Below are 288,358 nucleotides of genomic sequence, written 5' to 3'. Positions count from 1 at the left end.
CCAACCCTTCCCAGTCACTATTAAACCCGCACATAGCCATACATAAAGGAGAGAATGGGTGGGTGGGATATAGGGGTGATAACCATTACAATCACAGGACAATACTGCACAGTGCAGTGCACACTGCAATATACTGCACATTGCCCTTAACCCCATCCCCATCCCCTCTGTCTCCCCATCCCCCCTCTCTCCTCAGTCCCGTCCCTGTCGCCCCAGCTGGACCCCCAAAATGATTCCCTTGTGACTGTTTCCATCACGCAGATGTGAACTGACAACACTTTGGTCAGAGTGTTGATTTATCCCTTTAATGCCTCGTGGTTCTTGTTTGCTTTCAGTATTCTGCAGCATTTAATTCTTGCTATGAAACTTTCTGGCTCATGCAGCCCGGGTGCAAATCTTACAGTATAAGCAAAAGCATTTGCACTGAGCAGATATATACGGAGCCACATCACGGACAAATGTGAAAATGGTGCGTAATTTTCTCTGGCTGTTTGTGTTTCTACTGAGAGCTGCAATTAGACTGCAGAAAGCCGACGTCCAATGGGCTGGGGTAATTAGCCGCTGCTAAACAGACTGTAACTTCACGCGGAAACAAAGGAATTAATTGCAATGATTATCAATTAAACTACATCAAAGCAAGAAAGGGAGCATTAGAGTTTTTTTTTCCCCCTTTCTTTTAGAGCCGCTCCAACTCCATGCTTCAACCCGATGTCTTTTTGTCTTTTAATCTGTTGTCCCATCTGCTACTGTGGCTGATCCAGTACTCTACTGTTTATTTAGCCAGACACCATTTGTTTAGTTAATTTATTTAGTTTGCTTTATTCAATTGTGGAATATCCAGAGAATATCTACATGTGTGTGTGTGTGTTTTAAAACAAGACTATAAAAACTTACCTGGTCCAGCAACCCAGGTGACCAAATTGAACAAAAGCAGGTTGGCAGCCCCGTGGCAGAGCATAACAGAGAGAAAGAGAAAAGAGGGGAAGAAAAAGAAAAAGAGTCATATTCATTGTTATTCACTGTGTGTGTGTGTGTGTGTGTGTGTGCCTAGGTGTCTGACTGGGAACAGAGGGACCCATAAGTCAATGTGCAACCCTGTCACGGCATTACAGCTAAATCAATGCCACTAGAGAGGGAACTGCTGCTGACTCTCATACAACGCACAGGGACTTCTTCTCTACGTCGACCAATAGCATCAACTCAGGAGGGAGTTGGAGAGACAAGATGTGTGCCTGGTAACAATCACTGTCAATACTGTGGGTGGTCTGATGGAAAATGAGAATCTAGAATCTGTTGTTGCAGGTTCTACACAACATTTCATTCGCCAATAACGATGTTCCATTGTCCTGGAATGGAAAAACAATTCATGGTTTGTTGTTTCTTTTAGTTAGTATCAACTCAACTTCTTCAACTGCCATGTTTTATTTTAGCACCAAACCATTTACAGAAGCAAAAAGAACAATCTGTTAAATTAATATTAACAGATCTATGTGGTATGTATCTGTGGGATTAAGGTAGTAAGCCAAGAAGAGTGTTAATTACTGTCTAAATCAATTAACCACATTATCGTCATTAAATATTTAAAATCCTCATTCCGGGTGGAGACTTGAGGTAAGCTGATGTACAGTAGATGGGTTAATCCAGGAATTACTCCAGCAGCAATAGGATGCGATACCTTTAAAACTCACAAACACATAGTGAACATCTAAAGAATGAGAGAGGTTTGTCTCAGCTCCAGGAGCTTTCAACAAGATTTTAGTTCAATTTACTGCTGTTTGGTGCCAGACTCATGGCCAAGGTTGAGATTTACTATGATATATTGGAGTGTGAAACTGCTTTAGCCCATTCCCCGAGCCAAGGGTCCTGGCCATGTTTGAGAGAGCTGGGCTGATTGTTGCCAGAGGGAATTTGTCTGACATCCAATCTAAAGTTCATTAAACAGCAATCCCAGGAAACATGCTGCACATGCACATTGATACTCCCACACACACACACACACACACACACACACACACACACACACAAATGTCCTCTATCAATATGCACTACCAATATGAGACATACATTTACTATATGTGGCTGTACTCATTGGCCCGCAGTCCTGGCGGTAGATAAAGGGAGAGAGGGAAAGCCCCTCTTCTCTCGCACCTCACTAGAGCTCAGAGGGAGAAACATCTTATCTCACTACTGCAGAGAGACAGAGAATTAGTGAGGGAGAGAGAGATGGATGGTCGAGGCTAATGTGAGCGGGGTTTTGCAGGAGAGTGGGCAAGAGAGAATAGCAGTGACGGAGAGAGAAAGAGAGAGAGAGAGAATATTTAATCAATCTCATTTCCATAACTTCCATCCGCCAGAAAAGCAGCCTTTGTGGTCCCACTGATTAGAAACGTGTTGTTTCAGCCAGATTCAACAAAAACAGAACCGTCAGACTGACTATGTTCATGCTTCTTCCACAAGAACCCATATCATAGCAGCAAAGAAGGCAGAGACGCAAGACTAAACATGAAAACACGATGATGATCTCAAATCAGAGCTATAAAATATTAAGCTTTCTTTAAATGCACATCTGTGTTTTGAAAGGAAAAGTGAATTGGTTTTATTCATCACGAGCCTCGGTATAAGCATGCTCGATACTATGAAGTCACTCCAGAATGGTCTCCTAGTAACTGTTGTCAGGGGCAACCAGCATTCTCTGCAGACAGCAGAGAGAGAGAGAGAGAGAGAGAGAGAGAGAGAAAGAGACATAAAGTATGACAGCGTGGTTCAGAGTTGACTGTGGTTAAAACATGTTTTTGCTGTGTCTTTATGGAATTAACAGCAATACAATCTTTGCATCCCTAATCCAGATTAACCATCTACCATCGTAGACTCATGAATAGTTCCACACAGAGCCCAGAGTGCCGCATACTGATTTTGTTTGCAGTCACAGACACCCACAGAAATCTGACCCATTTCTATATTTCTGACACATGCTTTATACTCACACACATGCTTAGAGCATGGCCAGTATCTCACTATTGCACGGACCAGTCCTGACATATCGCCCACCCACATTCACACACTGCCCTCTACTGCTAAACCTCAAACAGAACACGCACGTTAGTCACTCTAAAATATGACCTCCTTAAGACAACGAGAATTTGACATTACAAATGCAATATAGACAATAACAAATCAATTAGCATACTGTTTGCCCAAATGTGATTTTTTGCAAAATTTGCCAGTCGTCATGAATAATGCAAAAATGCATGCAGGGAAGAGGCAGTAATAGGATAGATAATGAAACCGCTGAGTTCACTCTGCTATCTTGACACTGATAAGATCTGGATTCCCATCACTTACTGGAATATTAATACAGAAAAACATATTTTCTATTTATCGAATTCATCTCATTGTTGTCTTGTATCTTTGATCTGACTATAATTGAATTCTTGTCCACGAGTCCGTAGCACTAACATGCATCCATTAACATGTCACTCAGATACTGAATCTTGATTGGAGTGAAATTACTATTCTGTTTCAGGGTGTGAAAAACAAGCTGAAAAAAGTATTATTTCCATCTGGATGCAGCAGTTAAACTGAAGAGCTGCTACTTTATACGTAAAAATATGAAGGGCACAGTCACACATCCAAGGGGGAGGTCGTGATGAGATTTAATCATACAGGACATAAAAGATTAGGGAACAGAAAGAAGAATGTGTGTGTCCTTTGCCCTTCTTCACTCTGCATAATATTTTATGGTTTGTCTTGGACAAACTAGACTATAAGGGAAAGTTTCAGTAGACTATGAGGCTGGAGAATCAGACTTTGTTTCATATGTTCCCTACTCTGGATTGGCTCAATAAAGGGATGATGAAAGCAGAGGGGTAAAATGCCCTCTCCTCCTTTTTAACTACGACCGTCATGTGCACAGATCTTGACTCCTGATGGCTCCAGTGAAGCTGCTTAGTCATCAGCACCAGAGGACTGTGTGTGCCTTAAGCAGCTTCTGCTGGAAATGGTGCCTGCAAGCAGCGAATGAATAAAGAAAAGTTTAAAGAGAGCAAAAAAAACATAAAAGGAAAAGGACATGAATGCTGTGATTTGTATAGTTTGGTTTGGCTTTGGCATCTACAGTGATGTAGATCATATACTTAATAGAGAATAACTTCATTTGAATCTTATCTGGACAATTTTTAAACAAGATCCGGTACAAAATGTGGCCGTTCATGTGGCCGTGCAGCAATATTTCCAAAGGCTGCGGGCTGCTGTGTCTGCAGGGTAATATATTATGCATTACAGGAGGGATCAGCATAGCTAAGGTCTTGTAATGCTTAAAATTAGCAGCTCTGATATCTGTCATCAATCAGTCAGCCTGTTTCTGAGTTTCTATAATAGTAACAACTGTGAACTGCTTTTACCCTGTGTGTGCCTGTGTTTGTAAATGTGAACAGACTCACGGGGGGATGCCATTTACAGTAACATGCTGTGGAGAAGCATCCGCTGCTGGCCTTCCTGCTCCCTGACCGGCTCTTACCTGCAGGGGATGCATGTTTTAAGTAAGCCACTATGCTCAGACCACCTGAAGAAATGCCATTAAAAGGACAAGATGGAACACACAGGCACAATACATTGCCTGCAACCTCCAGGGAAGCCTTGCAAATTTCATTGAGCATCATTATAAGCACAAATAAGCATCATTTATTCACCTTATGGAACATATAGGACTTTATTTGAACCTGATTTAATAGTCTTTAGCTCCCTCTAGTGGAAAACAAGGGAAGATACAGTAAACGGTTTACTGCATGTGTGTTCCTCTTCCTCTTTCTCCTGCTGTGCCCATTTCTTTCATCACCTTCCTTCCGTCACTGCTCGATAGTGATTCATCTCTAAAATGTGAGCGGTGTTAACATACGCCCCAAAGCTCTCACAGCTCTGCTATCATGTTTTAAGGTGTAAACCACTTGCTTGTTATGTTATGCCATTCCACTGTATTTTTAATGTGAAATTATGAATAAACTTGAACTTGAAGTAGACATTTTTGTGAAAAAAGCGAATAAACTTGAACTTGAAGTAGACATTTTTGTGAAAAAAGCTACCACCATACCTCACGTTAATGCATCAACAGTCATGAAGGAGATACTATCTTCATTTGAAGCTACAGATCTTGGAAACAACAAACAATTTCATTGATTTAAGTACATTTTATGGGATCATACTTAATTATAAGCCTTTGAATTGAGCATTAAAGGTTAGCATTAGAGATCTTTTTAAAGCTGTTTTGCGGTAAAGTCCACCTTCACACCACACACTTGCAATTGGTATCATAATCATAGCCATCTTAATGTGTTCCTCCATTTCAGTGAATACGACAGTATGTCCGTGCTACACAGTCTACAAACGTCACAGGAAGCCACAGCTTGTTTTAGCATTGCATTGCGACCTCCTTGCAAACCAAGCTTCCTCTACATTACACAAGAAGAGTGCCAAATGTTTCCCTTCACTAATAAAAAGTGGACAGGACTGTTTATCTACAGAGGAACCTACAGTACATATTAGGGATGCACATTTCAAGTAAAAACATCAAAAACATCATTGTCTTCTTTAAACTTGTTACCATCAAGAGAACTAAATAATTCCTGTAAGTAATTCACTCCAGGCCTCTGTGGTACCTTAAACCACTGGCTGGACTGTGAACTCACATTCTTTATGTGACAGAGGGCCAAAAGTTGAAACAGTTTACCAGCTGTCAGTAGACCAAGGCAAAGGCAGCAACGTTTCAAGACATCCACCAGTCTTTCAGATCTACACACCACTGATACAACATTGTGAACTGACAGCCACTTCACTGGATGTGCCTGGATAAATTTATTTTGGGGCTCATCCGACTATTTCTGCAATATATGCCGTTCATTACTTCTGATGTCAGAGTTACTAAATAAATCAAAAACTAATCTGCCTATGAATGCAGCATTTGTGGGCAAGGGGCCATGGTTTTGGTACTGGAAGTGTTCTGGTTTCCATTTGTAGTCAGTGTAGCATTAACAAATCACATTTGAGGGCCAGTCTTCACATCCTCAAATCCTTACAGTACATATGTATTGTGTTGCTTACTGTTACCTAGGTCTGTGAACTCACATAGTACTAAAATAAAAGCAATGAGACTTTATGGGGCGACTTCAACATCCTACACATGTACTTGCAATACCTTGGTGGTGGTTGATGGTTGAAGGTTTTGAGGCAGTTTTCAATTTTCCAATTCCTCCTCACAATGCAACTGTGAAAGAGCTTTAGTCATCACATTCTCTGCTCGATCGACCTCATGCTTTCTACCCAACGCTATCTGACCTAAGTTGACGTTTTGTAACATCGTCAAAACATTTTAGAGACTGAGCGACACATTGTACTGTCGTTAAGTACGAGGATATAGATTTTGCATGCCTTCAAGTTTGCATCTTGAAACCTGTTTGTATAATTAGTGCTAGATTCAATTTTGTGCAATACCTGCAATCCTGCACTCAAATTCAGGCCCTGAAGTGGTGGTTGTTCTCCTCCCTCCCCGCCGGTTTCACAGTGGTAAAAGTAGGTCATTCACCCCTGCTTCCATTTGCTTCAAACCAGTAGGAAATCAACACCTCCCCACCTACTGTGTCTTCATCCAAGGCAAATGGAGATTGGCATAAAGATATAAATATAAAACACAGTCTTTTCAGAACGGTTGCAAAGTTGTTGTATTTTTAAACTGTCTGGCACACAACCAGCAAACTATTCTTTTAGTTTCATTAATATACATATGCTCACGTGTGTGGGTACTTAACATATGCTTTATATGTTTCCAATTAATTAAAAATTTAACAAGCAATCGTTTCAGACTCTCAGATAATCCTGATGGACAGTGGAACCCTGGTGTGGGAGAGTTGAAGGGGAGTGGAGTGAAGGGGTGAGTAAGGGATTAAAACAAAGCCTCTTCTCTCTACTGCTCATTTTAAGCAAGAAAAAATGTTTTATTTTTGTTTGTTTAGTAACGCTTGAACATATTAAAAGATGATATGATTCACTGCGGTCATATCGGCTCTCCTTGGCTGTCTGTCGCGTGAGTGCTGCTAACAAGACAGCTCTTCATTATGACAACGACCTATTCTCTGTTAACTCACTCCATATGGAAGACAATCAGCCCCACTGGGACCTGTGTCAACCAGAGTGTGAAACGTCAGACACACACACACTGTAGTGCGCACACAAAAGGATACACGCTTGTATACACACACGCATACATTCACAGCAACCGAAATACACACAAAGGGAAGAGAAAGTGAACTTAGAAATGGCGAACAGTCTTTCTACTCAGACATCTGCTCGATCCTAGAGACAGATGGTGAGCCAATCAGACCGCCTGGTGCCTCTGTTACTCTCCACCTCCCATACCACCCTTCCACCCCTCCCCTAAACCTGCATCTTGGCACACTTGACAGGTGGCACCTTGCAAATGTGACACCGCTGCTGCCCTGAAAAATAGTGGTGTGCGATACTGCATATTTTGGTATGGATCCGATACCAAGTAAATACGTGCCAGTATCACCGATACCGATACTTTTCAATAAATAAGGTGGATGCATCATTGAATTGCTAAATCTCAATTAATTTTCATGACCGTTAGTGTTTTTTGTGATTAGTTTGTTGCTCCATGTTTTCTTTTGGATGGTTTTTTATATGTTTATATAAATTGGTAGTGTTTCCACTATACTTGAGTAGCTTTTTACAAATCCCACATTTTGCTGTTGTCTCGCTTTCGGCTTGAAAATACAGCCACACGGCGCTCCTATTCCTCTCTGTCATTCTTCTGTTGGCACACACAGTGTGTGCCGATGAACCTGAGCCAGCAACTTGCTTGTTTGTTTGCTTTGCGTGTCTAAGTCCAGCAACCTGGCTGTTTCCTCTTTGCCGAAACCGCAGCATTGCAAACAATGTGGAACTTAAAGTAAAGAATCGATCTCATCAGGCTAGTATGGATCTGATACCGATACCATAGCATGTAGCAGAAGAGCACAATTATGAATCCAGTCCAACCAACTTTAACTTCTTTTTCACTACCTGAAATCACAACATATTCTCATAGGTCAAATGCAGGAGATGACATTCAAAACCAGTAACAAAAAGCACCTCCTCTTTACTGATTCAATGCAGAGCACCTATCACTTCCATGGGCTTGCCGCAGATTTTGCTATGATAGATTAAACCTGGAACACACTGAGCTTATTGTGTTTTGATGCTGCAACACCAAGCAGAAAGCCCTCATTTATCCAGCCTGAAACATTTATTTCCACGGCAGCTTGACCTTCTGAAGGGGACAGCCATCAGATAAACGTCAAATGCGGGCTTTGCTGTGAGCAATATCCTGCAAGCCACCTGAAATACGATGTGTATGTGTGATGTGTATCGCTTACAGCCGGTGCAGAAATTTCATCTTAACATTTTGTTTTGTTCTGAAAGCATTGATTGACTGCACGCTGCACCACCCAGTGTGTAAATGTAGCAGGGTGTGTGTGGGCGAGACGGAAGGAAAGATGCAGATCTTTCTCAGGCTGCTGTTCGATCAATGAAATGGCCCGCATCTTACAGTGAATGCAAACACATCTCTGCCCGCATTTATGCATCAACCCGAGAATCACATTATTAGCCAGCCGTGTTTCATCTGAGCAATTTCAGTGCATGTCAATGCACCTGCTGAGGCAGCCAGAGCAGAGATGGACAGGCCTATTAAACGTCAGGATGAAGGCATCGAGACAGAGCAGAGGGAAGCACTGGCAGACTTTGATGAGCATCTGCCAGGGTACACATGCTGGGTCACGTCCTGCTCGTTAATGGCTGTTTCATTAACCCCTTCATCTCATCACCTACACAGGGTAAGCTCAACCTGGCTTGCCGCTGGTCGGCTATTAGATGCAAGGAGCGCTGTCACACTCCACTGAGAGGCTGCCGCATACATTAACATGCAGGAAAGGATGTGCTGTGCACATACACACATATACACACTGCAAACACTTGACATATTCACACCTGAGACCCCTGGTTACACACACACACACACACACACACACACACACACACACACACATGGCCACAGCTGAGCGAGCAGATACTCTGGTGAAGTCAATTAGAGTTGAGGCGCCTTCACCTCTGCAGCTCATCAATAGTCTTTAAGCAGGCTGCAGTGTAAACAGCTCAGGAGATTTATACACACACACCCACACACCCACACACCGACCCTTATACATTTATGCATGTGGTTAGAGGTGAGAAACATTGTTCTTATTTGCACTTCCTCTTGGTTACTCTGCTTTTCTCTCATTGTTCCACTCCCTCTTTGTCTTACTTACTTACTTCGAAATGGAGTAAATCGAAACAAAAAATGAAAAACGTTTTACATCTCTATAGATTAAACATGTCACAAAGGTTACAACCAAATCCAGCCCGAACCTCAATTTCTTGATAATGCCCCTTTGATCTTAGACAGGCCAATCAATACTGTGATCATGGACAACTTTCAAAGCGGGACACCAGAGAATCAAAGCTCCAATCAATATCAAACCGGAGGTGCCTCCATGACTTTGTGGACTCAGCACACTTGACCTTGAAGCAACTAATTACGCAATAACATCCAGATGACAACATAAACCCACATTAATCAATGTTTTACAGTTAAATCAAATTACTAACGTGATGTAAAGAAAATGGCACTTAGCTAGTTACCTTGAGACCAAACCAGACCTAAAAAAAAACTAAATAAATAAATAAATAAATAAATAAATAAATAAATAAATAAATAAAATACTTACATTTGTCAGGTGGTCAAAAAAAAAACCCACTCAGGTGGGATGATAATGTTGCTCTATATCTGCTGGATGTCCGCTAACATGTTACATGTAGCAGTTCTTCTCCCCCCCATGGTCGTTTTGGCTTCTGTAGCTAATGCCAGTGGTGAATTCTTAAATAACTCACTCGTTCAAATTATATTAATGCTTTTAAACACTAAAAGCATGGTTGATGATGGAAGGGGTATTGTCACAGGTGGCTTATACGAGAAACCAGGCTTTATTTAGCCTGCCTCAGCTCCACCCATGATCCATGTTTTTACCTTTTGACTTATCTTTGCGTTGGTGGTGAGCCAGCAGAGGCAAAACTTCCAGGATGGCAGCAACCAGAGCCACCGCACTTTGAGCTTCACGGTGGCTCATCAGAAACCTGTGGGTGACGTCAGGGATACTGCGTCCATGTTTTAACCAGTCTGTGGTTGATGCTTAATTTAGGCTTGCTTCATGTTCTAAACCATAAATCAAGCCTAATTTCATTTTAGGCCATTTTACTTAAAGTAAGTAGCAATTTACACCTTTGTTTCAAAATAAGCCTAGATGTGTTAAATTTAACATTTTAACAATTTTGTACATTTTTGTACAATTTTACAGCATCTATACTGAATTTTTGATTAAGATTTTTAGGTTGTAAGTGATCTTACCTCACACATAATTTGTGATGTAGCTAAAACCCGGAGAAAAACACACCAGCCTATTATTATTCATATTAATCACAAAACAGCACAGCCAAGTGTTTTTTTTTTTTGAAGGAAGAAAAGAAAAACAGCATATTGAACACAACTACAATGTTTTTTCTTTGTTGTAAAATAAAAGTGTTTCTCTCCCCTTGCAGCAACTTCAGTATTAGTTAGCTGACATCAGCAGAACCAGCTCCTAACATCACTCAAGCATGACTGTTCTGCAGTCATACTGCAGCTTTAGGGAAATGAGGAGATGAAAACCTTTTTTTATTATTATTATTTTTTATTTGTGTAGAATTAGCACTGTACAAATATGTGAATAATTAAGTGTAAGAACAATTCTGTAATAAGACAAGAACATAAGGTGGTAGATAGTGAGACAACAATAGTAAACAAGAGAAAAACAGCAGTAATAAAATGCCATCTGTGCTTGTGCTACTCATTCATACTAATCGTGCATAAGAGTTAGGAATCTACACGCTGTGTAAACGATTACTATGTATTCATATTACATATTTGTTTTCATACACCCAGGTGTGGATTTAAGTGACATGTTGACTCACATCATTTGACGCCGTTAATGAAAATTATGAGATGTGAATTACTGATTTAATGTCTCTACGTGCGCGCTTCAACCAGATGCACCAAAAGTATCAAATACTCCACAGTTATGAACACACACACACACACACACACACGGCTACACAAAATGTTGTCTGCTTCTCTTCCTCTGCTATTGTTACAGGGCAGTAATCAATTATCTCAGTATGATGTCATTCTGCTTACCCTCCCCCATACTGTTCAGCCCTCCCTCATTTGTTGTACACTGGCTGTTCTATCGTAGCGTGCATCAGATCATGAATGGAAACAAACAATAATAATCACCACATTGATAATAACTCATATTTTATTTTCTGGATGGCTAAACAGATCTTAGTTTTAAAGGACAAACACACACATTGACATAAGCTAATGCATATTGCAATTAAGTCACATGTACCTACACACACACACACACACACACACACACACACACACACACAGTACATCACGTCATCGAGCAGTTATTTGATTACAGCTGAATGAATCCTCTGGCTTGATCACACTGAGTCATCTGGTCTCCATGCTCAGTGACAGCATAATTGAATGAAGGACAGTAATGAAGAGACATGGACGCCAACTAGAAGGGCAGCTTAAGGTCTTTGTTTTTGGGTTACCTCTCTTTCTGTGCAGGTTCTTATCTGGATTCTTGCCCAAATGTAAATGACACCTCCATTATCAGACTATTAACATGACTTCATACCAGACAAAGTGCAAGCCACACACTTTGCTATTTCATGGACGTCTTTTGGCAGGTATGCAAGGATGTCATCTACGACACCGTGGAGAAAACAGAAGACCTCTAATATGCATGCTGCTGTATCGCTGAGGAACAGTGAAGCTGTGAACTGATGTTTTTCACTGTATGCAGAGCAGAACCCTCTAGCAATATGAAGATAATCCACTTAGCTTCTGTGTGTGTCAAGATACCAACTTGCCCTGGTTTCTCTCAGCTATATCTGCTGGGGCCAATGTAACAGATAGCAAAATGCATATTGATCGACTGCCCCTGCATTTGGAAAAAGACACTGACAGAGCAGGAGATCTGCAAAAATGAAACAAGATGAGCCAGAGCAGAACATTGAGATAAACCATGTTCCCATTTTTCTGACAGTCTCTTCCCCCTTCTCTAATTATAATTCCATGTGACACTTTATCACCATGTGTTGAACTTATAATAAATCCTGGATTAGCTGCACCAAAAACTAAACCTCGTGACTGGAGTCTGTGAGTTGTTGGCGGATTTGGTTTGTAATCACTGCCCTTATTCACTGCCTATGCTCATCAAGTACAGATTTTAAGCAGGTAAAACCCATATTTAATTTGACTTTGTTGGCATTTAATTTTATACTTGAGGTTAGCCCACAGGGTATATCTATCTTGAAGATGCTCTTTTTAAGAGCCCCCAAGAGCGGAGACAATCAGTTGAGTGATGAGTATGTGCCTTCAGTTCTTATTTAAAGTACAAAAGGAAACCCTGCAATCAAGAGCACACACATTTGTTTCAACCACAAAACGAAAGTCTGCAATCACACAAGTCAAAGGGGATTCAAGTCTTGTACAGTAGTCACATATTCCAGTTTAGGTAAAGGATAAATCTGGGAGATATGCCAAATCCCTGTGATAGAGCTTAGCATGACCCACTGGGGTCAAATGACACCATCTAGTTTGTGATCTGCACCAATATCAGATGACAGCATGTCTCTGTGTGTCTTAACCGGAGACAGACTTGTTATTGATCTCTTCATCCTTCTCTAAAACAGAAACCCATCACGCCATGTCCGACCATGTTTTTATATTTAAAAAAAAATGCTGTATTTAATTCATCTATGAAGATGAAGTACATTCTTGAAATTCCCCAGAGACAAATTCATCGATTTCTCTTTTCAGTCATAGTATTTTATTGATCTGGCTCATTCAGAACAATGTTAGGATACTGGCCATAATAGTCATAGCCATAGTCTCCCCCTCTTGGCTCAGTTTCTATGACAGACATGAGACCATTCAGCTTTATAGCTGAGCTAGTGTAAGTCTGGGCCAATCACATTAGTTCTGGACCAAGAAAGCCCAGAGGAGAGCTAAAACACAATTTACTGCATTTATTTATTTGTATGAGCTGCAATGGACGCATGACAGGAAAGAAAGAGAAAATATTTTTTTTGTTTGTGGCAACTGAATGAGGTTACTTCCTGCCACATATTTCTCGAGTGTATGTCTGTCTTGTCTGTCTGATTTGCATGTTTTATATTTGATGTTTATTTGTTGTGCTGTCAGTGACAATCATGTTTATTAAAGCACCCCCTGTAATTAGATAATCACTGATTCGTCTGAAATATTAATACACACAGAGACAGGAAGCATGATCAATATTAATCTTGGCTTACCCACACACACGCCCACACATGCAGCGCATAAACCCCCCATTAATAATTAAGATAGGTTCAAGCTCTGAACATGTCAGCATGAATACAAATGCCATGGATTTTGTGTACAAATCACTGAGCTCTGAAATTAGTTATCTGTAGTCAATATTGTTCAGCCTGTATTCAAAGGAAAAGTCAACACACAGAACAGATTTAAGTCATGTTATTCCTTAGTCTTGGTGAGCCTGATAGTTCTGAACAAAACCTCAATGAATACACCAAAGAAAAAAAAAAAAAAAAGCCAGCGGTCTCCATATTGACGTGTGGCGCTCATTTCCAACTAGTGCAGAATGTCTGTGAATGGTGAGAAAATTATAGATGGCAGGCAATAATCATAAATGGATCAGTGACAATAAAAAGTTGTGACAGTAAGCCAGTTTTCTCGTGCAAGCCAGAATGACAGAAAATAAAATCAGTGTTGACAGCGATGACAGCTATGACAGTAAGTGCACTTGTAAGGGATCGCCCTGTATGCTAATGCTATTTGCTAAGGCAGAGCCAATGTAAAATGGAGTCAAGGGACACCAACTGTCTGCAACACTCAGCAGATGAACCCATTCTTGCTATCTCCATGCCATAGGCCAAAATAAACCACTAAGTGATAATATTTGTTATTGTGGTGTGAGTGGGAATACAAGCCCACTTTCACTTCCACCTCCTTTTCATATGAACTCCTTCTCCTCCTATTCCTGCCCTCGTCACTCGCACTTCCCTTTTCACGTCCCTTTCTCTGTCCTGTCAATCAAACTCACGCACTCTTCTCCCACTCTGCTCCTTTTACTGCTGCCTAGCCCTCAAGTGGGGTGCATGGCCTATCGCCATAGTAACAGACAGCCATGACAGGTGGAGATAGCAGGTAGTGCGGCGATGCATGACTCCCCCTGGGACTGCAGAATGCCAACACTATAGAATGAGAACGAGCAGAACGTGCTCTCTTTTACAAAGTCACCCTGTGCACAGGGCGTGCATTCAATTCATTGACGCTTATCATAAGAGGGGTCCATGCCTTATCTGTATTCTACACATGCAGCAAAGCCACACTGCTATTGTTTTACTGTGTGGCTGGACAGAAAGGACAGAGGGGTTCAATGGATTTTAAGTGCAGCAGTTGTGTGTTTCTATTTCAGTGCTCTCTATGGCCAGATCTGAACCAGGCCAAGCCAAGCCAATCTGTTTCATGTCAGTGAGAGACTGGATTGTACACTAACAAGAGCCTACAAATCCTCTGCCATGAGCTGTGGAAAAACTGTAACGTGTAATTGAACTGATTCAGTCTTGAAGATGGGAAATGAGGACATCCCTTTAGCAACTTACTCACATGCACTGCAGACGCACACACATGTCATTTTGCACACCGATATAATAAGCTATATATTAAATGACATCTGTGCCCAACCTGCACAGACACCAGGTTCAACACTGCAGCCCCCGTGCCTGCAATAGTCTGTGAGGGATTTCTTGCACACTTGACCACTGCAGCAGATGAACACGTGGAGGAGTTAGACAAAAGCAGGAGTTTTTTTTTTTTTTAGTTGGATGCAAAAGACACACATTTTTAGCGCATGAAGCAGCTTCTGAGCGTCACTACGAAGTTATCAGAGGATTTAAAGCTTGTAGTAAAGGGGAGGAGCAAACAAGCAACATCCTTTTTTAATGAGATGACAGCTCAACTCCTGCTTTAGGAGCTGCGCTGACATTTGCCATGCGGAGAGAGTGATATGAGAAAGCATAGAAAGAAAGAAACATAGACAGAGAGTAGACAGCATTGGAAATGCTGTGCCCCTCACAGACTCACCATGAGCAAACACACGGCTGATTCAGGCATGAGTTGGACAGCCATGATGGGATCCTCCTATAGATTCTTGTCAAAAGGGAACGTTTCCTGGAGGGTCTTCGTTATCCTCTTCCACGTTGCTTTTATTACAAACCTTCACTCCAGAAACAAGCTCACCTCTTTCCAGATAAAGTCCTTTGACTGATCCTCCCACTCTGTGTCCTTAGCCACCTCCTCCACTCAGTCAGTGCAGCCTCTAGTCTCTGATTGTAATGCCACAGTCTCTGGAGAGCCTCTGACTCCCCAGTCTCTCTGCGACTCTTCAGACTGAGCAAAAAGCAACCCTCTTTCTTCCAGTTCTTTGATCTGAGAGCAGACTCCCACCCCCCCACCCCCCCATCCTCCTTTCACTTTTAAAACACTCCCCGCAGACCCCAATCCCACCTCCCCCAAACCCCTATGACTTGGACGCCTCGTGTCAAATGCTCCCCTCCCTCTGTTGGTGCCTTCTGCCTCCCTTTTTTTTAGTCTACTCTCCTCAATACACAAAGCACATCCAGACGTCCACGTGGGGTTTCAGTCTTTCTCCTGAGGCTGTCCTGTCGATGCTCCAGAGGGTGTAACCTGCATCAGTGATGCTCCTCAGTCTCAAGTACTCCTCCACTGTGATGGGAAAGAGAAGATGCCTCACCTCTCTACTCAGAGATCCGGCACAGAGAGATCCCCTTTAGACTAATCCCATGCCTCATATATCATCAGCTTGAGACAAGGGCAGAGAGAAAAGCAAATAAAGGAGAGCAATTTAAAAAAAGGACAGAGGATGAGGTAAAAGGCAGCCAGGAGGAGAGAGCAGCCACTGGTGAGAGAGGTCCACACTGTGCTGAGTGTAAATGAAGGTGGGTGGAGAAGAGGGAGGGGAGAGAGCAATGGAAATGCAGCGAGAGAGCAGACCGCGCCTATCGATGCTGGCTGAAACAGCAAGGCAGTATGGGATGTGAGTAAATACGCCCTACCTCACTTAATGAGCTGGGTGTGCGCTTGAGATTGTGCACATATGATTTAGACCCACAGACACCTGCTCTAGACTGTGCCTTTTTTTTTCTTTCAGAGGGTGTTTGGCATTAATAATTGAGACAGAAAACAGTCTCAGTGTGGCGTTTGCCTTGTGTGTGCACAAATAGAGAAGTAATAAAAAAGGCATAAAGTACAGAAATCATGTAATCATACGACTGATGAATGCTATAGCAGTAAGAAAAAATGTGCAAGTAGCACCAGCTCAGCTTTAAATATTATAAAAATCGAATTATGCGAATGTAAATGCTCATGTTTGTTTGCTTGTTTTTTCACAATTTAAACTTTGAATCTTGTTAAATGATCCAACATGCATTTGAATTTAAACTTTGAATCTTGTTAAATGATCCAACATGCATTTGTGTACTGGTGTATCTAATGTATATTACTTTTATTTAATTTTTATTACTATAGAAAAAAGAAAAAAATACATTTATGTTCTATTATTTATTGGATTTTTAATTTTAAGTCTATCTTATCTTATCTTATTATTATTTTTACCTGCAGGTTAAGAACCATTTTAAACTAGTTTCTTTATTATTTTATCCTGATCAATCCTTTGTAAATTACTGGCTCACTAAGACATCACATGCTTATTTTTCATCTACATTACCCTCACTCAGTACTGACTAATATAAACGATGCAGTCTTAATCTCAGCAGAACTTGTTTCCTGTATTACCCTGAAAAAAATTAATTAGTAATGTAATGTAAAGAGAAGAAAACAAGATTAAATTTACTGATCCCACCTCTTTTTCACTCAAGTTTTACATTAATTGACCTAAATACAACCACAGACAGCACCTCGTCAGTACAAAGGAGGTGAGCTGGCTCCATACTGTGGTCTGTGCTGGCCACCCTCCAGTCCCCAATGGACTGAGCTACTCCAGCCACACAAATCAAATAACAGATTATCTTCTCTGAATATTTGTCATTTTTTCCATCTTGACAACCACTGTTGTCGTTGTTAGCAGTCCATTGGCAATCCCATGATGCCTTGGGGCCTTCACCCTTTTCATTCTGCCCCTCATAACTTCCTCTCAAGCTCTCAAGTATCATAAGGAAGTAAAAAAAATGTGTCAGAGCAGCTACTATAAATATGGTAACAACATAGAACTGGATTGCACTGGCACTTAATTTTACCACTGAAAAATCAGTAGTGATGACAAGTTTAAAGCTGTTATATCTTTGTATCATATTGTTGTATGGTTTTCTCTGGCTATGACATAAGCAACAAACTATTTCCATGATTGCATTTATTTATTTAAACAGGAAATGTAACTACTACTACTTTCATCACCTCCAGTACTGTTTGTTCGGATGTTACGCAACTCAGTTTAAACTCCTCCCCTGAACTTCGGCTTCAGGCTGCTCAAAGAGCAGAGACAGGAAACCAGAACTTGCCAGTCTTGTTTTGTTACAGCTTTGAAAAATAACTTGAATCTTTATGTTAGGAACAACAACAACAAATAAGAGGATATACGGTGAGTAGAAGCTACCTCTTCAATAATATAACAGGAACATAACATAAGGGAAATGTGGAAAACTTACCTTGTGGCTTAACCACAAGCTAAAATCGTGTGTAGTGTAATCAGTAACATTTATGATGTGGTGAGTGGAGACAAATAACTTATAATAACAAATTAAATAAATTAATTAATGTTTTCAGAGCTTGTTTATGGATTATTTCAGTAATACTTTGTTTAGATAGTCTACCTACAGATTGTTGATACAGTTGATTGTATTAGTGTTGATATTATTAGTAACATTTCAACTGTTTAACTTGGTCTGTAGATGTTTAACTGATAATCTACAGAGTAGCCTATATGTAACAATTCATGATTCATGAACTTACCCTAACAAAGACAGTTTTTGTGCCTAAACCTTAACCACACTGAGGTAATACCAGTAAACAGTTGTTTAATCAGAGTTAATAAGATAACGCTCTATAATTTCAATTCAATTTCAATTTCAATTTTATTTGTATAGCCCAAAGTCACAAAGCACATTTGCCTCACCCTCGATCTGTGAGCAGACTATTTAGATAGAGTGTTACCATTAACTCATACCATATCACTGATATTACAATTCTTCTTCCTGAATTCAGCAGGAGATGGCACTGTGGAGCCACAAGGAAGTTTATGATAAGAGCTTGGACAAATTGGAGAGAATTGGCTCTGGGGGATTCGGTGATGTCTACAAGGCCAGGCACAAGGAGTGGAAGTTTGATGTAGCCATTAAGATACTACATGAAGGTTCTTGGTAAATGTATAAACATCTGCATTTTTTCTGTATCTTTGAGGACACACACCCATACATGTTTAATAGAAATTAAAACAGCTCTGTCTCTTTTGCTTCCTCTCCACTCCTTTCAACGGTCCCCCACCTCATTGCAGCCCCCTCATCACTAAAGAAAATGACCTGTTTAAAGAGGCTAATCACATGGAAGTGGTTTCCTGTAAATTTGTGGTGAAGGTTCTTGGAATTTATCAGGGACGTCCGCAGGTTGGTGTTGAACAAACACCAATGCAAAAGGGGATAGTGATGGAGTTCATGGAAAGAGGATCTCTTCAGTCCCTGCTGAATAAGCCCCTGATTAGCCCTCTACCATGGCCCCTGCCCCTTCGTTTGGCCCATGAAGTGGCTCTTGGCATGAATTTCCTCCATTCAAAGGACCTTTTGCACAAAGACCTCAAGCCAAGTAATGTACTCCTGGATGAAAACCTTAATGCTAAGGTAGAGTGTCCACCAACCTAAACTCCTTATGTTTTCATAAAATATAAAGGTGATTTAATTGATTGTTTAATGTAATGTTTCTCTTCTTACACTGTAGCTAGCAGACTTTGGTCTGTGCAGGGTTTCCACAAGTGCTTTGAAGAGCAACCGAGAAGCAACTGGAGTGTCAGGAGGCTCGTACAAGTACATGCCTCCTGAGGCTTTTACGACATCATATGAACCTGTTCGAGCTTTTGACAGATACAGGTTAACATGAAAAAGAATAATTTTTAATAGAAGTACTACTTTATATGGAAAACACTTTTACTTAAAAATGCCTCTCTCTCTCTTGGTCAGCTACGGTATCCTGCTCTGGACACTTATTACTGGTAAAGAGCCCTATGGGACAGGTATGTAAAGCAGGTACACACTAAATTCTTTTTATTCCACTTGCTTTTTTGGCTCTCAACTCCTTTTAAAGATCACAATATTCAGCTTAGTTATAGGACATTCAGGCATCCATTCATATTTTGCATAACTTTCAGAAATATTCAATGTTTTCTGTCAATATTGATCTATTTCATTGTTCTGACGGGCCACATTCTTTATAAACACTGATTATTATTCAACTTTCATTCTCATTAAAATTGACTGTCTTGATGGAGAAACAGGAGTATGGGAAATGCATCTCAGATAAAATCTCAGAAATGAACTTCATTCATAGTATTCACAGACTATTTTCCCCATGTTTCCAGCTCGTCATACTCCTTCAGCTACATCTTCATACAAATTAAATTCAGACATTTAGTTTAGCTCCAATGCAATTTATCTCCAAGCTTATATTACTCATCCCTTTTCCACTTTTCCAACTCTTCATTTTTCTTCAGCTGCTCCTTTATACAAATTAGAGCTGGGAATGCAGTTTAGCATCAGTTTTTCACCTTCCAGGATTCACACCAAAATACCTTCAGGAATTGCTTTCTCTACTTTATTTCATTGTCATTGTTATTTTCACCCTATGCCCTTATCTACACCCCATCATTCATTTTAGCATTTTTAGTTCACCAATGTACACAGACTCAGTTATTTTTGTTCACATGACCATGCATGTACTGTCTGTATTCTAGAGGATGATTACCAACTTGTGGCATTCAGGATCCCTTTGGGGGACAGACCTCTCTGTGATGACATTGACCTGATGAAGCCTGGCAGGGTGGAAAAGATGGTTGAACTCATGAAGCAGTGCTGGGATCACTGTCCCTCCAAGAGGCCAAAGTTCTGTGGTATGTATTTGTTGTAGTAATATACATGCTCATGTCACCTTATTAGGACATTTTTTTCTCTGAGCTACTTCATCAAAAGGGTTTAGAAGCCTTTTGTAGACAAGTTTTACACCACATTTGTTGTGAAGCCAATGTTCTCTTATTGTAATTTACATTACGTACATTATGTATTCAAAATGAAATGTGGCTTCTGTTTCAGACATTGCTGAAGACCTTACGAAAGAGTTCTCAAAGCACAAAGAGGGAATTCACAGTGCTGTTCAGCAAGTCTTGACAAGATTGGTACATCTAATCATGACTCATAATTTACTTCAAACTGATTTGTCTCTTTGTCTCATAATATTTTTTCTTCATATATGTTTCTCACTGTTTTACTGTAGGACTCACCAAACAGGTATCAACCTCCAGAAACAAATGATGTACACCCTCCATTCAAGAAACCAGGTAGATTGTTTGATACTGTGTGTGTGGGTCATGTGAATTTAATCTTTTAGTTATTAGTTAGTTATTCCTTACTTTCCACAACAAAAGATGATGTTTCTCTCTCTCTTTTTCAGAAGAGTCAGTGTCTGTAGATATTGTGGATGGTGGACATTTAATAAATACTGAAGCCCCTTCAAAACAGGTATGCCAAATTTGACTCAGAAACACAGTAAGTAACTTGATTTAATTCAGGTAATTATAATCTGGTTTAATTGTGATCAAGAGAATCCTCAGAAGAATTTTTGCCAACAGGATTCCGTCAAAGTTCCTACTAAGAGAATGAGTGATGCAAATAAAGGTACGTTTTTTTTCCCCTGACTGTACTGATGAAAGTTATATTAACTTATTTTTCACATTAATCATTGAATTATTCTTTCTGTACATGTTGTCATTTGTCTATTTTTTCAGCAAAGTTTGTTGATGACCAAATGGCAGACCTAATTCAAACGGTTTCTGTGGTAATGGCAATCGTAGAGGAGCTCGGAAACATGGTCCACTCTGAAACCTACTCAGAGATTGAATCTAAATCGACGTCCCAGGGTAAAATGAGGGAGCTTTATAAGATGGTGCTTCGATCAGGAGGGGAGAAAGTCAAAGCAGCCTTCTACGACGCCCTACAAAAACATCATTTTCTTTAGTGTAGAGCCTCGGTAGGATTTAAAATACAACATGATGTCTCCTACACGTTCATCTTGCATGAAAAATCTGTCCATTTTATTATTGTTTGTATATGTAATTAGTTGACATTTTATTACACTGTACTTGCAGAAAGAAAGAAAATTCAGTGTCCTTATGTTTTCTCTTCTCACAAGTTATAGCTTAATTATCAGTGACAAACGTGTTTCCTCCAGTGAGGGAGAGAGCGAGGGGAGGGGGGGGACTGGGTAAGAGGCTTTTCTGGTTCAATCCCTCAGTAACTGTCACAAGCAGTCAGTCAGTCACCTGCAGATGATGGTGTCGAGGGCATCGCAGGCAACAAATTACTCTCCTGTCTCAGTTTAATGTACAGGTTTGTTGTTGATTACGTTGATTACACACTAATAATGATCCAGACAATGATCCGATGAAGACAGGAAATAAATAAATAATAAAAACCTTTTTAAAGACAGAACAGTATTGAGTAAAGACCTTACAAATCACCTATGCTTGCAGCCATGTACCTTGCTTTACATATGGTGCTGGTAAAAATCTAATATTACGTATAACCAACGGTAATCTTAAAATGTGAGTTTCTGTTAGTGTGTATAAGACTGTTTTGTTCTTCTGTCACACTGCTTCTTATACTTCTAAAACAATATGCACAAGTGCCTTGGGATACGCACATTTTTTAACCTCTGGTATTGATTGATTGATTGATTGAAGTGTTTATTTCGAATATGCAAAAAATAAGAATAAGGAAAAACATTTAAACATAGAAATACATATTCGAAAAGGAGTGAGAAGAAGAATAACTTATAGACTCCCACCCCTTCTTTATCTCTTTATTATTATTATTATTATTTATTATTATTAATGTTATTTTTATCTTTAAAACATTATTTGTGCAGTTTTATATTCAACAATGTCTGTACATTTTTGTAACTTTGACTGTATAAATAAGGGGTTTGTGTGTTCCTGATAGCCAGCGTTGTGTATGATTCGTATGGTGGTTAGTGGCTGTACCAAATACCAAATACCATTAATTTTGTTTTGCTCAGATTTAATGATAACCTATTTCTGTTATATTTTTAGTTTGTTCATTTCTGTAGTGATGTCCTTTTGTAATTTTTGTAAGTTTTCCCCAGAACAGAAAATATTTGTGTCATCAGCAAACAACACAAAATGCAGCACTTTAGTGATTTTGCATATATTATTAATATACAAAATGAAAAACTTGGGGCCCAACACCGACCCCTGTGGGACACCACAAGCAATGTCCAAACAAGAAGAGACACAATCACCCAATTTCACAAACTGCTGTCTCCCACTTAAATAGTTTTTCGCCAAATCCAGCACTATTCCCCTGATGCCATATCTCTCCAGTTTTTTGATTAATATTTCATGGTTATTGTGTCAAAAGCCTTTTTTAAATCAATAAATACTCCAATAGCATATTGCTTACAGTCTGTTGCATTTGTGATTTCTTCTATTGCCTCTGTTATTGCCAATGATGTTGATCTTTTTGACCTAAACCCATACTGATTCTCAGCAAGAATTTTTTGTTTTTCTAAAAACATGTCCAAACTTTTGTTGAAGAGTTTTTCCAGTATTTTTGCAAATTGTGGGAGCAAGGAGACAGGTCTATAGTTTGTGAAATGATGCTTATTTCCAGCCTTGAACAGAGGTATGACTTTAGCTATTTTCATTTTATTTAGAAATGAACCAGTTTGAAATGATAAATTACAGATATATGTGAATGGCTCAACAATGTCCTCAATGACCTTTTTTATTAGTACCATATTGATATCATTGAAGTCCGTGGACTGTTTGTTCTTACATTTTTTGACAATATTCATGATTTCATTTTTATCCACTTCTTGTAGAAACAATGAACGAGGATTTCTCTCCAATAGCTGTTCATCAAATGTCCCTGAATCAGGGATTTTTCTCGCAAGCTCAGGTCCAAGTAGTATTACAACATGCTGTTCTGCATCCTCTGCCTATTCTCACACATGGACACTCACATACACAAGTATATACCTCTCTAGGTGTCTGTCTGCCTCTTCGTGCTCCTGTCTTAAAGGAGCAAAGCTTGCAGTGTAACAGTATTCTCGGATTTAACCTTTGTCTCATTCACAGCTCTGTCTCCTTGAGCCCTGCAAAAAACACACACCTCTACACCATGGTAATCCTCTGAGGGGGAAAGTGTGTTGAAGTGTCATCTTGACCCATCTTGACTGAGGGAGAGAAGCCTCAGTCTTACTGCCTCACTCCACCCTACACACCCATCTCACCCCACCCCATCCTGTATTAATGCTTCCAATCCTCTTTGTGGGAGAGTGACGTCTGTTACTGTCAGAAACAGAGTTAAGCTCAGCGGGCAGAGAGGGGAGAGAAGCTCCACTGATATCTAAGCAGCACTGCGTTCTGGGCCTCCACAGGGACGAATCTCTGCCACCTAAGCAAGACCTGACTCTCCTCCCCAGCGGCTGTTCATGCCTCCAGCTGGGGAACATACATGTGTAGTCAACTTCATCAACAGGTTGGCTTAAAACTCTGTGCCCCTGCCTGAGGGCCTTAATGGCCTTAAACTCCAAGGATGAGCGCTGACACACTGGAATACAAACTCTTTTGTTGCTGCTGCTTGTATTTTTCAGATTTTTGAAAAAACTTCAATTTGTGAAATCGTGTACTTTCGACCATTTTGGCTTAACTGCTGCACTGGCCACAAAACAGATGGCAAGACAGCTTCCTCCCATGTCAGGTGTGTCTGAAAGGTGTTTGTGTGAGCATGCACTCAAAGCATTGGGTGTTTATGAGTGCTTATAATTGAATAGCAATCTGAGTGTGTTGCCGTGTGTCTTTTGAGAGCTGCTGCTGTGACTTTGTGTGTGTGAAACAAGTCTTGAGTGCTTGAAGTGTGTGTGTGTGTGTGTGTGTGTAAGAGAGAGGTGGTTGGGCCCTGGGGAGGTCGTAGCCCTGGATTTCCTAGAGATGGAGGGTCATTGTTATGACCGGTTTGGAGATGGGGAGAGGGACAATTATCAAATCGACTACCGGAGGATTGTAGGGGACATGGAACCAGCACGGCCACGAATCCCTAACAGAGATGGGGAACAACCTCACCAATATGGAGCCTTTGCCCACCCAACGCCACATGGACACGGACATGAGACTGCAGCTCAGCGATACAGTGCTACACGTATTCAAGCTGGATATGAACCAGAGAGGTTAGTCTCATACACTTGCTCAGTCTGTCACCACACTGCATAGACTGTAAGGACATGTCCTGATTTTGCAGTAGTGATATAACTTGTGATAACTTATGATTATAACTTGTAAACAATGTGACATGTTTTCACTTTCGAGTAGCATTATTTGTTGGCTTTCACAAGCCCATTTATCAGCTACCTGTGGCAGACAAACAAATCCTCTTACCTACTGCACTGCCGTCATAGGTGTATAGAAGGACGGATTCCTTCGTTAGTATTTCCTGTCTCGACTCCAACATTTGTAATAGGATCTGGCCACAGCATGAGTGTAAGAAACAGAGGTCAGGAGAGAGAGACAAGCAAAACAACATGCATGTGAAAATGGGCTTAATACCTCTATAAAATAAATGGCTACAACCTGCTTGCAATCACAGGAAGGAATGGATGGAGGATTGTCTTCAATACTTAATAAAATGTTCATTAAAATATTTGAAATCTGTAACAAGAACTAGACAAATGTCAATTAAGATGTATTAAATCTATGGAGATGTAAAGTTAAGGCACTTGATGGAACTGTGTGGCCTATTCATTGACATATTTTTGACACTGAGTTATTCCCATTTTAGCTGTGTCATGTGTACACGTGTGTGTTTTTATATTTCAGCATGGCAGACTACTTGATAAGTGGAGGCACAGGTTATGTTCCAGAAGATGGATTAACAGCACAACAACTCTTTTCTATTGGTGATGGACTTACATACAAGTAAGAATGCTAGTGGAAAGACTCAGACGCATTTTCCTGACTCATTTTATGGTCCTGCATTTTGCGCTGTTAACACACTGACACAGATGCACGTACACACATGGTATGTATGCATGTGCACATACAGAAACACGCGTTTATGTAATGTAATGTTATGTAATGTCTTCCATTAAATGTTCTGTAATATCAGTAATAACACATCTGCTTGGGTTTTATATGGAGGATTATAATGAGTAATACTACTTTCAAGGATAACTTCGAGTGGTGTCACAGACATTAAAATCAGTGTGTGTGTGTGTGTGTGTGTGTGTGTTTGTGCGCATATCAGTGTGTTAATGGGTGTCGTTTCCTTAATGGAGGCTATATGCAGGGTTTATCAGTGTGCTGAGGACAACGTTTCAGTGTGTTAAAAGGCTGACAGATTATGTCTGCTCACTGTCAGCTAAGTTTAAAAAATACTTTGTAGAAATGGATATGTGCTGTTACACGTACAGAATTAAAGCTAGATGATGAGAGTGGTGATTGTTACTAGCAATATTAATTATATTTACATAATCTTTTCCAGATTCAAAGCATGTTCTTATCTTCTTCTCTCTGTTTAAACATGTCTGTTTTGTCTCTCCTCTCAGTGACTTCTTGATCCTCCCTGGTTTCATAGATTTTACTTCTGATGAGGTGGTGAGTATCATAACACTGCCCAACATGTCACATGCATAGTGCATAGTATATATTTTGTAGGCGGTAGCACAATTAATGATTTATGTGGACAAACAGTCCACCATAATGTGCCTCCACTGTTTTTTTTATGATTAACAAGACATGGCATGTCATTCCTTTGGGCCACAAGTTTTCATATTTTCATATTTGTGACAATAAATCACATGCACAGACAGCGTTCGCTGTAATCCTTATAATTAATCCCTAACTCTTTGTTATGTTCCATTGAGCACAGGGCTGTTTATTTGGCTTGCTTTGTTTTTGTCTTTGCAAGCTCTGCTGGGACAGTAAATTAATTTCATGCCTAGGTCACATGGGTTATTGCTGGCTAGCAGGTGTTCAAAACAGACACACACCTGCGTCATCTAACACTCAGCAAGTGAATTCAACAAGCCAGACTCAGACTCTAATGTGACTTTTAGGCTCATTGCACTACATAGTACAAACAAACTCTAACATTTGATTAACAAATGTGTTGTCTTTGTGCTGCTATAGGAACGTTGTTTCTTCCAGCATTCATACACACAGTTTTAAACTAACTTGGAGTAAGCTATAGCAAAACATTTAAGATTCTGCCTTAGATTTACTCTGCTGTATGTGTTTGTTCGTGTTTTAAGATCATAGGATGATTTTTCTGTTTCCAAATGCAATCCCATTTTTAGGATCTAACCTCTGCATTGACAAGAAAGATAACCCTGAAGACACCTCTTATTTCGTCTCCCATGGATACAGTCACAGAGTCATCTATGGCTATCGCCATGGCAGTGAGTGCAAGCAATGCACAGGCTTACACACATTATACTTAATTATTTGCTCTGTTAAGCATCACCCTGCTCTATAATGAATGAATGAATGCCTTGGTTTGCAATTTCCAGTGTTATTTCATCGATTCTTTATTTTCTTCAATGTCTCTGATTGGCTCCTTTCAGCTTATGGGTGGGATTGGAATAATTCATCATAACTGTACTGCTGAGTTCCAGGCCAATGAGGTGCGCAAAGTCAAGGTAAGCTGGACCATCATCAAAGACATGAACCAACAAAAGTCATCTGTGACACTGCTTTCAGAATAACAAGTATTTTCAAGCCAATAAACACTCAACACTTGTGTTTTGGTTCTTGCCAGAAATTTGAGCAGGGTTTCATCACAGACCCAGTGGTAATGAGTCCCCGGCACACAGTGGGGGATGTGTTTGAGGCAAAGATACGCCACGGTTTCTCTGGGATTCCTGTTACAGAGACTGGTAAGATGGGCAGCAAGCTGGTCGGCATAGTTACCTCCAGAGACATAGACTTTCTGTCTGAGAAGGACCATGACAGACCCCTGGAAGAGGTGGGTGTTTATGTGCATGTTTATGAGAACTTAATAAATAAATGGCATATTGACATACATGTACTTCACGGATTGAATTATTATAAACTCTTTTTAATTCAGGCAATGACAAAAAGGGAAGATTTAGTTGTTGCACCTGCTGGAGTCACACTAAAAGAGGCTAATGATATACTGCAACGTAGCAAAAAAGGTAAATCTGTGAAGTAGGTCATGCTACTGTAGAGTCAAAGTAACCAGCACTTGGACTCAGATTCACACTTTGGCTTCTTTCTTTCTTCTCTAACTCATTCCGCACTCTGACTCTTCTAGGTAAGCTCCCCATAGTGAATGACAGTGACGAGCTGGTTGCCATCATTGCTAGGACCGACTTGAAGAAGAACAGAGATTATCCTCTGGCTTCCAAGGACTCCCGCAAACAGCTGCTGTGTGGAGCTGCTATTGGTACAAGGGAGGATGACAAATACAGACTGGACCTCCTTATGCAGGCTGGAGTTGATGTGGTTGTCCTGGTACGTTTTGGCAAGGGTATCATTTAGCTTTTTGTTAATGATCTGAATTATCAGCCTCTTGATACAGGTAAGACAAATAAGCGGATTTGGGGTTTCTTGATGAATCTATTACAGGGGAACTGTTCTAACTGACTGTTCTAATATTTATTGTTGCTTGCTTGTGTGTTTATGTGCTCCATCTCTCATTGAAACTTTTTTTTTTACTACTTTGTTTAACAGGATTCTTCCCAAGGAAACTCAGTGTATCAAATCAACATGATAAACTACATTAAACAGAAATATCCTGAACTACAGGTAGTTGGAGGAAACGGTGAGCTGTTCTCTTGTCTTAGTGCTTTCTTCTACATTTGTGCTGTGAAAGCCCCTTATAACCTCTCACTATGTCTCTAACACACTGACACTGAGCTCTTTTCTGTGTGTCTGTCTCTCTCTAGTGGTGACAGCTGCTCAGGCTAAAAATCTCATAGATGCTGGTGTGGATGCCCTGAGGGTGGGAATGGGTTGTGGCTCCATCTGTATTACCCAGGAAGGTACGATAAAGAGAGCAGTACTATGAGTGCCAGCTGGTTTGAGATAAAGCATTCAAAAAGCCAGCTCTTTTAAAAGAGGCAATTACAATGGGGGGTATTTCATTGCCAACACACTACATTACACTCTTGCTCCTCAGTGATGGCATGTGGACGGCCCCAAGGTACGTCAGTGTACAAAGTTGCAGAGTACGCACGGCGTTTTGGAGTGCCAGTAATCGCGGATGGAGGCATTCAGACTGTTGGACATGTAGTGAAGGCTCTGGCCCTGGGAGCATCTACAGGTAGCAAAATATTCTCAATATTCTCATGTTCTCTCTTGCCTTTGCTTGTTGTCTCTTGCAATCAGCATAACTTCAAATCTTTGTTTTTCTTTTGTTGTTCTTAGTGATGATGGGGTCATTGCTTGCGGCAACCACAGAAGCTCCAGGAGAATATTTCTTTTCAGATGGTGTGCGTCTGAAAAAGTACAGAGGAATGGGATCCTTGGACGCCATGGAGAAAAATAATAGTCAGAAACGCTACTTCAGGTGGGGGAGTGGGGTTACAGTGGGTCATTTATGAAAAATAATCATTTCATAGGATGTCATAGTGATGCATTTATCTCTTATTTTGTGTGACTTTTGTTTGTGTGTCCAGTGAGGGAGATAAGGTGAAAGTGGCTCAAGGTGTCTCAGGATCAGTACAAGACAAAGGCTCAATCCATAAGTTTGTTCCATACCTCATTGCTGGTATCCAACACGGCTGTCAGGACATAGGAGCCAAAAGTTTGTCCATTTTACGGTAAATCTGAAATAGCGCGTGTCATTCTTTTTGTGTTTACTGTAGGTTTTTCTCCATTATGAATTGTGTGTCTTTGTTCTAGGTCGATGATGTACTCGGGAGAGCTGAAATTTGAGAAGAGAACCATGTCTGCTCAGATGGAGGGAGGAGTCCACGGCCTTCACTCGTAAGACTGACCTCTGAACCCTGACAAATAGCCTCGGACCTCTCCCTCTGCTCTACAACTTAATATCTAACTGTCTAAATATTTTGGTGACAGTGGTTACATTATAACCACAAAGCCACTAACAAAGTATGTCTAAACTTTACTTGTATTAAGTCCCTTTGTCAGAATCCTTTTACTGTCAAATGCAATGTGATGTACCTGTCACTAGCAGCATCAAAATTGTCTTCTTTCTTCCTCTTTTCTTACTCATGCTATCACATTAGATATTCTTTTGTGCCATGTAAGTACATTCATGTGGTTATCACACCTCCATCTTCTTTCATTCAGTCATCCCCATTGAAGATCGCTTTTGTAGTGGCCTCACAACACAGGAAACGCTCATACTTTTCTTTTTCTTTTCCATAGTTATGAAAAGCGGCTTTACTGAGGCGGGAGGAAGAGGAAACGCTCGATCAGGACCAAGCGTCCCAACCCCAGCAGCTATGAGCAAATGCACCGGGCGCATGTGATCAAGCTACAAACACAGAGCTGTCGTCGCTGTCCAATGTCCACGCTCTAAAATAGGGCACTACTTTTCTGTGTCCTCCCCTCTTCTTCTTATCTTTGACCTCTTAAAAGACAGACGAGACAACACACTTTAACTTTAGTCTAAAGTTTAAAGGACAGCCAAATAGAAGTCACAGTGCATTACAGGATCTACAGAAACTCAAAGTGGCTGAGGTCTAGTGAGGGTAATGCAATTTATTGAAACTATTTTGCTGATCTCTTTCAACAGGAAAAACACACGTCACCAACTACTTTCAGAAAAGCGTGGATCATGTCTTTGTTGAACTCTGTTGCACCCTGAGGAATATACAACAAACAACATTTTTTGATGGAAATTAAGCAACAAGATACTTTATTCACAGAATAAAAGACACATGACAAAAAAAGAAAAAAGAAAAAAAGACAGCAGCATGTTTTTGGCATAATGTTTAACATTTTATTTCATTCAAAGAGGAAAGTTACACAAAAGTTAAATAGCTGTAGGACAGCTCTCTGCTGATAATAAAAGCAGAATCCAGAAGTGTAAAATAACCTTTTATATATATATAGTCACATTTTCTAATCTGCAACCTTATGTACAAAGCTTGCTCAGCCAGCGGGAAACATACAGTATAGTACAATTATGTTCTCTTTTCTTTTTATTGCACTGATTGGTTTTTGTTTAAAATTGAATGTAATTTCCCTGACAGGTGAAAATTCGTATTTTGCATGATGGAGACTCTGCTCTGATCATCCTGCATGTAATCTCACCCCAGCTGGTGAGCTCTCTGAATGTGCTGCACTTGTTGGAGAAATTTACCATCAGCCTTAATTCACTGACACACATTTGTAGCAAGGAGCACCTTAAAGAGCTATCATGTGTAATCTCACTCTAGAGTTTCCTCTGTTCATGTCAGCTTAGAAAATACTGGACAACGAAATGTCAAAGTGACAAGACAGGAGACTACTGAGGCTTTACATCTGAGTTATCTGACTATAATTCCACACAACATCCCCATGTTTATAATCATAATACAAATGAGTCTGACAGACATTGGATGACATGTTGTGATCTTCCACAATATCATTTTGCAAAAAGACATTATTAATTACATGGCTATGAACTGTACATAATATACATAGTTATTTGTCTTTTTTCAGGCTCAGTATTTTAAAAATTAAATGGTGGGTCAATAAAATAGGGAAATAGAGTCAGCAGTGTAGGGTAGTAACAAACCAGTTGCAGTAACAAACCAAGTTAGATTTCTTTCTTTATAGATTTGCAGACAAAAAGCTTTTAATGTGATTGCATATTTTCCTTTTTTGGGGGGTGGGGCACTCACTGTCTTTGGTATTACATATGATGCTCTATGATAAACTCTTGCAATAACTTGCAGTCAATTAAATGAACTATTGTACTGGTTGACAACATTAATTGACAGTTGTTCTTAGTTGAGGGTTACAGAAAATATATTTGTCTTCTTCTATTGCCCACCCTAATGCTTCAAAAATATATTTATTGTAAATAGTATTGAATAAAGATCATTTTGACAAGGGCATTTTGATATTGCTTTAACATTTTGAATATATATGAAGCAAAAGGTGTTTTTGATCAACTTGACTCCTTGTAGATATTTTTTATTATTATGGGTCTGCATTTTTTCTCATTACCATTATATTCCTTTCATAGACCTTTATTCTGTCTGCGGGATAGCTTCAAATATTAAAAAAAAGCTCATGTCGTTTATACAAATAATAAAAATCTTGCTTAGGTTAACTTCTTGATAGCATTTGACAGCAATAGATATTTGATCCTTGACATTCATGAATTACCTGGAATGAACATTTAAATTATAATACTTTCACTTTCACAATATTAAACAAAAACATTACTGCAAGAGAAGAGCTGAGTAAAGTGTGACAGTGTGATGAAGTCACATATTGTATATATTATTTCAATAATATCCATGCCCCTTTAATTAGTTCATGTAATTGTTTTCAATTTAATTATATATATATTTTCTGGACAATATCATTTACCTCCCATTCACAAATTGACTTTTAAACTTTCTACAATTCAATGGTGTCACTGCAAACACTCAGAGCATCAATTTGTTTGCACACATTGACAAACTCTGCCTGTACAGCCAGATCCCATTCCAGCTGTTTGCTTTCACTCAGGTGTTTAGTCCCTGCTAGCCGGCCAGATCCATGACTGTCCTGGGATGCTAAACTCAGGGTCCGGTAACGCCTGTGGTAAGACAGGTGGGGAATTGCTCGTGGGAGGCTGCTCTGAGTAAAGTTCTGGCCCCTGTTGGCCCAGGAATGCGAGCGCAGTTTTCCTGTCTCCTTGGGATTGCTGCACAGGCCTTGCGTCGAGCCAGAGATACTACCTTTCCAATCCCATTGCTCTGGTGACATTGGTGTCTTGCTTTGAGAAGAACCATGTGGCTGAGAAGGTCTAGAACTGGACAGGGTATTTTCTTGATCCACATCTCCACAGGAAGAGGTTCGGTATAGGACATTTTCCACACAACTAGGCCCTTGCTTTAACATTTCTTGGCAAGGAGAGCTCAAAGAGAGGCTGGAAGAAGCATGGAATGGACCTGGCAACCCAAAGATACTGTGAGAAAATAGGGATTCGCTGAACAGAGCCTGGTCAATGCTGAGGGACAAGTTTATGGGAGATGGGGGCCGCAGGTCCACAGTAGAGTCAGTCTCCACCCGTATGCTATCCAGTGACGATAGCTGAGACTCAGCTGCATTTTTAGGTTTGTGCGGTGGGCTTGGGGGGGTAGGCAGAGTCAGTACAGTCTTCCGGGCTTTGCTGGTCTTGCGGACACAGCCTAGCCCATTTCCAGGAGAATCCACCATTGAGAAAAGAGGAAGAGCCTCTGACTGTCCCTTACTAATGATATCACAGACCACCTGCTTTTCCTGGTTACCTTGGGACCGGGAATCACGAGAGGCAAGGACAGGAGAATTTGCACCTCCCTGAGAGGGCATAGTGATCCCTCTTGAAGGGGAGCTGCAGGAGAGGCGTGACCAAGATCCTGGCCGAGGGTGAGCTAGGGTCTTGATGGAGGAACTGTTGTGACAGAATAGAGGGTGTGTACCAATGAGAGACAAACCTAGACACACCCCAACCTCACAGAGCCTACAGCCAACCTGGTAGCCCCACCAGGGCCAGGGTTGGAAACCATAGCCATCAACCCCGCCCAAACCAAGCGCATGGAGGATCCCATAAAGCTGGAGGCCTCCACACCCTAATAAACACAAGGAAGCCCCTACTCCAGCTCCTGCTGCCCTACCCCAGTCCTCCGCTTTGGAAAAGGGACAACTTGTAGGTTGCATTATTTCAGGAGATCCTCCACTTTCTCCATTGTCATTCAGCCTGTAGATGTGTTTAGTGTCAACTTGTATTAAGCAGTAAAAGATGAGGTAGGAGCATGAGAGAAAGATGGTGAGACATACAAACACACCCTGAGGGAATAGCAGAATTATGGTGGGGAGGCTATGGAAGAGCTGGAGCATGCCAACACACCCTAGAGAGGCTGCAGAATGGAACAAGGACAAACACAGTAACAGACAAGGTTTGGGCAAAACCGAGAATGAGGTTGAATTAGCAAGTGGGAGAGAAAGCCGCATGCGTGAACGCAAGGAAAGAAGCAGTATGGCCAGGGAGAAGGCCGAGATCAAACAGGGAAAGGGAAGCTCGGAAAGCAGCAGAGAGCCCAGTGGGGGAAGACGATCTTGGTGATTGTAAGCATCATAGAGCAAACGAAAAGCTTGGATCCCAGCAAATGCTAGGAGGAACAAGTGCAGCAGGGTGAGGTAGGGGATTCCTGGTGGACACCGCAGGGGCAGGCCTAATAGACAGACCACAGAGATTAGACCAAATACAGTGAAGACAGACCCCAGGCCATAGATGTGTGCTTCCCATGCAAATCCCCATGTGGCCAGGGCAGAGTTCCAGTCCGAATAAAGAGGAACAAAAAGGGCAGGGCTGAGAGCCAGAGAGGGGTGCAGGGACTCATTGGGAGTCAAATCATCTGAGTAGGTGGGAGTCCAAGACTGGTTTGATGTTTTGCAGGTTGTGGCAGACGAGTCGATGTTACCATCAAGCAAGAGTGTGCCACTTGTCTTTAAGACATGGAGCTCATCATCTTTGGAATCATCTGTAAAGCAAGTACAATAAAATTAAATATTACATTATTATTTGTTGTGTCAATAGAGAACCAAATACAGATAGACAGGCAGAAGCTTTTAACTGGCAAGTGGAGAGAGCATCCTAACACAATGAAATAAGGTTGTGATTTGTCCGCATTACCTGCACGCAAACATGTTATCCTCTTCAGGATGAGCATGTTAGCATGCAGATATAAGCATTCAGCCCAAAGCGTTGCTCTGTACTACTTGATAGTGGTGATTTTAATAAAAAAATTAAAAATGAACACAGGCCAAAGTCAATTATATTCATTGTCTTTATTGTCCAAAAAGAGAGCAGGGTAGAAACTGCCATGTGTGAAGTTAATCTATAATAAAACAGAGCAGGCTTGTAACTGGGAATATCTAACTGGGTCACAGAGAGAGTGGGAGCAAAAGCAAGTTGTGTGTGTCTGTATTCGTGTAAGAGAGAGAGAGAGATGTGTGTTGATTAGCCAGTATTGACCTCATTGCTGCTCTCATTTTGTGTGGCTATTATTAAGCATGGTCAAATGATGTTATCATTTATGTTGCATCTTTTCAACAGGAATCTGCCGAGGTATTTAACTTTCATATATGACTGTGATGCTGTAGCCAGTAAATAATGTATGTCACTCTCTTGGGAAATTGAGTGAGGGTTGGGAAAAAGCTGTATGGACTATAGAGCCAACAGAATGAGGGAACCTGCTGGTCGTAAATGGGATGTGTTCTATTTCTGTTCAACCATTAGGAGTGAAGTGGTTATGTCAATGAGGAAGCAGCAAAAAAAAACAAAGAGATTTTCACTGTGTTCACTACCAACATCTGAAAATGTGTTGGCCGTCTTATGACACAAATATCAATACACTTAGGGAAATAGTTAGGATAATAATCATGTTTGGTATTATATGCATAGGCAGCTTGAGGGAGAGTAATTCCTCACACAATTCTGCCAAATCCCTCCTCCCCCTCTGCTTGTGGACACAACACATCATTTACTTTGACAAGTGAGTGCCACCATGTGTGTGTGAATGTGTGTGTGTGTACAGCAAATACTGCATGTGCGGGTATGCATCACATCATCCAGTAACCTTTAGATGTAGATAATGGACATTGACTTTAATGGTAATTAAATGCTTCTACATTAACAAGACAGTGGAGGAATGTGTGGGAGAATCTGTGACAAAAGGATTGAGAGAGCAAGACAACGGGAGAGAAGGTTGAGGAAGAGTCGGGGAGAAATTTATGAGAGTGAAAGCTTGAGGGAGTGATGTGATGCAAAGCATTCTGTGAATGTAAAACAACTGTGTCTGCCAGCAGAATACATATCACACAAACACTGCAGTCACACATAAACTTGCATGATTGTAGATTTCATTTCATGTATTTAATGAGTCCAACATTAAATCCTACCATTCACAATCCAGTAACATAACTGACAAGACATTAAGTGTAATTGGTGTCACCTTTTGTGAATGATAGATGATCCAAAAACATGACATTTTATTCAAGGAAAGACTCTTACCTTTATCTTCCTCAATCCTGACAGCTCCTCTGTGTAAAATATGATCTGTAATATCAATCAATTCACCTCCGGTCTCTTTCACAGGAGCAATCCCCTCCTGTGTCTTTCCCTGTGTGATAACAGGAGGGTCAGAGGTCCATCCCAACCTGCCAGTGGATACTGGTGGAGTGGGGTGCTCGGGGCTGGGCCCAGGTCCAGCGAACAGCAGTGAAGTGGAGTCCTGTTCTGATGGAAGTGAGCCAGGCAGAATAAAAGGTAACTGGCTGTCAGTTGTTTCATTCTGCTTGGCTGGGAAACTTGGCTGAATCTCTCCAGTTTGTGTAGATTGCAATAAAGATCCAGTACTGGTTTCTCCTGGCTGATACTTTAATGTTTGTTGATCCTGGGCAGGTGGAGGAGGAACTCCTCCTGATGAGGACTTGATTGGTTGTGCACTATATGTGGGTCCCTTCTCATGAGGATGCAAAGGTGATGTTTCTGTGCCCTCCTGTAAATCAGTGTATTCACCAATCACCCCTTGGCTATCTGATTCCTCAGGTGATGATAGATGCCAACTTAAAGATAGGAAATCAACATTCTCAGTTGCCAACATGGGACTTGCTGCTGTTAAGCCAGATCCATGACGTCTCTGGGAAGGCTGTGAGAGACGCTGCACTGCTGTGTCAGTGTCTGGCTGTTGTGTTTCCTTCACATTCTCTCCAGTCAGAACTGTGACATGAAGCAAGAAAGGCAAGGAAAGGGGGAGAAGAAGATAAAGATTCCACAGAGAGAGCATGGCGAGGGTCTAGAAACTCCACCGCAATGTCACATGCTGTAGATTTCTGAGGAATATTGACCAATCACATGTTTGACAGATCTCTAACTTCAGGTCTCTGGGGATCTCATGGTAACGTACCTGGAGAAATAGGAAAGGGAATCACATTCAGTCAGTGCAACCACTCATCAAATGCTATGTATTGCTAGGATATCTGCAGCAAATAGCTTGAATCTCTGCATGTGGGTTGAGTACTAAGATGCAAATACTGGATATGTAAAATGCTCCAATGACGTATCACTACCTTGAAAACACTATTCCTTTTCTCCTATAAAGTCCTGTGACATACATACAATCTAAACATTAGAGTGCAAAGATTCCTTCATAACAACAGCACATGAAAGGATATTAAATACACAGCTGCTTTCTCGTAGCCAGTCTCGTTTCAGTTTTCTTACCTTACCAATAGCTCACTCTGCTGCAGCCTCTTTAAACATATATGCAGCTCTGTGCCGCTGCATGCCTGCAGTCTCTCTCTGTGTAGCACTCGGTGTCCTTTCATACTCACTATGCTGTGCCCCTCTTCTTTCCATCAGACAGTCGACACATGGGACAGACCCCACCTCCTAGAGACAACCCCCGCTGTCCCACACACTGCACTGATCTGACAGCGAGGTTGATTGTTTGCACGATCCCATTCTTCCCTAAATCAGAGCACTCACTATCATCTCTTTTGTAGTTGCGTTACTGCTGTTTCTGTTCCACATATACATTCAGACACACCCCTCTAGTGTGTATAGTGCATGGTATGTGATGTTTAGTGCATGTGCAGAAGAGAAGAGAAGAGAAGTGAAGAGAAGTAAGAGAAGAGGAAATAAAGGAAATAAAGGAGATAAAAAAGAAAAAAGCACATTTGTCAAAGGCCCAAAGCACATTCATCAGGCAGTCAGTACCCTGCACTAAACTAACCAGTGCTGCAGATCAATAAATGCTATTGGGTTTAATTTACAACTGATGCTGTGCCCTTCCTCTTAAAGCAGCCATCACATGAACAGCTCAGTTTGAAACATGCCATGAACTGTGGATGAAGCAGAATATTCTCTCTGAATAGCATACATGCATAATGCAAGATAGTGGTTACTAGTGTGTGTACTTGTGTACATACCGTTACTCTCATCCAAGTGGATGCACTTTTAAGCAAAGAATTGCTAACCTTAAGTCTGCAATTACCACTCATGACCTTGCCATGTCAATTAATATGGCAAGAGCCTTTAACGCGATGATCTCTTTCTCTGATGGTGCCATGTCACTCGTTTTCATTCTTTTACAATGTTATCTGACTCATTCACGTGTGCTGTTTTTACCCAATGGGGGAAATCCAGTAGCCTCATGGCCTAATTCAATTCCCAAGGATGGTTCTAAAATAGACACTGATCCACATACCTTTGGATGCATTTAGAGACAGAGAGTTTAAAACACAGTCACAGTAATGTATTGGCTCTGTCTGACTTAAGTAAGGATCTGAAAAAGTTATGTTTTAAACTCTCGAATGACTAATGCTGAATTAGCAGGTTTCAAGACAGGATTATAGCTGCATAGGTTTTTTTGTGCACATCGATTCTTCTTCTGTCTAAAGTATTTTGATAAATACACATCAAGCTGCATCCCAAACAAATCTGCCAAACATATATATAGCAGAAAACACAAAGACATAAAGGCTTGCCAAGAATCATGTTGACTGTGACAGCAAACACCACAGCCAATAACGAAGAGAACAGTTTACTAGCTATAATCTAAATTTCATCTCGCCTCTGCACAAATTCATTTAGGCAGTCTGTCAGTAATGAAGATAGGAACTTCCCAAGGGGTGTGGTTAACCCGCTGTCTGATGAGGACACAGGAAAACACCAATCCAGCCGTAACTAAAGGGCCTGGAAAGGAACAATGACAGGCCAAACATATGAGCTCAGTGAGGGACATGGTCAAATTATTGCCGCCTCACACTTACTATCCTAATTCATTGGGCAACTGGTTTGTGTTTAGACAAGTCATCCTTCAACAAGACAAAGTCAGCAGGGACTGGGGTCCAGCTGGGAATGTGGACAGTCAGGAAAAGATACAGAAACAAAGCTGCACAAGCAAACGTGGATAAAAACAAACCATGATCTTGGTTAGGATGAAGGTGTGGATAAGAAATGTTATACACTCTATATTGAGGTCTAGATACTGGTATTTGTTTATTTTCTTTACATGTTAATTTTCATGTTAATTTTAAGAGTTAAGTGATAACACAAAGTCATCAGTTATGAATACACTTACATGTTTTGTGGATGGAGGAAAAAATGGAAAGGAGGCAATAGACTCAGTCATCAAAAAGGTCCAACAGAGTTTGTAGAACTACTACTACTGCTACTAATAATAGTAATAACTCACCTCAATCACCACCAATGTGTAACACCCACCTGGCTGATGCATGGCAGCCATTTTACACCAGAACACTGACCACACATCTTTTTGAGGTGGAGAGGGAGGGAAACATAGAGACACTTAAAGTGGGGGATGATTATGTGACAAAATGGAGAGAGCCAGGTCAGGAATTTTGCCAAGACACCTGGAAACCGTCTGCTCTTTGCAATAAGTTATAACCTCAGTTTAACATCTCATCTGAAGGATGCACAGCATAGTGGGGTATTATTTTTTAGAGATATAGTATAGACTGTCCCCTACTGGCCCACCGACACCACTTCCAGAAGCAACAACAATTTTAAAAACATATTGTATACATAGCAGTCCTATTTATTTTATATAGCTTTATTTGTACTCTATTTGTCCTTGCCCTTGTTCTTAGCTGTCCTGTGTAAGTACACTGAGAGCAATGAAGAAATGATTAAGTCGTGGAGTTTCTCGTAAACATACTTGGACAATAAAGCTAATTTTAATTCTGATTTGACACTGAAAATGTTCATCTCTATAAAAGTATCTGCCATACAATACTATGAACCTTTCAGATGTATATTTATTCCGCTGCACTGATATTATTTGTTCCATCACATTGTTGATTTCATTTAATGGAACAAATAATATCAGTGCAGCGGAATAAATATACATCTGAAAGGTTTATAGTATTGTATGGCAGATACTTATACATTACAAACATACGCTTGTGTAAATGAATGTGAATATGTATGGACATTTCTGAATTTATAGTGACTTTGTGAGTATAACAAAGTCACTATGAACTCATTAGACACATCGTATGAATCCTGGAATGTTATCTCACGCTGAATTTTCTATGTGAAGTTAAAGAATACAAGACTTTACCTCTCTCTTTTGTGAGTAGTATTTTGTATATAACAAAGGGATTTTGACTGGAACAAAGAAACATGACGACACCACACCTATTCTGGCTCATCATATTACTGGCTACCGATTACTTACAAAATGCATTTTAAGATCATACTGATTTGTTTTAAAGCCTCGAGAGGTCTTGCCTCAAGTTATTTAGTTGAACTTGTAGTGTCCTCTCACTCTCTGAGATCCTCAGATGCATAATTTCTATTATTGTTGTTGTGATTTGTTGTATTATCTTCTGTTTTATTGTAAAACACTTTGTAACTGTGTTTTGAAAGGTGCTGTATAAATAAAGTCGATTATTATTATTATTATTATTATTAGTAGTAGTAGTAGTAGTAGTAGTAGTAGTAGTAGTAGTAGTAGTATAAAGAACAAAATGTTCCTGATGATTACTGACAACTAAAACCTTGATTTGCTGCACTGTGTGAAGAAACCTTGAGTTAATGGTTCATTACTGTGTTTAAAGGATTAGAGCAGGTTATACCTGTCAGGCTGCTTTTTGCCAACTGTTGGAAAACACAAGAACAATACGGGGGTGGGGGATGATCGGAGTCTTTTTCCGGAGGAGGGCAGCAGTGTGCCGGAGATGGGGCTTCCAACTGAGGACATATACATACACACGAATGAAGAAGTCGAAGAGGAAGCATCAGGGTTAAAGAAAAGTAATCCGATTGAGAAAAGAGTTTGTATAAACATAACACTGACGTTACTTTCAATGTGTATTAGAAGAGCCGTCCTTATTTATTAAAGCATCACCGGCGCACGACTGGGATCAGGTTAGTAACTCAGAAAAAAGTTTAGGTTAACGTGACAGACGTAAAGGCACCAAGGCGTTTTAACGCGTACATTACGTCCGTGTGTTCGCTTTGACGCCTCTGAAAAAAATATGGACAAATAAAGTCTTTGAGATAGTTACATGTCAAGTTAAGTGTGGAGGCAAGTTTAAGTTTTTATCACGTTTATTAATCGATAAGCTAACTTGAGCTACGACTAGTTAACGTGAGGGTTAACTGTTTAGTTAAAACAACAAGGAATAACTTTTTCCACTCCTTGTCTTCTGTAGACATTTATCATCCTCTGAACAGCCTCAGAGCAGCTGCTATGTTGGCCAGGACAGCGCTGAGCAGAGGAGTGACAGCCCTCCGCCTCAGTAAAAATGTCACTTTCTACATGAATCAATCAGTATCTCCGGCCTCAGGATGTGAGTCCCGGCTTTCAGAGGAACAGAAACCCGTGATGCTGATGCTGCCCTGGTTGGGTTCTCGTCCACAAGCTCTGGCCAAGTATTGCGAAATCTACTTTCGCACCGGCTTTGACGTGCTTGTAGTAGAGAGTGAGGTAAGGACACCATAGATCTGGGTAAGCCAAGAACTGCTGATTTGTACATATCACCTGTATATTATTTTGGTAACACTGAATACATTAGAATAGACGTGTATTATCCATGCATGTAGTCTTTTTTTTGTATGCTCAGATCTGATCTTTCTGTCATGACTTTTCATACTCATGTTTAGACGTCCCCATATACCCTGCATGAGTGCAAACAGACTTCTGGACCCACATGCCAAACAGATAACGCATATGCCAACATCAGCGGTTCAAAGGTTCATTTACACCATTATTTATTGTATAGGATTCATAGAAGTCTAGGACAAGCCCATGAACAGTTTGGCCTATATAGCTGTAAAAGCAGCTACTGTTTGCAAGCAGACAATTTTTGACGTTATAACAGGAAACTCAACAGGCGTATTAATGACAGCTACATCCCACTTAGAGGAGGTCCTGCCATTTTGTGTGCTGGTTTGCTGTCGTTGTTGTTATTAAGTCCACCTGTGTTTCTCTGGCTTGTCTGAAAAATATCTGTGCAACAAGCCCATTGTTGACAATTCTGTGAGCTGTGTAAGTGCAATGAAAGAATACAGTTAAATTATGGCCACATGGCCCTGAAGTTATATACATATATATATATATATGCATACCACCTGATAGATAGATCGCAGCATTGAGTCTAATTATGTAGTTATGTGCCAACAAAAACAGGGAAGAAAGGAGGAGGAAGAAGAAGAAGAAGAAGGGCACAAGCTGATAATCTTGGAGTGAATCCAAATGTCTGGACTTCACCGCTCTTGCAGACTTGAGTGCTTATCCAGTCCACAAAGACATTCATGCAGGCTTCCTCCTGGCCTAGTCCGCTTGGGGTGCTGAAACTCAGTTTCAGCTAAACATAATGCAGTCATGATTCATATTATTAGTTGCACCTGTAGTCAGAAATATTCCATGAAAGGGCTTACTTTCCAACAACAAACAACAAAAAAGTGAATTTGTGAAACAGTTACTCTAAAAAGATTTGTAAAAAATGGCATGGCTCATGTAGGCCAGAAATAATATCAAACCACATCATGATACAAAAGTAGGACTGTTGCTTCAAAACAGACTTGAGGCTTGTAGCTTTTCAGTCTCGCACCAATCAAACACGTCACAGTAAGTTATGACTGAAGTCCATGGAGGCTCAGTCCACAATAATATTACATATCATGTGAATTCATGATGACCTATATACTGTCGACTCTGTAGGCATAAGGGAGCTTTTGAATAGTCTTAATATGTTCTCACAGCATTTCAGTTACTATGTTTAAATGTAGTACACATTAAAATAGAGTCATTAAATGCTGTTGAGCAAAAGTACACTCTTTTGGTTGGACTATGAGGTTTCAGTCAAAGGAATCTGATATGTTTGATCATGGTGACCTTGTAAAAAGCTGATAATCAAGGGAGGTTCCTGTTTGTTTCACACAAGGTGCAAGAGTTCCTGTGGCCTCGCTGGGGTTTGGATCATGGAAAGAGGTTGCTGGAGTTGCTCCAAACTGAACGCTTTGTCTCCCGTCAACTGCTTGTGCATGCCTTCTCTATCGGTGGCTACACATTTGCTCAGCTGCTGGTACATGTGTCTGAGGACACGCAGAAATATCAGGCGCTCACACAGAGGATCAAAGGCCAAGTCTACGATAGCTTGGTAGTGGGTTCTTTGGAGAGAATGGCTATAGGTCAGTTCAGTATTAACATGATTTAACACATTGGTTCAGTTAATTTCATTAGTATCCATTATGCACAATTTAAAATTGTGTCTGTTTTCTCCTCTCTGCCCAGGCCTCGGCAAGACCGTATTTCCACGTTGGGAGTCACTGGTCAAACAAGCAAGCCTGTTGTACTTTGGAATGTTCAAGCGCCAAACAGTGGACTACTTTAACAAAAGCATTGATGTTTTTCATAACAATCCCCTCACCGCTCCTGCACTGTTCTTCTTTTGCGAGAACGATCCGTTGAGCGACGCACGAGCTGTGGAGGAGTTGATTGATGTATGGCGGAAGCACGGAATGGACATCACAGCAAAGAAGTGGGAGGATTCAACACACGCAGGTCACCTAAAGAGGCACCAACAAGAGTATCTGACCACTATAGACACGTTCTTCCATTCACTTGGCATGGCCCCGCTAAAGGCCAAGATGTAAGATAAGTATATAAGTAGTAACATTATAACATAATGACAAGTTAGCTCGGCTTTGCTTGTTTGTTTTAACATAAAACGTTTTGTTAGCCTACAGCATGTTACTTTATCAATGATAATTAAGTTTGGGAAAATCTATTTATTGTATTTAATTTATACACTAATCACAATACTTGATACTGATCTTATTTATTCCACATTACAATCAGTTTACTGTTGGTTTACTTTACGGATATACGGATAAGCATTCATGAAGTTTTGGGACTTATTTTCCAGTTTGAGCCAGAAAAAAGAGCTTTGTGGCTTTAATTACAGCAAACACAGTGACACCTGCTGGTTTGCACAAAGTATAGCAGACTGGTGTCTACACATGAATTTCCTTGTGAAGAAAAAGTACACATACATGTACTGTATATAAACTAGGTTCTACAGATACTTTAGTTACATTTACATTTAGTCATTATAGCTGACACTTTTATTCAAAGTGACGTGCAAAAAGGGAACAATCAAGGTACAGTGCAAGAAGAACATGTTAATGCATAAATATGTAGAACTAAAATCAAGTGACAATGCTGTTGTTCATTTGCATTTTCCAATTTGAAGCAATTTCTAGAGATCAATGCAAACAAAGGCAGTGAAAAGACGTGAACACACATTTGCTCTAGGGATCATGAACTAAGGCAAGTTTATTTATATAGCACATTTCACTGCGAGTGCCTTACATTAAAGTGCATACAGCAACAAGTAACATGAGAGTTATTTGCCAATGAAGGTGAACGCAAATATGTTTGAGTTGAAATATTTTGTTTTGAGTAAAAATGTAAGTTGTGTGACTGTGAATGTACAGAAACATAGACACATTGACATTTTAGAAGATGTAGTTAATACAATGATCTAGCATCATCTCCATTGTGTACACTGTCGTGTTTTGTTGTGCCAAAAATTGTGCCTCATGTAAAGAAACTTAGTACTGTTTGTGGTGTTTGTGTTTTGCAGTGGCCTTAAATCTGAACTGTAATGTGAAGTTAGTGAATTGTTAGTTTTAATAAGATATTAAAGTTGTACAGTTACGTACACACAATGAACACACAGGAATGCAACCATGTTACTTGAGAAACCAACCAGCGTTTATTGGGAATCTCTCCACTTTCCACTTTTCCTGTTTTTTTTTTTCAGAAGTCACTGTACATGCACGGTTTTCTACTATCTCTAAGCCAAAATATTTTATCACTGACTAACCTTTTATATTTACGCAGACCGTTCCAGGTACTATTGATTGTTTTGAAGGTCTGCCACTGCTTAGAAGAATATTCTCCTACAAGAGATTCCACCATGTTGGTGTTCATTAACGGTGCTAAAACACCATGGGATAGCACCATAACTTATCCTGGAGTAACGTGTTCAACTTGACAACTGTTAATGTCTGCTAATAGTTTGCTTAGACATTGAGGTTTCATGTTCTACATTGTTTTAACAACTAATATTATAAAGCCTTGTGTGTCGTAACTTAAGTGCTTCTGTGCAATTACAATGTAGTGTTATTTCTTTGTGTGCATGTATTTGGAAATAAAGGTGAAGGCATGTTGTTTGAGCTGTGATATTTTCTTTTGCTCAAAGCACTTCCAGCAAGGCAGTATACTCATCAGGTTTATCTGTGGAAAAAACAATATTGGAGGTCATTCCTCTGCCATTCTTCTAAAAGTAAAGGATTAACTCCCATTATTATACAACAAGGACAGACTGCTTACCTGAATTCATACATTTATTTATTATTTATCAAATCTCTTATAATCATATCTTATATTACAGATTCATCTGTTGTTGATGTTAACCTGTCCAATTCTGTTTTGTTTTTGCTCTTCACACCTTCAAGATAAACATCTATCCTTCCTTATTTTATTTTATTCTTTATTTTTTTATGTAAGCAGTTACCGTGTATAATGTATCTTTTTTTATTGTTAAAGGACCAGTGTGTAGGACCGTGTGGCATCTGGCAATGTAGTTTGATTGTAACCCTCTTGCCTCACCGTCTCCCTCTCTAAAGTGAAGAAAAAACTATGGTGGCTGCGAAAGATGCAAGAAAAAACCCCGCAAAAGGCCCTATCGGAGCCTGTGTTTTAGTTTGTTAGTTCTGGGCTACTGTAGGAACAATGATGTTTCAATGTGATGGACTGCAGTGTCTGTAGATATAAAAGATTGTTGTAACAAATCATAATAATTCTTATTTTCAGGTGATTATACGCAGGTTCTACGTGGATTCTCTGCGGGTACTTCAGCTTCCTCACAATCCAAATACATGCACTCAAGAGATTAATTGCGTGAATGAGAGTGTGAATGGTTGTTTGTCTCTATGTCCCCTGTGATCAATGACATAGAGAATGGTCACCCATAGGTTTTCCAAAGCGCCAATTTGTGGCTTGTTCCGCCTTTTGGCAAAGACGTGGATCGATGACCCCTGGGTGCTCTAATAAGCCTTTTGTAACAGTACTTACCTGTTTTCTGAACCGGGCTGTAAACATGTTTATTTCTGCTGTGAAGTTGTGCATTAAATATGGGCACTAATGGAGACTCACTCATTTCTGAAGCCTGTCTCAAGCGGCAGCTTGAGGAATCACAGTTTTTAGCACTTCCGCATTGGCTTCATTTCCCAGCACTGGAGGTTGCCCCTTGCCCAGGGTTGTACCCTACCTCTGGACCAAAGCCAGCCACCCCACCGTGACCCTGATGAAGATAAGCAGTTACAAATAATGGATGGAAGGATAACTCTTAAACACTGGACCTTTAAATGAACAAACAAGCACGGACACCTCCGGGTGTGTTGGGAAAAGAGGAAAGAGCAAAAATCAAGCTTTGGGTGGGTCAGTGAGGGAATAGTAGAGCAACTAAAAATACAGGAAATAGAATTCAGCCCAACAGTTCTGTGGACGACAATACCTGAATGGACGTAACAAGAAGCAAGAGTAGATCTAAAAATATGGGCCATCAAAAGAAGAAATAAAACAGTGGACAGGAACTTTATAACTATACAGATGGAAAATATGGGGAATATATTTACTTATATACAGATGGATCAAAATAACCAAAAACAGAAGCAACAGGTGCAGCAGTGATGGTTCCCAGTCATAATAACATAGTATTAAAGAGAACATCAGATCATTTAAGCATATATGTGGTGGAGCTATGTGCAACAGTATTGGCAATAGAATGGGTGGAGGACAGGGTGGATAGGAAGATAATCATATGTAGCGATCTCATCACTCTTGAGCATTAAAAACAGAGCAGCAAAAACACATCAGGAAATATTATATAAAATACTGTTGAGGACATCCAGATTAGCACAGCAGGGGAGGGAGGTGGCGTTCATGTGGGTACCAGCTCATTTAGGGATACAAGGGGAATGAAAAAGCTGATCAAAATGCAAAGGAGGCAGTAAAGGAAGAGGAGGTGGAAGTGATAGTAAAATGATCAAAAGCAGAAGGAAAAAGTTTAATAAGGAAGGAAATAATCAATCAATGGAAACAATATTGGAAAATCCAGGAAAAGGAGGAGACATTTATATAAACTACAAGATGAAGTAGGAGAGGTGGGGTGTTGTGGAGGTAGCAGAGTGGAACAGGTGGCCATGAGCAGATTAAGAATAGGGCACAGTAATAACACACTCAATATATAGTAGGGAAACATCCAACTGGTCGGTGTAGCTGTGGAGAGAGAGACAGTGGAGCATGTGATGGTTGATTGTCATGGATATGAAAGGGAGAGGGAAGAGATGATGGCAGGGATGGAAGGGAGGAAAATCATAATGGGGTATCTTGTTTTAACTGGGTTAATTAAAAGAATTTGAAAAAGGAAAAAGAACAAAAGAAGTAAAGTCCAGAAGAGGGCATCAAAGAAGAGGAAGAAAGAGGAGAAGAAGAAGAAGACACCTCCGGGTCGGCAGGCGGCAGCACGGACAGACTTTCTACACGTGTGTGGGCTCCAGATTCCAAAGATGGCCGCCTGCATATGTAAACATGCGACTTAATGTTCAGGCTGTCGCGTTAGTTAGTGAAGTTAAACTGCTCGATAGCTCGTAATCATCCGACGGACTCGTGTGATACCGAATCGTTTCGTATCAGCTTGAAACTCTGGACTGTTCACACATCGAGTCTGTGAGGTATCACCCAGCTGAAGTCAGCACGCTGACCTGAGGTCAGCTCGGCAGCAGACAGCCATGCCGGCGCAGACCATCTTCGTCGGCTCTCTACCAGCTACTGCCACAAATGAACGACTGGAGGAAATATTCTCTGAGATCGGTCCCGTAAAGCAATGCTTCGTGGTCAGAGAGAAAGGTAAGGTGGTCACTGACATGTATTGGTGATGTTTAACTAAATAACTACACCGCAAACTGTATAGTGAGGTGTGCTGGCTGAGACTGCCTTACTTAAAAGTGCAAAAACAAATGAAGTAACTCATTCTTGTTTTATCATCCAGGTGCGGAAAAATGTCGGGGGTTTGGTTATGTCACATATTCCATGGAGGAAGATGCACAGCGAGCCATGAAAGAAATAAAAGACTACGATGGAAAGAAGATTTCTCTATCAGTGGCCAAGAAGAAAATAAGAGATAACAAGAAAACAGGTGTGTGTATAAACCCATAATCCAAAATCAGCTATGAGAGTTCTCCATGTTCACTTAATAACCCAGCTCATGTCTTTTTAGGACCTAAAGATCCACCTAAAGATCCACCTAAAGAGGAGCCGGCTACAGCAAAGCCGACAGCACCAAAGGAGAATGAACAGAAAGCCAAAAGCTTCAGGAAAAGCAGTCTAAAAGCTCGGCTCATCATACGAAACCTCAGTTTTAAGGTACTGTAAGTCTGTAATAAGCTCACCATGATCCATTTTCAATTACTTGTTGCTTGACCTGTATCACACGGTGTGTGTATTGTGTTACAGTGCTCAGAAGATGATCTGAAGGAAGTCTGTGCAAAGTTTGGGACAGTTCTTGAGGCCAAGATTCCCCTCAAACCCGGTAATGATTAAAACAAATATATATATATATACAGACACATCTTACTGGATGTACAAACACGCTAGTTAAATTGTCATGTGAGTAAGTCGATTGGTTGTTTTCTTGTGTTTCTTTCTTTGTTCAGATGGCAAGATGCGAGGATTTGCCTTTGTCATGTTTAAAAATCTATCTGAGGCGGCGAGAGCGCTTAATGCTCTGAACCTGAAGGAGATAAAAGGTCAGTGAGGTTATTGTGAGAAGCGTTATTCATTGTTGGCATCTCACTTTGGGAAATCGTTTTTTTTAGGTAGTTTATATCATGTGACTGCACGTTTCAAATATGATTGTTTCATTCACAGGTCGGCAGGTTGCAGTTGACTGGGCTGTGGCTAAGAACCAGTATGTTGCAACACAACAGGCTTCAAGTGCAGGTAAAGTTTAGTTTTTTGTGACACAGTATTGTTTCATCTTTTAATAATGCTCAGAGAATGGTACACAAACAAATAAACTGTATATTTACATCATTCATGCAGTAATGTTTATATTCCCCCTGCTTAATAGATGCTAAAACAGCTGCAGCAATAACACAGTAATAAGACCTAAATCATTACTGTATGAGAGCCCTCTTGTCTTAACCTGTTAGTCATTATTCATAACATGCAGTGGAGTTGCATTTGAATAATGCCCAGAATAAATAACACTATGATAAATATACATATCAGAGGCAGAGTGATGCAAACTTACGTCAGTCTCTGGAATTTGGCAAAACCTGTCCTGTCTCTGAATAATCCTCAGAAACACTATCCATTCGATTGTTTCACTCTTACTTCATGACTTATCCAAGCAGACCTTCTATTGACATGCACATCTCATGTTCTATTACATTTATGGTGCCTTGATAAGCACCATAGTAAATTAATTCAAGTAGAGGTTACATTTAATAGGAAATAAACATGATTATATTATACACCAAGCTTAACAAGACTTAAACGTGGTTACACATGTTTCCCTCATGTGTACCTAATAGGAAATAAGAGTACCGTGGAGGCAACTGCTAAACAGTCGGACGCAGAGAGTGACACTGAAGAGGAGGATGAAGAAAAGACGCAATCAGCACCTCAGAAGAAAAAGTATGAACCTCAGATATCCGTATCTGTTAATGTGGTACTTTAAAAAACTAAAAATAAAACTGTCTAACTTTACTGTGCCAAATTGTTCCACAGAGTTTCTAAACCAGCTGTGCAGCAGGTGGAGGAATCTCAATCAGATGAAGATGAAGATGATAGTGAGGAACAAGACAGTGATGGGGAGGAGGATGATGATGATGATGATGAGTCCCAAGAGGGAGAGGGAGATGATGATGATGATGATGAGGATGAGGATGAGGATGAGGATGATGAGAGTGGCGTTGATTCCGATGATGATGAAGATGACAGTGAAGAAGATGAAGAGGATGAATCAGGTATAAATCCTCTGCTCATGTTTTTCATATTTTTGCATGTAATGTGAATATTTTCTGTCATGAGGCGTCACTTTGACATTGACTTTACTTCTATCTCTAGCCCAAAAGAAAGCCTCAAAGAAACTTCTTCCTTCAGACGTGAAGGAGGGCAGAACAGTTTTCATCAGGTTTGTTCTTCTTAAACCTGCGCCTTATTTCTCCATCCTCAGAGTATTTACAATATTTCATACTGATTCATTGTGATCAACTCTGTTCATCTTAATTCTGTCTGATTCAGGAACCTCTCCTTTGACACGGAGGAAGAGGGTCTTGAGGAAGTTCTCCTACAGTACGGCGAGCTTAACTACATCAAGGTCGTCATTCACCCAGACACAGCACATTCAAAAGGTCAGTCAGCATCGCTTTAAGTGAAATCCTTTCCTCTGTTGTTTGAGAAAACAGGTCGATTGACTCATTTTGGGTTTGTTATTTTGCCAGGTTGTGCATTTGCTCAGTTTAAGACTAAAGAAGCCGCAGACAGATGCATGGCTGCAGCGCAGGACGAGGCAGAGGTAATATACAATATCACATTAACTATAAATATTCCATACGTTTGCCGTTTTACCGCCTCGTTGTAACATTGGGTTGTTTGATGCAGAATGGTGGCATCCGTGTTGATGGCAGAAAGCTGTTGATTGTGGCAGCAGTGACCAGAGAAGACGCTGTCAAGCTGAAAACGAACAAGGTGAAAGTAGAAACAGGCACCAGGAACCTGTATCTGGCCAGAGAGGGATGTGAGTAAAACCATTTCATGCACTTCTTTTCTTCTTCTCTCACTCGTGATCCTTTCACCTTAGACATAGTCACATATCACATCATGCAGATTTGACTTCATAACATTAACCAAGAAACCTATGGACCAGGATTGTCTTGATATGGAGCTTAAACAAGACAATACATAAAATAAATCACAGCGTGTTAGCAAATTGTTTGGCTTAAAGTATTGAAATAGATTTAGTTGTAACACTTTGTCACACAGTGTAATCTGTTCCTATACTGAATGTTCTTCTTTCCTGACTTCAACACTTAGTGATCCGTGCTGGAACCAAGGCTGCAGAGGGTGTGCCTGAAGCAGACATGGTCAAAAGAGAGAGAGTGAGTTTATTTGTCAATCACCAATTTAGATTTCTGCTTGAATAAAGAATAAATTCAATGCATAATAGTTTTTCTTGCACTCATTATCAAACTCTCAAATCAGTCCTTTTACATGTACATCTGGTGTCACCCTTTTCCCTTTTAGTTTGAAGAAATAAAGAGGACCAAGCTTCGGGATATAAATATCTACGTGTCAAGGACCCGTCTGTGTGTCCATAACCTGCCCAAGGCAGTGGACAATAAGAAACTCAAAGCACTCTGCCTCCAAGCAGTAAAAGGGACCAAGGGAGTCCGCGTCACAGAGGTAAGACACGATCTAACATTTTGGTGGACATTGAATTAAATATGACTGTATCCAGTAAGCATTATAATTAATTTGTAGCGTTGTAAAATATTCCTGGAAAGAGTTTTGTCCAAACATTTGTGAGCGTTAGCCTGCCATAGAATTAAAAACAATGTGTCTGTGTGGCCAGCAGGGGGCGTTGTTGTCATTCATGCTTTTTGTGACTCCTGTTTCTCCTCTTTAGTGTCGGGTGATGTATGACAGGAAGCCAGAGAAGGGTCAGGTGATGGGACAATCATTGGGTTACGGTTTTGTCCAGTTCGTGGAGCACGAACACGCTCTCAGTGCACTCCGTTACCTTAACAACAACCCCAACATCTTTGGCTCACATAAGGTACATTTTTGTGAGGGAGTGCTGAAATGATCACTGTTTTGTTCTGTTTTATTTACTTACTTTATTTCACTTTACGTAACATTATGGTCTTTATTAGGTTTTTTCACATAACAGGTATTTACATATGTCTTTAATCCACAAGCAGTCTTGTGTTAGTGAAGCTTAACTATGCATTTTGTGTCATCCGACAGAGACCTATAGTCGAGTTCTCCCTGGAGGATTCAAAGAAACTCAAAATAAAACAAATGCGACAAGAGAAAAACAAGGTTTGTTTTGGATCCTTTTGTGCAGTAGTTAGACCTTAGATCCTGTTCAAATTGAAAAAGGGATTTTTTTTTTCTAACTTGAAAGTAACCCTGTGTTGATATTTTTGCAGGAGTTTATCAAAAACCAGTCTTTGAAAGGAAGAGCGAAACCTCAGTCCCAGACGGCCCAGTGTGGAAAAGGACCTCATCAGTCGTCGTCATCAGAGCAGCCAGGAAAGGAGAAAGGTGTGAAAATATTATATATTATTTCAACCTGTGTTTATTGTAGAGAACATATTAGCAGTTGGACATTAAATCAAATGCAGACGGGTTTAAAGTGTTTCTGTTCTACTAAGACATCTCTTGATAGGAGAGGGTTTAAAACACATGCTCTGAAACACACATGCTGTTTTCCATACGTGTACTGTACTAATTCTGTTAATGTAAACAGTGATGTAACTCATGATAAACTGTTACAGCAGAGCACAGCACACCACTGCTGCAGATAAGACGCATTACCTTGACTGAATCTAAGAAACTAAGAAATAATTTTCTTTTAATCAGCTCATCCTCAACACAAGAAGCAAGACGGACGATACGCCGGCTTCCAGACGAAACCTGAGGTCGAGCATGTAGATTTGGAGAATGGAAAGAAACGGAGAAGGGTTCTACCTTTGCCTTCCCATCGTGGACCTAAGATCAGGTACAGCTTGTATTACCTTTACTGATCTCTTGTTTGCAATGTGCAGTGTAGCTCAGTGCTGAAGCAGATAAATTCATAACACTTCGATTTGGATATGGGCAAAATTACTAACTGTAAAACAATTAAGAGTAGTTGTAAAATCACATCAGGAAATCTGTTTCTGTATTATATAAACTGTAAAACGTGTGATACGAATGGGGAAAAGATCACCTAACTTAGGTCCAGAGCTGGATTATTTTTCATATTTTTTTGACTGGGGAAAACCAATTTGTGACACTTTTAACTTGTTTGGCATTGACACACCGGTGGATTTTGCTCTTGTGTGTTCGTCGATCTTCCTTACGTGTGTGCACCTGTTAAAATGTCAGAAACAAATTACTATTAAACTCAACTTAAGACAGATTTAATACTCTTTCCCAACTTGGGTAAATTGTGTAACCTGTTTTGATCTGTTAGGTACAAATAACCTTTTTAAAAAGTCACATAAAAGTGGGAGAACATCTTTAGTAAAACTGACTACGATGCTTAGATTACACATTTAAATTTTTGTCTTTTGCAGAATGCGTGACAAAGGAAAGCAACAGGCGCCACCACCCAAACGAGCAAAGCCTGGGCTCAACAAGAAAGACCGTAAAAGACAACAGATGGAGAAGCCCACACAGCCCAGAAATCAGGTTAATATATAATACTCTGCATATATGTTTATTTATAATTCTCTTATATTCACTAAAAGTCTTGCATCCAAGAGTAGCTGCTTAGGCAGTGATTCTTTTTGGAAACTACTAAAACTGTTGTCTTAGTTGAAAATATATTTTTTTTAAAACTGTCCTAATCTGTCCAATAAACCTGCAGAGGATCAAGGTTTTTGAAAGATTCACAATAGTATACTTTATTAATGGATTAATGTATGAAAGTGTTGCACAGGATTAACTGAAAACAGCATGATCATGTTGTTCACTAGTTTTCAATACTTTGGTGCCACTGAGTGAATTTGTCATATGTTTTAGAGATAATTAATGTTTCTGTTAAAAATATGTCTAGGAAGGCAACAATAGGTCTCTTCGACCCTGGCCACCACAGTGTTGAGATAGACCGACACCTACTGTTCCCAATCAAAGCCAAAAATTAATACTGCCGATATGGCCTCAAGAGAAATTATACTCTGAGTATTGGAGTATTGTCCACTATCAGTATTAAAAATCTGAGTGCAGACTGGGAAGAATTGTTACCCATCATGACAACACACCTTACTTTGGACGCTAATCTTTGCCTGCAGTGCTTTTTTAATCCTTTTTTTTTTTAAATATTTTTTTTAAACAAGAGTGCGTTTCTTTGGTGTCACTTCATCACACCTCATCACTGTATTTACTTTGTTGTTTTCCAGGTCAAAACAGCAAAGCGGTTCAGGCGGTCGGATGGGGACCGTTTTGACAGCCTGGTGGAGCAGTACAAGAAGAAACTGATGGGTAACAGTGACAAGAACACCAACATGAAAAGAAACAAGTGGTTTGATAGTTAATGCCGTTTGTATGATTGTGTTTGCATGTGAGCGTATGTGTGAGAGAGAAAATGTCGTCATCCTGAGGATCTAGAAAGTACAGTAGGTCTCATAAATGTATCTGTATAGTATATGAGGCCCACTTAACTTTATTCATCCCGTTCCTGGATTTCCATTCTCATGTTTGTTTTTTACTTCGGAAAAAAAAGGATAGTTTTGTCTTCATGTAAATGACTTTTTATGAAACTATATTAAAACCCTTGTGTTTTAATGTTGATCTTTACATTATTAAATCCATATTTGTTGGATCACAGATGTGTCGCATCATTTTGACAGTGCCGTTACATTTTTTCAATGTTGTTTTTTGAGCGAGAGTTAATCATTAGCCGTTGGCTCTTGATTAATACTTCCCACTCATGAACCCTGAATACACAAATGTAGCAAGAGATGACGACATATTGTAACCTTCTCATTGCACAACGCTTACACAAAGAAGTATTTTTGTAAAATATTTATTTAGTTTTTGTCTAAAAAATAGTGTCAACTGTACAAAAATATACAAAGTATCATCTACAGATATAAATAGCCATATTGGAAGAGCTGATGATATTGCACTGAAATGAAAGTTGTCCTTTGTCCTTCCTGTCCTAATTGTCAGACAAACACATGTATTTCTTGGCAAGTTTCAAACTGGTTTTCAGGAATTTCCACTCATGACATTACTGCTCACTGTGACATTTCCTCTAGCTACAGTCATTTGTACACAGTTGATTCATTACATTAATATAGAGATCCATATTTTAAAACAGTGGTGTGATAATACAAACCTATGAAGCGCTGATTTATATTTCTGTGCAAAACATAGATCAGTTTGCACATAAATATTTTTTTCACAACACATACTTTTGCTACAAACATCCTCAAAAGCATTACAACAATGTCACAAAATACATATTTTCTAAATACAATATATAAATAAATACTTGTGTATATAAATAAGTGCACGTTCAAGAATAAATTCCCTTCAAAACACATTGCGAAAGTTCAACATGACCGCGAGGGAGGATGCAAAGTCAGACATCACTGATGCGGACTTAACAAAATAATCAACAACTTGGTCCTTCTGTCCATCTTTCAACAACTCTGAAGTTGATCCAGATTTTTCAGCAGCAGATTGAGTAACTCCTTCACTCTCATGAGCGCCTCGATGCTCACAGTGTGAATGAATTCTTTGCGACTCTGTAGCTCCTGTAGTGGGCCTGGCACTGATGGCTTTGGCCGCTGCTCAGTGCAGTGCCCCTTCCTCCACTGATCGAGGTATCCCGCCAGCGAAGAAATTTCAGTCTTGACCTGGGTGACCCCATCAAGGGTGTCAGAGATCAAGCTGTTATACCCCTCTAAGACCATCACTATGGAGGCAGGTCCATCCAGAACATCAACAGGTGGACTGAGTGTCAGGCCAGGAGGGACCTGCAGCAAGAGAATAAACAATATTCAGTGAAAAACGCATCAAAGTTTCTAAACCTTTAAGATAATGTGACACTAGAAACATAATATTACCTGGAAGTTTCTGTCCAGCTTAAGTACCAGCTGTTCAGCCATCCATTTCACTTTTGATTTCATCTTCACTACTTCCGCTGACAGCGGAGCAGCTGTACCCACGCTTAGAAGATGCAGGAGAGTAAACAGGAGTGCCAGACTGTAGTCCATCTTTGTAGTATTTCCCAGAATGTACAGAAATTAGAATAGCAGTGGTATCCCTGGAAGAAGAATGATCAAAGAGCTGTTATTGATCTCTCCTTATCTGTTTCAGTGCTGTCATCTCACTAAGACTGTAGGCATGAGTTCATATCTGCATGTCATCATTTTAAAAAATATACACAAGCTTACTTCCAGTAATCCACACAAGCTGTTTGATTATGGCAGCAAATATTTGATTTGATAGCGACACCTGTGAATTTCTGACTGTGTAACTGGTACAAAGATCAACGAGTTTGACTAACATGACTACTCTTAACCCCCGGTTTTCCAAATCACTGCTAAATTCTCTGTGACAAATAAACTGACGCTCGAGCTCATAAAAACCTCAGCTACGAGACACAATTTAACAATTTAAAACCGGTAAAACATTTCTAAAGGCAACGGCTCACCTGCCACCGGCTTTTTTTTTTTTTACAAATAAATCCAACACTTAAACATCCCAAAAAGCAGTAAACTTTTACCACACAGTTGCAGATGAATAAAGTTGAAGTGTGACTAAAAACACTGATAGTAAAACAAAGAAGTAAGAGTTGAAACAAAGATGTAATGAGACCAAATGAAGGAGATAGTGAATGAGATGGAGAGGAGAGTTGACCTTACCTTCGCTGGTGTCTGAGTGTATGCCACTGTTAGGCTCCATCAGGACATCTTATAGTGGAGGGCTGTTGACTCATCTCTTACTCACCTCATATCCGACCCCCCCATTCCCCTCCCGTCCACCCCCCTCTCTACATCTAACACCCCTGAATCCCCTGGTGGTACTGCAGGGGACAGGACCAAAGTTGAATATGAGGTACATTTATGGTAACTGTCGTGTGATACGTTTGACTCACGGGTTACACAAACATTTTGGTAAAAATTGGTTAAAGTTTATTCACTGGAAATTGTTGGAATGAGAATTGAATCAGCTGCTAAACAACTTCACTGGAGCAGCAGCAGCTTAAATTTGTTTGCTCAAATGCATTTCATTTGTAAATGTGGTAAAGTTTTGCTGTAGCACATCAACATTTTCTCAACACCTTCATATCCCTGTGTAAACGTTAAAATACTGATAGTTTGTTTCTAATTCTGTGACTGCCAAAGAGTACCTTTAGAGCTTGATTTATCAATATGCCATATAAGTCATATCCTGTATGACACTCACCTATTTACACTGCACGTTCTAGACAAGATAACAGTTACATCAGTATTTATTTAGGCTGTACCATCACACAGTGTGTTCGAGCTCACCTGCACAGGAGCAGAAAATGAAGAGCTGACACAGTAAAAATGTGACAAATGAAGCACATAACAGTACTGACATGAAATAAAATGTCCCGAAATAATAAGAGCTTGGTGTGACACAGTTCTTCTCCTGACGGATCTCATGTTTATTCTTGGAATATAATGAACTGCATCTAATAGATGGAGATTCCTTGTTTCTTTTGCTTTTATTGTTGAATGTGAATGTGTGTATCTTTATCATTGTGCATCTTAGTCATTATTTTTTAAAACACTGTATAGCATTCATTTTGTACACAAAGTCCAATATGATTACATCACTGGGTATCAAATTTCAGAGAAAGAAAATACATGCGAGTTGAAATAATCAATATATTTTTGTTGACTAACAGCCACAAATACAGTATGTGAGTCACAGGGCAAAACGTCTAGTCACATATACTTCACACATGCTGTTACAACACCAAAAAAGTATATATAGCTCATCTTTCTGTTTAGTTTGATAGATTAGGAGAGTGACGCAAAAAAGCAATATATAATGTAAGATAAGATTTCCACAAAATGCTTATGATAGGTACTTGGTAATACATTTTAATCACATGCTTATACTCTACTTATCAGCTTCTCATTTTCACGTAAAAGTGAGTGAACACACATTGCTCGAAATGTTTAGAAGCCAGAATAATCTTCTATTAAAATCAGGCTATATTTCAGTCTTCCACTAAAAACACACTTTTTTCCATGTAACAAGATTGATACCAGATGTTTGTAAAGTAGCCCTTTCATGGACCTGTAAGCCACATTTATCTCTCCTTTAATTTCTTCCTGCTAAAGTTTCTAATATGTTCTAATCCGATGTGCTTCTTGGAAAAGTCAAGGTTTTTTTTTTTCCGCACACACTAAGGAAAGAGTGCTGGCCATTTTTTGGAAGCAGATGTCTCTTGTTGCTTCACAGAGAAGGGGGAGATTCACTCTGCTGAGCAAGTTTCTGTTTCTCTGAAACAAAAACAGGTCAGAGGGTCCAATGTGTGTGTGCGCGCGCGTGTGTGTGTGTGTGTGTGTGTGTGTGTGTGTGTGTTAGGAGAACTGTGGGGGGAAAAAAAACTGGACCTTAATGGTAATTTCACTTTTCTCTTAAGGTAACTTACAGTAAATCCTGCAAACTACTTCATGCATGTGCTCCAAGTGCACATGCACTGCATGAGGTGAGGTAGCATAAACCCCATTAACGCAGTCATTGCCAGACTTTGGAAATCAAACAGAAATGTGATAGGATCTGAAAATTGTTGGGAAAAAGACACACTCAAGGACATATTTCTGGGAAGGAAAGTAGGGGGTGACAGTGTCCCAATTGTATTTTCAACAGGAATAGTGTATTATTCATGAAGGAAAAACATGAAGGAATGATGTTAGTGATGTAATATGAATGGATAGTTTCCCAATTTTGTACAAAGTTTCTTCAGAGCTCTTCTCTGGTGATTAAGTGAGTTTTCTTGGCAGCAACAGAGCAGGTTTCATCGCATGCAAAAAAACATTTTTATGACATCTGGGATGAATAAAAGCTCCCTGTCGCTAAGACTATTTATAAATCCGGGTTTTGCCTGCCAGTATGTGACGTCTCAGTACACAGAAAACATTTTAAGATTAAGTGAATGGTCATTCTTGAGTATGTTATTTCCCGTACGGTGGATTACACATTAATTATATCTTGGTGCTAATACATATTGCACTGTCATGCTTTATATCTATATTTTAGATGGATCTGTAATGCATCTGTGTTTGTGGTGTTACTGATTACTCATTTTGTCTAAACCTTTTCTTAACTGGTACAACAAAAAGCTGAAAAATCTTCTCATAAAAAGCATGAGTCAAGTGTATTTCCTCTTTGCCAGACAGACTTGTTAGTTTATGAACTTATGTATTCAGCCCGCAGTCCTCAGCTTGCACCGATTACCTCTAAACAGCAAAGAGGAAACATTTGTACTTTTGTGGCTACATTAGAAATCAAAAGTGCAACAAGCAGTTGGTGGGTCCAGATGTTTATGTTCAGATGTCTCTTGTCTCTGTGATCATAGAGGATCAATCAAGACTGCATCCCTGCAGGACAAGTCACCTCCTGACAGAAGGACACTGCAAGGCATCATTAATAATTCATGAGAACTGTGTCACATGACTTATGGGATTATATGAGTCACACCCTCAGAAGTGTGTGCCCCTTTTATAGCAGGCTATACTTGCCCACACAGTAGTACAGCATCTATTAATCCTTTAGGGTAAGGAGAAGAGATGTCATTACTTTACCAGTTACCGACACAGAATAATACAGAGACAAAAAGGGTCAAAGTTAAATGTTAGTGACCTGTTCCCAGAGTAGCAATGGGCCTTACACAGTATCAGATTACTTATCCAGATGCAGCATGGAAACCAGGAATTCCACTCAGCAGGACCTCTCTGGATGAGTCACAGGAATGACGGGAATTCGTGTTTAGTGATTCTGCATGTGCTGCCATTCAAGACGATGTGTTGTTTTCAAGCCCAGACGCTTGAGTGACGTTAACACTATAAAACCGGTCTGCAAAGACCTGAATCAGCTTTTCTTTGTGGGCTGCTTCAGAATGAGTCGGAGCTGTGTAAAAGTCTAGTCACAGCAAGTAATATCTTCGTCAAAATAACATGTTAACCAACACTGGCCACACAGGTCGTTCCACCACCAGTACCACCAAAGAGTGACCTATTAGAAAGTTGCCATATTTAAGATTGGGATACATTTTCTATATATTAATCTTATGGTTTAATTAATTTGCTGCTAATAGGTGAACAGATTGTAATGTAACTTTAAAAAATATCCTTTTCACAACTTTCTCTATTGTCTTTAACAGCCTATGGACTAAATTCTATGTACTCAGGACTCAGGGTACATTTTTCAGGAAGATACTAAAGATGTGACATATACGCTCTTTCCGTGTCTCTACAGTATCAACAGTGTGCAACATCAGCTAACGTGAAATGCCGTCCACTAACATCAACAACCAGCACCCACTACAAGTCCAAAGTCAATGGAGTTAGGAGAGGAGTTACTCAGGATGGTGCTCACTTGTGCCTACATAGTGCACGTAGGAGTAACAGGAAGCTGACTGCAGTTCACTTAATGCCCGAAGGTGTCATTAATAATGGCTTACTGAAAGTTACATAGATCTTTAAGTGACTAGTGACAGGTTATGCAAGATTTCAGCACCTGGTCCTTTCTGATGTCCTTTCCCACCAGCATATTATCAAGATGCTTTGTTTTCCTGTGTATGTTCAGCAATTACAGTACAAAACATTACAGTAATCCCTATTTCAGCCAGCCAGATCCCTGCAGGGTAATGTTTTAGCCAAGACACTCAAACAGCCTGTCGTTTTCCCAAACTTTGTCTTAGGGGAGGCCCACGGTCTCAGACTGCTGTTCCAGAGTATTCTAGAGATTTAGAAATGACCATACAAATCTATTTTAAAGTAGTACTATAAATGTGAACCTTTTTGTGCTATAGGACATTGTGCGCTTATTGTTAATTAGTTAACTATTGACATTCTTACATTGCAATCCTGCACCTGGAACATATACACACACACACACACACACACACACACACACACACACGCACACACACTAAGACCTTGGCAGGATGAGGATAAACAAACTGACTCATCATGAAAGTAAAACCATCACGTAGACTCCTGTGCTTGAACACTATACCTGGAGGTGAACATTTTATAGGACTATGAATATAAAAGTATAGAGTACACATTAGGTCTTTTTTTTTTTGTTTTTTACAATGAAACACAACTTCATTTTGGTTCAAGTAGAGGCAGACTGCATCAAAATACTGACTCTTTTACATGTAGTGAGACAACACTATATTATACAAAATATAAAACTCTTTTTATGTCATACCACTTGTTTTTTGGTGTTTCGGAAAACAATGAAACAGGGAGGAAGTTGTGATTTTAAGAAAAAAAGTAGTGTGGAAGGACTATGTCGCTGTAAACTGTAAAACGTACAAGGTGTTAGGTTTGCAACTTATGTCGTATAATGCAAAAATGAGGGACAATATACGAAATCATCAAAATAAAACACCGAAACAGGTTGTCAAGAAGGAGCAGTATATGAAAGGGTTCAACACTCCAGTATACATGGCACCTCTTATTCAAGGGTCAGTATACAGTAGGATGTCAAAAGCATAGCAAAGCCACACAGTGAAGTTGACTGGGTGCCCTCACACACAACTTCACCTTTAATTCTCACCTGCTAGTCAATGTGTCTCCAAAATAAACATGAATAAACACATGACCTCAGTGTTTTTTGCCCAAGCCATTTTTATCTATTAGCTTTTTACTTTTCACTTTTTTAGTGACTAGACTGATTTCTAATTGACAAGAGGGAGTGGCAGCAAACCGGTGAGCAATGTGAATTGAGTAAACCTGAAAAATAGAAACGTCTGCATACTTAATCTAATACAGCACTCTCAAAAAATACTACCTTTATGTTGCTTATATTCAGATTTCATTATGATCATGTCAGAGACTAATATTTAGTCCATCGCCACCTTCATAGGCAACACATTGTACAAGGGTTTCTTTATTTTCTGGTCATTCACATTGATTGACCAGAATATGAGAGGTGGTTTTGGCTTATCTAATTTTGCTCGTGTTCAGGTCTGTCATTAACAAAATGCGTAATTAAAATGTGATCATTCATTTAAGAATCTCTGCACCAACTCGCCCATCTTTACCTTCAAACCTGCTACTTCTTCCGGCAGTTTTTCTAGAGAAGGAAAAGGTGGTGAAAAGCAAGCACTGACAAGCCACACAACTTGTATATGAGCAAAGAATAGGAGCCAAAATTTGTATAGCTTGTGTTTATTTGTTCAGATTGCTCACGTTCTCTATGGATCGAGCACAGGGGTTGAGTGGTTTCACCTTATCTTACCTTTTCACTTGGTGGTGGGATACAAACAAAGAAGGTGAGTTAGGCTTGGATATTCTCTGTTAACTGTCTCATCTAGTTTCGTTACATTATGCCAAGTTAAGTTGTTATTCCCTTGTTTATTAAACACTATATAATGTATATGATGTGACTGTGGATCTTTGATTTGAATGACTCACAGTCAAGAGCCTGCTTAGCCTCTTAGTGAGAGATAGTCCAAAAGGTTTTCCTGACAAACATGATGCAACTGTTTATTTGCAGGCGTCCCACAGTGAATGCCCTAATCAGTGGACAGAATCTCATTGAATGAGATTGGCCTTCATGTTGACAAACATTATAACTTTAAACAAGCACAAGAAACTTATTTTTTATTTAATGTCTTCCGCTTTGACCCTAATGTGACACTCGAGTGTTAAATAGAAAATGGCTTTTCCGACATCTTTATTGTGATCTGCCAGCACTGTTTAGCACTTACTGAACAAGAAGTAGCGCATGCCTTCCAGTAAAAAGAGAGCACAAGTTCTTAAAGTTTAAAATATGTGTGCTCTCAACAGATGTATGAGTGGCCCCAAACTGGACTGACAGCTCTGTGTAGTGGGAGATCAGGTAAAAGTTTTTGAAGCTTTTTAAAAAAAAAAGCTCTAACATTACCCTTTAAGTAGGCAATCTGCCCAGAAAAGAAATGGCAGGTGCATAAGTGAATTAGGTTATTAGGTTTCTCAACTGTGACTAGATTTTTGATGTTTAAAGCTAAATCAGATCAATACCTTCAAAGAAATTATTCCCAATACATGGAGATAGGCCTGGCTGGAAGACATTATCAAAGTCAAGTCAGATTTGAGCTAGCTGCTCTGGTGGACTTCATCGTCCATTACCTTTGCGTGCTCAGTCATCATGGGTCCTCTTGAAACCAAATAGCCATTATGGGTCTGTTCATTTCACAGAATCTGCAAAAGAAAACACGTTTGGCCTGGATTATCTCAAGCAATGGCACATACAAACCCCTTTCCAAATCTGACTATAAGGAAATCTGATACTAGTTGCATATAGAGTTTGTCTATATGTAAGGATATATGTTTTTTTCTTTTCTTTCCTGTACCCAATAGACTTCAAATAAGACTTGAACAAAGCATTTTCTGAAGTACTTTTCCAAGTATCCCATGTGTCATGGATGTGTGAATGTGTTTATGCTTCCTCCTCATGAACTCACACTGGAAAAACACAGTGACTGTTTAATTGGAATGTATTGAGCAAAACACTTACGCTTCATTTCTGTCTACCGATGAACAACTACTGGACATTGACTCAGTGACTGAAGCTACTGACACTAAGCTTCTCCAATCTGGTTTTATTATGTGTGTTGCAAGTTTAAAAAAAACAACATTTCATAATTTTTAACCTCAACTATTACTGTCCAGGTTTTCATTGAATTTCACTGAGTAACTTTTTCTTGCTAATGGCTTGTATTTCTGAATTTAACCCAAACAACAGATGGAGCGGGAGACATTTCACTTGAAGCAGCAGCATCACACCTGTCCTCAGAATTAAGGATCATAATTAGACTGTGTTCAGTTTTTTCTTCATGACGTATTGATAAATAGGATGTGAATGTTGACAATATGGTGAATGTCAGTTAGACTGAATTGCTTTAAAGTCCATGTAAAGTAAGAATGAATATGTGTTCTGAGTTTGTCAGACCAAAGACCAGCCAAATTTAAATGATTAAAAATATCAACAAGTTTATGAAATTAGGTTAAAAATGACAAAAGTCCTGTACTCTCAGCAACAGGACTGTGTTGGGAGCAGTCAAGCAGCAATTTTGAAGCAAAGTCTTTTCGCATGTTTTCAGCAACTATTTTCCAACATATTTAATGTATTTTGAAGAAAACTTCAGAATCGCCTTTACATGGACTTTGAGAACCAGTATGGACAGAAGGAACAATTACAGCAACCAATATTAACCCTTTCAATGGCCTCATGATGATGAAGGTTTATTTTCCTACTTTCCTACTTTTTGAAAATATTTTGGGAACATTTGTCTGGTAAGTGAATCCAGATTCTTCTCAGTTGTTTGACTTATTTTATCAATACCCCATTGATGAGGACAGGTTGTATTCTGTTTAAGGAGTGCTATTAACATTGTTGCAGCTCTTATGTGGATCAGATACTGTGAGAATATTGGGGAATCGGCCAAAAAACAGTGGGGACTCCACTGTGAAAGCAATGAAAGCAACAACACTTGTGTGGCCTTGCAAGAGTCAAACAAACAACTTCTGTTGGGTATTGAAAAGAAAGAGCCTTGTTTTTGTTCCATTTCCAGTATCAAGATAACAAGGATGTGGCTGCAGCCTCATGTGCCTTTTTTTTTTTTTTACGAGAAAGGTCCAGTAATATGTCTGTTCTGCACATGCATATTCATGATACAAGACTGCTCAAGCATTTATCACCAGAGCACAACCTCTCCACAGAGTGTTGTGTGAGCTACATGTACGGCCACATCATAGCAGGTTTAAGAGAACGTCCCCTCATTTTAACTCTTTGTATAGGAGACTCAAGACTGAGCAGTGAAAAACAAAGTGGAAAACTGATCATCCTTTTGAAAATTTCTTGAGTGAATCTGAGGTAACTGGACTTTGTTGTAGATCCATCTACAACTCACCCAACAACTCAGTTCAGAACTGAAGAAGACTCTTTGTGATGAATCCAGTTGCCCCAGATTTAACTTTCTCAAAGAAAGATGACCTGGACCACTGAGAACCTTCACAGCTTTCATGAGTGACGTTTTTGAAGAGGTGCCTGGTGAGCTGGTAAAACTGAACTGGACTGGTGAAAACACAATAATTAACCACAACTCATAATTAAAACACATTTTTATTAACTACAAATGTTAAGAAAGTCAAAACAGAGTTTAAATGCACAATGAAAGGTCATTTCTGATTTTCCAATTTTGTTTATTTTTCTTTTCTCATAGTTAATAAGAACTCTGTTGTCTGGATATAATTTTGTAGATGCTGTTGGTATTGACTGTTTATCTTTATACCTACTGAAACAGATATCTTAGGACACATAAAACTGGTTTGCTGGACAATATGTGTGTGGTATGGTTTAATTAATTGATTAAGTTCAAGAGGAAGGAAATACAGTTTATCTTTTATGCACTGTCAATTAGCAAATCGACAATTGCTAAACATATTGAACAGCAATTGGCTTCCAAAGCAGTTGTGATCATACCGCTGTTCACAAATAAACAGGTATTCAAGGTGAGCACAGAGAAACTTTCCCCTCTTCAACAGTCTAGTCTGGGGTCACTCTGCACAGCTCTGCACATGCATCATTCTGAACAGTGAAGGTCAAAACATCCCAATATAAAGTAACAATAAGAATAACACAGTTTTGGGTGCAGGAGGACTTTAACATTTTGAATTAAGCTTTTCCAGAAAAATCCTGACTGATAGAAAGAGGTTGAAAAAACAAACAAACTCCACCACGATCATTAAAGGTGAGGAAATTCGGTAGTGTTTGCTTATGCCTTTGTTGTTTGAGAGAAACAGTATGTGTCTAAAACAACCTAAATAGCTAAATCAAAGTTATTTCATGTCAAAACAAAGATGGATTTCTTTGCAAGCTTTGTGGGACACTTTTGGAGTCAGCGGTTGCATGTCTAATAATGTCTTTGTGTGTGATTTACTGGAAGTGAAATCAGAAAGTGTTTTGCACCTGTTTTTTGTTGTGGTTTGCATGAAGCTAAAAAGAACTTCTTGGCAGAGGAAATGCACATTGTTAAAGAGATGACTAACAGAGAGGAAATGTCTAGTTCAGTGAGTAGACTAGTTCACAGGAACTCATAATTCACTTCCTGCACACAATGCTAAAGTACTAGCAACTAGCAACTCGCTTAACATTCACTTTATTGACAAGCCTATACATCTAGATGTTTTGAATGTACTGCATTACACACATATACAGCCAAACAAATGCATACAAATAACAAAAATCACAGCTGGGTTACATTAAAGTGTTGTAATAATGAATCAGTACAGTGGATTAGTAATGAGTGGCATTATAAACACACTAGATACACACAAGGACACCATCATTCAGATCATGGTCATCATCTTCACTCTGCGTGTATCCGTGGTTTTGTTGTGTGTGGCTATTAAGTCAAATTTCCATAGTTAAAAATATTGAGCAATGCTGCCACCTTCTGGAGGAATCATGTGGTGCTTCAGACGCATTTAGAGTTGAAGTAATGTGTCTGAATGTTGCTCTTCAGGACACATCATATGGGAATAACAGGATTAACAGCAGGTGTGTTTTTAATTCATTATGGTCTATATTATATACAGGTTTATTAATCATTTATTAGGAAATAATCTACTTAAAGCACTCACAAACCTTTTGTGTTGAACAAGTAAGCCAGATACACTGTTTCACAACCGTATACACAGGAACTTATTTGATACAATTGGCTTCACAATATATTAGTTGACCTCATGTGTCAAGAGGGCATTTTATGAATATCTTCCTGGTTGTAAAGGGTCCCTTGCAGATGCTTTTTGGGGTAAGGGCTTCCTGGATAGTCATTTGACAGAAAGCCCAGACCGCAAAAAGACCTGAAAAGAACAAGACCGCTGCATTGAAATCACAGCCACGATCATACACAGTTGGTCCAGCATCTGAAAAACACAGTTACAGATCCATGAGACTGAATGTAAATACTGTAAAGAATAAAATGAAATCATATATAAACAATTATTTGGATTTTATGTATTTTCTTCTCTTGGACTAAAATGCCTCAAATAGTGTGCAAATCTGACACTAAACATTAATCTTTCAAGACAGTGGTAATATCATCACTTTTTTAAAATGTATGTTACATTTGTATGACTTCAAATTCGCTAAAACTAAAGAAGAAGAAGAAAAAACAAAAAAAACTGTACACATGTGATAAAACGATGAAACGTGCAGACATTTTTAGTGTGACCTTGTGTGCACGCCTTCATCCTAGAAACTTTGGTGTCTGTACCATTTGTTATACAGCATGCAGAGGTTTATGTGTAAATATGTTCAAGATGATTTGGATGTGCACTATTATTGCACTAATAACACATTTTGAGAGTAACAAAATCAGCAACAACAAAAAAAGGTTCTTCCACCTTTTCAGTAATAATCTGAATTTCATTTTAATGTGCCTAAGCAGATGAATGTATTTTTGCTTTTAGTTTAGAAATTGTTCATTTTAAACCAACTCTTAAGCATTTAAATCTACTTCATTTCAGCTTGATTTTGAGTTACTGGCTGATTCTGAGTGTATACAGATACTAATCAGTCATCAGTCAGGTCACCAAAATATAGCAAAAACTGAAAGGGATAAGTGAATCAAAAGATTTTATAGGAAGAGGTCCCATACACCCAACCTCAGTACACATGCCTATAAATAAAACAAATCTTTATGATATAACCATAAATGAATTCAAGGAATTATAGTTACAGGATTTGTGAATTACTGGTTTCTATACAACTTCCTAAATTTCTCTTTGGAATTTACCTTCATTATAGCTCACACCACAAAAAGATAGAAACTAACAATGGGGTGTGATGACAGTTGACACATGAAGTAAAAAAAAACAATTGAGATTGACATATTTTGTTACTCTGTGAATTAAGGGAACACAACGAAACGGGAGCACAGGTGAATAACACTGAAATGTCCCAGAGCATGCTGGAGCCCTTTATGAGTTTCTGATATACAACATGAGAATGACATACTGTTTGTGAGTTAGAAAAAGGGGAGACAAAAGTCAAAAAGGTGAGAATAGTAGACACAAAATTCTTGTGTGTGTATCAAAATTATAGTTAGGAATAAAGCGAGTAAGGAAAAATCTAGCTCTTCAGGTGGTCAGGTGTTAAATATTGACCCACTGTTGCTTGCTGTGGAGCACAAGTGGGTGTGAAGGTGAGATGGTGCAAATATTCACAGAGATTATTTATCCAGGTGAATATTAAACAAAACAACTTGATTATTTCATTTTTTTTTTCTCGATACACCTATTACCCAAATAGTGGACGGCTGACATCATTTCACACAGGTGCCAAATGGCAAAAACTTGGCTGCAGGAAGAGGTACAACTAGTCATGTGTTACGCCTCTAATTAAGGTAAAATATATGTATTAATGTTCCAAACAATATGCTCTTTTAACAATATAACACAGAGTTATCTGGGCTGTTTTATGAAGTGCTAATGCCAAACAAAGATGCTGCAGCCTGTGCGGACAGTAGACCACATTGGATGAGCTTCATGTGAGCTGTCCATGGTTCTGAAAGCCTCACACCAGCCCTGCCGGTAAACGCCCTAAAATCCCCCCCCACCTCCTCTCATGACACTGTGCATGTGTGCAAGTGTGCAAGTGTGTGTGTGTGTGTGTGTCTGTCTGAATCTGTCCGACAATGTGTGTACGCATGTGTGTGTGTGTGAGTGTGTTTAAGCTTGAACACCATCTTCTTGCTGCATGCAACATGCATCTCTCTTGGGGTTTTTCTTGTAGCAAGGGGTTGCACTGTCAATTCATCCTGCCTATACCCACGTCACCTGGCCAGTAGCCTACTTACTACCCACTGAAAAAATAACCCCTCTCTAATGACTGATATGCTCGCAATCAGTTGAAATAACGCCACGAACACTCCACAAACACTTTGAACTTTCGCTGTAAAGAGATGATCCACAGGCAAATTCAAAGTTTTGGAAAAGACAGAAATCTCTACGCATCACCAGCATTTGGCTGTGCGCGTCGGCAGGTCGCCGAGCTGCGAGCAACCATGACGCGCACAGTCTTGAGCTACAATAACTGATATTCCCTTTTACTACCACACAAATCCGGATAAGCAATTTCAAGACAAAACAAAAAAACAAACAAACAAACAAAAAAAACAAAAAAAACACAGGCACACGAACACAATCATGTCAAATGCAAGAATGAATGGCCAAAAGCTGGATTATTTAATGAGATGATGGGAGAAGGTGCTCGTTACCTCTGTGCGTCTAGATGCGAGTGCTTGGAATAGGTCGGGATTGTGTGAAGCCCTTTGGGAGACAAAACAAATAAATAAATAAGAGGAAACAGAATATGCAAATAAAACAGAGTATAATCACATGTAGCTAATGGCAGAGAGAGATAGATAGACAGCACATAGCGTTACGCAGGGAAAAACAACACAATACGTTCACACAAAGATCATACGAAGAAACAAACAGCCGGGGCTGTGTGTACATCAAATCAAACAAAACATTACAAAAATGTTCTCGAAAATGTTATTCCACAAGGCTAGTCACTGGCAGGTATCATCCCACAGATGCGCTGTGGATGAGCAGAGAGAGAGAGAGAGAGAAAAAAGCATCCTTATATACACACCTCCCTTACTATCGCTGATGCTCGAAGGGTTGGGGCGACGTGATGCCACTGTGATCATTTTCACTTCTGCATTTTGATTCACCTCTATTTTTCGATGCATTTTTTTTTTTTTTTTTTTTTTGGTGGAGGAAATACAGTTCCATTTTGTACTCGTTTCCATCCTTTCTGTAGGAAATACTGCAAAAGCCCCAAATGGAAGCCACTCAATTCCTCCAGTCTGCGATTGACCCGCATTGACGTCATTGCGTCATTAGGTCTCCCCTGGAAACACGGGGCTCCCAAAAATAGCAACACATTAATTCAGCCTGCGCTGGGGTTGGCTTGGCGGGGGTGACTATTTGTATCAATCCATAACCCCTCCTCTGATTCTAAGCAATAATACAGTCCTCTCTCTCTCTCTCTCTCTCTCTCTCTCTCTCTCTCTCTCTCAAGGACAAGCTGATCACGACTCACGGCTATTTTTGGAAAGAGAGAGAGAGAGAGATGGAGAGAGAAAGAGTGAGAGAGAAGGGGGGGTAGAAAGAGAGAGGTGGGTGTGATGAGAGACGCCCGCACCTCTGCTCTCCTCTCTGCTGGCTGGCTGGCTGGCTGAAAAACGGAAACAGCACCACGGGGATAAAAATAGCAAAAGAGCGGTCATCCAGCCCAGCCAGCAGTCGGGTGTGGGAGGAGAGGCAAGACCCTAAACCTAGTTAACGACCATCAAAAAAAAAAAAAAAAAAAAAAAAAAAAAAGGGGCCCCATCGGCCACAGTGGAGCAGTCTGTCAGTGTGAGGTAACCTCTTTCTACAGCCATTCATGCATTGTACAAAACACACCGTTCATTCATTCATCCATTCATTCATTGTAATCAAGAAAGAACTTTTCTATATATCTAACAGCACTGGAGCTGATTTCACTGCAAGGCCATGCTAGCCTCTGCTGCAGCCACACTGAGTTGAAATATTCCAGCTGGAAAGCTGCATCATCTTGTTTGTCCTTTGAAGCCCGAGATTATTCACTCACAGAGCAGAGGTGAGGTTATGACACAAAACCACATCACACGTGCTGTTGGCATTGCACTCTTATCTATTAGTGTGTGTCCTTTGTGTCATAGTAACAATAGCAATGCTATAACCAGCATTGTTTCATGTCTCATGTGCTATAATTGGCTTTTTTATTTTTTTATTTTTGTAAATAAAACATCTACATTCTAAATCATAAAACATCAACACGGTCAAAATGTTAATAATACTGCTATCAATGTCTCTCACAGCCATAGCAAGCAGGTGAATATGATGCTGCAGTGTTTGGTTTCAATAAAAGATCTTTTTTTTTACAATGGCCATGTCTGATTTGACAGCTATTATTATACTCTATGTTGATAGTGAGCTTTGTGGCCACAAGTGTTAATCTTAAACTGCTGATGCCATCTACTGGTTATTTAAGAGACCTGCATATAATGGAAAACTGGGTTGCATCATCCTTGAAACAGATGAAACAGAACAGGTGGAATAAGCCTCTCCTACTCCATAACCTGGTGGTGCAGTTTGATATTACACTGGTATTTGGTGTATTTGAGGCAATTGGTGAGGTGAAGACATGATCTTCTTCCTTTCTCACTCCTGTCCTGCTGAAAATTGGGAATTGATTAATAGACACTATGACCTTTTTTTTCCAATTTAAATGTATTATCCTCTGCTGTAGATAGATGAACCTTGGATTTATTCTGACAGGCAAAGATGTGCAGACAATGAGAGCAGAGAAGAGGCAAACCGGCTTGAGGATGAGTGATGTTCAAAGAAGGTGCAATGGGCTCCTTAAACAGCAGGTGGCAGGAGAGAGAACTATCTGGAAACAAAAACCTGTTGCAGCACATCCATAAAGCATAGTGCAGCTTATGTAAGCCTTTTCTCTGATGAGCTGCCAAAGCATGAGCCTCTGCAAGTTGTAAATAACTGTTTGTGAATATGCATGCTCACTGTAGCACTTTACAAATTCTCGTATTTTAGCCATGATCAGCCCGCCAGTTTGGCTCACAATTAAGTGCATAAGACAGTGAAACACTGAGGTGTTCTCATGTGCACATATGCACACACTTGAGAGCCAACATCTCTATCATAACATACATAACACACTAATTAGAACTTCCATCAATCAAACCTATACCAGATCTGTTTTGTTTTTTCTACTCAACATTTTCCAGCTCATCTCTTACTAATGTTTGTATCTTCTTATCTCAGCTCCCGGGACCTCATGAGATCCACAGTAGGAGAAACAGCAGACATTTTCTATATTACTTGCTTATTGAAACCAAAATTGCCCGTCTTAGTGATCAATTTCAGAGGCTTTCAGTGTGTTTTTAATTGCACCATTTTGTGCCCATATGGTTCAAATATAACACAGTAGGGTACCTTGGGAGACATCAGTGAAATCGCCTTGGGAGAAAATAACAGCAGCAATATCTATCCCCAGCCACAGAAATTAAGAGCAGACGCTGGCATCCATTACAGCTCCTGACGGTAAGCAGTTTAGCTCAGCCTGCTGTAAATCACTGCCACTGGAGACGTGCGCTCTGCACTGGCTTTATGTGTGGTTTTATCTGCACATATTCCTGATTTATCAGCTGTTCCTTTTTGGCAAGGAATAATAGTACCACAGCTTCACCTGGTATAGTGCCTCTGCACTAAAGGATTTATTGATTTATTCACAAGAGCAAGCTATTCTTTGCATACAGTAGGAGGTTTCTGATGTTTGTCCTGCATCAAAAGGGTGCATGTCTCTTTAACAGCCTTATAAAGGCACTGCAGGGAGACATAGACTAGTTCATTTTCAATTAGCCAGAGACTCACATTAACTGAAGATATTAAAGAGGAGAGTAATGCTGTTGTATAAGCCAATAGTGTGTGAAGGCTGGAATCTGCTGAGCCTGCATTGTGTACGCGCAATACACAGATGCTAAGACACCAATCCACATACACACTTGCCTAGTTTGAAGCTTAAAACTATTCCCCAGTGTATGTTCAGTTAGGGACACATTTGTCATGCAGTCAGATCCATTTATGTGTGAAATGTCTTTACAGTTGTGTTAGTTATGTTTTGCTTACTGGGTTGCTCCCCTGTAGATTAAAAAACAGCAGGCTGCAGATTCCACAGGGGACACTATCACGTCCACCCAACATACATAGAAGAGCACCCATCAGATTTACGTGTGAGACATAAATACATAAATTCCACAGACAACCCTGTAGAGCACTACAAACCTAACATGTTGATAAGAGGAAGTTGGGATGGTGGACTAAGAAACAGCAGTTGCTGTGTTGCAGGTACAGTAGAAGATGCAGAGAACAACAGGAATATGGCAGTTTATATGAACCACCTTGTTTAAATGTCAGAATGTACCTGATACATAACCCATGTGTCCAGCTCAAACAACATGTTCAGAATGCACTGTATATAATTCATACATGTATAATACATGTAATGTAAAATTCATCCATCTTAAATTATATACATGACTCTTAGCAGTCCCATAGCATCTTATTTCATGTATCATCCTTGTGCATGTGTAACTACTATAGTTCTTTCATGCTTTTCCAGATGGGAATGCTACTGAGCCTTAGAACTGAATGTCCCTGTGGTCAAGAAAGATACAAACATAAACACTCGGTGAGATGTTGATCTAGTTTAAGTCCTTCAGAGTTAGCCTCATAAACAACAAATATAGCACTGTAGCACTCAAAATAGAGGGCCCTGAATTTCCAAAGGAAGACCAGATATGTGGATTTACATAGGGTGTGTATGTTTTGGTTGGTAGTGAATTGCTGCCCTAAGAGAAGGAGTTCAAGTTTCTTGGGATCTTGTTCACAAAGTATCTAAAGTAGTGGAGGGTGAGATAGACAGGCAGATTGGTATGGTGTCAGCAGTAATGTCAACATTGTACTTGACTGTGGTTAAGAAGGAGCTGAGCAGGAAGGCAAAGCTCTCAATTTACCTGTAAACGACCTTTAAACTCATACCAGTGGTAATAAGCTTTGGGTAGTGGCTGAAAGAATGACATTGCAGATATAAATAGCCAAAATGAGTATTCTCTGTAGGGTGGTTGGGATGAGCCTTAGAGATAGGATGAAGAACTTTAGGCAAAGCTAGGAGTAGAGCTGCTGCTCCTTGTGTCAAAAGACACCAGCTGAGGTGGTTTGGGTATTTAATTAGGATGCCTGCTGGGTGCCTTCCAACTGGGAGGAGACCCCAAAGCAGTCCCAGAAGTTGCTGGAGGGATTACATATCACATCTGTCCTGGGAATGGGATCCCCCAGGAGGATCTGGAAACATTGCTGGAAATAGGGATGTCTGGAATACCCTGGTACACCTGCTGTAATCCAATTCAGATAAATGGAAGATGGATGGATGGATGGATGGATGGATGGATGGATGGATGGATGGATGGATAGATGGATGGATGGATGAATGTTGTTGCCATACTAGTGACATGGCTTGGTCGGGCCATCACTTCGGCCCAGGCTAAAATATCTCTACAATTGTTTAATGGATTGCCTTGGAATTTTGTACAGAGTACTACAAGTAATTTCCTGACTTTTGCTGTAGAACCACCAACAGATCAATTTTTTTACTGCTCCAGTAAAATATCTCAACATCTTTCCCCCCAGAGGACACCATGAAATGTGAAATATAAAATAAGTGTAAATCACAGATGTTTGCTTTCTTCAGAATGGTGGAACAAGCTCCACACTGACATCAGGACAGCACACACACATCTTCCATCACAGACCACAATTTCCTCTATTACTGTTTCTAAATGTAGAACTTGAGGGAGCCCAGCATATTTGTTGTTGATGTACTAAAAGCATCAGCTACTGTAAATACGCAGTAGAAACATGTCTAAAAAACTACTAGACGGATTGCCATAAAAGGTGCACTCATTCACATCTCTATCAAGATGAATGGCAATTAGGGCGTCTGGTAGATCACCTAGTAGAGTATGCTCTCCATGTATCCAGACTCCAGAGTCCTTATAGCTGCAGCACCAGGTTTGATTACAACCCGTGGCCCTTTGCCGCATGTCATCCTCCCTCCCCCTTCCCCATTTTCCAGATGATAGCATGCTAACACACTAAATCAGTGATTCTCAAACTGAGGGTGTGTAGTTTGCTGATGCTATTGCTGACCGTTATCTGATCTGAATTAAATCTGGATCCTTCTTTTTTTAGTTGCTTCCACTGTCATTGTTAATGATAGCCAAAAATTGTGGGGGTGTGAACTTTTTTCAGCTTCATGCCAGTAAAACTTTGAGAACCACTGCACTAAATTAAGGTGATGAACATGGTTAAATGTTATACCCACTTAACATGGACCTTAACACACTTGCTTTTCTTTGTTTTGATGCAACAATAGGCTACTATATCTATGAAGTAGCTATGATGAGCAGGTAATCCCAGGAAAATCCATAGAAGCACCTAGTTCCATTAATTATCTTGAGAAAGGAGTCTAAATGAGTTGATTGTTCAGGGAGTGAATTAGCTGAAAACCTATTGACTGGTGCAGAATGTGGACATCTAACAGGATCACTCCAGTAATTACTGGATGTGAGCGACAGGGTGGTAAAACTGAAGAAAAGCTACAGTCAGGGTTTGTCTTCAGCCTCTAAGTTTTACCTGAATTATCTGCATTGCTTACCTGCTGAGTAGGACGAGAAAACAGGACCCACCGAGGGAGCGTAATTCACTTCTCAGCAATATTAAAGCAATATCATATATCATTGCTTGTATAAGCATTCAGTGCCCCACTGTTCGGCAAATATTGATAAAGTTGCATCACTCAGAGGAAAAAGAATGAAGCTCTTTGTCAAGCAGTAGATGGAATGATTTTATACTCCGCCTCGTAGCGTGATGGATGATGAAATGCTGGCCTAAAAACCAAAAGTGAACAAACAAAACAAAACAGCAAACTCGGCTAGAATACCCAAAGGACAGTCACTGGAGAAGGAAAAAGGAGATTGATATTCTATCAACAGTGTTTGTTTGTTTTGCTGTAAATCTATTGAGAATATGCCCACACATATTAATAGAAGGAAAACTCTATATGAGTTATTTTTTCTTGAAGACATCTGTCAGCATTTTGCTCCCCAGAAACCAGTCCCATGTGTTTTGTTGATGTGAAGATCAAATATTTGTACTCATTTTGTCCTTGCTTTGGTATAAGTAATATTACTATCAGTATGTTAAAGTGAGAACATCATATACTGTATATGAATCAAGTCTGTGAGGTATATTTCCCATATTGAGCTGCAATGTTGACAGAGCTGCAAGGTTCGGAAGTTTTACAGTTCTTCTCAAACTGGAAGTTCATGTTTAAATGTATAGTTTTAATAACCGTTTCTAAACTCTAAAACACAAAGTCTCCAATGTAACTTAAAGGACCAGTGTGACGGTTCCCTTTGTAATTGAGTGTGTGTGCTCCAATACCCAGCTGATTGGTGGAAACCCCTGGGCCCCACTGTTTCTGTGGTTTGTTTTTGGTAAAAATCTTTGTTGTTTAGTTCTTTACAATAAATCACTTCAATTTTGGCCTTCAATCCGCATCTCCCTTTTGTGTTTGTCATGGCTCTAGAGCCGGGTCGTGACACCAGTGTGTAATATTTATGGGAATCTATTGGTAGAATATGCAAGAACAATAATTTTTATATATAAAGAGGGAGGGAGCTATCTTCCACAGAGTTTTAGCAAATTATGTGTATTTAACATTTTTGTAACTTTAATGCATACAGAACGTTCTATGTATATCTTGGATTGACTGTTCCAGACAGGCACTTTCAGGCTGTTATGTAAAACAGTTTAAAAATGAAAGCATTAAAAAATGTATTACCTGACAACTGTAATATAACTTTAATGAAAATATAATATACACACACACACACATATATATATAATGATTCATATTTGATTCTTAGCATGATTTACACAACTCCAGAAAGTTTTAAAGAGTCTGCTAACTAATTTTTGATACCGTACAGAAAGTCATGGAAAACAGTGGATGAATGTGAATGTAGAAGATCTGCACATTCTGAATGCAAAATTTTCGCAAAATGTTTGTAGCATTTGAGATTGTTGTAGATGTTTAAACTAAAAATCATGACTTCAGAACAGAGCAAGCAATATTACAATGACAATGGGCAAACAAATTCAAAAATAGAAACTGTCAGGTAAACAAGAAAAGAGGCTGGAATACTGTGGCTACTGGAGCACAATAGATGATCTGGCTGAGAACTAGGGCTTGTGGGCAGGTATATATACTGGCTGATTAGGGGGATGATGTGTGCTGACAGGTGAGGACTAGCTGACTAGGGAACAGTGAACTACTGCTGGACAGGCAAGGAATGACAGGATCTGGGCATGTTAGAGCTGGCAGACATGGACAATGTCAGGAAAATCGATATATTATGACGAATCTGTCACTGTGACCACATGTGATGGGAATAATATAAAAATATGGGGTATGTTAGGGCTATAGGACTTTTTCACAGGGGACATTCTGACATGTTACAGCAGGAAAACCACAGGTATAAATAATAAAATGAATCATGGCTGAATTTCTGGGTATTCAGGATGCTGGTATTGCGCATACTGCCTCACTGTCATGGGACATATGAATAGAGGAGAGCCATTGTTAATGTTTTTATTATATATGATAAGAATGTCTGGAAAAAAAGGCGAGAAACATGTCAACTTAATCTCTGAGAAATAATGTTTTACAACAGTTTATTATGCTGAATGCTGAACTCGACTCTACCTTTGTGCCTTTGCAGTCTTCGCACTGCAGAGGAGACCAGAAGCCAGGAGGACTGTAGTGTATTCTGAACACTTCATCATTGTAGTGGGGAACACAGTAGAATAGTTGCTAAATTGATCCAAAATTGATTCAGAATCCCAAATTGATTCAAGCAGCTGAATATATTGACTGAGGTCTTGAGAGCTCACCCTCTACTGTCAGCTCACCACTAGCGGAATGGGCAACAAAATTAAGCTTGATGATTGGATGTTTCCTACCGCAGTTCCTTGGGATGCGTAGTTGCCTTCTCTCCTAAATATTTCATGTACAGGCACGATGTACCTTTGAAGTTTTATCAATAAAACATATTTTTAACACAGTTGTTCATGCTTTATAACGGATAATTTAAGAGTTTCATGTTCATGCAAGTTGAAAATACTCTAACAACTTATATAACCCTCTCACATTTGCTGCTTTAGCCCACTGTATATCTTTCCTACTGTTTTATTTATTTTTACTTAGCTTTTCTTTCTCTGGCTTTTCACACACACACACACACACACACACACACACACACACACAACAAAACAGCAGTCAGTGTAATCCACTCATTCTCCACCTCCTCAGCAGGAAGTCTGAGAAATTTGTGTGTTTGTGTGTGTGTGAGGCACACGCATGGTTGCCTCTCTGAGTGTTCATGCGTGGCGTATGTAAGTGAAGAAGCAGCTGGAGTCCTACCACTGTTATCGACCCTCCTGGGGGACAAGGAAGGACACTGGAGAACCGCTTGTGTAGGATTCATTCTACATGTGTTAGCTGTGATGGAGAACATGAGACTCACTGCAGTTGCAGCCTTCATCCTGTGTGAGGCAGCAGAGATACAGCCCTCTGTTCCTCCATGATAGCACAGTGATGACTGGCACTGCCGCAGCGCGGACACACATAAAAGCATGCGCACACACATATGCGCACACTCTGAGAGCGCTCACTGAGGTCAACATGCTGGACACAGTTTTAGACTGGGCACAGTAGATCACCGGCTAGTCGAATGTCCTCTCTTCATTCCAAACTGACACAGATGGCAATGGTGTGTAAAGTATGTGGATGGGGAGGAGGAGGAGGTGGTGACGGACTGGGAATTGTTATAAATCTTTGTCTTGTATGGAACAAAGAGATTTCATCCCACTCCAACAGGCGAAGGCTGTTTGTGACACCACTGCGAGACAGTGGGGACAGATGTGTGTGTGGTTGATGGATGGTAATATTTTCCTTGAAGAATTGGAAATAGGGTTAGGAATGCATTGAGGCAAGACAAAGTGGGCAAGAAGCACTCTCCTTCTAGAAAACTACACTTAAAGGATAAATATGATTCTGTCCTTGAGAAGGAAAGAGAAAGAGCCGCAGAATATGAGAGTGTTCTCATGAAAAGGGATGAATGGCAGCCGTTCTGTAAAATCAGTCATACACTGAGTAATTCCTCAAGCTCTTATCATGAAATGATTGACTGTCGAGACATTTTCACTTCGTTTTAGAACCATTCTTTTTAGCCAAATAGCCCCGTGATGAGTGACAGGCCACACATTACTACTTCTTGCCCCAACAGGTGTTGCATAACACACACACACACACATATACACACACAAACTGGGCATATGTAATGAAGAACACCTGCGGTCTTGACAGCTGACACTAAAATAATAAATATTTAATGGTCATTTGGATAATGCTAAATATGTGGCATACTAATTAAGTAAGGTGGAAGTGGCAAATGTTTTCACAGTCAAACTCACTGGGTTGCTGGCTTGTTATTCTCATAAATATATTCACAAGGCAATATTAAGTGGTTCACTTAAGGTCTGCTGAAAACAAAGGTGGTCTGTGAAACATAACAAGATCTGCCTTTTGGTGATCATAAAATGATATACATACTGTAAACCTACAGTTTTTATTTTTAGATCTACTTCTGCCCTCTGTGTCCATCTCCTCCACTGTTCCAGATGCTGACTAATGGTTTATGTGTTTGTGGGATATAAGGAGGGGCTTGGGGAGGTCAGAGGAGTGAGGCTGAAATAGACCTGACCATGTGATGTGTGGGTGTGTGTGCATGGATTGAATGCCCATGTGATTTTGTGTTTAGTTCCATGTGTGTGTAAATCTCACAGCATAGCTCAATAATGAGTGACTGATTAATGACTATGGTGCTCAGAGGGCATCTTGTTGTCCTGTGGCTTACTACTTAGAGAGGTACGGCCCAGCCAACACACAGCATACATAGACACATTCTCTATCATGTTCTCTCCTATTGTTTCATTACCTCTATTAACCCCGACTAGTATAACCTACAACATACATGTGTTTTTCACAACATACAATTTGTCATTATAGGAAAATCCATATCCCAGAAAGCTGAGAATGATAAATGATAGTGTGACAATTAACAGCGTGGTGAAACTGCAAAATGGATTCATTTTATAATTTACACCTGTGCTTTCCCTGCTGTCAACATGTCTTCTGTGGAAACTGTCCAAGAAACAGCTGACCACAGACTTCAATTCTTCTGTAAGAAGCTGCTTTTCTTTTGTTGTGTGCCCTTCAGATGAAGCAACTTACTGCAATACTGACAGGAGTCTTGAAGTAAACATAAACAGGATTACATTGGGTTTCAATAGGCCACTCCATCACTACATATTTACTCCAAGAGAAACCTTTGTTAACCACTGTGACAGCCTGAAAACACAACAAGGACAAAAGAAAACATCCTGTTGGTTTACGTGATACAAAAGTAACATAGCCATGCAATTGCATTGTGGAAGTGGAAGTATGTCAGATGGTTTGTATTGGTTTGTTTGTGTATGTGTGTCTCACATGTGTGCATTTTAAACCGAAATCTGTGACACCACACTTAGCAAGAGCTCAGTAATCAGCTCTTTGAAATCTAAATGGTGAGCCACTGGCAGCCCGCTTCATGTTCTGACTTGTGGGATGTTAAGTGGCTTACCAGCTTCCCCTTAAAATCCCATGAAAGCCCAGCCTCTGTCATCAGCAGTCTAACTTTTGCTCAGAACCTTGGGATTCAAGATGGCATCCCATTATTGTAGACAGCAAGAGACTTAGCTGTGAGGGATTACTACCAAGAACACTCCAAAGGGATAGCATCTTCATCAAATATAATTAACACGATTCCTACTTTTGCCAAGCTGGAGATAAGGACTTTGATTAAAGAGGGTTGTGTCAGATATGCAATGGATGCCTGAGCCCTTGAAACACGGATATTAATTCACTATGGCATTTCAATTTTCACAGCTCCAATCCCCATTTTGCACACACATGTGGAGTGGCATTCAGTGTCATGATTCATGTTTAAAGAAGTAGCCTCTCAGTTAAAATTCTCTTTCTCTGTTGAAAATGTGTCATTTTTTCTTAAAAGAAACTTCTGAAGAAACTGCCAGAGTGCTGATTTTACTTCAAATAGACAGATAAATGTTTTTCTGGGGTAAAGACAGAGAAGACACACAATTTTACTGACAAACATACTGTAGTCTGAGAAACATCCACAGAGTCGGCTGAGCCGAGTGCTAAGATGATGTTTTGACACACTTCTCAACACCCTCGAGCCTTGTAAAAATGATTGAATCTGGGTACAATATTTATTCAAAGGGCGAGGTTTTAGGAGAAATTTGACCCCACACAGGCCGACATGTTGAATCCACCATGTTGAAACCATAATCCTAGTACCTATGCTTTGCTAATTCAGTCACTATGCCTCTCTTATCTGTGCATAGTTACAGTATATACATTTCTAACCCCTCTATCCTGTTTTTCTCCCCCAGGCCTTGTTCTTTTCCCCTTTCCCCTACCAGCACCCAGCACTGTGGCCACAGAGCAAGAAGATCCTGGGTTTGAACATTGACCTCCATTGTCCCTTCCATGTGAAGTCTACATTCTTTCCCCATGTTTGAGTGTGTTTCCCCAGGGTGATACAGTTTCCTCTCACAATAAATAAAAGACATGCGTGTTAGGAGCAATACTTCCACCTAAGTAATTATTTTTCTTTTATTATTTGAACCACAGGAGGGTGATGAAGTTTTGACCCCTAGATTCCTAGCTGCTCCAGTCGAATTACGACTCCCTGTTCATCCCCATGCATTAACCCCATCATCCCTCCCCTCAACCCTTAATCATCTCTCTGTGCACAACCCCTATCAACCTTCATCCCCCCAGCAATCGACCCCTTTATCCCTTCCCTCTGCCCCCAACACAGTTCTTCTTCAATCCTCTCACCTATCCGAATAAACGGTTTCTACAGTATACCGTACAATTGGCAGATTAAAGTAGGTGTGATTGAAATAAAAGCTTATATTTAAATTTGTATTAAAAACAGTTGGAGTGTTTAAGAAGAATCATTATAAATTAGGGAACATCTGTTATGTATTTCTAGTTCAAATAGTTCTACTGGATTTGTATAACCAGCAATTTGAAGTGAAGATGTCTGAGTGAAGGAGGCTACTGTCAGTCGTCTTTTATTCAGCCTACGTGAAATTATGTCTTCTATGTACCTGACTAAAATGAGTAAAGCAGAATGTGTTCTCAGTAATACATTCCTCTAACTTTTAACTTATGAACTTCAAATACTGTCTGTCAAACACAACAGTGCTATGACTGAAGCTTTCACTCCAAATGTCTGGAGCTGAGTCTCCATCATCCGCTACTGCAGTAAAAAACCTTTCTGATACAGTGAATGTGACTCTCCATGTCTGTCCCAAGGAAATGCCTGTTGAGTGTTGTCAGGCCACAGTGATTGAAGCAAGTGGTCTGGCTTTGTGGGGCTAATAAAATGTATCTTATATCATAAAAGTATAGCTAAGGATGACTTCTTTATGGACGGATGATTGATTTCAAGGTTAAAAAAACTGTCTGCCTCAGCCTTTGCCTCATTGCAAATATGGGGAGGACGTTACCACCACTGGTATTAAGATTTTATTTTCCAGGCGGGTCACAAAAAAAAAACAAAACAACAACATATTTACAAGGACAGTCTTGCAAGAGGTTAGCATCCTGGGGAAAAAGGTGAATGGATAACTTATTTAACGAGTGACTGAAAAATCATTGGCAATTCGTAATTCAAGGATGTGTCACTGAAATATTTATGTGTACATTAAATACAAATGTCTCCGAGGCAATGAATCCATGTGCTTTTGGTTGCTGTTGACAGATGCAAAATTAGATTTTCTGGGTGGCAGGTTGAGGTAAATGGTGCTTGTGCATGTACAACAAGAGGTAGGAGAGGTCAGAGAGAACATGTTCACTTTACACTTGTGTCTTTAAACACGGGACAATCAATCATTCACTCAGCTATGGATGAGTGAATGGGAATTGTGTATGATGCATATTTTTTTTGTGGGAAAATGGGTATAGACTGCAGGAAGCTGTCACAACTGGTCCCTGAGAAAGAAGTCAATGCACAATGCATGCATAACAACACAATATGCAAGCATGCACGCACACTGATCTGCCGTGTCACAGGCAAGTGATCAAAAGGAAATTGCAGTGTGCTTTGGGAACCCTGAAGGGAAAGGGATGAAATTTAAGAAGGTGCTTAATTCAATGCGACACATCCATTTACACAAAGTAAATGGCTATTACTCACATGTACATAGACTTTAAAACTCACACTAGGATACATGAAGGACCTGGTGGGTTGAGCTAGAACAGAACATGGACTTGTGATGTGTAGCATGTAGTACACATTCCAGTCTATTCAATTCCAGATTTACTGAGCAGAGTGGAGGAAGAAGTCTCACTTGATTAAATTCAATCCCCAGTCAGGCTGTGATACATGTTTTCATAAAAAGGGCACGTTTATATTCAGTTACTCTGCACATATACAGCTCTCTCTCTGAGAATACTTGCCAGTGTTTGCTAACGTGTTGTGATTCCTCACATTTTCCAATGCAAATATGAATCAAGAGCAATAAGCTCCTGGGCAGGTGATGTTGAATTCTCTGTCTTCCCACATAAGACTTCATGTGCAGAGTGAAATAGACTAAACACAGAAATTACACAGTAGTCTGCTCTTTTACCAGTGATAAGCCAAAACTAGAGCAATGAGCTGGAAGAAAATGTTAGTGCAGGGCTGAAAAATGTCCCCGGAGTTAAAAGGGAAGCTTCAGTAAGATTTGCATTGTTGTGAAACAGCTCTTTGAGGTCTGATTCACTCCATGTTATGGGTTTAGATGGCATCTGGCTCTCCAGCCTCCCAAATCCCTTTGGCACATCTGTCAGTCATATGAAACATAATGTCCTAGGGAAAAACTAATTACTATTTGGAAGGAACGTGGAGGGAGGAAACTATGATGTTAACTGAGAATATGGAATCACAACTTAGAGGTAATGATAATGTGACAGCAGGAATAAGCACATTCATGCAAAAATGGTTATGGTTATGCTTGTTGTCTCCCTGGCAGTGTGTGTGGCAGAGTGCGTGGCTGACTGTGCAGGCCTTAGTAACAAGGCACACCTGCCTCTCATGCAGAAGTCACGTGATATAAAAGCCTGGTCAGGACACTGCTCCACCTGTACCTGTTGGTAATGTGCTTTGAATTAAGCTTTTGTACTTTTGAGCGTCTTTTGACATGTTTTTGAACACTTTTGAGTATTTTTTACGTCGTGACTCATTCAAGCTTTTATTGTGTGCAGTTCTCCAGTGTGCCTGCTTTTGTTCAGCCAGTGTTCTCCAGTGCCTCTGATCTGCCTGCTTCACTTAACCTAAGACGCCAGGCTTCAGGTGCTTTTTGTGTTCATTTTTATGTGTGTAATAAACTCTTTAAAACTGTGCTGGCTTTATGTTTCTGCATCTTAGGTCAAAAACCAAAATCGAAATATAACAAAATACTTCACTGTGAGTAAAAGTCCGGTGTATAAGCAACACCTGGATTAATCTTTGCTTTTGTGTAAGATATTGTATCATTATACCTCTGTGGTGTTTCTCTCTTTGGCCCATAACAACCTGCTTTTAGATTCCACCGCTATCTGAAAGTTTCTAAAAATATTTTTGTGTTCCTTCACAATAACTTTTGAGTTACCTTGCAATACTTGCCTTGCCCCCAATCCATAGGAATAGTTTGTGTCCTAGTGAGGTCCTTGAGAGGTATGATGCACTGCCAGTTTAGGGCAATGCTCTCCTGATACTACAGAAGGGAGAAATGATCTAGCGCTATTATACATTATGCATTTATTGCTCATTACTCCTTTCTAAAGGCCAAGCTCTGACAGTATACAGCCACTGTTGCTGTGGCCACAGCTGTAGCTGCTCTGCCTGGCTGTGGGTTGAGCTATAGTTGGGCCTGTGGCTGTGGTTATTGCTAGGGATCTGGCTGTTGTGGTTATTTGTATTGTGCTATGGATATTGCTATGGTAGCTATAGTCTCAACTGCTCGTATTAACATTAGACAAGAAAGCTTCTTGAGCAAGACAGTCATCAATACACCACAAGAGTTCAGGAAAAGCTTCAGGGCAACATTGTTAATTCAAACACACACAAACTTTTACACCCATTAAAAGTAATAGTGTCAAAGCTCAAGAAAGAATCTCACTGTGACTATCAAATCACACACAAGATATTTCCATTGTGGTCTTTGATGTACAAATAGTCCAGATGACAGACATCATATTACCAACAAAGAAAACTCAAGGACTATATATTATCATTAATAAAAACACACTCCTAGTCAAACATTCAGAATTAGATAAAAAATATAAAATATTAAAAACATGTCTAACTAGGATGGTAAGCTTACACTTCCAGGTTTCCCATAAGGGTGAACATCTGTTTCAGGAAAGAGACATTTATAAGCCTCAAGCACAACTGATGCTCACCCTTTAAATGTTTCATGATGTGTGTGAAAGGTTAGCGCAATCAACGTTTTATTCCCACTCAATTAAAACGGAATTATTTTTTTAAAAGCCTTGAAGGAAATAATAGAAATGAAAACACACATACACACACTCTCATCATCTCTCCTTTGCTGTCTTTCTAACTCACTCTATTTCTCTGCCCTAATCCCCTGTTCAGTGTGAGGTGTTTTATTCTGTGCCTGTCAGCAGTTTGAAACGGCAGGCTCATATCCATTCATGGCATTGTGTTGTACAATTACACTGACAAATGCTTGAGTGATTTTCTTGGCGGTGTTTCATTAAAAAAAAAGGGGGAAAAATCTACAGTACAAGAGGAGAAAAGAAATAGCTAGAGAAGAAAACTGTGTTTTTCCACTACAGGGTCTCTCTCATAAATATTGTAATTGTCCAATGATAGAAGGAGAAAAAGCATCCAGAGATATTTCCAGTTTTCTGGTTAGTACAGGGAGCCTTAACTTGTCTGCAAGCTGAGCCTGGGAGATAATAAGGGAATATCTAAACAGTATCTTCATCATTATGTCGTCCCATAAAGGGATGACAGCGCAGTGTAAAATATGCAGATTTAGCAGACAGAGCTCCACGAGGAGAATAATAATTTTGTGATGGTTTGTGCCATATTAAATCTGAAAGCCTTCTATGACAACGATAGAAATTAGTGTACAGAAATGCGTGTGTATATTTCTGTAAGTCTCAGTTGGGGTTATTTTGAATTACACACACACACACACACACACACATGCGCACACAGTGACAGGGGACAGCTTGTCTAACAGGAGACAAAATTAGTGTTCCTTATTTGGTTTCATTGTTGAAGCATTCAACATGAGCTAAAGTTGTTTCCGTCCTTATTCCAGTTAAGGTGAATTATTGTGTGTGTGTGTGTGTGTGTGTGTGTGTGTGTGCGTGTTTTTCTCCATGTGTGAGTCTGTACTGGTGGCAAGTGTTATCTCTAAAATAAATGAAAGGGTGAAGTGAGTTGCAGGGCAATCCTAAAGATAACGTAGAGTGGCAGACGGCAGAGAGGTGCTAGCCTTCTCATCACCTTTAAATCATTTTTTATGGTTGTGTTAGCCCACACTGCAGGTGAACAAGAGTGCAGTATCGTCACTAACACACATCGACTCAAGCTCACACAGGCAAGACAGCAATCGACAGCTAGTAACAAGACAATGGGTTGAGGCAATTATGATTATCTTAATATTCACGTGTTATGGTGGTGCAGAACATTGAGATGCAAGGCTACATCCCACTACCATAACGTGATTAATTAAGATGCCAGTCGGAGGGTTATTGTAGGTTGAGCTGATTAGCAGGGTCATAGACTTCAGCAAACCCTGCTCTATTGAACTAAACACTGTTAGCAAAGCAGCAGACCAGCAAGAAGAAGAAGAAGAAGAAGTGTGGACAGGCAGGCTGACAGACACATAAATACACGCAGATTACACTGAGATAGTGGCAGAAACATTACTTTTCATGCTAATTAGCTGTCTGATCAAGTGGCAGAGACAAATACAAGTGGCAGGCTACCGGTGGTTCTTTCTTGATGAATCACAATATGCAGTGCACTGTACAGAGAATAATACTGGTTCAAACAACTAATGATGTTTAGTGTGCAGCGGGAAATGCTGATGCTTTTTGTTCTCGGCGGAGCTTTAACGTCTTTGAACAACAAAGTCAAGGTCAGTCAGGAATAGAATTTCTTTTCTATTGTGTTTTGTTCTTTTATATTCTTCCTCGCACTTCATCTTTAGTTTGATGGCCCCAATTCATCCTATTTTTGTTTTACTACTGTTAAAGGAGTAGTTGAGGAAATACGCTGTTCTCTTGCTGAGAGTCAGAAAATAAGATGATGCTACTCTCATGTATGGTCAACTTGAAGCAACCCAATCTCTATACTAGAACCCAATAATTAGCCGCTATATTTCATTTGCCAGGAACACAAAATGCAGTTGTCATTCTTTTCAGTTTTTGTTCAGATTAAATAGCATATAACCTAACTTAGTTTGTGAACTTTAGAGGTTCTGGTACATGCATTTTGTTACTTTTGGACAGAACCAGGGTAGCCTCTCTTCTGTTTTCCCCTATTTCCAGTCTTTGTGCCAAGTTAAGCTGACCATCTTACGTATACGTGTTATGTATGCAACTTACATATTTAACTCACATAATATGTTACTTTGTTTTCCTAAACTTAACCAAGTAGTTTTGTTGCCTAAACTCAACAAAACTGTGATCGTTTCACAGCATCATAACTGTGTTTATTTTTATTTATTTATTTATTTATTTTCTTTTATTATTAATTTCTTGCATGTCCAAAACTCAAATATGGCATCAACAGCATCAAACGGCATGCAAAGTGTCCTTAAAAGTAGTGTAGTAAACACCACCCCATGATATGATGTTGACTGTACAGATATGACAGTGCTATTGATCTTCTCATCTAATGGTTGTCAAGACAGCGGATAAGCGTGTTTACCTTTGTTTGAACAGACCCTTAAAATAGTATCAAGATAACAGGGAGTTCTGTACGTTATACACAGCAGATGCAGACATGTGATCCATAAATTTATAAGTAAGGAGTCCCTTTTTGCTCTGTAAACAGCCTCTGAGGCTACCTGCAATCACTGTTGGTGTAAACTGCAAACATCACAGTAAAAATCTCATTTTATCATCTCGGTCTTCACACAGTGTTTGAGTTTCAGCTCCGTGCTCAGTGGCACATACGTTCCCATAGGTGTTACAGAACAAATGACCTGGTGTAGTATTACTGTGATCCTCCGAGGGTACATGGTATAACTCACACCAACTGTGTGTTCATGTTCCCATTTTTTCAATTGCTTCTCTCTCCTTCCCTACATCTCTCCGTCCCTGGCTCCTCAGTCATTTTTTTGGTCCCGGGGGGAGGGGGAGAGGAAGGGTGGGTAGGAATCTAGGACACATGAAATATTAAAATCCTTCTTGGGAAGTCCTCATCATCAGCATATGTTGCTCTCATCTATGCTTCACTCTCTCTTTTTCTACTTCGGCTGCTTCCTCTGTTACTATTCCTCCCACTCGTGGTGTCAAAGTTGTTTCCATGCTCATTCAGGCTCCTCTCAGTCAGTCATTGTCTGTCAGTCAATATATATTCAATCATTCATTCAGAATCAAAAATAGGCCACTCACCTTATGACTCTTACTCTGACGTGGTTTGTTAACATGAGAAGCCTTATTCACCTGAGATCTATTTGGCACCATTAAGCATTTGGCTTCTGCAGCGATACCGCCCCCTCACTGGCATAAGCTTGTATACGCATGCATTTTAATATGTAATTCTAATCATTTGTATTCTTGCAAGAAATCAATTTAATGCATTGCACTTGATAGTTTAAAAAAATGAAAAAAGCCCCAAAAGCAGAGCAATTAGGGACACTAATTACTAGGAGCTGAACAAAATAGATTTTTTAAAATGTGTTTGTGCGACTTCAGATCTCTCATCATAGTTTCCTCACTCCAGCATGTGTACTCCTGTCCTCACATCTTCGGTCTTCTTATTAGGTCCTTATCCATGTTGGCTTGTTATTTTCAGGTGGTTCCAAGAGTGAAAAATGTCTGCTGCTTCGAGGTACTGAATCACCCACTTGGGAAATGAAAAAGCGATGAGAGAGAGAAAGAAAGATGAGAGCAAGAGATGGCCCATAAAGGTAAACTGGGCAAACAGCCAGACATTTAAAGTCTTTCTTTATAGGGAAATAGCTTCATCAGATAAACAGGTGTGCTGATGGTGAATGCCAATAAGCAACACATCCGACCTGGGGGATTTATAGACAGAAGCCATTCGCTGTGTTGTTTGACCTTCAGGAGCAATCTGACACTCTGTTAAGCCTGCCCCACTTAGTTTCATTTGGCTGTAATTGGCTTAATGGCCAGTAGACATGACAAAGGGGAAAAGTTTCCTCCTAAAACAGACTTCCTCATGCTGGGCCAGCTGCTCTACTGAGAGGAAATCTTCACTTGGTGGAGTGGGGATGGAAAGTGTGTTGCTGTTTGTTTGTTTGTTTGGGACAAAAAGGGGAAAAAAATGATTTTCCCTCCCGGGGCAGAGCAGTTTCCTAAACACATTTGGAGTGTTTTTCTCAAGTGGCTCAGCAGCAATCTGTGTGTGTGTGTGTGTATGTGTGTGTGTTTGCCACAGCTACATTTTGTTGATGATGCTGTCACTGCTGTTGGCATCTTGGATGCGTACCAGAGTCTCTCCAGGCAAAAGAAGGGGACGATATATCTCTCCTTGCGTCAGATGCACACAAACACATGCACACACACACACACACGTCCTGTAGCTTCCTCCCTTCCCTCTTCTCCCATGTGTGGCCTTGGTGGGCTGTCTGGGCTCTAGTAGGAACAGAGAGTGTGTAACTAAGCACATCCTGTCAGACAGTCATGCTATCTTCCCCTGGTCCAGACCTCGCCTTCCCTTCATGCTCCGTTTGCCTGTTATTCTCAGGAGGCGGCTGCTCTGAATAAGAGGCCCTGCAGTAAGGAAGAAGGCTGTATTACATTACAGTTACACACATCATCTCCTCCCAGCCCAGGCTCAAGGTGAATTCTGTTAACAGGAAGATGATTTGTTTTTATATAATGTATATATATATATCGAACACGCAACTAATTAACAATATGATCCAAAGACTATTAAAAAGGTATCTGAGCATCACTAAGGCTGCTCTCTTACTGGACTCACAATGCCTCAATATGCTGTGGTTGTGATGTTAGTGACTAATAGATATCTGTATTTGAATATCGTGATGAACATTTTAACATGAGAGCAGGCTATATTCATTTATTTATGTACCTTAAGAGGATAATAAGGCATTTGCATGATGGTTCTCCTTGACACAGTGCAGACCAGGCTATGAGAATACCTCTGAACACCTTTGGGATAAACGTCAATGTGATAACCACAGAAGGGGTGTCTTCCTATGAGCCTTCAGCAGAAAACAAAACTGTATGTGTGTGCTTGTCTCTTGCATTTAGTACAATTCAGCAGCAGCAGCAGCAGCAGCAGCAGCAGCAGCTTGGTAACAGGGGAATCTATTCTTCCTGTCACCCACATCCTAAATGTCTCCCTTTGACTACCTGTGAGCACTATTTCAAAACAAGCGTGAGTGCTGATGTACAATGAAAAGACTACCACCTCCCAACACTCCCACACTCCTCTTCAACATTTCCTTAGAACCTGTTACATGAGACCTCACTTCAAATTATATCTTCAAGAGTGTAACTACAACATTTCCAATGGTTCTAATAGGGTGCACTCACAGCATGCAGTGTGTCCGTGTGTAGCCATTGACCTTGCATGTATTAAGGTAGCTGTCTTGTGACGATGTCAGACAAGCAGAAAACAATAGTGATGGAATTTGGATGTGACACATCTTCAGGTATAGTACTGAAAGTCACTCAATATCTTCCGCAATTTGAAATGTTCCTATGTATTGATGAGTTTCATTTAAAAGTTGGATTTTGATTATTCCTGTTACTGACTTCTCTTTTCTCTAGAGCCTCTCTCAAGAACATAACCCAAATTGAAAAAAGAAGCTGGATCCTAAAGAGATTTTTAAATGAGATTATGTCAATCAAGAAAATGAACCCACCATAAATTAGATTTGGCTCAGATTATTTACAGTTCTCTCTTTTTTATTTGCTCCAGAACAGTGTCAGAGTGTTGATGTGGTGATAAGTGATTTTAATCCATGCACGTTCCCATCATTTTTCTAAGTCAGTGGCATAAATCAGCTATTATCAAAGCCCCAACAAGTGGTATAGTAAAGGGAAGAGCAGGGACAAGCAGAGACGAAGTGAAAATATACCTTTGAGTAAATCAAGATAAGTTACAAATACTAAGCAGCAATTTCCTCTTTTTAATGAGTTTTCATTGATATTTTGTTTAATTATGTGCCCTATAACAATGTTGGATGTAAGATAAAAAAAATGAATCCCATTAATTAAAGTTATTGAGGATAAAGAGGAATTTTTTGTTGAGCTGCTGCTCCTTTAACTTAGACGTAATTTTAGTGTTTGGTAAGAATATTTACTGGTTATCTTCCTTGGATGGTGTTCTGGGGCTGACCAACTGATCCAGGCCTACGGGGAAAATGCATCTGTCAGTTGACCTGTGAACTCATGGGGCTTATAACTCTCACCTGTCTGACCATCTAGAGATGGACATCACATTCTACAAGCTCATGTGCCTGTATGTGGGAACATTATGAAACAACGAAAAGGCACATTGTGTGCTGTTAGATAGCACCACCGGACTACAGTTACATGTCAAAACATGAGGCACAAATAGTACCGGTGCACCACTGTCCATTTGTGGTTGCTGGAGTTAAGTTGTAACTTCATTTGTAATTTTTTCACATTTGATCTATCATTGTGTTGCAGAAAAAAAGAGCTGATATCATAAGTAAGTACTAGTTACAGCATAACTTATGTATACATATTATTCTACCAATGTCTAACAGCAACAGAGGTGCATCTACCTCTCAGTTGCTTAGTTTGCATTCAAGGTGTCACTTTCAGACACATTAACTAAACTGTGTCTATGTCTTTCGTTCATCATTAGCAGAATTACTCATTACCCAAGGGCATAAGGGCCCCAGTAGTTGATGTAACAGAGGTTTGAGTGTCACATTGAATAAATGTGATTAATGATGACAGTGTCACAGTACGCAAGCAGATACATATTTGTGTTTGGGTCCCTCATAAGTAAATGAGTGTCCAGGGACAATTCAGTCACTAGCAGGGGCAGCGTGCTTGTTAACATCCCCATAATTAAAAACACAAGTTTTAATAAGGAACAGACACTGGAGCATGAATATATGCAAACACATGTTGTATTGGCATGTAAACCACAGCATCCACGGCCATGTGAGCAAACTAGAGTGTGCTATAGTAATTAGGAGCAAGTGGTCTCTGAGTTTGATTAGGTTGGAGTATGTGGCCTTTTTGGAGTCCTTGAATAGGATTATAGTGGTTAGAGATCTCCAACTGGGAACCCCATGAAGACAGTTTGGAATAACAATGGACACTAACATGATTGTAAGTGCTCTCTTACCTATGGTCACAAACTTTGGGTAGTGACCAAAGCATTATATTGATGATAAAAGCACCTCCACAGTGTGCCTCGTCCTTGGGGAAAGACTGTGGAGCTTATACAAACCTCAAAGAATGTTAAAATGCTGCTGAATGAAACTGATCAGGGTGCCTCTCTGTGTTGAGGTAATCTGGGCGAATAACAGACCCAGACCATGCTGGTGGGATTACATAGACCATCTGGCATGGGAATACCTCGGGATTCCCCAGAAGGAGCTGGAAGATGTGGCTGGGGAGAAGATTGCTCAGCTTAGTTTGCTGCCACTGTAACCCAGAGCCGGATAAGCAGCAAAATGTAGACGAATGTGTCTGTGTGTGGGTGTGGGTGTCTCTTTCTCTTTGGCATTTTCTGGGGTGATTGGAGGCATTCACACAAAGTGCAACCTGAGTGGCAATTCACATTAAGGCAACTCTTCCTCCTGCCTCCACACTTATTTGTATAAACACACAAACCATGCAGAGATGCAGAAATGATGTAACATTGCAGGAGAAAGGAGTTTGGTGGACAAATAAGAGGGACCAAAGCAGATTTGTAGACAGATGGGTATACAGGTCTAAAATCAATGGCCCCTGGGTCAATATTCAAGATATAGCACTTATGTGAAAAGAAGCACCATGAACCATATGACCTTTTACTGCAAACTGAAAAATATACATAAACTAATACAAGTTCAATTCAAAACATACAGTCTACGCCTTCTCGTGCCTCTCTGGTTAAAGGAAAGCAATGTTTCCTGACGTTTGTCGTTCTCCATCTCTCCATCTTAATCTAATCATATGTGGAGCATCAGTCTCCATTTGTTTACAGAGAGGGGGGTTAATGCTTTCAATATCCTGCAGGGGATTGAGATAATCACAGCGGTTTCAACAGCATCACTATTGCAACTGCATTGCTTTGAAAGGGTATATGGTGGAGTTTTTCCTTTACTCATCCTTTATTGTCTGGTTTGTCCGAGCCATCTACAGGCAGCAAGGCAAACAAGCCTCAATCATGCAGCAAAATGAAAGTCAATATATTCATGAATGGATTTGAGTGAGATGCCTAAGGCCTATAAAAATAATGGAGTGTGTAACATTATTCCCGGCACCCCAAATGGAAGCAGCCTTTAGGGGGAAATATCTAGCATAAGACAGCTCCACTCATCTACGCAAAGTAGGGAATGCAGGGGAAAGGGTGCTATGTGAACACTTACCTACGTCGGGAGACCTGCAGCCAAGTTTAGAATATTACAAAGCTTTGCCTCATTACTATTCGCCTCTCCACTATAAGCCTCCCTCCTGCTGCATGGATGTGAGTGCGTTTTTGTGCATGTGTGTTTGTGTGTGCGTATTGTTTTTCTTCTCCCACGGTGAACCTATGCTCACACAGCTCTATTTGCATGTATTAAGATCCTCTGTGCACCCACAAACAAAGGGACTTTAGTGCTCATCTCCTAAGATAGAACAGAAGAACAGTATGTACAGTGTTGGGGAAGTACTGCAAAACTGAATTTGAATGTCTACATGTGTGAGTTCAGTCCAGTTCAATGAACACTTGTTTTTCCAAACAGTGTGAAATAGATGAATTGACAATATATGAGAAAATATAAAGGTCAGAGGACTTCTCGTGGCAGCTAGTCTCAAGAAATTCACAGAGGAATCAAATATGCTCAGTTTATAGAAAGGCCTGACTGCTCTGTGCAATACAGCATGCTATCAAACCTAGTCTCTTGAGTTAGGTTGTCTTTTAGAGTCAATGTCAGGAAGGCCAAGAAGAAATTCAGTCATACACTGTCACAAACACAAGGAAACACTTTCTCTCTTCCTCTCTGCTTTTGTTGACATGGAAGTTTTCATGAAGTTTCACCTGTCTTGTTCAAGTCAAAGCCACTCTTTTGTGCATACAACAGGAAAACTGAACCTGTGGGTGAGGATGTGAACATATACGCTTAAAGAACAATCTTTTTATGAATAATGATGAGGATGAATTGCAATTATCCGGGTGATCCCCACACTTTTTAGTCAGCACATTTATGATCAAATACCTACAAAACAAATATATCCCCATCAGTCTTTGCTTCATTTGTATATTTGTGTTTGATACCATATAATGGAACCACTTGACAGAGGTAACACCTATACAAAATTGGTTTGCCTCTGTCTTCTTTTCTGCCTCACTCTGTTTTTATCTGTCACTCTTTTCTAACTAGGTCATCCCATTCGCACCTCACTCCAAAACACTAAAGCCATATCATAAGCCATCTTCATATCTCCATCTCTGATCTGTTTAATTTGAAGAGCTGCTCCTTGGTATTTCACGGTTCACATTCAGTGCTGTGATTTTATAACTTCGGACTGCATTGGTGACTTATCTGAGAGCAAATCTGTAGTGGTGAGGCGCTCTGTGAGGAGCTCTGACAGATGTAGCAGTTTAGCAGCATAGTAACCACCTACCATCTCTTTTCCTCTCCATTTTTATCGACACAACCCACTCCACCCTCATGCTTAATATGTTGAAGTATTTTTTTTTTCCACATCCATGCTGTAATGCAGTAAGTGATGGACCAACTATGGTGCACCCATGTTCTAAAAACACTACAAAAGTGTCATCTTGTATAACCCTATGGTAGATAAAACATGATATGGTCCTCTGTGGTTGCTGATTGAGCAGGAAAACATGGTGCAGTGCCCTATAGTGGAAATGGAGGGGAAATAGTACAGTGCACAAATGGGTGATCTTAAAATGGAGAAAATGTGACACTGTGCTCTCTAGGGTGTCCTTTCTTTGGAAAAAATGCACCTGGTGCCCTTTTAATTTTTTGCACCTCTGCCCAGCCTAAGTCAAAGACTATCCAAGTTCTTCTCTTTGTTCTCATTTTCTGTCATGCCTTCCTTCCATCTTCCATCTCCACTTGCCTTCTTCCCCTTCACAGATCATATGATCAATAATAAGCTCAATATTATAAGCATATTCCGTTTTTCTTTCCTCTTGGTGCTTTTTGAAAAAAAAGCGAAATTCATCATTTTTCATATTTTTCCTCCAAAGCCTGCTGCCATGTGTCGAATGACAGCAGAACAGACTTCTCTGAAAACAACACAGCAAAGCAGCGAGAGACAGAGAGAGGAAGGGAGAGGAGAAGAAAGTGTTTCAACCCCCCACAGGGCAGCAGTGAACGATGGGCACCTCCTCTGAGCGAGGCTCTGGGGTTGTCTGTCACTGCACCCTATCTGGTGCCAACACACTCCCTCTTTGCACTCTATAAGCTGCAAAACTGTCTGTGCCCAGTGTGACAGCCTTAGTGTCAATAGCAGAATTTCCTCCAGAGTCTTGTTTGTCTTTCAGTCCCATCCTTTGATTCTCTAGCACTAAATGGAATAGCAGCACCTTATTTAATTAGGTGAAAATATATAATTCAGCACAATGTGTGTCTATAGATTTATTTTAAATTGTCACATGCTGTGCCATTGTCAGGTGTTTTATTTGGACAATGCTATTCTTATTACCTCCTCATTTTCTATTTTCTATTATGCATGGGGTGGCTCTTTTTGTGGATTCTATTGTGGTTTTTGTAATTGCTGTTACTTGAATCACTGCTCGTCTATTGTGCTTGCTGTTTTCCCACAATGTCTGTGCAACCTGCTTCTTTAGCGTGAAATGTAGTTTAATTAATTTGATTTGAATAGTACAAGAGTATAGTTGAGTGCTACTTTCAAGTTATTATTTAACAGCAATCACATACTGTACACATTGCCTTTCTGTTTACTTGTCCTAAAATGTGCTGGTGACAAACACAAAAAGGTTTAGTAACATTTCCTAAGAGGGGCATCACCCGTTCCTCGCTTATTTTGCCAGCTGAGCACTTCCCAAACAGTGGGTGTTACCACTCCAGAAATACAGTGCAGTTCTTTACTGTATTGCATTAGTCAGCTCATTGATGTCAATAGAGGAGGTTTAGTACAGTGATACTTTTTAATTAACATTGTTTACATTCATCTTGCATCCATCTTGCATTGATCTTGCAAACAAGGAAGCTACTTGCCAAGGAGTGGTGGACAGTTCCCTGTCCCCTAAAACTAAAAGCAACATATCGACCTTCACATCCCTTATCAGCCCACTTCACGCACACATACTAACCCCCACCCTCAACTGCAACCCTAACACATACACAGAGAACACATACACACACACCTCCCTCCTGACCCATCTAATCCTTAATTACCATGTCTAATTAGGCCCTGACAGCAGAGGTCAATCAACTAATTACAGAATCACAGGATGAAAGGAAGAACGAACAGAGGACCAGTCATTCAGAGACCTCACAGCCATGATTAAAACATGAACATCACTATCATCTCTTTAAGCACACATACGTACTGCCCAACACTTGACCTACACTTTAGCTGGATTACAAAATACACAAAGAGGGCGCTTACAGGCATGCACAATCTTCAGGAGCAGAAATATTCCCTCACATATACACATGCAGCTCTCATACCATACACCTGATAAGTACATGGACAATACAGGCTATACTTTGTGACAGGAGATTCCCCCATAGTGCAGCTTGCCTCGAGGCCTCTCACTCACATCTGTCACTTCCAGCCTTGTCTCTCATCGATCTACAGCTGGAGACCCATGCTGGGTACAGCTTAAGTCGATCTGTTGGTTGTGCGTGTGTGTGATTAGTTAATCTTTGCATGTTCATTTTTAGTTATTTGTGTATCTACGTGTACATATTTATGCGTGTGAAGACATCCATGCACATGTGCATATGTGTGTACACATAGTATATGCTGGAAAGTGTACATATTATTGTCTGTGTGAGTGTCTTGTCTTAGGTTAAGACCCGGATCGATATGTGTAGAAGTATCTCGTATTTTATAGCCACATCAATACTAGGATGAGTGTCTTAATCAGCAATGTGTATCTGGCCTGGAAACAGAGTCTCCAGGGAAATGCTGTTTGGAACACCATCACAGCTTTGATGCAGGCTGCCCCACAATCCCCCCTGCCTCCCATTATCAATGTTACATTTATATACAGTAAAGCATGGTGCAGACTAAAGATAGTTGATTATTTGCTCCTTGGAAATACTGTCTACATATCTACATTCATAAGAAATTAATAATTTCATCTTCATTACAGTGTTTTGCTCTTACAGGCTGGTTGGCAGGCTTGCCAGTTAGTTAGCTTGTCAGAGTTTCATGAGCACATTAAGGGCTGCCTTACATAGTGGTGCTGAAGATCAAAAGCTGGAAAAGGGGAGCAAAATGAGGGCTGTGGTTTTGATATGCCAGACTGTAATTTAATGGATACAGGAGAAACCCAACATTTTTTGGATCATCATTTTTTGCCTTAATGAAAGGATAAGGCTGTCAATATTTTAGATTTTGTAAAAAAAATGTAATGAATTAAAAAAGAATAAATCCCACAAAAACATCAAGATAGGGAACACATTAGTATTAACTTGATTGAACCTGATTCTTTCAGTGGCTCTCAGCCCCAAGCCCTGAGTTCAGATGCAAATGTCTGAAAAAGTTTATTGTAACATTTTCAAAAATGGTTCAGCAGATCAGGCTCACCAAAACAGCATGGCACTGTAGTATTATCAAATGTTACCCAAATAGGAGTAAAGTGCATTTGTTGGAGACTATGTTTAGCCATGGATTTGGTGTGACAGAAAGTTGTTATGGCAGCAGGCTGGTGCATGAGGGATGGACTCAAAATAAACTGCCTATGTCACTCAGTGCAACTATGTGGCTCACTGTTGTGTTAATAATACACACTGGACAACAATAGAGCTCTTTGACATAAAGAAATAATGTGTACTTTGTTGACAATAAGAAAATAGAATATAGATTACGCCATTCTTGTCCTTTAATTCTAGTCTAAGTGAGATCTGATACAAAAAAATAAAAATTCCCCTCTGCCACTGAACTAAACTAAAAAGCCACTGTGATTGGTGCTTGTCTTTATTGTCCAATGAATGAGTGTTGATATCCATGGCAGTTTCCTGGCTTGAGCGGAGATGTTACATCAAAAGCTACATATGCACACATATCTGGACATAGATGTGAAAGTGGACTTCAAAAACGCTAAAGTAAAAGAGAGAAATTGCAACAGGTGTAACAACTATTACGAAAAATCCCCAAGTTGACTGGATATTTCACAGCTCTAAGCTATTTTCGAGAAAACCAAAAACACCCCAGCAGCAGTAGCCTTCAGACCAAGTAGCAACCTCCATGGCTGTAAAGTAAAGCCAATGCAGAAATGCCAAAAACTGCAAGTCAAGTCAATCTCCATAAGCCCCTATATTAAAATGTCAAACTTCAGAGCAGAAATTAAATGTTTACAGCCTGGTACAAAAATAGTTTTGGAATTTCTATATAACTCACTGTTATGACTGTGGTCATGTTTTTGTAGTCTACTGTGTGTTGTCAATTTCATATGTAAATAGAGATGTGCCACCCCCGGGAGATGATTGGTGGAGTAATTCCAGGCCCTAGCCCATGATTGGCTGCAGATGGGAACCACCTGACATAAAAGGAGCAAAGATGGCCACCATCATGTGGACAACCAGCACTTTCTCATCCTCTCCCAACCAGCCCTACCCATAACCCAGTTTAGCAAACAAATAACAGTATTAACAAGTTAATGCTCCCTACCAAACATTGTGCATAGCCGTCCTAGCCTAGGTAGTTAACATTAACTGATAGTTGTCTAGTCTAATTTAAAAGTGGTGCTTTTGTCAACTTCCACAATAGATGACACTGGATCCTAGGAATCACACACAGCCTTTGGACACTAACAGCCGCTGATACTGAATACGACCGACCTACTGCAATCTACTCCAGCCTCAGAGCCACCTGCCCTTTGCCCTGGCACCCTTTACCACATTTAGCATGTACCCAGTGGAGAACACTCACAACTGGGCCCTGGCAAAAGCAGACTGTGCTCCACAATGGGACAAGATAGACTGAGACACTTAACAGTGATTTCATTGGAAAGTGACATGGATCTTACCCCTCAAATCAAGGAATTTGCCAACATAAAGCCAGGAGGAAGATGCTTTAAAGGTAGGACCGAACTTTAATACTGCGGTTGTCATTGATTGATTTGTGCAATGTTCTTGTGCTTGCACCGCTTGTGAGTGGATGGAAAGATGCATGCAGGCTTCACTTGCCAGCGATGTATGAGTTTTGTTTTCGATATTGGTGCTCCCTTTTTATTGTGGCCATTTAGACTTTATGGCACTTGAACTTATTAGGCAAAGGGCTCTCTTTCATCTGTTAGTGTATGTGTGTAAGTGCTCATATTTGTTGAGCATTATGTGTGAGAGAGATGGCTATTGGCCAACAGTGAGCTGGCCTGTACTTTTTGGTGACTGCAGTTTCTGTGTTGTATGTGTAAGCTTTGCTGCTTCACTATGGGCTTATAATTGAAATAATGCATGGCTTATATTTGTGCAGGTTGGAATGGGCAATGAGTAGAACCACGAGTGTAATTAAATTGAGCTCTGATTGTAGCCAAATATAAAACAAACATTTATAATAGAGTCTCACCGGACTTTGTTTGATGAACCCTGTCAACAGTTTTATAGATATCTCTGTTATAATGGTCATCTATGGGGAAATGGTTTTTGGGCTGCAGTTGATTTATTATTATTTTTTTAATACTCCATGTGGGTACTGAGCGACACTGGAAACAATTCTGAGTGGCACCTATCTAGTTTCATTATATTTCTGTGATCCATCTACTTTTTCCCTCAGCATCGGTCCTATGCACCCATCATTATCACTCCCTCCTGGTGCTTATTTTAACCCAAAATATGATCTTTTCCTAAACCTAACCACATAGTATTGTACTTAAATTTAACCTTACTGCACCCATTTCACAACATTAACTGTACATACTGTATGCACATAAAACTACATAACTTGCATCTCTTATGTAACATGAAACATAGCGGTATATAGGCGCAAACAGTGCACCAATTAACAAGCTCCATTCTTACAATGTTCTCATGTTCCTTGTTCTAACTCCATACCTTTGTCCCGAACTGTTAGATATACAAAATATATTTTGTAAGTTTGAAATAACCTGCCAAACTGTTATTATTTGTGATTTGTATTATTTTATAATATTGTGAGGGGTCAATTGTTTAAAACACAATATAAGTGAATAAATCTGAATTTAAGTTAGAGTTGTGTGGGGTGCTATAGAAAGAAATGTTGGGAGACGGGGCAATCAGTGATTTTCATAAATCTGTTTTTTAATTGTTTCTTAGTTAGGCCTTTTTTTAGGGTTTGTTTTCTTCGTCTTTTTTTAGGATTACAGTAGAATTGTTTGTGGTTCTTAGTCATGTCTCACTAAACCACCCTTCTTTTTCTTTCTTTCTTTTTTTTTTTACCACATATTGTATTATTTTTAGACCCCCTGTAATATGTTGGCATGTCCTGTGGGGATTAAATCCCAAGTTGCTATGCTTTTTCTCAGTGTAGACCTCTGAGACTTCAGAGAGTAAGATAAGAAAAGACTGGAGAAGTAATCTGCAGTAAAATTCCCTCAATAAATCTACAGAAAAATGTCTTTATATTGGTCTCATTTAAGCTCTATATCTTACACCATGTCTACACAGGAGTAACGTGAGCAAAATGTTAGCAGAGCAGCAGTTTTGTTCCTCTGTTTGTATCTACACTGAATGCGTTCAGGCACAGTATTGAGTGTAGGTCACCTTTGAGTCCAACACAATTAGAGTCCAATACAAGCAACTGTAGTTAAGTGGGTAAAATGGAAGGAAACTTGAAGGAAGGAAAGAATACATTTGGTATTGCATTGGTGCACATCTAGTGTAAGCTCAATGTGAGCTGTTACCATCTTCTGTTGACAGCTGAATTGATTAATAGGAAGGTGTCTTTTAAAACAGCTATGTGTGTTGCTAAAGTGCTTTTTATGTAGAGCCGCTGTAGTAAACTTATTTGGAAACTAGACTTAGACATTGTGACTTTGAATCCTGTCATTTAATATGTAATCATTTTTACATGTATTTGTCTGTAAATTCATGTCTCACTTAGCTCTAATTTTTTCTTCTGACATCTTTCCCCGCTGCTCTCTGCTCCTCCCTCCCTGCAGTGGAGCAAGTGCATTAGGGGAGATTAATAGAAGGTAGTCATGTTACAAATCATCTGCCGTGCATTTCTCTATTCATCCTCCACCCCTCGCCTACTCCTCACCTCCCTACGTCTCATGTCTTTCTCATTCTCTCACTCACCAACTCTCTCTTTCTCACTTCCCTTCTCTCATAAACAGCGCAGTGGTCAGATTGCAGGCCAGCCTAAAAGAGCAGACCATTTATCTACCTCTGAATACTGGAAACCTGCCACAGGTGCAGTGGAGCACAATAAGTCTTTCTCTTACAAATACATACGCTTTCGCTTGCTGCAGAGGCTGCGCGTGTGTGTGTGTGTGTGTGTGTGTGTGTGTGTATGAGCTTTTGAGCCTGTGCCAACAGCTGGATGCAGGTGAGATAAATAGTGATACTGGGCAACCTTTAAAAGTGGTTCTGTTGACAGTCCTAATCCAACATGCCACTTTAGGATCAGCCAAACTGTTCCTCTTATCACCCCTCTACCCTTCTCTCTCTCCCTCTTTTTACACACACGCATACACAAACACACATTTTCTCTCACTCTGTCTTCTCTTTGTGGATTTCTCCACCCTTTAATTCAACCCTTTTAGCTTTTTGTTCAGCTCCCCTGCTCCTTTTCCTTTCTTCCTTTCTTCAATCTCATCTCCGCCTCCTGTCTTTGCTTTACCGTGCCAGCGTGCTGCTCATATTTGTTGTCTTAGCAGCCCTCCTCAGCGGGGTTTTCGTATTGGCTGTAATAAGTTGTATCTCTGCTCTGTGCCACCTGTGTCAGCTGGCAGTCTTCTCCTTCTGCCTAACGTCACACACTGAGTTCTTAATGCATTTACATCCCGACCGCTGGGAGGCAAGTAGGTGTTTGCTCTGATGTGTGTGTTTACGAGCGTGCATTGTGTATCTTCTGTGTTAGGTGTGTTTGTTGATATGAATGCGCATGCATGAGCATCTCATCCCTACATTGTGATATTCATGACTGAGTCGCTCCCTATGAATTTCAATGCAATGCTTTGGCAGCTGGTGACAGTTCATGATATAACTTCACTGCTCCCTAACCTCCAATGACGCACATATTTTCCTCCTAATCCCGCTCCATGACTCCAGATCACTCTCTACCAGGACACAGACACACATCTTGTCAGTTTGCCTAGTCACACTGAAGGTTTTATTTAAATGTTTGTGTGCACAAAAGTAAAAATATCTCTTTTTTAGTCGGATTAATGTTCGCCCTATCTTTACTTAAGTAAGTCACAGATTGAAAGAAGAAGAAATGCTTATCTCTAACATTGAGAAGATGATGTAAGGTATTTAGAAGTACCTTTGATAGCTGATTACTTTACATGTGATGGAAAAGAAAAAACTTTGATCCGGTTGCCTTCAGTAGATGACCTTCTGTGTGGTTCCTGTGAATCCCCAGAGCAGCAGTATATCTAAAAAGCTGTCTGGCTGATGAAAGGATGTGATGAAATGATGTGATATTACTTCATTTGATGAACTCCCAGCTAAATTATGACCTGACGCAACCAGCCTGCTCCTAGCTGATTGAATGATTGACAGCCACGACAGGCAGTCGCTTATCAATAGCACACACTGACAGAGAGGGACACTTAAAGGCCATTTCACAAGGGGACACGTGTCAACAATTTTGTCTGGAAAATGACACACTGGGTGATTTTATCTTTCATCTGTACAAATTGTGAACATTTGTCACTTTCACTTGAAGAGTTGTGGTGGCTGTTTTTGAAAAGCAATAATTCACTTTCTCGAAGGAAAGTGCTTTATGTAAAAATAGATTTTTTTTGTGTGGGCATCAAGAGCCAAAGTCATCAGTCAGCAGACACATGAAAGTAGTTAAATTACTTTAAAATTTAAAATTGCTTAGTAACTTTTTCACATTTTCAGAACTTTATTAAATTCTGCAAAATCCTAACTTTTTTAATTGAACAAATCTAATCATAATATAGATATACAAAGGTGATATAGATTAAAGAACAGTGTTGGATATATTGCATTTTAAAATGCACACCATAATGAATATCCTCCAGAACATTGCACATTATAATTTCGTACACTCCATACACTGTTCTCCAATCTACAGTTTCTTCTTTCTTCCATAAGGTGGTAGAGCAATTGACAGAGTGACACCTCTAGCATGGCAAAAATGTGACTGATCAATTGGACAAAGTCCTCTTTACTTACTGTAAGTAGCTTGATCCACTAAAACCAACCAGCTCTCTTTCTCACCTTATGTGTGGAGCAATGTTTGTTTAATCGCAACAGTTGAACTTACAGTGCTATTGAATGCTCTGGTGAATACTTACACTTGTGTTAACAAGGTGTGTGTTTTCCTGTCAGAGAATAGCAACATACGAGACTGGCTGATGCAATATTGTGGGTTTTCAGATTATCTCATGTGGAGCTATTGGTGTTGTTGCACACCTACTCATGTTGGCACCATAGGACTTAACAGCCTATAAACTATAAACAGTATGGAGGTGCACGGTCTACACTTTCTACCTGTATTAGTGCACCACTAATGGTTTCTTACACTAATGGAGCAGCAGGAGCAAACGTGGCTCCGCTTTGTATCAACAGGAGAACATACAATTCGATAGCTTTTCCTAACCTGAACAGGCATGTTCAATGGGGTGACGCTTCTATGCGCTGTAGCCTACTGTGCAATGTGAGGTCCATGTAAGACTTTCAGTATGCAGGCAAGTGGAGAGTACTGGGTTGCAGATGCTAGGGAATTCCCCTACAGTGGTTAGGGGTGCATACAGGGAATTTGTCCTATTAAGCTGGCTCAGAATTATGTAATAACATCATTATATAATTGACACACATAGCTGTGGGTCACATCTGAGTTGTGGCAAAAGCAGTGTGTGTTTGCACTGGGGATGTGTGAAGATGCTATTTGTGTTTAGATTGGTGACAGAAATGAAAGGGAAAATCTAAATAAATGAGTGTGGATGCAAAACGAATGCAGATTCTTCCATACAGGTTCACTAGTACAATTCAACAGTTAACCTAAAGGCCCAATGTGTAAGATTTAGGGGCCTGGGGGTTATTTACAGAATATGTCAGAAATCAAATATAATATGCATAACTATGTTTTCATTAGTATATAATCAACTCAAAACAAGAATTGCGCTCTGTGACATATGAGGCTGCTAAGCAGGCCCAGTTGAGTCTGTAGAAGCTAGCAGAGATGAATTCATTTTAAAAGTCATCACTTGGATTTAAGCTCTTGCAGAATGGAAATAACATTACAGCATAGTGTTTCATAATTCCCTATATGCATTTCTGTGAGTTGTTACTGACAGCCAGCATTAACTTAAAGCATTTAAGGACTGTAAAATGAGATTGGCATAATGAGATTGCTAAATATCAACTGTTGCAGTAGTCTGTCCATGCTTTGTTTTAGCACTCTGCCAGTACTAATGAAAGACTGGCAGATGTAATATCAACTGTGTGTTGACTAATACAGGGCAAACTACTTAAACTAGCCACTTAGTGAAGATAACTCCCAAAAGGTTAATTAATGAAACAAGTCTAAACATTACAGCGGTACAATAAATATACCATAACATCGACTGGACAGTGCAACTTCATGAAATACAGACAGACAATTGAGTTGTTGTGCTTCATGTGGTGCAAAACCACTGGCACTGGTCTCTAAAGATGTGAAAAGTAATATGGTCAGATGAGTAGTCTTTCACCATATTATCAACAGGTAGGCGTGTGCATGTGTGGCGTACACCAAGAAAACAGTGCAGGACTAAATGTTTGATCACTACAGTAGTTGCTTGTATAGTTTGGGTTCACTATTCCTCTTAGAGGGGAGCACCCATATCTTCTGAGAATGAAAATGATGTAAATCAGATGCTATGACCTTTGCAGTCACCACATCTCAACCTAACTGAACACCTATGAGAGACCTGTACTGACTGACGTGCTCTCCCCCACATATTTTCCACTTGCCATAGAAGTTGCTATCATCAAGACACCAAATTAGGGAATATCTTTTGTCTTTTGTGGTGTTCGATCTGCCCAGTAGAGTTCCAGAATCAATGCTAAGGTGCATTGAAGCTGTTCTCGTGGCACATACTAAGACACTTTTTTTCTTTTTTGGGTTAAATAAACAGAAAACAAACAGACTGCAAATAAGTAGTTACAATAATTGAAATAAAATCATCTCAGATTTATAGTGCTTAAAGTCATTATATAACTGTATTACTGAATATGTTAAAAAACTTTTTGTGGCTCCAGAGGGACCATCATGAAGTCTGATAAATTGCTCAAGTAATGTCTCTTTTGTTAGTGTCAGGTGGGGCGGACAGTACAACCTTTAACTTTTGGCTGACCATAGAGAAAAAACCTGGCTACACTCACCATGGTGAAAAATTATTGTGATAGTTACCTTTGTGTGTTGTTTCATGTGTATTTTTATATATTTTTTGTTTTATTTCTGACATTTCTGCCATGGCCTGTTTTTGCAATCCAAATCCACCATCACCACACTGCATTTGGTCTTTCAGACACAGGATGATACTGAAATGAACTGTAATGTAAAAAATGGCCAGGACCTCTATAATTATCTGATGTCTAATGTACAATGCAACCATTTAGGAAAAACAAAGGTAGCCATTATATTAAGGATAAAGAGCCAGGCTTTGTCCATCTTTGGGCGGACCGCCAAGGGCATCTCTGGGTGATGATTAGAAGATTATGATCTGAGGGAACTGCTGGTGGAGAGCTTCATGCTTTTGATGTCCCTTAGATCATTTCCACCACACTGGATCAGCAGGATATTTGGCACAGCTGTTCCTTCAAGGCACTGACTGGAAATAACGGGAGGAGGTCTTTCCAAAACATGCCAACCCAGCTAAACCACTGAATGTGGGCATCCAGACCAAGGTTGGTCCCAACCTAATTTTGGGTCTTGTTGAAAAAAAAAATTAAATAGAAACCTGCATCTTTCTAAAGATGGTGTTGGCGTGTTTATAAAATATGTTAAAATCTTCAGTAATTTTAAAACCAGTGGCAAAGAAGAGAGTTGGGAGGTTTGGCTTGCGATTGAGTCGGCCAGATGTGACTGGAACCCTGATCACTGCTGTGGACTTTTGCTCTGAATGACTTCACCAATGCAAAATGGCAGCATCCAAATCTGGGAAATTTTGGCTTCATTTTTGTAGAGTGGGAGGAAGTGGAGACGTGTTGTCTATCTTTATGTTAGTCATTGGGTAACCATTAAGCTATGAAACAATACATATCCTGGGTGAAATGTCTCAGAAATAAAGTACACTTTGCAGTCAGAGCAGTTTCATGCAGGGTTTACCCTCTAGTTGAGATTTATAGGCTTAACCACTTAGACAGTTTGCTAGTGTGCAAGACAGCTGTCTGTCAGTCTATATCTTACTTCTTATGCATTTTTTTCCAACAACAATGATGAGAGTATATCAAAGTATGACTTTATCAGAGAGGTTTCCCTTTTTATATTTTCAGCTCATGAACTAGGGTTACAGTAACGACCCAAACCTAAATTTACATAAATAGTAATAAGTCATTTTAAAGGATAAAGATAAATTATTTTCCCTCTGCAAAAATATTCTTGTATTAATTGGAAAGTAGCTGTAGAGAATCCAATTAATATTTGGTATTCATTACACTGGGTTTGGAGTCTGAGGTTTAGTAGCTTTGCTCGCATCTCTCTAAGTTGTACTTTGTGAAGACAAGTAGTCTGGGGCATTGGGGATAAACAACATCTCTGCTGTACTGAGCAGATGCTCAGAGGACAGGGATTTTTCATCCACTACCAGGCAAGCAAGCTGCTGTGTATTAGCAGAGCAGAGCAGCAAACCCGCCAGGATATGAAAAATAAAAAAAAATAAAAAATGAAATTGGTCTCACTAATGATAAATGAGTAATTAAACCAATTAGGAAGCAATTCTGTCATTACCTCCATATTAAAGCTCTATGTATTTCTTGTTGATTACAGGCATGCTATGCACAATGTTTTACTGAAAACATTTATTCTTTGCCAAATATGGTGTTTGGATTAGGGGGACCCTCTCCAGCGTGTATAAGTGAAGGATCTGAAAATGTTTGTTCTTACAAATATGATTTGTTGTTTTTCTTTGTATGTATTTATGGGAGGGGAAGCGAGAGTGGAGCACAGTAATTTAAGTAAACAAAAGAAAAAAAGAACAAAAAAAGCTTTCGGCTTCGAGCATTAAAAATGCATGTGGGGCAACCACGCATTACATACTGTATAGCTTGTATTACACATGCATTTACTTCCTCTATAGGGCTCTAAGTGGTTTTGTTTGAGGTTAATTTGTGTAACACTGCTGATGCTTATAGAGAAAGCTCTCTTTTGACTCGGGTTTAACTCAAGAACAGCACTCATAGAGCTGGTAGGCCCTGATGAGGAGTTTGTTAGACACAGATGCCTACACTCCTCACAGTCATTCTTGCTTCCTACAGGCATCAAACTCTCTGCTTGTGCTTGTCTGCCTGCTTGCCAATGTTAGTCACACTGCATGACTGGAGGTAAAAAAAAAAACAGACTCAAACTCTATGTAACCAAGTTCACTATAATCTATCTCTGCAATTTAAAGGGCAGCAGACGGCAGGCACCATCATTGCCATGGGCAACACGAGTGCTAATTTGTTATTTAGATTGAAGTTTTCATCTAGTGTGCACTGTGTTCTTTGGATGTTGGCAAAGTTATTTTTTTTTCCCCCAGTGCTGCTATTTTCCTATTGATGTTGCGTGTCTGCATGCTGATGGTGTATTTGTAAAGCAGCTCTGAGTGATTACCGTATAGAGCAACATTACAGGCTCTCTTACCACAACAAATTAAGCCAAAGTGCCAGGCCCACAGGGAGAACTCTTCATCAGAGGACCAAGGAGGAGATATAAGAGTGGTACAACTCAATCACTATCTGGTCACAGAGTTTAACAGGAGACAAAACTCAGTGTGACACATGCAATGCATCTAATTACCACAAGATACACAGGTGGAGACTGCAAACAATCGCAACACAACTGCTGGGGGCTAGAATCACTATAACAGTAGTAAGCATGTGGTATTCAGTGGTCTGTCAGACAGAACAGTAAGCTATCTTGAGAACAAAAGCTATGAGATTCCAGGACAGACAGCACAAACAGACAAACAAAGATCATATCCACCGTTTCATCTCTTGCTCCTCTTATACGTTATATTTCTCCTTCCTAAATGCTCTTGCACATGAGCACACAAAGCCCTCATACTGTGATTTCTGCCAACAGTTGTAAGGTTAAGCTGGTAAATTGAACAGTCTTCCTCGGAGATACCAATTCCCTGAGGGACATGAAAGGCCTGGACAACCAGCATGTTGCCGATCCCATAGTGATCCCACAACCCCACAACCAGGACATCTGCTGGGAATCGCAGCAGGATACACTCCCTTTGGGCTGGAGCCCCTTTGGAATTGTACACTCAGCAGCAGCAGAGGATCAAAGTCTGGTGGAGAAAATAGATCAGATTAATGAAGCCAAGCTGTTTCTTCAGTACAGAGACAGGGACAGTGACCAGCATGGCTAAATCTGCTCCTCGACAGATTTTGCAATGTTACACACTTATTCGTTGGTGCTGTATGCTGTAAACAAAGTGTCATGGACCAAATTGATATGTGCTTTGAAATCCGATCCTAATTTATGCAATAACTTCACAAGTTTTGTTGTTCTTTTTCTCTAATTTTCCTAGTTTCCTAGCAGCAGTATTTTTATAAAGTGGCCCAAAAAAACAAAAGGTACGTTCGGATTTTTACACCCTCGATACTGTTTCCACAACAGCAGGTGAGGCATGTGTGGAAGAGGCTTGTTTTCGATGACGTAGCCAACTGAAACTAACATGGTACTGAAAGACATCAGCACCAACTGCTGTTTTTTTCTGGTCTTTGTTTGTAAGATAAATGCTATTTTCCCATGGTTTTGAATAAGTTTCAGTAGTATCGATACTTTTGACAACTCAAGTGTACTGTGAAAAGTTTATTCTTCATCATACAGTTTATTAGGGTGACTTTTTAGAACTACAAACACCATACTGCCATATCAGTCACACGGCCCGTTCTTTCACTGGTGAGACGTTGTGCCAGGTGAAACCTACTGATAGCGGCTCTACACACAGCATGACAGGCAGGGGAAATGAAGCGGAACCATAGATCAGAGTGAGGAGGAGGCCCTCTGAAGGACGGATTTGTCAAGCGTCCCTCGACCCACATGCAGATGGATTGGAGGCAGTCTCATTAAAAATAATTGTCCTTGAAACGTATGGCCATCCGGACCCTGAGGAATACCTTTGGCTCTTAGGGTTGGTAATTGAAGCTGACCACAGTAAATCAACCCCGCCGGTTGTTGTCGACAGCCTGGGAGAAGATTAAAGCTGGGATCTCTGCATCGGGAGAAACCTGGATTTACTGCACAAAATAAGAGTCACAGACCGCATAAGTCAAGTTAAATGGACGTGTCTGTGTGTGTTTGTGTGTGCTGTTGTGTGTTATGAGAAATAGTGCATTGATCAGTGTGGTTACACACTGCACACTGAGAAAGAAACCAACCACATTAACCTTATCCATCAAGGTCGAAAGTTGAAAACTTATTTTGCATCTCAAATTACAGAGATGACTTTGAAGTGTCAAAGTAACTCTGCTATGCTAAGACTGGCTTACAATTAAAACTTCCACTGTTGTGTTGGGGGCCTCTCAGATGTCAGCATGAACAGCACACTAACATTTTTGGGACATAACAGCACAGTGTATAACGTCTTACTGTGCCCCATGAAGGGTTGAGAGATGATAGTTTGACTCTAACTTCTGTCTCGTTCCAGACACTGATTACCCTCCGTGCAGTTAACTTGGAGCTCTTGCTAATTAGCATCAATGGTAATTAGCGGAGTCGTTAAGAGCCTTATAATCAACTTTTCTCCTTCACTCATTTGACTCCCTGGGGCTGTCAGGTCTGTCTGTGTCGGTTCTTTTTCCTCAGCAGGCAACATACATTATACATGCTGTGTTACAGAGCTTACTTTTGTGAAATGGTGACGCTGAGTCAGTTTGAAATTAACTCAACAGCTTCGAAGCACTCTGCAGTTTACTTTGAATTGCTTGGCACTAAAGATCGCTGTCCGTGGTGCTGCACGGTGGCAGGCTGTGGGTGCTGAATGGACAGCTCCGCTGACCCACAGCACCCACACATGGGACATCTCAGGGGCTGACTGCGAAGGTCTGTGAGGTTATTTAAAGAGCGGGTTTTCTTTTTCGGCCACCTGACTGTAAAGTTAGTCTGTTATGTAAGCGGATACTGACAAATTTGCAGTTTTCAGTTTTTTTTTTTCTTGTGGGTGAAACCTGCAAAACTTGTGATATCTAAAATTCAACATTATGGATTTGGTGTGATTATATAATGGCTTTATTTATTATTTTTAATTTAGGTACAAAATCCAATCAGAATAAAACATTTTATAAGCATAATATTAAATCAAAATCTAAAATGGTCATTAAAATGAATCAATATTTAAGCAGATTATTGATACACAACTTGTCCGTAGAGTTGGAATGTGAAAAGAAAACAGTGCAAATATAAAATATCAATAACCCAAAAATATTAAAACATTAAGGATCATTCTTGGTAGGTTGATGGTATAGTAAAGAATTTCCCCATCAAGGGATTAATAAAGTATATCTTCTTCTTCTTCTTCTTCTTCTTCTTCGTATATAACTATAATACAGGTTGAAATATAGGTAAGGGTGTGTGATTAATTCAGATGGTTTATGATTATGTCCTTAACATTGCATATAGTGTCCCATTAATGCACATTATGTCCTATTATGTCTCATCAATCAGAGATCGATTATAATTCACAGAGATGGTGATCCCAAGATATTAATTAACAGAGGTGAAACAGAGGATAGAGCCTCACCACCCCGTGACTCTGCTGTCCTCTTCACATGAGGTATATGTGTTGTAAAGTTTGATTGGACTGGAAGAAAAGATTTCCTGTGGTGTTCTGTTCTGTACATATTTTAAAACGGATACAATTAGTGTGGGAATCCCCCATTTAGTTTTTCAGAAACTCAATAGTTAAGAATAAGTCCCTTAGGTTAGGTGTATTTTTCCATAACAAGAAAATTGATAGCCCTTTAAACCAGAGACTGTGGGTTGTTTTGTTTTTTTTGCCTTATCAAACTAAAATACTGTTCATCTTGTATTCTTCACAGACACCCTCCTTGTTTTTTGTTTTTTTTTCCAATTTCATACTCAACAGACCGACTCCAAAAAAAGGCCACCAACCATTGGTACAAAAATATCATAAACATAAGTTCTACAGCCATCAGGTAAACCAATTTGCTCAATCTGAGCACAGGCGCAATGATGGTAAACTTTTCAACCATTAGAAATGCGATTTCTCTAAAATGAAATTTAGTTTCTTTTTATTTACACGTGTTTTCATCAGGGGCCATTATCTTTGCCTCATCTCGTAATAAGAGGTAGTGGATAGATGTTACTCAGGCAATCACTTTACAGGCGGTGGGCGTAGGCGAGAAGTTGCTAAACCCCTTTTGGGACACTGGCAAAACACCGTGTGTGTTTTGGCTGCACGATGTTTAATGTGTTGGCATGTATTCATCCTTTAACTAATCATCAAAACACAAACACCTACTCACTCTCCACAATGAGAAACACAGAGTTCACACAGGCTGTTATCACACCTGTTGCTCATGGTGAATATGGAACAAACCGTGTGAGTGTGATTGTGTATGTATGTGTGGTAGGTATTGCGTGTTTGTTTATGTGTGGGTGTATGATATGGAGTTATAGTTTGTAACAAAACAATGCAAGGACTACCTGACTATTACCTAGACTGAATTTCTAGTCTGATGTAACCCGGAGAAAGAAGGTTGGTTCCACATTACAAATGTATGTGCTCATTGTGCTGTTAAAAAGAAGTTGCATACCAGAGCAAAAACCACATCTGACTTTGGTGAGTTTTTTGTCTTTTGTCTTTACATGAAGGATTTTTTTCCATGTCAGTGAGCTGAGAAAATTCTCTACCCTCTTGGGCTTATGAAACCTTCACAAAACCTGTTTGATAATGTCAGAGTGTCCTGTCATTAAGTTAAAAACAATACTTACTTTCTATGGTCATGAACTGACTTTTAAATTTTTAGAGATATTAGGAAACAAAATGAATCTAAGACCTAAGAGCACAGGATAACCAGATTCTGTGGCATGTGACAGCAAATGAGAGTGATGGTTACAGAAGGCAATAAGTTGAAGTGGGACAAAAAAAATGCCCTTTAATCTCTCTTCCTTTCTGTCTGTTAGTGAATATTGCAAAGCTTTAACTTATAACAATTGATATCACTATATAAACTATGAATAATAGACCTAATTGATATGATATTGGTATTTCTTTTATTTCATTTATTCTGTCCTTGTGTTAAACTGACTATAATTGTTTTATCACTGTAAGACTGTTGCCTAGTTACAGGCAGAGACTAGCTTGTTATTTAACTGACCTTCAATGGGGGAAAAAAGAGAAAAGAAAAAAGTTGACAACAGTGCTCCTGATCCAATGTTTGTGCACACATACAGTTAATACTAAATGACTAAAAGTGTAAAGCAATTAAACAAGCGACTCATTGTCAGTATCTGAGGCCAAACTTTGGCACCCTCTGTTTTATTGGAGCATATGTTGTGTCTTAGTGCAAGTGAAACGAAACAGTTCCTCCCCCTGAATCTGTTGCGCCGTCATTCCCCGACCTGATGCAACCAGATACAACTGTCACCCTCCGCTGAACCTCCCAGCCAAGGCCATTTGTTTGCATAAGGGACCTGCCAGTAAAGCCATGTTACTGTGGCGATGGAATTACCAAAACTGCAATAGAAAAATACTTTCAGTGGCATGCACACACATACACATTCCCACGTACACAAAGTGTGACACCAACCAGTGCCTGTTGACAGGGGTCTAGCCAAGGAGCCACTTTACCATGAGCCCAGGTGATAATGATGATGCTCCATCAATGCCAGTGGGCTGGAGCTGAGGCAATATAAAGCATACACATATAGAGAAAGACACTCACACACGATAAAAATGATCCCCTGTCTTTCTGAATATATGGCTGTTTAATGAGGGTAATTACCTACAGTATATTAGTCTTTATTTCTGTCGTATTAGCCCTTTGCTCTCTCTCTCCTTCTGAATGTTCCTGCTGCATTTGGCACATTCTGAAACCTAAAACTTAAACAGCTATTGTAATGCTCAGAGTGTAAACACGGGGGCCTTGAAAAGTTCATTCATTGCAGGGTGGAGGATGGAGTAAATGAGAGGGAAATAACAAGGTGATTCAAAGCTTATAAAGTGGAATGGGATGGAGAAACATCAGTCAGTATGGCTAATCGCCCAGTACACCAATGGTTTGTAACACAGGTTATGGGATGTTTATACATGCAGGTTTAGTGAATCATCATTCACAAGACCTCAACTGAAAATGTCAGTGGTATTTGATATGCAACAATAAAGCAGGTACTTGGCTCAATATGTCAGAATGCAGAGTCTTCATAGTAAGATTTACAGGTGAACGCAGCAATCTCTCTCCTCTTATGTAATGTGTGTCACTGTTGTTGTGCTTTAATGTCCATAAAGACCTTCAGCTTACATCCAGTGTAAGAATTTCATCACATAGTGTTGCCTCTGCCTTTTTGTTCATGTTTTCATGAGCATTTGTGTGTATATGTGCTCACATGTAGCTTGACGTTTGAGTGACACCATACGAAATTAATTTCATGAAGAGACGGCGCTCTAAGCTTTTAACCGTCACTCACTTCATCAGTGAGGGGGGCAGGGGAGGGGGCTCTTGTTTCAATACTAAAATTTCTCTTTGATATCAATGAGTAGAGAAATGTGTGTTGTTCTGGTATATGAGTACAGTAATTGCCTTTGTGTTTTGTGCTTCCTTTTGACTGAGGTACTCACGTTTCAGATTACCTGCAGTCACAGCACCTTAAATGAGATCTAATAGAAAGTAATAAATGATGCATCGCAGGCTTCATAAATCTGTCATCGAATTTGGCCTCATCGAACATTCTGCTGAAACTGATAATATGCTACGCACAATCTTTCACATGATACATGTATCACTGCTGCAAACCTCCGTTTGCTGGCAGGAAAAAAAAGAGGGTTTTGATGTTGGGCCATTAGGCTTTTTAGCAAGAATGGTGAAAGGGAGACATTACCATGTCTTAGTAGGACCAGTGGCTGTAGCAGGAAAATGACACATTCTACTAATCTCTCATTCACTAAATGGGGTGAATTATTGCTGTCAACACATGCATTACCTCACACCCGACATCCTATCCCATCCCATCCGACGCACACACACAGAAAACCAGGCGTATACCCTTGGGTAAGGTTTGTACTTTTTGTTGGGAGATAAATCAAAATCGTGTGAAGTCATACTGGAAATTATAATCCACAACTGTGTGTATCAGGATGAAACAGCAAATAAGATATGAGCCTTCAAACATTTTCACACTCTTCCAAAAACATTTAGTTCATTTTAACAGACGTTTCCAACAAAGTTCGACCATTCACATCAGTGCTAATGAATTACAGTTAACTGTATCACCCCTGACCCCTACTCTGTACTACTACTAGTACCACTACTGCTAACATCTTACAGTACCTTAGTTGTTGAAGTGTGGGGGCGAACACTCAAACTGCAATAATAAGAAAACAAATCAGGAAACAAAACTTTTAAAAATCATGAGAAAACAAACAAGGACATAGATTTGCACAAACATTCTCATGGGTCCACACACACACATGCACACACACGCACACACAGTCACCCACAGTCCCTCACATGTCTCGCCCACAGCCCTTCTGGGCTTGTCTCCATGGTAACAATAGCAGGGATGGTGTCCTTGGCAGAGATGGAGGGATGGAAAGAGAGAGTGAGGGGGGCAGAGAGAGAAAGAGAGAGGAGGTACAGACACTTGTTGAACGCTTAAAAGGATGCCTTGACATTCTGGATTTTAATCTGTTGGATATTAAATGTTCACTGTCCCTTGGGCTCTCTTCCTGTTTTCCCCCTCAGCGCATTTGAGATGTGAACCAGCGATGCAACATATTTTTTCTTAAGGGATATCATGACATTTTCACTTTCGGTCAATTATTTTTCTTTATGTCTCCAATTGTAGTCACCTCATTGTCCACCAAAAAGCTTTGTTACTATCTTTGCAATAGCAGTCTTTATCTGAGTGTCCACTGACTTAGCTTGGAGCATATATGCACACATCAAAAATTTACATTACGCCAGCCCAAGCTAACCGCTGTTTGCTTTGACAGAGAAGATTGTGGTAAAATGTCATCATGCCCTGTAGGTAGAATATCCAAATGAAACTATCATACTAACTAACAGCAGACTGTCGTTAATAATCAAAAAGCTCTACTTGCCATTCCCAGAGGCAGAGTCACTATTTTAAATCTAAGCTATGAGAGCATTTTTGTTATAATAAAGAAATCCACTCAGTAAATGACATTTCAACAATGTGTTCACTTAATTCTGAGAAATTCCCTTTGAGGGACATTTTACAGAGTATTGTCACTCATGTGCTCACAAATACAAGACACCGCGGCTCTGTGGAAACGCTTCAATGGAGTCATGATGGCTCCATCAACAAATTACTATAAAAGCTGCTTTCACTTTGTTTTTGACTATGCACTAAACTTGTTTGTTTCTGTGCTTTTAGAACATTTACAAATACAATTTTACTATTATTTTAAGCACTGTAGCTCATCTTAGAGTCTCACCCACAACCTCATCATTTTGTTAATACAGTGTGAGAGACTATGAGTGGCTATGGACCACAGTTAATCTGAAGCCCTGTTGTTCTGTGACTCTCCCTGTGCCATATGTGTCAGCATGTGCCCTGCTACTATGTTAGTTGCTGAAATGTCTCTGCAGAAATGTCACCAAGGAAAATCAAGTCACCCTGTAACAGATTTTGAAAACATGGACTCCATTTAACCTCCAGGGCCAGAATAAAGTCCCGGCGTCAGACAGGAAGCAAAAAATAGAACTTACTGTACCTACTGAGCATGTTCTTACTTTTTTTGGAGTATATTCAGAGCAAAGTCGAGCCAAAGGCCCTCTAGGGTTGGAGAGGACAGGACGGACAACATTGACCTTGCTCCTCCTCATCATCTGTTACAGCCGGATGACTGATGTCAGTTAGTCTACGCTCTGGCAGATGTCTCAATAACAAGCGCTCTCTATCGTTGCAGTGGTGTGTGTGCATGTGTGTGTGAGTTGTCTGTGTTGTCTGTGTGAAACAGATGAGGGAGAGACAAATTGAGAGAGACAGAAAGACAAAGGGAGAAACAGAGTTTTCCCCCAGGTGTAGACACTACCTGTCTTGATAGCAGATGGGGCAGATCTGATAGAGAGGTCCTTATGGTGTACGGGGCTTTCAGCAGGGGCACAGTAGGTCACACACACACACACACACGCACATATATATGCACATTGGTAATACACCCTGCACTGTTCATACTTGTTCTGTGGCAGGTGAGGTGTGCATGGAAGCAGAGAGAGGATAAAAAACATGTGAAAACAGACGATGCACAAGAGGGAAAGAAAGAGAGAGAGCATATTGTATGTAAACATGGATCTGTAGGCATTCAAAGCCTGTACGGGTTCACTGCAGGTTCATATACCACAAAGCATTGGCAGGATACGGTTTCATTATGGTAATTATGTAAATATTTATGTAGATAAAATAAATATGTAAATATACAAAGCCTGGAGCCACACTGTGGAAACAGATGACACTAAAGACAAAGACCCGAAAGATGAAACATCACTTCATCTCCTTTTATCTCCTCTCTCCAGTTCCCTACTTTTCCCTTTCTCTCCTCTGCGTCCACCTGAATTTCCCTTATTTTTCCTTTTGAGCTGCACCGTGAAGGGCCTTTGTGTTGACTTGAGTGTGATTAGGGGCCTAACTGTTCCTTTCTTCTGACTTGGCCATGCAGCATGTATTAACTTATATCCTTGTCAGCATCCAAACTCTCCCGAGTGTTGTCTCAATGCCTCATATCTGTCAGTGCTGTGTGAGGGGGGAAAAACAAAAAAACAAATAAATAATTAAATAAACACCATCAAGAAAAACAGTGGTGTCAGCTCCCCCTCAGCTTATGGTTCTCTTTGAGTCCTACAAACCTCTTACCACTTTCACGCCTGCCTTGCTGCCTTCATTGCCACTTCTCTGCTTATTGCCTCTTCCTCCCATCTAATAGATAGATAAATAGATACATAGATGGATGGATAGATCCACGCATATGGCATGTGTTACTGCGAGGTTATGGCTTGTGACAGTGATTACAATAATCGCTGCCTCATTCTGACAAATATTTTCCAAAACCACATTTATATTAATTTGTGTAAATGTCCCCTGACACAGCCTATTTCTCTTTTAAATTACATGGAGCAGGTTATAGGACTATCTTTTCTTAAATGGAGCTTCAAAGCGCTTTTTAATGGCTCGTCGACCCAATGCTCATTTATTAAAGTTAGCTATCCTCTGACTCATAGAGTCACTGTGGGTCGAGCGGAGTGGCGTCTGCATTAAATTCAGTCAGCTTTATTGTCGTCGCTCGCCGTAAACTATTTAGTGAAATCCGTAAAGCTCAGTGCAGTGTCCTTTTTTCTTTTTAGAGAATGATAACTACTGTACATTCATATTACTACAGTATATAGACCTTTTTGAAACATTTAAAATTGTAACCGACACTAAAATAGCTGTCTCTCTTCAAGGCAAAGATTAGCTAACAAGTAACAACCAGGCAAATGGGGTCATCTGCAAAATCCAGGTCAAGATAATTCAATTTTGTGCATTTCATACACAGGCAAAACTGAACATGTAACAAATGTGATAAAACTGAAATGTGAAGTGAGGATAAGATGGACGCCCCTTTCTGCAAGATCTTCAGCTTCCACATCTTGATCTGGAAAAACCTTTTCTGCATCTCAGGGCAGGTCGAGGACAGGAAATCTGAATGGCTGCCAGACACTCTGCCCAGAACGTTGTTAGTTGTCATGGCGACAAGCCGAGAAACTGCCGGACGATACCGATGGTGGAGGAAGCTGCCAAGCTGTAAGATGGAGGCCTTATGGGGCTTGGTAAATCCAGGGAACACCTGAATCAGCAGACAGGTATCGTCTGGCAACAAGGAGCATGATTTCTGTGGACATGAAAGCAGAATTCAGGAGTTAGAAGGAGGCTGACTTTCATTTTGCCTGGAAAGAACATTTTGACAAGCTGTCAGATGACTCAGGAAGGCTGGGCCTTGCCCAGTTTGTCCTCAGCATAGAAAGAGATCTGCTGGCATCAACTTTGGATGTAGTCAAATTAAAACTTCTGAACTGTACAGAAATGGAACAACAAGGAGCAACAAACTAACTTGAATATTTGTGTAAGCGTGTAAGCCTATTCTTTAAAAGCCTTTTTACACATGAAACAAAAAGCTTTCATTTCAGATCAATTTGATATGTTATTTTTACAGTCTTAGGTAACACACAATCATACTTTTACTATATGGTATACACTATCCTGCCTCTCATAATTCAGCAGGTCTGGTCACATTCTTCTCTTATTTGCAAATGGTTCACATGTAAGTTTAGTTTTAGTAGTATTGCACCACAGATTTCTGGAACGTGGGTCAGACACCTCAGAGAAGCTTCTAAAGCTTGTGCCAAATGGACAAATAGCCACAGCAGTTTCACTTCTAAATGTAGGGCTGAGTGTTTTTTTGTTTAGTTTTTTGTTTTTCGGTTAAAAGCAGTGTCTACACTAATGGAAAAACAAAGTCAAATGAGCAAATTTGATGCACCCAAGACAGATTCTTATGCTTCGTGTGAAGTGCATTTGTTGTATTTGGATACAAGATCAGGATATACCGCAGACTCTATAGACTATCTATTTAACAAAAAGAAAGCAAACTTTACTATCATGAATAACATTTTTAATAATATGAACTTTGTGCAAAAACAACGCAAAGGTTTGGGCTCTACTTAACAGAACAACAATTTAGTTTCAGGGTTAATGAATATGGATAATAAACAAAAAAAAGACATCTGTGTTTCATTTTAGCATTAACTCTGTTCATTTGCTCAGGTTCTTTGTGAACCCTTCAGGAGTTGAAATTGCCCATATTAGATAATAAACAAAAAAAAAAAGGTAATGGCAGAGATAGAAAACTACATTCTCTCTCTCTCTCTCTCTCTCTCTCTCTCTCTCTCTCTCTCTCTCGTAGATCCACATCACTTTTAGCTTGCTCGAATAGCTCACAAATATTAAACCCTATAGTTCAAAGAGCTGTCAACATAAAATGCACTTAGAGTGAGTGAGGGAGAGAGCAAGAGACAGAAAGAGGGGGGAGAGTGGACTCAAGCATCTGACTATAAATTGACAACTTCTCTGAAGGCTTTCAAATCTAAATCAGCAAAAGGGATGTGGGAATAGAGCTTAGTGGAAGACGTTCACAAGCATACTAAGGGGAAAAAAAATGCTGGATTTGAATAATTTAAATTGAAATGGAGTCTACTACATATGGTGCCAGCAGTAATTATGAAATGCATGCACAATATATTGGCAGAGATTTGTAAATCCACATGCATGTTTCTCTCTTTCTCTATTAAGCACAGAGTTAGTAATGGGTTGAACTGATTGTAGCGGTAATTATCCGTATTGAAGATTGTGCTGTGTCCTGGCAGCAGTTTGTTCCCTCTGGCTATCCTGCTTAGCGCTTAGAAAAGAATAAAACAGCTGAAGGTTACAACGTGCTTTAGCTTTAAAGGATAAAACCCCCATTTAGAAACAGATGCTTCAGGGAAATTAAAAAACAGAGGGAGAGTTCACTGCCTGAAATTGCATCACCGTCAGTCCGACAGCATAATACACAAAATACACAATCAGCTTATCTTCCTTGAGTTGGCCTACTCCTTTCAAGGCACTTAAAATAAAGCATCAAAAATAGTTCTACCTGTTCCCATCTGTGTGGTTGGATTCAGGCCAAGTGCTAGTGTTTCTGGCAGATAAAAGCCTGACTCTATGATCAGGAGGCATACTGTAGGTCAAACTGTTGAGTTATTATAAATGTTAGCACCCTTATTGATTAAAATAGATTAGAAATGGTAAAATAAGCCTAATGGGACACACCAACCTCAATTTATCTTCACTTGGAGATTAGACTGTTGGGAGCCTTTCTACATGATTGCATTGGAGAGAAAGTATCTAGCATTGCATTGCATGAAAGCTCAGAGGATTTCCCCTGCAACCCACACTATACACCCATCTCCTCAACCCAGAAATTACAGTCCCAGTAATTACAGAACTCTAATTAAGCCAAGAGTGGCAGACAATGGGAAAGGCATGCTCCCATGACATTTCTTCAGCAAGAAAAATGATATTCCATACTTAGCTGCGGTTTGGAGAAAATGTAGCAGGATAATAGATATGGTGGTTTGGAGAGGCAGAGGTCCTTGTGTTAGCATCCTCTGAAAAATACTGCTCTTTTTTGTGTGTGACCAATATAAGTCATTAAGAAAAATCATCTTTTAGATCATAGTGGAGCACTGCAACAATAGTAATCTAACTAAATACTGTGAAATTGTATAGCTTGATCTTAATGGAATTGCCAGCATGCATCAAAATGATTTCATTAAAGGGACTCTCAAAATGTCCATCAACAAAGTGCGTCATTCTCTCAACACAAACTACGGTTCATATAAGCTGCTGTACAAAGCAAGAGGTTTGAGGCTAAAAACAGACATTGTTTTTCCACAGACCATACCTACTGAAATAGTTTTGAAATGGATATATGTATATATAGACGTATCAAGTAATTAAATGGCAAGATCAGAATTGTCAGGACATAATGTATGAGTCAGCCTAATGACTTTAGAGGTTTCAACTGTGGACACGCTGTGGAGTCACTAAGGTGAGACCTTAGGGGGGAATCTTGAATTGACAAGCTGACAGCGATAAATCCATCCATTTCACAAGAAATTATCTTTACTACAAATATGCAACAGCAAATACTTTTAGGTATACACAAATGTAATACAGCCTATTGGTCCACCACTTTGGTTCAATGTGTCTAAACTATTTGATGGATTGGCCTGGGTATAATTTTTTTCTGACTTTGGTGATGCCGTGAATTTTCCTCCTGCCCCACCGTCACCTTGACATTTTGGGGTTTTATTAAATTACCTTGTCAACTATTAGATGGATTGCTCTGAAATTTGGTGAATGCATTCATGGCCCCCAGAGGATGAATTATAATCACTGTGATCTCTCAAGCTTTCATCTAGCACAATGTGGTCAAAATTTTATTTTGTACGTTTGTTAATGCCCAAATACGTACAAAATCTAAAGACATTTCCATCATCTTTAGCTGTACTCTGTAATGAGTGCAGCTAATGGAAATATGCATAGTTTGGCTGCTTTGTTTGTCAACACAGAAACGAAACCGCAACATAAACCGCAGAGTGGTGACATTACTCTCAAGATAAATTAAGATTAAACAAAATTAGTATTATATAAAGGTAATTTCTAGTAGACAGTATTTTTGATGTAGATCCTTTTGCCTGTCAGTGCAAAGTGACCGTTTCCCTGTTATGCATTTCTCTATATTCTGTCCATCAGCTCAAAGAGTTATAATCACAGAGCAGTTTCATAAGCCAGTAATCTGTAGGAGTCAAAAATCAGTAGCCTACAACACTTCATAAATGTGGACCGCCGGCGGTCCCCAATGGCACTGACATTTAGTGAATGTAGCAGTTTCCCACTTTGACTCACAATAAACCATGCTTTCAAGACAAAGATAGCTCTGTACTTACTGGGCTGCAGACTAAGCTTCAGTCAACACATCATTTGCGACAGAAGGCAACTTTGTGAAGGTTAAGAAACTTTCCAAAGAAAATCCAGCAATCTAATAGATGGATTTTCTGTGCATTTGCTGCATAAATTGTGTGTCAGTGAGTGTGTTCCTGAGCCCGATCAGATGATCTGCATAGTGATCTGACAGCACTGATTAATTCTCCTCTTCCTGGCAGCCAGCTGTAATCAACAGGAGCTGACTGGCAGATGAGAAAACACAGCAAGCGTCCTGCATGGTGACAATGTGGCTCCGTCAGCCCACACAGCTTTTGTTCTAACTACATCAGCCCGATGACTGGAGAATTCAGTACCAGTACCAGTACAGTTGTATTGTGTTTCACATTTTTGTTTGAAAGTTTCATTTTTGTGCTACTTACATTTAAGAGATTCGAAGTTCGAAGAGATTCCAGAAGATTTACAAGGTTTTTTTTTTATTTAGTAATGTTCGCTATGACACACTTGACTTGCAACTTGATGAAACATTCTTTACAGTACATACCTTGCTTTAATAAGAAAATCTTAGTCTCTATAACAAAGAGCCCATTGTTCTCCATGTCTATGCTCTTCTAGTTTCCTTGTTTCAAGACTGTCATGTATTTTACACCTACCTTTATTTTATAAACAAAAGACTTAACATCCCTCCTAATTTTAATATAAAGCTTCTGTGGGCATATCGGACTCTGGCCAGCTGTGCTTAAATTCTTTCTCTGCTGACTGTGATAAACATTATGGGAGATATGAGGACCCACTGCGAACACACTCTGTTGCTTACTGTATATGTTTTTGTATGTTTGGTATGGGGTACAAAAAAAAACAAAGAGAAAGAGAGATGTGTGATTGGAAACAATACCATCTATCAGACTAAGAGTATTTGTCAGTGTGAGAAAGGAGGAGAGGGGGAGGAGAAGTAGCGCTGCCTTGTCAGGGAAAATGTGCTTTTCAGTAACAATGGCATTCTCGGTACACAATCTGTCTCACCAGGCCCTGTGGGGAATGTGTTTGTCTCTTCCTCCAACTGGCAGGGGACAAAATCAATCATGACTTATTGTTGGACTTGCCTTTACAGTGTCTCTTACGTACATGTCCTCAGTCCACCAAAGCCATCAGAAAGGACAAACACACACAGTGACACTGCGCCAAAAAAAAAAAAGAGTAGTGACTGATGTTTGGCACACCATCGATCAGTCTAGTGAAACATTTTGAATGCTATTGTTTGTGTTTTGAATGCACCACTCATTTGACTGACTTCCCTTTGTTCTAAAATCTTATGAGACATTGACAAGAAAAAGCACAGTATGTCGCTCCTAATTTGTGTCATCCTCAAGATCTCTCTTTCTTATCAACTAATTTATCCTTGTTCCCTTTGATACCTCTCTTCGGCCCGATCCTGCTCTCCATCTAACGTCCTAATGAAGGTGAAATAATGCATGAGGCTGGTAGAGGGGGGATCCTTCCCATGTCTCATTATACAATATTAAGAGACAAGAAGCAAGAAGGGAGATTTTTCTCCATGTAGCATTCTTATTTCACCGATGTCCTTGTAACTGACAGGAGGTTTTCACATGGGCCAATTACTGTTCCCTTGAATGCTACACAGCATTTGGATCGGATCGGACCAGACGACAGACAGGGATGCAGCCAAGGTCCAGGACAAAGGCTGCATGTATATTTACTCCACAAAGCAAACAGGCGTCTCACTGTCTGCTAAGCAGTTGTTTCTCCACTTCTATAATGTATGAATGATGTATAAATTCATTATGCAATATCACATTATCCCCTTTGTATTATACATGATGAGACAGTGATTTCTCTCTAACAGCTAATAGGCAGACATTGCCCTCACTTAACCTTGACATGTCCTTCACCCCTTATTTCTCTCTTCCTCTCTATCACACACACACAGACAGATTTTCCATCAGATGACATGCATAAGATGAGTAAGTGTATGCTGGAAAAAGAGTGAGAGGAAGCCTTGAGCGGAGCTAAACCAAAAGCTGAAGAAATAGGGTTTTAGCCGACCTCAGTCGGGGGGTCACACCTGAAAATCACAAAACGAAATTTCTTTGCACGTCTTCGTGGAATAGGTGGTGCTGGAAGCGGATTACTTGTGGGGAAAGTTGGCAAGTTACTGTAGCTGGCAAGATAAACAATAACTTGCTTGCTGGCCAGCCATGATAGCCTGCCAACTAGCTGGCTTACTAACTGCCAGGTAACTTCTAACTAGCTTCTGTAACTCAGTGGAATCTCTCATTAAGAGTTGTTTTCATCTGTCCCTTTGCATGAATTAATTAATTATTTACACTTTACTATCCATATTCAAATATCTGATGTATGTAAGTGTTAAGCACTTGCTGTTAAAATCCCAGCCCTTTGTGATATTGTCACCATTCAACAGTGATTCATTTCTCAGCATTGAATATAACACAGCTTTGAGCACATGTACTTGAGTCTTTGTTACTTTCTACATTTTTGTCCCGCTGTCGTCGCAGACACACAGTGTGAATGGACTGGTGGGGGCTACTTGAGTGAACTCACTCTGTCAAGCTGGTGACATTTAACTTGCTAAGGTCTTGGGCTTGTGGGAGATGGTACTCATATCAGATAGCTAAAAACAGAAATATTGATTTATTTCATCGCTCTATAAAAGAAATTATCATTCTTGCCTTGAAAAATTGAGCTGCATGCCATACTGTTGAACAAAGTAATGTTCCAAGACTGAATTTCCGTTAGAAACTGAATAGTCTTTGATTATGAATTAAGATTCCTGTTTCTGATGAATGATTGCAAACCATTTCTCTTACGTGCATAAGTTTATACTGCATTAAAAACAACACAACAACAGCTAATAAGATAAATATTTTCTTATTGCACTTTTATTCCCATGTCAGCACTATTAGGACAATTTGCAATTGGCCAAGTAGATTTACTTTGGCTTTAAAAACGAATACACTGATGAAGGTGATTCAAGTGAAATTAAATAATGATTTTGATTTAAATCTTAAATTCTTTTTGCTGGTGTGATCATTGCCTCGGGGTAAAAACAAGAGAATTGAGAATGTCCACCATAGGGAAAGTACAATAATGCTCACTGTGCTGAGAGATAGAAAAGCTGATGTGATGGAAGGTGATGTGAGGATGAGACACTGTAAAAGAAAACCAAGATGAGGACAAAGGATGGGAGTCAGGGAAGCAGGGAGAGACAGGTAGTGTAGGAAAAAATGGAGGCGACATAAAAAGAAACAACGGAGGCAAAAGAAAGGTGAGAGAGGGACAAACGAGGGGAGAGAGGGCAGAGGGATGCAGAGAATGGGGTGGGGATGTGAGAGTAATGAGAGATGACAGTGTGAATTATATTACTGCTAATTAATCCACGCTTGACCACATTTACTAACGAGAATACAGAAACACACTCTTGACCACACTTTATGTAGGTAAAACATAGACACAAGCATGTATACAAATTCACACTAGTCCAAAAAGCACATGAGCAAATACACACACAACATGCACACACAGCAGATCAATTAAACGATTCTTTTCTTTTATATAACTTTCACCTTGATCCTTCAATCCCAAGGAGAGCACTAAAGAACATAGTGGTTAAAATAAGGAATTTGAACTTTTTTGAACCAGGTCTGCTGACAAAAAAAAAATACTATTCTCAGAAAACCCAAAACAAATTTCCAGCTTTATGTGCAACAGTGTATACACACAGAGACATAGCAGGATTTTTTTCTGTTAAAGCACACTAAAAATGTTTTTGAACCTGCACATGAACACATGTATTTGGTATAAATTGCACTGCAAAACAAACAGACCTGGGCAGAGCCTAATCTGTCTATGTTTGGTTTCTGTTTCTCCAAATCTTCAGTCCCTGAATGACTCCCAACTCCTGCGCTGTTCTGGTCAGTGTGGCAACCTGTCGAAATCTGTCTGCCTGCTGCAGCGTTTTTTTGTTCATTGGCCTGGAACAAAGTTATCTTGCCAGATTCGCTTGTGGCCCATGGAAAAAATAGAACAGACGGAAAGTAGATTGCTAGCCGGCCGCGGAGCTCTGTGCTGTGAAGAGCCCAATTGGTTAACATAGGCGCCAAAAGTGAACGGTGAATTTTGGCACTGCTTCCGCCTCCTGTCTTTCTCTGATGTGACTACAAGAATGTAGACCTACACAGTGACAAACTATTAATTTAAAAGTTGTGAAGTAGATTACATGGTGTAATAAAATAAGAGTAAAATCACTTTATAGAAGTACACAAAAACTGTGGGTGGTTGTAATTTGTTGCTTCCACCTGTGTTTGCCAGGGTAATTCTGAGCGGTGAGTGACAGAGGAGTGGCAGAAAGGCAAGACAAGAGCTTTATGAGCGAGCATGGCTGGCAAAGAATTGGGCAGGCTGGCAGAGGGGCAGGAGATGATTTTCAAACATGGGGAAATGACAAACAGCAGGCAAAAACAACAAGAAAAACTTATACTAAAACAATACTAAGGCGGCCTGAGAGCTTGATACAGAACTGGCTGAAGCAACAATCTGGCAGAGAATGGACAAAAGCCCGGGGTTGAAATACTGCAGGGCTGATGATGGCAGGTGTGAGTAGACAGGCAGGTGTGCAGGTAATCAGGCCCTCAGGCAACTGGGGAAAGAGTGAGGAGAGTGCCACACCCACAACACACACATGCACACAACACAGAGATAAACAGCAGGCAAGGGAGTACTGTGCAGACCATAACATAAGCAATGTGTATGGTAAAGACAACATGAAAGGACACTGGGAAACAGTGACTCTTTAATAGTGACCTCATTCTGTACAAGTAGGTGTAAACATGAAATCTCAAGACATTGGGTCCATACCCAACATGACAAAAAAATGTGTTTGCCATTGCTTTATAAAATGTTTAAAGTCTGTGTAAAGTAAGAATAAATATGTGTTCTGAGTTTGTCAGACCAAAGAAGAAAGTGTTAATAACCACCCAGCTAAATTTGAATGATTTAAAATATTGACAAGTTTATGAAATTAGATGTCAAAATCTGGTGAAAATGAGCAGTGTTCTCAGCTCCAGGACTGTGGTGGGAGCAGTCAAGCAGCAAGTTTGAAGCGACTGAAATGTCTCAGATGAGTTCAGAAAAATACATGAATAATTCTGAAACACTCTAAACAAGATGAATTCATCTCTATCTCTCTACTTGTGGTGCAGGGGTATACTCAGGGTGGCCTCAGCGTGTCATCGAGCCACCCTTTAAGGACCACCCAAAAAAATCCTGGACTGAAAACTAGTGAAAAACTGTGTAAACCTCTAACTCCGCATTTCAGCAATATATCGTTTAAAGTCTTTTCACATGTTTTCAGCAACTATTTTCCAACAAATTAAATGTATTTTGAAAGAAATCTCAGAATTACCTTTACACAGACTTTAATGTTTCATGATTCGGGGCTGTGAGTATGAATGGTTGTTTGTCTATCTGCGATAGGCTGGTGACTTGTCCAGGCTGTACCCTGCCTCTCGCCCAAAGCTCAGCTGGGATAGGCTCTAGCCCCACCGTGACCCTGATGAGGATAAGCAATTACAGTTAATGGATGGATGGATGGATGATCCGGTGCCACAAATAACCCATATGATTGTCACAAAAACTGTTCTTGAATGTTCCTGAGGTGACAGATTGGGGGGAGATTGTGGCTATTTTTAAAAGAGATTGTTGGTTCCATCAGAAATGGGTATGGACTGTAGTCTTCGCTGTCAAATTCAGACACTTTGCTTGTCTTTTGTACATCCAAATGGCCACCCACACACCCTCCATAACAGCTTTTTGTGGTGCTAGAACAATGTCACCCTGCTGTAGTTAAGCCTTTGCTCCAGAGAAAGGACAGCCATTATTTGCATGACCACACAGATCACTTGTCAGGAAAAAACACAAGTGGTATTATTTGCTTGTGAGGGCAATCTTCTTACATCCTTTCCAAACAAGCTGTGCTACATCGTTTTAATGAAGTGAACATGGTGTCCTTAAAAGCAAAATGATACAATTAAGCCATTAAATTAAAATTCATTTAATTCAAGTCCATTCACAAACATGCTGTCCAGCATCTCCTATTTCATTAGCATATAGACGTATATGGACTGGCTTTGAGACATTTTCCTTTTGTTTACACCAGGATTGCTAACAAATGTCAAAATGGGGCTGTTGTGTTGCACAACCTCATCAGCTTAAGGTTATACACTAAAAATGTCACTCCCTCTCATTGTGCGATCCGTGGCTTGTAAATTTGGTTCCATTTTGGGGTTTTATTTAAGGCCAGTGGGTTCTATGGCACTTAATTGAATAATAGACTCTGTCTAGCCTAAAAGGCCATGCCCAGAAAAAAAAACGCACACTGTCTGTGGCATTTATTCTGGCATTTTGTCTGTCCTAAGAGCGTGCTGAGAACATGTCCCCAAACACATAGCCACAGTACTCTGTAAATCCTCTGTTTCTGCCTTCTCCTCTCCTATGTTTGCCATTACTAATTTTCATAAGAGGCGTCTAGTGTCTGTTTACTTTGTCGTCAGTCATCACGAACCAGACACAAACATGGTGCCCACTGCCCCACCCACACACATCACCACATCCCAACCCAAACTGCAGTTGACTGTGAGTGACATTCAAGCCTGCTGCTCCGGAGGGAAACTCATTATAGAATGCTAAACACTGCCGTCCAAAGGGCCACGCAGTGTTAATGAGTGTTGGCGGAGGAGAGGACATGTGTGTCCTGTCTGCTTACTATAGCACCAACATACCTACTCTGACCTCGACTGCAGGCATTGTCCCAAAACACACACACACACTCACACGTACAGCACACACTATTTTTTGGTTTGTTCTGTGGGTGAAAATTGTTGCGTCTTTATGTTTTTGGTCATTCGGTGAGATGGTACTCATTATTATCATGTCTCTTTCTACATGACTAATTCTCTTCTTGCTTGTTTCTTATTTGCTGCCTTTCAGGCATTATGGGCAAAATAATTACAAACTTACAAACTACGAAAGGAAAATATTCGATCATTGGGCCTCATTTGAATATGACAGTTGAATATTTAAATCATTTTGTACCAAAATGAGAGAGTTGCATTTGGAAGGTTAAGAAATGTGTTGCTCACTGGAAAAAAAATATTAGCTACTAGATACTTTTTACACCTAAAAATGTGTGTATATACTATACATATATGATATACACCATCCTGGAATTAAAGGGTTTTTATTTACAATGTTTATTGCTGTCTTTCTGCCATCTTTCTCAAATCCCCCCACAATCAGCTCTCCTTTTCTCTGATGCCCCCTTATTTTTTTTTCACTCTCCTTTCCTATCATTCTCCTCAATATATAATGGGTGTAACCTGTATGTAGGGTGACGCCAGAGAAAACCCTTATCCTGTCACTCACACACACGGGCTGTCAGCGCAGGTAGGTGCTCTACATGTCACCCTGCTCATTTGCTCACTCTGCTGTGAGTGCGTGGTGAGAGATGCTACTCTGATAGGCACATACACATCCTTGCAAACATATGGAAGAAGGCAAACGCGCTGAATAACAGATTTTAATATGACCATTAACATTTGTGCTGAGTATGGCACAAAGATGGAGCAAAAAACCATGAAGACTGGATTCTGTAGAAGATTTTAAACTCTCTACAGACTATCTACACTGTACACTATCTCACTCGCTCACTCAGGCCTTGAATCATTAATCTGCAGGACTGGAGATTCTGCACTTTTGTAAATAAAATGTAATAAATTCTCTCTGTCTACATTGGGCACAGTCACTCACTCTCCCTCTGCCACACACACACACACACACACACACACACACACACACACACACACACACACACACACACACACACACACACACATACACACACACACTTATTTGAATGCTCTCAAACGTATATCATCAAGACTATTTTTAGACTGACGACTGGCTTACACTAAAAAGCCAGTCCTGTCCCTCTCCCTCTGTCTTCGCTCTTTTCTCTGTGTCCCACACTCCCATAGCTCTACCTCCACGACTTTCTTTGCTTGCTACACAATCCTTTCAAGATCTCTGCTCTCTTTTTATATACTCTGCATTTAAGCCTTTCTTGCAAGCCTCTCGCCCATGACAAGTAATCAACCTTTCCCATTTACAGCACGGTTACGTATGGACTCCCTCCCTCCTTCCTCCTTGAGGTCTCCCATGGGAAAGTGAATGTTGAGCTAACTCGTGGCTGCACTGGAATGTGGCTGAACTGTAAAAAGAGCTCACCTCTGCTATGGATTCATAAAGTCATGTGGGTAGCTTGGAGGAAATTGATTTTTTTTCTCTCCCATTGACAGGATGATAATGATGGGTTCAGCAAATTGGCATGTTGAAATGAAATGTAAATTAGGCTCTGTTGGTGATCTGTGATAATGTATGAGTACCATATGTGCAAAAATATATGCGCACACACACACACTTTCAATTTCTTACTTACACAAGCACCCCTCTCCCACTGTTTCTGTCTTTCTGTGTCTGTCTTGGTCTGTCTGCGCATGACAGAGTTTTATGTGTGCCTCTAAATCACCACAATATTCACACTTTAGCCCAAGGCTATAAGAAACTGAGAGGGGGAGGGTAAAGGGCCAAGGATGAAGTGAATTTGTAAGTTTTATATTTAAATCATAGAGCTCTTCTATATACTTAAAGCAACAGTACAGTAGGGTGAATGGTGTCTCTGACATATCCACTATGAACCCTGTGTGCCTATTTTATTTTATTTTTTGCACTGTGTAACTTTGGTTTCCAGATTGTGACAAGTGTGTAATGTTTTGTGGCACTAAGTCACTGATTTTGGTGAAACCAGTTCATATTTTTTAAATGTTTTCTGATTTTCCTTCTAATGGCTGCTCTGCCTGAAATGATGGGCAGTAAAGTGAACTGCTGCGAACTGTGCCTGCTATTAACTAGTTGGCTCAGTTAGTTAGTTAGGAAGCAAAGAGATCAGAGAGTGTGACCGAGCCATAGATGGACAAGAGTAAATCTCAGATTGGCTTTTAGTTGTTGGCGAGAGCTTTCTGTAATAAAAGGCTGAAAGACCGATGCTGAACTGGGCTTCTTGCTCTTGGACTAGTAAGTAACGTTAACTGGCTGCTATGTCTTGTGTTGTTGCACTTGCTTGATGTTAGTCTGATGTTTGGGGACAAGTTGTCTGCTTGCTAGTTTTTGATCATAAGTAATAAAGTCAAAACAAATGCAGATATACAGCTGTCCATATTTATGACAGCAGTGTCTAATTGTATTTCACTGGGGGCACCGTAAAAAGAAATCTTACATAATGTTGCTTTAACAAGACTAATCTGAGAACTAACCCCGCTCAGCTCCTTTGACAGGCTGCAGGCTACCTAAGAGTACAGTAAGAAGAGCCTGCAATCTCCATAGAAATATCTACCAATAATTAGGCTAACAATTATGCGTTGAACGTTTTAATTGGTTGCATATTCTAACTAATAATGGGTCTTATTCACATTTTGACTTGTCATAGAAGGACAGGCACAGGTGTTAGTAATAACAATAACTACGGCTCTGTTCCATTCAAATATTCCAGTAAGTTATGACAGTGAGACAATGAGCCAGCATGAACAATACCAAGATTCTGAAACTGAAGCCGCTAAATGTATCAGCCATCATTCATTTTATTGTTTATACCTGTGGTGTTCCTCCTGTGACATGTCAAAAGTCTGTAAAAATAAACTACACAGAATCATTAATTGGAGAAAATATTGATAATTTATGACAATAAACATTAATCTGTCAAGGAAATTATGTTAAATGTGAACCCCCAATTTAATACCTATCTAGTCTAGGGACTTCACTATGCGGCAGGCATAAAAGAAAGCTGTTAAAAATTCTGTTTGTGTTCAGACCTGAGCAATTGGAAACTCAGAGCAGGCCCCCTTTTCTCCTTCGGCTATTATCCTGGTTTCATCTTTATTTTGAAACCTCAGCTCTGGTTTCAGCCAAAGGTTCAACCTAAGCATAAATCTATTAGTGGGATAATTTTCATTCTCACTGGAGATGAAAATAAATTGCTAGAGGCATGAAAAGAGACCCAAAGTCTGAGATAAAATCCCTTGTGTAATGTAGTTTTTAATCTCATAATTAATGTGTTTTATCAGTGAGTTTTTATCTCAGCACTGACTTTCCTTTTGTGTGCCTTGGTGTTTGTGGCATATTTTCACTCAGACCTGATGTTGAGCCACAAACTATCAACCCTCTGTCACTGTACCTCACATTAATAAAGGGTAATCAGTACTAATTTCCCTTACTCATTTTCTAATTGACCTTGAGGATAAGTTTAGACAGGAGCAGCTCTGGCAGTGAAGGACAAACAACAGAATACAAGACGAGTGAAGAGGGGAGTAAGAGGATGATGTTAACAGCTGTTTGTTATCTTGCAGAGTTGAATGATGAATTAATCATTTAGCGAGCAAACAGTCGAGTACCTTGATATTACTGTAACATCTAAACAGGTAAACAGGTACCATCCAAACTACTCTTATCCAACAAAATGCACACACATGTGAATGAATGAATGACGACTAGAATGATAACTATAGTAGGAAACCTATGCTATCATAAGAAGCTGTTTTGGAATAAGAGGTACTTATCGACAGCAATATATATATTTTTTCAGGTTTTTTCATGTATCACCCCTTGCTTTCAGTAGTGATGCTGTAAGGCTACACACTGCTGATTCAGGGTTGCTGGTATCTAAAATTCTTCTGAATTAGCTTCACAATGGAACATGGAGACACAGCAATCATCTGAAAGTGGGTTGTTTGCGCACTCTTCCCCATTCTTCTGGGAACCACTGAAACGCAATGAAAGCCATTTTCCCTCTATTGACTCCATGGTTCAGCTCAATAGTTCTGGATGATGACAATGCACGTCGAATCCTCTATTGCATTTTAGGTTTCTCCGGGGAAGAGGTTTTGTGTCTGACATAACAACATATTAAGCCTTTTAAGGTATTGATTTGCAAACTCAGTTTACTACAACAGACATTACAATGTCCTAAATAACCCCATAGTGCAAAACACCACATAAGCAAAATGTTAGCAGTAACATTATCCAGGCCTACAGGAAAGCTTGTTTTGATCATTTACATCAGCCCATATTATTAGTGTAAGACCAATCTAAGATGTCTAAGATAATCTAACAATTAAACTGTGAGTAACATACAGTACATATCATTGCAATGATTGCTTTTACTTATACAGATGTTTAATCATGACCATGTCACAGTTCAGATATTATTGTAGGCTACTATGCTAGTTACCAAAAAACTAAAAGGTAAATATTGAATGATCTGCAATCAATACAAGTCCCTGGATGCTCTGGACCTCACACACACCTTCAGAGGTAAAGGAGTCATTGATGATCCCCAGAGTTTTCCACTATGATGTAAACGTTGGTGTATGTCGTCGGTGTGCAATAATATGTAATGCTGACTAATCTGACTGCAGTCCAAAATCTTCATGGTTTGGTTTCTTATAGTCTATCCACTTTTGCATATGTTGTATTACGCTTTGCATTGATGTATTTATTCATGAAGTCATCTACATATTAATTATTCGTCAAAAAATGATGATACTGAAGAAGTATTAATAAAGGCTTTTACAATATATGTGGTTAATGAGAATCCAAAATGAATCCAAACATCCCTGACCAGTGCATTATATAACGAAGATAAAGAGACTCTAACCTTCAGGGGAAAGTCTTGTCATTGAAGGATTTGTAAGAAAGTGTTTTTTTTTTAAAAGTATGTTTCTTATATTATTAATTTCCATCCTCATTTGTTGCCCAAGTTTTGTTTACTTGGTGTATTGTATATTATGGAAAGTAACCATAGAGAAGAAACAGGAAAAAAGTTAAGCGCTCACAAAGCCTATACAAGATAGTTGTGTATATGTCTCTATACATATATAGAGAGCAAACATAACGCCACCAGTCTACTCTAAATGCGTAGGTAGTCTATCAACACGCAACTACTGCACACTGTGTGTTGAATACCATTGAACCACCTTTTTAAGTCTCTCAAAACTGTTTATGTATCTGTAACTATAGTGTAAACTTTGGAGAACTTGTATTGAATATAGAAGTACATTCCAGTCACCAATACCTTTTTGTGTCTTGACTTCCTGCACCACAAAAGAGACCAAGAAAGTGGTTTGTGTGTTGCTTTTTACTTGTCGTTCAACACATTTTGATCTCAAACTAGTTTAAGTAATTTCCAGCGAGAGATATTTGTTTTGTTTGTGACAAAAGCAGAAATAACTCAATTATCTGTCTCTCTCTCTTTTTTTTTCTTTTTTTTAATTTTCTCATTCTCCTTTCTTTTCTTTCATTTCTTAGAATATACACAATGCTCAAAATCGGCTCAAAGACAACAACATAAATAATGATGAAATGCCTTTGTTTTTACTGTACTCACACAATGCACACACATTTGGTAGTAAACTCCTCTTAGGTCATTAAAAATTGAAGGGTCTTATGTTCTTCTCCTGGTATGTATGAAATATTAAGATAAGAAAGATGTTTCACTGGCCCATAAGTCAGTGTTTGTGTGTAGCATTTATTATAGCTGTAAATCTGTACTGAACTATGGTTTTGATATAGATCTCACAATGTAATCAGAGATTCTATACATAAAATGTGCTGTATTTTGAAATAAGTCAACAATTCATTATGTTCACAGTGGTTTTTGATTTGATCTGATCAGCAATTGATCAAAATGCAGTTTTTACATGTCATGGAACTCTCTGCTGCTGCTGGCAGGATGGGTTAGTCATTGAACAAACTGAAAAACTGTGATCAATATCAGGTAGTTCTTTTAGCTAATGTATAGACGAGACTGACTCAGGCAGCTTCTCTGCCCATTACTTACATGTGCTTATGATCAGTTTCACATGAAGTGCATTAGAGTTTCCTATTTATCATTCCTGACAAAATGAATTAACTCTGAGTAATTCTTATACCAAGAGAATGAGTGCATGAAGTGCCTGTTATTCTGCCATTTGTTACAGACTACATTAATTTAATTTGAAACAGATCACAATTGGAAATACAATCACGTATACTACTGTTTAGTTCACAGTAAAACGTAACGTCCACTGTATAATTCAGTGCACGTGCTGTATCAAATCCTAAAATAAAACAGACAAGAATTATGAGTGGAATAAGTGTGCAGCAAATTTAACCAAAGCATCAAATGACTTTTATTGAAGGGTTGTTTCACTGTTGTAAATGCATTTTACATTTTACAGTAGCTGTAACTTTATCGTGAAGACATTGTTAGTGTCCAGGTCCAGTGTGTAAAATTTCTAGGCTCTATTTAGAGAATATGGTAGAAATTGAATATAATATGCTGTATGTATACTGTATTTTTATTAGTGTATAATCACCTGAAAACACTGACTCTAGATAGGATGTTTTTGTGAGGTTCACAGCCACTGTAACATCTCCTTCAAGCTTGGAACAGGAGGGTGAGTGAAGGAGGTTACAATCCGCAATCTTATACATCACTGGATGACACTGGCCCGTTTAACTACAGCAGCATGAAATTGGGTGTAGCTGACAGTAAAGATGACAAACAAACAAGCAAAAATAACATGAGCAAATAATGATGCGCTTTTAACCCCTGTAGCCACATCTCACATAGCTGTGTTAGAGACGCTGATCTGTCAGACAGATTGGTGATGAAAAGATGGATGGAGATTAATTGATATTGATTGTATGAATACAGCCGTTATTCCATGTCCAAACCTGTCCCTGATTTTGACACGCACAGAGTCTTGCATCTCTACAATACTGGAGAAAGGCCTGGCTGAATCTATTATCATTCATTATTAACACATCAAAGAAAAGATAATGGCTGCTAGCTTGTTTATCTTCACACATTAGTGACCAGGTTAGGCTTAGAATAATTTGCCATTTTGTAGGTTCCTAGCTGGGTGGTTGTTGTTGTTGCTTCCTGGTAACATGAAGATCTGGAACTGGAAATGGAACATTGAAAAAATCAGCTAATGACAGGCTTTTACAAAAAAGCATACTTTCTGAGTGCCAGAGTAGACGATGACACATGATCTGCGGTTTGTAATGCAATAATGTCCTTCAAATAAAACTCTGTGAAGTCTTTGTAAAGTTATATTGAAAAATACAGAGACAGAATCCTTGATACATATTCAATTTGTGGCGCGTTTCCGTTTTTTCCTCTGAAATATGCAATATGTTTTCTTCACCTTTGAGTCTCTGTGTAACAGGCATCCATTGTGTTTGCACTTGTGTCTTGCTTCGACACTTTGCCCCACTGCCTGTGTACGGTGACTGAGCTTGTATATCTTGAGTGAAGAGAGCTTAGCACAGCTGTCCCTGTCATGCATCATTCCTCTGGTCACATCCTCCCTACTTTATCCATCTGCTCAAGGCCTGGGTAATGTGTGCGTGCGTGCGTGCGTGCGTGCATGTGTGTGTGCATATGTAAAAGCTTGCAATTGTAATCCTCAACCTGCTACATCAGACCAGGTTTTCTCTGTCACATCAGCAATACCCAGAGGAAAAGGCTGAAGCTGCATCTGTGTGTCTGTGCGTATGTTTCACTGAAGGTTGTGTCTGAAAGCGTGTCTGAAGTTTGAAAACTGATGGACGGTATTTTAACAGGAGTGACAGTATGAACAGCAAAATACTGATTTAAAAAGCTGAGCAAACTGAATGGAGGGAAATGGTGTTGGGCTTCATGCATTGCACGCTGGGATTTAATATAATATTACATTTTAACACAAGTCAAAACTCCGCCAGACAGATGGAAAATGTTCGGAAATAGGGTCATGTTGAGATGAAGAGTCTTGTTGAAGTGGCTGAAGCAAATGGAGATTTCGCTGCTCTGCAATATTTAAAAATCACTGAATATACACTACAGAGAGGGGAAATATAGTATAGGTTAAATGCCTATCTCTGGGGTTTTGTGTGCTTTCATAAGCAGGTCCTATTGTAAAGGTTTGAACCATATTGAAATGACATTAATTGTGTATAGAGGCAAAGCAATAATAACTGTGACTGTGTGCAAGAAAGACAAATCTCATAGAATGGTGTGTATCTCATAAAATTATAGTCTATTAAATGTATGAAAGACAGAATAATTGAAGACCCATTTATTTAGGGCTTAGAAATTTAGAAAGATTGTAAAGAATTACCTCATGAGAAAAGAGTGGCACCAGCATCTGAAAGTCTGTGCCGAATGTATCAGCAATGTGTGGTGTAAATGATTGTGGAATTAATTGGGTTTCATTTTAAGAAGGCATTAGATAATACTAGTAACAGCAGACTCCCATCTTCCATCTTAGAATATTTGTTTTCATATCTACTGTTGATATTTGGATATGTCACGTAATAAACAACTCCCATACAGTGATTATGAATGAAATGCATTCATAGAATAAACTTTACCGTAGCAGTCTTAGGATTTGAATTTCAGGTCAGTATAAAAACAATGTGTCTGTGACAGACAATTTCATTCTCCTCTTCATCGTCATGTTCTATCTCCATCAATGTCTGTAGTCTTCAGTCGCTCTCCTTTGTCTGTTCAGTTCATTGTTGTAGAACAGGAGCACTAAATAATAGGCTAATTTGGCACAGGTTGTGAAGTTAAGACAAGGCTTTGTCGCAGCATCCCAATAATGAGCAAAATCAAACAAAGGGAGTCATTTAACTCATACATTTTTTTTTCATAAACCTTGATATACATTTTGACTTAAAACAACCCCAATTAACACGTAACAATAGATGTCTTTTCATTGTTCTTTTAATTTTCTAGAATTTTCTTGTAAAGTATTTTTCCAGGCTGTATGATAACATTCAGTCTGCGATACGTAATTATACCTTGGTTTAATCTTGCTCAGTTGTACCATGGTCACACAAAGAGCCAGTGAAGTCCTGACCTTGGTCTCTTTCTTTTTGTATCTGGAAATTGTTAGCTTCAGTAACTGACAAAGCTGCATTACCGCAATTCAATGAAAAAAAGGTTTGGAAAAACACATTGAATTAAATGTTAATAGCTCTAAGAAATGAAGTGAAACAGTGCTGGAAATTGTGTAGCCTGATCTGTCAAGATTCTGTTAACAGGGTCATTTGTTTTGCTCCCTGCACCAATAGTACATTTTCCCACCTTGAGAAGATTAAATGAAGACGGCATGGCCACAAATAGGTATCAGTCTAACATAGAATTGGTCTAGTTAAAAATTAATATATTGTGACGGGGTGGTTGCATGTATTTGCCGTTAACTGTAGCAATCTAGTTTGCAACTCTTGCAAAATTAAGCCAAGTCAGGTTATCTTTGTACATCTGATACAATATCGTGGTGGACTTTACAATCCTACATTAGCAGTAGTTTCATGCTCGTAAAGAAAAAGCACACAAGGGAAATTGATCCTTCCTCTTGGGGTCCAATAAGAGCTGGAGAAGAACAATTAGCTTACAAAAACACAACAATTGTTTATACAGGTTGTCATACAAGCAGTGGCGGAAATGGTCAGACATGGGAATGACGCAGAATATGCTATATTAACCGTTATATCCATTAAATCACCTATGTGTAGGGAATTAGACATTTGGCAACTTTGCAACTTCGGTGTTTTTAGAGGCAAGATGCAAAATATCACGTCAACAGAGAGAGAGACCGTATGTGAATCCTAAATGCCATAATGATTATGCTGTGGCATAGGCAGTTTTCTGCTTGATGTATTCTACATCCATCTCCTGGCACATCCTTCCTTTCCCCCCTGCTTGCTCTCTGAGGCAATTTCTAGACGTCACAGCATCATAGACAGACACACATGCACACACACATCTGGACCTTTTACGATATGGGTTTACACATCTGCACGCACACACACACACACACACACACACACACACACAAATACACGCACATGCACAGGCATATTACCACACATGCATGCGCACGCTCTCACTCTCTAACACACACTCACAAACAATTTCACTTGCTCCTACTGTTCCCTGTGGCCTGTGATGGAACTGACACACTGTCTCATTTGATCAGTGTGAATCCATTGTCTGACATCTTTAGTGGAGATAGGGGCTTCAGGGTGGGAGGTTGAGGGATGCAATATATGAGCAGAATTGGATGGGAGAGAAGAAAGGGAGGTGATATGAGGGATGGTACTGACCAATGGTGACCTCAGAGTCACTTGGAGATTTCTCAATGAAGGAGGGAAGCTGAGACTATGACTGAAGGGAGGGGACACTGAGTAATAAAGCCCAATCTAACTGTGATGTATTTTCCCCCCAATGCGTTTGATGGTCACATGTGCAGCTGTGATATATGCGTGCAGTTGCACACACAAACACACATGATTTGATAGTTTTCTCTCAGCTGGGAGGTCACAAAAGATGAGACATCGCTCCAAGCTGTTCCCAAATTCAGTCACACATATACACATCCTAAGACCTATTTATGCGTGCGTGCGCGTCTACACGATATCTCTGCATTTATATGTATATGCAGCGCAATGAGCAGTTTGTGTGTGAGATGGAGCACTCGTGTGGGACACTGTGCCCAATGTTCTGGAAACGATGTCAAGAACACTTGGCTCTGATGTGTTACTATGTTGACCAGAGCCCAGCTGTGGTGGGGATTTAACTGGTTGTCATCATGTTAATTAGTGTTGTCATGATAATTTGAATCTCCATGGCTGTGGCCGCAGATTGCATAACAGGCCTGCAGTCTTCAGGACACATCTGGAAACCCTGATTACCTTACAATTAGAATAAATAGAAGTAACACTGTAATCAGACCTGAATTGCCAAATATAAATAATATCTATTCTGGCCCTTTGAGATATGAGGTGAAATTAGCATACCATATCGCATATGCGCACATCTGTTGTCCGGATGTGTATTGATTTGCATGTGTAGGTTTGTCTATAAGAACCAAACGGTACACGCTCTAAGCAAGTTGTGGAAGTGGAAGCGGCGCTGAACAGTTATTAGATGTGATGGCCAGCAAACACATTTCAGCACTTTGAACATACAGCCTTCTACATCCCTAGAGTTTGTGTGAGCACAGGAGGTGGTGGTAACATGTTTATCCTTTTTCCACGAAATTCTATGGCTACAGGTTGAAGATGGAGGAAGTAAATGTTCTTATCTTCTCAAGAATATATATTTAGGTGACACTGAAAAGAAATGAAGCAAGAAATGATGCATTTTCATTATATTTTTGTTTGGGGAAAAAATGAAAGGGTCTCTCCTATGATTTAATATTGCTTTTCTATAAAGTTACGGGACTTCCAAAACGCAGATTAAAAAAGAACAATAAACATAGATGCTGTAGAGGCCATGATATCCCAACTTTAAGTCTCTGAAACTTCATCTTCTTCTTTTTGTAAGACGCTCTCTGCATGTGATTTAATTAATCAACTTTTTTAGCTTGGCATAGCTCTGTCCAGAAACACAGAAGGCACTATGCAATTGTTGACAGATTACTCAATGCAAAAAATGTCCCCCAAAATGGTGTCCCGCAGTTGAAAGGGAAATGTGATATTTTGACCTGCAAAACTGTATGCTTTCTTAATAAGGCATTGTACTAAGTCTTGTGTTAGTACTGTGAAATTCCCTGTTACCATGCAAAATGATAAAATTCTTCTCGTCTGTAGTCTTCTCTGAAATCACTGAAGGATTTTGAGACCGTTACTCTGTCCAACTAATTTTGTTGCAGACATTTTAACTGCCATGTGCAAGGTCTTGGGGGCTGCAGGTGAGATTAGCTGTCATGCTACGCAGAGCAGGTAAATAACTCCAGGACATCATGTCACACATTCTGGATGGAAGAGAAGAAAAGGGAGGTTTCTTTAATTCCTTCACCAAGGGGTCGATGATCCATCCACCCGTGTAATGAGGTCTGTTAGCCAAATGAGCAGCCCTTCAAGTGTAAGTGCATCTGTGAAAGTGTGAAAGTGTGAGAGAGCTACAGAGAAAAGAGCCCACATAAGTGCATTTAAGTGCATGCTGATTTTTTTAGTGTACGTGCACTTGTCATGCCTGTCTTTCATAACGTGCAGCCTGCACAGGTGTTCTTCATAGTCACTCATGGAAAGCAATCATTTGTCACACTGTTATACAGTAAATGGTTAACTCGTCAAATGTAACCAAACATCTGCATATTCTATAGAATAGATGGAGACATCATTAGTCACTCTGCTGGCATGCTTGATGTGTGCTCTCATGTGGAGCGATCAGCTGTAAACAGGGGGAAATGTAGTAACACATGCTTCAAACCAATATATCTATTTATTTTTGCCCGAATTTACATATCAGCACAAATATCACTGTAGCTCTTGTATTTGTGTTGCAAGGATGGCAGACTTGTAGGAGGTTTGTAGGAGGCAATACTAGTTTCCTGCTGCAGGAATATCCTACAGCAGTACTGCAGAGACTTTGTTGACTTTAAGATCCCACTTGTTCCCATAGTATTTTGAAAAGGGAACGATGAATATGGTTTTAATTGATGTGTACTAATAAGCAGAACTGACAGTAATGATGATAATGAATCATCATAATGATGATGAATACTCTGTACTGTACATGCAATGATATTTGAATGTTATTCAACATTACCAAGGTATGTGAAGAATAAGGAGGAAAAGAAACAAAGTATTATTTCAGAGCATTTCTCCTATTTCTAAAAATGCAATCTGGAGTGGGTTGCTTTTGTTAAACTGATCTACAGGAAAGAAAAAGGTTGGTGATGAATAAATGAGTATTTAACTGACGTTTAATAGCCATCAAGTCTTCAAACAGTTATGTAAAGGCTGGACCTTTCACAAATTACAGTAGCAGCAGGGGACTCAGTGGCACAATAGCATGCTGAGTAGTGCAGAAAAAATCCTTAACTGGAAGCACAGCAGACATGGGAAAACTTGTAGAAATCATTTATATGGAATATGTCAAATACTTACATTTTGCCTATTCATCATGTTGGATTACAAAGGCTGACATTTCATGACTTGGTCCCTAAATATTGTTAACTCTCTGCAGTTCTTTTCAAGATCATTACCCAGGCCATAGTTTTGGATTCCTGTTGTATTCTCTTCTCTCTGCAGCCATAGATGGACCTTTTTATGTTTGGTGATCTGTAAGGAGTTGTTTTAAGAAGTCTGAACGTGTCTCATCTCCCGTTCAATAAGACAGTGAGTGTAATGTGACATGCTTCCTGCCTGTTTCTAATTTCAAATTAGAAAAATTTCAAATATGGCGATGGAAGATGCTCACTGATGAATGCCAGCAACATACTGTACTTGCTTTACTCCCCCACTACCACCCAATGTGTACATATTGTGCAGCTTACTCCCTCTAACACACGATGTAGAGCCACCAGATCTTGTGGTTTTGGAAGATGGCAGCAAACATGGCATCTGTGCAGAATTTGAAAAGGTTGAATTTGCCATTTAAACTGGAGTGACAGATTTCTCACCGCCAGATATAATATTCTAACATTTTAATAAATTCACACAGATATCTTTGTCAATACCATCTAGGTCAAATAGCTGTCAGATTAAAAATAATGTTGGATATTTTGATAGTCTGTGAATATTATAATTGGTTTACCAGGGTGATGGCACCGCAGTATACTAGGCCTCATTCAAAGAGATATTTTTGAATACTTTGCCGTCCTGACTGACATTAATTAGAGGGAGACGTCATCCTCCATTAAAATGTCACTGCACAACGGCACCAACACTTTATGTCTGTTAGTAAAGTGTGTGTTTGAGATGCTGGAAAACTGATGGGGGCATACATCAGTTTAATCAGCATATATTGTGTGTGAGTGTGCATATGCATAGACTTGAATGTTTCCTGCCGTGTATGAGTGTCTGACTCTCTTCTTCTTCTTTTCTTCTTTGTTTGGTCCATGTGCAGCTGTGTGTGTGTTTGTGAGTATTCTGTTGAGGTAAGCAGTTTGTTGTGAGACAGCAGCAGGGATGCTCACACCTACACTGAGTCCTAATGAGGATTTTACTAAACCCACAGAGTCTACTATATAACTATACCAGCCCCTGTGGAAAGCCTGACACTGCAACTACTGCCTGTGTGTGTGTGTGTGTGTGTGTGTGTGTGTGTGTGTGTGTGTGTGTGTGTGTGTGTGTGTGTGTGTGTGGCTGTTGTGTGTGTGTGTGTGTGTTGCAAGCAAGAGTTATTGACACTTAAGGGGAAAAGGACTGGAGACAGAAAACGAAAAGGAGGATGGAATGCAAGATAGGAAGGGATTAGAAGGGATGGAGAAGGAGAAGAAGTGGGACTGGTAGATGCTAGACGGAGCAGGGTTTATTAATATCCATTTGGGGGGGACTGTGCAGGGTCCGCTAATGCTTCTCTTGGCATTGACACAGTTTGGCACCCTGTCTGAAAAAGACTTAGAAAGTGCTCTGAGTAACCCTGAAACACCAAGCAAACAGCGCAGAGTAAGAGGGAGAGAGACAGACTTTCACTTTTAATGTTTTTTTTTTCTTTTTTCCCTGAAACATTCCTTTAAGTGCTGAATAACAAAATCCTGTATCTCAGAAACAGAGACAACAAAATCACTGATAAAAACTTCACTGTCACGGTTACACAGAAAAGGGGTGGAAAAACAAAAGCTAAAGATTGCTGTAGTCTAGGAAGATGGGTACATTTGGTAAATTTCTTTTGTGAGTGAAGGTTCCAATTGTGTATACACTAACCAGTAATGGCACGGAGTAAGCCAGAGGCATGGTGAAGTTAAAGACTGTAATTTGTATGCAGCGAGAAGAGCATCTGGTCAGCCAATTACCATCTAATGGTTGCTCTTCATCCAGTGTTAACAATCTTCTTATCTGCGCCCTGTCTGAGCGCCACACACAAACGTACACACTAACACGTTTAATCTTTGCTCGTGCCTCGCAGCTAGAAGGAGCGGCCTCCTCTCACCATGTGCAATGTACTGTACAATGAACCCCTTCATTTCCCCGATCAGCTGGAGGTAAAGATTCACATCCTCTATCTTCCACTTGTTCTCTCTCTATCTTTACTGCTTACCAAACCCTCTTTTCATCTCCTTACCCTTTTTTTGTTATGTAACTGGGCAATTTGAGTCACCCAGCTCAGATGAAACTGCCTAAATAAAGACACTACGTAGGGGAGGAGTAAAAGAGAAAGAGAGTAAAAGGGAGGGTTGGAGAAGGAGCGGATTGCTTGCAAACTAATGACTTATTCCTGAAGATCAAATGAAACAGACTAAACAGATAATTCCCAGCCAAAGATACTCAGCATTGCGTTGCCAGTCTCCTATTCCTCAGCTAATTCGCAAGGGGGGTAATTAAAAGAAAAGCTATGAAAAACACTCAAACACAGGCACACACACACACATTGGCGCACACACATATAGCCCTGCGTTGTGGGAGGCCTGCCACACGTGGCTTTGATAGCATGAGTCTTTTATCCCCTTGGCAGCCTATTGCCTGTGTAAAACGCATTTACAATGTCAATAAAAACCATTTCTAATCATTTGCCAGGCATCTGAATGTGCACTGCCCAAGGTGCTGTGACTAACACATTTCCCTTGTCTTTCCTGCTACATATCGGTTCTTTTTACGTACACAAACACACGGATGTATGAGAACACAAACATGTACACCTTAAGATGCACATGACTAAACAGCTGGCAGAACAAATAAAGGTGTTGTAAAATCCACCTCTGGATAGAAGAATGCTCATTGTGTGTGTGCTGTTAATGTGTCTCATGTCTTTTACAGAGACATGGATGGAGGTCTTTATTGCTGATTTAATCCGTCCAAAGCTGATGGGGGTGTAATGGAGGTGGGAAAGCAAAGATAACAACAGTGAGAAAAAACAACCCTGTAACATATTGATATTTTCCCTCTCCACATACACCTACACAATAGATCTCACACTGACAAGACAGCAGACCCACACAGACAAACACACAAAAGCATACACTGCCCAACATGCGTGTGTGCAAAAATGTGCCAGCAAGCTATTTGCGCAACCACACCACTGCCACTCTTAATACAGCTGAATTGATCACCAAGTGGTCTGTGTGGTGCGCTAAATGAAAACTCGCTTCTAGTCCTGTCAAGGGGATCCTACATCGCAGTGCTGCTAGAGGCTGCTCTGTGTGAGTGTGTGTACACATGCATGCTTGTGTTAAACTGTTCAATACAGTACACAAAAACAAGCGAGGGATAATTCAGAATTTACAATTAGTTCCTTAGTAACAAACCAGAGACAGCAAGATATTTTAATCACTGTATTCGAATCTCATACTAATACAGAAATGTCCACATCCAAGTCGTTTTCTGTGAATAAATAAATGTATAAAGCTGATGATTTACCAATGATTTACAAGTCAGCTTGAAGAGTCGACCATGAAGCTGTGTGGACATTTAATGACAAAGACAAACTGCAAAGTGTATTTAAATGTTCAAAAATGTCTTAACACAAGGGGGGTTAAGGGTAGTGGGTTAAGTGGCCGCCCTGTGTGTGGAGGCTACAGTCCTCGCAGCTGGCCCCGGTTCGAATCCCGCATCGGCCATTTACTGCATGTGACTCCCCCTCTCTCTGCCCCCTGCTTCCTGTCTATCTTCAGCTGTCCTATCATTAAAGGCAGAAAAGGCCAAAAAAATAATCTTAAAAAAAAAAAAAAAAATGTCTCAACATGTAGCACAGTAGTAGTCAAACAGTAATAGAAGTAACTGAGAACCCGGAAAAAGTCAAAAGGAATAGTTACTAAATGAAACAATGATCTGGTGGTTATCAGAACATTTTCCTAATGTGTTTATCAGGTTGATGTCAACAGTAGAGTCCTAACACCGCATGAGAAATGGAAAGAAAAAAAGGCATACACCTTAGCAAACCTTAAGGACCATCACTTGGCTGTCTTCATCGTGTCTTTTCCTCCCAAGGTCCATGAGGGGGATGCAAGAGTTGTTCAGGCAAAACATCTTGTATATTATTGATTACATATTCAACAAAATGAAGAATAAAAATCAATTTTCACAAAAACAAAGCTACATTCCAGCACTGCATCACATCTCAGGTTATGTTAGTTCAAGGACTGTGGAATAGATGAATATTGATTATAGATGACTGTCATGTTATCAGAGCTATTACTAGGTTAGCTCTCCCCTCTCAGATTTTTGCATTAGTGTTTATGGGGTGCTTCAGAGTTAAAGTTGAGTGGAACTGTAAAGTTGTTTAAAAAACTTATCTTAAACTTGCTCTTACGCCCACAGTTTTCACTCCACATATATAATTTACACATAGAAATGCACAAAAATGTGGGCTGATCACCGTAACCTTAAGTTGGACCTTGGGCTCCAGAAGCTTCCAAGCAACCGGAGCACCAACCAACTGTCACGGCTATATAAACTGACACATTTTGAAAGGTCAGACAGTAGACAATAAAAAAAGTTTGGTTTTGTCCTGTTGGACCTGTAGAAAATTCTCTGCCATCCATAACTTGAAAATAATGTTAAATGTGTGTATGTGGACATCTATTGGCTCTAGGACACAACAATGTAAAGCTGTGTATCATCAGCATATGTTTATTTAGTTGGTTAAGAACAATCTTCTATAAAAATTTACTCCGCAGATTGGATTTGATCTACAGTTATTAAGAAGTGAGCATCTACCATTGTTTACCTTCACAAATAGTTTAACTATGGCCGTCTTAAGGCAAGTAATGAAAACACCCATCTTTCATACATACATTTCACAGTTTTGATATGGTAAATGCTAAATGGACTGTACTTATATAGCACCTTTCTAGTCTTTCGACCACTCAAAGGGCTTTTACACGACATACCTTCATTCACCCATTCACACACTGATGGCACTGGCTGCCATGCAAGGTGCTCATTTCTCATCAGTTTGAGGATTGAGGACCATTCAAGCACATTCAAACACCAGGACAGCGGCAATTTGGGGTTCAGCATCTTGCCCAAGGAGACTTCGACACTTTGATATGCAGACTGAAGGGGATCGAACCGCCGATCATCTGATTAGTGGATGATCCGCTCTACCTCCAAGCCACAGCCGCCCGTATATATTCTCTTAAAGCCAGCAATGCAGTTTTGCATCATCCTTTCAGTCCATCATTCACATCGCACTTTCTTTAGAAATTGCCTTTTCTAGTCTATTTAGTCCTCGATTCTCAAGGTCATCAATATGTTCTATTAGTACTAACAAGGTCTACTTATTATGGGGTCATTCTTCACTCATTCCTTTGTCGCTACTCACATCTTTCACATCTGTCTGTATCATATTGTGGAGTGTTATGGATTTATTGGTATTGGTACAGTAGCATCTCTTTGAGTTGAGTCGTTTCACTCGCTGTTTACAGTTGAGGAGGGGAGACAGCGGGAGATAATGCCAGTCCCTCTCCTCACGGGGGGTCTTCTGTGCCTGAGTCTAAAAGCCAAACAGAACCACAGCATGGGTGCTAATGGGCCTCAGTGACAGGTGTGTGTGGGTGTGAATATTTGTGTGCATGAGTGAGAAAAGAGAGAAAGACTGTGTGTGCTATAACCTTTGAAACGCCCAGAATTGTTCATGGTCTACGAACCATAATGCCATGGCACATTTATTTAAGCCAGTAATTTCTATACCGCCACCCCTTTTTTCAACACTGTTTGTTGGGGTAAACTGCAGTATACACACTATATGCATTTGTATGGATGTGTGACCTATGCAGCTCACTTATCTCAAAAGGACCTGTGGGGTATTCACACTAGATGTTAGTGTAATGGGGTTTTAAATGTGGTGGGGAGAAAAGTGGCTCCCATCAAATTAGCCCTCCATTCATTCCCACTTAGAGCTGCAATAGCCACGCTTCGTCTCCTTAGCAAGGATTGCCTCTTACTGCACAACCACAGGCTCTGCATCGCTCCATGCAGAACAGTAACACTGACTATCCTCACATTACAAAGATTGATGAGTTGCTGGGAAAATATCACATATTCAACACTTCAGCACTTTATGTACAGTAGTAGTAATTTATATATATGGAAATTTGCATAAATCATCAGCTTTGCTTTTATTACCACAATGAATACAACCATTGTCACAATTACCCTTAACATTATTATAATCTCTACACCAGCCGCCGTCAACTCTGTAGTAATCATCGTTTGTGTCATCATTAAACATCATGATAATGGAAAACAACATGATTATGGGCTTTGGTTGCTGTAAAAGCTGTGATTATTTCATTATATTCATGAAAAAGTTATTCCCTGCTCAGAATTTCCTCTTTCACTGTTTATATATTTACCATTATGTTAAATAAGACATTTTATTTTGACTGGAATTGTTTAATTCACTCCAGGCCACAAATAGAAACAATGGGGAATTTGGCAGACTAAAACTTTTGTTCTGTCTGTTATCTGTGGTTTTGGAAATAAAACCAACTCTACTTCCTTTACATTGCCACTGAGAGCATGTAAGCATGGTGACATTAGCAATTAGCTCAAAGCACTGATGAGCCTTTAGGCTCTTATTAGGTAGTTGTATGTATAGTCTAACTGCTGATTACACATTAAAAAAAAAATCATCTGTGATCTGTTAACTGTGATCAGGGGACAAGTTGGCCAGTGTTTGTGTCCAAAATGTAATACAAGGTTAATGTTTGTAACTGCAAATCGGATCATTATAAACAAACAATGGCTCACATTTCATATCTGATATAATTTATTGTTCTTTCTCCTCTCTTCCTGTCTCACTCTGACTCCCACCACTCTCTTCTGGACATGGAGAAAATATGTATTGACTTTACAGAGAGTGCTGGACAGACGGATACTCCTCCTATGACTAAAACCCAATAATTCTGATGAAAATTGATAATTACATTATTGATGAAGATTTTAATGAGCCTGTAGATCTACATACGTTTATGACAAAACTAGTAAATTGAGTAAAATGTTATGGAAAGAAACAGTCAACATTACTATTATTTTTTTAAAGGATTTGGATTAAATGTGGTCTGGCAATATTCTTTACAGGCGGTTTTATGAAGTACAGTCTGCACTTAAACTGAAACCTGTAATGAATACAAGCTCTTATGGGAGACTGAAACCAATAACTAGTTAAATATGGATCGGTAGAAACTTTGAGTGAAGGTCTCCATGGACTAAACCAAATTAACAGGCTTTGTGGGGTTATTGAAAGGGCTTAAACAGAATATGTGGTGCACTATAAAGTATTCATGCAGAGGGAGCGATAATGACTTACATATACAACAAATCCATTAATAATACACATAATGGCTCACTTCATATACTGTATTTTTAAAATGATGTTAATTTTTCATTGTCTGTAATTGTGGCTTCATCTTCATCATATGTTATCATGCCACAAGGTATTCTAATGAACAATAGCAGAGAAGACTTATCACTGTATCACAGAATATTCCACAATAACACACAATGCTACTGGATTGCACACTGTCCTTTTCTCAAAAGACGGGGAACAGTTCACTTTCTGTATCGACTAGAGCTGCACTGAATGAACTGTAACAGCCTAGTTATTAAAATCAATAGCAATAACTACAATTCCTCAATTTCATATTGGCTCTTGACTCAATCAATGGATATCAAATTACCCTGCCTGTAGAGCGCGTAATCCCCATCACAAAGAGCTAGGTTAGACCCCGAATATGGATAAGTGTAGAACATGCAGAGTACCTCTCATAATGAAGGAGTTCATGGAGAAATTACCCAACAAATTTAGCTGCTCTCTGCAGAAACACGTGGGGGCAAATCTACAGAATACAGTCAAGCAATCAATAGTCATTCCTTTTTTAAAATGGTTCATTTACACTGGTCTGACGTGCAATATTGTTACACAGACAGATTTAGTGTGTAAATGGCAAGACAGTTTGCTGGTACAAAAGTAAAACCTCACTGTATCCCTGGTTATATTTTGGGGGGGTTATTAATTCTTATAGATGTTTGTTAGATGTTTAGTTTTTTTGTTTTTTTTTAGTATCCAGTAACCTAGTCACTGGCATGAAAGCTGTGTTACTATTCATTGGGTTTAACATCATGCAGAAATTGAACTGAACAACCGCTGAGAAAGTAGGTGAACACATACACTCACATATTTAGGGATATTTTATATATTCATGATGAGGTAAACTGTGCACAGTAATTCTAATGATGCATGCAGAAAATACCAGATTGCTGCAGGGAGATATGGTGACAAATACTTTATGCTGTGGGAGGTCTGAGGTCTTTATTCTGCATTTAAGCTCTCTGATGACAGCCTACCTCTTCCACTGCAATATGATGTTAATTGTTATATAGCACCACAATATGCTGCCAAAATGCAAATGCTACAACTCACAGTCTGGACTGACGTCAACAGCAGTGTCTCTGTTTTAAGGCTGTCCAAGACAACAAAGCCAAACAACAATATAAAGTATAAAATGTTAAGAGACGCTGCGGAATTCAGCATCTTTGTAGTTTCTTTGTTCCCTCTTTTCATTCTTCTTCTAGTTATTGTTCTTATTTACTACTGTGACCAAGCTAAACTTTTTTTTTTCCATTTTCTCACATTTTTCAAATGTTTTCGCTTACTCATAATCTTAAGTGCTGATATTTTTGCGAAAGGAGGTCACAGTGGGTTTCAGTGGGTTTTGGCATTTAATTGACTGAAAACCTTCTGTGACTTATAATCCCTTTTATTTAAAAGCCAGGAAAACAAACTCTTCCCCTCTAATCACCACAAACTCTGAAACTCAACACATGAAATCACTTAAATATTCTAAATCCTCAACAAGAAATGGGAAAAAAATAGAAGATGAATGACAAGCATTGCGTACATTTGGATTTTTGATCTGAAAATGATTCATTTAATTCACCCTTTTATTCATTCTGAACATTCTGTGAATAGGAAGCCAAGAAAAACTCTCATTGTCTACAGACACCATACAAGAAGCTACCTGTTCTGTCCCATCAGTAAAATCTTTAAAAACTCATTGCAAACCCAAGAAAAACAAGGCAGATCATTGACGTTATTGTGTCTTGTAATACACTAAGACATTATGTTGTCATAAATCCAATAAGACAGAGAGAGAGAGAACGAGAGAGAGAGAGCTCCATCATGATGACTCAACATCTTCACGACGTATGGAGTACAAAGATGTATGTAAGCTGACTGCTGCTGTATGCATAATGTGCCCCTTTATTGCTGTAGTTCCAATAGCCTGTGCAATTCAAGGGTAAAGAGGAGTAATTAGTTTCTGTATTGTTAAATCCTCTCGCCTTCTAAGAAACAATCCCTTTCCTAAGAAACTTGGCCCTGGGAGCTTGATACAAACAAGCCCACATACAATAGGAGGCATTTATAGAATGGGCAATATTTGAATGAGTTAGGATTAAGAAAATTAGTTTTGTTTTAAGATTATTGTTGGCTATAAATCATTTATTCAGCGTCCGGCATGAAAACTCTGTATGTGTGTGTTTGTGTACACACGCGCCTTTTAGATGCCCTTAGCGTCAGAGCACTTGTAGATAAATGGTCGATTGGTATTGACTTCAATTTAGAAAATGCTGCCCTACACTTTTCTCCCTACGAAACTGTGGGGCACCTGGGGGGAAATCCAGAACTGCTCGGCCAAAGGAAATGTATTACTGAGGGTCACAAGCTCCAGTTTAGGGGATATAGTGTACCGTCACACAAACACACACCTGCATACACACACAGCAGAGAGACCTTTCTATACTTGTTATGACAAACCCTATGATCTGTGTTGAGAACACACTGCTCATGCTGTCATTGTTGAAATACGGCAGTGACAGAGCGACTTAGTGTGACGACGGGTGACTGAAGGCTGGCCACAGGCAAATATGTCACAGCTAGTTTAGGCTTCACATCCCATCCCTACACACGGCTTAGTTTGTCTTGTATGATTCAACTAAAGATGGTTGTTGTTTACAAGCACAGGCATACTTGGCAGTGGCCCAGAGTTAAATGGATGAAAAGCAATAGGTTGAGATTTCGCCTTGACAGAGTCCATAAGCCAAACCCGTACTTAGACCTTGTGATTCAAGAGACGGGTTGGAGCTTTCCGTGTGGCTGGCTACTCTACAGAGATTGCACAAAAGGGGTGTTCATACAGAGAATTTTATTACAATCATATTCAAAAGCAGATAGGCACTTCCTCCTCAATCTGATGTCAGCGGGGGAATAGTGTCTCCCACTGTCCAAATCTGAATCTCCTTAGAAAACAGACTCTCTCACACACACACACACATACACACACTGCATCACTTCACGAGACATCAAACATTGACAAAGTCCCTTTTTAGTGCTGCCTGTTGGCACAGTAACTCCGGGCTAACGAAGTCACACGCTGGCAGAATATTAATAACAGCAAGCCAATCACAGAGCTGCATGGGGGAAAGTTATTTGCATATGAGAGGTGAGGGAGTCCGTCCAACACACTGCCTTCATAGATCTCCAGCAAAGTGGGATGTGTATCTGTGTGCACGCTCGAGTGTACGTTTGTCACAGAAAGGGACTGTGACAAAAAAATTGCTCTGACTCATTTGTAAAAGTGGTCTTACTTGTTTTTATTGACCATCAAAATTCAACAGTAGAGGACCAACTTCACTTTTAATACAAATATTTCCAGTGGACTACAAAGGGCTGTTTAATCTTTTATGGCAAATAAATGTAATCCCTGGTTCTGTATGATGAACAGCTTTGGATTCAGGGTACTAGGCTTTACTTACAAGTATCTCACAGTATCACACACACACACACACACACACACACACACACACGCACACACACACACACACACACACACACACACATAGACACACATACAAAAGAGTGCGTGATGAAAGGTCATCAGTCCACAAACAATGAAAGCTCTGTTCAGAAAAGCACTCTTTGTACACGGGAAGTACTGATTTGGCACGTTTTATTTCAACCTCACAAAATCAATCACAACACTAATGAGATACACAAATATAATTAACTGGGTTCGAGCATCCAGACGTGGAAACAAAAATAGATAAATACCACAACCTGTTGAAGGCTAATTTCCTGAAGGCCTTTATTTATTTTCTGCAGAAGCGTGTGGCTCTGATTAATAGTGTTTACTGTCATAATCACTGTTATCAGCAGCTCAGTCCCTAACATTACCTAATGCTTTTTTTAAACAAAGGGATCATACAATAGCAGTACAGCTTATATTACTGATAGTATTTATTGAAAGCAATTGTGTATTGTTAGTTTTAGCCAACAAACACTAATAGACAGCAATTTTATGACAGGCATGCAATGATTTTTACACTGACTTCCAGTCATCCCATTCATCTATGTTAGTGTTTTTTACCTAGCGTGCAGATTCCCCTTTGTGTGAGCAGCATGGGATTAGGATCTGACCCCATTCACCGGCCGTTTGTGTCCCAACTACCAAATACCTAGTGTGTTCTCAGCAGTGGGAAATCAATAAAATCCATTCAGCTGCATTGTTTCTAGTAAGAGCTGTTTGTCAGACAAGATGTGACTTCTGGATGATGGATTTATAAAGCAAAATGGTCAGCTGTTGTAGAAGGAAGATTAGCAATACAACATGGAAACATAACATGGGCTTCAACTGACAGATGCACTCATTTGCTTTGCCAAAACTCCATTATGACTGACTCACAGTCAATACGTTTTGCACAAGATCAGCTTTAACATGCTTTAATCCTTTCACAAAATGTGCAACGATTTAAATAACAACATTAAAAAGAACAACCATTTTTATAAGAGCAGAAGAACGAACATTAACGATGAACAATGAACACGATGTTTGCATCAATGCCTTTATCTCAAACTGCAACAGCCTGTTATAGTTCTTCCTGTTCCACATTGTACTTTTTTTTTTTCACTGGGAAATCATGAATGGACTAATGGCACAGTGTGTTCATGCAAATGTGAAACCGCTATCAGGCTACACTGGAGGGGTAAAACATCCCATAGATAGAAAAAAATATATATTTCCACAAGGAAAGTCAAAGCAGGAGGGGAAAGAAAATGCTATTCTGATTAAGTTTCCATGGAAATTACACTAGTGCTAGTAGTCCCAGACATTGAGACAATGTAATCATATGCAAAGTACTGTATATGATTTGCATTTAATGCATATATTTAATTTTATAAACCACTAGAAGTCGACAGATAGCAGCCAGTGGATCAAGTGCGTTCCCCCTGACCAAAATGATTTATTTTAGTGAAATCATCAGTTTTTCTTCTTAACATCTCAGGCTTTACAAATTTATATAAATATACAGTAAAGATTTAACTGTGTCAATGCAAGACCTGTGGAGAAACTCACTTTATTTACCATCTGATTATCGCTACATTAAGGGAAAGAGGTGTGCAAAATGGGTCTCATTCTGCACCAAGAAGTTTAACAGGTGTGGACAGCTCCTGGTACTGAAATGAAGTCGATGAGCCACCTTTTTATTTGCATAGTTTTAAGAGACACATGATGTATTTTATTTAGTTCTAGCTTTACCTGAATCACCTTACAAGAGGTCTAATTAATCAGAATCATGTTGGATACCTGCCAGAGCAAGGTCTGTATTGTCTATTTAACATTAACCAGACTGAAACAAAACTTGCACTGGAAGGACCACATAGTTTGGCCTTATGATCCATTTTCCCAGTTTAAATAAGTACAGTATATAACACCTGTATTTGGCCTGTCGCCACCCTTTTCTGCATCCTGACAGTGTTTTACAAATAGAAATAAATATGGTGATGTTGATCATCCTGCTTCCTCCAGCATGGTTCCTCTTGAACTGTGTCGGATCACTGAGTGAGTTCAGCCCACAGTGAGGGAATCTGTATATCCTGGTGTGAGTCAACTCTCCTCAGACTGTGGGTCGATGGTGCTGACTGAGCCAGGACAGCTAATAAATCACCTCCTGCCGTCCTAAAATGGCGGGGTTGTGATTGGGGAGGGAAGGGAGCCGTGAGCGAGGGTTAATGAATACAGGCCGCATCGATCTGCTTCCACCGGTCTCCTCTCTCTCTCTCTCTCTTTCTCAACATCCACTCCTCTATTCTCAGGCCAAATGCTGTTCCAGCACTTTGCTGACCTGCCACACTAAGCACAGGCTGAGTGGCGAGGGATCCACAGGGGCCAGGAGACATCGAGCAGTGGCTAAGGCGAGGTAATGGCTAATGCTAGGAGCTAATCAGAGCCGTCAGTTCTAACTACAGAATGAGGTGACGCTGCATCGGTGAAACAGTCACTAACAGTAACTAAGCAATGGATGTTGTTTTGCCTGCCCTACAGCTGAATCGCTCAAAGAGCGCCATTAACATTTGCAGGAGTGTGTGATCGTAATGTGACTGTGGTAGTGCTAACTTCAGCAGCTGGCAGTAGCACTATCAGTCACAGCCAATGGGAGTCTTGACCCTTATGGCTCAATAGAATATGTTTTTGGCCTGTGTCCATGGGGTCATCTAGCAACGCCTGTCTCCTGCTTTTAACCCTCACTCACTTCAGAAGGAACAGCTGCTACCAGTCATCACATTGTTTGAGAAGTCAGCAGTAACACTGTGCAATATCAGAAAGACATTTTCTCTTCTGTAAGAGCAGCAAACCTATGCAGCAATAGCATCTCAGATCGACAGACTTAAACCTTTAGTGATGTAACAGCCAAAACAGGCTATTTGGGTCACACACACACACATGCCCGTACACACATCTATCAGCATGTAGATTTAACTTCATGCAACATTGAATTTCCCTTCTAACCCTGACACAGCTTTGCAGGGCAGGATGTCACTCGCTCAGTATTGACCTGACCCACTCTTTCCTGCATCACACTGCTTTTTACCCTACAGATGTTTAGCAACAGCCCTCTCCATCCTAGTGTGGTATTGACCCACCAACGACTGTAACCACACTGAACCCTTCAGCAATTCTGAGCCATGTCTGCCTTGAATGTCTTAACATTGTTTTTCTCTTTGGGGCCACATGGTACATTGTGGGCATAGGCTGGTGGTTACCACAATGTACAGTTTGACAACAGTTGCTTTTGGCCAAAACTTGACAACACATCTGTATCAGGGGCCAGCCAGATATTCAGACTACATCATATCCGGAGAAACTGCTTTACATGCCCAGCTGTGACTGAACAGGTCAGGGCACAGTCCCACAGTTGATCTGATTAAGTCTATTCAAAGTCTGTTCAACCTTGTACTGAAGATAACAGCGGTACTCACTGAGTGGCTCAATTTGTTGGTATTATATCCTGCCACGTGCCGCTCTGTTTGGTAGTGATTACAGTGATGTCAATAATTAAATTTTTTTTGCCAGATTGTCACTTTTTTTTATCATTGGTGACAAACGGTTGACAAAGTTGTTGCTCAGGCATGTCCATATCTGTTAAGCTCTTATCAATATTTTGAGGCTCTGTAGTTGAAATTGTTTTGAAAACATTCACACTGTTTGAATCGATCTTTTAGCTTTTAGCACTTTATTTTAAGAATTAACCTTCTAAAGCATCCGGCACAACAGGTTATGATCCGCTTTCCAATTAAAAGTGTTAAACGACATAAACCCTGCAGTTTGTATGAAAAAAAGCTGCTGAATGTTCCATATGCTTGTCAAACGATAGAGGGTTCCCATTACTGTAACAGAACAATGACGCTGACATATAAGAAAGTAGAAATAAATGATATGGTGTACTGCTCTGGTGATCAGTGGTCAGATTGATGTTCCCTGTGTGGCCACTGTTGTCACTTATAATTTCACCTAATTTGAAGGACCCAAACACAGAAATGACCTGAACTATATGACATTTTGATAGAAAAGGCTGTTTTTTTTATTTTATTTATCACCAGAATGTCGTGGGACTGACACTGTAACTGTAAGATGCTATATCATACTACAGAGCAATTCTATAAAACACCTTGTGATTTACCACACACTATATATTAATTTTCATACGGCAATAAATCCTCTACAGAGGCTGTGGCTGATATGACTGTTTTCATGTAAACAGAAAAAAGGACACAGAGAGAAAGACAGAGAGGTGAAGAGAAAGAAAGAGGGAGACGGCTATAAAGACTGTAGAGAAAACATCAGTGTGCTAACTGACCTTTCCATGCACATGCCCCCTGTAATAGCATTAACACAGCAGCTACAACCATGGCCATCAATTATCTGACCAATCCTGCCTGCACCACCTTAACTAATAGTTATCCCCCCTCTCCCACCACCCATATCTAATTGGAATAGAATAGGTACATGAGGTGCACTTTGCACATTTCTTCAATGCTTCTCTAGTCTATTTGGCATTTTAACCTCTCAAAACAAAGATATTTGAGTGTTTCTTCATTCATATTTTTGTTTTTAATCTGTTATTTAAGGCCATTCTTTGATGCAGAAAACAAACTGTGAGATAGAAGTATGATTCATTCTCTTTGTTGCACACAATAACATTTCTTCAAAATATTGTAGGTCAACGAAGGACAGTCTGGATTTTTCTTTAATTCAAAGCCCAAACCCCTTTTTTCCACACATAATGTATTTCTCTATTGTTCAAAGGATGTTTTTATGTATTCCAAATAATATGACAATAGCATCAGTTCTGTCCACTCCTGTCACTCTTGATTAGTTTGTGTTGATAAACAGGACATCATGGAGGCATGAGCCACAAGATATAGACCATGTGCAATATAAAATCAGTGCGTGCAAACAGTTGTTAATGCATTACTTTAATCTTTACATCAAACAATAAAAATGCATATTTGGGTTGGGATGCATTCTCTCAGTCGATCTAGTCTGCTGAAAGTTAAAAGAGAAGAAATATTTTATTTCTTCTACATCATGTCCAAACACGTTTTGTCCATGTTACTTCAGTTTTCTGACACATTAGATATAACTGTTTTTGACTGGTGACATGAATGCAGCAGGATTAAAATGAATGTGTGACAAGTAAAATGTATAGAGAAGAGTAACATTCTTTAATACTTGATTTCAAAGTGTCCAGAAGAGTATTATCATTTATTTAGTACTTTATATTTATATGGGTTATCACAATCCTAAGAATCACATACAGTAACACAAATGCATTAGTCCTCATGCTCTACTTCTGTAAACTGTACCTTGCATGAATTTAAATTACCTTCGGTATCACTTCATCCTCTTTATGGTTCCTTGTGGATACGGAGCATGATTTTTTTTCAATAACATCTAGAGTTGTGGAATGCAAAATTCCAGTCATGTCCTATTTATTTCATAAATTGGAATTAAAATTGAAAATGACAGTGGCACATTTATTATTGTGTTCGTTTTTGCAGACCACAACCCCAGTAGCAAATATATATGTGACAGGGGAGAGGAGGAGGAGGAAGAGAGAGAGAGAGAGAGAGAGAAAGAGAGAGAGAGAATGTGGTCATTAACCAAAGGCAGAGAGAGACTCCTTCTGCTGCATTCAAATGATGCTTAATCCAACACTATCAACACTCCTCTCATCCCACCTACTCCTCATCCTTCTTTTTCTCAGCCTCTCTGTGCTACTTCACCTAGAAGGCTGCTATGCAGTATGTTTCCTCATCTGTCTCCCTCATCGTTCTTCTCTCTCCCTATTTATCTAATTTCTCTCCTCCTTCTATAGGCTCCTTTCCCCTATTTCACCAAGGACGTGGGTATATCTCCTCCTACCCGACCCCATCTCTCTCCCCCACTCTCTCGGTAAGTCTCTTTCCTTTATCTCTCAGTCTTTCTCTCTCATCTTTTTAAGAGATAACTGTGTGCAAGCTCTTTTCATCTTTCTCCTCCCTGAAGAGAAGACTGCCCAACAGACACAGAGAAGCAGAGTCAGCATGTCAGTCCTCTATGATGTCACGGACCCCCGACCCAACCCCCCCACCTCCAAAACACTCACACACACACACACATGCACACACATAATAAATCCTTTACAACTGAAAAAAATAAGAAAAGCGGATACAACAATCAACTCTGTATCTTTTTCCCTTTATGGTAATAATGCATGAAGGGAAACACTCACCACACTGTGCCTTACAAGAGGTGAGGAATAGCAGCAAGCTGCATCTCCACTGGAAAACACTGGCGCACTGCTGCGCTCACAAGACAGAGAGAGACAGAAAACCACTCTGGAGTTGGAGTAGAAAGTCTGACCTCTTGTCTCTGTATGATATACTGGAATGGGAGACTTTCAGTTTTAACGACAGGTTGGGGGGGACGTGGCGTTGAAACAGACAGCAACAGAGAGGGAAAGATCGGCACAGGTAAAGTGATCTAGAGAGTGAGAGTAAAGGAAAGAAGGCGAGGGACGGAACACGTGAGAGACGGAAGGAGAGAGAGAGAGAGAGAGAGAAAGAAGATAGTTACAGTGAGGGGAGGGAGAAGGAGGGATACGGGAGGAGGGGAGGTTGAATGTGTTAATACACAGGAACACTGCATCAAACCAATGCACTGCTCTGAGGCTGGCTGAGCAGCTGAGAGGAGTGCGTCAGCAGTACATTCACGTTCCCACTGAAGGACAAAGGGAGGGGGCAGAGCGAGCATCTTAGCTGCCTGCAACACCGACACGGAGGGGGGGAATAGAGAAAAGAGAGAGATTGGAGAATAAACAAGAAGAGGAGATGTGGATTAGAATGCTGCTCCTGCTGCTTCTGTGACGGTGGGCTGCCTGTTTGAGTGCTCGCGTGCCTCCTCCTCTCCATCTCTCTCTCTCTCACACACACTCTCTCCTTCGCGCACTCTATCTTTCTCTTGCTCTTGATCTGTCAGTGGTTCTCTCTCTCCTTCTCTCACAATCTCTCTCTTTCGCTCTCTCTCTCTCTCTCTCTCTCCCTCTCTCTCTCTCTCTCTCTGTTCTACTCTGGCTACTGCAGTAGTCCACCAGCCAGCCGCAAGTCTGACAGCCACACACATGGCTAACTGCCACAACTTACTACCTCAGCCCCGGAGAAAAAACTAACAAATAAGCAAGCAGAAGAACACTGCAGGAGACAGCCCGGGGGACAAACAGCGAGTGGAGAGAAGAATCCTCAATACCTTTCTCTGTTTTTTGGATACAGATACGGAGCCCACTTCCACACACATCCTCTCAGCGTCATCCTCTCTCTTTTTTCTCTCATTGCAGAAGAGGACAAGAGTGCTCCCTCTCTCCCTCTCTCCCTCTCTCTCTCTCTCTCTTCCGACAGCCTTTTGTGAAGCTCCAACAGTGCAGCGCATCCCCTTCTCCTCCACCCCCCCACCCCCCACCCAGCGCCACCATCTCTCCCACCACCCTCCACCCGCACCCCCCCCTCTCTCTCCCCCCCCCAGGAGGAATAGACGGATTACTGCTAACTGTGCACACGGCAGCCTGCAGCTGCTCTGACCAGGGCCAGCCCAACGTTGGGAGGAAGCAAGAGGAACACAGAGGAGGAGAGGAGAGGGGGATGACTGTGCCGGGAGTTCTTTAGCCTTTTTCTGTCTCTCAGTCTCTGTCACAACGGGGCTAATCAGCGACCGACTAGCCCTTGGCAAAGTCACAGTGAGGGAGGTCTCTCTCACCAAACAGGCGACCAGCCGACACATGTATCAGGAGCCGACAGAACTGGGGATTTTTATTTATTTCAGTTGGTCACTTCTTCTCTCCTTCTCTGTCGTGTTTAACTGCGTTATGGATCATTGTGATTTATCCACAGTGGAGCTGCATTTTGGAGTCTGCAGCCTGGCAGGGGGGCAGTTAGAGGGGGCAGAAGGGATCCAGGCACCTGCCAAGCCTTCATGGCCTTACCTCTGCCTGTGAGTGCTTTTCATGCTGCTCTCATTCTTTAATACCAGGAGCCATTTTGTACCCTTGGCTAATAGAGGGCCACCTCACTTTTTCAGAAAGGGAAAACAAGAAAACATCAATCTCATGTCTTTCAATGGAAGGGAATTATAATTGAAGCGCGATGCATGACTGTTGCTTTTAACATTTGGAAAGAGGCAAAAAGGACCACTTCCAAACTAATGAGGTACGTTGCTGATATTGTTATTTAACCTTTTTTCCTACATTGCTGCTCTGCTTTTCCTCTGCTACTTCTCTTGTATTAATCTCTTTCACGGTTTCTCCCTCTCTGCCCCTCTTTTTTTCCCTTCTCTCTCCTACACATCACATTTTGATGTAGCATCTCCCTGCACTGTCGATGGAACTTGGGAGCCTTGAGTTGCTCCAGCCAGGCTAGGGTGGTCTGTCCTCTGGTGTGTGCCGTCTCCCCCCACCATGCAGAATAATGAGCCCTCCACACCATGAGTCCTCTGGGCCAGGTTAGTGTGCAGTCTACCTGGAACGCAGCCCTGCTTGCCGTGCTCTCCCTCATGGTGCCTGCTCTCAGTATGTGCCAGTCTACAGGCCCTGCGTTGGGCTCGGCTAACCCACAGAACTGTCCAGGTGTGTGCTCCTGCACTAACCAGCTCAGCAAGGTGGTGTGTACCCGTCGCGGCCTGATTAGGGTTCCTCCAAACATCCCAGCCAACACCAGGTACCTGAACCTGATGGAAAACAGCATAGAGACCATACAGGCAGATACCTTCAGGCACCTGCATCACCTGGAGGTACTGCAGTTGGGCAGAAATGCTATCAGACAGATTGAAGTGGGGGCCTTCAATGGCCTGACCAGCCTCAATACCTTGGAGCTGTTTGACAACAGACTGACGGTCATACCCAGTGGAGCTTTTGAGTACTTGTCAAAGTTGAGAGAGTTGTGGCTCAGAAACAATCCCATTGAGAGCATCCCCTCGTATGCCTTCAACCGAGTCCCATCCCTCATGAGACTGGACCTGGGAGAACTGAGGAAGTTGGAGTACATCTCTGATGGGGCATTCGAGGGTCTTCAAAACCTCAAGTACCTCAACCTGGGAATGTGCAACCTGCGTGAGTTTCCTCATCTTTCACCACTCCTGGGACTGGAAGAGTTAGAAATATCAGAGAATATTTTCCCTGAACTGAAGCCTGGGGCCTTCCGTGGCCTCAAGAATTTACGTAAACTGTGGATTATGAACTCTGCCATCACTACCATTGAAAGGAATGCATTTGATGACATCACAGCCTTGGTGGAGCTAAATTTAGCCCATAATAACCTGTCGTCCCTCCCCCATAACCTCTTCACCCCTCTACAGTACCTGGTTGAGCTACACCTGCATCACAACCCTTGGCGATGTGACTGTGATGTAGTATGGCTCTCCTGGTGGCTCAGAGAATACATTCCCACAAATTCCACCTGCTGTGGGCGCTGCCACACCCCGGCCCACATGAGAGGACGATACCTGGTGGAAGTTGATCAGACCACCTTTCAGTGTTCGGCACCATTCATACTCGATGCTCCTAGAGATCTGAACATCTCAGCAGCAAGGGTGGCAGAACTGAAATGTCGCACAGCTGCCATGAGCTCAGTCCGATGGCTTCTCCCCAATGGGACTGTATTGACCCATGGCTCGGCTCACCCACGGATATCAGTCCTCAATGATGGGACACTCAATTTCTCCAATGTTCTCCCGTCAGACACAGGGGTCTATACCTGCATGGTGAGCAACATGGCAGGAAATTCCAATGCTTCGGCCTACTTAAACGTAAGCAATGCCGAACTCAACACGTCTAATCTGTCCTATTTTACCACCGTAACAGTGGAAGTTTTGGAGCCAACAGTGGAAGAGACCCCTAAACCCAAGCCTACTGTCCCTGCCTCGCCCTCTGTCTTTCAGCCCGTCTTCATCTCCACACCTACTGTGCTGTTCCAGAACACTCAGACTCCAAGGCAGGTGTCAATCCCCACTGCCAGAGTTCCTGAAGCTCCAGCTGCAAGCCTGGATGAGGTGATGAAAACCACCAAAATTATCATTGGCTGTTTTGTTGCTGTTACCTTGCTGGCAGCAGCCATGTTGATAGCGTTCTATAAGTTGCGTAAGCGGCATCAACAGAGGAGCACGGTGGCAGCAGCCAGGACCATAGAAATCATACAGATGGAGGAAGAGGTTCCTCCTGTTCCACCACCCACCTCCGGATCTAGTGGCTCTGATGACACAGGGTTGGTACTGCCTACATTAGTGGAACACAACAGCAACACCTTTAAGCCTGGGTACGTGTCCTCCTCCTCCTCATCCCGCCAAGGGGGCTATGGAGCCCACTGGACCCAGAACAATTCCCTTCATCGCTCAGTCAGACAGCATCACAGCCACATCAGCACCATTGCTGATCCCTACGTCATTAAGACTACTCACGGCAAGGAGAAGGTTCAAGAGACCCAAATCTGAGTAATGCTCCCTATGGATCTATCTCTGACTCTGCCCTAACCTCTCCACCCATCTGCTCACCAGTCCATGCAATAGAATGCACAAAGAACAAAACGGTAACTTTCTTTTGTACAGAAGTGCAAAACAGAGACAGTTTTTTGTTTCTTGTACATGCCTATACATAAGTATATAAATATGAAAAAATACAAATATATATATAAATAAAAACTACCGTCAGGCAGTGGTGAGACATGCAGATTATATTAGAAAAGAAAGTAATTTGAAACTATTTTCTAATAACTGGTGACTTCTATTTAAAAAAAAAAAAGACAAAGATATTGAATTGCTTTTGTGATTGATAATAGAAGGTGGTACTGTCTACTGTAGGTAAAGAGGCATTTAGTTTGTTTTTTGACCATATTTAGGATGCAGTAAAAAACTCTTTATACAGGCACCAGTTTCTAAATACAGCCCAATACACCCAAATGTAAGCTCCAGTTTTTACTGTGCCAAATATTATATGCAATAATATGGTATTTCCAGACTTAGAAACACAAAAAGACACACAAGCAAAATCTAGATAGATAGAAACATTCAAGGATCCAAGGATAGCAGCGTAATGGCACAGATAGACTGTGCTGTTCAGTAGCTATCAGCCAAATGCTTTTGGACTGCAGTGAATTTCTGCAGCTAAGGTTTAACCCTCTGTTCGCTGGAGCTATACTGCGTTTATTTGACAGTGCCAGTGCTTCTTAGTTGTAGCGTATCTAAACATGTTTATTTAGTGTGCACATGATTCCCCACTGGTTTAACTGGGAAAGATGAAGTGCAGGCTAATAACAGTTGTTGCAAATACTTTGTTCTGTTATTGGTTGCATTTTGTATTATTTCTTTTCCCTTAGGTTTTACATGCTTCTTAATGGCTTGTGTAGTGTTTAGGGCTAATTTAATAATGCATTACAGCAGTTGCCTGACTTGTCTCTGCAAGGGCTCATTCCGATGCTAATTTTTCAAAGGAACAGACGTGGTGCAGTGATACAGGGCATTGCTGACCGTTATGAGAAAAAAAAACAGAGGATTGAAGTGAAACAAAATGAATGTCTGATACTGGGGCTTTTCCATGGACTACACTGAAACATGACTTTGTTTTTCTTTTTCTTTTAACAGTTTATTTTGAGCAACACTATTTTTATGGAAAGACAAAGGAGGCTATGAAAAATAAAAACCTTTGGTTTGTATTTCTCTAATCAGAAACACTTTCATCTGATGGTTTTTCTTCTCTCTGAATATATTTTCATTTGTGTGTAAGCTGTTTAATCGTAAAGGCTGGAGGCAGTATTGTAAATCGTATCCTATCCCAAACCCCCCATCTTACGGTCCTATGCATTTACTTAGTGTCTGCATGAATGGGTCTTTAAGTAACTGGTGTACAATGCTGCATTATACCCCACAGTGGGGCTCTATGCAGGTCAGATAGGCTGTTGGTCTTTGATGCCTCAGCTTAGTTTTTAACATTGATTTCTCAGTGACTGTGAAGGGGAAAAATATATGTGTCCCACAGTTCTACAGTTTGTGGGTTTCTTTTCCTTACATACTCATCTGCAGGTTGTAGCTCCCATCTGAATCTGACATTAATCACGTGGAATCAAATGAATAAATATATATATATATATATAGATATATAGATATATATATTAGATATATACTATATATATAGATACAGCAAAAAAGTATGTTGAGAATGCAGTCTAAATATAACGCCTAACAATGGAACACAAGACTAATTATCTTTTTTTTTTCCAGATGTTGTATTTGTCAGTGCATTTCTAAGCAATCTGAATTATCTTGACGTCATGCATTTAAAAGGTCACATAAATAAGGGAATAAGGGTGCCGCAGAGACCTGCGGTGACTGAAACGCTTTACCTATGACCTTACAGTATGCCCCTTCCTTTCATAAAAACCACTCCACTGTTCTTATTCTGTACTGATTTCAACAAATGTTATTCAACCCTGGTCATTTAAAAGGTTTGTGTCACAATACAAAAATGGTCTGAGGCTATTTTGGGGATGAATAGGAAATTACAGTATGACCCCTGTTGTAATTATGTAGCAGCATTTATAAAAATCCAGGCTGGACTGTCTATACAATCAAGAGAGTTATTAATGTGCTGTGAGGCACTGACTAGCATTATGTTACAATATGAATATTTTTCTCTTGCATTCACAAAAACATGCAACTGCGTTAAAGTAGGCACTCTTCTGATGCAGTAAAAGAAACAGGGACAGTGATTATGTAACAGTCTGGAGAACAGGTTGAATAGCAGTCAGTTTTCTCAGGAGTTTGTGTTAATGCTTGAAATATAGGTACTTAAATAGGATGTACTCTACATATCAACACATTAAGGCACATAACATATTGCAGACATAAGGGAAACACCTCTGTTTTAGCATATACCTTTTTCATTTTGGAGGTTTCCTCAGCTGTGAAAGGATGGATGGAGAGGTGTTGGTGTTTTCTGCCAGCACACCTGGCAGTGTGTGAGTACAGGTGTGCCTCACCAAACAGATGGAACTTCTATAACTATGTCAAGTGTTTTTTCGTTTCCTTTAAAATGCGAGCGCAATACACTGCTGAATATTCAATCGCTGCCAGAATGTGATGGCTGCTCTTTGCTTTGACAAAACAGAATGTTCTTGGTTGTTACAGTATGTGTGGGTTGAAAAAGAGCAGACTCTTATTATTTCCTCAGCGCAATGTGGCTCCGGCCGTTCTAGCGGCTTCATAAGAGGCTATTGGCTGTTTGTAAATCCTTTAATGTGCCTGATAACCAGCCACATACAGGAGCAGCGCTGACAACTACTTCCTTTATTCTTCCTTCCCTCCTTCCTTCCTCCTCTTTAGTGTTAACAGCAAAAGGAGAGGCATGTCCAGAATTAACATAAGACTATCAACCGTTCAATTCAAGTTTGCTGCACCAGTGTCGAGGGTGAAGAGGCTGAGGGCTGGAGTGGTATGGCCATTGTGTTAACTGCTGAAAACAAGAGCCCAGACAATAGTCCTTCCCTGACAACATCAGTAGGGTTAATATGAATCTTTTCTCTCGGGTGGCTGCTGTCTTATCTCCAGCAGCTGACTCAGTCATATGCTTTGAATTTGGCTGTATTTTGCCTTGTTGCAAATGAGCTGTGAAGATGTTTTGTCATAACTGCTGCCGTCTCCCTTTTTCTGTCCCCTCCCTTTTATTACTTGCTAATTTACTTAAAATCATTGACTGAAACCCCCTCAGTATGATTTGGGTTTACTTTATCACCCTCTCTTTCTCTCGTGATCATTTCTCTCTCATGATTTATCTGTATGGCGCACCAACTGTCACAAATTTGCATAGTCTTTTGGAGCATGCTTCCTAATGCCCACCTGTTTTTTTCCCCCTCCTATTGGCTTTCAGCCAATGGTTTACTGATAAAGCTTCAGCCAAAGACGTGATGCATCTTTTTGAAGTAAGCAGTGTGTCAGAGACTCATGCTATCCATATTGGCAGGGGATGGAAGAGGTGAAAAGAATAGCTAAACTGTCACTACATAGTTTGTCTCACTCGAGGTAGATAGAATCTGCAGAGAGACAACAGGAAAGAGACTGGGATACGGCTCTCGCTGGCATTCTATCAGGTCAAAGGTTTGTTAGGAACAAGTCCTAGATCTTCAAGATCTATATCTGTTAATGAAGTTCCCAGCAGCAAGAGGTGTTGGTCAGGTGGCCGGGCACAGCAATTCTGTCACAGTTTCTCCACTGACTGATGTCTTTTTGCGCCCACAAAGGAATTGTAAGAAATGAGCCATGGTCCTCTTAGAAGTGAGAGATGGCCTAGACTCAATTCTCATCCCTCTCTCAACGCTTGATTAGTCAGCCTACACCTGACTGCACTCTTTTATCATAGCACTATACTTTTGCTTGACCCTAAGCCTACACTCGCATTCTTAATCATCTACCTACTTAAATGTCTTTGCTTCAACAATAAATGATAAATGCCACTTTTCACAACAGGAATTAGAAGGATTTTTTTTCTGTTTTGTTACTAAATGGCCATGAAATTTTAAGTAAAATCAAACAAAATAAACCTACGTTTGTTTTGCGAGAACGAGTTGTGAACACACTGAAAAATACATTTTTTTTGGAGTCTTTGATTTTTCAATCAGTCTTTGATTTTTGAATCAAAGACTCAGAACAATTTGTGTTGTGTGTGTTTTTTAGTTGTACTGGCCCTTGGTTTTTGGTCGAGGCAAAACAAGACAACAAACAGAACAATCTCTTCTCGCGCACACATTTACATAAACACACGTAAATACACACAAAATCAACTATTTAGTCTACAGAACTTACTACTGAAACAAAGAAAAAATGTGGAAGAAACAAGAAACAGCCATGTATATTTTGTTAAACACAGTTCAGATACATGATGGGACCTTTGCTCTTGTCTAATTCCTCAAGGCTCTGTGTACCAGGTGAGTGACCTTCTCAAAAAAAAAAAAATGTTGTGATTATTTTTTCTTTGAGAGTATGAACAAACTAGGCTTATGCCTAGTTTTTGCCACAAAGTGGAGAAGGTATGAGACTGATTTCACTTTAAAAAGGAAGGACATTTAGTCCGAACTACTCAACCTCTGTCCTGATTCACTGCAGGTTAAAAAATAAACATGCAAAGACCTGACATATATATGTATATCTACATAACCTAACAGGCTATATTTAAAATAATGACAATCACATACAAAGCAGACAGTCTATATACTGTACAGTATATGTCTATCATTGTAATGTAGGCCAATGTGCTCTCTTTAGAGCTCTGGATAAGGAGTGGCAGCTGGAAGTTGTTCCTGGAGGTCTCTTTCTCTGTCAGTCTGTCTGTCTCTATCTTGTGCGCAGTGTGTGTTTGTGTGAAAGAGAGTGTCCTCCATAGCAGTGACAGCCACTGTTCTATTATTTTAACCTCTCTCACTCACTGCTGCGGCGCTTAAAGCAGAACGCATACATGAACACTTGCTGAGAGGGAAATAAAACCACAACAAAACAGAACAAGTAATGCAAAAAAAAAAAACATGAACGCAAAGATGAGAACAGGGCACAATCAGCGCTGCAGAGAATAATCTATCTAGCTTTAATTAAATGTACCTTTTCATTGATAATGGCTATCATATCCTTGTACCGGCGGTTCGCACTAGAACAGAGAGACCTTTGCAAGCCAGTACTAAAGCCCAGTTATAAATTCTTCTTTTTGAAGTTTAAAGGACCTTGAAAACCTATTTTCTTAATCACCCTTTGAATAAAAGTGATGTATTCCTACATGAAAACACCATTATCTGACAAAGTTAGAATCATTATGGTTATTTCATTTCAGGGAGATTTCTGTATTTGGCTGTATCCGAAATGACTCCCCTCTTTCACTCATTCAATACTCCCTGTGTAATAGGCACCCAATGGTTTACTCCACAGTGAGCAATAAATGACAGACGGTAAATATAGTGCACCATATAGCAAAAAGGGAGTGATTTCAGACACAGTTTCTGTTAGTTCTTTTAAAACTGAACTGAAGTTGACAGAGCTCAGTGGAAAAGGGTGATGCCATGCCGTTCTAATGCTTGAACATGAATCTGGCCACAGGTTTTCAGGGGGTGTCGTTTATGTTGCCAGGGACTTATCACTGTCAATCGAACCTAATCAAACCACACGTGTTAAACACTTATACATATGTTTTTTTGGATAACTTCCAGTTTAGTTCTTGCTTTCTAGCTTCTTGCTCACAATAATTGAATATCACAGAGAAATTATTAAGATTTGACACCAGGTTTAAGACACTTTAAAGGGACATAGGCTGCAGTTTTGGAGCACTGTGGTATTGGACTCTATTACATAAAACAGGTGTCGATGGCATTATGTCTATCCCCTGTTTTTTCTTTCTGTTGTTTTAGCAAATTTAAACTATGAAACAACACTTTACACAAGTTTCTCAAAGGTAACTGTGCATACAAATACAGCAGACCTTCAAACATCACAAAAATATCACACTCACCACCAACCGGCTCATACATAATGAGTGTGAGAGAGACACACACAAACAGACAATTCACTGAGATTTTAAACAGTACGTAGGGACTTTGTAAGCTGCATAAAGCCAATGAGCCATTAAAATAGTGTCGAGTTGAGCTCATAGTAAGTTCATCAACAGACTCACTGTCAGATATCCTCAGCTAAGTGGCAGTTTTGGCAGTTGCATAAATTCAGTTGGCAATTTTCTTTAAACTTGACTTCCGTCTCTTTTCTCTTTCTCTCGAATGACCCTGCCAATAGCATCCAAGGCCTCACGGTTGCTATGGTTTCCCTGGATTCCAGTGCAATGGTGATTGGCTGTGGAGGAAATTGTGGTAGACATGGGGCTGTGTGAATAGGGAGCTTACTGCGACCCTGACAGAGTGTACTGTATTCATATTTACTTTGAGGACCTTGGTCAGACAGCCACTCCAAATAGATCTCAATGGGCTTATTCACAGGCTGGTATACAGTATGTGTTGAGATCATGCTGTGGAGAATAGATGAGAGTACTGTGAAAAAGGAAAATGAATAATTTTATACGGTTTAACAAATCAAATAAAGCAGTAAAGCTATATATATATATATATATTATATATATATATATATCTATTATATATATCTATATCTATCTATATATATACACACTGTTGGGAGGCAGTGCAAACCTCACATTACTCAACACTGAGCTGAGCAATACACTTTAATTTGATTGGTAGATGAGAGGTCGCAGATAAGAGGAGAACCAATCAAAAACAACACTCAAAATGTGAGCACGTACTTCCGAATGAATGGAGTCTGTCGATGAAGACTTTGATGGTGTTTTCATTGCATACAAGCAGCAGAATGAATTTCATATTCTACATTAATGCTTTTTATCAAACAATTAGACATTCAGATTTTTAATCACCAAATAACTGGAAATTATATTTTTTTTCTCTCAGTAACTGAGTTGCTCCCTGAAAGTTGTCATGTTTCCTTTCAAATACCATTGCCAAATTTTAACCAAATTTTGAGTAATGTGGCAAAAGTAAAATGTGAATAATTGTTTGTTTCCATCCATTACCATTATGCAAATTAGGATTTGGTTCATTAGATAAGCAGTAGGTGGTGCCAATTCTCCGGTTGGAAAACAAGAAGGGGTGGAAAACAATGATGGAATGCCAGTGGAGTGACAGTAAAAAAGCATTGCAAAAAAACAAAAAAATGGAAATATGACATTTTTTTTTGTTTCATGTATTAATTACATAGTTACATCAGTTCTGTGTTGAGTGATTACGGATGTATTATAGAGCCATAGGAGCAATGAGTAGACTTTCAGAGCACAAACAATATTTCTGTATTCCTTTAAGCATGTTAGAAAGACATAGACCATCTCAAAAGAGTATTCAAACTTTTGGGGGAAAATGTGGCTTTTTTGAAGGCAGCAAGGTGGTGCTGTAGTTAGCACTGCCACCTCACAGCAAGAAGGTTTTCGGTTGAAGACATACAAGTTTATACGTAACTGGTGACTCTAAACTGGTCGCCCATAGGTGTGAATCTGAGCATGAATGATTGTTTGTCTCTGTGTGTCAGCCCTGTGATGAACTGGGAACCTGTCCAGGGTGTACCCCGCCTCTTGCCCAATGTTAGCTGGGAATGGGAAAAGTTGAATGCAACAAGTTCTACCATGTTCTTTTGAAAGCTGTCAAATAACATTCTAAGAAATCTGGAAAATAATTAAATGAAACTGTGTATGTGGAATGACATGTGCTGTCATTGAACTTAAAAATTGGTCCAGCCAATAAAAACAATGGAAATTATTCACTTACTGAAAAATTAACCTACAGTAGACAACTGTTTGCCAATGCAAGCTGAAAAACACTAGTGAGACTACTGTGCTGCATGAAACCAAAACATATGAGAAATAGTGTGAGGAAACATTTTGCACTTAGTCTTTGCTGACTTTGTATTAAATGAATTTTCCTTAAAATAAATCAATAATTACCTACAAACATGCTTAAGCTATGTATGTGTTCTACAAACGATTTATGTGTTAGTTGTTCATAAATTGATGACTTTGTTAAAAACTCTTATTAACTTAACTATTAGCCCTAGTAGTAGTAATAAGTATAATATATATAATGTGTAGGTCTGCACAAAGTGGTCACCTGTTGCTTTATATCTTGACAGGCTATGATCATGAGGTGTTTTTTTATATTTTTGATGTTTTGCACTGTGATAAAATTTTTAACTCAAGGGCGTCTTACTAGTTCTTAAGCTTTCATCAGCAGTTGTTTTCAGATTAAATACAGGATGTCAGTAATGTCATGTTTGTTGTTGTTTATATTATGAATAGATAATTTCATACGATTAGAATAATGTCAGAATTCAGAATCAGAAAACAGAATTTGAAAGATGTTAGCCTGGTTAAGTCATACATATTCAGATTTCTCATTCAGTGCTTACAATGCACCCTGAGGGTTAAAATATGCTACACTATAATACTCTTTACAAAACTAAGATACTGTTGCAAAGATGAAAACTTGATAAGGATGAAAACTAGCAGTTGCAGTCTCTTCAGAGGAAAAAAAAAACAGTCCTCAGTTCGACTCTCTGCCCTTTTCATTTTTGCGTTTTCTTGTTCCCTTAGGGTGCTTCAGTTTCTTTCACAGTCCAAACACAAGCGGACCATGTGAGCTGCGGACACTAAATTACTTGTAGGTGTGAACATGAGTGAGAATGTGTTTCTGTGTGAGCGAGCCCTTCAAGTGGCAACCTCTTTAAGAGGTGTCAGTGCTGTCAGTGAATGAATGCTGAGAAAAGCTTGAGCACGCTCAGTCCCCACCCCAAATCGGAATGGAGGGATATAGATTTTTTTTTTTTCACAATGACAACAATAAAAATAAAAACCTTAATCCTTTAGTGTTTGCATTAGCATTTAATAGTGGCTTCAGGTGTTTTGAATCTTCAAGGCTTTCAGCTCAAAAAGTAATTAAATTCACTTATTAATAATATAATTATAGCAGCATAATAAAAAGGGCAGCTGAAGACATGTAAGAAGTCTTTGGCAATTTGAGCTCATTGTGACGTGTGATGTGCAGCAGGACTTGTGATGAGCTCAGTGGAATGGACCCATGGGTGGATGTGATGAAAACTGGAGGTGAATGGGGTGGAGGAGTGTGGCATCGGTCTAAGACTGAAATGACAGCTGACGGTAGCAGAGAAAGGAACATTTTAAAGTTTGACAAGATAATTGGCTCACGGTAGTTGTAGAAAAATCTGACTGGTTTAAGCGAAATAGTAACCACCCTCATTCAGCTAATTGAGTTGGAAGTGGGAAAGGAAGATGATTAAATAACCAGATATAAAGATTGAACTTTGGCTAAGCTTCATTGGGTGAAGTACTGTAAGATTTTATCTCAGGTACATGCCAAATACATACTTAGTCACCATTCTCTATTGTCAACACAAGTTGGTTGAACACGCTCTCCACCAATCCCAGATCACTGCAATGGTACATTGTTCAGCTCTGAAGAGATTTCTTTTTATACATTGCAACCAAACAAGAAAAAAGGTACATGGAATATCCACTATTTTTAGGCATTAAAAACTACTTTTCACTATAATATTGATATAAGGAAATATACAAAAGCAATGATTGTTCAATGTAATTTGATTATTTTGTCCAGAGTCTACCTAAAAGAAAAACTATAATACTGGCATGAGTCAGAGTCAGCCTTTAGAAGGGGGCTCATTTTCATCCCTTGTCCCTGGCCAAATTTGCAGGGATACTGAAATCATAAAACACTTTTTTACAATGGTTTTCTCTCCTACCAGACCTAAATGGTGTGTTGCAAACAAAAGATGGGACCAAAGATATAATGGATTCAAAGCATAATACTGCCCTGTTTTCATTCCAGCCAAAAACAGAGCTGATCTGAAAGATGTAGCTGAGCTTAACTGAAAGCTTCTGAAGAGGAAATATCAGCTACCATTATTTATCAAGTAAAAGCCAATGATCAAATAATAACCACAAGAGCAGGTAGCTCTATAATAGCTTGTATGGTTAATTCAGTACAGACTAGAATTCAATGGTATATAATATATAGTTAATTTAATCAGTACAACAACATTATCACGCAATGCTCACTGCTCTATTTATATATTTTCACAGAAACTGCCATAAAGTAGAGAATAATGCATTTGAAAAGATTTTACTTTGCCTTTTACATTCAATCATCTGTGTGAAGTTTCTGCTAATGAAAAATAAAACTCCTTGCAGACATTTCATGATAATATCCCCTGGAACCGCTGGAAGAATTTGAATGTTAAACAGATAAGAGATGTGAGTTTTATCAATGAGCAACAACAATTTTGCACAATGGAAGCAGACACAAGAAGATACAGGCTTCTTTTGAAAATATGATCACTTTATCTTGAAATCAGGTGAAATGTGAAATACAGGCTTGTCAATAATAGAAACCTTTGACAGATAAGTGCTTAATGTCAGCTGAAAAATAGGTATACATTCAGCAACAAAAAACAATTTGACAAAGTTGCGTTAAACAGCAATCATGAATTGCAATTGAATGCACTGACTTCTATTGGCCATTTAAACACCTGCATTTTAATACTTTACATTTTAATAGTTCCACCATAGTAGTACCAAGTCATAGCTCTTCTTTAACACTGAACATTTGTAAACATCACTGAATCAGAGGCTGTCCTGGCTACATTTACGCCCTGGGCGCCCACATTGCCCATAGCAAAAACCAGCCCTGCACTGAATCATATCTTTTCTACTTAAAACATATATTGTCCAAAATAAAGTCCAGCAAAAGTGATACTTTTGGTGTCTGATTTTTTTTTTTCACATGACAAAGAAACACTCTTAATTGGACTTGAATGCTAAGACATGCTTATGTCTTACAGTATGTCTGTCAACAAGCTGTTGACAGACATACCAGACCAATAATTTAGCATTTTTTAATTTAGTAGTAGCAGCCTGTGAAAACATGAATGAAAATACACTAGTAGCATCCCACCTGAACTGTTTGACCTGCATTGCTTTATTTCTTAAAGGCAGACTAGTACACTGCTTAATCTTTGTTAAGGTTGTGTTTTGTTTGTATGTGTAGAAGTTTACATCAGCACATTTCAGTGTCATATGTTTTTCTGTTTTCAATCATTGCAGCATATTCTTCACATATACAGTAGGAAGCAACACCTACAGTAATCTTGCTCAGTAGTTATGAACAACAGAACAAATCAGCATTGTGCAGGACACATGTTTGTCTATGCTTATTTGTAGCATAGCATGGTACCTGCAACCTTTTATATGTATTTTATACTGTAGGCTATGCAGAAATATAAAAAAAAATAAAATAACTTTTTTTTGTTTTGTTTTACTTCTACACTTATATTTGTATGGAAGCCCTGAAGAGTCATACATCCATACATTTTATTCCACCCGTTTTCCTATGATGACAAGAATTTTCCTCCGTTTTCCCGTGATAACGAGAATTTTCCTCCGTTTTCCCATAATAACGAGATAATTAATTTGAGATCGCGATAAAACAAAGCGATAGTCTAGTGTATTAAATCATTGCAGGAAAACATCATTTAGTGTAGCAATGTCAGAGGAGCAGGAGAATATCGATCACCGCATCACATATCTCTTCAATCAAGGCCTGACACAGGCTGAAATAGCTTTATGCCTTGCTATAGATAATGTACACATTAGTGTGCGTCATCTGAGAAGACGGCTAGCAAGGCTTCAGCTTTATCTGAGGCGGAATCTAACTGTGCCTGATGTCGTCATAAATACCCTGAAAATCAAAACTGACTATCTGATATTTCAAACTCAGTAATTGTTTGAAATGTTTTGAGTTTTGAGACAAAACAAGAACAAATACACTAAAGGTGTCTCCTGCTCATCTGACATTGCCACACTAAAAGATGTTTCCTGCAATGATTTATTACACTAGACTATCATTTTGTTTTCTTGAGATCTTAAATTAATTATCTCGTTATCACGGGAAAACGGGTGGAATAAAATGTATGTATGTATGACCCTTTAGGGCTTCCGTATATTTGTGTATCTGAGGTGCTACACCGGACTTCCAGCCTCAGAGGACTTAAGAACGGACTGGACTAAGTTTATTTTTGATGGTAACGTTCTCCCACTGTTGATGAAACCTGAACGTGTGGATGTGTGTATGTTAATATTATCGCTACCTAAGCACAGCCGACAAGACCAGCAGCATAGCCAACGTTCAAACATATGAAACGATATAAAAACACGTTACATTAATTTAATAACTTACCATTCAGAAATATCCTGTTCTCGGATTTGTTTGGGTGCCTCTTCATGCAGAGTCTGATTCTAGTTCAAATATATCCTGTTGTAAAGCTGTAAAGTTTTCTCTGGCAGCCATGTTTATCCCAGAGCTTAAAATCAACATCGTCATGGTACTGTGTCGTTGTACTCACATCGGCGCCATCAGCACACCTGGCGGAAGAGGGGGGCGGAGTAAGCAGCGAATCATTTGCGTTAAATGGAACAGACACTAAAACTGGCCACTCTGAACGGGTGTAGCAAAGGCTGAGGTGTTGAATCTGTGGAGAATTTTGACCAAACAATGTGACATTTCATTAAGACACGTGGGAACTGTGAGAAAAAGGCCATAATATGTCTCCTTTAATATACAGAAAATCACCCTCCACATCACTATCACAAATTCAAACTATCATCTTAGAAATAAATTGCCAGTAAACATAGGGGGCATAAATGTGTTTTTATTCCAACACTAATTCTGTTGTGTTTTGAATTACGCAGACCATTAGCACCAGCAAATGCACTCTAAGCCAGTGTGTGTGTGTGTGTGTGTGTGTGTGTGTGTGTGTGTGTGTGTGTGTGCGTGTGTCTGTGAGTGTTTGCTTAGAAATGACTAAGTTGGAAACAAGACTGTTCAATTGCGTGTCAGTGGTATTAATATGGGGATGAGAAGATGCAGTTGTTTCGCCTTCTGCCTGTGCTGCACATTAACTACCTTATCACTTCCAAACACTCTGGTTTGACTCTGTCAACTCAAACGAGCTAATTTTCTTAGTCCTCCACTCGTTCTGATTTTCATTTTGGCTCCCCCCGTCTGTTTCGTTTTCTCTTCTTCTGCCCACACACAAAACGTCCACTGACTCTCTTTCTCTCCTCGCTATCTGCTGCTCCCTCTCTTTCTGAGCGGCTTTCTTTAATTTCGATTCTGACTAAGGATTGTACCTTGTCCTAGTTGCCTATGCGGCTGAGTCATAACCTTTTTCTTTAAGCTGGTTTCTTTAAGTGACTCCCTTTCAGCATAGCTCACCTTCTTCAAAATGCATTCATTTAACTACCTCTGCAATTTGTTAATGGGCTATAACTATATATGTGTTAAATATGATTTTTTTTTTCATTCCTTGTCTTCTTCTTGCGTCTCTCCTCTCTTTTTCTGAATTTCTTTCTTGCCGTCTCAGTGAGTGAGAGAGGATTATACCGTGACAAAGAGCCATGGTGCAGTAGAGGGGGATTTGGGGACGCCGGGCTCTCTGTCATCTCAGGACTCACTCATATGCCTTTGCGCTCCATTATTGTCCCACTGACGCATCAGTCTAACACAGAGCAAGAAGAGAGTGAGAATTAAGGGAGGAATGATGCGTGTGGTGTATTTGACTGCGTATGTGTGTCTGTGTGTGGGTGGCAGGGCACTGGCTTAATTGACAGAACAGTCCCTTGAGTTTCTTTGACAGTCCAGATAGGAAACTCTGCAAAAAAAAAAAAGTAACTTCTTGGAGTTTTCCATAGCATATCACCTGGATATTAAATGACATCAAATCAAGACTTTAAATGGAGGCAATGGGCCGTACTGTGTGCTAATGTGTTACTGTGCAGTGCTCTCAGTCGCAGAATCGGATAAATATCTCTGGGTGTTAAGCGCTGAGTAAATCACATTAACCACACACATCACTGCTGGCTACACACTACAGCACTTTCATTTTCTGATGCCATGGTGTGTGTGTGTGTGTGTGTGTCTGTGTGTGTGTGTAGATGTGTGTGTCTGAATGTATTTGTGTTTGTATGCATATTTACTTCCATTACTCAATCCGGGATCATGAGTCTTGAATCAGTAAGAAGAGATGGGCTAAAAATAAGAGGCAGAATGAGAAAAAGACCACTGAGAAACGACAGACAGAGAGAGAGTGGCACTTTTATTCATTCACCATGAAGTTGTGAGTAGCTCCCAGTTAGTCCTAGCTGGCTGTAGACTGGGTTCATTATTTTATGTCTTTATTTAAAAAAAATATATATCAGAATAACTGTGAAAATGATCAACTTGTCAGTCAGGCTCAGTAGAATTTCTTTGGTCCCTGCTGTATATTTTCAACGGGTTACTGAAGTCTTCAAAAACACTTTCCCTTCTCATTGTTCACTCTACAACGTTACCAAGCCAAAATTGGGATCCATTGTCACGAGTCATTTGGCACCACTGGTCAGATTGTTACTCAGTTACTCAGTTCTGGGCTAGCCTGAGGGTGAGGTGCCTACATTTTATTCGTCTTTTTCTTTTTTTGTGTGTGAAACTGACTTCCATTAGACAAATCTAGGAGCAAAATTCGCCCTGCAGACAGTCTAAATGTCGCCTGCATGGTATGACTCACTTGGCTTACTTTAGGAACCAGGTACTTTTCTTGATTCTGTTTTTAACTGTATATAGCACTCCCTCAACACACACGATTTTCCTAGCTTATTTTAGCTTATTTAGCATGACCTCCTAAGATATTGACTTCAATATGACAACAATGCAAACACACAGGAACAATGTAAGGCTGGATGGATGGCTGTTTCAGATAGGACTGAATGCAGCAAGGCAAAAGACTGCTGAAAAAAAACAAGGGTGTTTGGGAAATCCTACTTCAGAGGGCAGGCGACGACACAACTCTGGTTTCTTTGTGTTGTTTTAGTGATGATCTCTCTGACCAGTCCACATATTGATACCAAGAAAAATACCAGGTACCCTACTATCCATAACTTTGACAATAACTTTGTCAATATTACATTACATTACATTACATTGCATTTAGCAGACGCTTTTATCCAAAGCGACTTACAGAGGAGGACATAAGCTGAGAAAGGTGTAAAGGAGCACAGAATAGTTAGGGTTAGGAAACATTCTCGAAACAGAAAGGTTTTTACAAGTTTTTTAAAGATAGAAAGGGATGTTGCTGTTCTAGTAGCCGTTGGTAGGTCATTCCACCATTTGGGGACGACCACAGAGAAGAGTTTAGAGTGACCTCGCTTTGCGAGAGGCGAGGGTACAACTAGACGGTTTGTATGAGCGGAGCGTAACGCCCTGGTCGGGACGTGAGCCTTTAGTAAGACGCTGAGATAGGCAGGGGCAGATCCTGAGGTGGTTTTGTAGGCTAGCGTCAGAGCTTTGTGTTTAATTCTGGCAGCTACAGGCAGCCAGTGCAGGTCGCTGAAGAGTGGGGTGACATGTGACCTTTTAGGTTGATTGAAAACCAGTCGCGCTGCGGCATTCTGGACCATTTGCAAAGGTTTGATCGCGCAAGCAGGTAGGCCAGCCAAGAGCGAGTTGCAGTAATCGAGGCGGGAGCTGACTGTAGCCTGAATCAGGAGCTGAGCGGCATATTGGGTCAGGTACGGTCTGATTTTTCTAATATTGTACAATGCATAGCGAGATGACCTCGCTACGGAGGAAATGTGTTCAGAGAGAGAAAGACGATCATCTAGTACCACGCCCAGGTTTTTAGCAGCATGGTTAGGGGTAATAGTGACAGTACCAGTTTTCAGGTTGAAGTCATGGCAGATTGACTCATGTGCAGGAATGAGTCAATCTGCCATGACTTCAACCTGAAAATTGGTACTGTATATAAAAAGATCAAGTAGAGTCAAGTCAAGCCAAGTCATACCATCTTTGTTTGTTTGCCATATCTTTGTGAGATATGTTTGTCTTACATTAACCAACCCTTCTGTATCTCCTAGAAATTACTCTATGTTCGATAACAATGTGCTTTCCAAGGTGTGGAGGGAAATGTAATATACCTGGATTATCAACCTATTGGTGCCACATTTTCTTGTTTTATTTTCGTGCTGCCTGTTTTTTGGGTTCCATATCCTTCGACAGCAAAATGCAAACTGTCAAGTCAAGTTGAAATGGTCTGGCTCTCTCTCTTTTTGGATTCCCTCAGGTTTCTCCACCACTGTGCTGCACTGAAGCACTGTTCAGAAGGTGTGACTCATTTTGCCCTCACTGTTTTGAATCGAATTTTTGAACCATTTAGTTGCAAACACATCGAGTGTCACTACACACATACACACTAATATAATTCCTAAGCCTTGTGTAGCTGAGCTGGAGCCTTTAGCAGTGAATCATAGAGTATGCCACAGAGGCTAACTCTGCTCATGCTCTCATGGCTGATCTGGCCAGGTTCCTCTGGGGAAACGCTGGCTTGGGCCTGTTAGAATTAGACTGAAAATCAGGCCAATGGCATCACTTCAGAGACTGTTATAAAATTATACAGTATACCCAGCATTCTGTGTCATCATTATATACTGTATGTGGGCTTGAGGAGTTTTAACCAGAATAATCATCATCACAATTTATGACTGCTGAGATGTAAATAACTGTCTGGGTGGGCAGACTGAGATAAGACTTGCCATCTCCATGGCGATATTGCTTGAGCGTACTTTTAATGAACAAAAGAGAAATTATGTGTCTGTATAATGTGAATACCTGTGTGTATCTGTAGGCAGGCCGGCGTGTTAAAAATAAAGAACACTAGGCTAATCTTATTTCAGTCTATAATATACATAATTATCCAACATTAACGTTTCATATAAGCGATGGGTTGGTTCTTGAACTCTTTAACGGAGCAGACAACCTCATTAGATAAGCATTAGCTGAATAGATGTAAACCCAATTTATCAGGAACACGTGTACCGATGTATGGAGCCAAAAGCCTACACACACCCAAGGCGTCAGACATCAGCTTGCCTGATTTGAGTATTAATCATTACCACAGACATGCACACACACACAGACTCTCACACAAATAAGATTCACTCCCTCTTTGTTTAGTTGCGTGAGTTCTTTCCTCATGAATCACACGGCAACATGCCGTGCCTGAAAGGAACATTCTGGCAAACAGTGCGTGTGTGTTTGTGTGTTTAGGGAGAAAGGGGGTGGGGTGGGTGGGCTGGGGTTGGGTTTGGGATGCTTTCTTATAAGCAGGTTAGGACTCCCAGTAGCATCAATCCTGCTACAAACTGCTCAATCCAATTTAAGAGCTCACCCCAAGCAAGAGTGTGTATGTGTGTAATTGTGTTTATAAAGTGTAAACTGGTGTTTGCCCTATGGCTGGAGCTGGGCAGAGACTGCAGGCTAGTGTGGATTAACGTACAGTATACACACACACACACACACACACACACACACACTCTCACACACAAACTCATTCTCTTTGCAGTCTTTGCTGTTGAGGAATGAAGCATCGTTGATATTCCAAGTTGCTGCTTGCCACATTCAGGAAACAAGAATCAGCTCATGAAACACAGCCACACTTTGTACTCACTTTTATCTATCTGTCTGTCTGTCAAATACACACACACACACACACACACACACACACACACACACACACAATATCCGTACAGCCAACACACAATCAGCCATTCTCTATTGTTCAGGAGGTGCAGTTGATCAGATTAGCAGCCCCCCCTTCAGTATAAAACATTCAGCTCCTGGAGGGGGAAGAGTCATGGGAGCCCTAAGAGTGTTTATTCATGTAGCACCCTGGGAGACCTCACAGGAGCACGTTGGAGGGAACACTTTACAGTGCACAGCAGAGCTCATCAGCTGAATATATTACTCTGCTCCTGAAGGCAATGCTGTTCACTTTGGACTCCTACAGAGTGAACACTGCTGATCAGCAGGACACACACACACACACACACATACACACATATACACACACTGATTCTCTCTCCCATTTCACACCCACCCACACACCTCAACCTCTCTTCCCCCGAGCTGCCCTTTCTTCCATCTCATTCCCTTGCCTTTAATGGGAGGAGGAGAGGATGTTAATGGGCAAGAAAAGGTCAAGGACAGCCACTCATGTCCTGCTTAGGCCACAGGCCATCCTTAGCAGACAGACGAAAGTTGCAAACAGGAGCAAGACACTGGAAAGATTTTGTAAGAAGTGTGTACACAGAGACAGCTTGGCAGGTGTGTGAATGGTTAGTCACCTCGATTAAGATTTGGGTTTGTGTCTCAGCTCCTGGAAACATTGTGAAGAGTGCACAACATAGCTTTACATCTTTAATGAAAAGTGCTGATACATGTCTGAGTTTGCTGATCCATTAATCAAAGCACACACCCAACTTAGTAAAAAGGCAGCTTAGAGCAGCTCTTATCTCATCACGTGTGCAGTTTTCTCTCCTTACTTTTTTCCCCCTTATTGTCGAGCTCGATGATACCGTAAAGAGACTGAGAAATAGAGAGGGAGACAAACCTTACTCCACATGTAAGCAACCTTGCTTACAAGGCTCATGTATCTCAATCAACACAAACAATATCAATCAAAAAAAAAAAAATGCAAGGCAACACTCCTCACAATAACAATGCCAGGGGCCACACACAATGACTGGCATTTGGTGACAAATAGACTTAATTTAGATGCAACCCTGTTTTCTTGTTATTAATTTCCCTCTCAACTACTTACACACACTGGCATACACACACACACACACACACACACACACACACACACACTTTCTCTTCCCCTCTTTTTGTAAATGATAAGGTTTTGGCTCTGACTGACAGGTAGTCCAGCCTCCCTGCATCTTCTCCCTCTATCTTCCTTTCTGTCTCTCCTTCTTTTCTCTTTTCCAAGCTTTTCCTTCTGCTCTCATTCTGCCCATCAGCATTATAAAGCTCAATACAATGTGCACACACACACACACAGACACACACATATATTCACACAGCGGCATGGAGGGAGGAGAAATTAGGAGGAGAGCAGAGCAGAAGGGAGGAGGCCTTGAGTCTTAGCTGACACAATGTCTCTAAGCTACTGTTACTGAAATGTTTTTTTAGATTCTCTGGTTCATAATAGGGACTTGAACATCACCATAGATGCACTGCTGACAGGACAGATGACTCTTCCATTGAGTTATTTTTTTCTCTACCCACAGCAGACAGTGGATTCCAAATGTCTGACAATAGTCAAATATGAAACTGACAAAATGCTGCTGTGGAGATTGGCTCTGGTGACAAGCGGAAGAGCGGAATGAATCATTACACCTAATAAGATCATGATTTACAGTTGAGCCATGTCAGGTTTGTACCACATTGCACTAGACCGGTGGTGAGAACCACAGCATACAGGATATATAGGATACTTTTCTCCATAAAGATAGCATCAGTTGGTTGGAAAAATACCTCCTGGAGAAGTTAAAATCAACCTGAAACTTGAGAAAATGCTAAGCAGGACATTTAGATTCATTTGGCTAAGTTTAAGAGTTACATTATCACTTTTCAGACATCACTCTGTTTAGCAGTTTTTAGAATCATACTTTGGACTCCATATAACTATTTCTGCCATCAAAATCTGAGAGGAAAGCGCTTTTACAGGGATTGTTGAACCGAGACAAACAAGGTTTGTGTGTTTGCAGTTTGCCCGGTCAAACAGTAATAAATGGACCAAAGCCTGCAAAACCAGTTCATGCAGGCAATGGGAATTGCACTGCTGCACTCACATGTGACAAAAACTGTAACAATAATAACTGACAAGATAGGCATTGAGTTAACGCTCACATCCACTCCTTTAATCTGCTGCCTAAGTCTGTAAACACTGCTTCTACCTACTGCTGGACATAATACATAATACTTGCATTCATAAATCCCTCCTCCATCTAAGCACCCTCTGCTTCTCCCCAGAATTCACTATGCTGAGCCTTGTGTGGTGAGCAGTGAAGAGATCAGAGACACCAAATATCAGCCCTATTTTGTATTCACACATTACAGTAAGGTGTGAAGTGGCGAAGAGGGTGTGTATTTGTGTGTGTGTGTGTGTGTGTATGTGTGTGAACAATACGGTCTGGGTTTTCCCCACTGCAGATTTGTGTGTTTCTTTTAAATTATAGAATGAGTATCATTTCCAAGCATTTGGCATGGCAAACATGATGAATGCGTTGCTGCTAAGTTATTATTTTATGATTAATATTTTGTTATTTATATAAATTATGAGTGTTTGTTGTAAAACCTATTATTTTTCTTCAATGGAGCAGAACATACATGTAATGATTTACTTGCAGTTGCATTTTGAATTTGTTCAATGCACCAAATGTTTCCATCTCAGCCAAGCATAAAAACATTTTTGTGATATTTTGTGACCCCCCCCCCCCAAACTGTTTTCTTTTTTTAAATGCACAAATTGAAAATGTGCATAAAAATGTGTGGATGGAAACCCACTTAGTGGCAGTGTAGTTATGTGGGCATTCAGGTTCCACTAACCGGGTGGAGAATGATAAGCAGAAAATCTATACTCTAGGGCTTGTCAGAAACATCCCTCCAGAAACACTGACACATGATTGCATGACATGTTTTTCTGAGAAAATGTGTTACATGACACACACGACACCAGACAGCTGGTGTCATGAGTTTCATTTCAGGGGACGCGTAACTAGGACATTAGACAGGTTGTTGCGTGAGTAATGTTGATTTGAATTCCTGGAAAGTGTGAACAAATGTGGTTGGAAAACAGCTACCACCAAGGCGCCCTTTGGCAAAGCAAGTAACTCAGAATTGCTCTTGTGCTGTTCAGTTTCCCTTGGATGAATATATTTATCTGGTCTCCCGTATATTTGTTTGGCTTAGCTCTTGTGTAATGGCACATTTTCTACTCCAACTACACACTGAACAGCGAACACCAAGGGTTTACTCTAGGAGTTCCTCTCACTCTGATTTCCAAGTGACTTGTTGATGTTAACCAGCAAACAGCTTCAGCCACAGTGAAATCCTCCTACACGCCAACTAGAGCTGAGTGTGTGTGTGTGTGTGTGTGAAATGTGTGTTTTATTTCCTCAGGTGAGACAGAGAGAGAGAGAGAGAGAGATAGAGAAAGGGTGTGTGAGAGAGAGAGAGACACTGATGCAGAGTTAGGAGAACTGTCTGACTGTGTGTATTGTGATGAGTGCTGCTGTGTATGCCGTCACTCCAAGTACAGGCTTGTGCTGCTGTTTTTCTGCTGCACTGCAGAGGCCTGCGCTGCCTCTTGCTCACAACTTTCGACTGGTTTCCCCGGCAACCAGAGTGTCTGCACATGGAGAGCAACCAACTTCCCCAGATGAGAGCTTTTGTCAGTGCGGTCACGATCACTAGGAAAGAGAGAGAGAGGGAGAGAGAGAGAGATGGGAGAGCACGAAGTAACTCTTACTCATATATCACTTACATATCTGGGTGAGGCATAAATTGCTATTTGTCCAACCAAGTGGTCAAACCTTCCTAAGTTATAGTAGTATGGGATCTCTCTCTCTCACACACTCACACTCACACTCACACACACACACACACACACACACACACACACACACACACCAAGTTATACCTCTTCTAGCTACCACAGGAAACTGGATGTCAAGTTTAACTCACAGGATAAAACTATCTGGGTAATATTTCAGCCCAAGTCTATAAAAAATATTGTTGCTTGTCTGAGCTGTACTACCCCTGTGTCACTGTGTGTAAAAATAGGTGGACTTTAACCAAAGATCTCGAAGAAAGGAAATGACGTAAATGTGCGTCAGAGTTGAAGAATCCTGCAGTTTTTTTATTTATTTATTTATTTTAATTTAGGAATTGCAATTTGTCTAAGGTTATATGGTTGATGAAAGAAAACAGTTGTGGTTGTAGCTAGTTACCATAGCTAAGAACTGTGCAAATATTAATGTTCATCCATTGTTTAGTTATTCAACAGCCAACATTACGTATTAATATTACTTATGCATTGTTTATAATGCAGAGCCTGCCTATTATTGCCGGAGCCATTGAGAACAATCAAAGCTATGTAAACAAACTATTCTTTACCACTAATTTGAAAGACATACACAAAATGTATCGTCCACAATGATGCCAGCAAAATTACTGCTTCATTTTTCTATATATTTTTGATATATATATTTAATGTGTTGCTCACTGTGCAATACAGATTTACATCCTCTCTTTCTTCCTCCTTTCTCCATTAGCGGCCTTACAGACACTTATTTTAAAAGTGTGATAAAACTGGGAAATACACTCAGCTGCATGTGTGCAGTAATGTAAACACTGAATGAAAAAGGCTTGGAATGTCTAGAACAAAGAGCATAACTATATTCGGTGCAGAGCTACTGGAAAAACAGCACTAAAAGAGAAGATATGAGAGAAAATAGTAACACCTGCATGCTCACTCCATACCAGAGATTTATTACTGTAACATTTCTGGGAACATTTTATAAAATTGGCTTTTAACTCCGAGATAATTGTCACAGTTACCATTCTGCCAACCTACTTGACAAAAATAAAAAGGGTGAACATGAAGCAACCAGTGTAACCTGACTTGCATAATTATGCGAGTGCATGTCAAATAGCCTTGTAGCAGATGCCGTTTGTAGAGTTAACATTTGTCTGTGATACAGCAGGTCTAACTTTCTGGAGCCAACTCAAGCATGCACTGATGTTCAGTGGTTTTGTCAATGTAATCCTACAAATACCTTGTTCTCTCTCCCTTCTTCGAAAGAATTAAATCTAAATCTCCAAATTCCCTCACTCTCTACTCTGAAACACTGCACAAAGCTTTACAAGTTTTGTTGTAGATATTGGCGGGGTAGCACATTTGGTGATTTGTCAGTTATTGTTTTTGTTATAGTCACTTTATTGTTAGGGTCAATTTGACTCACAGGGTATCAAATGGTAAACCTGATAAATGTTCTGATGCAATTTGATGCAACAAAATGTCATGTGCTGAAATCATGTGACCCTTGTGCAACTTTGTCCCACACTGAAACAGTATTTTGACATATTTCTGCAAAGCTTTTTAACCACTGTTCAAGTCTTGCTGTCATTACTAGAATTTGCTTTCTGGTTCTCTTTTTTTTTCTACAAATGCAAAAAGATTTGCTGTCCTTTTTCTCTCTCGGATCTTGCTTGCCTCCTGCATTATAAATCCAGCTGCTAAGTCAGAACATCTAAATTGAAACAGTTTGAACAATCTTGACCGAGCTTTGTGCCTGATCCTTTTCGAGATGAGTAAATGTATTTTGGCTGTTTGCTTGGAGGGAAAAAAAATTCAAGTGCCAATTATTAATCATTTCTGTTTATTGAGGAGGAGGGAAAGCTGTTCCTAAATTTTTCGGTCCAATCCTCGTTGGCATGAATTCTTATAGTTTTGTAGTCAGAAAAAGAAAAGAAAATTACAAGCTGACATGAATGTAACTGTGACAAGTCAACAAATACAGATCTAATATGTTGTCGTGATCTTAAAAATACACTGGTTGCATAAAATAAAATGCACTTCTGTTATTTGCCTATTGACTGTTTTCTCAATTTAGATCTGTAAAAAAAATAAAAATAAAGCTACAGTATAATGCCCGAGAGAAAAATCTGTGCCTGTATTACTAAAACGTCCATAGGGTACGCTCCTCCCCTAAACCACCCCCACCCTCCCACCTTCCTCTTTCTCCCTTTTACTCACCTTGTTTTACTCCCCTGTTTGTTTCTCTCCTGCTGTATTTGTCTAGATATATGACTCACCAGACTCCAAGGCTCAGCTGCAATTTAGCTTTTCTGTTTCATTCAAAACATTCTCTCTCTCTCTCTCTCTCTCTCTGTCCTTCCACCCACTCTCACCATCTATTTCTCAGTAGTGTTTTGGGGCCCCAGCTGACCTCTCCTCTTATGAATAATAATGAGTTTTCCTCCACACACATTGGTCATTGAGATCCAGCCAGCAGTCGCTTGATGAGGACAGGGCGGCTTGCTGTCTCTTTAATATAGAGGTAATATGATTATTATCATGACACTGCAGCAACAAGGGGCTGATGGCTGTGTTTGCATTCATATTATTTTGGCCTAATGGCACATCCATGTTTTTAGGCTAGTCATTACTGTCACTCACACACTCATAACTCTTCATTACTGCTAACAAGGACATGAGAACTCCTGCGACAGACACTCACACACACATGTACACCTCCAAAAAGAGAGGGCTGTTATTGTTACCAGGTTGTGGATTGTGTTTGTATGTGTGCGTCTTCCCGGGACAACTCTTCAATCTCAGAGCTGTCTCACTGTTGTGATGCACTGTCTAAAGTGTTAACTCGAAAATGTTTCTCCCTGCCCATGGGCCCTGGTTTTGTCATGTCAAACATAACAAGGTTAAACGTTGTCTTATTCTTATGTATAAATCTTGATAAATCTTAAGTGTCCTCTGTTCTCTGATCTATTGCTGCACCCTAAGCCACATTGTCTTGCTTAGCTCAGATAGGCACTATCTTGAATTGTGACACAGAAACGGAGATAGTGGACATGATCAGGAAGACGCACAGGTAGATAAAGATCACCTCTCTGACACGACCTCTGTCAATGACACATGCACACACACACACACACACACTAAAAACTGCACACTAAAGGTTGAAGACAGACGTGTCGGGTCAATAGGCTTTTAAGTGGAACACATTCTTTGTGAATGTGCATGGGCAAGAGTTCAGACAGAGTGAAAGATGTATAGATTCAGATTTGAATAAGGTTTTCAGACACAGACAGGCTTAAAGTGTAGTCACTCTGATCCTGGTTCTGCATCTCAGAGTCTACTTTAAAAATCACTGGCTGCATACATCAGTTAAAGTCACTGGTGTAGACATCCTTAGCATTTTAAGTGTCTGTGGATGTTTTGTAGCCATTAAAGAGCAGTCTGTTTGATCACAGAAAATAAGCACTTTTTGTGTCTCTCTGTGTGTCTTCACTATTCACAAAGAAATATAGATAAGATTGGACAGTTCTAATAACACAAGACATTTAAAGGATGCTTTAATCTGAACAGCAGCATAGTAAAACAAGACTAGATCTATTTTTGGCTAGCTCCACAGGCAAAGCACTTTGTGTTGGTGCCATGGTCATGGTCTCAATAGGTTCACAAATGTCCTTTTTTAATGAAGGATGTCTTACATCCGGGTGTGGTGCAAGCTAGTGGGTCAAGGTTAACTTCTGATTCCTTTCTGAGAGGATACATTACTTATTAAGTAGGAGGGGGCCTTACATCATTGCTGACATGATGGAGGGGGCTTCCAGAAAGTGGCCACAGGGGCAAACCATCTTACAACCATGCTGTCTTGTCCTTGCTGATGAGGTGGCATCTCTGTGTCCGCTGGTCAGTGGTCATGGTCCTCATCCTTACAACCTTCATCACCATCAGGGTGAGCTTGTGCGGCTGACTTCATTCAGCCAGATGTGGGTTGGAAGCAGCAGGATCCTATAGCCCTCTCTGCTTTTCATCCTGCCATGTGATTTCATTGTGTCCAGAAAGAAGATAGGGGGTCTTACTGTGAGCGGATGATGGTGCCACAGCTGTGCTGAATCCAGCTCCGTCCTCTGGCACCACTGAATAGAGTCCAAGATAAAGGCACCAAAGAATCCATCCAGGGAGCACAGAGCATCCACCAGATCCCTCCAATCCTGACATTTAAGGGCCAGTTGTCCATTAAGTTGGAGTTGGTGGAGAAGAGTGAATTAGGAATGAGGTCACGACTGCTCTTTTATAGGGACAGCCCTAGTAGGGTTGATAGGCTTATCCTGATCAGCTAGACATAGAGTATAATGTATGTGCAAGGTTAAGCCTTATCTGTTGGAGAGTGAAGTATGTGTGGAATAGAACAAATCTGCTTTTGTTCTGACAAAACAGCAAAGTACACTTATTTTTGCCTTGCAGTTTCAAGGAGTCTCATAATAGCATAAAACCATCAAAGCTAAAGAAGCGTACAAAACACTGAGCCTATCCAGAGAAGCCGGACTTCTCAAAAACAAAAAGCATCCCCAAGGGGGTGTATCACAAAGCAGAGTTAGCAAGATTATTATTATCATCTATCAATATGCATGACTGAATCATACTCCTAAAGCTAATATTCACATTTTGTGCTACAGATGCAATTCGGGAGCACCAGGATGTACAACATTATCAGGAGTGTAATTGTTTTTGCAGTTATCTGGATATATTATCCTGCTTCTGAAAAAAAAAAAAAACAGTTTTACAGTTCTCAGAACAAAAAAACAAAAACTAAACAAAAACATGACTGAGCATGACTGTGGTACAATAATTGAGACTTTGACCTAACAGGACAAAGCACTGACATGCAAGGCATGTTTTTTTTTTCTTTTCTTTTTCAGACAAAATTTTGAATGGCACTGACCTTTTCTTCTAAACAACCCCAGAAAATACAGTCACTGATTGAAGTGACAGCCTGTTTGATTGCCGGACTGCCTTGTATGCTTATTATCAGATATATTGTTTCCAAAACAAGCATTTTGAATTAATTCATTGTAGTTGCCATGGCAACTCTGTAATTAGATTTCAAGCAATTAGTTCATTATTTTGTATGCACTTTGTGTCTTTATAATGTTCTTCTCTTGTGCATATTTAATTTTGCAAAATAAATTAGAACGGTTTAATTTGAAGGGCTGATTTAATGACCATGGGTAATTATGCATCCTAAGGCTAGACCATTTCAGAACAATGTTTAAAAATATATAGAAGAGGTTGATTGATGACTTTTGAAATATTTTTGAGTCACCGTGTTATGGAGAAAATTCAATATACTCTACATACTGCATTGATATTATTAACTGAGTAACTAAGTATGCTAGAGATGTGTAAAGGGATATATTTAATTTTCTTCATGGATGTGAGCATAAATAAAGGAAATAAAATTTCAATCATACCCGATGATTCAATAGAAATGTTCCATTACACCTCACTGAAGCACAGATAAGAGGTAATTGACAAGAATTGACCGATAGAGTAAGTGAGTGAGCACACTCATTATCTCAATGACCTGACCCCCAGCTTGCCCCAATCACACCCCACCAGCACACACACACGTGCCCTGGATCAACCACACTGTTACTAAGCAACTGCTGCAGCCAACCCTGTATTCATCCCAATCACACTACCCCAAGGGCTGACACAGATGACAGTGATGTGTGTGTATGTGTGTGTGTGTGTGTGTGTGTGTGTGTGTTGCTTGTGTGCTGATGTATCCTCACCCCTTATCTACTTAGTTGCTGCAAACATTTCTGTCTTGTATTTCAGTTCACACTGTAAGTTAGCCATTTATCTGAACAGCTCTGCGACCTGCTGTATTTCTGTACTTAGAAATAAGTTGTGATGTTTTGCCCCAAAGCGTGAGAACAGACAGAAAGTAATCCTGCCTTAAAACACAAGAGCTTGAGTTGGCATTGCTTTAGGTACCAGTGAGACATGAAATAAGATCCAGAAAGTCTAGATCCATGAGTCTGAAAGATTATCAGACGCCGAAACACTGCATGCAGGTGCTGCTCTGCAAAGTCAGCAGTAGAATCATTTTTTATCATCAAGATAATCTAAGGTAAACATATATATATTTAGTAGACAAAGCTTCCTGGTCTGTGAAGTGAAACTAATGTAAAAGTGTGTTAAGCCTGCATTCATTCTAAAGGCCAACAGGGGACAACTCTTTTTTTTCTTTTTTTTTAAAATCAGATAATATTGAGTCTAATGCGTAAAATACTTTACTTCTGACTTGATCTATTTCCTCAGTAAACTCAGTTTCCTCGTGAGTTTATGTTCTCAGTTGCCAGTTTGAAGTCGTCTTCCATCCAGCATGATGTTTATTTTCTAAATTATGGTCCCATTTAGAGTCAAATAGATGCTAAACAAGTAATTCTCTCTGAGTCTGTCCAGCGCAAGTGTCAAACTGTGCAGTGCTGATCAAATATGAACCAAAATACTGTTACTGCATTGGCTATTTCTTGCCTCAAATGTTTTCAGAAACATGTTTTTGTGTACTGTTTAGCTGTAATATGCTATTTTGTTCCTGCTCACAAACAGAGTCAAAACCATGTGCAGCCTAACTCACAGTACATCACCTACAAGCTCTATGCTCTCATGCAAATATGGTAATTTCTGGCTCCAACAAAATGGCAGCAGCTGGTTGTTCACAAACCAATGTAGCATCATAGTTTACACTTGGGTAAACAGAAGAAATATGGTTACAAAGTAATCTACCAGGAACATGTACTTGTCCCGTGTCTGATCGGACAGATATCATTGCCCAGTGATGTTCTGGCAAAGGTTGAGCCAGGTTCAGCTTTTTTACCAGACACATCTTCTGCTACCTATCTCCCTGAGTTTAGCTGTTTTTGAAGGTCAGATGCATTTGAACAAATATTATGTAACACATTACTGGCGTCCAACTGGTCTGGAGAGTGCCCTGGCTTATTTTGGGAGTCAGAGACAGAGAGAATGTGCAAGATCTAAGACAAATGGTCAGCAGGGTGCAGGCTTGTCAGAGGAGAAAAGTGGGCCAATGTGAGTCCTCCACTATGATAAATCTCAGTCAAGAGACGACAAAGGCAGACACACACACACATACAAACAAATACACAAACATACATACACACACATTAGAGATAAAGAGATTCTGGTGAAAATATCTAAAAGCTTTTAGGAGCATTACAGGTATCCATGTAAATGATGATCAGAACAGATCAGATCTTTTATGTTCACATTTTAGTCTCATGTAGTTTAAAGGAGAAAATTGTTTGGCAAGGGCTTACTGGGAATTTTCCTTTAGATATATAGTGCTCTGAGAGACTGTGATAAGGTTCTTGTGATGTTGGTGAAATCTCTCTTCTAAAAATGGATTTTATGAGATCACATCTCTGTATATCCGCACTTGACCTTAAAATGACAGATAAGCAATGTAGAACATGCTATGTGGAGCAGTCAGCCTCTTGAAGATGCTCAGAGGAGCTTGTTCATTTGTTTCAGTTACAAACAGAGACTTACTTTTCATATGTCCCAGGTCCAGGTTATGAGAGAGAGAGATGCCTGTTGTGTTGCACAATCTTAAAGTATACTGTAGGATAGTAATTACTACAGTCCAGTATACTAAATATAGTTACATAATATAATGTAGTCCCCACCTCTCTGCTCATCAGCATGACTGGTGGTGTTGGCAAGGTCTCGCTCTCCTGGGATTGCTCATCTGACAGATGGTAATGTTTCTAGGTTTCCTATGGGTGTTATATGCACATTAACAGTGGCCTATTACATAAGCACCTTGCGGCTGCCTGTGGCTTGCCCAACTGTGGAGAGGTGCTAAAATGTTGCCTCTAATTTGCACCTGTTACGACGGACTACATACTTGTTCATACAGTCGACATCAGGAGGTACTGCTTGGCCTGTCCCGGTGTACAGAACTTATTAAATGACTTTCTGAAACAGTGCAACATTAGTTACTGTAATGGGCCCAGTTTGGTGTCAGGTACTGTATAGCTACTGCCTTAGAATCTAAAATTCTAAAAAAAAAATCTAAGCATAGTGTTTCAAATTATATGATTATGCCACAATGTTACAGTAATTTTCCACCTAATATGTACATATTTAATAGTATTGACACCCCAAACTTGCCACTCTGAATGATGCTGAATAAATAAAGATGCTGACATTTATTTCCTTTTCAGCGATAACATCTCCACAGATCTGATCTGCATGTAAATGATTAGGTCTAATCAATGTTTGCTTCTCTCTCTTATATCTCCCTACCTATTGCCTAAGATAGTTAAATAACTGGGCATGTGTCCAATCCACCAGTGGCATGAACTAAATCGACAGTCTCTCTTTTTCATGCATGAAAAAATGGAACCAGAAATAACATAAGAAGATGAAATGGAGTCGAGAGGAGACAGGGGGTAGAAAGTAACACAGAGCTGGCTAATTTGGAATCCAGTCAACTACTCAAGGGCCCGCGGCTTTCTGCAGCCTGGCAGGCCTAATAGCAACACAGACGCCAGCAGACAAGATTTCACAGAGTGCAGCGAACTTCAGGTGAACTCAGTGGCTCTCACCAGGGAACAGGCGAAGGAAGAGGGACAAGAACATAGGTAGCTGTGGAGCTGTCTAGTAATGCTCACATCAACTTTAGTCACACACAGTCAGTACTCAGTGGGACACATGTCTACTGCCTGCTTCAGGAAAAAAAAACCCTCAAGGATGAAGGTAAAACAGAATAAAATAAGTAATAATGTACATTTGTTTGAATAAATACTAAAATCTTTCATTTAAAACTAATAAATACAGCTACTTTTAACAAGATGCACAGCCTCACCATCCAGTGGTGTGTGAAATACTGGCACGCGACATATACTCTGGTGTCTTCCCCATGCTGATGCCTTGGATGGGAGACATGAAACAGACCTGGTAAGTTAGCAGCCAGCAGTGTGAATGTGGCCGAGATTTGAGTCAAGCCAACAGCTCGTTTGGCATCAGGCACCAGTGAGACTCCACAAGGTCACCAGCGCTCAACCCGCATCAGATCAGTAAGGACGAGAGTACAGAGAATCTGACCCTGAAGGGGAAGGCATACATACACTTACATACATATGAAAGCATGCAAGAGCACAGACAGTGACTATAGCCACATACTGCGCTCGGTCAAACGAGCACAAGTCAGGTCAATGGACATGCCTACATATATACTTAATGTACAGTTGTTTTTACTGTACGTGCTCAAGGACACAGCCATCAACGTGATGAGACAATTCATAGATCATGCGAGCTTGCAGAGACACAAAGACACAGCTGCTGTGCTCTCTTACTATCATCGGAGTAGCAATAAATGTCATCCGTGTCTATGGATGTCTGCCAATATAGTGGAAGATAATGAGCAGTATTGGTGATTAACCTGATTTCCCCTATGTCCAGAGCACTCTGCCTCTCAGGACCAGCACACATGAACATACATGAAAAGACATTAAATCTTGTTTACATTTAAATAGAGCACAGCCAATGCCATAATAAAAGACTGGATGGTTGGATAAAAGAGGGAGTAAAGCAAAGAAAGAGGTCAATCCACACGAAGGGAGGCATTCTGGATATAAATGCCCTGTAGTGGAGTGCTGTCACTTAGTGCATGTGTAAGTGTGTGTGTCCCTGTGTGTTTGTCTACATGTCTGTTGAATTTCACATTTAAACACAAAGTGGCACATTAATGATATAAGTAAGACTTGTGGAAGAACTGCAGAGGGAGAGATAAAGGACTTGATTTGATAACATGTGCTGTGACAGACACAAACCATATTTGGAGCAGATTGCACATTCTGAATGCGCAACAAACACAATATCATTGAAAAAAAAAAATACTGCTCAACACAGAGGAATATATGCAGTGTTTGCAGTGACAAAATAGACCTACTTATCGGGTGCTTATTTGCTGTGCTCCAGCACAAATGCCAAAGTTGTTTTCTGCAGAGCTGTGCACATTTAAGGAGGTCTTCTCACCCTGATTTCTTCTTAGACACATATCCCAGCTACCAACTGCCTCTGTCAGCACACAACACACACACAAACGCTAGTCTCCAAGGGCATTCTCACACATGCATGAAAAGGCACATGCACAATCATGGCATATGCACACACACACACACCACACCACCCACACACACAGGCAAATACCCCTTGGCACCTGAATTCAGGTTGCTATAACTGTATGGGCCATTTTTAGCTCTTTAATAATACTTGAATAGTTGTTACCTGAGATAACCCCAGGGAGAGGAAAAACAATTCCAGTCTCCCACAAGCCCTGGAGTTTAATCCTCTCTAGTATCCTAGGGAAATAATGCTTCCTCTAATAATTCCTTTGGTCTTACAGTTCAACATTGATGTCCTTTTGTGTTGGCTGAGGCAATTAGTTCTGACACATGTATAATTGATTATCATATTAACAGCTAAAATCATTCAGCTCATTTTTGCTGAGGCTGAGGGGATAGACAAGGTGCATAATGGCTTCGAGCAGTTGGATCCATGGTTGTGACCAGCCATGTGTTTTAGTTTCTGCAAGGTCTCATGTTAGCGCAGTTGGAGGTGGGGCTTATACTATGTATAGATGGATGGAGAAGCACTGTTCTCTATAGTCTAGTTCAAAGGTCACCAACCAACATTTTTCATGTGGTCTAAGGGTTCAGTCACAGCCACAGGGAAAGAGAGCAAGAGAGAAGAGAGAAGGGAACAAGAGGTAGTGGTTTCTGTGCCACCGTTCGATAAATGAGCAGAACACAAATTACTTTAAGTGTGTTGCCGTGAGCCAATTCAAAGGGCAGTGCTGGGCCAGCACTCTATGACCTTATCTAAAAGGAACAATTAGTGAGCACCGTTCAAAATGTGTCCCGTGAGAACTCATACATGCAAATATGCAAGCGCACACATCTATTTACACAGACATACGATTTAGCTTCAGGTTCAATTTAATTGACTTATGTAACATCTTTTTTTCTGTACATCATATGAAATCAAATGATAAGAAGATATCCAATTCCTCATGAAGATTAACTATGAGTGAAGTTCACACTCCTAGCACCACCATCAGGTCAAAACTTTATCCAATGCTTTAGTTTATGACATGCTAAATTTACGACATTCCCATCAGCCTCAGTTGTACTTTTGGCGTTCTTCTGCAAATATAAGTGTGCAAGACTGAGATAGTGAACATGCTAAACAGCATACCTGCTTATGATCAGAATACACCTGGAGTTAGAGTTGGATCAACCCATCAGGTTGCTTGGTTGGTTGCTTTATCTTTACAAGGTGTTATGTTTGTCAAATAAGAAATGATCATTAAATAGTTGTTAAATAAAGTGGATATATAAAAAGTTTGATCTCTTCTTTTGGAATTCTCAGAGATGGCATAATGAAATTTCACTATCTTGAACTCATTATTCGCCTGCATGTCAGTGTATCTAACAGGGTGGGTCAATTTGTCCCATGATTTTTCAACAGAAAGGGAGGGTGAAAGAACAAGCAAAGGAAAGGAGGGGAGGAGAGGAGTGGAGCGGAGACGAGGTCTATGACGTCAAAGGGTAGTTGGTGGCATACATAGCCTTATCTGTAGCCTGTATCCCATGGTTACCATATGCCGAACACAGCTGGGAATTTGGGCCGGAGAAAGCAGGGTGACGCACTAGACACACACACACACACTAGGACAGCTGGCACCCAAGACAAATGCACGCAAAACGCACCTATACCCTCAGCAGTGCTATTCCACTGTACCTGAATACGGCGCTCACACAGGGGGTGGTGTTTCTAATTCCATCCTGGGTTAGAGAGAACACAGAAGGCTAATATCTGCAGAATCTCCAACAGGGAGAGGTAACACACCTCTATCCCCATGAGATCATCCTGACCACGAGAGATGGATAGAAAGAGGGAGACAGAGAGAAAGATACATACAGAGAGAGGCGGAGAGAGAGATGCAGACAGACAGAAGAAAAAAAAAAGGAAAAGATGGTGCTGATACAGAGTCAAAGACAGAGACACACAGAAGGGAAAATGGGAAGAAGAGAAAGCAGCACATTATCTCTGTGTAGAGTCCTGGGAGGAACAGCCTGTTTGTAGAGTGATACCTATCGGCTCCTTGGCTGTCTCGGGAGATATTACTGCACTGTGGTGTACTTTACCCAGATAAAACATCCTTGCGTCTCTGATAGAAAGACTCAGACAGATAGTGGCAAGGTGAAAGGGAAAGAGGCAAGACTGTCAGACAGATCGACAGACCAAAGATTGGTGGAATAGTTGATCACTTCCTTTTAAAAATGCATGTTACAGCATAATGGATAAGATTATGCAGAATACATCACTTGGCAAATCCTTGTATTAAAAGTTACATGACAGATAATGACATATCAAGAGAAACACTGCTGCTGTGTAATACAGAAGTTTATATGAAGTCTGAAAACACTTTCAACATGTGTGTGAAGCATAAAATTTACAGCACATACACTATGTTGTGAATGTTTGGACCATTTATTTATTTATTTATTTTTACCAGCTTGCAGTAGTCAGAAGAATCATTACGTTCTCCATATGGAAAGTCATTTTTGATGTGAAAAAAACTTGAGCATAAATTTGGAAGTTAGTTGTCACTTTGAGACTTAGTTATCTCCCAGACTTTTGCTTTTTAATGTCCCTGAGCCCCTCCCTCTCATGATTCACCCTGCTGTGTGTCTGCCTGTCTGTCTCTCAATCTGCCGTGCTGCCTCCTGGGGCCCTGATTGAATAACTAATGATTAATATCAACACAGCCACCGGCACTGCAACTGATTTACCACACCCATTGATCCAGACCTTGAGTTGTCATGAAAAAAAGACACAGATTGAACACCAGGCAAGGTTTTGTGAGACTAAATTATCTGAGCTTGACAACCCAAAATCTGTGTGCACTGCTGAAAATACTGCCCAGGACAGAACATTTCATTCCCAGCTCTAACCATTTGAAATCTAATCCTTTAGGTGTGTTCTGAAAACTAAGTCCAGGATCTAACACCTGGTTGCTGAATATAATATAAATTTATTGGCTGATGAGCAGCTTCATTTGAACAGTTGGGGATTAACTACTTTTCTCCAGGGTGTTTGCAAAGCAGTTGCTGAGCAAAGATAGAGCACTTTACTCATACGTCTTTCTGCCAGATCGTCTAATTCCAGAAATATGAAGCAGAGACTTTTTGGATACAAGTGAGCTTTTTTAAACATCAGGATCACGCTGAGATAGCCCATCACTGTAGCTAAAATATCTATCGAAACTGGGACTGGAGATTCTGTTGTGGTACATGTAAAATTAAAAAACTGGATCTTCAAATGAATATAAAACAGGCATGGTTCAATTTAGCTGTGTGGAAAGCAAGCAGGCACGGTATTGAAAAACGTGCACCCACAAATGTGATGAAAGCTTGTAAGCAAATTATTGCTCACAATTTATCTGTACAGATATAATTGACTCTTTTTCCATTTCTTTCCCGTCTCTTATCAAATATATTCTGAACTGTTGTATGAAGTAAAATAATTAGAATCAGTCAACAGTGAATATGTTCAGCTCTGTTTTGGCCCTTCACAGTTTCTGTGAGGTTAATATCTGACTCTTTATCTAGTACATGCTCCAGTATTTTCATCCGCAGGTGCTAATTTTGTCCTTTTGCCATTTGGTGCTGCACATGTAGGATTAAAGAGGAGCTTTTCCCACTAAAAACGGCTTCCTGCTGCATCTGGAGAGAAGGTTGATGAACCAAAACATTGAGCTGAAACACACACTGAGGGTAATTGCAAATTCAGGTGCTAATTCTCTGGATTCTTCCCTACTAATGAAGTCTTTCACATTTTACATACCCAATTTGTAAAAAAAAAAAAGTATGATGATATAACACATTAGTTAAAAAAAAACTGCAGTAAACAGTCAAAAGGAACTCATTTCACCACAACTGATTAATGACTATTTGTGCGCATTTTCTTCTAGAGTTTGCTTGCTGCACGCCTCGTCTCACACATGAGCATATCTACAATGAGACGTAAGTCAGGCAGTTAGTCAGTCAGTCAGTCACAAGCAGTCCAGAAGTTTACTGAACGCTTGGTTTGATTTGGACAGTTAATTTCATGAGCGTTGTGCTTTATTGCGTATGCTGCATATAGATTGCTCTACCTCCCTGAGTTTCTGAGTTGATTAATTCCTGGCAAGCTCAATAAAATCATATTTTGTAAGTAAGCAGGAATCCTAAAAACAGGCACAAAAAGTCTGCAAATGCATTTTAAGCTGTGAGAAATTTCCGTACACATTTGTCCCCAGAGAAATGCTATCTTTCCTTTTTGAAGTGTATGAAAAGAAAATACATGTCTACTCTCTTTGTTGCATTTGACTGTCTGGTGGTTTTTAACTGAACATACTTTGGAAAATGAGAATCGTCTTTATGGTAAAGTGAGAGGGTCGAAAGTTTGTGTGTCAAGTTACAGGATTTAAATACCGATACGGGAAGGATCATTTAAAAAGCTTTAGTATCATCTCACACACACTCCCTTCTTCCCCAGCTGTAGTAATCCTGACACACAATCCTAAACCTGAGGAGTCCACAGAGATGGAAGAAAGTGCCTAAAAAAGAGGTTAAATGACATTACAAAGACAACGCAATTAGATTATGAAAGATATTCTTAACTAAATCTGAAACTCAATGATCTGTAATGGGAGTCTTGTGGCTTATAAAAGCCTTTGCCTGGAATAATCAGTCTCTCTCTCTTTCATTTTTCCTTTTTCTCTCAACCACTCTCTCTTTCACACACACACACACACACAGGCGCGCACACATATATACGCACACACATATAGGGAGGGATTGAGACGCCACCAGTCACACTTAGATCTCTGCATGCAATCATCAGTCAACTGTGGCAGCATGTGAGAGCACCCTGCTACTTTGTTTGAATTTCAATGACCAGCCAGCAAGAGATTTAGCTTGAAACTTATCAGGAAATGCCACATTTATCCATTACACCAACTCAGTCTGAATATGCTCATACACCCTTACATGAACAGCACAACTCTGGGGTACCAGCTGCATCTTATCCCTGCATTACAGGTGAAGGAGAGGGGCAAAAAAAAGAACCTTTCAGCATACTGGAAATTCAGAGTTGGGATGCTACTTTATTACATCTCCCATTATTAATCCGTCATATACTGCACATTTTTTCTTGGCTGGATTTGGTCTTTGCAAAAAGTTCCAGTACCTGCTTTGATGAAACTGTTTCAATAAGTGTTACATCTAAAGATATTTGTCCTAATACATTTAGCTATTTACCATGTACCAACTTTATCATCAAGATAGAGCCTTTTGGTCCATGGGTGAATGTGCATTTCTCTATCTGTTCTGATTCTAACGCTTTCTCTCAGACACACTCACACAGAAATGCTTTCACGCCAGCATGAACAGCCCTGACATAAGCCATGTTCTCTGGATCATTAGCCTCATGTATGCTGTAGATCTCACGGTGCACTGAGCCAGGGTCAAGTGCAGCCACTCAGTCTGTGCGTGTGTGTGTGTGTGTGTGTGTGTGTCTGTCTGTCCTTCTGTACGACTTCTTGTTTATGTCTACATTTTCTGTCTCTCTGTCCATCTAGCTGACCTGCAGATAAAAGCAAACTTCTTACACTTTATCTCCCTTTGATGCTTCTACAGTAGCTGTTATCACAGAGTGCTCTGTTTGTGTGTGTGTGTATGTGCTGTGTATAGTGTGTGTTGTGTCAGCATCGGCTCACAGCGCACACAGTGTGCATGGCAACAGAAAATGTCGATCCCCGTGTATTTTCTGCTTGCTCCATAAGTTCCTTAATACAGCATCAATGGATTCACAATTAATCTCCAGCTCTCGGTCCCTGCTTCACTGTGCTCTTTCACCTTCACTCACTCTGCCTCACACACACACAGACACACACATTATGCCCCTCATACCTATATTTCACTCACTGTCTATTAGGGGAGAGAGCAAAATTCTGCCACTCAAGAGCAGCTACAAGGATCAAATTGATGTTGTGTGTAGGTATGTGCGTGGTTAGTGGATAAGAGTGTGACTATAGATGTGGGATTACTGTATGTGAGCGAGAGAGGGGGAGAGTGAGAGAGAAAGATTAATAAGATTACCAAGATATCTTTATAGTCTCTGTGCTACTGTGGTGCCATCTACTGGTGGGAAAGCACTACAGCCTTGACTTAATTATACAGCAAGCAGTAGAGCTGTCTGAGCTGATACACATTTGTATTCAGATAGGGCATTCAACGAATGCAACATTTAAAAAGATGAAATGGGAATGTAATAGATTAAAAAAAAACATTTAATATAGTGACAAACATCATAAAACATTTCAAATAGGAAATGCTGAAATTGCTAAAATTGTGTTTAACATTTAGCATATTGAATAAGATGACAAGAGATTTATAGTGAATGTACATTATACAGAGAACATAAGACAGCACTGTACAACCTGTAGAGTATAGCAGCTTGCAGCATCTTTCAGTACACACACGCACGCACGCACGCACACACAAACATACACACAGAAACATTTTCTCACTCTTACAAACATAATGCAGTTATAATATAAAGCCATTTCAATCATTTACACTGCTGAAAGAGATGTGTTAATTTGTTTCAAGGGCCATTCAGTCATCTCAGTGAAACATCCATTACAGACAATGCAGTTACAAAGACTATCTCTTCTTCTCCATGACAAAGTTTGAAGTGACAGACTTTGTGACGTTAATATCCAGAGTGGATTGGATTTGGTGGTCTGCCAGCGTCTGAGTGTGGGGAGAGGATAATTCATTCAGCTCTAGCTCAAACACACACACACACACACACACACACACACACACACACACACACACACACACACACACACACACACACACACTGTCTTTCCTTCTGCAGTTTTCTTTTTGCATACCGACACTGCTGCAGAAGAAAAAAAAACGAACAGATGCACATGCACGATGAATTAACATAGGTTAAAGGAAATATTAGATTCCATAAGAGAGTTTGTGTGTACACATGAACGTTACATTTTCTGCTTTTTTCAAAACCTATAAAGGCTGACCAGACATACATTCCTTTCATCTACACAGAATGCAAAAAGCATGTTCATATATACAGTCAGTGGCTTTGTGATAAAATTAAAAATATTATAAATTGAGTTTATTTGGGCTTTTCCATACAGCTGACTGAAAACTGAAATTTAGATAGCACATTTATCTGTCTACCACAACATTCATTTCTCTTATTATAGGTCTATAAGACCCAAATCACCTTTAGAGTGTCACAAATACACTCATTAAAATACTATGTACAGTAAGGACCACTTTATTTAAGCCCCTGGAGATGCTTGGCAAGAGTGCCCTTAACATTGCCTTACCACTGGATAGTTTTTTAAGTGGCCCATTGATGTACTCTACAGAGGGAGTTGCTGAACCACTGCTCTTTGGTGTTTAAAACATTCAAGTAATGCCAGGAATCAAGAGTATTCACATGCACACATACCACTGTGGTGGATTTGCTACCACAATAAAACCGTTAAAAATGGATGAAACTAAATGTTTATTTGCCTGATCTGCTCCCAACTCAATCAGAAATGTCCTTCTTTGTCACAAGATATGAACAGTATCAATTTTTTACTCTTCATAATTAGCATCAATGACTCTTCATCAGAATCAGTATGAGATCGGATTATGATGTGTTCAGTGTTTCCCATCCATTCATCTATTAGGAGTGCATCCTCAGATCAGATTCTCATTGATTTGTGGGCTACGTAGATATGAACCAGGTGTCCTGAGTGCACCGCAGGATTTATAGAAGTAGAGGCTCAAGGTTTGATTTAGTTCCCTGGTTCTGTTTTATTCCCAAATGAGTCTCTAGATGATCTCAGGGTTGGGGTAATATCTGAAGACCTTGTAGATCCACTGCGTGTAGAAGGGCACATTGATGAAGATGCCAGGCTGGTTTGCTCGAGCACACCCTCTGCCATGGACACTTACTCCTACAATAACCTTGATCTCACCATCTTGACACACAAGAGGGCCGCCATAATCCCTCTGCAAAAGAAGAAACAGATAGCACATTTTTCTACGTCACTTGTTGAGAAATGCCTATCATCACTGTTTGCGTTTATGACAGGGTTAAATGAAAGCAAAGTGCATTTTCATGTTCTCAGTGACAGGCAACATCACCAGTATTTGTGAACATGGACAGCTCTCTTCCATTGCTAGAAACCACAAAACCAAGGCTTTGATCACTGATGAAATTTAGTGCAACAGTCTCCAGCTGCTCTATTTACAACAAACTGAATACTAAGCCTACAGATTCAGAGAACATTTGTTTGAGATTTAGATCAAACTGAGCTTTGAAAGCTCTGCATTTGGAACAAGGAGCAAATACTCTCATAAATTCACACTGAGAACAATTATTTTACCCAAAGGTCTAAAGGCCTGTTCTTGTTTACCAACAGGACTGAGCACACCATGCAAATTCTAGTGTGGAGTTTTTCATCAGATTATTGAAACAGTGTTTTGGCCTCATATGTAAATAGTGAAACACCTCTCTAAGAAAAGAATAGAAACAAGTAACAGTTTACCTCACACACTCCCTCATTCCTCTTGCCACCTGCACAAATCTTGGTGTTGGTGATGTGGAGGTTTCCTCTGTGCATCTCTCTGCACCTCTCATTATTTACAATAGGCAGGTCAACCGCCTTTAATAAGTCATCATGGCCAGTGCCTGAAAAGAGTTAAAACTTGCAATGGTTGTTCTGTTGTAGCATACACTCTACAAAGGCCAACATTGTACCACATAACTCTTGCGTTTTTGGCATGATGCTGTAGTAATAAATATATTATAGTGCAATATCATATTTAGGACTGAATGTTTTTCACAGGAATCGTGGTACATTTTTCCTTTATTAAAAATATCAATCTTCCATGATCCCGTCTGTATAAAGCCACACAGTAAACATGCAATATATTGCAAATCTTGGTGACCTGGGAAGTATGCATATATACAATAGTTATAGTGAGTATAGAATATCATTACCTTTCGTTTCTCCCCATCCATACATTTTACACAGTCTTCCTTCTGGGATGGAGCACCCATCCACGGGTAGCTGAATTGTATGAACGTTGTCTGCAGGGAGGGCAGGCCTGGACGTATTTAATGAACACAGAAAATACAATGCATGATTAACATCACACATACACACACACACAAGTATATATTAAATGTTTAAGATTACTTTCCAGGTACTCACTTAGACAGCCTTATGAGTGCTAAACTGGAGCCCTCTGGACCACATATCACATGAGTTATGCTGACTTCCTGTCTCATGGAAGAGTTGGGAGAACCCTCTTGAATATCTGAGACGCCCAGCCACACCCGATACTCACTGAGGTCAGGAACACTGGGGAGGCACAAGACAGATTTAGCACTTGATAAACATTTATTACTCCCTACAAGCTCAGACTGATCTGGATGGACAGTAGCAACTGAAGTGAGTCAGTTAAGAACCTATGCTTGAATATAGAGAACTGAACAAATAAATCATTGTGTTTAATACACACAGGGATAAAAAAGAGAAATGCACTGACAGTTAAAGGTTAATGTGAAAGCAAAAGAAATGACATTAACAGCCGAGCAGCGAACTTACCATGAGGAGAAGCACTGTCTGTCAGTGAGTACCCACTCGTCTCGTATTAACGAACCCCCACACCAGTGCGTCCCCCTGAAAAGAGCACAATACGCAAACAGCACATCAAGGACAAATGACAAATGAAAGACCTCAGAAGCTGTCTAACACCGCACAAATTAATACTGTCATTATAAAAAACAAACCAAAAAAAAGAAACTGTATGTTTGAAATCTATGGAAATCCAGTTGTTCCTCAAATATGTGAAATTTGAGCAGAGGTACGTACAGTAGTACTATTATACACTGCAATCTAAGTCTCTGGACAAACTTTCCAGAGATAGTGGTGTAGGACTGACAGTGTATGCTGTCATGTATACCGATTTCAACGTAGACGTAAGCAGAATTCTGTCTTGAAGAGTTGTTTCGGTGCATTGTTTGGAGTAAAATAAGTTTTATAAAGTTATGTCTAAACTAACTATAATTGATACAGTGAATAGTAGCCCTGCACATCTCAAAATTGCCCTTTGCGATAAACAGTTGGCTTCTCACCAATGGGAAAGTTCTATTTCTTTACGAAGCTCCTGATGAATCAGAAATATTTGACATCCCCCTGAGTATCGTGAAACAGCATTTGAACCCGCTACTCAAAACAAAACTGAAAACAAAACCAAAAAAATCCAATAAAATATTCATGAATTCACAGGTTGGTCTGCTCTCCTTCAGCGGTAGAAGAAAATGTGTAGAATATTAAAGCACTGATGTACCCTTTTTGTATGCTGACCATCCAGCTGCCATCTGATACCACTGGATCTCCTCCCACAATCCTGGTTTTCTTATGGACAAAACACGCCACAGATGACAGCTCACCTGGAAAAGCAGAAACACACACACATATTTCAATATATTACATATCATGTAATACATATTGAATTGAAGACATAAATATACATTTACACACCTGGACATACTGCAATTAATGGTGACATATTGTTTACACAGTCACAATAGAGGAAGCACTTAAGCTGCCTATGATCTGCTATAATCATCATCATATATATATAAAATCTAACCACGTAATACTGATGAGGCCATTAATTAAGGTAATTAATATATACGTTCATATATCACATGGCTGTAATTTGAACTCTATATGTCAAGAGACTGAGAGCTTCTTCCATGCAGAGGAATGAGCCACATACGCCATCACATTCACACATACACAGAAACAGATGGCACCATGGCAAAATAATGCCCTGTACCATAATAGCTGGACATAAAAAGGACTCAGTCAGGTTCTGAAAACACCACTACTTGCCTTGAAGGCTATCAAATAAAGATCAGCAGCTGAGCCACTCTCAAACACAGATAGACAGATGAGATGACAGAGACACTCACCCAGTGGAATAGTGTTTTGTGAAGCATCACCTGCAGAGAGCAAAGGAGACAAACAAGGAATCAGGAGTATTAACTGATACAAGATAAGACACGACCTCGCACAGGGGTGTAAATTTCATACAGCCACGGCTGTCAGGGCTGTCATGTCATGATCATTTTATTCACAACTGGAGGACTCTGATTGAATGTGACAAGTTTCAAAGGACCATATTGTGTCTTTGCAAGTTCTATATCTTTTAGATTCAGATTTTTCAATGCACTTTTTGTATAGTTCCAGTATAGCAACAGGCTTCCGCTCTCTCTCATAACCTGCTTATGTTGTGTGATCTATCACAATGAACACCAACTTTAATTAGTTGTCCACGTACATTATGCTTGCATGTTAATGCATTTTACACGACTGCCCTATTATCTCAAAACATTGATGGAAAGACACGGTAATAGACGAAATGCAGTAGTCTTTCTAAAACACAGTATTTTTGGAAAATGATTAGCTGTAATGTTAAGTATAAGTAATGTGAAGTAAATAGGCTAAAACATGCAAAATGACTTGTATGGTCCTTTAACAGTGGTATAAAAAATAGATTTTCATTGGCTTGAAGAACCATGGATACCTATGTAATTTTCAAATATACACAATGCCACCAACACAGAATCATGATCGAAGACACAGGCCAACACACAGATGTTCACACGCACACACACGCACATACACACACACACACACACGCACACGCACACGCACACGCACACACACACACACACACACACACAGAGTTATGATGCCTCTGGCTCTTGGTCCATGTGGGAATAGTTAGAAGAAGCCCTCCCTTGTCTTCCGGACAAGTTGTGAATCTCGTCTGACACACAATGATCTACAAGTGTAGACAGATCTACGCACTGCAAACAAAGTCTTTGTGTGTGTGTGTGTGTGTCAGTGAGACACACCAGCAGACAGAGTGCAAACAAATCTACACTAGTTATTTCTTGGACCAAGAAATACGACAAACTTTCACTTACACAGTCACACATTGTTTTCCTTACTTGTGCATGCATCTCTGTGTACGATTGCATGCGTTTATGAACGTATTGCATCTGCACACTTCCATTCACTCACATGGTTTTACATGGCAGTAGTCCCAGGGAATGGCAGAGTTGTTGGTGTGACACCACGGACCATGTTTGTCTTTATCAGGGTTTCTGCAGTAGTTTCCCTCCAGGTCACTGGACAAACACATAAACACAAATGATCCAATAATTTATCTTTGAGCAACATTCAGTAAGCCCCAAAGACAATTTTCAAAACAAAGGAAAAGCAGACAATTTGCCAGAGATTTATAACTAGTAAAAGCTGAACAAATTTGGCCAGATAGGATCTGGACAGTCCAACTACACAGCTGTGTGGACTCGGCCTCTGCGGACAAGATAAGAAGGTGATCTGCAAAGGAATTACTCACAGAGACAGTATGCAACCACCTACACGCTCATACTTAATACAAGCTCATGCAGACATATCCCACACATGAGGATATTCTCATAAGAATCTTAAAACCACAAACAGAATTCTTTCCCACACTGAATTCTTGACTGGTAAGGTGGAGCACTGTGAGGGAAATAGGAGACACACACACACACACACACACACACACACACACACACACACATATTACATAAAAGAGAGAGGGATGCTGGGTACCAAATTATAGTGATTTCAAATCTGTATTTGTGTATGTTATAGTTCCAGCAGCTAGCTCTCACTGTGACTCCCTCACAGTGGCTTTTGACCCTTGGGCAGGAGCCAAGCGGTAGAGCTGATTGGCTTTGAAGTGTTCCTACAAAGGAGGGATTTGGGGTCAAAGGTGAGGAGTGAAGTGTATATCCCCCAGCCAAGTTATCACTGGGAGTCATTCCTGCTGAGTTAGGTCATCTTCAGGGAAACACTTCTTTAGCCATTAAGAGGTGCTGGAGAGGCTAGTCACGGCACCCGCAGGAGCCGTTTTCTCCTTTGAGAAACAAGAGGCCTGACTTGATCCGCTAACAACAATAAGACTTAACTAGAGGTCAGTAATAGGTCGCTTCTCCGCACTAACCACCCCGTCTCAGGTTCACACACATGGTTCTTGAAAACGCAGATTCATTCCCCCTGCACGCTGAGGCTATCATGCATAAGCTTGTATCTTAAGGAGGTAATTTCTCGAGCGTTCTTTCTTCTGTGGAAACACATGAAATTAGCACATTTTCTGTCAGTGGCTTCCTTTGAGCTCTCTGATTAGTTACATGTACTAGAGCTGTGTGACATCTTGATCTCTATTTTAGGCAGAGGCTGCGGTTTATTGATGGCGCACATCTGTTTTGTACACCATAGTGGAGTTCGTGAAAGTTATTAGGTTAGAAAGTAGCAGGGATCCAGTCGGCTGACCTGTTGCCGTGGTCTCTCCAGGGAGCGCAGGGTAGGTTTGATCTAGTCCTTGACTGCTCTCCTTGGTAATCCTGTCCAAAGCCTTCATAGCAGCCTGTATTTGGACATAAAGGGAAAATAAAATGTGATAGACATTCTAGACATATACTTCAGGTCTGTATGAACAAACAGCTTTGAACAAAACACATGCAATACTCAGTACCCAATACTACAAAGCTCTATAAACCTCATCACAATAGTTGTTGTGCATTCTTTGACATAAAAACTGAGAACTAGTCAGTTTTATACAGAATAATAAAAACCGAGTTTCTGAGCTTTTGTGGTTGTCACTGGATCTAGAATATGCAGAGCTGGGAACACAAATAAGTCGTCCACAACGATGCCTTAGAAAAACCCAGGTCATAAAAAAGGTCTTGAAGCTGTCTGACACCCTGCATCTCATTTATATGTGGGAACGTATTCAACCCCTGAGGGAAGACCACAGCGCAACCTCAGTAATCCCAATGCACGGCCACGCAATCTTTAAGATATATTCCTATGATCCCTTGGGAAATTTGAATTTGTGTAGTCAGCCATAGATCTACATCTTTTGATTCCAAATCTCTTCCTAGAAAGAATCCCATCCAGCTCTAATCCTTCAACTCCATCTTTTACTGTCCAGTGAGACCTGACAATCCTGAGCTGCTGTCAGAATTTGTTTATATGAGGTTTGGTGGTCAGTCCTTCCCACAGCCCTATAGGGCTACGGTTCTCCTCCGGGACAGAGACAATGTGGTTACAAGCCAATATGTCTGGTTACTGGGTCTCATGTGAACTCCATAGTCCACAAAATATGAAAATACTGAATAGTCTCTCTGCTTTGGATGTAGAGAAAATCCGTTTTTCTCTTCCAAATAAAGCTGTTGAGTCTCTCACCACTGAGCCTGTTTTGGGTGCCGCATTGAGGGATGTTGGTGCAGAACATTGTGCGTACTCTTGGGTCTGTAGTGAAGCACCAGGGTAATTCTTGGCCATCTGGATTCCGACAGTAGTTTTCTCTCAGGTCTCTGGAAAACACAGAGAAAGTCACTCAGTAATCTGCTATAAGTGCATGCATGTGGGTGAGTGAGTGGATGCATGTCTTACGTGAGAGTCTGACTCACTTGCAGGGGTAGGCTTCAGGTATGAATGTGTGGTTATGGGGATACTGAGAGTCCCAGCGTTGGCAGGTGAGTCCGGTAGGCATCACATCTACTGTCCCCCTATAACCCTCTCCTCTGCCCTGGTAGCAATCAGTTGTTTCCATCACATTACTTTTAGAAGGTGTTTCTATGAAAGAGCAAAATATATTTATTTATTTTAGGGGTGGGTGAAGTTGATCAAGCTAACATCCCCAGCTTTTTCAAACAACGCAATCTTATACATGTTTTACAGGGTAATACAAAAAAGTAAAGTATAACTATTAAGACATTAGATTTTGCAGTGTTATAGTGAAGCGTGAAAGGTGTTTCAACACCACCTCCAAAACAAGCTAATTCATTTTCTCTTTTCTCAAAGACAACCACTCAACTGCTTTCGAAGCACATGTACAGAATCAAAACACCATTAAAAAACAGATTAAAGCATATACTATAAATGGTAGCAGACATTCAGGAAGACAATTCATGGTTACACCAACTGAGAAAACCTGAAAGGCATAGTTATTAGGTTATTAGGTTATTTTGATGTCTGGTTGTATGGGGTAATTTTCCATAGTCAGTCTAATACCAACAGTAGATGTTGGTCAGTGCTCCCCCAGTTTGAAGAAGAAGACTGGGATCCCACCACAGAAGCATGGCAGAGCTGTGGACAGGTTCAGCAGAAAAAAAAACTACTTGAGCCACATAAAAAAGGCCCACCATATAAAACATTATTATCCATTGGTCTAAGTATACCCTATATTAAGAATCTTATCACTGCTTTATCTTGCTGTCAGACAGCCTTTTTGGCACTAACTGTATAACTTTGTTTTATGGTGGGCTGTTTTATGTGGCTAAAATACAATTTTCTGACCCTGTCCACAGCTTCTGTGCCTGCCCTGTCTGCTTCTTCGAACTGGGGGTGCATTGACTGCACAAGTACCTCAAAGAACACCACTTAAAAATACCCAAACTATCCCTTTTAGCTGGGAATAACACTTTAAAATGATTAAAGTCTACAGAGACTATACTCCCTGCATTTAATGACTTTCTTTTTAAACATACACAAATTGAGCAAGTAAATCCAGGACAACACACTAAAGAACAGATAGCCATTTTGACATTTGACATCCATCAGATAATAATAACTAAATAGAAGGATGGAAAAGACCATCTTTGATCCAAGTCTTATTTGGTTGAAACAGTGGATGGAGAGATGTGAGGGGGAAAAGGATTTTGATGTGCAGAGAGACTTGGAAATAAGTGAACTTCATAGGAACTTTGGCACTGCACTGAAACCTAGATGGGCCGCGTTATAGATTATCTAATAGGACTCTGACATGCATGGCACACCACACGTTTTTCCATTTACCTCTCCTCCTATTACTATTTCTTCCACTAGTAGAGGTCCCGATTCTACTTGTATTACACTTGCAAACCAGGATTTTATTTCTGAATAGTCAGCAGGAAATTGTTCAGATTGTAACAGACCAAAACATAATCAAATCAGTTAGTCCATAAAATATTCACACCCTTAGGTTTTAAATTGTTTGAATGTGAGTTGCAAATGTTTTCCTTTTTATGGTTATAATCAGGTTGTTGTAGTACATGTACAAACATTTATAAACAACATTGATCAGTAGGTGATTTAGCACTGAGGAGTAATCAGTGTGACATTGCATTTTGTTTGATGAATAGCTAAACAGCCACAATGTTTTGGCCACCTGCTCTCTACTGAATAGCTCACTCTACAGGCTTAGAAAACCCATGTTGATATCGCCAAAGTTTGAAAAACAAGGGCTCTATTTCATTCTAGAAAGGCCGTTCATTAGGCACGAGTTACAGTGAGTTATGCATGATTTTTTTTCAACAATATGCAGGGCTGCAATCTTCAAGACTCTAAAACAGTTCATACAGTATATCTAAAAATAGATATTAACTAGTCGTGACAGTAAACAAACGAGCCGGCTTTGACAAAAGAACACTTTGTCTCTCTCTGTCTCTTGCTCGCCCCTTTCTGCCTTGTTTTGATTAAGAGTAACTGGGTCGTAAACTTGGTCTGTTCCCAACAAACTCCCATATCAGAAAGAGTGAGAGCTAGAGAGAAAGAGAGAGAAAGTGCAATTTTTAGAGGGGGAAAAAGCAGGGGGGAACAGTGAATCACTGGGTCCACATGGAGGAGTGCCATCTAGTAAACATGGTGCCAGGACTGCTGATGATTCTAGCAGGCAAACAGGCCAGTCAAAGACTCAGGAGAGAGAGGGTGAGCCCAACAATAACACCAGTGCACACTCTGTTTTATGTTCTTAATGACCACAGCAGCCTTGTCCCTGACTATAGGTCAGCTACAGTATCTGCTGGTTTGAAGTGTAAAGACACACAGAACACAAAGCTAGACATGACACCATGCACCTAGCTCTTACACATCAATGACACTGTTTACACAAAGTGTATGAGGTGTAAGGAAAGTGATCTGCTTGTAGCATGTGTGACCCTGATGTTGTGTCTGTATGTGGAACAGGAGGTTAATGTGGAGCAGTAACTGAGCCCTGTGCAGTTTGATCACCACGCATAAGAGTTGGCATAGAACAATAAACAGCAGGCCAGTGGCGCGGAGGAAAAGCAAACATTCTGTCTATTAGAGAAGACATACCAGTGAGGCTAACCTCTGTGTGTGTGTGTGTGTGTGTGTGTGTGTGTGTGTGTGTCTATTTAATAGTATCAGCCAATGAGAGGGAGAGGAGTGGTGAAATTAAAGGTACAGGAAATGTAGGTAAATTCTGGTGCAGTCACACTTCATGTGCCAGGACAGAACACAAACACACCCACCTAACACACATGACTAAATGCTAATGCATTCAACCACAAACATGCTCACATGCTCACATGCTTACCACAAACTTTGATGTTGCAGTACTCCCAGGGTGTGTTTGGGTCCGTGGTGAAGCACCAGGGTCTGTGGCGTCCGTCTGGGTTTCTACAATAGTTATCATCCAGGCCCTTGTCAGGGTACCTAATACAAAACAGGCAACCTTAGTGTAGAGACAAAGGCTATAAGAGTGAAATATCATAGCATAACTAAACTATCACAGTCTTTCATGACCTGTGGTACAACTTTCTAACTTGAAGTTAAGTCACAGTGGCACAAAACACAGATTGTCACGACATCATGCTTAAAGCCCAGAGGTACCAGGGAAGAGAATCGTGTTTCCATTTTCCTCCTGAAACCCGAGGAATACAGAGCAGAAATGGAGATTCACCATCACATGCATTAATAACTGGATTGGTGCAAGGACTCCATCTGTGAATCTGATTAGAGCTCAGGGGAGTGAGGAAGATAATAGGCTACACCACTACAGGTGTTCTACAGTAAGTCATCCCAAAGTCCCTCATCCCTCCGGGCCTCTAGCTTCCAGGCGTGCAGTATCAGGCTGTGGGACCCTCTCTCATTACATTAGTGCTATGAGCAATCTGGGACCTCATTTACACAAACACTGGGATAATTAAGGATGTGTTAACGAGTCCCCACTAATCCAGACCACCTGCCATCCGACTAACTGGAACAATTTCCTGACACACACACACACACACATAAACAAAGATCATGTACTGTAAGGAATACTAATGAAGACTATAATATAAGGCCTTCCTAAAATAGGTATAAGCTTATTGGACACGGGTTTGCTTTATAACACACTCAGAAGTTAAAGAAATTTAGGCCAATTAAGTCAGAATGAACAGTTTTCCCAGCACAGTGCTGCTAAAAACACACAATTACACATTGGATTCTGATAAAATTCCTTCAGGGAAAAGGTTCACAGGCCAACTCCAGATCACTTCAACTCCAGAGTTAGTCACAACAAATTACTTTATGAACTTATTATTACATGAAGTATTCTGCTTGCCTGCATGCTTTTTGCTATTAAATTATATGTAGCTTATCCATGTGTGTGGCCTTAAGTGTTGAGGCCCTAAGTGATTCTGAGTGATGCAGATGCTTATGCCTTAATGTGTGTGTATGTGTGTGTTAGTGTGTTACCTCTTGGGGTGGTACAGGTGTTTGTGTGGTCCATCCAGGTCCCAACGCTGGCATTCCTTTCCACTTTCTGTGTGGTCCATGGGTCCTCTGTAATCTTCCCCATTACAGTTGATACACTCAACTATGCAGGGGTGACACATCCACACATAGACACACACATCCACAAACACACACAGAGCAACAGCTTAGAGAAATACACAATCAAACCATCGAAAATTCAGTATCCTCTCTCTTCAGTGGCTAATGGAGACACTTAACGACAAACAACAAAAAACAAGAACCAACCAAATGATTGAGAGCACTGAATAAATATAAATTATTATACTTTTTAGTAGTACAGTTATGGGTTGACAAAGTAACAAACTTGAACATAGTGGATCGTCCTCTTTGACACATTTTAGGCCATGATTTTCCAACCCAGAGTGGTTATGCAACATTTTGAAATGAAACTCTTCATAAATACTTCAATCTCCCTAAAGTTCAGAAATTCTATAAATTATCCTAATGTATGGAAGCATACACTAACGAAGGCAAGAGTCTCTTTGATGTCGAGACGGCAACCGTTTGTTGCATGGTGAGTAGTCCACGCTGTCTAGTGTAAACAACAGAGAACATGCAGATTAGAAACAGATGTTTATGAGTCCAATGCTGTCATGACAGAGCACATTTAAGACCCTGGCTGCATGTGTAAGGGTGTTTGCGCACGCCATACTTGTGTGTCTCTGTGTATGTTTCCTATTAGGACCAGCTAATTTTTGGACAAACCCTCCCAGTCATTTTCTTCTGAATGAACACAGGCGTTCGATCAAAATAAAAAGTCATTATCTCTGTTGTACAGTTTGTTATGACCCAGTGGGACACCATATGTAAGCTGGAGAGCAAGAAGGATTCCCATCCTGTCTTATCGAACCGCAGCCTGGTTCCTCATTAACGTGATCCAGTGTCATACATGCAGAGGGAACCACCCCTCTGACAGCATGAATCCCCAGGGATTAGATAGCAGAGGTCATTATCAGCCCCTTCTTCACAAAGACAGTGTCCGAGTAATATTGTGTGATATAACATAGAGGCTGAAACACCAAAACTGGATATCAAAACTGGATAAATGTAAATAAATCCATAACTCAACCTCAACAGTTTCCTTCTGTGTGTGCCACAGGATTGGATAACATAACCATTTATCTATAGGAGAAGACAAGGAATTAATATCCTCTAACATTCCAACTCCAGCCTCTTTAGGTTGAAACCATTTGCAAAAGCTGAACCCGATGGAATGAGAGAGGACAGCATAATCTGAACCACACACCTGGAAACAGCTGCAGCTGGCCTCAGCAAATAAAGAAAACCTGTGACCCGCACATATATACACAGATGTAGGTTGAAGCACAGTTAGAGACAGTTTTGCTTAGTGCAAGGCACCGTGTGATTGCCTAATTTGTTGCAGCTCATGACAGACTATCGAGCCTCAATTGGCGAGGCAATTTGCAACGTGAAATGGGCATTATTTTAAGATGAATGTCTGCTCAGATGAATACAAAACATTGAGTGTGTGTGTGTCTGTGAGAGTCTGTGTGTGTAGCCTACCCTGTGAGCACTGTGGTATGCCGCACTCCTGGTGTCTGAGGTGTGGCCGGGGGTCAGTGGTAAAGCACCACGGGCCAACGGTGGAGTTGTCTGGGTTGCGACAGTAATTTTCTCTAAGGTCCTTCTTCCTGAACCTCTTGGACATGAATCTGTCAGGAGCAAAGCCACAGTTACACAAACACAGACACATGTATCAAGACCAGTTGTTAAATATTTCAGCTAGCAAAAAAAAAAAAAAAAGAAAAATTCTCTAATTCTCTATGCTAAAACCTGCCTCTTAACAACTAACAAGTGTAAAAGTAACTGATGGATCACTGCCTCTTAACAACTAACAAGTGTAAAAGTAACTGATGGATCAAATCCTTTGATGACATGATGTTATTAATGTGCAAAAACACATTAATATGCAGGAGCAATGTTGTTTTTCCATGAGGCTGGTTCTGAATGTAGTGTAAACACACTGACAAATGAGTCATATCTTCTACATCAGGCAAGCACATGGTTGTGGTCACCAGTTGCGTTGATGGACCTAGCGTGGTCTTTGAGTCAAGCTGTGTTTTTCCACATAATGACAAAAAGCTAAAGTTCTTTAGTCTTTCAGTGGAGAGGGTAATGACAGGTACAGACATGAGAAGGCCTTTTCAGGCCAATCAAAAAGAGGAAAAACCCTTCACTGACAAAAATGCAATTTGTTCTTGTGTGTGTGTGTGTGTGCATGTGTCCCAGTTTCCCATGCCTGTAGGTCGACTGATAAAACATACAAAGCGCCTGGGTTTAATTACCTGATCTACAGGGACATTAAGAGCAGTCTGATAAAGCAGGTTCAGTGGACGTACAAATGTACACTGCCCTCTTTGATTCATCTGGTGCAGCGACAGCTCACTACAAAGCCTTTCAAAGTCATTTAATACCTCTGAGTAAAGGGGAGTAGAGAATGAATGAGGCAGCTAAGGTTAGAATATAATAACGGTCTAAGATGAGATGTCATGTGTACGGTTTTCTAATGGTTATTAATGTCTATCAGATGATCAAGTTTGTCCTTATTTAAAAAATAAATAAAAATATTGCACTTCCTGATTACCAGAGATCGTTTGATGTATTTTGATGGCAATGGGTGAAAGATAATATACTGCCTTAATGAGATGTCATGTCATGTATTTTCTTATTAATACTATTCATTTGTGTCATATTATAATGACAGCAGACTACATTGTTAGACATGTTTTTGATAGGGATGAACGCTGCATTTTTGTTTTTAATCTCCACTTGATTGGCTTCTTTTTCTTTTTTCTTTTTCCACTGTATCCGAAAGTATGCCTGCACATTGAAAAATTAGCTTTATCTTGAAATTTAGGTAGGGGGTGTTCCTAGGGCTTACCCAAAGGCTCCATATTAGATATGATCATAATCCCAGGAAAACACACACATGCGCACACACGCACCTAGATAAACAGTAGAGCCACAGCAGGAAATGATCTGTGACTCTGTAAAGCGTTACAATGAGGTCAGTTCTGATGAATGACTGCTCCTGTGAGCCTAATCAACCCCTAATATATCATACTCATATACACATACACACAGGATAGCCCCTAGCTACTACCTAATTGTATCACAAACAGGCCAACAATAATAGTAAGAAGTAGCTTTAACACTGCTTTATTTGACTTTGTAATAATAAAATGTTTTTAAAAAGTACATCAGATTCTTACTTATGTTCATGAGGGATAGGAGAGGCCCAGGCCTGGCACAGGATCCCACTTACTGTCACTGACCTCCGCCCCCTGTAGCTCTGACCTGTACCTACAATGCACTCCCTAACATAGTCTGAAAGGGAAGCAGAGAGAGAGAGAGAGAGAGGGAATGAGGACAGACAGACACAGAGAGACAACATGACAGTAAAACAGAGTGAGTAAGAGGGATGAGCCAACAACCTGATCGCAGTATTGTGTACACACAGCCAGTATGGATGATGAAGAAAACAGACAGAAGGAGATGTTCAGCTATAATGCCAAGCTTAACAAGGCCACGACAATGCCAAAAACAGGATCTGTTTTTCTAATCTTCTGCAAAACATTTGGATCCAGTAAAATAGGCTATGCAGCTTGCATGTTCACTGTTGTGGTCATTCAGAGTCAAAAGTGGGATGGGGGTTTCCATCGTTTACACAAACACTGCTTAATGACAGAAAATGAACCATAATGTGCTGCGACACAATAAACACGACAATGGTCCTTGCCCTTTCCTTGTCTTTTCCCTTGAGGGATTACAAATGGGAATTTAGAAGTTGGAGTTATACAATTTTTCACTATACTGTATTTTAAAACAACTAAAGCAATGTTAGAAGTGAGCATGTAGAGACCTTTTTATCTTTTGGAAAAATGTGGTGACTGCAGGAGTCACTAAATTATATCAGCTAGTGGAGGGAAAAGGTGAAACAGTAGATGGCACCTTTCTTTTGATAAAGTTGGTAGTTGAAGTCCTGTTGACTCTGGACTCCTGGTGAGTTCCTGTCGAATGACAGCCATTGGCATTTCCTGTTTTTATGATCATAGAGGAACGCTCTGGAGAATAAGAGGGAAAGGAAAGGAGGGACAGAGAAGTACATAATGGTCAGTTTTCTTTAGCTTCTTTATGCAAAAGACACCACAGGGCAATACACACAAATATGCAAAACAGTTTGGAGCCTGCGAAACCAGACAGACAGCAATGCAGTATACCTCCAGGAAGCACAATAAAAGGAACTTGAGGAACCACCACTCTCTGTGGGAACAGCCAATCAAATGAAAGGAAAGTTAGTTTACCTGAAGCTAAAGCGAAGCAGACATACCTGCAGGTGAAGGGGAGTCTTCTGTTGCGGCTGCAGGCTCTGGCACACTTTGCCATGCTCACCTTCTTGCTTTTGGTCAGGTGGGAAGAATCAGGAGACCCGACCAGCAGTCGCATACCCTCAGTCTTCTGGTAGTCCTGGAGCGCATTTCTCCTGCCCTCTGATACAGAATTACATAACATGTTAATGACCACTCAGTTGTAGTTACGTTTACACAAGTTTAGCTGGCACTTATTGTAAATTAGAGACGTGCCTTGCTCCAGGCCATATTAGGCCATTTTCTAACAAGCTGTTGTTGGGGTCAAACCGGAGAGATCCTGGACCTTGTTTGCTCTGCCAGCACGAGGCCCATGGCCCTGATGACAATCTTGTATGCTTGTTTCATCTTTGCCGACTTTATGGTCTGTTTTTATTTATTTTACCTTTTATCTGTTTTCTTTTTAATATAACACTAGATGCTGTACAAGGTAAATTATCATTAGCATTGTTAAACATGCACACACACACACCAGCAAACCCTTGTCTGTCCTCTAAGAGACTGTGTCTGCTAATGAGCTCAGCTAGAACACTGGTCAACAGCATTACAATGTGTGAATTAGTCTTCTTTAACTGTCATTAATTTACAGCACCTAATAGGATGCACAGTCATTTATCAGTGCCCCCAATGAAACCCAGGCAGACACACAAACACAGAGACTCTATGTGCTATGTCTGGACGTTGCCTCAGCTGTTCTCTGCGAAATCAAAGAGCCAGTTAGACATTTATATGTAGACAGAAAACTCATGACACCTCCTCCCTTTTCCACCTCCTACCTGTTTCAACTCTCTGTCTATAAACCATCAACATGGGGTTAAAAAACAACACTTAATCACATGGTGTATCTGTTGGAAAGGTGCAAATGCTGCCTTGGAAGGAGGTATCATTTAAACAATTGGCTATCAGGATATGAGAATATTAGAACCAACCTGAAGATCGCAAAGGACCGGTTGCATCGTGTTTGTCCGAATCTCAACTTGAGCTCACCGGCGCGACAGTTTCTGTGTCTGAGTGACTTCGCGCAATGAGCCACAAAATCGCACCCTGTCCCGGATTACGGGATGACTAAAGCACTAATTTGATTTTAATATGGGTCAAATGATGTGTTGTATCTATTCACTTTATCTTAAGAGTGTAGTTGTCTCGTGATCCAGTCAGATAATCTACGTCTTAATGCGTCCCTCTGCGGTGTTATGCGCACTACTACATCAAGAGTTGAGAATAAAAGAGCCTCTGCTGGTTCATCAATTCAAAGCATCGTTTTTATCTGTCCATGTGCTGGTTATTTCTTCCATGAAAGATCAACTTAAGAAATGTCCTCATGGCTGTGGTCTGACACACACAAAAAAAAATCAAACTATCTTGTTGAATTAGATGCGAAAAATAAATCATTTTCTAAGAGTATCCAAATGTTCTCATTTAGCCACACTGTAAACACTAACACTGCAGAGGGATTGGCGCAATATTACAGCCAGCAGAAGATCAGAAAGTTCTATTATTAAAGCCTCTCTAACTCATGTTTGACAGCCTGTTTTGCACGGAGCGCAAACCGATGCGTTCAGCACAGCTCCAGCTCCACTGCTCCAAATGTCAGGGAGAGACCCGAGCAGTTCTTAATGGATTTTCGCCAAAAACTTACCAGAACAAGAGATGATGAAGAGTCCGAAAATGAGCTTGTAAATCCACATCGCGGCGTCACAAAACAACAGGTTCTGAAACAAATTTTGGAAAAAAAAAAAATTCTGTTTGTTGCGCTGTCGGACTGCAACCGGGAGATGTTGCTTTCACCACTGCACAGATGATGCGTCTCCTGTCTAAGTACTTCCTCGCCTCCCTCCCCTCCTCTCCCCTCCCCTCCCCTCCCTTCCTCCCTGTGCGTGTGTATGACTTTATCTCTCTCTCCCCCTCTCGCCTTTTCTTTCTCTCATTCTATTGTATTTCTCTATCCATCTGCACTTTCCAATTAAGCTTGTGTGTTGTTGTTGTTATTGTTATTGGCCTGGATGTCACATGCAATAGTGTTCAATATTAAATGAAAGATTATAAAATATATATGATCCTTCTTTCTTTGTCCAGCTTTATCCTCCCACATTTGCTTCCCATTCAAAACCTGTAGAAAACCTATAAAACATTACGCTTTACAAATATACAAGTGATAGGGCCTCTTTAGAATGTGACACAGTCTTAAAATGGTACTATATGAGATTATATAAAGCATCTGCACACTATGATCTATGCAGTATTTACTGGGGTAAGCCTTTGGTCAGCGACCATCTTCAAGAAGTTATTACCACAGAGACCCAATTAAGTTACATGTATCACAGATGCCCCTCTGACAGTCACACTATAAATCCCAATGGGAAGAAAATAGAATTTTTTTTGTTTTGTTTTGTTTTTATTGTGTCCACGCTGCACAGCCCACTCAATCATCACAACGAATCAGATATTGGCAGACACTTGTCAGCGGCTGGAAGCTCTGTGGGGATGTAAAATAAGGTGCAGGGGGAGGAGTGTGTGTGGTTGTTTATGCTACTCCCCCCCTGTGTCAGATAAGAAGTGAAGTTACTGGTGGGGGGTGGACGAGGACAAGACATCCCAATCCATCTCCTGAGTGTCATCTCTATTTCCAGCGATGACAGCACAAGATAGGAGACGTGACACTTTAGCTGGCCATGGCATTTTCTCTAAACATCCCTGATGTGGCAGTCACAGAGCAGTGCTCATGTCCTCCGATGACAGTCCAATGGGGTGCACAGTAAATAGAAATCACATTAGTACAGATCCAGAGTTACTTCATTGTGGGGATTCCCATGATGCAGGATTTTCTTGAGTATTTTCTTCAAACTCACATCATGTGCTCAGAACAAAACAGTGGACTAGATGGATAAATATGTAGGAAACAGACTCCATCTCTATCTTCTCCATGATTCAATGAGTAATGCTCCTGCGGCTTCCTGAGAGGACCACAGAGTCATTCGCAATAATAAACAATCAGCCATGAGTCAGATACTTTCACTGGAGCAGAGCACAAGACTCCTTGTTTCTCTTTTTCCGTTTTTTTTCCCTCCAACTTTCTTTTATGGTACACACACATGCAACGCGACCACATACAATCTCCTACAGGCAAACATGCATTCAGACTCCTTTTCTTCTGCCTTTCCACTTACATTCGCAAACATGCGTTCTCATACATAACGAGCAGCAGATGACTGGATAACCTTCACCAGTTTGAGATTGCAACAACAAAACTCTCATCGCCACAATCTCATTACTGACTCTACTAGCAAGAATCCAGTGGGTGTTTTCACTGCGTCTGAGAGAGCCATGGCTTCTGCTAGAGGATGGAAATTAAAGAGAGACCCAGTAGCCCACTGCTCGCACATACAGTATGAGTGCCGTCACCATTCAAGACTCCTCACATCTGTGGCTGGTTATTGCCAGAAACCTCATATCTCCATTCAGTAATGGAGTGAGGAAGTTCAGTGGGAGATGGAGATGATAATGGAGAATGAAGAAGCCGATACTGAGAGATCGGAGATGAAGAGCAATGTGAGAAAAATGGATTGACTGTAGCAGGAAGATACAATACAGACCAGTGTGCTCAAGCCTGGTCTCTCTGAGTGCATATTTGTGGAGTGTGTAGGATATTAATAGACTTCCTGCAGATTTGTTTGGAAGTTTTGTGTGCATTGTGTGAGTCATGTGTTGTATACCATTATTCTACTGTGCATGTGTGTATGTGCATGTCCATATGTGCAGGTTTTCATCTGCGGCAAATTAGTTGGACCTCATTGTGACCTCTAATCATTCCAGCTTCTCTTCCAGATTTCAGCTACATGACCTTCTCTACGAGAATGGAGTGGAATGGAAAATTGAAAGACAGGGATGACAGGAATAGGGGACAGGCAGCGTGATAGTTTGAGTGAGACAAGGGACGATAAGGAAAGTGGAAAAGGACTCTGATTGAGGAAGTATGGGAAAACAGAGCAGAGGTGGCTTAGGTATTTCACACTAATGAGAAAAGAAAGACATTTAGGGGTTGTGTGTGTGTGTTTGTGTGTGTGTGTGTTTGTGTGTATGTGTGTTTGTGTGTATGTGTGCTGGGGTTAGTGATGACGGTGGTGGTCTTAGATGCTGTAAACACAGATACTGTGTCAAAAGATCCTCTTTTAAATAAACACACACTTCCTGTTGTCAGTGCATGTGATGGTAGTCACTAATTGAGAACTGCTGACAGTTACGGGTAACGCAAATAAACTACATACACGCACAATTTGTCCACACACGCAGTTTAAAAATATGGCTTCTAGGATGAAATGTGTGTAAAACCTTTTTTTAAATTGAAGCTCTGTGGTCAGTCTAACTCTAAGTCACATTCCTAGTTCATGTTTCAGTTTGTGACAGTGGAAGAAAAGCCAGAGAGTGGGCCGTAGCAGAAATGCAAAACTGGAGTTTTAACACATCTTCATTATCATGCATGTTAGCAGACTGAGTCACCAATATATCCCTAAAAATAGCTTTAAAGAGGATCAGCGGACCATAACAGATATAAGCCACTCAATATGCCATTGATTTTTCAGATAATTCATTCTCTAACCTTGAACGATTGCTTTTCTCATTGTCACTGACGTACTGAAACTTACTCTATCGATCCCAGAAAGTTGAGAGTGAGGTTTCACTAATGACTCATCTTTGATGTGCTGAATCATTCCAAATTTAACAAAGCCTTCATGTCTGCAGATGTGTTTGGGAAATTGAATGTTTTCAAAAGTGATTTTACTGCAGCAACTTTTCACACTCACAAACTTTAACAAGATAGCTCTTGTGCTGCAAGACATTAAGTCTAAAGACACACCGATTATTTTAGTTCAACAGAGCGCAGTCCTTATTCAGCCTTTTGTCTGTCCCTCCTCCTGTGTTTATGGGTGTTGATGTGAACGTTCGAGACAGATCCTTGGAACAATTCACCATCAAAATGGCCTTGTGAGTTTGTATATCCACACAAACCATAACTGTTTAAATGACACATCCTTTAACATGGTACACATAAAGTGTGTCGCACAAACACATTAATATCCCACACGCACTCTATTGTGCCAGCCCTTTGACAGTAGACGTCACTCACTCATAAGTGTCCAGAACTGCAACAAACTGGAAAAGACACACAAATGGGTCATACTTACATACACAACCTATATTGTTTATATATTTATATAGTGTAGTGTAAAGGAAGGACTATTTTGTACTATTGTGTCTTGCTTTAAGATGTTTACTTTGGAAACAACCCTCCCGAACACAGTGGTCTCTATAAGAATCCATACTTTCCTTTGGGCCCTGTTAATTAGAGCTTGACATTTAATTTGATTTACTGAAAATTATTTCCACTAGATTCTACAAAAATAAAAATGGAGAATGGTCACTAACGATATCGAATACATTTAAGTGTTTAAACATTTTATGTGCAGACTAAGAGACTATCCAAATTCAGGAAATTGGCTTTAGGCTTAACACTTTGTAGAATTCCAAGTATCTATCACAACAAAAGAATACCTACTGCATGGTCACAAAAGAAATCCAAAAGAGGAAACCAAATACTGCCTGAGGACAAGGAAAAAGGAGAGGAGAGCAGTGCCTAAACCTGTGTTTCCTCATTTCTTACACATCTGCTAACAGTCAGCTTGTCTTGTCTGCTGCTTACTGCTAATTTACCCCCACATGACTCACACAGAACTGGAGACATGCAGGGGAGGGAGGGTGGTCGGTAAAATTAAAGAACAGAGGGGAAAAAGCTGCTCTGGGGCGGCAGGTACATTTCATCCCACATGTGTCTCTGTCAGACCTCATACGTGTAATTAAGACGTTGATGGTGAACATGGCGTGGGGCAAGCGGGACAGCAAGCAGCCTGGGTCTTCAGAGCCCACCTGAGTGATTTGCCAGACACTCGCACAGGTAACTTGACGCATGAAAACACACTCAAAACACATAAACATGCTCTGTGGGGTCTTTAGGAGCCAGCTGCTAAAGTTTTAAAGCAAACTTACCAGTGGGACAACACTAAACACTAAAGTGTGTAAAACCGCAATCAGGTGACCTCTTTTGCTCCCTCTTAGTTCCATGTATATCCAATTTCTCACTTATTTTTCTGTTTTGTCAGCAAATGTATGGAAAATAAACACTTGTTTCTGGCCCATCACAGTGACTTTGGTGACCCTTTGACTTTTCCTCTAGAGCGAGCCATCAGCAAGTCAATTTTCACTTTATCCATTGAAATATCTCAATATTGCCAGTATTGATTGGGGAAAAAAATGATGCAGATATTCATGGCCCTCAGAGGATAAATCCCAATGACTTGATCACTTATTTTCACCAAGTGCTACCAGATGGCTAAAGTTTTCATATATCTATTAAAATATCTAGACAACTATTTGATGGACTGAGACATAATCTGATGTAGAAGGCATTCATGGATGAATTTCAAAGGACATATATCAAAGACTTTTAATCAAGAACTGTCATCAGGTCGAAATTTCAATTTGTGCAGTAATTAAAATAATGACATTCAGCATTTGTGTTTAGCACCAATTAACAAATGTATGTGCCAGAATCCCTGTTACTGATCCTCTAGGGATCATGAATGTTTTGTCCCAGTCATAAGGTGGAAATTTCACTGGATACTGCAAGTAAAAACTTTGACCAGCTGGCGGTGCTAAGGGGAAAGTCAGGGGTTCATTAAAGCCAATGAGATTCATCCTCTTGGGGCCCTAAACATAATTTAGTCTGTGCCTGATACATGTGTGATCATTGCTGTAGGTGTGCAATACAGTATGTGCTATTATAGTTTGCTTTGTTCTTAATATCAGAGAAGGGTGTCAGGTGAAATGATTATAGGCTTATATTGTATTTAATGGGACATAAACCATGTGATGCACTGTTCTTAATGGAATGTGATTGGTTGCTAGCTTGCAGTCTTCTTCTCCTTTGTTGACACACCTGCATTTCTTTGTAGCTTATGGCCAACAAGTGTAAATCAGTGGAAAGCTTGAAACCGGCAGCAAGAATGTGTATCACGTCACCCGGTTACTCGCATACACGTTTATCTTTATATGTGTGCACGATCCAAACAAAACATGGACCCACTTGTAGGAACTAGAATTACTCCATCTTACTACTAGTCAAAAACTCACAGGATAAAACACCTTACTGTTTAAATTTCATATTCCTAAAAATATTATTAAAGAAAATACCTGATCCCATGAAGGGAATGACATATACTCTTTAACCTTAGTGAATGTGCATGCCCCCCACAAATTTAACACCTCATGTTACCAGTTAATGTATGTTAGGCCCCACTCTAAACACAGAGAAAATCCACAAATCAATCCCCAATCTGGGCTGGAATGGAATGTGTCCCGTTGAGACTGTTCACCTGGACAAAGTTTTCCAGTTTTACGCCTGCCAATCACATCAAGCACACACACTCATACGCACGCACAGCATGCTTACAATCTGAGAGAAGAGAAGAGAGAAAAACTAAGGTAGTAGGAGAACAGACAAGTGTGTGGTTATGTTTATGGGTTTAAAAAAGCCCGTGGCATTTCCTGATAATCCATGCCAAGTCTGTGTTTGATGTTCCAACCCTCAGTTTGTCTAACACCATCGTTCTTCTCTCCATTTTGCGAATATATTTTAAGGTTTTCTTTGGCTTACATTGTTGCCAGGTCGTGGGGGTTTGTAAGAACAGGTGCCAAAAATTTTGAACAATCACAGGAAAATATCTGAGGCCTATTCAGGATTTTTTTCTGTGATTAAGAACTTATTTGATGCTATCTGTATTTTCCTTTTGCGGCAAACAAAACCCATTAGAAGTTCCATAACGGTTAGCAAAAACATAAAGATTTATCTACAAATACTGTTTGATCCAAGTCTCGGGAGAAAGAGTGTGTCATACAGGAAAACACAGTAGATGTACCCATGCACTCAGTCAGGCAGCAGTCACTGACAACACTGGAAGACTTAAATACACAGTCAGGGATTGGTTTAGCTTTTTTTTACAGAAGGTCAAAGCTACATTACAGAACCTCAGTGACCCTAATGAACCTTTCCTGCTGTGTTTTATGATGATGGAAAAACTGTGACCTTTCTGTTCCTGCTTACAGGAAGTGTACACTTTTTTTTATAAATAGAAAAAAACAAATTGTGCCAATTAAAAATCTTGCAGCTAATGTAAACCACATTATAGTTACCAGACTGAGGGAAGTTTATTCATTCTTGGGTTGATTGCCCTTGGGTTGTCATGACCCAGAGGCTGCTGAGAGTGTTGGGACTAAATTTAGTGCTAATGTTACAATCAAAGTGTCATTGAGTTGCAATACTGTTCCAAAAATAGCATTTACTGGTAAAAAATCTACGTAAATTGACGTTATATTACTGTCAAAATAATGTTATTGAACCTTAGAGGGGATTACTAATGACATGCTGATCTTTGCAGATCCAGTCACGGGTCATGTTGTTGATGCAGCATCAATCTCATGTGTCACTTCCTGCAATTAGTGGAACAAACCCAAAAAGCCACTTTCAGACTTAACTTAACCACGAGTGATGACTCACACAGCTTCAGCTTTGAAGGCTTTAGATTGGGAGAAAAGTTCTGTCTTTAGGGAGCACAACACTAATGGTGTTCTGTAGGAATATATGTTCAGAAAACATGTTTAAAGAGTGGCATTTGATAATGAGGTTTATAAAATGGAAAAAAATATATATCAAAAACTCAAACTCAACTCAACTCAAAATTAAATGCCCCTATTGTAAAAGTTAGAATTTTGTTTGACATCACAACAATACCAGAACAATTACACCAATATCTTAACTGAAATGAATGGAGGTTGCTGATCAGCCAAGTATTACACCAATCCCAAATTTCACCCAGTTATCTAAAGGATTCATTTAGATACAAAGGTTGAATCAAAACTGTCCATTCTAATCATCCTTTAGTTTGTAAACTGCACACATGTGCTATGCCACAGATAAACCACAAGTTTAATTAGAGAGTAAGAAATAAACATTTTTTTTCAGAGAAAGATTAGGTAATTATTTTAATATTCAACTATATTTTATTTGCCAAACAAATTACTTAAACAGCACAGGAAAATGTGGATTTACTTTATGTTTGGCCAGTGATCTAAAAGACACATGCCATAACTGCGATCCCTCAGTTTGATTCTGGCCTACATCCTTTACTTCATTCCATACCCCTATGCTCTCCCCCACTACATTTGGCTGTCAACTATCTAATAAAGAAAAAACAGGAAGACAGAACAGAGAAAAAAAGGGAAGCTATTGCATGTGTTGCATTTATTCAGTTAAGCTGTGATTAGCACACTGTGGTACCATATGTCAGCAATGAAGTTGGTAAATTGTTGTAAGTATATGGATTGATGCCCAGAACTAAAAAAAACAAAACATTAGGACATAAAAAAAAATGAAACAAAACTACTACATTTTAATTTTATAATAGAATTTTATTTTAAATGAAAGTTAATTCATTCTCTTCTTATGTTTTTTTTACTTTGACTTTGAGTATTTCAAATTACAAATTGAAAAGAGATGCAGAAGTTGTCCCTGCTTTTTCAGCGTCTGTAACTTCTTAAGCCAGGCATGTTAAAGGCTACGACCTCGTTCCCATTTACAAGAGTATCCTGTTACAACCTCCCTTCTAGATATTGCTATATAGCGCACATATGAAGACCTCCCAGTCTGACACATCTCCAAGAAAAACAAACGTCTTTATACTCTCCACTTAAAGCTGTGGCCATATTGATTCTTAGATTACCATCAGATAAACACAAATACCACCACATAAAGCAGCAGTAATGTACAATTACTTTGTAACTGTGGTGTTAGCATCTGGCTTTCTACTGCTGCTCTGGGTAGGAGATCGCAGAGCTGTCCGTGTCAGTAACATTGCCAGAGGCATCACAAAATTAGAAACACAGGAATAAGAACTCATTCTACATCATTTGTAGGATTCATACATAGATATATGTTGGATTTACAACCCAGTTTTCAAAAAATGTGGCACATTATGTAAAACATTATGTAATACATAATGTGATGATGTGCAAAACATTGAAATATTTCATTAAAAATAGCACCAACACAATTCAGATATATGAAATGTTGTTCATTTTTTAAAGAAGATGGGACAGGGTCATGTTTACCACTCTGTTGCATCACCTCTTCCTCTAGCAACACTCTGTAAGCATCTGGAGATGAAGGAGACCATTTGCTGTAATCCTGAAAGTGGAACATTTTCCCATTCTTACTTGATTTCAGGATTTCAGCTGCTCAACAGACCAGGCCAGTTTAGCACTAGGATTTATTTTCTACGGAGCCAGCCCTGTTGGAATACGTGCAGAATGTAGTTTGGCATTGTCATCGTTTTGGAGTAGTCTATTTGGCAGCATATGTTGCTGTCTTGTATGTATCATTCAGCAGTAATAGTGCTTTCACAAATGTGCCGGTTAAGTGTGTGCCGATAAGAAACCGCATGGTCCCTCTCCTCTTTGGCCCTGAAAGAGGAGGAGTCCATTATTTCCAAACTTAAAAATTTCACATTTTAGATCACAGGACAGTTTTCCATTTCATCTTAGTCTATCATAAATTAGTTTGGACCCGCAGAAGATGGCGTTGCTGGGTCTGGTTTATATACAGTGACAACCTGTGTTCACAGACAATGGCTTTTGGAAGTGTTCCTCAGCCCATGCAGTGCTGTCCACTACAGAATCTGTTTCTGATGCAGTATTGTCTGAAGTCCATCCAATAGTTAATTGTTATGGTGAGAAATGTTTTTCAGCCTTGTTCCTTGCATGCAAGATTTCTTTTGATTCTCTGAATCTTTTAATGATATTATGTGCTGCAGACAATGAAATATCTAGAATAAACTTTAAATTAAGAAACACTGTTCTTAGATTGTTGCAGTATTTGCAGTTTTTCACAGAGTGGTGAACCCCTCCTCTTTACCTCAGAAAAAATAAGACGTTTGGAAAAACGAAACACTGGATCTTTCAGGTTTTTCACGTTTCGTGACCGCCGTAGTTTACACCACTAAATCCTACACACTTAAGTATATAAATACCTAATTAAAGGGTAAATTGATGCCTGAAAATCCTGTTTTTGCTGACTTTCTTTGGCTTATCTTATCACCTTACTATAGTGATGTAAAAAAGTACCCTAGAGTGTATCAGTGCACTGTGGCATCACTGTATGGTTATAAGTGCAGCATGATACACCCAACCGCAATAGTGAAACAAAGCTTTTCAGCCTGGAGTTAAGTTAGCCTTGAATCTTCTTTTTTCATCTTATATTATTTCATTATTATTATGAGAATCTACAGGGCTACGTGACAAAGTAGCAACCATCCACATTTACTTCATGCACAAACATAGTGAAATCCGCAGATGCGGATGCACTTCCTTTATTCAGCAGCTGTCACTTTGTGCAGGAAGGATGACATATTGACATGGTCTTCTCCCAGTGGAGCCAAAGCAACACAGCCAGATGTGACAGAATAGAATGAACACCTCGGGTCATAACAATACAACACTTTTATTGTGAATATATTATATTTGCACAATAATCAACACCATATTATTATAAACATTTTTCTTTTCTGTCATTTTCTCTTTTATACAGTAAATAGTATTAGTGTACAAATGTATACAAAATTTATTCAGGCTAGTCAAGTTCCACAAAAGAGTAATTCATGTACAGTATTAAAGCACAATCAGATATCGGAGGGACACGCACATGCCTGCACATAGACACGGGACCCCCGGGGTAAAACACAAGTCAACACGCGACTTTGATAAACAGGCATAACCTGAACACTCAACACCAGCAGGTCACCATGAAGGCGAGGTGGAGAGAACTCAAATTTTATTGTTAAAATTACTTTAAAAAAACAGAAAACTGAAACACATATGTGTGATCTTTATGACTTATGGTAGTAAGGCAATGCAAAATTACCACTGGTAGTAGCGTATTCTCAAAGTTCTCTCCAACAGGCCCTGATGCTGATCGTGGGGATAGACAGCATTCAAACACAGAACAAGCTCATCCCATGACATTGCAGCGTTTCGACACTGAGCCTTCAGCATCTGCTTCACAGCACTTATAGAGCAACACAAAAAGGAAACAAGCATAAGGAGGAGAACAGCAAGGAGGAGAAAACAAATAGTCATTTTGTTATGCTGATCTCATTCACAAGTCATCTTGGCTCCTGAGTCTGGTGATCCAGAAAGGTAACAGGACTAATAAAGAGAGGTGTTGGAACGCAAGCTCAAGTCTGGTTTCAGTTTGTGTTGACCATCGAGGAAAAACAATATTCCTCTCCCAAACATCAAAACCACTGGTTGTTTCTACTGTTGCCTGGGCCACAGAAGTTAAAATAACTGAAGCAGATTTGGCCCATTTCACAACATATCACTGCAAGGGCTAAACTCTCTGCTATACTGCAGCAAGCATTAGCATAGAAGCATAGCTACATGGTAAGAATACAACTTGTGATGCATTGCTTCATTCAGATAACAGACTGTTTGAGCTACTATGTAGGCACTGGGAATTTGATGCATCAAATTGAAGACAACCAAAGCTGTCAGACCAAGTACAAACATATTTGAAATTGATAATATCCTAATAGATTTGTTTCACACGGGTGCTTTCTGACCTCACTTATTTCTCAACAAGGTATTAAGGTATCTATCTACCTAACTAATGCCGTAACTTGAATACTGATGTACACCCACGTGAAGAATCACTTAAAATAAACTAGCCTGCAGATTCTCTTGTTGTAGGTTTGTGGTCCTTGGTACTGTGTGGAGCTTTGGTGTCAGAGTATTGGTGTTGTCTTTAGCTCTGTACTGAGCACATGCTGCTACCATACAACACCTAGTTAGTCATGAAATGCTAGTTGATTTTGAGTACAAAAGAAATGATAGATAGATAGATACAGTACATTTAAAAAACACTCAAACAAAAGGGATATTCTTCATAGTTGCACTGGTTGCCAAAATGAACAATCATTACAGCATAATGATTCATACGCAATAATATAATAAGCAACAAACAATATCAACAACTACACAAATCAACGCTGTCAGTGAACATACAGTCTTTGAACGATATTTAGTTGGCATAGTGGGATAACTCTTCAACCTCCGCGAAATAAATCATAGACAAATTAGGCAGAATTAAAGGGTTTGGTTAGCTCTTACTCTTGCACCAGTATTAAGGAGTATATCATGGAAATGAGTGCAGCTGAGCACAGTAGATGTGTCTCTATTTTTGAAAATGACAAGGAGGAAATGTATGAGCACCCTTTGGCATTGGAAAATGGAAATGCTGATAAAAATGTCTTGTTGCAAGTATTCTGCATACATCCTGGATGGCATAACTAGAGTGTAATCTGGCCTCTTGTGAAATGAGATGATGACGATCAGTGTGTGTGAGTGTGTGTGTCAGTGTGTGTAGGGGTCATGAGTGTTGTAAAGATGTGATGAGCCAAAGCAGCAGTAGTTGGAGCCCAAGCATTGGCCAAAGACACGGGGTTAGACAGGTCCCTCCTCCACAATCAGAATCATCTTCCTGTTGGATGAATCAGTTGTCAGTAAATTATATAAACAGTTTACAGCTCTATTACTACCACCATCATCATTACTTCTGCTACAAGCAAGGAGCAGTTCATGATCATATTATATCTTATCCTATGGTAACCTAAAGGAGCCTAACTCTCATATTAAAGACTTAGTTTGACATTTTAGCAAATGAGCTTATTTACTTCTTTGCAAAGAGTTAGAAAAGTGACAAAATCCAGCTAGAAGCAGCTTACTAATTAACATGTTATATTTCTTTTGTTTACTCCCAACAAAAACTGAAATGTAAAAACAACAATTTATGGCTTTGCAGGGAGTAAGGTACCAGACTATGTCTGGCAGAGCTGCAATCTACTGTACAGTGAAAGTGGTATCAGTGTTCTCATCTAGCTCTTGGAAAAAAAAGCAAACAAGCGAATTTCCCAAAGTGAACTATTTATTTAAATGTTCTGTTGCAGTTATAGAGGTGTTCCGGACCTCATTCTGCTTTTTTGCATTTGTGTCTATGCACATGCACCTGCCCACTACAGTGTGTTTTTTTGTATTTAATGGGAGTATTCAGGATATCCGTGCATGCCAAAGGCTTAAGAGAAAGAGGTGGGAGTCTTCTGTATTCAAAGGGCAGGAAAGCCATGTGGAGCTTCCTCTGTTTACACCAGTGACAAAATGGACTGGCTTGGACACAAACTTTCTTCCTATGAGGAGCTGAGCCAAAAGTAATGGGACAGATGGAAAGAGGAAAAGGGACGCGGCCTACTTTTACTCTGTTCATCTACTTCCTCGGCCATTCCTCCCCTTTCCTTTGCTTCCCAGCACAGCCTTTCCACAATATAAACATGCAGGAGCATGAATTAGTGGCCTGTTTTGTGTGTGATCTACGCCTTTAGAGCACAATGAAAGACTGAGTTCACAAAGATATTGGAAATAATTTCTCCAAATATTTGGACGTCTTATAAACTGTTCAAAGTTGGGTGGTGATGCAATGATCTCACACATGATTTATCCACCTCACTCCTTTGTTTTACTTATTTAGCTCAATACAATGGCAATACATGAACTCCCATCAGGTCTTTTCAAGGGAATCTACATTACAAGCGCAATTGCTACTGCATCAGGTCTGACTATTGTATCACAATCCCTGAAACCCTAAAAGACTTTTCAGTTTGAGGCAAAATACATCCAAGTGTGCTTACATAATTACATACATATTTCTGAATAAGATTAGGCTGACAAAGCACATACCAATGGTAAATAAATAGATTAAAGCAGGAGATACACATGTACACATTTTGTGCTGCTATTATATATAATTGATTTAACGGTTTTAACTGCCAAGACTCAGGCTGCTCTCCATCTGTTTGGATAAACAACAGGAAAAAATTCAAACAAAACAAAAAAAAACTAAATGCCAAAAAAGATATAGCATTGTGTATGTAAGCCAGGCATGCAACAAAGAAATAAATCCCACCTGTTTGTTATTTACGGACTGCAATTTTCTCCTCAAATGATTTAAATGTGTATGAAAAACAGAACTGATAAATGTAACACCAATGTATATCAAAATAATGTGTACATTTATATGTACAGTATGTGTTTGTGAGATAATTAATCAAGTGGATCATTGTGATTAAATAGCCATCATGTTTTAGTTGATTATAGTTCTGGAGTCCATGTCACTGGGATGGTTGTAGAATGGGCTCAATGAGGCCTGATTTACCCTTGCCAAAAACAGTACCATGCCCATGAAACAGTAACGATTAAAGATGGGTAATAAGTCAGTAATGAAGCTACAAGAAGCTATGTGAGGACACTGACCCTGAACTTAGCACCAGAAACAATAAGAGAGGTGTGGGGCTCAATGTAGAACCTCTGCTGATTGGACACAAGGGCTCATCCTTCCAGACAAAAGCAGCAGCCATTGGGATGCAGAATCACAAAACAAGAATGACAGATGAATGGCAAGAGAAATAAAAAAAACAAAAACAATTGAGAGATAACTGCAAGCGAAATACATGAAATAAAAATAATAATAAATTGATGAATAAAAGAATAAGCTGAATGAATAAATCAAGTATGGATCAGGGTGGAAGAGCAGGCAGCCAACAGTGCTGAAAGTTGATGAAAACCAGACAGAAATTGACAGAAGCCAACAGTAAAGCCTCACTAATAGAGCTGTTTCCAGCAATATTACAAAGGCACATGTGTAGTTGTGTCTTACGTTTTCATCGTTGTCAAAACATACATCTGGCCCTTTGCGGTATCTGGGATTCTGAGCCAGCTCGCATGGATCCGGACCTTCAGCTGAACAGACACTCTCAGGAAAATGAGATTTACCCTCGGTAGTGCGCTTTTAACACTTTTGACAACAATTAAATGATGCGCTGACTTATTTAGTTAGCTATTTGCTGATCTTCTAACATCTAAGAGAGAAAAATAGAAAGAAATAATATCCTGAAGTAAGACCATCCTAGAAATAACTCTGCATGCTACTTTATGTGGTCAAGCAGTATTATGAAGTTGGTGATTGCTTGTTGGTGACATTTAAATCCATCTTCATTATTAAGCCATGAGCCACAAGCTATATGTGTGTATGTCTTTGGTGTATTAGAGCGGCATGTGGGCTTTACATGTGTGTCAGTGTCTGTGGTGTCCTTGTTAGCAACTGGAGGCCCTAGTTGTGACCCCATGGTGACCTCTGATGATGACACCTGTGCTGTTACACCAGCAGGAAGCTACACTCAAGACACATCTGTCAAACAGATATCCTAGCATATATATATATATATATATATATATATATATATATACACACACGTGAATTGTACATACACACAAACACCCCCCTGCTCTTAACCTTAATTCAACTTGATGGCAGCATGCAGCCCAGATGAATTTGAACAAAGAAATCTAATATAGGAGTAATGTGAGACAGGCTTTCATATGCTGTGCATCTGGTTTACTGTTCACCCGTGAACATTCAGAGGGGACCTACTGCAAACTCCTTAGGTGTGTGTCCTTGTATTGAGAGTTTAAAGCCCCGCTGTCATAAGGGTGATGGATGGAGGGCTGGAAAGTAAAAAGGAAGTGTAACTCTATGTTCAATTTTTACGAGTTAAGTGAAAGGATACAGGGTTGTTCAGCCTGTCGTAGCGGTCTGGGGTCACACGACAAACATGTTGCCTTGGCATCAGTGATCAGGAACACTAGGTTGGTGTTTGGCAGCTTCTCGGCACGATACATCCTAGAAAACACACATGGCCACACACACACATAATGATAAACAGCCTATACAGTAATCATAAAGTAATATATCAGTGATGTAAGAATATGTAGCTCCAATAACGAACGCTCTACAATACAGTATATGGCCTACACATGCAGGTATCTGTGCAGTCTTGCACATGTGTACACATTCATACCTCTTCTCTTCTCTTGGGATTGGCTTTTTATGGTAGTCATGAAAGTTTCTGTGTCTACAGTCGTTAACATTGGGGAGTAAAGCACCAGACACGTGGGACTCATAACACCCAGTAATTACAGCCATATTTAACCTCCTCCGACAGCCCAAATTGACACAAAAAGAGGTTAGAGCAAAGTAAATGTGCAGTGGTCCGTGAACGTGTGTATTAGTGAGTTTGAAGTATAGCCAGAGAGTGAAGGAAGAAAACAGATAAAAGGGCTTTTGTGCTTCCCTCTGCAATTCCGGTCACTGACAGATCAAGGTAATCTGTGCCTGATCAGAACTCATCAGAAAACAGCTGCCTGAAATCAGGCTGGAAAAAAGAAACGGGCCAGGAAGCTAAACCCTATTCTGGACCCATCCCTGCAGACCATTAAACAGAAGGATATCCAGGAAGAAGATACAATAAGACGTGGCCAATCTCTAATAATGCAACAAATCTACAGTAGAAATAGACAGAGCCATTGAAATGGGAGCACATACAGATTATGTACACATACCTGGAACAGTTTCCACAGTCCAGGACACCTGAGTAAGATCTTTCATCGTTGTCAAAGAAATACTGAGTCTGCTCTGTGATACAGCTTTCCTTAAACATAGCATCTGGTATTTCTTCATCTGCTAACTCCGCTGGAAATAAGAGACAGGTTTGATTAAGGAAAACACAGGAAAGGATTAGTGAGAAAGTAATGGGATTAAAAATAACCAAGTGACATTTTCATTGACATTTACATGACATTGTACACAAACACGGCTTTGTTGCTCACCTGCCTCTAGAAGGCTGGGAAACATGAGACCATAGAAGAGCTGTTGGAGTATCGACCTAGGCGCAAAGAATGAAAAAAACAAAACGAGTGGCATGGTTGAGTCAGTAGACTATCTTTAACTTATTTACACTGAACAACCAAACACTTTTTAATAGCATCTACACATCTGTCTAAGGTGACGTCACCGGTGATGTAAATGTCAAGGGAAGTATCAGTCATTCTATTTTTATTGTTATACTGCATTTGGACAGTCATACGGATAGTGATGCAGTGTAATGTTGTGTAACTGCCCTTGTCTTACACTGTCCCTCAACAACATACAAGCCCACTCCCAAACAAACTCCTACCCTAAAGTACAAATGTACTCCCACTCGCACACGCAAACAAACACAAAAAGTGCACAAAACACAAACACACAACCTGTACACTCACCAGGCAGCACTGGAGGCCCACCAGCCGATACTGAGCAAGTCAGCAATGGTAGGCTGGAGAAGGACAGGAATATATATTTAAAAAAAAAAAAAAAGAAAGAGGGATGGAATAATAATAATTCAGTCATGAATCATAATATTAATTTAATTTGGTTATTAGAAATGTAGAAATCAAATGTAATATACGATCAAATATTAGAAAGTAGAAGAATCAGTTTTGTATCAACAAAGCTAAATTACTGTCAATGTGTAAACAATAATTGTCTGACAGAGAGTGATCATCTCACAACATAGACAGAGCGCGGTCCTGCTGCAGCTTTGCTGTCTCTCTCTGGGTCGCAGACAGACTGGTAGTCATAGGTCTTGTTGAAGGAGTATAGGGAGGTGTTGACCAGATTGATCATTAGCACAGGATCCACCTCACCAAAGAACTGACCTATCTGGATTTCAGAAACAAACAATAAAAGCAGTGTAAGACTCTGCTTGTACAAGCAAAACACACTGCTGCGTATTATTTCCTCTGACGGGGCTTTACAGGCTCAGCCATTCACCATTGCACATCACTGCTCTGAAAATTTGCGTTTACATGCTTAGCTAATCAGGATGAGCCTATTCAACCACTTTGTAGCAGCACATATAAACAGCCACCACATCACTCTTCCCTTTGATTGTACAGTCAGTCAAGCTTATGATATGTTATGAGCCAAAAGACCAGTTTAAAGGGGAAGCCTGTGTAACATAGAATGAAGGTCACATATTTCAGTCAGGCAGTCACTCTGTAGTTTTACAAGTAGCTGAACACCTGTGGATGAGCAAACGAATGATTGCTCCTCTTTTACAGGGGCAGACTTCATAGGGATAAGTTCATTCTGACTGAGCACGTTAAGTACTCTGAGTCCTGATGAAGGTCACAAGGACAGCCACATTTTTTTTTTTTTTTGCATGATCCCAATGGACACCAAATGCATCAGAAGATTTGAAAAAAAGAGATAGAACGTGTCTTCAAATGCTTGAAGGCCATAAACACTATACCAGACATTGTGATGGTAGGATGGATCAAAGACAGCAAATGTCTTGTCATAACTGACATGATATGTTTCCCAACCCACAGTATATCCAACCACTGACACATAGGGGCCTATAGCAGAATGGAGTTAACACAGCAGAGCTGACTGCATACACTGGGGACTCACTTCACTACAGCTTCCATGACTGACTAAAACCCATCAGAACCTTCCCTTTGATCCTTCTTCAGCGGCTAGTGCTTTACTTTACGTGGCTGTATGCTGTCCTACAGGAGCTTTCAAACAGCTCCGAGTTAACAGACCATTCCCATAACTTAGCTGAGTCATAAGCCCTTCATTTGACCTGTTTAAGATTGATGAATCCCTGACAAAGGAAAGAGGAGCAAGGTACGTAGAAAAGGTAGAGACAAGTGAAAAAAATATGAATGCTTGGCAGAGTATTTGATTTAACTTTTCAGACTATGTGACTACAGATGTTTTACTGTGTGATGGTTTATGATCACTTGCCGATCATTTATAAAAAAGACACCGGATAAATGAAACATATGTGGTCATGATGAGACTTGTAAGTGGTAACTCACCAGGTTGATATACTCATCCTGATTGGACATGAGAAGAAATCCCCCATCGTCCAGGATCACACAGTCCACATGCTGCATAGAAAAAAAAAAGAAAAATCCAAATGATAAAAAAGTGGCAATTGAAAATCGTTTGTCAGTATTTTAAAAAAGATGTACTAATGAAGCTTAAATACATAAATACACGGGCACGGTCACAGTGTTATCATAATGGTTTTCTGCTGTAAGATAACATAATATTCCTAATTAAGGCTATTAGCACAGCCATAGTAAGAGAGGAAACACCTTAAAGATGAAGAAAAACAATGTTTAAACATAAAAGTGATTAGATTCAATGAACTGAGTTGCTGTACCTTGTCATTCTTCAGGCAGCCACAGATCTCATCTTTGCACTAAAAAGTAAAAAGTAAGCCAAAGAAGAAATTAGTACTGTACACCAATACATAAAGGCATAAATAAACTTTATTAACACAACTTACATTCAGTTTCAGTGTAGCATTCATGAAACTGTTCATCCAGAATGAGACATTGAGTTTCACTCCCACCACTATAGAACAAACCACAAAACAGACAGAGGTAGAACTCTGATGAATAGCCAGCGAGTCTTTTTGTTTATGTTGCGCCTCAAAAACCAAGACTGACCTGCTGGTTTAAGTGTGACTTCGTCGATTGTGAGGTCCACTGCTTTGCTCACGAGAATGCCTGACTCAGAAACAGGCTCCCTGCTCTCTGCTGCAATTGAGAAGGGATACACCATATGGTCATTATGAAATCATTTTTTAAAGTAACATTTCAGAATGTGAACCACATTAGATGGGAATAATCACTGTCCGTTGTCGGAAATTCCATACATTTTTAGCTGCTTAGCTTATATACAGTATGTGAGTGGAGTATGTGAAGTCAGTACATGTGTTAATCCAGTCAAGTGTTGCTGTAAGCCCGGCTACATTACACTGACGTTTGCCTGTCCTGATGTCTGCTAGAAAGATCAGTGCAGATAACAGGAAGTATACAAGACAGGAGGGAGGGAGGACGGGGATGATCGCTGAAAGACACAGCGGGAAAAGGAGAGGGATAAAGAGAGTGATATCAGAGGCCTGAGAGTGTGAGCTTTGCCAGTAGAGTTGGGATGACGTCCAAAGTCAGAGAGCAGGATAGGCTCAGTGCCAGGCCACACTGAAGACCATCACGCACAGAAAAGTGCACACACATACACATCATCAAACCTTTCAGCAAACTTACTGTTGAAAGACGGAGCTGTGAAAATATAAATTTCATTGTCGAGGGTCCTTTTGTAGAAGCTGGACTCATATGTCTCAGAATTTTCAGTCCACTCTTCCCCAGCACTGAAAACATTAATACAGTCACGTAATATTATATATGGACCATTATAGGCATAAAATGCCAAGAAAATGTGTTTGATCTATCTGAACAATTTATATTTTAATCTACAGCCAAATGTTAGTCATCGAACTAAGAGTCACACCCAATCCAGTTGATATATGTCAAGGGCATGATCCAGTAAAAGCAATAACTGATTGTATTTCATGTTTTATTGTCAGGAGGAATACGCATTCATCTTCAGTTGGAATGTTATATCCTGACCAAGTGGAACCCCCAAGTGTAGTTCAGACAAAAGTAGCAGCAAGGAAATTTAGGAAAATGAGCCGCATTTGGCTGCTGGATCTGTGGATTTGACCCATGTCCTTTTCTGGCCTGGCAAGCTCTGGGAGTTCAGCTGAAAGTGTCTAATCCTCTATGTTCTGGAAAATAACCCAGTGGAGCAGGTGAGTAAAGCAGCCAAAAGCGATCAGCCTAAGCGTATTACATCCTGTATCCATTTTCATCTCGCACATTTACACCCCTAGATATTTGGGCAGAGCTTCCAGCACTATTTTACAACGCCAGAGCTAAACGCTAGAAGAGAAACTGAGAAGACAGAGAGGAAGAGTACCTTCTTGGGAAGACTCTTGTGATTCCTCCATCTGTGGCTACAAACCTGGCCACTATCCCATCCCTTAAAATATGAAAAAGAACAACCAATCAAACATCAAAGTTAATCACACATATTAGAAAAAAGTGTTTGTGAACTGTGGGTCCAAGCTGCAGACGTGACACAAATCGTTTAATGCCCACAGTCACTTGTCTCTATATGTCCTAATGATAAACAGATATGCTGCAGCATAAGTGTAATTGTGTGTTCAGATTATTTTAGACAAGTGGGCATCCCATGAAAGGAAACACACTGATGTAATTACTTTATTTTTCTCTCAAAACAGCATGTCTTGGCAGAGTTTGGTGTGGTTGGGTGTGATATGCATTTTGCGCTTTGCTTTTATCACGTTTCACTAGTTAGATGTGATCGAATCGCCCGGAGTAGCAAAGAAAAACTGGCTCGGTTAGTAAATTGTGCATGAAATGAGGATCAGCTCTGGTTGTGCAAAGCGAAAGTGCAATGCAATGCATATTTCCATATTTCAAATGCATTTTTGTGTTGCTTCAAACAGAGAAGTTTGTTTAACACTCACACTGTCTGCTCATTCCAAAGTTTAACCAGTTCAGCTGTCAGGCCTGCATCCAGGATTAGTCGACTCACCAGAGACACATTACCTATGGATTAAAGACAAGATAAAGTTTACATATTGAAGACATTACAACATTGCTTAGCAGGGAAATATGATAATGAAAGCAATATCAGCCTATTGTTTACAAATCTGGATAGAGAAGGGGTGATCTCATAGCACTTGTTAGGAAATCATCCAGCAGGGAGACATGAGCCATTTTTCTTGAGGTCTTCTCTGAGTGATCATTAGACAGTCAGAAAGCAGGAGGTACTTTGTGAAGTATTGGTTGTTGTAACTTTAGGAGACAGATGATGCCAAGGTACTGAGATGAACCCCATTGTCAAGAAAGGTAGTTTTCAAAAGAAAATAACATTAGCACACAGTAGTAATACAGCTGTAGCTTTTGTTTCCAATCATGTCCATAACTTTTCATAAAGACTAAAATAAACTATGAGAACATACTGTCTAAACAGCAACAACAAAAGCATTAATTCCTAAGTATATAGCTTGACCTCAGGTTGAAATGGATCAAGGATACCCAGATCCATTAGCTGGATGATAGTGGTAAGCTATATACTTGGAACAGTCCATTAGATGATGACAAATCAAACATCGTGAGTCATTCTGTAGCATGACAGCATCAGGCTTCTAGGAAACTTACTCGATCAGGCTGACATCACTCTGCTTAGATCGTACTAATCTAATGACCAAAGTCATGTTGTGACCTTCAGATGCTGACCATCGTGATATCGGAGTGGAAAAATTCCATGATGACTAACAGTAAAACACATCATACATGTACACACCCACACACACACACATAAACTCTTATAGCGGTGCACAAAGTACTGCAACACTCAGCATATTGATCTGGTTGACATTGTGCACGTCAGTGGTATTATAATACTCACACAATGCAAACAGTACAGCAAACTGACATCACAACCAATTCAAGCGTGCCAAGTGAAAAAAAGATGCATGACTCACATGCATCTGGAGTGTTTCTGTCAATGTACTGGCTGAAGTCGAGGAGAAACTGAGTGTTGTTGAGTGACAACTTCAGCTCTTTGCAGTACTCCCTGAAGAAACAGCATTGATCGGTTTCAATCTCAGGCCCTTCTGAGTAGTGAAATTGGATTGTACAGTTGTGTCATGATCACTTACCTTGGAGCGATGTAGGTGTAACCAAACTCATCAAACCTCTCCAGCTGAATGGTTTGCATGGCTTTTGAAAACATAAAAACACCTAGTTCAAGCTCATATGAAACAAGATTGTGGATGTTCCAAACAGCGGATTAGGTGCTTGTAAGTGATGATTTCTGTGTCTAAAATGATGTAAATGTCCTGGTATTTGTGCTTTTAGATGATTATGTGAATCCAGAAATACATGACAAGTGAACAGTTATATCAAATTTTAAGAAATGCCGATGGGCAATGCGTGGACACAGTAGTGCTCATACTCTTAGCTGAAAGGCCCCCTGACAAATGCATGCAAACACGAACAGACACATAAAGTATTGGACAGTTATGAGGTGATGGAGTAAGGTAGAGCGTGTGGATGGAGTCGCAGTAAGCAGGCATGAGAGAATAACTGAGTGAGAAATACTTTACCTTCTTGCCCTGTTGTGACCCCAGGGAGAAAGAGATGAGGACGGGAGAAAGTAGGAAGGATAAATGGTGATAAAAATTCACTTATCATCTGATAAATGATGTCATACCTCGGAAAATATGCTAAAAATATGAATGACTAGATGACTAATGACTAAAATAAAGGAATACTGCATCTCACAGACAAACTTTAGATATAAAGAAAGAATGCATATTTTAGAAATTCAGGACAGGAAATGATAAGAGGGGAACTACAGCATGGGCATCAAAGGAAAGAACATGTAAACATACAGTATTAATAAAAAAAAATCTTTCATCTCTCTGCTTTGTATGTCCTGGATCTGGATTTCATTTAAAATACTGTCTGGTAATTCTTATCTCATAAATGACATGACAGGCATCAATGGCCATCATTCACTGGTCTCTTAAAATGAAGACATTTTGGACATTGCCTTTAAAATATATCGAGTCGTGTGGTGCAGTCTGCAAAAAAAATTACTGAGCACTGAGTTTCCTTGGGGTCATGGAAATCTGGTGCAGGATGAAACAATGTCCTTCACATAAAACATAACGGGCAGATTCATTGTCCCTCTGTCTCTATAGACTGGGCAGGGTGTCTCTATGTCCAATTGCTTTCCGCACCATACATTCTTTCTCTTTGCTTCTCTGTCACCATGTCTTCAACCCCAGCATTAGGTCATTTATTCAATGCATGCAGGATTCCTGCTATATGGGTGAACAAAAAAAAAACATGTCCATCCATCATTCTCTTGGCAAGGGACCCTACTAATGTATTAAGAGGACAAGTGGCTGCAGGAACCACCTACTGCAGGAGAGTGATAAGATGGATCGAGGTATTGGTGGTCTGGCTCCAGTGTGAAACTCTATATGGCTGTACAGAGAACTTTAGAGTCCCAAACTCCCTATCGGAGTAGTCTGTGGCAGCTAGGCATGTTGTGTTACTTTCTTTAACAGGCCTGTAAACGTTCTGACAGCCTTTATGGCACAGTGACAGACTCGTTATGGCATAGAGGGAGTGATACAGAGGCCGAAACACTCAGTCAAAATCTCATCTGTTGGAATAACTGCACCATTAGCCATTTATGCTTTGTGGCGTCACATTAAAGTTATGAAAAATCCACTAAAGGCAGATGGTTATGTGCTGAATCTGACTTTTTCTACTAATTATCTCCCTTGATCAAAGAGACTATCCACTCATGCATCTATAAAGTCATGATTCAGCATTCATACTTCCACCGTCTGCCCATCCATCCATCCATCCATCCATCCATCCATCCATCCATCCATCCATATGTAATGTACAAAGAAATAGGACAAACATGCTTATACAGTGGAATAGCATCACATGGTAATAGGGAGTACTTGCCCCAAGAAGAAGCTGTAAAATCCCAGTGTGAAAGCAGGACAGAAGAGAACAAGTTGAATCAGAATGAAAATGCAAAGCATTCAAAGGACACTGGCAGATTCAGTATGTGCATATATTAATAAGTGGTGTCCTTGTTAGGAGAAGCAGCCAGAGTGTATCATACAGAGACACAGCCTTGAGAGAGCACAAATGGACCGAGAAAATAAGCTGTAGAAAAAGAAAAAAGCGGGGAGGGTAGAGGGAATTTAGGAGGAATACAGAGAACAAGGCGAGGACAGGTTTACAGATTAGAGAGAGAGACACACAGAAAAACAGAAAGACAGTCAGAGAGAACATTTTAGAGTATCAAAATGAAGTATATCGACCCCATGAAAAAATTAGAAAAGAAAAGATGGACAGGGAGGCAGAGAGATGGAATTGGCCACTAAAACATAATGAAAAAACAAACAAAAAAACACACACATTCGTTTGGAGAGGTGATAATGAGCATGGAGAAGGGGGTGTGGGAGGTTTTTCGTCTTCTTCTAAGCCAGAAGGAGGGCCAGAAGAGGGGAGTGAAGACGGAGAGAAGGGCAAAATGTAGACAAGATCAAAAGAGCTAGTGCTTGGGCTGGGCCTGCGAGAAGGACAGCATGTGGATGAGTGTGTGTGGGAGTGTAGGGTGACTGACCAGTGGGTTACACTACAAAAGAAAAGCACCGAGGGGATCTGCTTTTCTGTGCAGAAAACACAAAGGAGTGGTTGTGGTTCCAGCTAGGAACAAGTAGTACAAAGCGAGTGGAGATACTTGAGAGGACGACCTGAAGAAAGTATGCATGGGAGTTGGTCGTGAGGCACCAGCCAAATTAAGTCTGATTGATTTGTTTGCACGCTGTTTATCATGAGGGTGTATTCTATACTCACACATAGCTTGTTTCATATCATCCCCCAGTTTAGCTTGGATGAAGTGTTCACTGTATTTAGGCAGAGCAAGAGCCAGGCTGCAGAAAAAAAACAATCACAGACACACTGATGATAAAATATGAGGTTGAAGGTCATTTGACTGAATCATTTGTTTCAGGAAACTGAAACTCGGGACTTGGTTGGAGCAGTGTACTGGGCTTACTAGCAGCACAGAAATTTGATATTAATGACTGCTCTCCCATCATGTTGTCAGTCAACTGAACACTGTAGATAGATCCAACTACATAATTTGAGTTATGCTTGACATCTGCTAAAGAAATGACACAATGCCTAAGAGTTCAGTACCACTCCAAACATAACCATGTTTTCTAATGAAGACATCAAGTGTACTTGACTAACAGTGTTTTACAGGAGGATGCTTGTGAACAGCTGCTCTATTGACATGTTTCTTTTATGTCTTTTGTAATGTAGTCTTCAGTCTATGAAAACTTTTTTGTGCAAAGCTTGTTTCAAGTTTTACTCAAGCAATCAATCATGTACAGGATTCATTATTCATTAATATACCGTCATAATAACCACAAAGAGTCGTTGTTTCACACATGAAGCGACTCACATGTTGACTAAACTTTACAAACAACTCAATTCTGAGTTTACTGCTGTGCGTAAGGGAAATAAGTCTACTGCACAGTCTATGTAATAAATTCTTTTTTACTTTTTACAAGAAATCATGTACTATTCTTTAAAAAAAAAAGAAAAAAAACTCACAATGAGATACCTTTAAATATTTTTTAAGGGCCTTAATTTTCACTAAGTTCATTTACTTTTTAATACCCTGCAGACACCCTGTTAGAGAAAAGGTTTTCTATGTTTTTCAGAAGGCATGCTTTTCTGCATGTTCAGTGAAATGCATAAAAAAAAAAAACCTTAAATGTTTTTCCCATTAACTAAGCAGAGCCTGATGTTAGAAACTGGAGAGTGACCCCTGTTGGCTTAAGTAGTGTCCTCCATCAACTGGAGTGCTCTCAGTAGTGAGTGTGAGTAAATTACCTGAAGTGACACTGAGACAGCTTAATGAACAATAAATTAATAGATATTACAAAATTGCTGAGATGGCTCACCTGTAATCTGTACCATTGACTGGACCCCATGTGTAGGTCCTGACTCCTCGATCTATGTACCTCTGCCAAGGATGACACACAGAATTTGGCATTAAGAATTGCTATGTAATGTTGTTGTTTTTGAAGTTTTTATTGTTTATTGTTCAAAACAATTCAGAACATAATCAGTAATAAATAGTAAAACTATCTGAAAATTGTCTGGCACATAGTCAGAAACTCATTTCTGTTTTCTCTTCACTTTGTATTAGCGGACAGACTTTCTAAGATGATCTTAATTACTGCAAACAGCAGTGAATTACGTCTTTCTGTAGCAGGGAACATCACTTGGTATGGTGGAACAAAAATATAGAGTGAGGTTTGCAGAACTGTTTTGATAAGATGTCAAAAAAAAAATGAAAGCAGGGGTGTCGATTAGCTCAGTTGGTAGGTAGAGCATCCACCCCATGTACAAGTTCTTGTCGTAGCGGCCCAGGGTTCAAATCTGACCTGCGGCCCTTTGTTACATTTCATTCCCCATCTCTCTCTCTCTCTCTCTCCCCACATTCAGGTCAGTCTTCAGCTGTCACTATACAATAAACTTGAAGGCCAAAAAAATATCTTTAAAAAAAGAAAGGAAAATGAAAGCAATGAGCCTGACAAACGTCAGATATTAAATATTCAAACTATCTGCTACTAAGAATTAGCTATTATAGTGGCAGCAATTTCATAATATGACTTTAACAGTCTCACTTTTCCTTTTGTATAATGGTTCAAATGTTACATTGGAAATATTTGTAAGTCTGCAAATCCGAAGCATGATAGGAGACCTCTACAGAAGCATTAAATTTTAAGTTCCTCAATATACTCTAGTGTAACATGTTAAGCCCTGTCGAGTATTTTCTCTTACCTCATCCTGAGTTTTCACTAGAGTGTGAATGGTCCGTTCACCTGTCTCACCATCAATCATCATTCTCCTGATCTGCAGGGAGGAAACAGTATAGATGTAGTTAGAACCTCACTGGATCTGATTCACTGTGTATTGGCTGATTTGAAAACATTCTGTCAAATAACCTCATACTACTTAGTTAGGGACACTAAGTAAATCTTCAGCAGGGGCTGATTGTGATAGTTTTATGAGGAGACATGAGACATCTGGCATCTGAATACCTGGCTGGATGTGAATGCACCTCTGTATCTTTATTTGAGTGTGTGTCTGTGTGTGTGGCGGTTTTTTGTCCATGTATATGTACACTCTACCTCCACTTTGATGTCATTCTCCAGCTCCGCATCCAGGAGGTCTAGGGTAACAGGTTCCTGGAATTTAGGATTCTGTGGAAAAGATGATTTTTCACTCTGATGTGTGACACAATTAAATATTACGACATAAATAACAGGATCGATTTGAAGAAAACAAAGAAGGGACCTTTACTCTAGGCTTAGTCGTTTGGCTGGAAGCAGAGTTTATTATGTAATAACTTTCTTTCATATCACTCTATCTTGAGCCTGCTGAGTTGATAAAGTAAAATGATATAAAATGCAGTGGACCATTTTACAATTGTTATTCAGAGATGAGTTCTTACTATGGCAATCAGCCATAGACGGGAATAACCCTCTGCATCGTATGGCCATTGCATTAAATAATAGGCTTTAATTATTTGAGCCACAATATTCTTTTGTATTCAATTCAGGAGTAATGCCAGCATTTTTCCAAACACATGAATCTAATCATATCCATGGGATAAAAAACAGAGGGTACCATATGGCAGCATTTTGACAACATATCTGTGACACGAGACACAGCCGAATCAGATTTGATACAAAGTGACACTGGACCCTATTAATGTCCTCTCTTAAAAACCCTATACGTCTGAGTGGCTTTATGGTGATATAAAATGGTAGCAGTAATCTAGTGCTTCTCTATAAAACAGCAGTACATGGAATCTGATACAAGCCTGTCCTCCACAGCATTTGTTCACTCTGTGACTCAAAATGTGGGGTGATGCAGTGAGAGCATACCACTGTTGATACAGTGTTTTTTTTTTTTTTTTTTAACATAGTTTGTTTTTTCTATGTTGATGTATGACTCTAAAAATACAATAAATATGTATTTCAATTTTAAAGTAAACAAGAGAATAAAAACTTAGTTCTTGTTACAGCAAAGCTTAAATATCAGAATAGACCACTGGTACATAAAGTGTGAATCAGTACAGAGTTCCTTACTTTTGATGGAAAGTGAAATGAAATGGAGTAGCAAAGGAAGAAGATTAAGATGAAGCATCTCAACATGAAAATGAGAAAAGAAAGAACAAAGGATTAAGATATCTAAGACTGGGTAATGCAGAATGAGATATCAAACATGCATAAGCAAGACAGGAGAGAATATGAGAAAAATGAAAATGGGAACACTGGATGATGTGAAAATTTGAAAAAGTTCAAATAAGAAATAAGGAGTGAGAAAGGAAGAGCAACAAGGTTAAAAAGAAGGAATGAGAGACTACTGTGTGTCACCTGAGATTTGGTGAGGTGAGCTGGGTTGTGAGATCAAAATAAAAATGCTACTGCAACTGGGAATGACACATGAAATATGTACAAACATAATCAAAAACAAAAAGAAGAGCCAGTGCTGAGGCATAAAGAGATGAGACATGTGAAATGTTCACAAGGCCCAAGGTCAACATCAGTATTCACACAATCTCTCATTTGGCTGTTTCAATGAGACAATGAGTGATTGACAAGCAGGCCTCCAAGCATTACACACACACAAACACACAAACACAGCACAGAATGTTGATGGGAGAAAATAATAATAACAATGCTACAGTGCTGTCTCTCTTGAATGCTACATTGAACTGAGGTAATTCTGACAATGCACTGGTGTGTGTGTCTGTGGTTTCTCTCAGCTGACATTCCTGTATACATTTGAGAGGAAACATGAAGTACAATAAGCCAATCATAAGTCAATTATCTTTCCACTGTGTTTTCTCTAGTGGCCACACGTTAGCCGCACTTCTGAAATTAAAAAAAGAAAAACAACAAGGAATGTTCGCATAGAGGGAAGGAGATAAAGGCAAAAAAAAAAAACGGTTGATATGCACAACATAGGGTTGAAAAGTTGCATTAACTTCACCATTTGTATATTTCTTTTTAAATTATTTGATGTTCAATCATCAAATGTTTCTCATTTAGGTACAAGCTATGAACCGACAAATCACCAGAATGTATCATAAAATATACTCATTCATTTATAAAACATTTCCATGACCAGAACAGTAGACACACACACACACACACACACACACACACACACACACACACACACACAGAATAGAATAATCTACCATCACTTTAATTTGGGTAAAATCCAGATGTGGTTGTGGAGCACATAAGAGATGCATAATATCTGCTGCAAAAAATAATGATTACCTACAATGACTACAACTATATCTGTTAAAAATGGTATCTATAGGACTAAAATACATAAAACTCTACTGCATTACTGCATTACTACCTTCAGGAACCGCAATCTACAGCACTTCTACTTTGTCTCACCTCATGAAAAGTGACAGCATACTTATTACTGAGCCTGAGCTTCCTGTTATGAATCCTTTTCTAGGAAAATTATGAAAAGATGGGAAAATGTCACACTGCGTCACCTTTATTTAAAATCGTGTTTAAAACATGATTTTAAATACATACATTGTGTCACTACCATCAGCAACTCAGTAACCATTTTGAAAGGTATGTCTACACAGACACAGACGCAGAGACAGAGTTAAGTGTTACAATCTGGTTGAAAAAATTGGGAGGGGACAAAAGTCAAGAGGGAAATCCCCTTTATTCCAGAGAAGGAAATGATATGCAGCTTCCTCTTACTACTGTATCAAAAGGTTATTCTCGAAATATAGTGCATGCCTAGTTACTATAATCTACTGAACAACACCATCAACTTTTTTTCCCCCTTGTTTAAGATTTATAGGCCAGTTTTCCACCACTGTCTCTGTATGAGTATCTCTTTTTATGTAACTTCCAGGAGCCAAGAGTCATAGTTTATACTAATCCACGATTTATTGTGCTTTGATGGCATGTGAATTACCAATTTAACAAAACCTATTAAACTAAGAATTAAAATAACTGGATCCATAATTGTGGAGAGTTGTGGATTGATGAATGGGATATAAGTGTGTGTCTGCCAAGGATCCACTGATTGAAATCCAGGGAAGTGCCCCTCTGAACATCACGACCCCAAACACAGAACTCCTGGGCAGCACATGGTCACTGTTTAGCCTGTCAGAACCGGTTTGCCTCAGGTTAAAGGTAGTGGGTTGTATCCACTTGTGGGGGTACTGGCTACTTTTAACCAGGTCACATCTTAATACCTGCCTGCGGCTAGAAATCCTGTTGCATTTATTTGGGGAGTTGTAAGACCACTCAGGGTGTTTGGCCCATCAAGACAGACAGCTAGATGCTGGATTTCTCGTTCTTTTTTCAACTTTGAGCCTTTTTGTATACATATTGTTATCAATTCAAAAAAATCAGTGATAATGATATACAGTAGCCCTGAAAATCATAAGACTCTTCTCACAAGATGTAATCAATATAAATAAATAAAAAACAAACAGCAGCATGACATATTCCCAGGGTGTAACAAATTAAATTATAATCTGGGATGTACTACCTTTGCTTTAAAACACATTATCTCTAGTGTATGCCACAGTGCCTCATTTCACCTTCATTTTTAAACATATATGCCAGTCTGCTGCCAAGTCTACATATCTATTTTATCTCACATGGTAATGAGTGACCTTCTAGTCGACATCTGAGGACTGATGATATCAAGTCATACTGAGGAATGAATTCTCTTCATGAAGATTGATGAGGTGACAGCATATGGAAAAGTTTGAAAAGAGCCTGCGCCATCTGCTAGCCTGCATATTATTCAGCACTTATTGTGCACCCATGTGGAATAGTCAGAATATAATCTAATGCATCAAGACACTAGGGCCAGATGCCATACCTTTGGCTGAAGATTGGGGTGCAGCAGGACATATCCATTAGGATCAATGGCAAAGTAGTATCCATTTGGACCAATCTGAAGCAAAACATGAACAAAGGAGAAGGCAATTAAATCTTTGTGTCCAGAAAATTACATGATGCCAGTATGTGTACAATATAACTGCTAGACAGCTATTAATGTCTGTGAAAATGTGTGTCAAAGAGCTTCAGGACAGCTATTAATGTCTGTGAAAATGTGTGTCAAAGAGCTTCAGTGGTCCCCAAAAAACATTAAACAAAGGGGCTGTAATTAATGACAAGGATATTTTTCATTTGCAGATAATTTTATATAGACGTCATATCTCTAATCACTAATTGCACCAGAGGGAAAATTCTCTGCAAGTTCTCCACAACTGAGCAAGTCACAAGACTCGATTTGATAAATCTATTTGTCTGCGTACATGTGGTGACATATGGGTGTTAAACTCACTGTGAAGCGTGGTGTGAGCTTCTTGATGTCATCCAGAGACACGTCAATCCCCATTACGCCAAGAATCAACTGATTCTGGTGCTGAAAGTATGAGAGGAAAAAAAGGATAAGGTGAAATATATTCATCCTGGTACTGCTGACTCTGCTCATCGTGTGTTTAAGCACTTTATGTACTGCACCTCGCCATTCCTGTCATCTTTGGTCTTTGTTTTATTGAAGACAGGCAGTGTTCCTGTGATGACAAGACCCAGTTCCTGATGGAGAGTCAAAGAAATGCACTATTCAACTCAGGAATCTCATCATGTTAAAATTAATACTTTGTACTGTCATATAACTGTCATATAAAATTTTATACCAGAGCATCAAGGTATACATTAGTCCACTGGACTTGTTTGGCCTGCTTGTCTGCTAGGACCATTGGCCTTCCCAGGACATCCAAGTACTCCTAAATTTGACAGAATTTTGAGTTTAATGCTTCGGTGCTGGCAGAATGTTAGGTGCTTAATGAATATGAAAATAACGAATAATTCTCCAACCTGTGTGTTTATTCTGATGGCTCCGATGGAAGGAATCTCATAGAAGTAACCTGGACAAATTATCAGACAGTCGTTACCAAACAAAACTTAATGCTACAATCACACAATGATAACGTAACACAAGAGGAACTAAATGGCAACCGTACATAAGACTAACCCGAAAGCAAGGATTAAAGGACACAGCCTGCAACTCTATAGTCTACTGCATCATGACTCTTTGCTTAGTTTGAGGTGAGTCATCACACATAGTTGCATTTATATTTGTGGTGATAATATTTTCAACATTTGGCCAAGGACATTTCAGCAGGGCAGATGACAAAGAGGCTCGAGGGTAGCTCCTCTTTTTTTAAAACAATGTTCATTATCACGTCACCACCCTGTCTCCTCTAAACATTCTTCTACTTTGTAGATTATTTTATGCCACTGTTAGATTACCTGAGCAGGTTGAAACAGTATAAAAAAAATGATGTGTGTTATGATCCGTGCTGTACCTTTGTTGGAACAGGCCATCCATTGAATGGGTCCTTTATCATAGTTGTGCTGTCCTACTGAGAAGGTGAAGATCCTCACCTGGAGCATAAGATTCAGTTCAATTCAATATTTATCATGACATAATCTCTTACAATGTTAGAACATATTCTTTATAATTATGGTATGTTAACACATATCTCATTTCTCCTAAACTTAATATCAACAATGGTTGTCTTGTCCTAAATGTATTGTTATTATATACTTTATGATATATTATGATGTTGTCATAACATCTCAGATCAAGTTAATATTTAAAGAGGACACTAAAGTGCTTCTACAACTTGCTTATTTCCTGATTCTTGTGGATGTGTACAGTTGTGATTTGTGTGTGTGTGTGAGTAGAGTAGAGTAGTATTTCTGAAGAAACTCTTGGGTAGTGAGGATATGCACACGGAAGTTGCAACCCAAAGGGGGCTCCAAAAAGCTGAGTCTAATGAAAACTGACAATAGGAGCACATCCACATAGATAAAAGTAAACACTCTGTGTGTGTGTGTGTGTGTGTGTGTGTGTGTGTGTGTGTGTGAGTGTGTGTGTTTTGTGTGTGATTTGTGTGTCATCAGTGTACCTTTTTGTCAGCATTGTACTTCTGCAGTATGGCCTGAGCTCTTTCCTCTCCTCCATCAGTAAAAAGCATGATGATCTTGTTGCAGTTTGCTCTGCTCACATTAGTCTAGTTGAAGGAAAAGATGAGGGATTTCTCATTAATGTGTAATTTATCTTCATCCATGCAGTAGCAAGATGTAATGGTATAATTTTCAGTCTCCTGGTCTAGCACATTTGTTGGCCCAGACAAAGATGCCTATTCACGCTGTCATAAACCTTGGCATAATTGATGTTTTGATGACCTTGTCTTGTGTCATCATCAAGTCAGAACAGTACTTAAGTAATCTCAGAAAATAGTTGGTTCACAGCGATATTCTGCTCTAAGTATGCACAAAATGTTATCTTTGATGACCTCCAAAGGAGATACAACCTTTTGATTTGGACCAACCAAGCGTCATCCGTGTTTGTTCAGTCCAAAACAATCAAACTATAGGATTTTATGAACATTGCAGTTTCTTCAAAGCTTCAGACTCAATATTGTTAATGGTTTTTATCAAATCATACCTAATTACACCTCATATCTTAACCTAATACTCTTCTGGAGAAGACCTAATTCAGAGTTAATTACACATATTACTTTAAGCAGTGTCATATAACCCTATTTGAGGATAATGCTTTGCCATTTCAGGGTGGATAGTCTGTAACAACATAATATTTCTTTTATTGTCTGGTTGAGTTGAGGTAACATGTTCCACCAGCAGATGGCAGTGAAAGACAATGTTCTGCTGCTGCTTAAATTATGGAGGTATCAATGGTAACATTCATTCAATACTTGTTTTAAGCTTCTTATACACATTTACAAGAGACAAAATGGCATGTTTTTTTTTACTAACAAAAACAGACTGAAAAATCTTACCGCAGAGAGTTGCTCAAAAGCAAACTCAAAGCCCTTTGTGTAGTTTGTAATTCCTTTAGCTGTGATATTCTGTACAGCATCCTTAAGCAGCTTCTTGTTCCTCACGTTGGCCTGAACCAGATGGTCGAAACACGCCGTCTTCTTCACCCTGGTGTTAAACTTGGAAACAGAGTCAAGGAGTTATGACCCGCAAATTATTAATACATTTACAACATGTGTGCATCTGAAACAAATGATACAAATGCAGCATGCACACCCAAACACTCCCACCTGGCCCTGGCTGTTATCAAGCAGTGGTAAACAGACACATTCATCAAGCCCCACTAATTGCTTCACATCCTCAGAGCTCAACGATTTGGTACCCATGGAAACAAGATTCTGCTATTCAAGAACAAAGTTAGCCAGCAACACCGTCTTTTTTATAGGTGAGATCTCCTATATATGCACCAAGCCACCCAACATTTACCACACGTAGTCCCTCCTTCCATGCTGAACTGCAAGTCTAACTTTGATTTCTTATTTTCATTGTTAAGTATGTGAACGGAAGCTTTTAAATTATCCATGAGTGAACAGAAAGGACAGAGCCTCCAATGACATGAGTACAAATGACAGAATAAATTATATAATAGAATATATAATATTGGTGCATGAAGGACACGGCACCACAGTGTAGTAAACCAGCACATCTATTGTGTTGCACAACTCTTCTAAAACAATACTGCACCTCATCGATCTCAACTAATCAATGTGTCTCTGCAAGACAGCCAATGGGGAGGCTGAAAACACTGATTTACACAGACAAGCAAGGAGGCAAAAAGAGCCCTGACCGTATGTCTGCGCGCGTGTGGTTGCGTGAGTGTTTCCATATGAGCCTGACAGCCTTGAAGTTCCTTTTTAAATTGACAATAACAGACATCCACCATCACTGGACTGAAAGGCAAAATGACAACAGCTGTGGTTTGACAAAAAAGACTGGATCAAGGCGACAGCACACAAACGCATACAAACTCACACACAAACACAACTGAAGTTCACATGTTGTCCCCGTAGAGCAGTCGAGGATCTTTTATCACATAATCTATTAAAAGGAGGAGAAGTGAGGAAGGTGAGATGGGAATGTGGGAGGGTGTGGAGCAGAAAGTGACAGGAAGAAGACAGAAAAAGAGAAAAGGGGGGAGGGTGTGAATACAGGATTCAAACGCAGGATATAGAGGAGGTGTTTTATTTGAATACAATCTACTACAAAATTCCACTGTTCACTTGTGATCCTATTACGACAGCTCTGTGTGTGTGTGTGTGTGTGTGTGTGTGCATGTGTGATGGTTCAGGCCTTGGGAATGGATTAGTGATGACACAAGAGAGAAGGCTAATCGTCAAACTCTAATCCCGCTGGACTCTGCTACTCAAGCTACTCTGGTTTGCCCGCTGGACTGACACTAACTAACAACACTGACACTGGCTAACATGACTGAACAGGCTGGTTAAAAGTGACAGCGGCTTAGTGAGGTGAGAGGATGAGGGAAACCAAAGTGAGAAAAAAAATAGAGAGTATGAGGACAGGGGTGGTAAGAATGAGCGGAAAGGAACAGCCATCAGCATTCTTGTGACCTGCCGCAGCTGTTGAGGAAGTGTGCGAGCATCTTCCATGACCAAATGCCAACTTAGTCCCCAGGCTATAGTTAATGAGGAGGGATTTATGGGTAATATCAGAGATTAATGATTTAGTGTCAGGTTACAACACCCTCAGGACCAGAGAGGGTGCTGTGTGCGTGTGTGTGTGTGTATTGTGTATGGATAACTGAGTCAGAGAGAAAGAAACATAGAGAGAGAGAGGATGACAGAGATAATGAGTAATGACTTTTGGCAACGCAATTAATGGACACCAAGTTACATTGCTAAGAAATAAGTCAAGATGGAGTAAGAAAGAAGCAATCATCGTCATGCAGGTTGCAAACAAATCCCCAGGTCCACCAAACTTATTTGGGAAAGTAAATGTTACAATTACAACCCAAACTGTCTGCTGCAAACATCCATCACAGTTAACAGATCTCAATGAATTAAATTTGACCAACCTTACTTGCCTTAGTTGCACACACAGTTTTCCTGTGCAGACGAGGGTTTCTTTCAGGTGCACTCACTTTCACCTTCAAATAAACCTGTTTGGATAATCTGGCTAAACTGCTGAACACAGTTGCAATGTGTCTGTATTACCAAATTTGTATTACTGTAACCAGTAGAAATGTTGGCCAAAGATACAAAGATAATACCCAAATTATAAAAACCATAAATTATCCTTTTTTTCTCCCACAACCGCATCTGTGGTTCTCTTCCTCAGACCAGTAATGCACAACACCCACAGCACAATAGTTTTAGAAGAAAAACAATTCAAACAGCAGACAAACAGACAAAAAAAAAGTTCTAAGTCAAAACTGAGTTGAACTTTTTGTACTAATCTCTCTCATTCTGTCTCACTTTCTTAGACACAAATACACACACACACACACTGAGCTCCCCGACAGATTCCGATAATTGCACATCTTTGCAGAATCACAAGTCCACCGTGAAACAATACATTGTGCCCAAGACAAAGGGTCCCTGGAGAGAGGAAACAGAGTCTGAATGGCTGTCTTTGTGCAAGGAAAACGAAGACAGCTCCAATCTCTATAAAGACCCATCTCAATAAACACCTCCACAGGCACCCATCTACACATCACACAGTCTCCTGATTGGCTCTTTCTCAGTGTAATCACAAGCATCGAAGGCCTGGGTTAGATGGTCAGAGAATGAAAGGTGGAGGGGGAGAGCGATGGAAGAGATTAGTGGGTGAGAAAAGTAAAAATGAAGGGAGAAATAATGGGGGCAGTGAAAGGAGGAAAGTTGTGGTATTGTATATTGAAGGGGGGAGGAGTACAGTGTGCAGGGAGATCATGCATTGACACAAAGAGATGAATGGAGGCATATGGTGAAATGCTGAGAGTAATTGCAAGACTCAATGATGAAAGGAAAGAGTGATGGAGAGATCAAGAAGGTGATGAATGAGTGTTTCCTAGGGTTCACTCCAGTCAGAGGTGCAACTATAATTCCTTTAGGAGCGGTGGGAATGTACACTATACACATGCGCGCGCACACACACACACACACACACACACACCCAAGGGTAAGGAGGTACAGTGGGGGCATGTAGTGCAGAGTTTTAATCCTGTACACCAAATAGAGCAGTGGGTATTTCATTAAAGGTCTGTTTCAGGGTGGCCAGACCTGAGAGAAATCCATATTTCATTACTTGTGTCTTGTGTGTGTGTGTGTGTGTGTGTATGTGTGTATGTGTGTGTGGGCATGTGTTGTGTACACGTGGGCACGTGCAAAATGTTTTCATGTGTGTATCTTCATTCAAATTCACCTTAAAGCAGATGAATGGACATAAAAATAAATATGTGAGCCCATTCATGTGCACATTCTAAATCAGTCTGCCACTCTGTCCCTTTTCTCAGCATGCATCAATGCACCCCGTCGCCTCGTACAAACAGACCACCCAACGTTTAGCAAGTGGAGGGTTTCATAATACTCACATAAACCACATTGACGTAGTCATCATCAGACAGAGTCTCCAGCATCTCACTGACGGAGGTCCTGATCAGTTTGAGAGTCAAGCCAGACACGCTCCCGCTTCTGCCACAATAACAAGAAGAAGAAATAAATAAATAAATACCTGACAGCTTTTCACTGCAATCTGTCAACTCAGTTCCTGTCCTGTGAGATTTTACTCAGTGTAATTAGAAATGCTTCTGCCTTGGGAAATGCATTACATTATGTGGCAAATCTGAGAAGGCATGTATTATAATCAGAGGAAATCATGACTGATGCAAGAAGGTTATGGATCAATGAGGTTATAAAACAACTCACGCATCCACAAGGATTAGCATATCTTTGGGTGAGGCGGCTCCTTGAATGTACCTAGATGAACATTAATGAATGAAAGACAAGCTGGTCTGAGACACATATACACCCAATGATAATTTATTATGAACACAATATTACTTAGACACTTTGAGTCATGGTGTTACATGCATCTAGGGCTGCACAATATTTCTAAGAATTTAAATAGGAATACCTGTAAATACATTAAAAACCCTTGACTCAGAGTGTTCTTACTAACATTTCAGACCTTTAGACTACATTTACAATCATTATACAATGCTGAAAGTTGATGGACAATAATATTGAATTATCACCCAGCCCTTCATAGACTTACTACACTTACTATAACTGGAAGACACATTTATTTCCTGCCATAAACACCTGCACCTAAACTACCAAAAAAAGCAATTACATAGAACTAAACAATCATAAATACACCTGAATATATAAAAAATTCAGGCTTGATATCTAACCAGGATTGAATAAATGTTGCTGCTAGCAGTTTGCTTACCATGGCCTCCTGCGGACGTCATACAGGTCAATTTTACTGGGGGTCTTACGGGCATCCATCCAGGGGGAGGCTTGAGGAGGAGATCAGATATGTGTTGATTATCATGGTTTCGTAATTAAAGGGAATAAAACACTAATGTTTATTTTAGGTTGTTTTCCAACACCTCTGACTGTCAGACTAAAGTGTTGATCTGCAAATATCTAGGCAAAATGCAGTGTCATATTCAGCCCAGCAGTGCCTTGTTGTCATATTTTGTAGATAAGAAAGACACATTTTTGGAAGTTATAAAAGAAAGAAATGACATCTGTAACATAATGACGGTTAGCTTGTCGGACAGAATTCTACCATTCACATTATAACGTCTTTAATGTTCACTAAAATTATTCATGGAAAGAGGTAAACAACAGGGAAATAAGATAAAATATTCATCTGAGATGCAAAGCATGGAGCACTGGATTCAATTGCTTTGACAATAATCGGCTGCTTTCTATCTGTATCCTATTAGTGAGGGACACCATGAAAACAAGCCGGTATGAGAGTGTGTGACTGCCTATCATGCATGCTAAGAGGTGAAAAAAAAAAAAAAGGAACAAAGAGGAATCAATTCAGGTCCAATAAAAATTCATGAATATTAGACATAAACTTTTCCCATGAAGCTATATGGAGTCTATGATGACAGGGAATCTCATGAATAGAAATATCTTGGCAGAGAAAACACTGACAATAAAAAACAATCCTAGACTAATGTTAAAGCTAGTATGACACTGTGGCACCACATACCAGTGTAAACAAGGGGTATTATTTATTGGAGTTTATTTGCTCAGTGTGGTGTGAACTTGTGAATATATTCCCTGGATGGTTGTAGTTATAATTAAAAGCCACATGCTGTATCTCAGGTCATCCAAATAATAATCGGCTGATGAGTGCTCTCTGATTTGATAAGGAAAGAAACACACACACAAAGCTTCACTGTGATCTAAACAGATACACAAACACATTAGGAGGCTGAATAATCCAGTGCTTTTCCTTTGTGTTAAAGTTCAGGCAAAGACAAATGCAGTTTTCTTTTTTGTTGTTGTTGTTGTTGTTGTTGTTTTTTGTTACCTGGGTAGTAGCGAGCTAGGCCAGTAGCGCTACCAAACACCTGCCAGAGAAGGGTTGGATCATCCTCTCTGTTCTTTCTAAACACTTCCTCCAATGCCTCCGTCCAGTTGAGCTCATTCAGCACAATAGTGGCTAGAAATCCATACACACATACACAAACACAGACATGTCAAAATACAACAGACACTTAAAAGATGTATATATCTTGGACGCACAAAAAAAGTTTTATTGTAATCAGAACTCCACAACTCTGTGTCTGTGTGTGTATTTTGTAATAATGATCAAAGGTCACAGCGGTGCAGGTCAACAAGTCATCAGAGACTTTTGAAGACAACTGGACATCCCAGATGAACACACTTATTAAGATTCACACGCAGGCCTGCTCAGTGTCAGCCCACTCATCCAGTGGGACACACGAGTAAATATTAGGTCAGCACACCGTGCTGCTACTACTGCTGGTATTTAGAAATACTGAGGAATCGCTTTCTGGCTATAGTCTGGGGTTTTTTCACTAAAAATCAAGCTGTGTTTAATTTTACCTGAAACAACTTAAGTATCCACATGTGTGTTTATATGTGTGCATACGTGTGATTGATAGTGTATGTTGTGAGAGGCAACAGGCATTATGGATGTAATGACACAGCACCCAGACAGCTCAGAGCCACATAACACTCACTATGATGGATGGAGACATGGCACATGCTGCCCCATCTCTGTCTTTGCTCTGTCTCTCTCCTGCACTTCCCCTTTCCTCATTTCTAGTCTCTTTCTTTTTACTAATGTAGTTCTGTATATATGCTTTTATGTGTACATTTACCTATATCTGTATGTGCATGAGCATGTGAGTGAGATAGATTAGTATCCTGTATTGAGTGTGACGTGGCTCATTGATGTGCAAAGCAAACAGTGTTCATTTGCATGCATGCCTCTAGAGGGGAGAGTTAATGAAGCCTCGGTTGCCAGGAGTGCATGTTTTTTTATTATAGAAAGACAGGGAGAGAGAGAGAGAAAATGTATTTCCCTCATTAAATGTAGAATTTTAAAAGGAGACGGACAAAATAACACGGCGGCCCTTGTTAGGTAATGAGAAAATTACAAAGTGTATGTGTGATTTCTAAATGAAGAAGGATGGAGACAGACAAGTAGGTGGATGGCTCTCTACATACAAGCCCACTCATACTTATGGATGTGAAAAAAAAATCAGAACAAAATTAGCTAAATAGCTAGACACACGCAGAGAATATACACTTGTATTTGTACTCTAGGTTAAGGTTAACTAACAAAAACACAGTGCTAAACGAGCAAATCATAAACATCTAACCCAGCAGTAATATTTTTCCATTGGTTTTGAGTACTCCTGAGTTAGTCATAATATTTAATAAGCTGCTTCATAAGGGATACAGTATCCTCTCGTCGCCCATATTGCCACTGACACTAATGAATTCCCTGGCTGCACTCGGCATGGCTTTGATGCCACACTGAATCTGCACCATGAAATGACTTCATCTCAGTGGGATATCAGGAGTACAATATAATTCACAAACCAATACAACATGAAGTAGCTTTTAAACATTAAAGAGTACATCATTTTTCACTGCTTTAGATAAAGATAAGTAGTCCGTCTCTCATGCAGTCAAACAATCAGCTCAAACAATGTCTTTGTCTTGAAAAGAATGCTAACTTCACTGATGAAAACTCACTCTGACATAGTGATGCATGTCAATGAGTTCAACACAAGAGAGTTTTGCTTACAACATTATCCATATTTCAAACAATAATTTGTCAAGAGATGATAATAATAACACCACGCTTATGTCTGTACGCTATCTAAAGCCATGCACCCATTAGCTCACTACAAAGACTAGAAATGGGGAAATCGTGGTTCTGCCCAAACATAACAAAATCGTCTCTTTCTATCTCTCTCCCTCTCTCTGTGTGCTGCTGTCTTTTTTGACAGTTATTTTGTTTTGTTCTTCTGGAAAAGGAAAAAAAACTACCAGCAAGCATGCTAGACTGAAGATGAGGAATATCATATATACACTTCAAAATGATTTATTTAACTGTGTCCTGCCCCAGGGTTTCATATATATTGTATACATACATTTTTAGCTTCTGCACCCTATCCAAAAGCAACACCACTGAATTCAACCATTTTACTTTTCTGTCTGTGCATCTTTCTCCCCATCTCACACTGTCCTTCGCTGGACCAACAGATGCGCCTTTGGTGATCTTTCTGTCATTCGAACGTCTCTGTTTCTTATCACTCGTCTCACACACGTGACGTGCTGCTGCCTATAGAAGGTGATTTCATAAACTTGCCTCCCACTTTACCCCGAAAATCCAATTTTCTCCAGCTGAGCAAAGGCTATTCCTGGAACATTTATAGGGTGGAGATCAAATTGGAGAGTTGAGACCTCAATAACGTATGAATCCTCTGTCTCTTTTTTCTCCAGGTATACAAAATACATATTTTGCCCATATCTGGCACAGTATATATATGTGCACTCTCAAACAGACACATTTTTCTTGCTATTCATGTGGGGACACTTTTCATCAGCACTAAATGCCATATCGTAACTCTAGCCAAACTTATTCTAACCTAAATGCTACTGTAGGACCCTGTCTCAACCTCAAAATAAACTAGCAGGCTGACTTTTAAGTCCCATACGGGTGATTGTTGCCCATTATGTGAGTGTGCTACTAGATGAAGGTTCTCACACACATCCACACCCAACTCTAGTTTCTTATATCTCACTCAGATCAGACTTCAGTCCTGGAAAGGTCCCAGCAGCTCAGCGTATCTATGCATACTCATTAGAGGCTACCAATAAACAGTATCCTTGAGAGAAAGGGAGTGTAAGGAGTTATGGCACCCAGCCCAGAATATAGCCAGAGAGGTGTCTTGGGGAAAAAAATGACAAAGTCACAACGAGTTCAAAAGCATGCTAATAACCCAGGATTGCACTGTTACAGATAACAGATCCCGACAACAGTGTGTGCTCATTCTCATCCCTCATTTCTGTATTCGGGGTCAGTGGAAAGGTGAAGTGTGTAACCTTGGGGCCAGACGGTTTCGCAGCAGGCTGAGGGCCATGCTGAGGATGTAACTCCATTCTGCTGTCCCTCCAAGTCACTGCTGACGCACCACATCCCACTGTACGCTAATTAGTGAATATCTGAACACAGACACACAGATACCCAGTCTCACACAGCCGTTGATAAAAATATACAAGCATAAGCCAAGCAGCAACAGTGAAGCCTGCTGGGTAGAAAAACTATCTGTAATTGGACTCATGTTCAAACCCATCATGAAGCATGTGTCCTGGTGAAGTGAATAGTGTATTGCTCACTCATTGTAAGTCTATGATCAGAGCATCACCCACAAGTTTCAAATATAGAAATAGCAGAAAAGAAAGCTGTTATAATGCATAATTCAGACCACAGTTAAGATATTCAACAGACCATCCTTAAGTCATTGACATTCAACTTGAGCTGTGCTAATGTCAGGGGGACTCTAGAGAATCAAATTATTCTGAAGTACTCAAGGTAAATGTCACCACATGATGAGAAAATGATCAGACATGTACTTTTGTAACAAATGGGGCAAACACACTCTGTAAGAAATGCACATATGTTTCAATATAATCTTAAAGAACCAGTGTGTAGGATTTGGTGTCATCTAGGGGTGAAGCTGCTGTTTGTTACCCTGTTGCCTCGCCCTCTCCTAGAGTGATGGTGAAATGAGGTTGGCCGTGAAATATGCGAAAAATGCAAAACGTATTTTCTGGACTACTGTACTGTACATAGCCGACTCCATAAAAGAGGAACTGTGGTATCTGTTAATATAAAAAGCTCATTCTATAGTAGCAAAAACATAGCTATAATTATTTTCAGTGATTGTACACTATTGAAAACATAGTTATGTATATTATATTCCATGTCTGCCTTGATATCTAAATAGAGCCCCCTAAATCTTACACACTGGACCTTTAAATTGTTTTACAGGGCTATCGAGCAAATATTTACCCGCATTGTATTTGACATTATAAAATGTAAGTAGTAAATTTAACTAAGTATAGGTATAAACAAAGATACTATACAAAATAAAACTGTCTACTCTGGGAATGTCGATAGAACTGGATAGAAAATTCAGCACTACATGATCAGTGTTGTAGTTTTTGAGATGGGTCTCAAGACCATTTTTTGAAGGTCTTGGTCTCAGAATAGACAAAATTTGTACTTTGTCTTGTCTCTGTCTCAGACAGAGACTACTAAGGATTGTAATTCAGTGCCAGTCAAGACTGTAACCATGTAACCACTACACCAAAAACATGACTCATTTCCAATTTGAACTTTTTGTTTTTTGTTGCCACTCAAACAAAGTGAATAAACTGGGCTGTCTGGAAAAAGATGTTAGCCATATCTTTTGTAATAAAACATGGCTGCCCAAATCACAAACAGTTTATCTCCAAAATAGTGTCCAAAATAAAACACAAAGCAGTACGTAAATTCTGAAAGCAGTAATGAGATGGCTGGGGCAGCACCTCACTGCCACTGCAATGCTTTGATCTTGGTCTTAACTTGGTCTTAGCTCCTCAAAGTCTTGGTCTTGTCATGGTCTCAAACTCAATCTCTGATCTTGGTCACGAATCGGTCTCACACTTGAAAAGGTTGAATCAAAGAACTCATTATCAAATAAATAAATAAAAAAGAATGAATGCCTCATGTTTGGAGCTTTGCTCAGACAAAGGTCAAAGGCACACATCAATTCATTTCAGTAAGCATGTTCCGTTTATTTACATCCCAAGGACATCCAGCTTAGCCAAAAGACAGCAGAGTGCAGGAGCAGGATCCTATTATGCTGTATCACTTTTAAAAACCATCATTTGGCCATGGGCAAATTTGCTGAAGGCACAATCTGTAAACAACATTTCATAATAGGCTGGTGTGTCAGTTGTAACCATGGTTACCGTTTGGGTTTGTATGTGTGTCGGTGTGTGTATATGTTCATGTACTCACAGCCATCATAGATGTCAGTGGGGATGTGGACAGCCGTGTGGTTGTGATCAGTCAAACGTTTAAATGACGGGTCCTCTTTAAAGTCTGGTCGAATCCTGTACTTCCTTCCTTCTGTCTCATTTGCATCCAGCTGAGGGTGAAAAAAAGTAAAAGATTAGAATGCAGACAGTAATGCTGAGCGCGAGTTTTAGAAATCATACAAAGGTTCTTTTTCTATTTGCTGAAGCATCATTGCATGCATGAAACTGAGGGTTTATTTAAAAGCACAAGACCAGAAAGATAGCATGACTATATATCCTGATCAACTCCTGTCTAATGTGATAATGATAAATGATAAACATATAGCATCATCGACTATATGCTTAATGATATCTTGTTTTTTTTCCTCCTTCTTTTCAATTTCACTTGGCTTGGTTGCAGGAGACAGCCAGATTGTCTGCGCCCCTGTGGAGATTATAACTCCTACCGTGCATTCCCCAATTTACATCAATGAGAGCAGTACGGACAGGGAGATATATGAAGAAAAGCATGATGAGATATGGAGGAAAGAATGCAGTGTGGAGAGGGAGTGAGGTGGTGAGGTGGAGAGAGAGAGAGAGAAAAAGCAAGAGGGGGGAGGGAGAGAGGGTGTGAACAGTTGCTTCCTAATAAAGCAACAGCGTAGCCAGCTCATACATCTCATCTGTCAATTAGAGGAGAAACATGGCAGAAACCTCTTCACCTGAAGAAGGGTGGGAGGAGGGATAACGGAGAGGAAGCTACTCTGCAAGAAAAGCCTGGAGAAGAAGCAAAATGGGGAGGGGTTTGTAGTAAACGGCTGAGGCAATGATAAAAAAGCCAGGGTGGGAAAAAAAATAAAAAAAATAAGACATGAAATGTGGTGAACAGCAAAAGAAAAATGGAGGAGAGGGAGGGAATGAGGAGGTGAAAGGGAAAGCAAGTAAGAGAGGTTGCTGTGTAGCAAAAAGCATATTACCGACCCATGTCATGTCTGTGACCTGTGTGTTTGTGAAGGCTAAAATGGAAGGAGAACAAATAGGCATAAGGCAAAAAAAAACACACACACTCACATTGTCCTTTGCGTTGTAGTAGGCGATTTCATCATCCTGTAAACAAGTCACACAGAAGCACAAATATAATTTTGCGGCTGCTTTGGGGCATCGCACAAAGAAGCGTAACATTTATGTAATCACGAAATGCTTTGTCCATTTCCAACTGTTCTTTATTTTGCTGGCAGACAACCTAGTAAATTCTTTAGTTTTATGTTAATGAAGACACTGGTCATTGCAACTAATCGAATGAATACTGTATGAGTTAAGCTGAGTGTTCATCTTTTTACATCTGTGTCTGTGTGCCTACGGCCATTTGCAATGCTCCAGGGAAACATTTTCCTACCATTTGGAAAACAATATAGTAAGTCACAGCTAAGACACATACAATATATAACAGTGTGTGTTTTTCCTGACCACCGCTTTACTCTGCGTTTTAATTGTCTGCCACTATGGTTCTTAGAGAGGATCTGTCATCTGAAATGAGGGACATAATGCGTCATAAAACAGTGTATAATGTGCGATAAACCTATTTATAAATGGAGCTGTAATCACTGCTAATGGCACACAGACGCAAACAGATTAAAGCTATTCAAACAATGAAATTAATTTATGGCCAGTAAATCCAGACTGAGCACATGACCGTTAATGTTTGTGTGTCTGTGTATATCCCTGTGTTTTACCCACATACAGTATACAATATACATACACACATAAAATATATAATACATATACTTATATTTCTGCAAGCTTGTGTGTCTTGTTGTGGAAATCTCTGTCTGAATGTTGAAATAATGATCGAGAGACAGAGTTTGTCTTTGTGTGATTTATTTCTGCACAGAGGAGCAATCAGGAACAGAGCGTGCATGCAGTCTCTCAGTGAAGCTCGATAACAGAGTGTATGCAGGTGATACTTATATAGGCATAGGGGCAGAAGATGGCTATGAGAGAGGAAGTCTCTGCAGCTAGAGCAGGCTTCCAGACAGCTAGGCTGGTCGTAATACTCCTGGTCGAAAGTGCACTGCAAGGTCAAATTAGGTAAAACACACCTGCTGGAAAGTGTTTTTCTCTAACTCATACTGCCATATTTCTATTTATACTATTTATATCTCCAGACTTGCCACTGTCTTTTCTATTCTTGGATGTCTTTTAGCTTGTATATATTTTTAGATCTGTATTTTTATTTTATATTTTTACATCTTACATATCTACTTATGTTTTATATTTTATATTTAGTGCTGTTTGTCCTGTACACATAGCAGCATTGATAATAAAGTTGACTTGACTTGACTTAACACTTTTTACAAATACTTCTGCAAACATCTACAGAACATGTGATTGTGTGGTATATGTTCCCTACTGCTGTCTAGATGGCCACTAAGTCAAAGCATCAACAGGTTACACTTCTTTATCATTGAATAGGTCAGAACATTAAAAAGTAGTACACTGGAAAATTCCATTGCACTCTGTAATTTTTGTATCTCTCCGTTACCTCAAACTCGTCTTTCCACTGATACTCCATCTGGAAGTTCTCAGCAGCTGTAGCCAGTTTCTGGGGAGTGAAATATGACAGGGATTTAGATTGGAAACTGCACAAGGTATGCCTGCTTCACAGCGTCAGTCTAATTATAGAGAACTTGAGCAAAAGAGAGTATGTTAAAAATCACGATGGAGACCATCCCAGAGACGGAGAAATGATTATGATCTCACTGATCTCACTCGAAGAGCTCAAACCACAAGACTACTGCGTTTCTACAGCACTGTCCGCTAAAGGCCACACCACAGACTGTCATACTGTCAAAATGAAAAGGTTGTATAGGAGAGAGAGAGAGAGAGAGAGAGAGAGTGTGTGTGTGTGTGTGTGTGTGTGTGTGTGAGAGAGAGAGAGCATGAAAGAGACAGAAATGAAGAAAAAAGTGTGGGTCAGTAGTGTAAGGAATGACAGATCACTGAATAAAGTCAAGTGCAAATGGATTACCAAGTGAGAGGCTGTCAGTCAAATTGGAAATCACTAAATAACTGGGGGATATAAACGTAATTAACCTTAGCTTTTGGCTACATATCTCTATAATATGCACACATGCTCACACTGAGAAGCATGAGAAAAAGGGAATTGTGGTAAGAGTAGTTCATTTGCACTTGAACAGTTCTTACACAGTATAAGCAATAAAAAGGGGAAGCGCAAATAAACAGCACGTATTTATCACTCTGGGATTGACTGCCTTAATGGCTCCGTAGACATCCAGGAAGGTATTTATTTATTACTGAAACAGCATGAAGTTGGAATTGCGCTTAAAACTGTGTGAATATACTGTGATATTAAGATATCGCTTTCCAATTGCACAATGCATTCAACGCCTTTCTTTGTCATCCTGACTCTTTTCTTTGGAGGGAAGTGAGGTCAACACTAACAAGAACACTGTGACACATTGTTAAAGGAAAACAGACAGAGATCTTCTACATTCTATAGTTGATAGTGTGAACCAATTATACTGTTGCCTACATTTTTAAAGGCTAAATACGTATGTATGTATGTATGTATGTATGTATGTATGTATGTATGTATGTATGTATGTATGTATGTATGTATGTAATATTTTACATATGAGCTTTCTTTTGTTTTAAATTGTTTTCAAATTTGCTATTTTAATGATTTTAAATGACATTCTGATGTTTTTAATTAAATTTTCTTCTCTTTTTAATTTTTAATTTCTATTGCTATTGCTTGTCTTAATGTCAAATGTTTTTCCTTGCCTCTGTAAAGCACTATGAGTTGCCTTGTGTACGAATTGTGCTATACAAATAAACTTGCCTTGCCTTGCCTTGGAACTATTAGTGATGATAATACTATAGGTTTGTGTAGTATTGAATTGGATGTAAACCATCTGATGCACTAAATATAAAACTATGTTTTTGGTGCTGTTTGTTTGTTTGTCTGTCTGTCAGCAGGATTACAGAAAAATACTGGCTAGATTTTCCTGGAACATAGCAGAAGTGTGTAGCATGGTCCAAAAAAGATCCCATTAAATATAGCAGTGGATGCAATCATGGGACAGTTACATTATTTAGTTTTTGACGTCTATGAGAAAATTAACTAACTAACTAAATTATACATATTCAGATAAAAGTAAATGATGTGTTGTGACTAAGCATACAATATTATATAACAGCCACCCCAAACATCACTGTAGAAACAAGTGCAGCAGGTATGTAAGAAATAAGCAATCGTGAACCTGAATCTGGTGTGCAGATTTGCACATCATTGAAATAATTGGATTACTGGCCTTGGTGCCGTTTGTAAACATGGGCTAATAGAGCAAAAGTCTAAACCTTGAAAAATGAAATATTTTTCTAAAATGAATTTAAGAATTTTCATCATGCAGTCTGACTAAAACTTGATTCATAAATAAGTGAGATAGCGTATTGCTAAACATAGCTCCAAATAAGTGAGCCTTTTAAAAGCAAGTGACATTTACTTGATTGAAGTCAAACAGCCATGTAGAGTTTCTTTTTTCTTTCCTTTTTGTATTTTGCAGTGTGTAAAATGTAAGGGTTTAGAATAAAAGAGCAATGAGATCCCAAGGCAGACAGCAAGCAGACACACAAACAGAAACTGACACTATGACACAAGACTGTGTATATGTTCACCCAGGTAAATCCTCACAGATCAAACTTTAGTCTGGCCCTGGCCTGCCCTTCACTGACTGTACCAGGTAATGACAACCCCGTGGAGGAAAGGATTGCCCTTAAGTAAACCCACCTGTCTGACATACCAATTTCCTCCACAACAGCAAGGTTGCCATAGCCTCGGAGAAACCCTTCTCAGGGATGTATTTTATATTAATTGAAGCAATCAGAACTGAGGGTAAAGTGAACTGAATTATAACTGAATCTCCTTCTAATATCCATCTGTTGGACTTTGCATGTAGAAAAATATAACCTAAGGCATGCATGATCTGTGCATGAGCAATAACTGGATGAGATGTTTATAGTGTGTGTCATTCTGCATTTTTCTTGAGTGTGGGTATAAATGTGTGTGTGTCTATGACCATGTGTCTGCTGTCGGCAATAGTTCCATTCTTGATCAACAGTCCTATCCCTTTGGCCTCCAGTCCTGGGCTTTGTTCCAGACCAGTTTCCACCTCCTCTGCACTGGCTGTCAGCAGCTAAATATACACCCCATCTGAGCCATAAACACACACACACCACAGAGTAACACAAAATAGTGATCAGGAAATTATTATTCACCACCTTTACCATGTACTGAAATATAATAACAAGTTCCATCACAGCATCAAGTGTTGAATCATGTTTTCAATTTAGAAATTGTGTCCATCAAATGCTCAACACTTGTTTTTGCCAGATATTGACAGTGTTAAACTATTTCAGTAATTCCGTCAATCAATAGCTCTAATTTTACAATTTATGAGTAATCATGTGGTGGTCATAGAAGCCCCTCTGTCACATGGTACCTTTGCACCAACATGATCTAACCCTGTGAAAACAAGTATTAGTACAAGAATGCTTTGTTTAAATGTGTATTCAGAGGTTTTGACAAATTAATTTCCGTGGAAACCTCAGGTAGAATTGGTTGGTTGAAAAAAAAAAACATTATTTTCTAATTAATTATTAAATTCCGTTACAACACAACTGCAAATGCACTCAAGGTTTGGCAACTTTTGACAAAATCCTGGTTCTTCATATTTTCATTCCGCAAGTTAGTCACAGTAAAAAGAAAAGATGAGAGAAATGATGTGCCACCTGAGGGAAAACAAGAAGAACAGTTCATATCCATGCTGAAAAGGCCAAGTGCAGGAGGTCTTGTCATTAGGTTAATGTCAGTGATCACTCAAAATATGTTTAATTTGCTATATACACATGTATAGTATACCAGTTCATGAACATATGGATATTGATTACAGAGCTCTTCTTTGGTCCAGGATTTCTCTTGTGGCATCATTTTGTATGTGATATGATACATGGATATAAGCAACAGCTGTTCAATACTTGATACATCATGCATTATACCCGAGCAATTTGTGTGCCATTAAAGGCACTATAGGACTACTGTACTTGGCGTCAATATACCCTCACACACTTCCTGGATATGAACATGCACATGCAAACCCACGCATACATACATGTACACACACACACACACATACACCTCCTAAGAGAGCAGACTGACAGGGTTGTTAAAAATTCATGACAGGGCTTTGACGTGGCTCCTCTCCCCTCTGGGAGATATGGGGGAGGGGGAGGATGGGTTTGTGAGGAAAGATACCTAATTACCCTTCTGTTTTTTCTTTCTTAATTCTGTATCTCTCTGTTTGTCAAACGCATAAACACAAAGAGGTTATCAGGCTATCCAAAGGAAGCAATGTCACAATCAAATCCACTCTAAACTACAGAGCCTTGATTTGATGAGACTGCACCCTGAGTGACAGCTAACCCCTTTCAAAATGGCATAACAGTTCATTACAGAGCTACTGCCAGTTGCCTTTTCTGACAATTGATTAGAAGCCAACATTGCTCTGTTGAAACACAAATTTAGCGCTACAACGGTTAAGTTAATGGGTGTGCACAACACACTCCCCGTAGATCTAACTGCTCATTAGTCTCCCTTTTAGTTATTGTAGTATAGATACCTCAGCTCTACACCATAATGAGTCCACTCTGTCACTGGATGGCCACTGGGGACCTGGGAAGAGAGCCACCACTCCCCCATAGTCTTAATGGGGGGGGGGGACTACATGGATACAAGGAGACTGGGAATTGGATCTATGGAAGTGGGGTGGTTTATGGAATTTTTCAGTGAGAAAAGGGAGCAAAGAGGAGAAGCCATATGTAAGAAAATCCAAAACCATCCAATACTATCTGCAGGCAGCATTGTTGATACTTGTGGATTAGCTATATGTGAATCCCAGTTCAACACAAAAACGGCCTAATGATGACGGCAGCAACTGCTGAGCATATCAGTTCTCCAACAGCCAAATAGGGCACATAATATAATATTTCTCATTCCATGCACCTCCTACTGTTTATGCACACTGATGTATATGATCATTACACTGCAGCCATAGAGAGCACAGGAACATTTGGAGCAGACCTCAGTGTTGGATGGCAGTGGAGTCCTACCTGCTAGCCCCACAGAGAGATATTTCTGCCCTGCTCTCACCAGTCTTAGTTGTCATTCTGCCAGGGCAGCCCAGCAGCCCACCATGCATTTAGTGAGAAAGCAGAGCACAGCTTAAGGGATAGACAGGGAAGATGAGACAGGCTCTGCTAAACCTCCCAGAGCCTCCCAGACTCCCTGTATATGTGTGTGTGCGTGTGATTGTGCGCATGTGTTTCTGAAGGCTCCACATGCCTGAAATCAATGGGCCATTCAGAGCACACTGCCTTCTCCCCCAGACAACAAAGCAATACTCACAAGAGTAGTAGCGGTCTAAAAGATCATTAACACCCACATCCAGTCGTATCTTTCCATTCCTCTTTTCTGACGAGTCCACATTAATGAATGCTGGTTACCTATTCACCATAATGAGTCCCAACTCAAAGGGCTGGCAAGAAAGTAAAAATGGGGGAGATGTGAAGGTTCAGTATGAGAAGCAGGAAAGAAAGGAGTCTGAAAAGGCAAAGACAATTATGAGCGGATGGATTGATGGAAAAGACAGTGCAGAAAAACAATACTCTGACACAGCATGATCACAGTTTTCATAGTTCTTATGAAAACCTAGCTGATGAGAATGAACAGTGGGATGACGAAGAGATTGATAAAAGGGTGTGCTGGACTTGTTCAGTAAAGAAAGATTGAGGCTTTATCTAGAAATGTGTTAATTAGTTTCCTGGTAAAAGGAAAAACCAATGCACCCCCCTGTGTGCATGTCTACATGTGAATACATTGTGTTAGTTTATGTGTGGAAGGTGTAAGAACACAAGAATGGGAGGTAAAACAGACAAGTAAGAAAGAAGAGGAGGGGGAAACAAGAAATGGAGAATACAGGAGACAGATAGAGTCAGAAGGAAGTATAAGAGAGAAGCAATACAAAAGAGCACATAAGAATAACGAAGAGAGTTGGAGGGAGAGGGGACAGATAGATCAGGTCAGAATATACAAGATTTATTTCAAATTCCAGTTTGACAAAGCACTGACAAGCAAAAGGTCATGAGCTGCACATAGGAAAGATACAAAAGACAGGAGAAGGAAGGCGAATGAAACAGAGGGACACAAGGCTAGAAGGCGGCGAGATGAGTAAAGAGAGAGAGCAAGAGCAGAGTTATCTGCAGTTGTGAGAGCCCAGGGGAAAGCCATGCTGCTCCACATGGCTTCTCTGAGAGGCCGAACCCTCCGACGGGAACAGTAAATCTACAGCTGCTCCCTGTCTCATTCACTCTCTTTGGCACTTTTGCTCTTGTGTGTATCTCAGAGATGAGACTTCATATTGTCTGTCACCCGATTTAGATTTCATCAGGAATCTGCTGGATTTCTGAACACGAATCTGCTGGATTTCTGAACACAAACATTGACAATGGGACCATTTTCTAAAAAAGTTTCAATTTTTTTAAATATATAAGTCGTATTTAATAGATCTGTGCTGATGAATGAATAGCACAATAACACATTTCGAGTCACAAGTTTGTGGAAAACCCTGTCCCATCCATGCTATTTGGTAATAATGCAATTATAAATGTTTGTAATCCACAAATAAATGGTCATTGTTTTTTGTTTTTTTTTACCTTTTAATCAGCCATCACGTCTGCAGATAAAATGGTAATTTATCTTTAACCCTGCAATAACAGATTTTTAGAAGTGACTTATTTAAATTAAACGTTTAGACTTTGAACAGATATTTTCACCAAATATATATATGTTTCACCAAAGAGATTAAACAAGCTATTTCAATTAGCCCGGCTCATAATAAAGAAAGACTACAGACTTTTTTGAAGTAAGAAATAACACATCTTCTTGTTAAACTCATGAGTTATAAGCACTGGTGGAGTTTTTACTTAATTTAAGGGATCAATAGAGCTGTTTCGTTGAATACAGCAGCTTGCTGTAGTTGAAAATATGCTATGAAAGAAACAAAACAGAAAAGGTGGAGACCTAGCAATTAAACTATGAGCTGAAATTAGCTATAAAGCTCCCTAAAGCTAAGGGCAGATGCAGATTCAAGTGAAGGTTCACCATTATGGGTGACCCATTTCATGTTTTCTCATTGTCATTTGATACATTGTTTTTAAAAAAATGTCCATTCTAGTCACTTTAATAAAGAGCTTTAATGATCGTGTCTTTAGCTGTAAATGTCGTGGATTTTTGTCCCGATTGGTTTTAGACCTTTTCTTTAAGTAAGTTGTCGAAAGATCTAACCAGTCAAAGTGAGTGTTCACAATCTTGGTACTTTTTAGAGATCTCAAAACTTAATAAAACACTGGAAAAGTGTAAAATATTGGATTTTTAACTGATGTATAAAGAATTAGTGAAGGATTAGTAAATGGTTTATTAAACATCAAAGCCATTAGTTACAACTTATAGCATCTTATACTGTAGTAGGTGCCCTTTTTGGAAAGCAGTATCAAGAAACAAAAAAAAAATGCGAGTGGAAAAATGATTTCCAACAAATATTCTGTAAGATAAACGGTAATAACAAACACACACATGGAAAGGCATGACAGAAATGTAGTAGCAACACAGTTAATGCAGATTGTGGTTGAGAAACTTTATCTCAAACTGATGTAAGAGAGAGAATACTAGAAATGTTAGAAACTTTATTAATCACTTTTTTACACGTGAAATTATTCTTCCGCATTTGACCCATCCAGTTGGCACCTGGCAGAACACACATGCACAGGATCACACACATAGTGGCAGATGCCTAATACACACAGACTGGAGCGGTGGGCAGCGATTTGTGCCCGGGAAGCAGATGTTAGGTTGGTACGATGCCTTGCACAAGGGCTACTAATTATGTTGTCAAATCTTGATTATTATAATTATAACAATGTATCACAATATTGTTTCTGAAAAATACCACGTGTCACGTTTAATTAATGTATTAGTTTTAGATATGAAAAACTGTGTGTCTTAGCAGTGACGGGTCACAACTGTTTATAAATCAAATATTCAAAAAGAAATGCAAGCATGTTTTGATCCCCCCAACAGAGTGTGGGTTTCTTTTTGATAAATGTATTAGACATTTGTCCCTGGTCTACCATAAGTCTAGTTAGAATTCCCCAACTGCACCGCTTCCTCCCACTCTCTCTCTCTTTCTCTCTATCCCACACACATACACTCACATAAACATGAATGCAAGCACACAGACAGAGACACATGCAGACACCTCTTGTCTGCATGAACAGCCTAGAGCAGAGATGGGAGGTTGAGTAACATCTGCTCTGGAGACTGGAATATCTCTGATCGTATCATGGCCTCTGTTCATTACTGCATTATGTTGGCACACACACATACACACATACACACATACGAAAACATCATAATGTCACATCTTGTGCTCATTATTATAACATTGTGACAGCAGGCAACAGATTAATAAAAATATGGTCCAACACCTGGGGCTCAAAGACTCTATTAAACAATGCACAAATAACCCACCAAATACTTAACACATATCTGTAAATAAAGGGAACAAAAAATAAACTGTTTAAGATAACTTGAAGGAATCTTGAAGATGATAATATTATAAATGAAAAAAATATAGGTTTTCACATTATGTTTCCTTTTAAAGGATCAGTGTGTAGGATTAAGTGGCCACTAGCAGTGTAGTTGCTATTTGCAACCAGCACGCCTCATCCTGTAAAAGGCCCTATCTATAGCCAGCGTTTAGTTTGTCTGTTCGGGCTAATGTACAAACATGATGGTGCAACATAGCAGAGGTATCCATACGTCTAAGTTTACCTTGTATAAAGGAAACTAAAGCCTTTTACAAATGTAAACGTGTGTAACATATGGCTGAACTAGACACTACAGAAAAGGCTTTGATGTTGTGGGTTGAGTGAGGCTGGACAAGTGAAGCATGGAAAGGACTAGTGTGTAGAATTCAGTGGTATCGACCATTTGTTGGTTTGGTCAATACATTGGTCTCGATAGGACATTTTTAAAAATATTGTTAATGGAGGGTAATGGCTCCAATATTGGCTGAAAGGCTGTGCAGCACCACCAGTCACTCCACCAGCACAATAATGTAGTGATCGGTGCGTGTAAGCATACACTGCTGAAACATACGCACATGTTCCCTAGTCAACCCATGGAATATCTATGCCAGCATTTTAAAGCACATCTCCTCATTAATGCAAGAGGCCCAGTCCACCCTGAGAGTAATGGTCGATTAGCTTGCCATCTCCTGGCAACAAGCCAAAGGTTTGTAATTCATAGTTCACCCGTTCTACAGAATCAGATTAATCTCCAACTCCATCCCCTAACTTGATTACTTTGTGGAAATATCATCAAGCCGCCACACTTGATGGTGGCTGGTTGTATTGAATCTCAAACTAAGTACTTTTTTTTGCTACCTAGGATCCAAAAGAAAGAGTTTTTTTGTTGAAGCTTGATTAGTATTTCTACTGTCAATCCACCAACAATTACTAACTCTTATTTGATTGAAATAAATCCTTAATTCAGTGAGCAAGAAAAATATTCTGGCTATATATGCTGTTGCTGCCTGTCTGATGCCTGACCTCCCTCTTGTTCCTCACCCACATGACACCTCTCTGTCTTGGGCCTGTCCCTGCTATGTCTTCATCATCCTGGGAGTCAGAGTCCAGTGGAGCTGTGAAAAATATTGCAGCTGTATACACTTTTGCCTCCCAGCCGGCCTCATATATGCTCTACTCCATCAGTGCTCTCACTCTTTCAGACCATTAAATTAGAAATGGCCCCACCCATCAAAATAATAAAGCATTTACTTGACAAAGTAAATGTAAAAATTATCGAATTAGTGAAATCCTATTACATAATGTAGCATTCTACGTGTTATTACTTGTTACTGCTAAAAGTGATATGTTAGTGTAACACATTACTTTTGAAAGATGTAACCCCCACCATTGCCTGTGTCATCTATAGAAATTAAAGGCTCATAGGGTAACACAATCAACTATATTTTCCTGCTATGATATTATACACTACACATTGCATATTATATTCCATTTCTACCATGTTCTATTAATAAAGCTCCTTAAATCTTACAGACTGGATTTTTAAATATGCTCCCTTCTTCACTTGAATACATGAAAGTACAATGAGAGAAATGTACTTCTTAAGATTTCAAAGTAATAGTTAGAATGAATTTTCGAAAGAGGTCTGAGTGTCTAGTGACTACAAATACTGATTTTATCAAGAGGAGAGAGGCGGATTCTGCCACACAGGTTTGGGAATTTCAGTGGACATTTTGATATATTTATCCCGCAGTGAAAATGGATCATCAATGTAGGCAACTTTAACTGGCTGCATTCAAGCTACTATTACATTATAGTTATAACTTTGCGTCCAGGTGATTGCATCAAGTAAAACATTCCTGATTTATAAGTCCATGATTCAGTAATGAATAGTAATCATGCTGCCAGCATGGGAAAAGGAACATATGTCATTTTCAAAACACACAGTTTAACCTACACATGTATATTCTGTCCGTTTACGCATATACTAGCACACACACTCACTCACGCAGTACTGGGCCACCTGTATCCTGGAGAGTTTTTGTGGTTGAGGTATTCCTATAAGTAATGTTATAGACTGGCTCATTAGTCACTGGATAGAGCCCTTCACCCCAGGAGAAGAGAAGGGAAATACACACACACACACACACACACACACACACACACAATACTGTACTGTACACAGAGGAACAGGCACTCACCTCATGCAGATTGCTCAAAAAAAAGAAAGCAACTGCATCTGCTGGTTATTATAAAGAAAGCGGTGTATCCTGAACAATACTTTTGATATGTGAGCATGCGCTTTCTTCAATGTTTTCTCAGTTTGCGTTTTGTCTTGCACCAATAAAAAAGTTTTTAATTACACTGTACACAGACAGCAAGACAAAGAGAGAACAGGCTGGAGATGGGGGAGGGAGAGACGGGCTGTAATTGGATCTAGCCTCAGGCACATCACACAGTTTCACTATGGTCAACTACTTTCGACAATCATTTTCATCTCTCTCTCTCTCTCTCTGCACATGCCACATGACATGCTCCTGATCTCATAAAAACGATATTAAAGGTTAAGTGTGGAACTCTGGAAAGTACAGTATTAGTGATCTGAGGTGACAGATATAAATGTGATGATATAAATTAAGCCATTAAGTGAAGCAGTAGAACTACTGAACCTCTAGGCACCCCTACTTCTCATAATGGGTTCTTACTGTAGAATAAAGCTACACTTTAGCTTTACACAGGCGACAGCTAAGATGCACACACAGATAAATATTTGGAATAAACAACTGGCAGATGTACATACAAAGTTGTAAATATGTTAATAGTATTACAGCAGGATACTACACTAACTGCAAAAACTACAAAAGTTAAACATTAAGGCTTATCTCATACAAGCTAATTACCACTCACTTTGTTGTAACTTATTCATTAATAATTAATCATGTTTAAAATATGCTAGAATGCCACCAACAGCTGTCTGCACTTCTCTCTGCACACAGCATTTCCTTACCTCCACAGATTGTTAGTGGGCTACTCTCTGCTCTGTACGCGGATCACAAGAGGACACAGAGATGAAACCTAATAAGAAAACACTGGATTTACAGGATAAAAGCCACCAGGAAGCTATTGTAAATTCTGAATATATGTGTCTGTGGATGTACAGATAACATGCAGCTCCACTCTCATTACTAAAGGGCATGGTAAAAAAAAAAGTTAAAATTAAAATTAAAAGTTATTTAAAAGGGCAAAATTATATTTCTGCTGTGCTTCACTCTGGGGTGGTGGCAGTCTCCTCAGCATCCCCCTTCCTGCGCTACTGTGTGCATGTGTGTGTTTCCTGGTGTGATCAAAACCCAGTACACATTGTAAAACCTTTGATAAAGTGATATCCCTCATTAATAATGCATGTTACACTCTGCCGTCCACTTATTTATGGAAGCACAAGTAGACACACTTGTTACACACACCTGTGGCTAGGTAAACTGTGGCCTTTCAAAGGTCATCCATCATGCAGAGTTAGAGATGAGAGATGGAAAGACAGAGAGGACAAAAGAGAGAGAGAGAGAAGAGAAAGGCAAAGGGAGGATGGAAGTCTGAAAGCAGTTGACAACTAAGTGAAAGTGGCTCCTTGGGCTATCTCCAATTATGTTGACATTGAGAGTCACTCCCAACCTTATATCAAAGGCACTGAACAAGAAATGATTTCTCAACTGCAGTGAAGATTCTCTGTCTGTCTAAAAGACTTTACAGCCAAATGCCCTCATTTAACTTAAAAGATTGGTCAGCAAAAATCAGCTCAAAGCACAGCTATAAAATCTACTGGGACACTGTATGTTTAAGCTCTATTTTGAGTTTGCTGGTGTTTATTGTCACTGCCATGTGGTGAACCCTAGAAGTCTTAAAAGACTCCCCAAAATTGACACCTCTTACAGTCTGAGCTCAAAGCATTATTATTTTCTCCACTGTACCATCCTGTGCACCTATCTTCCTTTGCTCATCTGCACATCACTCCATGCATCCATCATACCATTTGCCCTCATTTCATATCATCTATTCGTGTATTTACCTCCCCATCCATATATCTCAGGACAGAGAATTCAATATCACTGTGCCCTGAGGTTATTCGTATGAGAAGGTGAGACACACAGATGCAATAAAGAGTGAGAAGTGATCGATGTCCGGAGGTTGGATGGACTGTCAGCATCAGGCTAGCTGACCCCACACCCACCACCTACCACCTACCCATAACACACTCAGAAAAACACATACACGAACATACACGACCCCCACAGCCACCTCTCTCTTGTATCACTTGGACAATACACTGAAGCCAATTTTCTCCTCGGTGCTTACGCATCTTATGGCACCAGCAGCGGAAAAATGATAAGAGCACCAGGGTGTTTACTTAACATACACAAGACAGACACTTGGCAGGAGATGTGTTTATGAAAATTCATAAATACTCCCTCTCCGTTACTAATAAGACAACAATGGTGATACCTTATAAAGGCAGGGTAAGTGGAGCTGTGGACTGTGTCTGAATGTCTAAAACAGTTCAAACTGATATAGATGAACATGTCTGACCCACTTTTGAGAAAAAAAAAAAAAAGAAAAGGGGGGAAGACAGAGGGAGAAAGAGAGAACATCCCCAGGGTCAAAGCTCTCATTATCACATTGAATCTTGCAGAAGAAAGATCTCAGTCCTTGCTTTATACTCCGCTTTGTGCATGCTTTTCCCACTGTTGTTATTGTATATACAATTTACGATGCAATAAAATTAAGGGATTTCTTTTCTGCACATATTACTTTAGCACTAAAATATTAGTGTGCTTTTACAAAATAACCACAATGTTCAGATAACAGCTTGTAAAGGCCGAGTTGTGGAGGCTTGTGTGATTTCAACTAATTCCTGATATTTGTTTCTCTCACAGGAAGGCTTAAAGTACAGAAAAGGAACAGGGATCCTTTTGATGAAAGATCATTAAAATGTTTCAAATGTGACTTCCTCCATTAAAAGAATAATTTAAACCAAACTCACTGCAATCACACTCTGTAAATTAGTGTGAAACCTAGGACAGACGAATACTCAAAATAAATAACCAGATGGTGATGGAACAGGATGCCTTATGTTTGGCTCAATAACATATGAATCAGCTGATTTAAAATTAACTGAATCTTAATTCACATATTATAAAATAAAGTTTACAATGTCTTAACAAGAAGCAGATGGAAAACTTCTTTTCGTAGCCCTGGTTAATAAAGATCTTGTCCTGTACAGCTTTAAATCCAATGTGAAAACTGAAAACTGACAGAAGATTCCTCTAAATGGGGTGTGTCTCACCTCCAAGGCTGCAGACCTCTTCCGCAGCAGCTGTTCAATTTTTGTGGCTGCTCTGGCCACCAGCTCCTCTGCGTCGTTTTGCTCCACAGTGTACAGGTGTCGGTTTCTCTGAAAAATCTAGATAAAAACATGAAGTAGTGAACGTATAAAACTACACACATAATGAATGTTTTAAAAAAAAATACTCATGTGTCAGAAATACATTTGGTTTATTTCATTTTAAACAATCTAATACAATGTTTCAGAATTACACAATACAAACAAGCTAGAATACAAACAAGAACATAATGCAATTTCTTTGACACTGATAAATGTGCGCAGTGTTAAATTTGGATTCAATTGTTTTAATGTGTGTATCTTTATTGTGTGGGTGTTCATACCTCAGTGAGGCTTTTCCCAGCTGTGGCTGTGTCTGCCAGGGTGACAAGCTCTTTCTGCATCTGATCAACCCATTCTTTAATCCTATGGGACAAAGCAATGCACACAAGAAATCTTGTAACTTAGATGTGACCAGTTTAGAAGACACATCACAGACATTTCACAATGTAATTAAACTGTCAATGAAGTTATCTTACATCAATCATTGAACAAGACCATCTGGACACACAGTGTAAACACAAAGGATACAAAAAGAAATCACTTTAACAGGTCAAGCAAAATGTCAACCAATCATCACTAGAATCACTAAGAACAAATACAAAGTCGTCCAATCAAACACGTCATTGGTTGTCAACCAATACTTTCTGAGGGTTCAAACATGAAGTCAACCAATCAGATAAGTGTCAGACAATGTTGTGACTAGTGACAGTGATGTGAGTGGACAGAAAAGAGGTAGGAGGAGGCGAGGACTGATGTGCTTCTCTGTATATCAAAGAACTCCGTCCAGCCTGCTAGTGCCACACACTAGATTATACCTTCCTCTCATCCTCCTTCAGTCATCTTGTCAGACCACAATAAGCTTCTAGCATGCATTATAATATACCAACATAGAATATTACTTCATGCCTCCTGAATACAGCATGGATAGAGATAGACGAGACAGGAATGACAAAGAACTAAGATGTTATGCATTAAGTTACTCGGTGACTTGTTGGAATAATCAGAATTTTCCTGCGGTATGATAGTACCTGGTATCAGAAGCTTGCAGGAGCAAAATACATGTGCATGTGGGTGCATTAATTCACCATATATGCTGCCATATATGCACACACAAACAGGCATACAGAGGCAGTGCCATTAATATTTTATGAGAATGGTAACAGGTTGGCATTGGATACAGATCCTCCCATTGCAATGCATTCACACAGACTCAGCTGTGATTCCCCTTAACAGCAAAGAGACATATTATACTCTCATATACCAAATGGAATAAACATATAAGAAAGATAAGCATACTCAGAAGAAAAAAATTGTCATTGTTGCAGTATAACATGATTTAAAATGAATTAAAAAACAAAAAAAGGAACAGAAGATCAAGAAGCCAAAACAGAAATGGGGACGATAAGGGAAAACAAAATCCACGATGGATGAGAAAAATCCTGAGAACGTATGCATGTGGAGAAAGATGAGTAAGAGCAGGAATACCAGAGGGAATACACAGTGTGAAATTGTTTAGGAAAAGAGAGGGTAGATGGAGATATTAGAGCAGGGTCAGCCATGATTCAGCTGCTGTATCTTAATTCCCAAAGCCAGATGGTTTAAGGGTGGTGGACAACGTTGCTTGGCAGAACTTTATAGCAATGTGAAGGAAAACTAACATAGATGTCCAGTTACTGTACTGTGTGTTACAGCGATTTAAGCCCACCAAATGGTGCTGTTTACGTACTCATCTTTCAGCTGCTAACAGATGCAAAGGGGCAGTGGTGCTAAATGACCAGATGCTGTCCATTTCTAAAACAATGGAGAAACAAGTTTACATATTGTGTATTTGGAAATATTATATTATTTCTTCACATCAATACATAACATACATTTTTGACAAAGATCATTCTCAACATTTTGCAGTTAAGAAATGAATATGTCATTGTTCTCTGACAGTAATGTTGACGCTATTTCTAAATCAACGTAATATATTATATATTTGTTTTTTCTGTACTTAAATTGTTTGTTAGTCATTTGGCCAACATATCCGCCAATATTAATATTCCAGTGATAAGATGATCACCCTATATTATCTATGATGTTGCCAGAGTTATCTCAGCAAGACTCAGAGAGCCATGTGTTACAAACTGAAGCATGGAGTTTGAAATGTGTAAACCAAGTGTGTGTAACCAAAAAGTGTCTAATGAGAATGCCACAATGAGTTGGATAATAGGAACTGTTGGACTGAGTGTTTTTGGAGCTTGACCCAAACAAGCAACTAACTCTATGGAAATGTCAGACTAAATCATTGGTATATTCTTTAATTATGGGACTAACACTAATCAATTACTATTAAATGAAAAGTAAATCTTCATATAATGTTAGAAAGAAAGGACCAATACAAGGATTGCAATTATAGATTCTATTCATCTGTAGATATTAAAAGTGATTCAGGTGACTTCATCTGCTGATGAAGATTATGTGACATGATCAAAAGCTCCATAGTAACTACTAAACAGACCTTGTGGTGAGATTGTTTTCTTAACTGATTACATATTATTTTCCACTCATGACTAACTCTAATGTGTCACACTCTGCTTTGTAGACTTGTAAACACACTCGCTCCTCATATTGACACATCTGTTTTTCACATCTTATTTTTCACATCTTATTTTTTATATGGTGTTTTAACCCTCAGGTTACTCTGTTAACTGGAGCAACACAACCAGTCAGGTACCTTCTTTGGGAACCTATAATCAAATTCTCTGTGATTTTGCTACAAGACTACCAACAACTACGCATAAGAAATTGTCACTCTTCTCTTCTCCTCTTCTTGTCTCTATTTCACTCCTTCTCTTGATCCTCTGCTCTCCTCTCCTCTACTCCACCCTTTCTTTGTCCTCATATCTAGTAACAGCAAACTGATTGTAAGGCATTTTAGAGGACCTTGGACCTCTAAGCTCCTAAAGTCTGAAGCACTGACAAGTCAATTGTGAGTTAGAGTTTATGTGTGTGGGTGTGTGTTTGTGCATCTAAGTGTGTGTTTGTGCTTCTAGGGACTTGACATTCAGAGAAGCAGAGGGCCGTCTCTCCGGAGTTTAACTTCTGTGCAATCTACTGCTACCAGTGTAAATCTCTATGACAAAAACTCTCAGGTGCTGACAAATGGATGAGACAACGCAGGCTGTGGCGCAGAATTTGGTCTTGGTCTTCTTCATCACATCCAATGTGGATGACTTTGACTTTTTTCCTCTTATTTTTCTTCCAAAATCTATTTTCTATTTAGAATATTCAGGCTTATTAAGCCTATACTGTAGGCTTCATAAGCTTCATCCGTTTTTCATCTGCAAAATAGCTATATCACCATACTGAATCCATTGAATGAGAATGACACAAAGGAGCACATAGCCTATTATATGCAGTAAAGGGCCATTAAATAGAAAGTTATGCTACTAATTGCTGTTTCACTGTGAGTTGTATTATCCATAGGCATGAAAAACCTCTACATGTTAATTCTTCATCCTTAAATCATGCATTTACCAACCATCCCTTGAGCTATTGACCTAGTATAATAGCAGCGTGTCATGAATGCCATAAGGTGAGGTTTGTTCTCAACACATCATGACTCATTAAAGTCAGATCTCTTCCTGTAATGAGTGTAATGTATATATTTTAGCTTTTCCCATATAAATACAAATTAGGTAAAAGTACAGAGATGCATATTATCTTAATATCATCCCACTGTTATAACCGGTGATATATAAGCTAGTTTTAACGGCTAGAACAATATGGCAGTTCAGAGATGCCTAAACTGTAATAAAGTCACTGATGTTGAGCTGAGGTAGCAAAATGTTTCTGCTCTGTTTGCTGGGCTTTGATTACTGCAGCCTCTGGTACAATGCTGGATAATTAAACACACATACACACTCACACAAATGCACATACAAATGGCAACTGGGTCAGACACTGCCCTACATTGTTTTTCAGACACAGGAAGAGCAAATGAAAGCAAAACAGACAGAGAGACAATACAAAAAAGAGAGAGACAGATGTTGTGGTACCATCACTTTGGCTCTGAAGAGAGTAATGAGCTGGCCCATAGTGTGTATCTCAGTTGGCGGCTGTGTTAAACTACAGTCTAATTACACATCATTACAGAGACAAAGACAGAAGCGGTTTACTCCAGACAGCAAAGCAGAATGAGGCATGGAAACACCAACAGTAATGCACCAAAATAACCCGCGGTGCTCTGCTCATACTCTGTAGCCTATACACTAACACCCAAGTGGCCAATTCAGTCCTTCTCCAGCCCGGTCCAGATACTTAAAAGTACATTGATATAAAAGGGAGGGTTTTTGGATCAATCTCTGCCCATCTGAGCACAGTCTGTCTTTATGATGATAATTATCAGTTCAGATTTGCAGGTTGTTTGTGACCTCACTCTGAAATAATTCTGGCACAGCAAACACAGGTTCATTGTTACAAACTCAAAAGGTCCCACATGAGATGGAATGGGTCCCATTCTTGTTTTATTCACTTTGAAACGTTGCTCTAAATATGCAAGGTATTATAAAAATGTGTCATCTCCAGAGTACTGACCTGAACAACAGAGCTATTTAAGATCATAAAGCAACACAAAACCAGCTGGTTACATTTGCAAAACAACCATACTCATAAGCAGTATTTTTCTCTCTATCCATTTGATCAGTGTAATCCAGGAGACTGCACATGATGAATGGAGTGCTGTATCCAGTTCATTTTAATTTCTTTTGGTTTGCTGTGTCTGTGTTCAAACACTCTATAGCATCTCATAATTATATCCATATATTGGTATCAAGTCATGCATACAGACAAGAATGCTGATTATTTTTGACCTGATATACTGACCAGTGAGATCAGGTAATATTTGCTTCTTTTTTTTTCTTGGACTGCAACAGTGATGTATGAGATGGACTGTTTGGTAAATGATCCAGGCTGTAGATTTTCCTCTGCAAATGATTCAAAAGAAGATCCCTCTGCACCCCCTCCACTTTTAATAGAAACTGAATACAGCAACCATTCAAAAAGGAATAGAGGACATGGAAATATAAAGATAGTGAATGGTCACCATTACCAAACCCAAGGCAGGCTGTCAGCTTCCAGTGCAATGTGCAATTAGGATGGATGCTACAGCCTGGAGAGTTTTATTTTTTTAACACTCGAATCCAAGAGAAGCTTTTAAGGTCTTCATGCTCGAGAATATGAACAAATACATGAGCAATATGGGTAAAAGTTTTTAAATGTTTGTTTGTTTTTTGTATACTTCATAAAAATCTATTCTATCTGCAAGATGATGGATGGATTTAGTAAATACAAAACACCTACTGGAATTAACTTTGAATTCATGCTGAGCATCCAGCAGATGTTAGCTGCTGAGTATAGTTCTTCTTTGCTTTCACCAATAGACTGCATTGATACAGGTGTTTGTTCTTTATTACATGTGTGTGCTGAAGGATAAACGATACAAAAATATATATATATATACTAGTTTCTGCTACAGCAGTCCAATCTGCAGTGGAAGCAGATGGATTAGTGACTTTTCCCTTCAGAGTTTAAATACCAGTGTGACATCAGAGTCTCTGTAACTCCATTCTGTTGGTGCTGTTGTATTTCTAATGTTGCTAATTTCTATACTCACAATGATATCAAGGGGTTTGCCCTTGATACCTTTTGCCCCAGATGCCTGGTCTGGTGCTCTCACTTTGAGTTCAAGTAAAAATCAAATAAAAATATCTTACAGATAAATGTGTTAAATGTTAAAATGTTGATGTCATAGGTAACTGAACAAATGCAAATTTGCACAATTTTACTTAATGCTCTCACTCTGGCAAGGCCTCTCTTCTAAAAGACATAGATGTCCTGCTAAATATGAATAAAATATATATGTATTTGTGGTTATCTGCGTTAAGCACTGATCCAAATGTAAATAAAGGTGCAGCCCCACACAAATTCTTAACAGCCTGCTATTCCCAAAACAATCAAAGGGTTTTTAAGCTTTTATTTGTCAACATGCTAATATTCTATTGGTGACTAACTGAAATTCATATTGTCACAAATTGACAGCTGACTGCTGGGGTGGCTCTTAATTAGATGTTCAGGTGCAACAATACAAACATCCTGTATGTGAACTGGATTTCAAAAGAACTTTAAATCTAAAATTCAGATCAATTGCAAATAAATAAAAGGTTGTTGTTGTTGTTTTGTTCTTGCAATGTTTGTTTTATTCTGTTATTATAGGGGGGTTAATAAACCCCATACTCTGAAGGGCCACAGAAAAAGCGGCAACTTTTGTTATTTTTCATAGACGAACAGGACCGGGCGAAGCCACTGTAACTCTTCAGCAACTTCATAGAGAAGCTGCCATCGCGCTCCGTGGCCAAACCCATCCGCAGCCGACAAACTACTGATTATGGTGTAACCAACATTAATCACCACCCGGAGGCGAACAGCCAAAGGAGGGTTGAAGTATTGTGTCTAACCCCAAACGTGTCTCCCTTAAGATGACCACCGGTGCATGAATGAAACGACCTGCCCATCCGACTCTCACACCCCTCCAAAGCGCACACGCAGCTACCGTACACCTTGATGGAGGTTCATTTAATGTAATAAGCTACTTGTCTGTAAACGACGAGTACTCTTGAACCAAGGAGGACATTTGCTGTTCAGAAATTGGATTATAGGTGCTATACTTACATGAGCTGTGTAGGGAACTGCGATGCCAAAGACCCGTCCTGCCATAACAGGACCAGAAACACCCAGGCTCGTACCCTGCAGGTATCCATTGTAAAAAAAAAAAAAAAAAAAGGAGGGGAAATTCCCCGACGCGCGTCAACACCAAACGTGCTCAGCTCCCCTTCGCCGCCGATGAATGGGAGCGGCGTGTAGAAGCAGCTTGAGTGGCAGTCTGTCGCTCCCTCACAGATTAACGAACCCTGACGCCTCTAATCTGATCACCCGGCCATCCAGCGCTCTAACAGGTACTGAAGCTGGATATTTCAGTCAGTCACTCTCTCTCTCTCTCTCCCTCTCTCTCTCTCTCCCCCTCTCTCTCTCCCTCTCTCTCTCTCTGTTGCCCCCCCTCCTTTTCAATCTAGCAAAAGAAAAATCACATATGCTCTTTTTCTCTTGCAATACTCTGTAGACTTGACCTTATACATTTTAAGGCTATTTTTGTATATTATAATATTACTACCAATGTAGTGTTATAAATTATAACAATCTGTGATATTAAAAAAAAAAGAAAAAAGTTGTGATATTTGTTTGCATCTTGAAAACATCAAAAGCAAATCATGTTTTTCCTTACCTCAAAGTGTAAAGCATTCCATATTTGGAGTAAAAACCTATAAAGAAACACCTGCTAAGAGAAATGTGACTTGACTACAGGTACCACACACATGAGAGCACGCACACTGAATACAGATGCAGGGTTGGCTCTTTAAAATGCCCTACAACCTTTCAGTTCCTACAACCTGGAGAGGCTGGGAGAATTTACTGGCTTTGATAGCACAATCTCTGCCACTTGCTATAAGTCATACTAGTAGCATGAGTGGCAGCAAGCAGAGAAACTGTCCCACTTGGGA

General features: G+C 39.9%; 10 protein-coding genes and 1 long non-coding RNA gene across 20 annotated transcripts in view; 5 read left to right on the top strand and 6 right to left on the bottom strand.

Moving 5' to 3' along the window:
* The window catches only part of frmd4a (FERM domain containing 4A), a 98,305-nt gene extending 82,671 nt beyond the window's left edge, over positions 1-15,634 (bottom strand). Inside the window, exon 1 of the mRNA XM_019260023.2 lies at positions 15,350-15,634. Coding sequence (XP_019115568.1) covers positions 15,350-15,394 — 45 coding nt within the window. The 5' untranslated portion in view covers positions 15,395-15,634. The remainder of the gene's footprint in view (positions 1-15,349) is intronic.
* Positions 15,635-17,729: 2,095 nt separating this feature from the next.
* On the top strand, positions 17,730-21,987 carry LOC104918127 (ankyrin repeat and protein kinase domain-containing protein 1). 4 transcript variants are annotated; one of them, XM_027273191.1, is made up of 11 exons: positions 17,730-17,882; positions 18,506-18,660; positions 18,795-19,134; positions 19,232-19,380; positions 19,471-19,523; positions 20,241-20,396; positions 20,596-20,678; positions 20,777-20,840; positions 20,954-21,021; positions 21,132-21,177; positions 21,288-21,987. In XM_027273191.1, exons 2-11 carry the CDS (start codon positions 18,512-18,514, stop codon positions 21,515-21,517), a joined length of 1,338 nt encoding a protein of 445 aa, XP_027128992.1. In that variant the 5' UTR covers positions 17,730-17,882; positions 18,506-18,511; the 3' UTR covers positions 21,518-21,987. The 4 variants fall into 4 exon arrangements, with proteins under 4 accessions (XP_027128992.1, XP_019115544.2, XP_027128991.1 ...); XM_019259999.2 differs by having other exon boundaries at positions 21,105-21,177; XM_027273190.1 differs by having other exon boundaries at positions 17,737-17,882; positions 18,509-18,660; positions 21,105-21,177.
* A 2,580-nt stretch (positions 21,988-24,567) lies between these two features.
* On the top strand, positions 24,568-30,379 carry impdh1a (IMP (inosine 5'-monophosphate) dehydrogenase 1a). Of its 2 annotated transcripts, XM_019260005.2 has the most exons (16): positions 24,568-24,748; positions 25,395-25,493; positions 26,123-26,171; positions 26,873-26,974; positions 27,140-27,214; positions 27,334-27,540; positions 27,643-27,730; positions 27,850-28,049; positions 28,269-28,359; positions 28,484-28,579; positions 28,717-28,860; positions 28,965-29,106; positions 29,216-29,359; positions 29,442-29,525; positions 29,789-29,805; positions 29,931-30,379. In XM_019260005.2, the coding sequence occupies exons 1-16, from the start codon at positions 24,594-24,596 to the stop codon at positions 30,032-30,034; spliced, it is 1,797 nt and encodes a 598-aa protein (XP_019115550.1). In that variant the 5' UTR covers positions 24,568-24,593; the 3' UTR covers positions 30,035-30,379. The 2 variants fall into 2 exon arrangements, with proteins under 2 accessions (XP_019115550.1, XP_019115549.1); XM_019260004.2 differs by lacking the exon at positions 29,789-29,805 and having other exon boundaries at positions 29,931-30,018.
* A 1,631-nt stretch (positions 30,380-32,010) lies between these two features.
* prrt4a (proline rich transmembrane protein 4a) lies at positions 32,011-37,285 on the bottom strand. Of its 3 annotated transcripts, none has more exons than XM_019260001.2 (3): positions 36,973-37,285; positions 35,761-36,655; positions 32,011-34,228 (listed from the first exon to the last, which is right to left on the bottom strand). In XM_019260001.2, exons 2-3 carry the CDS (start codon positions 36,533-36,535, stop codon positions 32,121-32,123), a joined length of 2,883 nt encoding a protein of 960 aa, XP_019115546.1. In that variant the 5' UTR covers positions 36,536-36,655; positions 36,973-37,285; the 3' UTR covers positions 32,011-32,120. The 3 variants fall into 3 exon arrangements, with proteins under 3 accessions (XP_019115546.1, XP_019115547.1, XP_019115548.1); XM_019260002.2 differs by having other exon boundaries at positions 36,978-37,285; XM_019260003.2 differs by having other exon boundaries at positions 37,083-37,285.
* A 3,137-nt stretch (positions 37,286-40,422) lies between these two features.
* Positions 40,423-44,964, top strand: si:dkey-5i3.5 (transmembrane protein 53). Its single transcript, XM_019260006.2, has 4 exons — positions 40,423-40,644; positions 40,932-41,206; positions 42,666-42,912; positions 43,016-44,964. Exons 2-4 carry the CDS (start codon positions 40,970-40,972, stop codon positions 43,375-43,377), a joined length of 846 nt encoding a protein of 281 aa, XP_019115551.1. The 5' UTR covers positions 40,423-40,644; positions 40,932-40,969; the 3' UTR covers positions 43,378-44,964.
* A 2,322-nt stretch (positions 44,965-47,286) lies between these two features.
* On the top strand, positions 47,287-54,394 carry rbm28 (RNA binding motif protein 28). 2 transcript variants are annotated; one of them, XM_019259991.2, is made up of 20 exons: positions 47,287-47,701; positions 47,844-47,990; positions 48,072-48,217; positions 48,308-48,383; positions 48,508-48,600; positions 48,722-48,793; positions 49,390-49,492; positions 49,586-49,824; positions 49,925-49,991; positions 50,102-50,211; positions 50,302-50,375; positions 50,462-50,597; positions 50,894-50,958; positions 51,104-51,262; positions 51,486-51,635; positions 51,827-51,901; positions 52,012-52,126; positions 52,445-52,583; positions 53,143-53,257; positions 53,968-54,394. In XM_019259991.2, exons 1-20 carry the CDS (start codon positions 47,584-47,586, stop codon positions 54,100-54,102), a joined length of 2,334 nt encoding a protein of 777 aa, XP_019115536.2. In that variant the 5' UTR covers positions 47,287-47,583; the 3' UTR covers positions 54,103-54,394. The 2 variants fall into 2 exon arrangements, with proteins under 2 accessions (XP_019115536.2, XP_027128868.1); XM_027273067.1 differs by having other exon boundaries at positions 47,844-47,991; positions 48,085-48,217.
* Positions 54,395-54,577: 183 nt separating this feature from the next.
* LOC104918124 (leptin) lies at positions 54,578-56,544 on the bottom strand. Its single transcript, XM_010729765.3, has 3 exons — positions 56,443-56,544; positions 55,642-55,841; positions 54,578-55,551 (listed from the first exon to the last, which is right to left on the bottom strand). Exons 2-3 carry the CDS (start codon positions 55,789-55,791, stop codon positions 55,216-55,218), a joined length of 486 nt encoding a protein of 161 aa, XP_010728067.1. The 5' UTR covers positions 55,792-55,841; positions 56,443-56,544; the 3' UTR covers positions 54,578-55,215.
* An 8,419-nt stretch (positions 56,545-64,963) lies between these two features.
* Positions 64,964-69,815, bottom strand: LOC109138752 (uncharacterized). The gene is made up of 3 exons (XR_002042011.2): positions 69,440-69,815; positions 69,060-69,111; positions 64,964-66,705 (listed from the first exon to the last, which is right to left on the bottom strand). It is a non-coding gene; the product is annotated as an uncharacterized LOC109138752 (long non-coding RNA).
* Positions 69,816-98,808: 28,993 nt separating this feature from the next.
* On the top strand, positions 98,809-164,970 carry lrrc4.2 (leucine rich repeat containing 4.2). 3 transcript variants are annotated; one of them, XM_027273189.1, is made up of 4 exons: positions 98,809-99,301; positions 159,101-159,177; positions 161,148-161,462; positions 161,616-164,970. In XM_027273189.1, the coding sequence occupies exon 4, from the start codon at positions 161,737-161,739 to the stop codon at positions 163,735-163,737; it is 2,001 nt and encodes a 666-aa protein (XP_027128990.1). In that variant the 5' UTR covers positions 98,809-99,301; positions 159,101-159,177; positions 161,148-161,462; positions 161,616-161,736; the 3' UTR covers positions 163,738-164,970. The 3 variants fall into 3 exon arrangements, with proteins under 3 accessions (XP_027128990.1, XP_027128989.1, XP_019131340.1); XM_027273188.1 differs by lacking the exon at positions 98,809-99,301 and having other exon boundaries at positions 158,941-159,177; XM_019275795.2 differs by lacking the exons at positions 98,809-99,301; positions 159,101-159,177 and having other exon boundaries at positions 160,778-161,247; positions 161,335-161,462.
* A 36,814-nt stretch (positions 164,971-201,784) lies between these two features.
* hgfb (hepatocyte growth factor b) lies at positions 201,785-220,409 on the bottom strand. The gene is made up of 18 exons (XM_027273119.1): positions 220,208-220,409; positions 218,532-218,691; positions 218,153-218,265; positions 217,414-217,528; positions 215,705-215,853; positions 214,121-214,241; positions 212,976-213,094; positions 210,067-210,232; positions 209,840-209,970; positions 208,925-209,018; positions 207,623-207,729; positions 206,506-206,535; positions 205,875-205,977; positions 205,130-205,204; positions 204,734-204,883; positions 204,520-204,626; positions 204,065-204,207; positions 201,785-203,525 (listed from the first exon to the last, which is right to left on the bottom strand). The coding sequence occupies exons 1-18, from the start codon at positions 220,254-220,256 to the stop codon at positions 203,346-203,348; spliced, it is 2,112 nt and encodes a 703-aa protein (XP_027128920.1). The 5' UTR covers positions 220,257-220,409; the 3' UTR covers positions 201,785-203,345.
* Positions 220,410-230,154: 9,745 nt separating this feature from the next.
* LOC104918121 (voltage-dependent calcium channel subunit alpha-2/delta-1) lies at positions 230,155-287,800 on the bottom strand. Its single transcript, XM_019273372.2, has 40 exons — positions 287,472-287,800; positions 281,039-281,120; positions 280,659-280,775; positions 267,141-267,200; positions 265,670-265,705; positions 264,600-264,729; positions 259,581-259,712; positions 258,477-258,546; positions 257,951-258,001; positions 257,617-257,716; positions 254,048-254,206; positions 253,154-253,258; positions 252,548-252,626; positions 252,057-252,106; positions 251,876-251,965; positions 251,700-251,774; positions 251,521-251,601; positions 251,053-251,127; positions 247,296-247,367; positions 246,946-247,017; positions 246,060-246,121; positions 244,942-245,018; positions 244,039-244,050; positions 242,655-242,663; positions 242,208-242,268; positions 242,031-242,122; positions 241,008-241,089; positions 240,434-240,496; positions 239,722-239,825; positions 239,122-239,211; positions 238,959-239,026; positions 238,833-238,871; positions 238,483-238,554; positions 237,164-237,316; positions 236,878-236,930; positions 236,446-236,501; positions 236,179-236,308; positions 235,347-235,459; positions 234,437-234,519; positions 230,155-232,210 (listed from the first exon to the last, which is right to left on the bottom strand). Exons 1-40 carry the CDS (start codon positions 287,558-287,560, stop codon positions 232,100-232,102), a joined length of 3,255 nt encoding a protein of 1,084 aa, XP_019128917.2. The 5' UTR covers positions 287,561-287,800; the 3' UTR covers positions 230,155-232,099.
* Positions 287,801-288,358: the final 558 nt, after the last annotated feature.

Source organism: Larimichthys crocea, chromosome XXI, assembly GCF_000972845.2.
Source record: "Larimichthys crocea isolate SSNF chromosome XXI, L_crocea_2.0, whole genome shotgun sequence".
Taxonomy (NCBI): Eukaryota; Metazoa; Chordata; class Actinopteri; family Sciaenidae; genus Larimichthys; species Larimichthys crocea.
This window is presented reverse-complemented; position numbering and strand designations above follow the sequence as displayed.

Excerpts from the sequence above, each read along its gene's own strand:
- LOC104918121 (XM_019273372.2), bottom strand. The coding sequence starts at position 287,560 with ATGGATACCTGCAGGGTACGAGCCTGGGTGTTTCTGGTCCTGTTATGG. Across the intron at positions 253,259-254,047 it reads CTTTTGAGCAACTCTCTGCG|ACTAATGTGAGCAGAGCAAA; the intron begins GTAAGATTTTTC and ends TCCTTCAACTAG. Across the intron at positions 251,602-251,699 it reads AAGATGACAGGAATGGCGAG|CACCAGAATCAGTTGATTCT; the intron begins GTGCAGTACATA and ends TCATACTTTCAG.
- rbm28 (XM_019259991.2), top strand. The coding sequence starts at position 47,584 with ATGCCGGCGCAGACCATCTTCGTCGGCTCTCTACCAGCTACTGCCACA. Across the intron at positions 47,702-47,843 it reads CTTCGTGGTCAGAGAGAAAG|GTGCGGAAAAATGTCGGGGG; the intron begins GTAAGGTGGTCA and ends TTTATCATCCAG. Across the intron at positions 50,959-51,103 it reads ACATGGTCAAAAGAGAGAGA|TTTGAAGAAATAAAGAGGAC; the intron begins GTGAGTTTATTT and ends TTTCCCTTTTAG.
- hgfb (XM_027273119.1), bottom strand. The coding sequence starts at position 220,256 with ATGTGGATTTACAAGCTCATTTTCGGACTCTTCATCATCTCTTGTTCT. Across the intron at positions 214,242-215,704 it reads CATACCACAGTGCTCACAGG|TTGAGTGTATCAACTGTAAT; the intron begins GTAGGCTACACA and ends ACCCCTGCATAG. Across the intron at positions 204,627-204,733 it reads GCACTCATAAGGCTGTCTAA|GCCTGCCCTCCCTGCAGACA; the intron begins GTGAGTACCTGG and ends AAATACGTCCAG.
- impdh1a (XM_019260005.2), top strand. The coding sequence starts at position 24,594 with ATGGAACCAGCACGGCCACGAATCCCTAACAGAGATGGGGAACAACCT. Across the intron at positions 28,360-28,483 it reads ACAGGTAGTTGGAGGAAACG|TGGTGACAGCTGCTCAGGCT; the intron begins GTGAGCTGTTCT and ends GTCTCTCTCTAG. Across the intron at positions 28,861-28,964 it reads GGCCCTGGGAGCATCTACAG|TGATGATGGGGTCATTGCTT; the intron begins GTAGCAAAATAT and ends TGTTGTTCTTAG.
- prrt4a (XM_019260001.2), bottom strand. The coding sequence starts at position 36,535 with ATGCTCTCTCTGTGGAATCTTTATCTTCTTCTCCCCCTTTCCTTGCCT. Across the intron at positions 34,229-35,760 it reads CAGGATTGAGGAAGATAAAG|ATGATTCCAAAGATGATGAG; the intron begins GTAAGAGTCTTT and ends CTTGCTTTACAG.
- LOC104918127 (XM_019259999.2), top strand. The coding sequence starts at position 18,512 with ATGGCACTGTGGAGCCACAAGGAAGTTTATGATAAGAGCTTGGACAAA. Across the intron at positions 20,679-20,776 it reads AGCAAGTCTTGACAAGATTG|GACTCACCAAACAGGTATCA; the intron begins GTACATCTAATC and ends GTTTTACTGTAG. Across the intron at positions 20,841-20,953 it reads CCCTCCATTCAAGAAACCAG|AAGAGTCAGTGTCTGTAGAT; the intron begins GTAGATTGTTTG and ends TCTCTTTTTCAG.
- lrrc4.2 (XM_027273189.1), top strand. The coding sequence starts at position 161,737 with ATGAGTCCTCTGGGCCAGGTTAGTGTGCAGTCTACCTGGAACGCAGCC.
- LOC104918124 (XM_010729765.3), bottom strand. The coding sequence starts at position 55,791 with ATGGACTACAGTCTGGCACTCCTGTTTACTCTCCTGCATCTTCTAAGC. Across the intron at positions 55,552-55,641 it reads AGCTGGACAGAAACTTCCAG|GTCCCTCCTGGCCTGACACT; the intron begins GTAATATTATGT and ends CTCTTGCTGCAG.
- si:dkey-5i3.5 (XM_019260006.2), top strand. The coding sequence starts at position 40,970 with ATGTTGGCCAGGACAGCGCTGAGCAGAGGAGTGACAGCCCTCCGCCTC. Across the intron at positions 41,207-42,665 it reads TGCTTGTAGTAGAGAGTGAG|GTGCAAGAGTTCCTGTGGCC; the intron begins GTAAGGACACCA and ends GTTTCACACAAG. Across the intron at positions 42,913-43,015 it reads TTTGGAGAGAATGGCTATAG|GCCTCGGCAAGACCGTATTT; the intron begins GTCAGTTCAGTA and ends CTCTCTGCCCAG.